Source organism: Melospiza melodia, chromosome 16 (genome assembly GCF_035770615.1).
Source record: "Melospiza melodia melodia isolate bMelMel2 chromosome 16, bMelMel2.pri, whole genome shotgun sequence".
NCBI lineage: Eukaryota > Metazoa > Chordata > Aves > Passeriformes > Passerellidae > Melospiza > Melospiza melodia.
The window spans coordinates 8,753,456-9,003,833 of record NC_086209.1 but is presented as its reverse complement, the minus strand read 5'-3'; the positions used below and the strand labels follow the sequence as shown (position 1 = coordinate 9,003,833).

Here is a 250,378-nt window from a genome sequence, read left to right as displayed (position 1 = left end):
TTTGGTTTTCTTCTTTAGTTGGAAACCTATTGTTGGAATGGATAAATCTCATTCTCTATAACTACAGGAAAATTGCCAGTATAATAGAAACTGTCTGTAAAATGGATTTTATTTTCTACAAAGGCTTGACTGGAAGATTTTCCCTGTAAAAATTCTGTAGCAATCAGTAAAAAGCAAAATTAAAAAAACCTAAACAAAACCAGAGGAAAGCCACAACCCTCCCTCCCTCTAGGCACTGAGTTTCTCATCAGTTGTCATTGCAAATTTCCACAAATGCTTTTGGCACCATTTTGAAAAATTTTAGCTCTGTGTTATGCTTTTATTTGATTAATGACTAGTTCCAGAGATTTCCTCTGGTGATCCTCACATGAGACATAAAGAATTATCAATTGCCTCAGCAATGTCTGGAAGCAGAGTATGTCAAGGATGCAGTTTGCTTCCCTGAGTTTATAATGAAACATCCCATTGTATTCCTTGCCCTAAGGTACCAATTTGATACATTCTGCATCTGCCTGGCCCAAGAATTGCAGGATTGCCATAGCAAAGTGAGAGACTATATTAAGAAATTGCTATTAGCAACCATCAAATCCACACTTATCTGCATTCTATGAAATGTTCAATTTGGCCTTACTGTATTTGTTCAGTTTTATATGTACAATAGGACAAACTAGAATACTCCATAGCAACCTACTCCTGAATACTAACAACACCCATTACCAAAAATTTTATTCCAAATGGTAGTGAAAATGCTGAGCAAAGTAGTCCTGTTCTACTCCACTGGGTAGTATAAATCCAAGTAATTATTTCTCAACTTACACATTTCAGATGTGTGAGGAAGGAAAGTTTTGTAATTGATACATCCTTTCTTGAGATGAGCTACACAATGAAAGAATCTTTATTTCAGAGTTGTGATTAACCCAGTTTCTAATGCACAGACTTCTGTGACAAGAGTTAGGGCTTTGTTGTTGAACTTGATTTTACTCTGAGGTGTACCAATCAGGAAAGGTTCCATTAAAAGTCAGCTACAGCCTGAAGCCCATCAGTGTCATTCTGTCTGGTATTTTATCTGTGGGGAAAATTGGCTATTGCAGCTGCTGCATTGCCTTTCCCTTCTCTCAGCATCATTATCTGTTTCCATGCAGTGATTCTCTTCTAAGATGGCTTAGAGGTCCCTCTTGTTTAAACATACTTTTTATATCTCTGCTGCCTGCAGTCAGACTATCTACATATCCTGGGAAAGTATGCATAGCAAAGCAGTTTGATATTAGGCCTTTGAGATAGGGTAGTGTTTTTATGAATAAGAAAAAAAGACAAACTAAGAGGAATAAAATGCAGTGTTAGAAATTGGAGTTTCATGGCGTGTAGCATTGTTTACCTCAGAGACTCCTTGCTGCCTTTTCTGTCATTTGGATCACTTTATTCTGCATCTGATTTCTCTGTAGAAGCAGTTTTTTTATCAGCTCATGCTGCTTTTCCTATGACTGTCAAACATCTGTGGCTACAGCTCTTCTTGAAGTTTTGTATTTCTCAGTTTAGAAAGTAATGTTAAGAGAAAACTTTGTGTTCTTTAATATCTTGAATCAGGAAAGAGCTGAAGCATGTACCTGAAGATAAGTATGCATTGCGGTAGGACTTCATTCAGCACTATTAGGATATTTAACCATTATTTTGAATCAATGTAATTTTCATACGTTTTTCCAGTACTAGGACTTTCTTGTGTCCCTGCATATATGCAAACTTTTGATTTCCAGAGATGAGATTTTGCAGTAGCTGAATAAGGTCTAATTGTTAAAGTTTTTCCATTCCTGTCCAAATAACCTCTGTTTGAACACCAGTTTATCTAAAGTGTAAACTGGCCAGCAGGGCTTCATAAAATTATTCTTTACTTCAACAGTTTTAGCCCTTGGTCTTTTCTCAAGAAAGATTTCTCATGACTTCAGTAAGAATTTTGCTTGAGGCCTGTAGAATCCTATTTAAGGTTTAACTGTGCTATTTGACAATTATTGGTTATAACACACTGAAAAATTATCCAGTGTGAATCCCTAGTGGATGTAATTCTCAGAAAATTGGGTGTGGGCAAGAACATTTGAAGAAGTGTCATTATTTATATTATTCAAGAGAAATAATTTGATGGTATTTTAAGAATACCATTTTAAGAATGTCCCACTGGTTAGTTAAAAAGAGAAATTCAAAAGTAATATTTAAAAGCAGTTCCACATAATCAGCCTGAAGGACTGTGGTACAGGATTCCAGTCCCATGGTTAATGGAAAAGAGTATTTCTTTGGAAAAATAGAGTGGAGGCTTTAACCTACTGATTTGTTCCATGTAACATATTTTTCCACTACTGCAACATGCTTTTCAATAGTGTCACGTATAAACCCCTCCCAAGGTTTAAATTTATGGGGGAAAGGTCAATGGAAATGCTTTGAGTTTAATATGAAGTTCACAGTAGATGCAAAGCAGCAGTTTACTCTAAAAGGAAGTGTCAGTACACTACTGTCCATGAGACAGATACATTACCATGCCTTCACCCCTCATATGTTTATTTAATGTTGGATATGTAATGATCAACCTTGCTGTCCTATTGGGCAGCACAAAAGCCTCCTCCAACACACAGCTGAGATATTCTAGTGCAAAGTGCTATCCTGGTAGTTGTAACCCCTCCACTTCAGCTGTCCACAAAAGATGCTGAAAGGAAGGAGGGGAAGAAGGACATATAGGTCACTTTGGCCATCTCGAGTCCCCCAGCCTCCGGGTGCTATAGCTGTGGCAGCTAATTCAGCTTGGGGTAGTGGCAGGGAGAGAAGCAGCGAGCCAAATGCATCTTACTGATGTCTTCCTCAGTGTTTCCTCAGCTCAATATGACAGCAGTGATCTTTTGCTAAGTCCTTAGGGAGTATATTCTGTAAAATACAAATTTCTTTGCCTTTTGAATTATGTTTCTATTGACGTCTGACCTTTACTTTGCTATAACTTTCCAACTGTGCATCATTTCAAAGAACAGTTTGGTCTTGCAGGTAGCTGAAGAGCCTCCCATAGCCCAGTGGCTGCTCACCTTTGTTGTTTTGTCAGCATTTTTTGTACTTTCCCTCAGATACTCTTTTTTTTTCTTTTAATAGAAAACTTGTGATGATTTATTGTTTGTAATCATAGAAGCTATTTAATCAGAATATTTAACTATGTTGCCAGTTTAGGACTGGAGCCAGTTTGGATTACTTTTAATTTGAACAAGATTTTCTAAATGAAGCCCTTTTACAGTGGTTTTCAACTCAATTAGAGACCAGAATCTTAACTCCAGTTTAGATCAGGCACTTGGAAAGTTCTATAAGCCTGTCTTTAGCTCTTACTGACTTCTATTCAAGGTGGCTTAGAGAAGAATATGTTCTGCAATGCCTTCCTAGCCTAGGGCCTGAATATCAACACAGGGCTTGGGAATTTTCATATATTTTATCAAGCCAAAGAAGAAACGTAGCAACAACTATTTGTTCTATGACTTCCCTTAAAAAATAAGAATTTATTTTAATTCAACGACTATGTATTTTATTGGCATATTAATTTCCAGGTAGATTGAGTTAGCAGCAGACAGTGATCATAATTTTTGCAGGGAAAGGTGTGGGAGGGGCAAAATGGGTTGGGATGTGTCAGACCCCATGAGTGTGGTCTAGTGTGCTGGGGGTTTATAGTTCCAGTCTTGGACTGGAATATACCCTACAAGTTGTACAAATTGTGCTAGAAAAAATTATGAGATCCTGCCAGGTTTTGGAGATGTGGAGAACCACTGTGGAGTCCACCAGCACTAGACTGCTTTTCTTACAGTGCAGTTTGGACTGAGTTAGAAAAGGCTGGAACCAGATTCCCTGATAATACAGCAGGGATTAAGGTGGTCTAATGGAGCAAAGATCTGTCATATATATATATGTATATATATATCTCTTTATAAAACAGTTGCTGTCTCCAAATATGTTTAGCTTTAACCATTGCAATTAAGTAGCCAATTTTGCTGTTTCTATTAAACTAATGAGAAAAATTACCAAATAAGAGCTTTAAAATGCAGATTAAAGCAGAGGCAAATAGCAAACATTTTTTGAAAGGGAAAACCAACTTGTGTTACGAGAAAACCCTTCATGAATGCTGTGCACTGGTTTTCGTTGCTAGAGGGCAGCCTGGTATAAATAATAAGAGTATGAGACCTTAAGGTCTGTGAGTGTAACTTCTCTGAGTTTAAACGGGGTGCTTTTCAAGGATATTGGTGGCTTCTTAGTTTTATTATCAATATTTAATTAAGAAACCCCTGTTTCTACTTTGATTTCTGTCTCAGTGATGTTAACATTCATGTGTCCACATTTCTCCAGTTTCTTTTTGGCTCTTCATAAATGCTTAAGAGACGGTTGACTTGGTCAATCTTCCTGTTGCAACAGCTAACATAAGTAAAGAAATTATGAGATTTTTAAGAACTGTTTCCTAATTTATTTCATTTACTACAAGATTTTCCACTCCCCCTGTATATGGCATCTGCAAAATATTCATGTATTATCCCCTGAAACAGAAAACTGTATGGTATAAAATTTGTGAACAATTATTTATTTCTCATGGCTGTTGCTTTGCATTCTGTCTCAGAAGGGTGTGCCTCTGCTTTATGTTCCTCCTCTTTGACTATTCCTTATTTTGCTAAGGTAATGCTTGCTGTACATGCATTTTAAAACTAAATATAGGATCATTTTTTTGCACTGTGCTCATAAACAACCAATCATTAGAACAATACTCAGAATAAATTTTCATTTCAAATACTTTTATGACCCAATTTTCATTTCTAAACTATTATGAAATGTAAATATCTGTAACTACAGCAATTTCAGTAAAATTCTTCAGCTTTTTATGGCTAGATAGAGCTCTTTGAGCTGTAGAAGTCGGCATAAGAAAATCAGTGTTTTAAAATATGGCAAATGGGGCTTCTATGTGGTACATCTTTCTCAGGCATCTAAAAACTAAGAACATTGGGAGCTACTTCTGATTATTTGACTAATTGCACTAGATGCTGCTGCTTTCAGTCTCCTGTGGAGATTTATTTTGCTTTGGTTGTTATTCATTTAACATAATTCACAGAAATAGGCAGAAGCATCTACAGGGCTGCCCTAAGCTTCCCTCAGCTAGGCTGGCTCTCAGGGACACTCCCTGAGTCTGGGAAGGGCTGAGCTTCACATTCCAGCCCTGACCCTGACCGTGCACTTTGCACTGAAAAGCTGTCAGCTCTCCAGCATGATGTGGACCTGGATGTGAGCAATTGCTTAAGTCTACCTTGCCAGAAAAACCACATTTCATAGGAGAATCCTCAATGTCTTTAGGGAAACTTTATGTACTTGTAAACTAATATGGATCTAAGTGAAGATTCCAGAAGTAGCACCAGTCACAAAGTTTCTTCCATATTGTCCCAGATGCTGTTCCTGCATCTTTAAGCTCTACTGATGCCTTTGAGATCTGCGACAATCTGAGAAAGGAGGTTGTAAACAGGTAGGGGTTGGCCTCTTCTCCCAGGCAGAAAGTGACAGAACAAGAGGACATGGCTTCTAGCAGCACCAGGATGGTTCAGGTTGGACATCAGGAGGAATTTCTTCATACAAAGAGTTGTAAAGCATTGGAGTGGGCTGCCCATGGAGGTGGTGGAATCACCATGTTTAAGAAACAGCTGGACATGGCACTTAGTGCCATGGTCTAGTTGACAAAATAGTGATCAATCCAAAGTTGAACTTGAGTATCTTGGAGGTCTTTTCCAACCTAATTGACTCAGTGACTGGGATTGTCAGTCCTGCTGCTGGGTGTGAGTGCTGCTGTGCTGAGACAACCTCCTATGACCTGTGGCAGTTCCTTCTACAGCTAGCAGCTCCATTTCCTCCCATTTCCTACAGTGAGAGCTGGAACAGCTTTTTGGTACTTCCCAGATCTCTTGGGTTAGAATAAACTTTCCCAGGGAAAGTTCCCCCATCACTGTTATGTAGCTTTGTCCTGTTCTCCCCTGTGCCTGCCATAAACCGATTTATGCTGGCAAGGGAGTTTTGGAGTGGGTACTGCACTGTTCTAACCTCCAACATCTTTCTGCAGGGGGGAGCAACAGTCTCTGCAGGCTGGCAACCTGCTTCCTTTCCCCAATACTACAAACAGTTCATTTTTAAACTCTATGCCTTTATTTGCAGGCTCTCAGTATGAAATTTCTTTTGGTTGTTTGTCTAGTTTTTAGTTTCACAACTAAAGAACAAAAAACACTTTTAGACCTTCTTTAAAACCTGGGGTTTTTTTACTGTGAAGCAAAAAGCAGCCAAAGACACACAGTTCTGAGTAAGTAAAATTATACTGCATTCTTGTGTTTGAGTAAGACACAGAGCAACTAAAACAAACTAACATAAACAGGGAAGCCAAATTAAATACTTACATTTGTATAGTGCAAGAGGATCCTGGGCTCAGGAATGAAATTCAATCTTTATTTATTTTTTGAGTAGGCAGTGCATAAAATAGTTGAGGATCTTTGCAATGCGACTGTACGGTAGTGGAATGTTTTTTACTAAAGAATCAGCTCCTACAGTATTGTAAAAGGACTAAGTGTTTGCTCAGCATGCAAGAGAGCTTTCACAAATCTAGAGGATCACTGAATCAGTCATAGCTCTTCATAATGCAAAAGCAAATTATCAAATGGATACCTGACACCAAATGGGGAAGAGAGCATTTGGATGTCTAGTGGGCACATACACAGTCTGCTTAGCACTGGAAGTGTGAAGTTCTGCTTGAAGCAAAAATGATTGTGGTATGTAAGGAATGCAGATGTTTATCTACATATCATTGCCACTGGGCCTTCTCACAGCTCTCCTAATAACAGCAGAAAGAGCTTTTGGGCTTTTCCAAAACAAATCTGACCTTCACATCACTCCTCACTTCAACGTGCTTTGTACAAAAGAAGATACATGAAAAAGTAGCTGCAGCATAATATGGAGGTTAGGAAATTACTGCAGCACTTTATTTTATAGCTGAATATTGGGGTAGAAAGTCTTCATTAGGAGGCACTGCAATTCACTCAGAGATTATTCACTCTGTGCTGGTAACTCCTGTGCTGCTTCTGAGATCTCCCAGCAATTGGTCCCAGAAGCACCGACAGAGAAAATGGCTATTTTCTGCAGCTAGGTTGAATTGAAGAAGCTGCAATATATTAAATACTTTACTAGTTACTTTCCTGTGCACAGAAATGCCAGCAGCCACCACTGGGATGTTGGGGAATTAAGGAAATGTGGTACATATCCACAGATGAAATGGGAGCAAATCATAACCTTCATTAAGCAGTGGTCCAGTTAAGGACTGTGTGGGCGATCAATATTTTCAGATTCATCTGTCTTTCTGAAGATTTGTTAATCTCAGTAACAATGTCATCAGGAATTCCAAATCCATGAAATCCACAATCATACTCCAAATTGCAGATGACACCAAGCGGAGTGATGTGGTTGACACACTTATAGGATGGGATGTCATCCAGAGGGATGTGGACAAGCTTGAGAAGTGGCCCATGGAAATCTCACAAGGTTTAATAAGACCAAGTTCTGGTGCTGTACCTGGGTCAGGATAACCCCTGGTGTCAATTTAGGCTGAGGGGGCTGCTGGATATGAGCCAGCCACAGGCACTCAGAGTGCAGAAAGCCAAACGTGTCGTGGGTGCATCCAGAGCCCTGTGGGCAGCAGGGGATGGAAGGGATTCTGCCCCTCTGCCCAGCTCTGGTGAGACCCCACCTGTAGTGCTGCACCCAGCTCTGGGGACCCCAGCACAGCAAGGACATGGACCTGTTGAACTGAATCCAGCAGAGGCCACCAAAGATGATCAGAGGAATGGAACACCTGACCTGTGAGGAAAGGCTGAGAGAATTGGGACTGTTCAGCCTCAAGAAGAGGCCTTGGAGTGACTGAATTGTGGCCTTCCTGTGCCTAGAGTCCCCAGGAGAGATGGAGAGGGACTGTAAATACAAGATTAGGTGAAAAATCTTCCCTGTGAGGGTGGTGAGGCACTGGAACAGGTTGCCCAGAGAAGCTGTGGATGCCCCAACCCCAGAAATGTTCAAGGCCAGACTGGATAGGGCCTGAATAACCTGGTCTAGTGAAAGATGTCCCTACCCATGGCAGAGGAGTTGAAACAAGATGGTCTTTAAGGTCCCTCCCAATCCAAACCATTGTACGATTCCAAGATTTCTTGTGTTAGAGCTGTATATGGAAAAGTCTGTGTGGAACTTTAAAATTTGTAATCGTGAATTATTTCAGCCTATCAGTCTATCAAAGGAATAGCTGTTCTCTCCTGTTTCTCATCCCCCAAGTGGCTGCAGCAAAGAATATCTGTCAGGTTGCTCTGGAGCTTTTCCCCTTTATTATTATCTGCACAGTCTCCACATAAAAGGTTACCAGCCTTGGATTTTGCATATACAATTAATATTGGGTTTATGTTGTAATCCCACTTCAGTTTGCTGATCAGCCTTACACCATCCCCAGCTGTTTTGATATGGAAACCAAAATATCAAGATGTTCTTGTTAAGAACAGTGGCCTGACTTCACCTGGGCAAATGCATTTTTAGTCCCTTGTAAGACTAGATTTCTATATAGAATTTTCCACAGAAACAGCAGGAGACTCAGTGGTCCTAGAAATCAGGCCCCTCATTAGTGTGGTTACATAGGGATACATAGGCAACTTATTACAGCTGGAAAATGAAAAGAGTTAATATTGGAGTTATTACTAGGTATTTCCCCTCTTGCCCCTCTGTGTCATATCATGGGTTGCTTTGGCACCTGTGTTACCCAGCCAGCTTCAGGGCCTGAGTGGCTTCCCCACTGAACCAGGCCAGAAGTGAGCTGTCTTTTGGCAGTGAATCACTGGTGAATTTTAAACAGAGTCCAAGACTCAGGACTGCTCTCATCTGTCAGCTGAAGGTCATGCTGTCAGTGTTATGTGTACTAGGGCTACTCAAGGTCATGCTGTCAGTGTATGTGTTCCAGGGTTACTCAAGTGATGGACTCCAATGTGGATTTAGGAATAAGGCAGTGTTGCCTAGACATTGTATAGAACCCACACAAGATTTCCCTCTGGCGGTTTTTTGGGGTTTTTTTGTTTGTTTGTTTTTTGTTTTTTGTTTTTTTTTTTTTTTATGATTGTGAGGACTTCTCCCAGCATGGATCCTTCCCACGAACTGCAGTTTTTCACAAACTGCACCAGTGTGATCCTTCCCAAGGGATAAATTCCTTCAGGAACAGGCTACTCCCCCATGGGTTTTCCATGGGGTCACAAGCCTTGCCAGCAAACCTGCTCCAGTGTGCATTCCTCTCTCCACACATCCACAGTTTGTGCCAGTAGCCAGTGCCCAAGGTCCTAATACAGAAGCTTTTGAGGCTGTTGCAGTTCTTGACAGGATTGAGGATTGTCCCCTGCTCTATTTCTTTTTGAGGGCCAGGGACTTCTTATCCAAGTATTCTACACTGGTGGAGTGGGAATGCCAAAGGATAGTAAGCATCCATAGAGTAAGACTGCATATGGACCATCACTCAAGACAGAAAGGGAAATGTTTTCCTTTAGTATGTGCTGAGATATAAAACTTCCCAGCTTAACCACTCTCTACCTTCAGATCCATTTAGAGCTGAGTGGAGCTGACGGCATGAAGTTCATTGCACCCCTTGACACTGGATGTGCAGAGCATATGATGGGGCAAGCCATGAACACTCCTGTGTGCATATGGAGAAGTGCCAGACATTGTCCTGTCTGGAGTACTTGGGCATATCCTTAAACACAGCCTGAACAAGCCTGTGGGCTTCAGACTTCATGGACTTCTGGGCCTCAGTAGGTAACACAGTTTTTATGCTGGGTTTTGCTGTGCACAGTTTTGCTGCTGTCTGCAGGGAAAGGAGTGTGCAGCACCTGGTTTGTCCAGCAGCACTGCTTCTTCTGCACTGACCTGCTTCCCAACAAGGAAACCTCCACATTCAACCCAGTGGACCATGGTAAAAATTAGCAGAGTGAATTTGATGTTCATTATTTCCTCCTCCTCCTTGGCAGTATTCCTAGCAAATTTGGTACCTGAATTCCTAAAAGGCTCAATTCTAGATATAATTACCAGTTTGTGGGGGGCTCACAGGATGTCCATAATCAATACTCAAGGGAAAGCCCTGGGAACAGCTGGAGCTGTGCTCAGAGCAAGAGAGATAAATTCTGTGAAAGGTAATGGAAAACTTAATATTCTCTTTTGCTGCTGAGCTACTTGATCTATTTCTATTATTTTCTGTTTACATTTTAAGTGCCCTTTTCTGAATTTTACATATGGGTACTTTTTCCTTTTCTCTCCTATGAGGATAGAATTCTGCTGAAACCCTTCCCCCAAAAGCACAGACAAATGCAGATTAAAGGTATGTGCTTTTGCAAGAGGTCTGCATTCACGCTGTCACTCTCTGGATTAAGATTGCTGTGGTTTATGTATGTGCAGCTGCTTTCTAATTAAAGCCCACATCTGCCCCGGCTTAAACACCAGTCAACTGTAGTGAAGCCATTAACCCTCTCTGTTACCCTTTGTCCTATGGGCACATGGAAGGCTAAGTAGACTGAGAAATGAAAACCCAAAAGCCCAGTTTTCTCTCTTGCTGGGGTTATGCTCAGTACATCAGAAGAAGGAAGGACATGGAAGCTTGGTCTCTCTCTATTCCCTCAGGCTTAATAAGATTCTGTCTTTTAGTCTAATTTAGCACACATTCAAGGCTGAGCTGTAGTCCTTTATTCTGCTGCCCAAAAAGTTTTTACATTATTATGTCTTCTCCCAATCCATTTAGTTGCTTAAAACTCCTGACAAGCCCCTTCTGGGAAGGATGTGCATTTGTTAAGTAAAGCGGGTTACCCTGTCATCCACCCACCCAAAGGATCCCCTGTGTCAGGGGAAGGAATCCTTGGGCATTTCTCACTTGCTCTGTGTTTCTTCAGCTGTACAAAAGGAGAGCCCTGTGGTCTGGCCCTGGAGACTGTGGCCTTTGCTCACAGCCAGCTTGTAGAATTCAGGAGGCCTTGTCATCCAGAAGGGATGTTTGTATGATTCTCCTAAATGACAGAGAAGATAAATGAGTGCAGATGAAAGTTTTCTCTTGTTTCCTTGGGACTGAGCAATAAAGTGGGGAATCTGTAATACGAATTTTAAAAAATCAAAACAATACCACCAAAACACTAGAAGAACTATGGAAAATTTGGCCTCTCTGGCTCCTTGAGCACTGTTTAGGCTTTCAAAACTGAATCAGCCCAAGTTCATGGCTGCTCTTGATAACTTCTGACACTTCATCCAAATGAACTATTCAGATCCTGGGTGGAGTAACACTAATGGTGATGTAACAGACCTGAGGTCAATGCATCTCCTCCCAGTGTGTGGTCTGTGAATAATATGTGGGCCTGTGGGTCCCAGAAGCAGTGATCTCTTTGTGAAAGAATTTGACAAAAAGGGTAGCTGTATCACAGTTAATACTCCCATTTCCTCAAAGAATCCATTCACTATAAAGGAGGAAGGAACATGCTTTTTCAATGTGTTTTTCAAAAGCACTCAAAAGAGAAGACACTCTGGCTGACTGGAGTTGTGATGTGAAGAAAGTCATAATTTGAAATGAGTGCCTGCAAAATATACTGAAGTCAATGTAAGATGCAGGTGACTGATGGTTTCTAAAGTTCTTGTTTTGATGCCTTCAAATGGATTTCTTTGTAGCATGTGAGCTGTGATTATCACAGATTGTAAGAGAGTGTATGTATTGAACAATCATTCCTCTCTAAACATACTGATGGATATTTGAATTACAGAGTCAAAAAAAGTTTTAATGAAGAATGCAAAAACACACCTGCTACCTTGGTGAGGGAACCCAGACTGGAAAGGGCTTACTTGTGGATAAATCCACAGATCTTAGGAGAAGGGCCACTTGTGTCCTGTGAACAGAGAATCCTGTGTGACCAGGTTTTGTGAAGTTTTGATTATATAGCACCCTTTCAGAATTTGCTAATACCAGGCTGCAAACATGGGGATGTCTTTCCCCCAGGTACAAACGCTTAGAGGAATGTGAGTCAGTGATGAATAAGATGAATAAAGAGCATAGCAGCAAGTGGTTTTCTTTTCCTATTTTAGCTAACAACCGGATCAGCTGCCATTTGGGCTGGTATTTATTTCAAGAAAGAAAAGTTCCTAGAATTATGTGATGCTTTAACTAGATAAATTCACTGCAAGTGTTTCTAATGTTGATCTTTCTTGTCTACTGAAAGTATTTTTGAAGATGTTTTCCAAGTCATGTTTTCAGCTTTCAAAAGTTTGTTGTTGCTTTTGGTACAAGACTTGCCTCTTTATTGCTTATTGTCAAATTGTATATCAAATCTCTCATCCAGCATTTATTCAGCTACTGGCTTTGGACCAAGAATGACCCCTTTATTTGCTCACTACACACCTTACTTATGGAAGAATAGTGTATCATTTTCCTAATGAACAGCTACATTTTAATTGCATGCCCTGGGAATAACCATCAACTGGTGAAATACAGTCTGCTCAGCCTTCAGTGCATGTATGCAATCACCACTCTGGTCACAAAACCCCAAATTTTCTTGCATCTCTTTTGTCTGGAATGGTTGCAGCAACATTCCTCAAAAGAACATCTGTGGAGGGAACTAGGTCCCTAAACTAGCTACCCAACAGAAATAGCTAATGGCTTTTTGATGATTTTCAGTAATTTTTTTTTCCTAGAGCCTCAGCTCCTAGAATAATTTGATTCTGTAAGCATCTTGGTTTTAAAAAAATGTTCTCTAGCCCCTGTGAGAAAAACTCAGAAACACAAACCTCAAAGACTTCAAATCTGTTTTAAAAAGTCCAGGGTCAATGAAAAAGTGTATTTGGATTTGACTTGTTTTTTAAATGCTTGAGACTGAAAGTCCTCAGTATCTCTCACACTTTATTGCTGCTTAATTATGTCCTTTCTAAAATTCTAAAAGTGTAAGAGATATTCTAGCAGAACATAACCAGTTCCTACTAAAACCTGTTGGCTCTACAAAAAAATCTGTTCATATATTTCCATGAGTTGCTTTACTGAAGCAGGGCTGACTCACAGAGTTGAGACACCTTCTTGCAGCTGCTGAATGCAAAGGCAAATATCCCCATAACACTGCTGTGTTTTATGGGACTCTTCCAGTGCACTTACTGCCAAGAGCAAAATAAAAACTCTTTCCTTTAGCCTTTAATTGAACTAAGTTCTCTTTGATTCAAGTTAGCTTTGCCTGAGCAATGAGTGCAGAACTGGGCCAGACAAGTAGTCCCAGTATAGATCAAAAGATTATTGTATGTAGATATTAGCAGCTAACATTATTGATATTAAAGAAGAGACAGACTGTGCTTACCATCTGCAGATGTTGGAGTGGGTGGGTAAGACCTGGGTTTTAGGGAATTGGAAACATTCTGGTTTGGTGGGGTTTTTTTCCATTTGGTTAATTATGAAATTATTATTAAAACAGATAACAGTGACTAATTTGGCCAATGAATTTATGGGATGAAAGTGCAGAAACAAAGCAAGCAAAGACAAGAGAAAAAAGAAATGTAGAAGGTTTAGCTTGTATCTAATGATGTGTAATTGCTGTTTGTACTAGAATGAAACATTTCCCCCTACCTATTAAGGTCATTTTGCAGTTTTAAATGTTCAAATTTCAATCATCATTTCAACACATGATAAATATCATTGGCAGAGATTGTTGCTTCTGAATTGTACAAGGTGTAGAATACACATGTAACCTGCATCAGCCAATAAATCTATGGTCCAAAGAAGAAAATGTATGTATGGGTGTTGTTACCTGTCTTATATATAATTAATTTTTTAATATTTTCTGTTCACAGGCTGTTGCATTTTAAAGCTTTTAATACACAAGCAAATCTTTATGTTGTCTTTTGTTTGGAGAATTCCCCAGATATTGTTAGTGTTTCTTTCTGTCTGCTGCTGTGAGAAAAGTCTTCAAGGTATTTCTTTATGTGCTAACTGTGGCAGAGTAGCTTTCCTGACATTTTGCCTGCTTCAAAGAATGGAAAAATCCCTGAGCCAAGGAGAACACCTGTGAACCTGGGCTGCTGTTAGAGCCAGAGTCTGCTTCTGAAGGGAAGGCTGACTGAATTTTCTTGGTGTTGCAGATTATGTACCATCAAACTTAGATTACAGCAGATTTGTTTAAACACATATAAAGAAGAATCATAACTAATTTGTGGCAGTTTCTGGCACACAGAGCCAATTTATTGTTGTGATTGTTTATGAGAGATTTTTGTGAACCAAGTCCACTTTGTTTTCTTTCTCTGCAATTTCTCTTCCATCATCTTTTCTGGACAGGTTCTTTTCTTTTGGAAAGACAACTTCTTTGTCTTTTCTTAAGTATCTGCTGTTTTTCTCCTTCCTAGATCTCACTGTGACAGTGCATCCCTGGGTGGGGTCCTTGATTAGGGCAAATTTGGAAGGAAACTTCCAAAGAGTCTCTCTAGAAAGCAGATTCAAGCCACCCCTCCCCCAACTGGTTTGGGAAAAGATTTCCTTGGAGAAAAGTGGAAAAAAAAACCTCTTTATTTAACAAACAAAGTATTCACAAGCTTAAAAAAACCCACAAAAAACCAATAAAAGCTCTCACTGTTCTGAAGAGATGGCAAATTCAGAAAGTCCTTGTTGTGGGGCGTAGCTCAGCTTGCTCAGTCTCTTATCAGTCCCTCCTGTGCTGGCAAATGCCTCATCCCAGGCCCTGGTGGCCCCCAGGTGTGAGCTCCTGGTGTTTTCCTGGGTTTTCAGTCCAGAACAAGGTTAAACAGTTCCAAGAACAAGAAAAGCCACAGTTTGGGGAACTTCTTTGCCTCAGATAGCTAAGAAACCTAACTAAAAAGCAAAGGACAGTCCCACTGTCTGTCTGTGCTGGAGACAGCACAGTCCAGGAGCAGGAACGTGTGGGAGCAAGTGCAGTTTCTGCAGACAAACTGTGTGCTTCTTCTGCCCCCCTTCACTCTTGGAACTGGTCTGAAAGGTGCAAAGCTTCATATCCAGCAGAAACAGAATAGATAATTGGGGATACCAGCATCATAAACTCACCCTAGGACAGGGGGAAGGACCATCTTAGTGAATACAGGTATTGCCTTGATGTATTTTGCAGAGAACCCTTCAGTGGGAGAGAACCAGTGCTGTGGTGACAGAGCAGCACGTTGTGTCCTCGTTCTGCAAGGAAGCCACATCTTCCAGAAACACTGGGACAACTTAGTTCAGTTCAGTTTGAGCTAGGACTTTCCAGTTCAATAAAAAATGTGGGACACTAGGGTGTATGTGGGACACCAGTTTTCACCTCTTTAATCCCACATTGTATCCAAGACTTTTCTCTCCTCCTGTACCTAGGTGAATTGTCCTTGTACCTGCCATTGTCCAAGTAGACAGCTTAGGTTACTCATGAATCACAGAATCACTGAGTCAGTGAGGTTGGAAAAGACCTCTGAGATCACAGAGTCTAGTCTTGGACTGATCACTACCTTGTCATCTAGACCATGGCACTAAGTGCCACGTCCAGTCATTTCTTTAGCACTGCCAGGGATGGTGACTCCATCATCTCCATGGGCAGCCCACTTAAATGCTTTACAACTCTTTGTATGAAGAAATTCCTCCTGATGTCCCTCCTGAACCTCCCTGGAACAGCTTGAGGCCATGTCCTCTTGTCCTGTCACCAAAGTGGCATCAACAGACTCTACAGAGAAACAAGCCAGGATAGGAGGGCAAACACAAGATGTACTGTGCTGTAGCACTTTGGCTCCAAGGTAAAAGCTGCATTGTTCATGTCCTGAGGTAGCTGAGAGACCTTGGCTGAGAGCAAGGGCCAAACCAGCCCCAAAGCAGCAGCAGTGTGCTAGAACCCTTCCTTTCTTGATCTGCACAGCATAAGGATGTCACAAAAATGAAGTGACTTGCTTGAGACCTGCAGAAAATCAGTGACAGCATTGAGCACTGACTCTGCTGAGTCAAATGAGGGCTTATGCTGCAAACCACTGTGCTGCTTCATCAGCCTTCCATCAGCTCATTACATAGTGTTAGTTAGTAGCAATGACTGTTTTCATCTAATCAGAGCCAATGAACCTTAGACTACTTTGGAGGAGGGATACATTACATGAGAGTTACAGGATGACAGAGTTGACCAAGAACATTTTAAGTTGAATGTATTTGTTATTATGCAGAAATAAAAAGACTGCAGGTGGCTGATCTCTCTCCTTCACCTCTTGACTTTTGGACTGTGCTGCTGCAGATGATTTTCAGACACTCCTATGCTGGGACATCAGACAATGGAAAGCTGCCCAGATACAACTTGTGTCCTACTGGGAGGAGAAGAAATGTCCATCTTCATGTTCAGCTTCTCTGTGCATCTATTTCATTCTGGCCAACAGAAATGGAAAAGAAATAAACAAAAGAAGTACACTTTCAGTAAAAACTCCTACTTAGCTTGTTGGAACAAAGGGCTTTGAGCATATTAGTAAGAAGCAATAAGTGACTGATTGATTGTCAGAAAAAACATTTACAATTGTGGAAATACATTGCTGTGAATTAGGCAGATTTTTAGCTGACCTATGTAAAAATGCATGGTTTATGCATTAGGTTTTATTTTCTTTTTGTACTGCTAGAAAAGAGGGACTGAGAAAAATGGTTTGCATTGCCTTTTTAAAATTATTCTCATCAATTTTGTGTGCTTTTATCATGCTTAATTGTAGGGATAATTTTGAGTTTTTAGGAAAAATTCTGATATTAGACTAATCCAGTCTAGACATTGATTTCAGTGGGCATTGGAACTTTCTTAAATAGTTTCCAGAAAGGTTTCTTTCATCACTGGTAAACTTGGAGAGCAGACAAATGAAATGGATGAAAAATATGTATTTAGAGCATGGCATGTAAGAAAGGGATCTCAGTGCAACAGTCTGTCACCAAGATATTTGCTTTTGAAGTAGTTATTTTTTTAGAAAATACTTAACTTGCTGTAAAATGTATTATTAGTGAAAAGCTTCAAAGCCAAACATTCTTCCCAGTTTTGGTTATTTGATAAAGACAGGATTCTTAACATAATAATATGGTTGAACTGATTATGTAAAATTGCTTTTTAGCAATTAATATTTGAGTGAATGCCTTCTCTAAAATGAAACCATAATGGATCTTTGTTGCACTCTCAGATTTCCTAAAAAGACTGTTTAACTAAGCTTCTTCTGTGTGAAAAAAACAATAAAAAACAAGTGTGAAATACTTATCATTTTAGGATGCTTCTGCTGTGCAATATCAGTCTCTTTGCTGGTACTGGGGCAGATTTCTCTGTAATTCCCAATCATTTATTTTGAAATATTTTAATGTAACCAGTGCATTTTCACTGTGATCATAAGGTTTCATTATTATTTTAAGGAGTTAAAAGAGAGAGTGGTACTTTCACATGGATTTGCAACAAACTTTGATGAGTTCCAGAAAAGTGACTGTTACACAAATGTATGAGGAATGAAAACAACTTGTTATCTTTAACAAGAGCTTGATTGGATATAATAAAGGTTCCTTGTTAATTTACTGAAGTTAGCAGCTATGCTGGTAATGAATATATAATCAACAACATTTGATCTTCTGCGGAAGCTTTTGCCCCTTTCTCCCCCTCAAAATGTTTCTGGAGAGACTCCAGATAATTTCCTTTAAAAAGGATTAAAACTTTAAAGGAGTGTTGCTTTATAGTGACCCTTCTTGGCAGTTTATCAGAACACTTATGCAGCTGGTAAATGTAACTACAGAATTCTGAGCAGGGATGACTACTTTTCCTTAAAGAAATCTCTCCTTTCCCCTCCCTGCCATGGGCAGCACATTGTTTACAGCAACACTGACAAAATAAAGAATCACAAAATTGAGTTACGTGGACAGGAAGGCTTTGATTCTATGGGAATAGCTCCAAAAATGTCTTGTGTAATGCATATTAAATGAAGTCATTATCCTAGAACTTTGAAATAAGTCTATCCAAATAGACATGACCTGTTTTTTTAAAATAATTATGTTCCATTTAGAGTTCTGAGAAATTGTCTGTGTTTTTAACGTGAATTAGGACTGACATTCACATGGATCTCAAACAAAGGCTATTGAAGTGTTGTGCTGCATTTGTAGAGAAGTTTTCCTGTTGACTCATATTGATTTTACAGTGCTTGTTACAAACTGGTATTGTTGGAATCAGTGTTTTACTGGGGAAGTGGCTGTATGTCTGTTGTTGTTTTGTTATTTTTTAGAAGTCTCTCAATCACCTCTGTATTTCTTTAAGTTCCAACCCCTGCCAGGTACTATCCTGTCTATGGGAGTGAACACCAATAGAGCCACAGATGGACAGAGTAGACAGACAGCCCATATAATCCATCCTATGCTGCTTTTATAAGTCTATAAAAATGCAATAAAGAAAAGAGTCTCATTAGGTAGAGGCAGGGGGCTGATGGATTTGCAGGCCACACTCAGTTTATAGCTGCCTTCTGTGTGAAAGTCCACCTTAGAGTGTGAGTTTACTCTGTTTGCCATGGCTTGTTTAGTTAGACTTAATTTACTTCTGGTAATGTTAAGCATTATTGATGTTTTTGTGGTGATTTTCACCCTTATTTGGCACCTAAGAATGGACCCACTTTCGTTTTACTCAGTAGAAATAAAACCCCTTAAGCCAGAGGTCAGGAGAGAAGCTGAGTGAAAAGCTCCTAACCAAGTATGAGTTGTTTGGAAGGCAGGATCTGTTTAGATGAAAGGAAAACTTAATGTCAAAGTTCTCATTTCAACTCCTGCGTGTTTTTCTGCATTGCAGCAAACACCACCTCCAAATACTGAAAGAGGCTAAAAGAAAAAGATTTTGTACATAATCTCAAAGCAAGTCATTTTTTCTTTTGTTGTGGGAGTCTTTCCAGAGGACAGTTTTTACCATAAAAAAAAGTAATAGCATGTGATTTTTAAGTTCAAGTTCATTTTAAGTCTCTCTCTGGGGCTGGGAGAGCTGGCTGCAGCAGTGCTGAAGTTTTTTCAAATCAGGCCCGGGTTTCTCAGTGCTGACAAAGGCTGCTGCAGGTGGATTCAGGGAGAGAGGCAAATGTGCTGCTGATGCTGATTATCAGTGTATTTTTTGGGAATCCCACGTAAATAAATGATATTTTTGTTGAAACTGTTGATATTTTTATTCACTTATTTAATATTTCAGTAAATATTCAGTAAATCAAATTAACCTTTTTTCAACTATGTCCTGTGCCTGTAAGTTCTGGAAATTGCTGTTCTGCATTAATCATTTTCCTTTTATAATTTTATAAGTTGCTATCTCTAAATTTTGTTATTGAGTCATAGAATGGGTTGGATTGGAAGGGACCTTAATGTGTCTGTCATTTGGATAGCTGGAAGTTCTCACCATTTACATTCAGATTTTAATGTTTTTCTTTCTAATGACTGTTTAATAGCTTGTCTTTAACCTTAAGAGAGTCAAATAAGAAAATGAGCAAGCTTTCAAATAGGTCACTGTTCTTCCAACAATGATTTGCTAAATTGTATCATCATACCAAAACAGATCTGAGTCTTGAGTTCAGTCAGACAATTCCAGTTACCATTATAAAACCTTCCACAATGTTTGAATTTATTAAAGTCCATTGGGAATTTCTATCTGGCTTTTTAGTTCAATCTCTATCATTATTATGGCTGTTGTTATTGTTAGTACTGTTACTCTTACTGGGATTTTTTGTCTTCTTTCCCCCACTTCCTTTTCATTCAGACAAAGCTACAGGTGACTCCCATGTGATGGAGGGAGCCACAATGCTCTTTGATACTGTGCATTACCCCACAGAGCTCATTCTTCAAAGCCACTGACTGGGTTTGAGGAGCCGGTTTCTGTTAATTTTAATGGGGATTAGACATCCTTTCCCTAAGGCAGCTTTGAAAAATACCCACCAGATTCTTTATGGCTCTTCTTGGAGGCAACAAAATGTTTACCTAGTTATATAGCCACATTTCTATTTCATTTCTACTGGATCCTCTAAAAGACAGTTTCAAAGGGATTAGTGGATTATCATTTTTACATGCAAGGAAAAATGATATCTTGTTTTTTTGAATTGTGCCTTGTAACAATCAGTTTATAACCTGTTCTCTCCTGGAGAACACTGACAGCCTTCTTCAGAAAACTGACTTCTTCCCATCCTTCTCTGAATGATGTATTTAGAACATGTGTCACCTTATATATGCAGGCTTTCAAAACAAAATTGCTGAGTGGGTGGAGGAGGAGAATCACCTTATGCAACAGAACCAAAAAGCAACAAACCCAAACCCATTTTCCATCAATTGACACACATTCCCCAGCAGCAGTCTGGATTCCCTTTCTCAAGCACTGCTACCCTATCTGAAAAGATTCTGGGAAATAATAAGAGCAAACCTCAACTCTTATGTTAGACAGATACTTAGAAGAATCCACTCTGCAAACATTTCCTTTGAAAATAGTAAGAAGTTTGCCATGGATATAAATAGAAGTGTTCTTCGTTATAACAACATGGATGGCTGCTAAATTGCATTTAAATTGTCCTTGTTTAATTTATGTTACATTCTGTCTGCCTTGTATATATCCCTTAGTTATGTTTTTGTCAGTTGTGTTTCTTTAAAAGCATTATAAATTTGTATTTCCCTCATAAACCAGTCTCAAACAGGGCATCTGTACTGGAAACTGGTTTTAGTGACTTGACACTTTGGTTCTTTTATGTTGTGAAACAAGTTTTAATTTTCTTAACATAGGCCAGGCATGGTACATAAAGCTCTACCCCCCTCAGGGAGGCTTTTATGTTTGACTCCTTTAGTGGCAAAGCTTTTGAATTTCTCCCCTTGATTGACTTGATTATGATCTTCCAAGTATATATCCTTCATGCTGATGAATTCCTGGTAGGGATCCTCAAAGGAGTTTACAAGCTGCAGTCCTAGATGAAACAGAAGAATTAAATTATCCTTGCAAAAGCTGTTACTAGTGAAATTAGGAAGTTGATTATTAGCGCTGCAGATTTATTTATACTTTGGGTGTCTAGTTTTAGATACCAGGGAAATATTACTTTTTAAAGAACAAGTACTCTGAGATTTCTGCCTGGTGACTGAATCTGCACAACCAGATCCCAGTTTGAAAGTGTAGGACAAAACCCCTGCAAACGTTGTTGTACTTACTGTGCCCTGGAGCTTTGTTAAGGCTGGATGGAGTGGATCTAACCATGCTTGATGGAGGTCTTCTCCTCACTTAGGAGGAAATTGTGTGTAGAATCTCAAAGCTAGATTGAGCAGCTATTCCAACAGTCCATAAATGAACTGTGTAGCCACCATCTTCAAACTCTGAAACAAACCATTTGGCCAGAAAGGATCCTGCTTACATGCATGGCAGGCAATGCTTCTGCCTTGTGCTACTCAACATGCTGCATCAGAAGAGGCTGCATTTTGCACTGGGAGATATGTTCACAACTTTGGTATATGGTTGGCTTCCAATAATTAGTTCTTGCAGGTCATTGCAGCCCAGAGTCCATTAGCCTGTAAGCATTACACACAAGCAGGCAGCTCAGGTGTGGGTGTGTTTTGCCCCTCTTACTTCTTCCCCCCAGTTTATATGGTGCCATTTGGTCTGGGATATCCCTTGGGTCAGCTGGGGGCAGCTGCCCTGGCCCTGTCTCCTCCCAGCTCCTTGTGCACCCCCAGCCTCTCGCTGGTGTGGAACAGAAAAGGCCTTGACTGTGTGTCAGCACTGCTCAGCAATAAGGAAAACATCCCTGAATTATCAACATTGTTTCCAGCAGAAATCCAAACCACAGCTTCATACCAGCTACTATGGAGAAAATTAACTCTACCCCAGCCAAAACCAGTGCAGTAAGAAAAGAGGGCTAAGTGGAGAAAGGCAGAATGAAGAATATTTCTCAAAACCATATTTTTTTTCTTTTTCTTGTCAGAAAACTGCAGTTGGGGCTTTTTCAGAAATTAACACACATGGTCAAGGCATTAAGAGAGAACTGGAAGGGCAGGCAGGAGAGACAGAGATAAAACTTTCCTTAAAACAGGCATAAATTAAGGAATGGAGATCTACATGTATAAATTCTTTTATAAACATGTAAAATAGAAATAATACAGAGATGCACATACAGGAAAACATGAATCCCTCAGTGTAGAGCTCTCCCTTCCTCCTACACTTTAAGAAATTTAAGGCTCTCAGCTGTCATTTGTCATTGGAGCTGGGCTGAAAATCGTCCAAATTTTATGAAAACTATCATGACCTTTTTTCCTGACTTGACAAACAAAAGGATGTTTTTTCAGGGTGGGGAGAAGTGTTATTATCTGTAGTGAAAGCAAGTTTATTTTTTTAAAACTGTTTTAATGGTAGTTGTTTCTATTCTGGTAGATCTGTGTATGGAAACTGATGCCAGAATGCTAACACTGGCTAGTGCCAGAAATCAGTTCAGATTTTCTTCTTTCTCGCTGTCACATTATAAAAATGATTAGGGGTTTAAATATTGGTTTTCTTATTCACATAAGTTTCTAATCTATTTTTAACACTCTGGATTCCTGTGTGTGGTCTCCTGCCACAGTGGTTTTGAAGACTGCTGGCAGAAGATATTTTCTTTTTTACCAGTTTTGAATTTGCTGCTATTCTCTAGATCAAGGAAGGAGAAAGGCACGGTTTTGTTAGGATCTCGGGGTGTACATAGCTCCTGGTAGAAATTGTTTGACTTGAACTTAGGGAGATGCTTATATCACATCCATACCTGTTGTCCTGGGGATTCTCTGGCTGACTTTTCCTATGTACTGAGGCAAATCCATACTATAGAGAACTGGAATTGTTCTTCCTCCCAAATCAAAGGTGATTAATTCTATATTTGGTTCTGAATAAAAATCTAATAATATATATAATGCAGAGCTGTATGTATCTAATATCTAAAAACATATCTAATACAGAGCTGTATTTTCAGATGCCAGGATTAGTAAATGATTGTGAATTGCATAAAAATAACTTCAGTGGGAAAACTCTTCCATTGGCCAACATTTTTTGAAATTTGCAAGCCAGAGAAATGGTTGGTATGAGAAGATACTTCTCTGTGCATTTTCTGGTGATGTTCTGATGTTTACAGAGCTCCATAGATAATTTTGGATCCCCAAATGAAATCCAATGATCCAGATAGATGCTTGAATTTGCATTTTTGGAGACCACGATGAAGTCTGAGATGTCTTGTTTGCTTTTATTTTCAGCATGTGCTGGGTATCATCTGCTTGACAATAGTGAAACGTGAATTGTGAAATCTGGGGCTTGACCCAGTATAGCTCTTATGGTAGGACTGGCAGATATCTGCCCTTCTCCCCAGGCCATCATTCCATTACTGTGCCAGATATATTGGCATTTGTGAACAGTTCAGGGAATAGTTTTTTCTGTTGTGACCAATTGTGCGGCTGTGAATATTTCATGGTCCACTCTAATGGCTGTGGTGGGGGAATCATGTTTGGAAATCAGGTTCATGCTGCAGAGGAACTGTGCCTAACATGGGAGGTAAGACCACACCTTGCATGAAAGCAAGCAACAAAGTGCTGCACAGGAAACTGCTGAAGAATTTGCAAAGTAAATCAACCATACCTGTGCAGCAAGACACAAGACTAGTGTGGTAGTTTCTTTACTTTTCTTTTCCATTACAAAGCCTTCCCTCATATTTGCCATCTGCACAACTGTAAACATTTTATTTCCTTACTTCTCACCATCCCCTATCAGGAGTGAATATTAATGTCTCAAAAAGGCAGATTTGAGGAAGACAGACTACAGCCTTACAAACAGCCAGCTCTCTAAAACCACAGGTGCATTATAGGAGTTTCATTGTTTTGCCTTATTCTATTTCTTCTTTTATTTTTCAGGCTTTTAAACAGCAGCCCTTGCCAATCAGATGAGACAAAAACCCCCACACTGTTCTCCTATAGCCTTTGGCATTTCTGAGTTGGTGGCCAAAACTAATTGAATTTGTGGAAGGAGAAAATAATGAGGAAAAATGCAGATTAGGTAAGGGAAAACCTTCAGGGACTGGACTAGAATATAGATGAAGCAAGTAGGATCCTGGGAATAGTCAGCTCTGGAAATGCTTTGACTTTTTTAATGAGTGGGAATTGAAAAATACATATTTATTATCACCTCATTTAATGACGTAGCTTGTTAACAATGTAACTGTCACCTCGAGCCACTTTCCTGAGCAGCAGGACAGGCTTATGGGACTGGTGCCTCCCCCTGGACAGTGTGACTCCACACTTTCTCCCTTCAGCTATGCTCATTCTTTTTGGCACAAGTTTATTCAAAAAGACCATCCATCACCACTGCCTTTTCACTGAAATGGTCAACTGCATAAATAAGATGTTTGAGAAGGAATGTGCATTGCAGTCTGAGGGGCAGAGGAACTGAAAAGCAGGGAGAAATGATAAACCCAGGGAAAATGATAAGGCCTGTTAGCAGGAGTGATAGGGCAGGGAATGAGAGTGGATGGAATGGGGCTGAGGCTGCTGGGCTGCACAACAGGCTGAGTGCCAAACAGGAACACAGATGCAGGAGTAATCTGTACTCAATAGGAGAAATATCAAATTCACAGTGAATGTGAGATTGAATTAGCTGTAGTGGTGACGTGATGTCCTGGTTTAGGGCAAATACGGGAGGAAACTTCCAAAAGGGTCTCTCTAGAAAGCAGATTTAAGCAGCCCCTTGCCCAGCTAGTTCAGGAAAAGATTTCCTGGGAGAAAAACATAAAAAAATGTAAATAATATTAAACAATAAAACCTCTCACTGCTCTGAAGAGATGGCAAATTCAGAAAGTCCTTGTCATGGGGTATAGCTCAGCTTGCTCAGTCCCTTATCAGTCCCTCCTGTGCTGGCAAATGCCTCATCCCAGGCCCTTGTGGCCCACAGGTGTGAGCTCCTGGTGTTTTCCTGGGTTTTCAGTCCAGAACAGGGTTGAACAGTTCCAAGAACAAGAAAAGCCACAGTTTGGGAACTTCTCTGCCTCAGCTAGCTAGAGTACTACTACTATAGTAGTTTAGCTTTTAAACCAAGACATGTGTCATTACTATTATTGTGTCTTACTCTACACTTACTTGGCTACCATTTATCTGATTCCCGGGACCCACTAAAATAGGGTGTATTTCAAAACAGTCAGGGTTTGTTGGGCAAAGGAGAAATTAATGGTAAATTTTCAAAAAGTGAAAGCTTTAACCCTTTGGTCCTTAAAAACCCAGTTGCTGTTGGTGCTAACTTGCTTTTCATTGAAAGATAATGAACCTTCACTTCTGTTGTGTGTCCTCACCTTCAGCATGGGTTCTCTGCATAGCTCCCGTCGGGGTCAATTATCTGGGGGGTCAATTATCTAGCAGGAGAGGCGCCCAAGAGCAGAGACTATTGCTTAATTGTCACTGTGGGATCCTTGGGCAATGTGCACTTCTGGGGCTCATTTACAATTCTAACACATCCAGAGCACCCTGCATCAGGAGCCCTGTGAACTGGACAAAAGTTAGAAAGTGGCAGCGCTGTTCCTGGCCAAAAGCTCATTAAGATAGACATCTCCTGCTAGTGAACATCACACAGATGACACAGACAGCTCACTGCAAATGAGAAACATTCTTTTGTTCTGTCTCACTAGGGCTTTCAGATAAAAAGAATTTGAGGCCAGCTGTGATATGAAGGGAACAGGTTTAAAATAGCTCTCAGGGGCAGTAAATGCTTAATGATCAGATCTTTCATTGCTCTTGGAACATTTGAGGAAACTCAGCCAGCTAAAATTCTTGTTGATTACTTTAACAGAGGCCCTTTGTTCATATTATCATGCAGAATAATTAAGCCAATGCAAGCAAATCCTTAGCTATATACATAATTAAAATGTTAGGCTGTGATTAAACAGACAGTATTGGCACAGACAGCACCAATTCACTTCATAAAAGAGTTCCATCATTACCTTAAGCTTGATTTTACCCTATTTTATTTATTATTTTGGAAAAATAACTTGTATTAGGATAATGGAAGATGACGTGTTTCCAGGGAGGAGTTACTGAGTTTTTTATAATGGAGAAAAAAGATCTAAGCAGATCCAAAGTAGTTAGCTTATAGGGCAGAATTAAAGGTGAAAAAAAGAGCACAAAATCTGTTTTAACTTACTTAAAAGTTCATTTTGAAGGGGTTATGTTAAATTTTCTCATTTCCTCCCCAAGTTTGCTATCTCTTATGCAGCAGTCAGATCTTCAAATTGAAGAGTTTATGAGGCACCTGAAAGTTTGTCAGAAAGAAAAACCCTTTGATCTATAAAATATTTTATTTGAATGCACTTTCAACTTACTGGACTACCTGTTTTAACTCAAAAGCTTATTGTCAAACATTACATCATTCTGAGCTCTCCTAAGATTAATTGCCAGCTTTCTTTTGGGATTCTCTCTCAGATGGCAATTACTGACCATAATAGTTGTACTGTTGGCAGGGGCAGACTGACTTTTCACAAGCTTTTTTAGAAATGGCCCAGGATCTTTTGTGAGTTCCCAGGCAGCAGAGATGGAATTTTACAGAGTTTCTCCAAGCAGGGTCACCAAAAGTTCTTAGGAAGCAGATTTTGGCTCTTGTGCTTTTTTGGGTCACAAAATCTTGATTTACCGGATTTTTTTCACAGTGGAATAGATGTCCCTACCTCTGGGACTGGAGGGAAGCTGGTAGAGAGGTGACATCTGATAGAAATCAGATTATTTTGATGCCAGGGAGCAGTCTATAGTTTTGACTTTTTTTTTTTTTTTTTTTTTTTTTTTTTTTTTTTTTTTTTTGTGTTAAAATATGTTTGGCAACATATGGTAGAACAGTAGCAGTGGCTTTAAAGCTGCTGGAGGCAGCTCCAGAAGAGATCCTGGGGTTCACCTTGACTGCCTTTCAGGTACTAGACCAGAGCAATCATTTTGTACAAGCAAGGTCTTTGGATGTGATTTCTGAGATGGAAATAAAAGTTAGTCTGCTGGGTTCAGGCCACTGCCCTGAAGTAAAACTCAAAGTGCCAACTGCTCTACTCTCTTTACTAATCCTCTGGGCTAAGCAGTCTCCTGGGAACCTCTGTTTGGAAATCTATTAAGATTTCACAAGTTGTTCAGCAACTTCAGGAGAGCAATTAATGATTTTCAATGTCTCTGAAAACTGCAATTTAAAATGAGAACGAGAAGATGAGAAAAGTTTTTCTCCTTCACACTTATAACAGACAATGTAACAGACAATGTCATATTTTCCCTAATTTTTTGTGCCTTCTTTCCAGATTGAAGTGCTCCTTCCTTTGTTGGGTCAGATGTCCCTCTAATGTGCAAATAGACAGATTTGCACAGAATTTGATCTAATAATTTCCTTTAAAATACTACTTGACTTATCTTTTTCTACTTGAATTTCACAAAATCCTTCAAGACTATTATGTAGATTTATGGAGAAATATATTTTAAGGGAACAGTGACAGGCAGTGAGTTTCTGCTATATTTGAGCTGTGTAATCTAAGAATTGGAAACCCCATTTGCCTTTTAGTGAATTCTTGGCTTTGAAAGTCTTCCAGCAGATAGATTTTGCTGAAACTTTATTCTAGAGGTACTGCTCCAGCAGAAGCTCCTTTCAATATTTTAATCACAGCAAAAAAAAAAGTCTCTTAAAAAATTCACTACTTGGAGAGGCCAGGAAAAAGACCTGCAGTTTGCAATGTTCAGTATTCAAATGCATTTTTGCAGCTGTCAGAAGTTTCTCTGCTCCTCAGTTTCTCTGGGGTTTGCTTAACTTCTTGCTTGAAAAGTATATTTTCCTAGACACTCAATGCATTAATGTGAGCTACAATCATCATGAGCACAGTGGTTATGATAGTTTTGTCTTAATAAGAGTGATCTCATCGTGGACATCATTTACATGGGGTAAATAATTCCCAACACATGCAGACTATAAAGACGTTGGGAGCTTGTTATAGGCTGATGTCATGGGAAGAGCCCAGTCTCTTCAGCAGGGACTCATCAGTTTATAGAGGTCTCTAAAAGATGTCTGACTTTGAAGTAAGAAGAAAAATCAGAATGGAAAAAGCTGGTGTAAGTTCTTAAGTCTCTGTGGGCTTTGACCATTATTATCAATAGAATCTTTCAGTTGCTTATGATTGCAAAATAAAAGAGACTGTAGGCCAAATTAATAAGAAAACCTGCTTTTCTTTTAGTTTTGTTTGTGAAAACAACCCATAATTTATAAACTTAGTCTTTCAAACAAAACAGCAGCAGGAGTTTTCTTTCCAGAATTCTGGCACATTTGCTGAAGCTCAAAATCACTCTTTTTTTGTTCTTTTTATTCTTTTTTTACTTTCTTATCATAATTTACATAGTGTGAAGTGAGTGAGAAGGGCTACTGGTAGGATTTGGTTGCATAATTATACACCTGGTTTGCATTAATATAAATGAAGTTAAACTTAGTGGATAATCAGTTCTGACTGTAAACATCCCCTAATGCTTTTTAATGTTGTCATTGGACCATTTTTGAAAGGACGCCACTGCCTGGCTAGATCTAAACCCAAAGATTTTGTGAGACTTGGCTTATGTGGATTTATAACATGGCACTCAAAGCAAGGAAATGTTTTCTAATAGCACAGAATTGAAAACATGATCTCAGATATGAGAACTCAGCTTTCTGGAACATATCATCACTTGGAGTAGTATATGTGTCTCCATGAGTATTTTTTTGGTTAACTAAATAACCACATTTAAAGTCTAATCTTCCTTTTTCTAGAAAGACCTTTGTGAAGATTGATTAGTTGGTGACTGTTGTCTATTAGGTTATGGATAGCTATGCAGCCATAACTATAAATACTTCTACATAATGTCTTTTTATTTCACTAAGGAAAAAGCTGGCCCAAGAGCTCACTTTTCTTGTTTGATGTTTCTAGAACACTTCCCATTCCACCCTAAGTACACTAAGAAAAGTTTGTGTAGAAACTATTTCAGTCTCTGTTGAGCTGCAGCTACCACAAACTGCATTTAGCAGCATAAAAACTGGCCACACTGCCCAACACTTCAGTACAGGAAATGAAAATAAATGCCATGTTAATGTCAAGCTGGATGTGTTAGCTGGGAAGTCTGGCTCTTCCCTTTTAGAGATGTGGAACAAAAATACCCCAGTATATAAACCTTAAGCATCACTAGACTTCTATTTATACCTCTATAATTAGAACTCAAATTCATTGTCCCGTCCTAGCTGTTGGCAGAGGAGAGAACTGAGCTGGGAGAACCAGGCTAGAACAACAGTTCTGTCCAGGGAACATGGAGTGACTGGGAATCTGTGAAAAGTATAAAATGTAACTTTGGTACGCGTGAATTTCTAGAGTACGCTGCAGCGGGTTTAATGCCAGTACAGTATGTGTCTGTATGACCCCTTTTAAAAGAGACTGGGATTTTTGCTGTTTCCATCAGTGGGAATGGAATAAAGTTTTAATTTATTGTGGCCTTAACACACCTGATTTTGTGGTGGTGTGATCCTGGAACAAAGCAGAGAGAAAGAGGAATGTAAATGTAAAGAGGAGATGGATTTGATCTTGGTGGAGAGATAACTAGCTATGGGTGTTGTTTGTAGTAGTCAGCCACATGTTATGCTTTGTGTGATGTACTGTCTCTGTCTCTTGAGCTGAGGTCACTTGAGGACAGACTGGAATTTTTTTACTTTAAGTGGTAGTGCAATCAGGCTCACTGCATTTACTGAATGAACTATCATCTAGTGTGCCTACATTAAAAACTATTTTGCAGGGTTAAGATCAATTACTTGTTTTTGCTTTGGATGCTTTGCATTCTTGCTCATGGTTGGGTTGGTGTTATGTGAGAAGGGAGGGTTGTGGGCTCATACTCATATACTCATGTAGCTGCAGACATACTTTACCCAAAAAGTAAAACGGTCCAAAACCTCAGATCAAAAGATGGAGACATTTTTTAAACCTCTAACAAAAGTAATAAATGGAAATAAGAATTAACTTTGTCAATTTTCACCCCTCCCTCAATAAATCACTAAAATCTTGGCTTTTATCTTAGATGGATAACACAATAGGCACTAGAGCACACCAACATTACGCAAATACTTCATGTGCTATCAATTATTTTGGAAGGAGTCATCATCTGAATTGTGAAATGCTTTGACCTTTTTTTTTAAATGAATAGTGTAGGAAGAGGAGAGTGTTAGTTAGGCTGACACATTGTTTCTCTTGTACTTCTGTGGGTATATTTCAAAGTGCTCAGAAGAACACAGCAGTGAATAGGGTCCCTGCCTCCATATCCAGCCCCTCCTGACCTGTGGAGCCAGAGATGACCCTGGTACATGAGAAAGGGATAGGAGTGAAGTGAGCAATAAAATTTAGTGTGCTGCTAAAAAGCATTTGGATGTTATGAAATCAAGAGAATACATTCAATGGGGATGCAGCTGTGCAACCCTGACAGTTGATGACTTTCAGTCTTCAGCTAGTAGGAAGGTGGATGCCCCTGATGGAGTTAGGATGCAGAGCAGGCCCATGTGCCTGGAGTGTGTTCTCATGGAAAGGATTCTCCTAACAGACTTCTAAAACGAAAAGATGGCCAAAATGAATATACATCTGTAGGGTGTGATGAAATAACAACAATGAGTTTCATTAGAAATTTTCAGAGATATTCTGGATTTCAGATTTGATGTACCTACTGATTTAAAGTGATTAACTTTGAATACTCATCTTTGCCAAGGCTGACATTCTCCATTATAGTTAACACTGCTAGCCATGTACATTTTTTTCCTTTATTTTTCTGAAAACCATCTCATTTTTAGGCATTAGCACAGATTGATTCCATCAACATTCCCCCAATTATTATGAGCTTCAGAATATGTTTTGCCCAGAAAGCAGTAAGTCCTGTACTGTTCTCTCAGTTGGCTATGCTTGATTTCTTCTTAGGTTGTTTTCCATAAATGGGTGTCAATGCTTTAATCCAGCTGGGTAGGTGAAAGCTGAATTAAATTGGGTATTTTTTAGTCTGAATCTTGCATATCTCAGTATTGATTTCACAGCAGGCAGTCATGCACTGCACCCAGCTGGGCACATGGCATCAGACCTTGAGGTGCCAGCAGCCACCTGCAAACAGGGAGCTGAAACCAAACACCTTGAACAAACAGCACCCTAGGCAAACCATCTTATTTTATTATCAACTTCAGAGTTTATTAATTTATCAAACCAGGTCAAAGTGATACAACAAGTACATAAATAAGTACTGTAACAGACATACATCTCATGAAGAGAATGCAAAACATGACACTGTGTATTTTGTTTTCTTTAGTGACCAGAAACCGGAAAAACGCAACACTGAATTTTACTAAATGATGCTTATGATTGTTTTTGCTTTTCTTAAGAAGTGTTTATTATAAAATAAATACACAATCTGGATTCCACCAGTCCTGTCACAAATCCAAAAAAGCAGGTTGCCATCCTTATAAAAAAATTACAAACACTGTACACTTTCCACTTAGTCTTTTGCCACCAGCTACTGCTACAAACAGACAATGCCTGTTAGGTGAGAAATCAACTGCTGGTCTTCTCACCAGAACACTACAATTCCTCAGAACCTCTTCCTAAAGATTTATAATAAAATTTTACAGTCCTGCAGCACATTTCAACCCAGTAGTTGCCATGTGCAATCAGTGCTTCTCATGCCAAACTGCTTCTTCTACAGTTACACTGCAGCTCTGGTGCAGTGAGGTCTTAGGGCCTGTATTTAGATATGCCACACCCCTTTCCAACACCAGGACAGGATTTATGGAAGTATCAGTCCCCTGGAAAGGTGGCAGGACAGTTCACTTAGTTCTCCTTTTCATGAACAGTGATAGAGGATTTCTCTTAGCCAGGTGTTCCTGCATTTCAACTTGCTGCACTTTCAAATGGCCTGTATGCCCAAATCTCATCTGCTCTCTGTCCAGCCCTAGGGGCAGCAGGGTGGTCCTGACATCACCCTGGATATTTTCTCCTAATTCCCTTCAGCCTTTCCTTCAGCTTCATGTCTGTTCTCCTCACTTGCTCCTCTTTGTTGAGAAGCTCTGCATCCCACTCACACACACAGCATGGCCAGGCCCTGGGTGCCATGGAGAAGCCTGGTCCTGAGGCCTGCACTGCTGATGGAGGCTGCCAGGGTCTGCTGCCTCAGCCAAGGATCCCCTCACCATGGTGAAGCTCTGCCTGAATGGGCTTTTGGCATTCAGCACCAACCTCTCCCACAATTTCATCCCTTTAGGAATGTGGACACCCTTGAGTGCTGTCACTGGCAGAATGACAAACCTCAAAATCCTTCCTGTCACTGTTGATTTCACTCCCTGTGAAGCTCCAGCCCCTGGCTCAGGCCATTTCCATAAAGCTTTGTTTCCTAGCTTGTGTTTGAACAGCACTATTCCTGTGCTTGTGGAGTAGAAAATGGGAGCAAAAGCAGGCAGAGTCACTTGCATCTTGGGATTTAATCCAATATTGCAGCCACAGGGCAGTGCAGGATATTGGTGAAAATAGTTTTCAAATTATTATAATTACTCTGCAGATGAAAGTCACTTCTCTTAAACACACTGTAGATATGCTAAACTAAATTTAACAGAATCTCTCAGATTTGAGAAGATAACAGTTGTCACAACAAGCAGATGCTTGTTGTGCTCTACAAGACTATAGCTGGTTTTGTTTGTCATGGGAGAGAACTATTCTTGACACATGAGAATTGAGACGTCACCCTCAGAAAAATGAAGATTATGTTTGCAACAACTCAGAACAAATAAATTAAGTTCTGTCACAACTTTTAAGGCATTATTAATCATGTGTTTTAATGGTTTAGGTGTTTTGAAAATACTGCAAGTACTTCACCACCTTCTGCCACATCTCTTTAGAAGGTGGTTTACCAGCCAAGAGCATGTGTAAATAGGGCCCAGAAGAATGAAGTTATTAGGGTTATTTTAGGGAGCTAACACTTTTAGAGAAGCGGGTGGAAGAAACAGTGAAAACCACTTGAAAGCCAACATTTGCTCCAATTGCTACAAAAATATATTGATTGCCACTAACACCTGCTGTTCAGTTTATGGACTTTGTTTGCTCAACTACAAGACATCATTCCAAAGGCAGGCTGCTAAGGAGTCTGTTAGTTTAAATCTGGTTTTTATGTCTCCAATGTGAACATTGTATCACTCCTATTTTTCCTCCACTACTACAAGAAATCCATGAGTAATTTCAACACCAGAAATGGTATAAATTCAGGAGAATTATACCATATCAGGACAGGATATGGTATATCAGGACAGGATATAATGCTCTCCATAGCTTCTGCACATTTATTAGGCGTCCTTCTTTTCATTAGTTTGAATAACTTGCCAAATAATAATAGTAAAAATGTTTTGGTTTCTCTTTTTAACTTGTAAAGAAATGCAACTCTAGGAAAGCACAGTCTTTCTTTCTCCTTCCCCCACCAGTAACACAGAGCCTTCTAGTCTTTTGGAGGAGATATTTGAACAGTTGACACAGACCACTACACATAAAGCAGCAAATTTGCTGTGCATGATGTGAATAATTACTGCATTATAGTTTTAGGGTTTAGGGCAACTGCTGACTTAAGCAAAATAAGCCTGCAGTCCAGCTGCAGATCCAAGTTTTCAGAAGTTTTCTTGTGTTTTTCCCTCCAGTGCTGTCTCCTTTAACAGTGACCCTTTTCAGACTTTTCAAGGTACAAAACCTTTACCAAATCCTCAAGCTCAGTCCTGCACACTCTGCTTTCACACATTTGGCTGATCTGAGCTTCTCCCTCGCTAAATATTTTCCATTGGCCTGAAAACAAAAACACAAAGGAGACAGATATTGACTTAGAAAAGGGCACAGGGACTTAGAAGACATTTACAAGCACTCTGCAAACCAACTGATTCACAATGGTCAAAGAGGGAATGTCCAATCCTCCCATGGAAAATATTCGAAGCATCTTACAACCATGTAACATATTCCATGCAAAATAACTTTGTTAAAAAAACAAATATGGATCAGAATATTACTATTTTCTTTAATTAAGTAGTCCTGTAAGTTGGCTCTATTTATTCAACCATTTCATGACACTAGATACCCTGGTAAACCAAAGTATTTAAAAGCTGGGAAGCAACACAGCTAAATGTTTCATGTGCTCTGAACTCCTCCTACCTGTGCCTAATACAAAGTGTGATGGAAAATAGTATTTCTACACATTAATGATAGTGGTAACAGAAATGCATGCTGTCCTGGTAACTAGAATACTACTGGCTACTAGAATACCTTGCAGATAACAATGACAAGCTTATGGAAGGCTGACAGCAAAAAATAGGGAATTTTTTATATGAAAGCATATCTGTATCTCAAGAGGTCTGTAACAATTAAGAATATATTATTTCTGGGGAAAAGACTTTTTAACTAGGGAAAAAGTTATAGAAAAAAAATTCAAGTTGTAATATGAAGTGCATGTAGAACCCCTTTAAAAATATCTGATTTTTTTCCCTCCTAAATTACTTTCTAAAACACTGGGGTAACTTGACATGTTACATAAATAAATCCAAATTCTGCAGCTGTGCTGACATTAGTCATATTTCAGACTTACCCTAGCATGGGCAGAAAAGATCCTATATTGTACTTTATCAAAACACAAGAGACTAAGACAGCAAGTACATGAACTACTGTTATATGTATCTATATTTTAAATTGCTGTACTTCAATTACTTAAATCTCAACTTATCAAATGCTGTGATCATATACTAGAGGAAAATTCAGTACATCCCTTTGACTGGGATGAGTAACAGAGAATGTTTTTCATGGCTATGATTATATGGAGAGTAGAAACCTCAGTAGGTCAGAATTTTACTTACTAAGGGTTGTCCTTGTTATCAACTTGAAGTAAGGAAGTCCTTCAAATTCTCTCTTGGACAATTTTTCAACATAGAAATGATGCAGAATTCCTTCAGCAAAGAAATGAGAAGTGCATGTTACTGGAATGTGCCCATTGTTCTAAACCTGGAGTGCTGTCCTGCCTTTTTATAAAATTTTCAGTCTATTCTTTTTTAAATTCTGTTTCTCCATCCCTCTGTTTTTTTGCTATTCCCCTGTAAAACTATTCTCCTGTGAAACTGGGATTGCAGTGAGTTTGTGAGGGGTGTGAGAATTAGCCAATTCTTTTCCAAAACATCGAATCCTTCCTAATTATGAGTAAATGCAAGATTACAACAGAAGCCAAAAGTCCCAGTGTCTTGGAGAAAAACAGCATAATTCTGCAGTCAGATACCATTTTGAGCCAGCAGGCAACATGACTGTCAAATCATTATTAGGCTTTGTGGCTTTTTAACACACAAGGTAGTTGTGAAGCACCCAGTGTTTTGTGATTTCTTTTCTGCTCCCACTTTGGCCTTGGTTTTTTCCTTTAAAGCATCTAGAGATGCATCATTTCCATGCAAAAGGGTGCACTGTGTGAGGGTTCCCCATGAGGATCATATGCTTTTTGCTTCAAGTAGATAGGGATGATTTTTATGAAGCTGGAGATAATTTTTATTACACTGAAAGTTCATGATTTGCAGTAGTGCTTGGGCTTCTGAATCTTCTCTATTTTGTTCTAATTTTACCAGTTAGTCTAGTAAAATATATTGTTTCCATCCTTAACACATTTTTGGCCATATTCTATATGCACCATCATGGGTGTATCATCACATGGCAGACAGGGCAGACCAATTTCAATGGAAAGCTTTTTGGTCCATCCTAAGTAAGAGCCTCCAGGTACTTGTTTCAAACCCTACTACCCATTTATCTGCAATAAAATACACAAAGTAATACTGAAAACCTGTTTGTCATTGTGCTTTTGCTCCCAATGAAGGGTAGGAGTTAGCAGAACTACAGCTTTGTGTTTCTAATCAGTTTTGTACAGAAATATTTGAGTATGTTGGAAGTTGTGTAATAGTGATATCCTAAAGAGCCAAAAGAACAGCAAAATGCTTAAAATCTGTAAACTGTCCTGGGATTTTAATGGAAGATGATACACTGTTTAAAAAAAGAACTTTCTCAACTCACCTTTTTTAATTGTCCACACATGTATTTCTATTTGAGGTGGCTTTTCAATCTCTATTGCAATTTTCCTGATGGTTTCTCCTTCCTCTGTGAAAATGGATTCATAGACAGGAAATGTCTCTTTCCCACAGAAGTAATCTTTGTTGTCAAAGGTTTGGCTTGGCACATCTTCTGTTTAAAAAACAAAAAGGACAGAGCACATACTACAGCTATAATCAAGTCCTCCAGAATTTACTTGGCATCAATAGCCATGAATGGTTAGTTTGAAAGTAGAATGTTCATTTGTATGACCACACAAATCCATCTCCAGCTGTTAACACAGACACTTAACAGTGTTCTGCCACGTTCTGGTAGCCTGTCCATGGTGGTAAGACAGTATTTATACTTGTAATCCAGTTTCCTAAGGGAATGAGCTGTGTACAACAATGTGGTCTGAGAGACTCCTCACAAGTCTTGAACCTGTTGTCTACTTTTCAAGCATATTTTGAAATTATGTTAGAAATCTCAGGGTAGTAAAAGAACTAAATGAAAATTGGTGGTTGATTAGAGTGAAGAGACCCAAATTAATGTTTTGCTGAGGAAAAGAATCTATGAGGTTTGCATTTTGCTTGGCAGCAGCCATATGGCCAGTGCAAGCCTGAGCCAGCCACAGCACACATTATCCCTTGCCCACCTGGTAAAGTTGTAGAGACTGAGTAGAAATTGTAATTATTCTGTTTGCGATTGAAAGTTGGGCAGGAATATAAGAGAGATGATGCAACTTAGAGGCTCAGACCACTTTTTGTGGAAACACCTAACAATTAATACATCTCCATAGGTACAAGACAGACTGTAGGAAAAGGTTCAGGTTTCTTAAAAATGGGTACATAGGATCTCAAAAAACAAGGCAGTAACCTCCTTTTTGCCATGAATTTTTCTATTGAAGCCTGCTATCCAGGCTTTGTTGGCTGTTCTTCCAATGAAATCTGTGGATCTCTGCTTCACAAGTATCCAAAAGACCCAGATACACACCTCCTGGCTGCCTACTGCCACTGCATCGTGGTTTTTTCCCAGTAAGCAAGACTAGCAGGAGAAGATGGGAAGTGTGCATTCTACAAATGTTTCTAAAGTGGCTGAGCAGCTCATTCCCTCAGAGCATTCTTGCCCAGTGCATCACCAAACAAACACAGAAATGGGTACATAAGGGAACTGTTTAAAGGCACATAAGGAAGCTGGTCAGTCCTTTACCATTTCTATTACATGAAGCATGGCTTTTCATTTGGCAAAACCATCAGCAGAATCCTTTTAGGAGATTTTTCACTAGCTGTAAGCATTTATTTTAGTAATGTCTACATGAGTTTTATCATTAGTGCAGCATAGACACAATACTAAAGCTGTGATAAGTTAGTATTTATTTTAAGGATTAAGTTATGTAACTGACACCAATCAGAGTTATGAATCCTTCTGGTACATTTTAAAAAGCAGAAAGGATGTTATCTCCATGTGGATTTTAGAAGCTGGAAAATATTTGAAGGTTCTGTTGGCACTGTAGTGGGGGAAGGATGGGAGTCTTTTGGCAGTAATGATCTTTCTGTATACATTTCTGTAATACTCTCTTTGGAAATGAGCATCAGGAAGTTGTGTTAACAGCAGAGAGAAAGGCAGTGACTGCTAAGGACATGTGCCAGCAGCATGTCCCCTGTGTGAGGAGCAGCAGCAAGAGGAGAGGTGGCCAGGCAGCTCTGCCTGTCTCACACTGAGGCCCCTGCACACACACTGGAACATGGCACAGCTGCTGCTGCTGTTCACATCAGAGCTTGTGGTCAGGAGGCTTGAGCCAAGCCCTTTAACATGCACAGCAAAAAGGTGGTCTGTGATCAACTTTGTTTTACCTGGACAGACTTTACAGCATTTTCCTTCTACTTTCTGAGGGTATTTGCAGGGATATTGTTCTGGACAGTGAATTTTCTTACATTCTTGTTTGGTGATGTTGCAGGTGCACAACACACACTCTACGACTCCAAAGGCCCGGAGATTGGGATGCCAAGATTCACCATGTGAGTATGTTTTGCCATTTGAAACACAAACTACAGAAGAAAAGAGAAAGAAAAAGTTCAAGTGGAAAAGGTACGTTCACTTCCTACCTGTCTATAAATATTCATTTAATTCACGCTCATTTTTTAAAGTAGTCTTTCTATACATCATCTGTTAGCATCTCAGGTCTATTTCTCTGCTTTTTAATTTTAACTTGTAGTTCCTTTATTTAAAATGAGTCTGAGCCCGTGGTCACCCTCTTCTGAGCAGTTTTTCCTTGATGCCAACTCTGCTGAAGTCCATTAAGTTTTGAGGAAAACAGTGAAAGTCAAGTGTCTGACTAGCTCCCTCCACCCCAGTTCATGCATTTCAGTTATGCATTAACCAGCTTAGAAAACTCACTTCTTCCCCTTATATTCTCAGTCCACACACAGGACACAGCCTGCTACAGTGGCTTTGGCTGCATTTGAATTGAATTTGGAGACAATAGGTTCATGTCATTTGAGTCATCTGCACAGCTCCAGCCATTTGCTGAACACAGCCTTTGCAGTGAGAGCAATGCTATCAGCTGGCTGGATTAGTGATACCTGGGCCTTTTATTGCTTGTACATGAGAATTCTGCTATGTAGCACACAGAAAAAAAACACAGAATACTTGCAAAATGGAGTTTAATTCCTTTGTGGAAATATGTATGTCGATAGGTATATAAATTCATTTGGCTTTTGGAATCACAAGAAAACTTGAAAAGATTCATTAGGGACTGAAATTTCATTCCAAAAGCTTCTAAGAACTTCAGAATATTTATTCATCAGAGCCCCTGGGATTCAGAGAAATACAGCTGACACAAAGAGAGTGGAAAAATCCATGCTGGTAGAAGCCACTTTGGGTCACCCAGCAGTTGATGGGAATTAAATCACTTTACACCATGTTTCCATTTGTCCTATAAATCCTACTTCTTTCTTTTTAAATATTTTATAAACACAAAGAAAAATGCAAACTAATCCTAACAAGGTGAAAGAAAGGGCACTGCCTGATTTCTAAAAGCAACAAAAGTGAGCTGGGATATGTTGTAAATATTTCCAATTCTTCTAATATGCCATCATTTTTATTAATGTTTTTTATTTGTAAAATATGTTCCTATTTTGCCCGTAACTTTCAAAAGCAATTTAAATTTTATCTGTAATCTGAAATTTATATCTAACTGGTAACAGATGTAACCAACTGGTTTATATATTTTAGTGAGTTACTGAGATTTATGGGGAGTGTTTTTTGCAATGTCTTTCATGAGCTTATGCTATCATTTTGTTGGTAATTTGCTACTTTTTAACTATTTTTTAAGACATGGGATTTTTTTAGAGATAGGAAACAGTTTTGTTTCTCAAATAAAAGTGAAGTTTTATCTGTGAACTAAGAACATGGGAGGAAGAACTAGAAATGAAAAAACTGGTAAGTACTCAGCTGCTCAGCAGGCTTCTTACATGCTTAATAGCATACTGTTGCTAATTTGTATGCTTCCATGGACTTCTTTTCCCCCAGCCAGAGTTCTCCAGATCCTTTATGGACATAAATACTTCTGAGCTGTCCCTGACAGATGAAGGGATAATACATGACATTGTATGGATACGTACTCTCTGTCTTTTAAGGGGTTTTTGACACAGAACAATTAAATAAATACTCTGAGGCAGGAGATGAAGACTCTAGTAGAAGCCAAATACTGGCAAATAACTTCTAGTTCTCCTGTTTTTAGTGCTCTTCATGCTCAGAATGAGAAATCTGTATCCTCACAACCACACAGTATTTGCATGTCAGAAGAACTGTGAGTTTTTTCTTGAACTTGTTGAAATGTGTCTCAAGGGACATGTGCATTAATTACTAAAACACTTGTTAATTGCACAGGAACAAAAGAAAACACATGGTCAGCATTCCTGTTTCCATCATGGGGATCTCTCAGACACTCTCCAGGCAGTGAGTGTCTGAAGTTAGACTGCATCCAGAAATATGCTGCTCGTCTGTATGTCCTTTATTTGCTGAAACAAGTCAGTTAGAAACTGCTTTGATGATATCTTCATGTGCAAATTACATGTCAAAGACATTGCACTGTGTGGAGATTCCTGCTCCTAGATTCACCATAAAACACTGGCATGATCTGAATGCTTTTTCATGCTTGTTCAGGTGGATAATAAAGATCCTATAGCCAACATTCCTTCTGTTAGTTAATACCTTAAAAGATTAGTTGGCCCTAATACAAGGGATTTTAACTCTTTGTGGTAGTTTCTAACTATGCTGACTGGTATTTATGGATAGATGCTCTTCTGAGCATGTGTTTTTACAGCTATTTCTTTTATAGCTTCCTAGGCCTGTTCCTGCAGACCTCTGTTCACAGAGGTACACCCCCTGTGGGAACTGAGCATTCCAACCTTTTTAGTGTACAAAACCTGCTGTCCCACTTACTGGTGAACTGGTATTTTCCCTTTATTTTTGTCTTTCCTCTAGTGCATGAGGAGCATGAATCGAATATGGTTTGCCACACGGGCTTAGAATTCTGCTGTCCCCAAAATGTAGCATGTCCTATATTCTATTAGAAGGAGGCACTAAAAGATTCTTTCAGTGAGAATCATTACATTGGTTAAATTTGCCTCTCTACAGCTTGGGCATCCAGTACAGGCTAATTGCCTACTCTGCCTCTTGTGTTGGTCACAGGGGAGGGAAATATCCCTTGTATCCCACTGTCTCAGGAAACTTGTTTAAGGTGGGGGAAGACATGAGACTGTCTTTCGTGAGAATAATTTGCTAAGTCTTGGAGGCCTGATACTGTGGCAAAGCTTTATGGTCTGAGATTTGCAGGACAGTTGAAATATAAGCTGTTTGCAGCTGTAAAAGTTACAAAATTGGGGAGAGTGTAAAGAAAATAGTCACAAACAATTTCTTCCAGGACAAGTCACTGTGTGAACAAGTTAGTGAATCTAAAGGCATTGTGGTGTCCTTTGTGACACAAAGCACTGACTTCCCTGGCAGCCAGCACATGAAATCTCAGAATTATGGGGCACAATCCTACAAAGTAACTCAGAGAGCAACACTACTTTTGCAGAGCGAAATGCAATGTTGTACATATAGGCAGACCTGATCTCAGTCAGGAAGGAATTTCATATCCTCCATAGCATATTGCTTTTTCCTCCCTCATTTGCATCAGATTTCTCAATATCAGTGTGAATTTTCAAGATCCTGCTGTATATTTTGAGAGGTCTTTTTGAGCTCTAGGGGCTGATCCTGACCCAGAGCAATCCTGGCAGAAGTGCCCGTCCTTACCTCGGCCGTGCCGGTGCTTGTTGTTGATGACGATCTGGACGATGGTTCCCGAGGCCTGCTGGGGGTCGGGCAGGACCCCGCGGTTGCTCCTGGCACTGGGGAATCGGGGCACGTTCACTGCCTGCCTGCCTGAGCTGCCTGCCAGCTCGTAATGGGAGCGGGGGTAGGAGTGCCTCTGGGGACAGAGAGAGAGAGGAGAGTCAATGTCTCATCGCAATGAACAAGGGGCAGGAGTAGGGAACGAGTACTGCTGGATGAAAGTAGGTGTAGTAGTGCATAGCATGTTTTCTAAAAACACTGCTTCTTTTCAGAGAATCATTTTCCTAAATGCCCATGAGCCTGAAGGTTTCATATTACAGCCCTTATTTTATAGACATGATTCTTCCCACTCACCCAAAGTTCATGTATTTAAGTAGTACACCTAATGCTTAAAAGCCCTACAGATTCTCTCCAAATGTTATAAAAATCATCTCTTGAGCAGTAAGTTGTTAATGGATACTTTTATCACCAAAGACAGTGAAGCCCTATAGTAAATATATGTGTGTATGTGAACTGGAAGCAAGTATTTGCAATTATTATTTAAAAGCAATTCTTGCAGAGCAAACCAATGCTGTCAATTTTAATTCTCATAGAGCATATCCAGAAAAAAACAAATCCAGAGACTTCAGGAGCTCTTGCTCTAATTCAGCATTATTCATGAATTCAGGCTGAGTGAAAGAAACTTGTTTTGGGCTAGATTCACAGAACCCAGAATGAAGCAGTAGATATTCAGACCCTTTATCATCCTTTTCTGCTTTTTCCCCAATGTACTGCCATGCCCAGCACAGCAAGAAAGTCTGTCTTTAAACTGTAGGTGCCACTTACAGCTTCCCTGTTGGCTGGCTGCCGGAATATGTCTCCATCAGAATGTTCCCATGATAATTCTCCATCTCCTGTACATGAAGCAGAACAGTATCCATTAGAGGAGTAACTGTGCGACACCTTGGAGATACAGAGGGGAAAAGTCTCACCTCGCTTTACAGCTGTATTAGGTTCTAGTGAGTAGCAAGGAATGAATATGAAAATCAGCATATTTTGATAGCAATATACTTGGCCGTGCAGGGAGCAGAAACTGACTCACAGTTTCCTCCCTGTGAGCTGTGCTGGATCTTTGCAAATATTTTGTTTAGGTTTGCGTGTCATAGAAAACAGAGCAGTGAGATAAAAGAGCTTCTGCCATATTGAAAAGGACAAGGTAGATTATGAGATAAATGATCATTTTACCATTTTTAAATAAGAGCAGTAGACAGGAGACTACATTTAAAAAGCCCTGGATCTGCAGACAGTGGGTCGCCTCTAGTGCATAATCTGATGTAATCTCAGCCCTGCTATGGAAATGCTAATGAACTGGTTTCTCATTAGTGACTGTGAATGATGATTGATTTCTCCAGTGTAAGGCTGGTTTACTGCACAGCTATGTTTGATACTTTGAAAGTCAGATCGATTTTTGTAACTGGAAGAGGCTGGTTTCAGATACAGCTCAAATAACTACCTGGTAACTGACATCAGACAATTAACAAGGATTTTCTTTAATTAACTGTCAGTGTATTACAATTAAAACAGTATATCACTGTATTTCTTCCTGGGAACAGAACTATCACTTTGCTTGTTTGAGATTAGGTGGCTTCACAAGCAGCTTGTCTGGCAAAAAGTTTCAAGATTTGTAAAGATGCTGCGGAATAACATGGCAAAGAATGAGGAACAATCTCTGTGCAAGGAGAACTGCAGAGAGATCCTCATCCTTGTTCTGAGGTGATGTGTTAATGCAGCACAGAGCACTGCCCTCCTGAGAGATCAGCTCAGCTCCTCCATGGTGCCACACATGAGTTAATTACCTCTGCATGGTCCCCAGAGGAAGCAGCTTTGTCACCCTGCTGCACTGACAGGACTACAGACTTCTGTGCAAGACTCATTCCTTCAAACTGCACACAGCTCTCTTTGCATCCTGCTGCTTTATTAGCACTGATGCACTCTCAAGCACCTTCCTGCTGGCTCAGCCCTCCACTGCTCAGAGCTTTTGGTTCAGTTTGTGCACTCAGCCAACTCCTCAGGTCAGGTGCTGTGGGACTATGCTGGTTTGTGTTTCACAGCTCTTGCACCATAGGGAAAGGTATACAACTAACTAGATAATACTCCTTATTTTTACCATGCAATAGCACTGAGTTCAAACAAGCAGAATATCAAAAGAATGAAGCAGCACAAAGGTGCAAGCAGGGGAAATTTTCAAAGCATCCTGGCATCATTGATATTTTGAGTGGCACTTCTGAAAATCACAGGTACCTGAAGTGCTTATCTGCAGCTTTGAGAACAGGCCATAGATGCTTAGATACCCTGAAAGTGGTGGTTCAAGTGCCATAATACTAATAGTGAGATAAAATACATTTAGAAATTCTGACATTTGGGGCTTTTAGACAGACAGTTAGGTTTAGACATTCAGAGAGGCTGGGAAGGGCCCTAGAATGAAGTGTCCACAAGATCTAAATTGCAATTGCTAGTAAAATACTGAAGTCACCTGAGTATTGTCTGACACCTAATTTAAATTCAAATAATTGCCCTTGCCTCTGAATTTAAATTCTCTTGTCTTGCACAACTTGAGTAGGTCTGCTAACTTGTCAAATAGAATCTCATCTTTTTATTACAAAGCTTCTCTAGCCATAGTAATGGCAGCTACTTCAATACATCATTTGAAGCCTTGATTTACCTCATTAGGGGGATGCAACTTTATCATCAGAGCATTCTCACCTTGTTTCAATTTAGGAAAACAAAGGTAGCAATGTTACCTTGCTGGCACTCACAGAGTAATTTCCCAAAATGCATTGGATTGTAATTAAATGGGAAACTTGGAGAAAGTGTCCTGATTGACAGTGCTGGTGCACAGACAAGGCTCTGAAAGGGGAAGAGTAAGTTCAGAGCCTGTCCTTCTGTGACCGGGCTTGAACGTACCTCTGCAAACTGGACAGCAGGACTCTGGAACAGAAACTGGGAAAGAGCAAGTTAACTTGGGACAAGTCTTCAATCCACAGTACACATTTCCTTCCTGCCAGTAAAATACAAAAGGGAATTTAGAAGGAGTTGTTGATTGTCTGGTACTGTATATTCTTTTTTTTTTTTATGGACATGCTTAAATCTGTGTTTACATAAATGACACTCTATGCAAAAAGCAGAATATTAGATTAGAACAGTCTGTTCAGTACTTGGCCTATGCAATTATTAGTTCATGAAGAATATGATTATGATTTTATGAGAGGAAATAGAGAGCTGCCAGTAGTTGATACTGAAGAGCTGGTTGGATTGAGAGGGATGTTTTGGTTCAGACATGCTCTGAAGAGTCACTGGGTGACTGCTCAAATATACTGGATTTGCATTGTGACATCTCAGGAATGGCTCTGTGGCCCAGTGCCAGCTCAGTGCTGTCCCCTCCCAGCCTTGGGGCTCTTTACTTATCAGCTCAGTCTAAATGAAATCAGTCATTGGTTTAGTGCTATATTTTCCAGTTAGGTTGAAGAGAAATATTCTATATATGCTAAGCAGCAGTATTTTACCTGCTGCCTGTGCACTGTGAGCTCAGGTCACAGCAGATGCAGAGTATGCACTGTGCACTGTGTTTAAGAGGTCATCTGGCATTTATTTACCAGGTACTGCACACTCTCACCAGCTCTGAGCACTCTCATGAGTTCATCATTAATTCTCAATTCCCGGTCTTTGCTATGCATTGCTTATATTTCAGTGTCATATCTTCTAGAAGGGAGAACTGGAGCATAGACAGAGCAGGGATCTGTCAAATCATGTTACTTACTGAGCAGCTGCACTGGGCACACTGGTTTGCTTGCCTGTTTTGGAAAAGGCCCTCAGCCACAAACATTTCTCCATGGTGGTAGGTGGTGCCATTGTATTCACAGGATTTCCCGGTGATTTTGCTGCTTACTGAGAAAAGGGAGTCTTCTGGAAGCAAGGGGAAAGGAACATTTCATGCAAATGTTCTTGAAAATTCACAATGTCATAAAAACAGGGGAGGAAAACCTTCCCTTCTCCCTAATTTCTCTTTATTGTGGAAGGACAAGTTTTGTGATACTGCCAAGTACAAGTGATATGCTACTACCTTGCTGAACTCTGGTAAATGACACTTTGAGGTGACTGTCCCAGTTAATCCTAGGATGCTGACAACCAACTCCAAGGCCAGCACTAATGGCCCTGTCTCAGGTGTGCCACAGGGCATGGATCATTCCTTGCCATCTACAGGCACAAACCTTTAGGTAGAGGAGCAGCAGTAATGATGATGGGACTGCCAAGAGAGAGCCATGTACTATTTATTCCTAGTGGCTTTCACAATTCATTGCTGCTGCTGTTTTCAAAACGGGCAAAACTTGTCAAAGCAAATGCCAAAAGCTAGCCAAAAGTTGATTTTTCTCTGACATGCACTAATGCACTCTCATTTTAATGTCAGATGTACAGATGAGGGAACTTTGCAGAATTCGATGCATATGACAAAGTGCACAATATGGCAGCATCAATTCAACTCTGAAACCTCCTGCTTCAACTCAGGATCATATTGAGTTCTGCACCACATGGGTTAAATGTTTTTCTAAGCCATAAAGCTATCCATACCTTATGCTAAAACATCCCCTAGATTGTTTAGCTCTTAGCAGTTGATAAACTGTGCAAAGGGAGTACACTTTAACCATGAAATGTAAGTTACTTGATACTACTTGGGCAGTGAACCTGGCACTACGTATTTATATTCACATGAATTTAGCATCTCAGCATGGGAAAAGACATTTCAAACAAGGGCTCTGTGAAGTAACAGTGGAGTGTTTGTTCTCTGGAGCCCAAATCACAGCAGATTTCTAGGAATGCAGCTGAAATTTCAATCAGTGGGTTTGGGCTTTCATGTAAAAGAAACCTGAATATTCAGGTTTTCCTACAGTCCCTTTCATTACCTATCAGATAAACCTGGAGATATTTTTCTGTGAAACCATGACACCACAGAACGTACATTTTTCTGCTGTGAGCTCAAGTGAAAAGGCAGTTTTCTGCTGGTATGCACTGCCATTAAACACATTTAGTTTTCCATAAAAGCATATATTAATAACATTGGTCCATCAAATATTAACATTTTAAATGGGTAATGTGAAATTTGTCTGTGGAACATACATGTACTACAGTATTTGAGAGTGTATGGGGTCAGCAAAGTCCATCTGTAGGAGACTGGCAGAAGTCAGCTAGTCAGGGTTCCTTGCCTGACATTTCACTGCCTGACACATTTGGTATTTGCACTTCCACAGCTGAAACACTGGATTCATCATTATTTCAAAGCAATCAAGAGTGTCAAATGACACCTTTCCAAAATCTTACAAAGAGTACAAAGTCCTGACAACATCTGTGTTTGGCACAGAAATGCATTGCTTTTGGCACTTAATGGTTTGCTAGTAATGCACAGTGCGGAATGGCAAGATGTATGCTCTAATTAAGAAATCCTTCAAAAGTCATCAGGAAAAAATTCAATTGACAAATTCAGCTACTATTTATGCCCAAATATTGGAAAATATGCATTAAAAAGCACTTTTCAGGACTGGGATGCCTCCCAAAACTTAAATCTCTTTCTTGGGTTTTCTGAGAGTCATCTCATGGAAAGCAGTAGGAAAGACTGACAAACCTTTAGTTATCCCCTTGCCCCTTGAGCAGAAGACTGGAAAGAAATTAAAATGGGAGGAGAAATGAAAGGATAACACAGATGGTCCTTGACTGGAGACAAGGCCCTGTTCACAGAGCCTCTGCAGGACATTGCTGTGCCCATGTGGGATGCCTGTCCAAAAGCAGTGTGTGTTCTGCTTGTGGGCTGACATTTGCTAAGACCAACACCTGAATGACTCACCATGACTTTTCAGAGTGTTGGATGAAGGGAGTAAATTTTACTGCAGATTTATCTTGGTATATGCCACATCACTCAGTTCTGCAGGAAATCATCAAATGTCCTTTAACTGTGGCTTCTATATAAGGAAGGAGGATGGTGAAACTTTTATTGCTTGGAAAATGGTGGCAGAGAGAGCTGCACTAGGTAGTTGTTTTCATCTGTATTTCTTTTAATTGATCACAGAGGTGGGCCTGTGACAGCTAAATCATTACATGCAGCCCAAAACACATCTACATCTACCTGTCTGGAATTTGGGATGAATTTCTATGGCTATTTTAAACCAGAGAATCACAGGATCATTAAGGTTGGAAAGGACCATTAAGATTATCAAGTCCAACTTTCAACTTAGTACCACCACCATGATCACCACTAAACCATGTCCTCAAATGCCACAGCCACATGTTTTTTGAACACTTCCAAGGATGAGGATGCCACCACTTCCCTAGGCAGTCTGTTCCAGTGCTTGACAACCCTGTCTGTCAAAACATTCTAAACATACCTAATGTAAACTTGCCCTGATGCAACTTGAGGCTATTTCCTCTCATCCTGTCACTTGTTACCTGGGAGATGAGACTGACACCCACCTCACTACAACCTCCTTTCAGGGAATTGAAGTCATATTTGATTAAATAATTGTAAGAGAAGTCAGTTTCCATGTTTCCATTCAGGACATAAGACCATGATTTAAGTCCTATGCACAGGCCTGTCCATGTGGTCATCTTTTAGCACAATAAGTGACTGGACATATTTCATTATTGCAGAGAGTGAGGTCTTAAAAAGTCTTCAGATCAAGACCACATTACTTGTTATTGCAAAAAATATATATACAGTCATATATTGGAGATGGCATATTGAAGAGCACAACTGATCCTCTCCAAACACAGCATTTGCCTGGAGCTGCAAGGAAGATTTGTTTATTTTTTTGTGTCCAAATATAATTTCTGTCTGGAGCAGTTTCTCTCTCTGTCTAACTTTGCTGGTGTGTGACTGATTTTCTTAACTCAGACTTGGTTTCTTTTCTAATGCTTTTTAAATCATGGCTAATTAGAGGAGTTCAGACTCCTCCATGATATCATATTCTCTTGTAGAATGTGAAATTAGAGTCATTGTGGATTGTTTTAATAAGTGCCAGGTTTGAGCTTTGAAAAATTTGGTCATTAATACTGATATCAGCATACCTTATTCTGTGCCTTAGAAAAGACAGGTTAGAATCAGATTAATTAACTGCAAATATGCTGCATTACTCAAAGCTCTATTTGTAAATCTTGCTTGTTAATCAGGACTGTTCCCAAAGCTTTATCTGGCATTTTAATGGTGCTGACTAACATTGCTTTAATTAGCTGCCTCTGTAAAGTACCAGGCAAACCATCTGTGTGAATCCTTTTAATTAACTGGGTTCCATCTAAGGGTTTTTCCTGGCATTCTTAGCATGTCAGTGGAAGCAACATACAATGTATAGGGTAAAGATGTTATAGCATCATTGTAAAGGAAATATCTCTGTTTCTGTGGTTGGCATTTATTCTGTAAGGGCTCAGAGTTCTGTATAGAAGTTGAGAGGCCATGCTTATATTTCCCTACAATTTTAGTGTGATCAAGATAAGACCATGAGTCTGCAATATGGACAGCAGTGATTTATCACCATCATTAGCATGAGGTAATGGCAGGAGCCAAGATGTACAACCTGGGCTTCACATGACCTGATATAGATTTCAATTTATCCTGTAAGTAACTTTAGAGGTTAAATCTGGCTGAAGAAATCCTTCAGATTTTACAAACAGACAACAGAATACAACTGTATCAAAAATGGATTATATTCAAAACAAATCTTTTTTAAAAAGCAACTGGAGAATACAGTGGCTATGCCTGAATCCTTATATCCAAACATTCCTCTTTTCCAAACATGGGGTTCTGTAAAGCTTGTCTGCCTGGCCTGTTTTTCACTGATGCCCCATACACACAGGGCAAATTCCAGGCTTGATGAAGGCAATAGAAAGGTTTCCTTCAGGATTCAGCCAACATATGTGCTTGAATGCTGACTGTTGATCAACACAAACAGGATTTGTATCAACTCAGACCTGATGTAAAACTTGATGTGAAAGTCAACTATGAACTTGTGCATACAGGTATAGTTCACAGATTTCATGAACTGTGGTTCATTTGACAGAGCATGCTAAGAAACACTATGGCAAAAATTTTGCCATGAAGGGATGCTACCTCAGTGTGAACTGCAGCACCAGTGCTTTCCTGATAGTCTGACAAAACAGTGTTAGATATGAATTTCATAAACCACAGAAATTTTATGGAAATTTTCTGGTTCAATGGAATCTGCTCCAATCACATATTTTTTCATGGAAGCCTGTCTGGGTTCCTGATGCTCTGCCCATACTTGAGGTGTCAAAGGGCTAAGGTTTGAGGGAAGAGTCAAAAATGTACACATACCCAAGTTTCCAGTCTTCTGGGAAAAACAGATTGTGTATCACATGGCTCACAGTCAGTTTTGGAAACACCATCTTTCAGCTTTTTATGTTTACAATTCTACTCCTTCCTGGATTGTTATAAAAACTTGGTCCTGAGATGCTTTACCCTTACTTGGATATAAAGCAGAAGAGCATCAGTTATTTGCTACTAATCCCTTGAATAGCTTAGGCAAATTCCATGGGCAGTTTCTGATGTTTAAAACATTGGTAATTTCTGCAAAAGTATTTATGTGCAGAGTAAAAAGCAGTAACCAGCTATGAGCAATCTAACCTTTTGGGAAATGGGAGATGACTTATTTGAGGAATGGCTTTAGGATCCAGGCCTTACTACAATCAATTAAGTGCTGAACTTGGATCCTTCTGGATAAAGACAAGAGTTACAGGTAAAATTACTAATGAACGATTTAGGACACTCCCTAACAAACTGGGAAAACCACCTTAGAATCAGTACAGTCATGGCATGGTAATCAGTAAAGTGTTTATGATGTGACATCTGAAAGACAAAAAAATCAGCTGCTTTTGGGCACTCCTTGCCATTGGGGACAAGGAGACATCTTGGCTTTGTGACAGTCACTGTGCTTGGCTGTACTGACCTGCAGGTTGAAGTGAGTGTCCTCCTGAAATGGAGACTGCACTCATTGGCCAATGAAGGCACAAGCAAAGCTCATGCCACTCCTAACCCTCAGCAGGGTCTGCTGGGACCCTGCTCAGCACCTCAGCAAGGGTCTGTGGGGTTTTATTGCATTCTATTAGGTGCTTTCTCCTATATTCTGTCCATTTGTGTTAGTACTTAACACTCTCACTATTGCTTATTTTAGTATCAGAACATCTGGCAAAGAACATTTTTTAAAAATCCTACAGACTCTTGGCTTGCTGACTTAGAAACTATTTTTAAACTGCAACATTCAGAATCACCTAGTGTAATTTAATGAAAAAGATATGCTTTTAGTGTCCAGCAGAAAGGCTGATTGCCCAGCCTGGCTTGGGTTTTACAGTTTGTCTATTTTATTAACCACCCTTATAAAAACAATCTAGTGCTAAACAATATGAAATTAATCACAAGGTCTAATGCCTTAAGAAACTTACCATACTGGGAACTGTTTTGCAGATAGTCTGTTGGGTTTTTTTAAAGCAGACAGATGATAGATTATGAATTTGAATACAGAGAGGATTTTATGAAACATGTTTTCTGAATCAACACAGAGCATAAGCATGTACAGACCAAGAGACTGAGGATTGTTTTGGAACCATATTCAGTAGAGAAGCGATTGGATTCTGCTGTAACTCTGGGACAACTGTTTGCACTGACATCGCTTCTGCACATTTCCTACTATTCCCAGGGAGTTCTGCTACTTAATGTACACAATTGCAAGTGTCAGTTCAGTTTCAACAGGGACTCTAGAGCTCTCTGGGCTGTATCCTGGTGCAGGAAACTGTCCTTGGACACCAGCTGACCAGTGATCTCACATGCTGTTTTCTGTACCCCTCAAGTTGTAACAGCATCATGCAAGGCTGCATTACTTTCCTTGTAACTTAAAATTTGCCTAAAAATTATAGGTTACCCGTTCAGAAGCCACACATAAAAAACAATTACGAAATAAAACACAATTCTTGGAAATGTGCAGACCACAAGCATTTCTAAAGCCAGAGACGAACAGACTTGAGTATCAAAGTACTTCTTCCTATTTTGCATATTGAAAATTCTGTGAAACCTGAATCAGCTCAGGCACACACACTGCCCAACACAAGTGGGCAGTACTTTCATTACCTGACATGTGCTTTTGGAAAACTCTTGGCTCAGGTAGGAGTTGCACATACCCCTAGGTCTCTTTGTTAAAAAAATATAGTTAATTTTCCTCTTTCATGGAGTCCAGGTCTCTTCCCTAGAAAAAAACCTATTCTATAGGGTAATGTACACATAGAAAGATATAGGGATGATTTTTGTGTACTAAGTCTCTTAGTGGTTTTCATAGCAGCATTAAAGGCTCACAAAATAGGCTTCATGTTCCACTGCAAAAGGTTAATTCTAGGAGGCCCAAAATACTGAAGTAGTCTGGAATAACAGTAATGAGATAACTTATTCATGTGCAGAATCTGAATGGCAAATGGATTCAAACTGAAGGAGAGTTGGTTTAGATTAGGTATTAGGAAGAAATTAATTCCTGTGGGGATGATAAAGCCCTGGCACAGGTTGCCCAAAGAAGCTGTGGCTGCCCCATCCCTGGGACTGTTCAAGGTCAGGCTGGACAGATCTTTGTGCAGCCTGGTCTAGTGGAAGGTGTTGCTGCCCATGGCAGGGGTTGGTAGACCTTTAAGGTTCCTTCTAACCCAAACCATTCTATGATTCTATGAATTTACTTTTCTAGTTACTTTTGACTGCACAGACAGTGGAAACATGCTTGGATCCTCCGCCACCCTGACGTACAAGAGGAAAACACAGAGTAAATGGAAGGACTTCAAAATTCACTTTGTGAGAGGATCAGGGCTAAACTCCTCTCCCAGCTTTTAAAATGCTGTGTGCCTCTTCTGGTTGCTGGAACAGCCACTTTGACAGCTAGATAAGCATGTAAAGATGTGAACAGTTGTTGAGCTGCTGAGATTAACAATGTCTGAATTAGCCTTCTTCCACCTAAGGAATCAGAGCTCTGAAAAAGTGGTAATGAGTCCTTTGACTTCTTCAGCCAAAGCTCCTCCCTGTCTAAGTGTTAGTAACATTCCAAGTAAAAGATAAAGAAGCCTGCCTCCAGGCAAAAATCTCTCTGTTAGGCTGTTCCCTCTCCTCCACACAAGACAACAGAATATGGTTATTGTATATAAGGAACAGCTATTCAGTATGAGACATATTTGGAATGGAGGAGTAAATATGTGTTTATAATCTGATCCTTCAAAATTCAAAACAGAGCAGCCTAAGACTTAAAAGATGTGAGGGAAGCATCCTGCAGAGATTATGCAGCTTGCTAGGAGAATGACAGTGAGATTTTCATCATAATTATGTTGAATAAATCTGGAAAAACTCTGTTGATTGAACTAACCTCGATGCTATGTGTGCAAACCAAACTGTATTTTTTAAATGTTCTTTAAAAAAACATCCTTATGTGTATATGGAAAAAAGATCATATAAATTATATTTTTCTGTGTTTATGCAGTGCATTTCATGCAGAAATAGTAGTACTTTATATAACACAGAGCACTTGCCTATTTTCCTGCAGTTCCAGTGAAAGTAAGGTACAGTAAGAACAGTAGGTTTGCTTTGTACTCAGAGATCCAATTAATGTTTGTCTGCTGTACCCATTTGTACCAGAAAGGCCAGTGCAAAGAAGCAGATAACTGGGAACATGGATTTCCTCATTCTGCCATGTGGTTCACATTCCCAAAATGACCTCCAGTGCAGGAAATGTTCCATGACCATATTTTGGCCACTTGGGTATGAGGTGCTGTGCTGGGGCTACTTGGTGAGAGGGGCCAAATGCAGAGGTGCTAAAGAACATCGAGTAGATAGGGAATCTCTGTCTTACAGGCAGTGAGGGACATTGTGGAACACAAGTTTCATGGTGACCTGGGGTAAAATATGCTCCATGTTTTCCAGAAGTTTTCCTCTCTATCAAACTTTCCTCAGTATCTGTAAAAACTTCTTGCATCCCTTTGCCTTGGAAAGGCAGGAAACCTGTCAGCACCTTTAACTCAGTTCTATACTCCAGCTTGCCTCTAGTGCAGCTTCAGGGCTGGATGTCTAAACTGAGCCGAGAGCAGCAGCACATGGGGGAATAAACTGCTGCTGCAAATTGACTGTTTCGAGGTCAAAACCACCAACTGCTGAAAGGAGACTTTTTTACAGTGGTAAAGAAGTTTTTACCACTGTCACATCAAGTAGGGTAAAACACAAATATTCTAGAGCTACTTCATCACCAGAACTAAGTCCTGATTGATCATCTCATGAAAATACAGGAACCTCAGGCAGAGAAAACCTGTTACACTGTTTCAGTGCAGGGTTAGCTTCTAGGGGTCAGCTAGGATTATTTTAAGCAATCTTTGTGGCTGGAGGTGCTTGGGGAATTGTAGCACAGCCTATGAGACCAAATGGATTTCTTTCCTACTAAAAATTCTTTTGCCTAATTTCTTCCCTCTGCTTTTGTTTCCACTCTACACGAATGTGTCACCTCAAGGTCTGATCTGAAGTCCATTGAACTAAATAGATTTGGAACCTGGCCCAAACACCTACTCTGTGTGGCACAGCAAAAAGGCAGTTTCCCCTTTCATCTTCTGCCTCATATTTCTACCATATTCCTTAGGATTTCTAGAGAGAAGGACCATATCATCATCAGTAACTGCATCTGTTCTCAGAGAAGACCGAGTCCAAAACCAAAGTTAATAGAAATCTGTCTATTGACTACAGTGGAAAGTGGATCAAGCCTCAGTCCATGTACATTTAGCCTTTTCTCTCAGTCATGCATCACAATCCAAATTATTACAAATCTGTTTTGTAAATTTGTAATATTACAAATTAAAGTGATGTGTTCAGGTTCCTTTAAAAAACAGCCAAAGCTGTGCAATGATGTTGTCTTTTAAGTACTGATGGAGGCAGACAATAAATGTGGATGGAAAAGTTGTTCACTATCCAAAAACTGCAAACACCAGCTCTAAATAAAATCCATATGTGCCTCTTGGAGGTGCAGGTGTCAACGATATTAAGCCACAAAGTGCTTTACATTAAAATAACTTTAAGGACCAGGTTAAGCTCTAAAAACTCCAGGGTAATTTGGAGTTAATCACCACAGCTAGTCTTTAATATGGTCAGACTGTAGAAAGTGTATGAAATTCATTGCTTGAAGGAGCTAGTAGCACCTTATCTAGACACTATGAACTTCCATCCAGATTCAAGGCAAAGATGTAGTTTCAGTTTAAACATTCAAAAGGCTGTTGCTTGTGTTTTAGCTTTCTGGGGCTATAGTCAAGCTCTTCACATCATTTTAATATATTTTCTGCAGATTAATTTCCTGTGTTTTCTTTTATAGTTGCATAAAAAATTGCCTATCAATTGCCCAGAAACTCTGAAGGGCTCATAAAACACTTTCTAGGTTGCTCTAGTTTAATTCCTGCTCTCAAGTTAAAATATTATATGAATACACCAATCTCTCTACCACTGAGGAAACAAATTAAATGAAGCTTTGGTGCATTCTGAATCCTCTCTGAAGTCTCTTTGAAGGTCTTGGAAGTTATCTTGGAAAAATTCTGAGCAGCTTATCCTATCCTATCATGTCAGTCCAAAGAATTGAAGTTCTGTCATCCATGTGGGAAGATACGTATTTTTTCACATACATTTTGGATGCTGATATAAAGATAGATTTTTTTAAAAAAATTATGGTCAAAAAAGCAGAATGGAAATGAGCAATAACTTCAATCTGGCTGTGACAGCAAACATTCCTTGAGGAATGTGACAAAAGTAAATCACAAACCAAATAAAATTATCTAAGCACATATCAATAAGAAAAAGACATCTCCCTGGAATGCCTATAGCATTATATTTCTAAAACAAATTTACTTCCAAATAAAAGTTAATTTTAACTATCTGACAACTACCCAGTGTTAGGACTCGCTGCTATGAGAAGGGTAGGTGGTAGCAAGCAGAGTTGCATAGAGGATGGAAGAGCTGGGCACAGTATCCCTTCCTCCATCCCAAAAATGTTCATGAATGGAAGGGTAAGAAGGTTAGAACTGAGAGCCTGAGAGCTCTGGTGTGTGAGGTGGGGAGAACCCAAAGCTTCTTCACCAAATGGTTTAATGTGTGTGCATTCTGCAATGGAAGAAGCACTCCACCAGAGCATTCCAACAGAAAGGGTTGGAGATTTTGGTTTAATTCAGTGCAAGATGTGCTGCACTACACACATGTTCTGTATTGACTTACAAAATGTCTGTCAGGTCAACATGCCCTGCACCTTGCAATGCTGAGTCTGTCTATACTGCAGAGTGTAGGCTGTCACCTGGACCAGCTCAGGCACTGCTGAAGCTAGCACTGAGCTCATGGCAGGCACATTTTTCCTGCTTCTTCAGCAAGTTTTGCAGTGAGTTCTGCACTGTCCCAGGATCTAAAATAGCCAGTTCAAAGGTTCAGGTATTACTGGGTCATGCTGCTGTCTACCATGGAGACAGAGCCTCACTCATTTTTAGGTGATGTTCTCAGCCCACTGTTGTGAGATACCTCATCTGGTACATCTTTAGACCTGCTATGGATATAGGTGACACCCTGCATTTCTGTATCTAAAGAGGAACAAAAGTACATCAGAAAAGTGGTTTGAATTTCATAAAGAAAAACCATAGTACCAAAGGAGCTTAAACTTAAACATGTTAGCAATATGAATGTTCTTGGAAGGCAGTGTGTTTAGTCAGGGCAGCAAGCTTAGAAAACACTGGAGCCAGATGGGCTGATTCATACATCAGCATGCAGCCTTATCTGCTGAGAAATCAAACCAGCAAGTGGAATGTAGAAACCTTTTCTGAATCCTGCAATTGTGAATTTTTGCTTCTGATGTAAGCTTTTCTTAGGTTTACATATTTGATCTTCAGCTAGACTCTAAATACTTTGATTTATAATTGTTGAATGTAGAAATTATACAATCCACAATAAATGTTCCAGCTTTGAAGGCACTGTCCATAGAAGTGCCATAAAAGACAGCCACAGCTAAATGCCCAAAGAACTTGGACATGAAGTTTATTTTCATGGCAGGAGGCAGAAGCTCTGAAGTCCACTCTAGGTCATGAGCTGATCCAGATCTGAGAATGATGGTGAATTCTCTCCTTGACTACAAATCCCCTCTCCTCTGATGTCTGGAGCATCCTGAGGTGGAAGGAAGGAGATCAAGCTCAGAAGCATGTGATGTTCTTTGAGTCTCACTATTGTGTAAAAAGAGCCTCAATTCCTGTGACCCTAGGTTTTTGGTTACATATGTGTGATGATAAGAAGAATATAGTTCAGATGGTAAAATACTTTTCAGAGCTGCAAAAGGAAGGAATACCTAGATCTGTATAGGAAACAAGGTGTGGATTTTGCCAATGCTAGAAAGAATACATTCTAAAAAAGAAAGGTTAGCAGGGAATCTGTGGTAGAAGCTGGTGAACCACTGATGGAAGCAGAAGATCCTTCATAACCTATGTCTGAAAACTACTTAAGACTCGTGATGTCTGGTGCCAGGGAGACAGGATACAAACACTGCATCTCTTTGTGTCAGTGAGACCAGTGTCACTATGGATGCAGAAGACATTCATTCCAGGGAGAGAGCAGTGCCAACTTTTCTCAAAGGAATCCTTTTAACAGCTCCTTCACTTAGGTAGCTAAGAAGTTCAATGTCCAATGCAAGATGCTGCCTCCTGGCATTACCTCTGCTTCATTAAATAAGGAGACAGTGATTTCTGCAGTTACACTCTACAAGGCCTGCAGAGAGGCAAGAGAAGAGCCCCAGGTCCCTCTGACTAGCATTACTCATTTCTGTAATGCAGCTTGAGAAATGGAGGGGAACCATATGTGACAGAATATAATGAGCATTTATGAGAGAAACTCACATGGATGGCCAATGGCCAGAGTTCTCACACATTTCATTAAAAAATAACCAGGAAAACCAGAGAAGTGAATTTCCTGCGTATCATGGGATGTTGCACAAAAGACATTGTATGCTGGACACATAGGAATGGAAAGTTGGCACAAGATCTGCAAGAATGCTTGAGATACCTATTCAGATCAGGCATGAATAATTACCACTGAAGATAGAGCACCAAATATTATACACATAATCACTGCAGAAAGCAGAATGTAAATAACCACTGAAATCACAGGAGAGTCCTGGTTCTCTTTTAACTAACAATGTTACAGATTAAATCAGGGGAAAAACAGACCTTTGTGGGACTCAGATTTTTAATGGGATAGTGCACAGCTAGCAATGTAATGGCCCATCATTTGTAGCAGATTGATTAAAAATAGATTTTATGAACAGCTAAGAGAAGATAATAGATCACAATTCAAGAAAGGCTCATTCTAATAATTTTCCATACTTATCAGTTTAAACATGGAGTACAAAATTCCAGCTGAAGACTATGAATAGGAAGAACTAAACTTGATAAAATGGATATGAGAGTTTACACGAGGCCTTACTTTTCCTTACTAGATCATTGTGGAATGTTTTAAAATCTTCATAGGTATCATGACATTTACAAGCTGATGAACAGAAAAAAGCCAAAACATTTCATTGCCAAGCAAAACCGATCAATCTGGCAGCATTTATGTTTCTATAGTAAATACAATACAGAGATACTAAAAAAGAATAGAAAAAGTTCCTGATTGAAAATGGCAATTATTGAGTAGGACTTTTGTGATTTAACTTAAACTGTCAAAAAGTAAGCATCCAGTTTTCCTGTGTTCCCTCAATAATCAGTGGAGAGTGACAGGCGTCTCCATGGGAAAAAGTCTTCTCATTCTGGGTGACAGGATGAATCACCCTCATGTTTCCAACAGCTGTAAAGGGTATCTAGATTATTGTCTTCCCAACCGAAGCTTAGATTAGCTGGAAAAACTGACCAGATTTTGGGCACACCAGCACACCAGTCCTTCTTTTGATCTGGAAACAAAAGAGGGATCTGTGTTCCCAGCACCTTACTATTTTACTAAGTTCTAGTTTGCCAAAGAAAGCATTTTGCCTTAGAAATTTTCTTTCCTACCTAGTAGACCATTATAGAGAAAACTCCAATGGATGTTTTAAGAAAATTCCACTGGACATTCCAACTCCAAAGAGTTGTATTTAAAGTTGAATGGGCTCAATCTCATCCTAAGACACAAAAGCAGCATCACAGCATCAGATGAGTTATAAGCTTGAAATGGTTCTTCCTTGTCACTGGTTAAAAAAAGGATTTTGGATTCCTAGGTCACAATATTGATACACATATCTGATAGAAAGAGTAAACAATTGTCAGGGCAGATGAATACAACCCAAAACTGATGTGTGGATACCATTTATTATCCAGTAAGTGCAGTGAACACATCAATCCCACCTGAACAGGAACCTTCTTGTGCACTCACATCCCTCTGGCTTTGTGCACTTACTGCCTCCTGCTGACAGGCTGTGCTCAGGGAACAGCTGCTTTCCTCAGACAATTAAACTCTGGAGAAAGCCTAATAAAACCCCTTTCTATGATGCTGCATGAATACTCTTTTATAATTGGAAATGTGGGGTGCCACTAAGACAGGCATTTAGGGAAAAGCCCCAGTCAATCTCCCAGCCATTAGGCCATGTCGGGAATGCTGGAACAGGCTTGTGAAAGATCCTGCTTAGTCTCTTTCATACAGTGGCTCTTAATAATGAGCATATAATAAATGTACAGTCTGGAGAATTTACTATACAGTATCCAATTGGATTTATATAGTCATAAACTTCCACAGCACTGCTTCTATGATTTACAACAGTCTCTACTAATTATGAAGCTATGCCTAGACCTGAGATGTAAAAGGTAAACGTTGCCAGACTGGTTGTACAGTGACACTATACAAATGCACACTTGCCAAAGCAATTTTGACTTGCTTGTTAACAGACAGCCATTGCAAATAACTATATATTTTGGTCTGCTCTTATGAAAAGCACCAAAACCAGAGACCTAGGAATTGTGAGATGGTGTTTTATTGTGATAGAATTTAGAGATAAGGAGTCTGGAATGCACAGTCATTGAAAGGACTGCTGCTTTCTGCCTGGATTGTAAGGGATTGGACTTGGTAGCTTACCTGATCCCTTCAAAAATCTATACTTCTGATTTCCTAAATAAAAATCACCATGGGAAATACTGCAACTCATTGTAGGACAAGCCTCTCATGACCTGAATGGATACAGGAGGATGTTTACTTCACAGAGGTTTTCCAGCACAAATATTTAATTTTGTTGTTACTCAGCATATTAAATAACTATTTCAGAAAGGACTATTTATCACTAATATGACTTACCTGGGCATCGTGGGCAGCACAGCTGTGGTACATGCACAGGGGAAGCACAGTGTAGACTTGGGCATCTTATTCTGCTGCACAAAACATTTCCATTCTGCAGATGGAACATAGTACATAGTATTTTAATGAAATGCACTGTCTTACAAATTTCTGTGTTCTCTATTCTACATCCAAACTTTTTTTTTAAAGCCTTTTTACAACATTCTGGTTTCACTCACGCTGAGATATGCCTAGATACTTCCACTGCCTTTGAATTTATGCTGGAGGTCAGTAATCCTTAAAAACCTGAAAATCGGAGGAAGTATCTAAAAATGGACAGCAATGATCTCCATTTCTCTTTTTCTTTCCATTTGTCTTTTTCTTTTGAGCAGATTATGCTTAGGAGTTGCATTTCCAAAACTAAGACATGGATAAATGGTAGATCTCTGAGATATCCCCTACTGAGGGTTAGTTCAAGACCACAAGAGACAATAGCATCTGTAATTGTTCCTGAAAACTGTGGAGAGTCTTTTGTTTTCCTTTTATTGCTTTCCCAGTAGACAAAAAATCCCAGATGGTAAATAGCCATTTTTCTAAGAAACATGAGTTAAGTCTTGGGAATAGGGTTCATTATTCATGTCATTAACATAATATTCTATTTGACCACATCTAAGTTTGATTTATAATTAAAACACAGGGAATTTTCATTCTCCAGTGTCTGTAACCAGAAAAGACTATCCATTTCAAATTCCCATTTCCCATCTATAATTCATCCTCTTAATTTACCTCTGAGTTGCTCATATTTATAACAAGAAAGATCTTTCAGCATGAACATTGATACTAAGTTATGACTGTAGTTTTAGGTGGTGTCAGGACTAAACCTACTTTATTTTCATATGCCTTCTGGAGCACTGAAATATTTTCAGTGGATGTGCAGAGTTCCCTAGACAGCACATGTATAGGCTTTTCTATTCGTCCCTTTCAAAATAATTTATTGACAAATATCTGCAGACCACAGGCTGGAATCCTACTGTTAGATCATTGCTAGCCACAATCTACAGTTGTGCATCTGCTTTGGAAAGAGACACTAAACATGATTATCACCATCTGTTTCCAATAAGAACTGAAATGAAATATACTGATTTTGTAGAAGAGGAGCAAATTTTAGACTGTAGGATCTTGACAGAACAGGGACTATCCCTGGTCTGCACAGCTGCTTGCCCAGCAGACGTGGGAGCCTGTGAAGCACTGCTGTGGAAGAGAGGCTGGCACTGCCTGCTGACCTGTCTCCATGTTGCTGGCTTGTCCTGTTCTGTGACCTCACTCTTTTTCATTTTAAGTCCTGTGGAATCTCCTGAGGTGAATGTTTACTTGCTGTGCATGGTCATCTGTGGTAAAATTCTGCAGGCCAACTTTGCTGCTCCACACTGCCAGCCACTCCACTGTGTGCCTCAGGACAGAGCCATTTTACCTGATCCTGTGCTCAGTGAGACTGATCTTACACCTGCACTCACAGCTGGGAGAACAGCCCCAGCACCAGAGCAGGACCCAAGTGCTGGTCAGTCCCTCTAAGCCAGGGCCAAGGTCACATTTCTGCATCAGGTACCAGAGAGTTTTGATGATCTCTCTCCCAAAGCTGGGCTAGCAGTGCTGAGGGTGGAGAGCAGTCATTCAGCCTGAGATCTGCAGATATGACTGTGAACACAGCAAAAAACTGCTTTAAAAACCTGTATTTTAGGGAGTAAAATAATGATCTGACAAATTGTGAGTGCTCTATTTTACTTGACAGTAACAGTCAACAGGCTCCACTATGAACTGGAGGGGAGGAGGGGTTGTAAAAGGAAGGGGGAACAGGGTGAGAACACTGAATTATGTTTAGTTTTATTCTGGCTTAAGTATGTAAATTATAACTTGTAAAAATACAATACTATACACACACAAAAACAGGAAAGCTTTTTTTTTTTAGTGCCAGGCTAAAACTTGGCCTCTGTTTAGTTAATTTGCCTTGCCTTTTTCTTAAACATCAGAAGTGTGTGTGCTGGGGGGATGGACAGACAGACTGTTTAGAGACAGAGCAGAGATCTCTGTCTGCTGCCTGGCTGATGTGACTTGTTTTGTGCAGACATCACGTGGATCACGGTGTCTGTGGCCAGCAAAGACATTTTGATACACTGGACATAAAGACCCCTGGGGATTTTTTTGGTTTTCTCTGCAGTGTAAGGGGATCAGTTGCTGCATCAGACTCTGTACAGATCCTGCCAGGGAATAATATCTCTCACTTTTATCTCTCTGACTTGCTGTCTGTGGCACACTTTACTTTCATCTTTTACACTGTCATATGTGAGGTTTATGGCCTGTGCTTGTGCTATGTCATAATATGTTTTCTAATGCCTTTATTTTGCTAAAATTATAAATTGTTGAGGGTTTCCTGAAGGAAACTTCATAAACCTGATGAAGCTTCAGGAGCTTTCATGGTAGATCAGTGCTCTGAGGGCATGATTTTGGCCAGGACAAAACTCAAATGAGTGGTTGGATGCTATAGTTGTTATTTGCAATCATCTTCCTTGTAGACAACAAGAGCCACATTAAAGAGATCCCTCAGCATCCTCAGTGCTGAAATTATCCCAGGTTACATTTTGCACGCTCATGGCACACCAAAGGTAAAACATAGCAAACAAGAGAGTAAAGTCCAGTCCACTTCTGAGCTGCATGTACTGGAAGGTACCATAAGCAGTTTCCTTCTTTACTAAATCTGCTGCCCTGAACTATCACTTTCTCTTCCACACCCAAGTTAAAAAATAAAACAGACTCTGTTTTTTGGTGGGTTATAGTATGTGGGTGTGTCTGGGTCCCAGCAATGTTGTTGTCTAGAGGAGCTGACCAGGCACTTTCCCATCCCTCCAAACTGTCCAACATCTCTCTAAAAACCATTGAGCATTTATTTGTATCCAGATCTCAAGGATTTCCAGTTAATTTTTTTCCCCACCCATGACACATTCTTCCATTTAATGAGTGTTTCACTCCACACAAACTCTGAGGGAGTTTTCGACTTGGCATATACATCAGCAAAAGTTGAGTGGAAACTCCTTTTTGCTCTAAACAAACACTTTCCTTTCCTTCCTACTACATTGTTTTTTCTCTCACAGCTGCATTCTGCAGCTAAACTTGTGGGACTACTGTTTGTGCATCTCTGTACTGAATTGTAGTAGCAGATTCCCTCAGAGCAAATGCTGCACAGGGGCCCAATATTTTACACTAGCAGGGAGGGAAAAGAGTGAGGAATACTTTATTCTTCATTAAATATAGCAGACAGAACTCAGCATCTGGAGTGTCTCATGTGTTAGTGATTAAGATCCCTTACTGTTTATTTTAAAGTACTCTAAGGGACATAAACTGCCCTCATTTCTGTGCCTCCTCCCAGCTGTATCTGACATACTGTGGGGATCTCTGACTGCTGTGTTTTTGCATCAGCCATCAACTGATGGGAGCCCTTTCATGTTCTATCCAATTCTCTCTGCTCCCCACAACCTTTTCTCATGTTTCATCATCTCATTCTTCTTTGACTGACTTTTACTAACAGTGATATCTAAGCCTGTTCCTTCAGCACTTTAGGGCAGCAGATGCTTTGACTGGAAGATGTTGGCAGTGTACATAGATCAAAGTACCAAATTCAGGTTCAGCATAATCATCCACATTGGTGGAACTGCAAGGATTATATTTAGGTAGTGGGGCCTGATCAGTTGAGATTTAATGCCCAGCATCCACAAAGCTTCTGGCTAATTAAGGAGTTGTTTTGTCTATGCTATGCAAGGATTTTTTGCCAGTATTGGCCTTCTCTGTTAATATTTTCCTTTCACTAGGACCACTTGCCTCTATTTCCTGCAGCCTGACCAGGACCCACTAGTGAAAATAGGTTTGGGCTTTGTCAAATGGTAGCTGCATGAGAAAGGATTCTAGTCAATGAAGCAAGCAGGAGTTGTAGGATCAATAATTCAGCAGTCCTACCTCTGAGCAAAGACAATTAACGCAGTAAACAAGGCCATACGGTTCTAGATAAGGATGCCATCTTTCTCCTACATGGTATTTCTTATCTTGAAACACACAGTATGTGTCTGAATCTGTAAAACAGTAAAGAATTGAAAGAGCTATGAATGAAAATTTCCATTCCGTTTTTATGAAGTATATTTAGATGTGCAGTTTTCTGTAAACTACTTTTTCTTTTCCTGAAGAATTACAGAACAGAAAGACCCTTAATTCCACATGCTGTTTTTTCTTAACTTCCAAACCAAAATAAATGGCATGGCCTCCCATTTTTTTTCCAAAATTGCAACTCCTGAAATGATGATTAAATGGCTTTTGTACAGGTGAGTTTATCCTTTCACCTGTTTAGCTAAGAAAATTTAAGTGCCTGATCACTCAAACAGGCTTATAGGAAACAAAATCTCTTCACTGCAAAACCAAAGCAATTGGTTCAACTGAGGAAAATCCCACATTGTACCACAGAGAGATGCTTAAATAATTTATGCATCAGCTTTCAAAATATTTTAAATCTTTTGTTCACTAAGCACTTCTGATCTTGCAGTTACAGACTTGCAGAAATCCACATACAGGTCAGACATTATTGTCCTATCCCTTCCTGTCACACTATGGTTTCACACTGAAACCTCAGATCTCTACAATAAAAGGGTGTTTCTCATGTGCTTCTATGTGGGAATTCCTTTCTGTTATCTAAATGGTATCCAAGTACAGTTTAATTCATTACCCATAGTATAGTTGATACTTCAGTATATCTTAAAAAAATACCCATCTTCCATGTGCTAATCCAAGTCAGGGACAGTCTTCACATTCACTGGGCTAGAAGAAAGTAGCCAGAGCTAGTGACTGTTAGTAGAAGCTCTGATCTGTTTTCCCTTCACACAGGAGCATAACAAATGGAACACAGGATGTGAAAAAGCAGACAGCTGGAGTTTGGCAATTTCTCACTGTTCTTTCTTTGAACAAGGTTCCTGCACATGGTTTTTCTGTGAGTGAGTTCAGTGGGGCAGAGGGCCTTTCTGAAACTCATTCTCTTTTTTTTTCTCCCACCTTCCTTGGAAGCAGAGCCTGCTAATACTGAGGCTAAAATTTTTAAAGGCAAATAATGTCTTTTGTAAGAAGGAGGCCAAACCCCAACCTGTGCGGGTAAGGAGAGCATTCCAGAGACTACTAACAAGGCTGAAGCAGTCAATAACTCCTAGGTTTATTTGGGTAGCTATTCCTGCTTGCCATGATTTCTGAAATATGTTAACATCTCCCACAGATGACAGGCTTTACAGAAATGCTCCCTTTATTTTGTTTGTATTCTTTTCAATTCTTCTCATCAAGTTTTTGACAGTTTTTTAAGAGAGAGACTCTTAATTTTCTCAAAGGATGTTGAGAATCTAATCCAGTTCATATGAGGTTGTTTTTACAACACAACAGAACAGTCTTGGACAAGCTTTACACTAGCTGAAAACTTCAGCACAATAGTCTTACACATGGGACAGATCCAGATAATCTGTCATATGTTTACAGAGGTTACTAAATAGAATTAAGCACACTCTTGACTCAGGATATTTGAAATAAAACAGATTCTCCAACTGATGTGTTATGTTCTTTATGATGCACTATAACCTGTACAGCTTCAGGAAGATGTACCCCAAGTGTGGCTGTGGCCTGATTCCACTAAATACAGGATTAGAAGGAGGAAGACTGTTAGAAGGTTTAGGACATTCTTTTCTGAACCAAATCTGAAAATAGAAGGAAAATGTCCAATTTAGGTGAATGTGACAGCTTTGTTTGAAGTCTACTTACGTTTTACTTGTTCTAGTTTACCTCCATCTATGAAAAGGAGACAGAGCACACCAAAAAAGATAAAATGAAAATTCTCCAATATCCACTTTCTTTCCATCTTTATCGTCAACAGGAAAAGAAAGAGCCTCCAAGAAGAGAATGTTGAGCTGTTGGGAAAAAATATTAATTAAAGTAAAATCTTGTAAGATACTCAATTATTTCATCCAGCACACAGAATTCTTAAACTGCCAGAACAAAAAAAAAAAAAAAAAAATCTGTATCATGCATCTTCCTTTCATGGAAACAGCTTTGCCTTCAGGTAATTTAATTTTTGGAAAAAGGGCCACATTCCTATTCATGAAAGCTGAAAACTGGATATTCCTTCTAAAAATGTCCTTATTTTATTTCAAAGCAATCTGGCAAGGAAGCAATCTAAATTCCCAAAAGTTCACTTTCCCAGGAAACATGTTTGGGCTATGTTCTTGTAGAGCATCACTTTTAGAGATACCTTTGGTGTCAATTGCAACATGTTTGCTTCATCCTAAAGTTAACCTTGTTGTCCCTGGAGTACAGGTCCTGTGGAAATCCCTGTTCAGGGTGAGCCACTGGCCCTGCTGCAGCAGTGGGAGTTCTCCTGACCACATCTAATAGGCTTCCAGCCCTATTCAGCTTCCCCTTCGCCCCTCTCCCCACCACTATTGTTCTGGTACTGTGTAGAATTAATTTTTCTAGAGTTAACCCTTCTGCTGCCTTGATAGCTGAGAGCAGAGTGGGGGAATGACTTGGCATCTTCATTCCTGTGGATCTTTAATGTCAAAATCCTGCATGTGGAGGAAAGCTTAATTTATTCTTCTCTGTGTGGTGCAGAGCTGGTATTGTACTTGCTGCATGCACCATTCTGTTTATCTTTTTCTGGGGTTTAACAAGTGAATTATTTTATGGAAATAATTAACTAACTAAAGCAGATTTTTTTAAATACAGCCAACTTAAGATTTTACTATTTTGCTGCTCCAATGCTTATAAACATTCATTGCAAAAGTGTTATCTTCCCAGAGTGCACTTGTCCATAACTTAGAATTGGAAAGATTTGGGTATGATTTTAAAAGCCTTGATATGGATTCACTATTAGTTTTATAGAAGCTTTAAAACCCCAAAAAGAGTCACTATTGGAAAAATGAGCAGTCTGTTTTGTAAACTAATATGGCCTCTTCAGATTTCATGTAAATAACAGAACTGTATATAAATATGTTCAAACTTACAAATAATCAAGGCAAAAATAATAATTTACATAGGCATAAGTACAGTGGTGGATAACTTAAAAGAAATTAAACAGTAAGTTTAAAAGCCATCAAAATGAAGATCTTCCTGTTAAGACTGTTGAGACCTAGGATACCGTAACAAAGGGTGTGTGATCTGATTTTATCAGCGGCTTCATTACCTTCATTGTTCAAAAATTCTCTGTATTCCCAAACCACAACCACAATGGACATCTTCCTTAACTAACTAAACCTGTGCCACTACTCTGTGCTCAGTTAAGCTCAATCAAAACAATGCAAATTGCCTCTGAAAATGTTTAAAGAAACCCCTTCTTTAAAGCAAGTCCCTATTCAGTAACAAAACATAACTTTCCATTTATTTTGCAAGTTGAGAATAATGTTTCAATTTCAGAAGAAGAGTTTAAGTAATTTTTCTCTTTCCAATATTCAAATCACACAGGACATTTTTGAAGCCAAACATGCTTTTAAAAACCTGTTTAACATTAAAACCTCATAATTTAGTCCCAGGACATCATGCATGCATTCAGAACAACAGTAGCACATCACTGGGACTAGCAGAAATGTGAATGTTTGAATATTTCAGCTTTCTTAGGGATTGCTTAAGCAAACAATAATTATAAATGGTGCACAATTATCCTTCGTACAGCACCTTATCTGTTAGCTAGGTTGGTTAGTTGGAATAGAAAGGCTCAGAAATCGACCCATTTTAAATGTCAGGTCTTGAAAAGGGAAGAACATTACAAAACTTGGACTGCTTGTTTTTAGAAATGCTGCACAGTAATGTGAGATGGAGGAGTTAATAACAGAAATGGGATGGAGACTTTTGATGTCTTTCTTAATTCTCTTTAATTTCTGCATTGTTGTTACTCCAAATATAAACACATACTTTTCACTATTAGGACACTCCCTTTATTTCCCCAAAGGGCAATGTCCTAAAAATATTCCTGGATTTAAATAATCTCAGTTAGTATTAACCTGTTAATTATTGGTGTATTTTCTGCATTGTAGAAACAATTAAAGTCATCCACACCGTAGTTAGTGTGGATGACTTTAATTACTTAGTGAAATAAAGCAGAAGGGGCTCTGTTTAACGCCTCTCCCTCCAAAGAGCCCGGCTTGTTAACTACAAGAGGCGGTGTCCGGCCTCGCCACGTTTTACGATTAGAGAAAAAACCCCGCAAAATCCAAAAATGGCAGTGCCGAGGGCAGCTGGCCGGGGCTGCGGCGATGCACCGGCGGGGACGGCCCAGCCCCGACGGCCGCGCTCCCTCCATCACCCGCAGCGCGAACCCTGAACCCCGTCCCTCCGCTCCTCCCGAGCCTTCATCCCTGCGGCGCGTCCGCCCGCTGCCGTCGGGAGGTGGCCGCAGGCGGGGGCTCTCCCGCGGGCTCCGCTCTCGCTGTCTGACAGAGCAGCCGCCCCTCGGTCGCCGGCCCGGGGAGCGCCCGCCGCCCCGCCCGGGGCCGGGAGGGGAGCTCGGCTCGGGGCTGCCCCTGCCCGGGGCCGGGCCAGGTGCCGGCGCTGCCCCGAAGGGGCGGCGGGACATGGATGGACCTGCGGAACGGGACGGACGGAACGCCCGGGAGGCGTCGAGTCCCCGCGCTGGGCTGTCCGTGCCGCGGCCTCGGCAGTAGCTCCGGCAGCGGGACCGCGCCTTCCCAGGGCCTCGTTCGGACAGCAAAGCTCACAAACCTGGGGCAGGGCTGGAGGCCGCTCCGCTCCGCTCGGACACCGCCGCGAACAGCGCTCGGGCAGCGGCGACCGCGCGGCTCCGCGCTCCGCTCCGCGGGTACGGGGGGTCCGGCCAGGCGGCTCCGCTGCTCACTCACGTTGCCATAATCTTCTCCCGCGGCTTTTAGGTGTCCCCTTCGATTGGGTAGTGGGGGGGCAAGCAGGGGACGGAGGGGGTCCTGCCGCCGCCAGCCCTCGACCCCCGAGTGATGGACGGGAGCGGAGAGGGAGGGATCCGCTACGCCCGAGCTGCGGGGTGGGCGCTCCGGAAGGTCCCGGGCTGGGGCACCTGCCACCGCCTGCCGCCCCGGGGAGGAGCGCAGCGAGGCCCCGCGGCCGGAGGATGCTCGGCGGCGGGTCCTGCCCCGCAGCCCCGGCGGCAGCGAGCGGCGGCGGGAGGCGGGGTGAGCAGGTCCGCCTCCGCCCCGGCCCCCTCCTCGCCCGCGCCCCGCGCCCGCCGCCCGGCCCGGCACAGCGGCGTGACTGACACGGCCGGGGTGGAGCCGCTCCGCCACGGGGGGCCGCGGACAGGGGCGACACCGGACGCGGGGCTCGGAGCCCGCCCGCCCTTTGGGCTGCCCTCCCGCCCGCGGGACCCGCGCCCGGCGGTGGGGCCATGCTCCGGTGCCTTCCGACCAGCTCGGGTTGGGTGACCGTGGCCGCTTTTCCTCTGCGGGAGCAGAGCCCCACGGGTGGCTTTCTTGGAGAGCGGGCTCCACACCGAGACGGCTTTTTAATGGGCTTCTTCTAGTCAGGGTGCCCCCCGAAGCAGACCCCACGGACTTAGCATCCACTGGGATCTGCCAGACACCTTCTGCTGATACCCTCTGGTCTGATTTATTGTGTTAGAAGGTTTCAAGGTCACATTGAGATTCTGGTGGAACTAAATTAAACCCATGACTCATTATATGCTTGGTCAAACATTCTTTTTCTGTCTTCTTGTAGCCCCTGTAACTAATAAGAAGAGATCAGTGAACTCTTGACAAATGATCTGAGAAAAAGGGTGAGGTATGAAAAGACATCATGTGGAGAAACAAATTACAACCTATTTCCCCTAGTTTGGGACCAGGGTGTTTGGGAAGCACTGCTGGGAGGTCGTACACCTCTCAGGCTTAGTAGATATTTTCAGAAGGCTGAAAATTGAGCAGAACTTTTGTTTCTTCCATTGTACCTTGGCTGGACAAAACACTGAAGGTGCAGTGTATGGTAAAACCTTATACTAGCATGAGGGAAGAATAGATGACTTGCTAAGGCTTTTGTAGTGTGACTTTAAGAGCAGCCAAGGCTGTGTGTCAGTCAAATGCAACTCTATTACTTCTAATATTAAATAGTAAAAAGAGAAAGTTCTGGAGCTAAGCATTTTGAAAACACTGCTCCATGCCTACTTCTGTGTCACTGCCACTCTGTCTTGCTGTGCAAAGGCAGTAACCCATGTTCCTGAGGAAAAACCACTGCTTAAAGCTCTTAGTTCCCAATGTGATGCCTACGGCTGCAGAGTGATAGTTTAGGGACAGCCACTGTATGAAACATGGATGGGCAAAGGAGAAAGAAATGGTAACTCTGAATCAGAAGTATTGACTGTAACTTGCACATGAAAGCAGAGAACCTGCTGTATGCAAGCTCCAGTCCCACACAGGGATATCCATGCTCATGGAGCAGAGTTAAGCACATGTCTGAGCTTCTAAATTGTGGGGCTGTAGGAATGTTTTTCCTTTAGGTGTTGTGGTGGGTTAGACCATACAGGCTCAGCCTGTGAGATAAATTGCCTCTGAATAACACAGACACTCAAATGTGTGACTGAACTGACCCTATTGCAAATCTGGGTGAGTGGGAATCCACAGGTCTTTGTAGACAGGTTTAATAGCTTGGGTTGATAGCAGCCACATGACTTTAGTAAATGCAGCTTTGGGCCTGGGCAGAGCTCAGTTTTACTGCAGAGACATCCTCCAGAACAATCCACCCAACTCTGTCAGTGTTCTCTATGTATTTTTTCTCCATGTATTTTCTTCTCTGTGCTAATACAAAGTCCAGTGTGTGCAAAGACAACAGTAATTGTTGCAGTACTCTTTATGCCTCCTCCTTGTGTGTCACCACAGCCTGTTATGCTTTGCCTTGTCTCACATCTAACACAGCCCCATGGCAGGGCTGACACAGCACTCACAACTTAGCAAGATCCTTGCTCTGTGCTCGTGCTCAGCAGTGGGCTCCTACTGCAGCTTGTGGAGTTCAGGGCTGCTGTACATGTGTGACACAGAGAGCTCTGGAGAAGCATCACATCCACTGAGGTTGCCCCTCATGCTGCCAAGCAGAACTCACTGCTTGAATATGCTTTGCATTCTGGTGTCCAGGCGGGAAAGAATTGCTCCTGCTAGTGAGCAATCAAGATTGAAGGATGCCCTAAGTTTTTATAAGCACAGAGATTTATCCATGCAATTCTCATTAAAGATAATGGAAATTAAGCAGATAAATAGTGTGACACTGCCAGTAGAAGTCCATGTCCCTGTGCTGTGCCTCACAGTGACTGAGCAGCATAAAGGTATCCTGCTATTATTTCTCAGTTCTTGTGAGGGGAAAAAAAAACAGGCTAAAAGATTCATGCCAATGCTAACATGTTTACACACCATGTGGAGTTTTCTTAATTGCAACAGACGTGGAGCTCTGAGAGATATTAGACACATGACACAATAGCCCTATTTTTTTTTCTTCTGTTTATCTGTGGTCAAATTTTCACTCTAAAATGTATGAAAGGAAATTCTTAGTGTAATGATGAGCATCCATTGATATCTGCATTCCCATAAATTCAGTGAAGTCCTTTGGAAAATGTATCTTAAGATGCTAACAATTATTCCCAGCGTTTTATAAAAATATCTAAATTACTTTTTGTGGTTTGGATCAGCTCCCCCCAGTTATCATACTGGGAATACAATCTGGATGTTCATCAAGCAGGCTTCACATGTACTGTCCAACAAAAAGGGCTTCAGATGTGCATGATTTTGTGATTATGGCATAGGATGGTCATGAGCATTCTCTACCCTCCTATTTTTTCTGTAGCATGGATTTCATCCACAGTGTGCTGTCAATCCTCTAGCACTAGAAATTAATTTATTTATTTGCCAGTGAGACAGATGGATGTAGTGAGCCTGAGATTTCAATTTAGGCATTACATAAAATGTCAAACTGCAGCCCTATTCCTCATTACCTTGCTGTGGATATATTCAGATGGGACTGAAGAGTAGCTGAAAGTTTTTCATTGTTCTGTCAAAAAATGCAAATAAAACACATCTCTTTAAATTTAACTTCCAAATACACAAGTGAGAAGAGACTCACAAAACCTGCCAGCAGCAATGAAAATGCAGGAGAAGGCAACCACAGGGTGTTTCATTCCATCCTAGAGTAAATGACACTTTGCTAGGTGGGGTGTTGAGAATCTCAATGTGTAGAATAAATATATGCACTCAGAGGTGAGGCCCTCCTGAATTTTGCATGTGCTCATTATTTCCTCAAAGTGTTCATCTGCAAATGTTTCTAATCTAATCTAATCTAATCTAATCTAATCTAATCTAATCTAATCTAATCTAATCTAATCTAATCTAATCTATCCCAGATATTTATAAGATACCTATTACCACCACAGTGTGTGTGCAGCTGTAATTATGATGCTGTAATTCTTTCTCATATCTGTCATGTCAAAAAACATCAAAACAATTTGTAGGAATAGAAAGTTCTTTGGTACTTTCATGAGATGCATGAATAGCAAGTTCAAATCTTCAGTTCAAACTTTCATCTATAATTTCTGTATGGGCAGTGTTTGTGGGCAGGAAGCACAATTAATGCTTCCAGAAAAGTGTAAATCCATAAATCAGGCTATTTTCAGCAATTGAAAAGCAACATCAGATAATCTGTATAAGTGATTATAGTGATTAGTTCTGAGTTCTGGGATCAGCTTCACCTTCATTGTCTTTTCACTACCATACATTCTTGAAAACAGCAGAAGGTGGCACAGTTCATATAAAAACAACATATGTTCTTTCTTGCTGTTGCAATTGTTGACTAGAATCACACTTAGTAAAAATTTTCAGGAGTTTAAAAGAATTCCAGTGATTTGCTCTTAGTCCTGCTATGCAGAAAAAATCCTGCAACAAATCTTATGGATTAATCATACCATGATTAAGATCCACTTGCTGAGGCATTTCTTTGCAGCTGGCATCCACCAGATAAAGCCAGCCAGTCCTGTCTCCCAATGCATGACAGGAAGGAGTCAAGGCAGGCTGAATGAGGCTCCAATTGCAATTCAAATATGCTTTTATAAACTGTGATTAGTGCTGCTAATCTCACTTTGGTAAGCCAAAGACAATAACAAAGTTACTGAACACCTTGGCTATTATGTAATTCTTTTGCTTAGACATTTGCTGGTGTGAGAGTGCCTTTGAAACCCATTAGTAAAACTGAAGTTGCCAAATGATTGATCTCTTCTCTAGGGAGAGCAAAGTCAAATATGTGCCAGCATGGAGCCAGAGCCTGCCAGGGGCTGAGGACTTGAAAATCCCATTGCTACGGGTGAGAGCTGAGGACACAAAGTCCTTGGTGTAACTGAGCTCAGTTGTAAAATGAACTAATGGCTGTGGAGCTGTCTTTTCCTAACATGTTCCCTAACGTGCTGACTTGCACTAAGCTGTGATGCCAGCCTGCCTGATTCTGACTGCAGGCTTAGGGAAATCCAAGCTGGGCTCTGCCTCAGTGTCCCACTGACCGTGAGGGCACTCACCAGCACTGAGTGAGGCCAGAGGGGAACACCACTCCTTTCTCTTGTCTAGTTCATAAAGCCAGCCTTAACTTTCCTTCATCAGAAGATGGTGATCCTTTCACATGAACAAAATTGCAGAGAGACAGAAAAAATAGCTGAGCTGTGTCAAAAAGTCACAAGGACTGCTCAGCAGAGGATGGGAACAGTGGAACTATCCAAGAGGATAATGGTGAAATTAGAAATGGCTTTTTGAGAATAACCAACTACAAAATAAAGTTTAAAGTGCGGAAAGGGGGGACTTCATTTCATCCTTAAAAACATCAGTATAAAATACATGGAGAAAAACAAACAGTGAAGACACTGTTGCTAGTAGGCTGGCTTTTAAAGTATTAATGGAACGTCACAGAACAAGAGTTTCTTTTATTCTTTTCTATCCCAGCTCCCTGCTTTCAAGGTTCTTGTGTGAACATGCTGCAGTTTGCAGGCTGTGAAATTATCAGACCTGGACCAGTGCCAGTACAAACCAATTTATTGGAGTCCAGCAATTAACTAAAACCTAGAAAGCTTGATTAATTGTGGCACTGCTCAGCAGGGAACATTGAGAAAAAAAAATCATGACACTCCATGAGTTCTCTGTTCCATATACCAATTTACATTATATGTAAAGAAAAGTTTCTTCTCTGTAAATACCCTTACTTTATTATTTTGCATCATGTAGAAAGAATAATTACAATGCCATGTGAGAAAATGCTTGGCTCTCTGGATAATAATTTCATAGTAGATGTTATTCTGTTACATAATTTTTAAACTGAATTTATATCTCATTGTAACCCCAACAATAGGATATATTATTTTAAAACATTGTTTCATTAAGCTTCTTTCTGGAGGGACATATTGAGAATCCAGTACTGTTCTGTTCCCTTCTATTTCTTCAAATATGCATGTGTGCAAGAAAGATGAGGGTTTGATAGTTTTTCAGAATTATTTAGGATAGAAAAGAAGGAAACTAATAGTTGGGCTGAGAAGCAATTTAGTAGGGCAGAGTATGTTGACTGAAATGAAATCCTGGATTCTGAGGAGGCAGACATTATGAGAAGCAACTACAAAGTGTAATTTAGGTGTTAGCTGATTTTATTATGATAGTATTTACAAATAGTGTCCACATTGTTTTATTGTAAGGCTTATCATAAAAGTCTATGCATAAGGCAAAATTAAAAAATCTCATTCCAAGATGCCTTAGTGGCACATGAATCACCTTTAGTATAGATAACTGAGAAAAAAATAAATATTCCAGCTTAGTGTAATGTATCACTACAGCATATTGTAATGAGTAGTACAAAACACTGGATCTGATTCATCTTAGTTCTCCTTACATCAAAATAATTCAATGGTTAGTACTGGAAAAAAAGCTGTTTAAAGATAAAAACTAGTGGTAATAGAATTGTCACCCCTGCCCAGTGACAAGGAATAGAAAGATACATGAAAATATTTTACCTTTTCAACATCATTTTGTATCCTAATCTGCATCCAACCGCGACACTGTCACATTCTCAGATTTAAAGAGTGCAATCCATAGACAGGGCTAAATCACATTAGGCAGCAGTGATAATGGAGCCTGGGCATGCACAACATCCCAGCAAGCCTCTAGCTGGGGCTCTGGGGTGATTTGGGACATTCAATGAGGTAGGAAGGGCTGTCTCCTCCAATTTCACTGTATTTACTGGGGATTTGATGTATTTTTTTAAAGATATTTGCAGTGGAAATCAGTTTGTCGGAGGTCATCTAATTGAATCTACAGCCCTGGCAACCCTTCACAAAGGCTGCCAGGAGTGACCGAGTTGCTAGTGCTTAACTGTGAATACCCAGCAGGGGTCCTCCACAGGCCTGAATACAGTCAATTATGTTATTTTTCTAAATATTAGTGACTCAGCTGTCTCTGCTTGTGAAGAGTTGCCAGGGTCAGAGATACAATCAGGCAGATCCTCCCCCCTTCACTTCTAAGAGATGGGGAGAATCTTTTAAATAATCCTGAAGTGTAGAGAAGGGTTCTCACAGGCTGTGCTGCTTCTCCAGGGTGGGTGCATAGGGTGTCCCAGGTTTGAGGGGTGCCAGGAACCAGGCAGGGCACTGTGTAAGTGCTTGGGGGAGCACTGCTGTTTGTGAGCAGCTTCCCAGCTCTGTGATGTAAATAGAGATTTCACAGTTCAGCTCAACAGGCACTAAAACTGAGACGTTTCAAAAGACAGAGGAACTAGCAGCTTGTCTCACCCCTTTAACACTTTTTTGTTCTTTCTGTCTTCTCCTCTCCCTCCCACCTCTCATTGTGCTCCAAATATCTCTATGAAAGGAATGTTTCTATGTACTGTAACAATTCACTTTTCGGTTTTCCTTTGTAGACTCATCGAGGAGAGACACAAGAGTGGTGACTAAGGAGAGCATTCATAGTCTGGAGGGCTCTTCCCTGACACAAATGCCTCAGCAGCCACAATCCTTTGCCCTCTATACGGAGCTCTGCAAATATTTTAGGGTTTTGATTGTAACTTCCTTAGTTTATGCCAAAAAGGCTCTTTTCCAAAGCCCAGCCTTCTTGAGAAACAGTATCCCTATCCCTATGGTCCATAGCCCAACTCTTATCTGATCAACAGTTTTTGGCAGAAAGGAAAAACCCCTCTAGAGCATTTGGGTGCCTGTTCATCGTTTTGGCCCAAGTTTGAGGTAGTGTTTTGGAGTTGGCAAAGTTTCTTAATTTACTGCTGTTAAATTTTATCCAACTTTAGGAATATTATGTGGATGTGGCCAATTTCCAGCTATTCTGAATCCATTGCAAATACTTTGCCATCATGTGTCCAAGTATAATCCAATTTTGATGGTTTTAATGCCAATACAATTTCCCTGTAAGTACCTTCAGGCCTGGCATCTGAACTGCAGTGAGCAGGGGTTCAGCTGCTTGGAGCCCAAGTCCCAGGAGGTGACACCTTTATTCCTTTGGGTCCCTGGCTGTCCTAGAGGTGGAAAACCCAGACTGGGTCTCTAGTCACCACTGATGTTTCATCTCTGACTTGTTGAACATACATTATTTGCTGTGAGAGTGAGGGTCTAGGCATTTCCTTGGAATGAGCAGAGAGTCTGGAGTCATAAGGTGTCTCTTGCTATCTGACATCTGAACACTTCAAATTGGGGTACTGGTGTTCCAGCTGTGTTAGAAATACAGTAGCTAGATAAAACTGCAGTGAAAGCAGAACTGAAGTTTCATATGTTCAGTACTGCAGGGAACTTGACTTTGAAGAACTGGACATTATGAAAAGGGTGCCTTTGTAGCTTGTTCTTGCTATAAAAACAGGGAGGAAACCAAGCCACCTCTGTTATAGAGTTTCCCCTGGCTGGAGCTCCCCTAGGGAGAAAGAAAATAACCCAGCAAGGGAGAGGAGGTCGCTGTGTTTAGACAGCCTGTCCTGATCTGCATGTGCCTCTCAGGAGGAGGAGTGCCCCAGGAAGGTTTTGATGTCTGGGTAACTGCCAAGGCCACTGTCCCCCTCCTGTAGGAGGATATGGTTTGGGCAGCAGCTGTGGCACTCTGAGGAAGAGATGGTTTCCTCAATGTTTTCATTTTTAATTCATTGCCTTCTCCCCAGATTGTTGTCATGATAGCAAATACATAGTGTCAAATTCTGCCCTCAGGCAGGAATGAGGACTCCATTGTGGAAAACTGGAATCTGGATGTCCTTAACATTGCAAAGTTACATGTGACCTACTTTAGTCACAGAAATGATCAGGACAACAACATCCTGTCCTTCCATCCAGCTCATCCAAGGATTCATCATTGATGTAAATTATGATGTCCGTTGTTACAAGCAGCTGACAAGCATGCATCAAAAAGAGAAATGAAGATATTTTGAACTTGTGTGTCAGCAAATACACCCTTCTTTTCTTCTATTGACACTGTCATCCATAATTGTTAACAAGACTTCCTGGTTTTCTGTTCAATAACATTCAATAACTTAAACTCTTGGCAGAATTATACCAATAAAAAAGTGACTTATCAGTCAGTGTGTTCAGGCTTTGTGAGGAGAAAATTCTGTCCTGATTCTATCCTCAAAGTGTTCCACCCTATTGCATGCATTCAGAGATATATTATACCATTGATTGGTGGTATGAGACATTTTGCAGGCCAAATTCATGGCTAGAGGAAGCAGGCAGGAAAGCACCAGTTCAATTTACTTGAACTCATTAACATCAGCAATTACTCACTTTTGGGTTCTTCTGTGCCACACTTTTCGACTACCTGACAGAACTGGTTTAAGAAATGTTTGACAATATCTGATTCAAGTACAAGAAAATTAATAATACAAGGGGATATGTTTTTACACTGACACAGAACAGGTTTAGATTAGATCTTAGGAAGAAATTCTTCCCTGTAGGGGGGATGAGGTCCTGACACAGTTTGCCCAGAGCAATTGTGGATGCTCCATCCCTGGGAGTGTTCAAGGCCAGGTTGGATGAGGCTCTGAGCAACCTGGTTTACTAAAAGGTGTCCCTGCTCATGGCAGAGGGGTGGAACAAGATGATCTTTAGGGCCCTTTCCAACCCAACCCATTCTATAATTCTACAAAAATTACCAACTGATAGTACAGTGATGCAGTACAGAGCAGAACTGTTACTGTTGTAGCATCCTGAACAATTTTTGCACCTGAATGCAGAGGCAGGGAGAGGGAGAAGTGACAGGACTTCCAGCAGCTCTTAGTTCTGTATTGCTCTGCCCAAATGTAGGTGCTTCATTGGAGGCTCTGCTGACAAGAGGGGTACCAGACCTCAGCTCATCCAGGGATTTCATGGCTGGCACTGCTCTTGTACTGCACTGTCTTATCTAAAGAAACTTTAAAAACTGTGGACTTTTCAGGTTATCCTTTTTAGAAACAGTGAAATTGAGACACAGTGAGAGGAAATGCTTTGTGTGGAGCTAACCATCAGCTCTGAGCAGAATTACAACAGACAACATCTCAAGTTTTGGCCTAGTATGCTACCAGCTGAGTGATATTTTTATTTAAAAACATGTTCTTTCATGTATTTATGCATTGCTTTGGGTATTTCAGATCTCAGTAAGACTCAAATCTTCCTCTTCCTCACTTAAGAAATCGGAGAACCATTTGTTCTTCTACCATGACCCTTTAAAAGAGAAAAGAGAAGCAGCTGATACCAAAAAAGAGTAACTCTCAAACCAAAGCCCCCAAAGCAGGGTAAAAGTCTTAAAAGCCAATCTTCTGCTTACTTTTTAACAAGCCTTCTTCCAAACTTACACAAGGCTAACTATATTACAAGGCATGGATTAAAACAGAAAAGTTCTCTAAAGCAGACTGTTGGAGTTGTCTTTAAAATTAAAAGCAGAGTGTTTGTTTTCTTTAATATGGAGGGCAGCACCAATAAAAACACCAGGGAAAGGCCAGTATTACTAGATCACATGTCTGCTTTTATCTCACAGCAGAGTTATAGTAGAATGATTTTTGCTTAGAGACTTGAAAGCTGGACTGCATCCTTTCATGCTGAAATCATATCTCCTGCAAGGATTATTGGAGGATATAATGTTTCCTTCAGCTTCTTATTTTCTCCACTCCTGAACTTGGACTCCTGACCTCAACTTTTCTCTGGTTATGACCAAGCATTGGCCTTCAATTGAATAGCTGAGCTTTTTTACAATCAGATCAGCTTCTGCTCTTGTAATTTCAGACTCATTTTGTGACATTGATATTGTAGATCTTAACTAAAAGCCAAACATTTTATATCTTGGATAATGACCATACAGGAACTGCCAGGTTTAGCTCCCATGTGTGTAACCATCCAAAGCATTCAATATGTGTGACTGGAGTCAGAGGAGTTGTGCACACTTTGCATGGGGGCCCCTGTTCCTCTTTGTGTCCCTTTTGCAGCACAGCTCTGCACCTGTGCTTTGCTCTGGGGGTCACAGAGTTGTCCATGAATGGCAGGTAATTCAAGGCTCATGGTAGCTGAGTCTGGACCCTCTCATTAGCTGAACAGCTAATCAGGCAGAAATCTGTGGGGCTCTGCAGTTAATTACAGGGCAGGGTTAGAGGGTGGCTACTAAAAATATCTATTTCTTGGCTATGCCACTGTTGCCTGCTAGAACCAGTGGAGACTAATTGCAGTGGATTATCTGCACAGATAAGGTTAGATGTACTATTCAGAAGAATACATAATCTGGGAAGCCTTCTGTTAATGGGACTTGTGATTTCTTTTTTTTTAATTGTTCTTTATTAATGGGATATGATGTGCCTTGTGCTTTCTCTCACTAAAGAGAGAATGAAGATTGAAGTTTGGTTGTACAGCTACATTATCAGCTTCAGTGTTCAGCTCTTGATCTTGTAGCCAACAAATTTGAATGTCTTCAAACCAAAAAAGGTATTGGAATGTGGTCTTGAAATCTTACAGCACTGGGGTTGGTACAGTCATTTGTTATCACTGTAACAACTACTTCATGGACATTTCTTATTTGAGTTTGAAAATAAGGATAGCCAGGTACCTCTGTTATATTGTCCTGTAAAAACTTAGACTTTTGTAAATTAGCCACAGCCTTACTGTATTTAAATTACTTTCTGGTGAGAGTGGGACTCCCTGAGTATTCTTCAGGAACACAGATTGAGAGAAGGTAATTTAGCAGTCTTTCAAGCTGATTAAACTGTTTTCCAGAACATGAAATATACCTGGAGAAATGGGACTGCTAGTGAAGTTTTACCCCTGAATATAGTAGACATTATCTTCACTCTGAGTGAAGTCAGTGGCAGAAGTGTCTCTGGTGTAAAAGGATTAGGAAGCAGTACCTATCAAAGAGCATAATGTTGCAGATTTTCCAATGTTTGCATTGGCAACACAGATAAGGACAGTTTAGGAGATTTTCACAGATACAAATTATGTCTGAAAAAAAAAATGTGCAAAAGTGGATGTGTTTTGCAAAGCTGTTTATGCCTTTTAATTGATACCTTACTGTTAACTATTTATTTTAGACTAGCCATCCTCTTAGGCTTAGGAGCTCATAGGAAGAATTACCTTCACTAAATACATTTTATTTTTCAGTGTATCAGTTGTAGTGAAAGTACATTAAATGGGCCTGTAGTTCACTGCATTGTGAGGAACTAACTTATTAAACAAACCTAACAGAGAATGTAAAACACTTCAAGCACTAAGCAGAAGCATTAACCATTGCTAATTAAAATTGAACTTGCAGATGTGGCATTCTTTTTAATAGAAATGTAGGGAACACTGTCCCTTAGTGGTGGTGAGGAAGTATTGCTTAAGAAATAGCTACACAACTACTTGTTCATCTTACTGTGTACATTGTAGTGAATGGCTGTTGCTGGCAATTAACAGCAGCACAGGGTGTGCAAAGCCTTGGGTTATCTGCTGAGATTATACATAAACTAATGGAGTCTGGAAAAAGAAGCAGCACTATGCAGAGGTTGTTTATTTCCAGAACAGGCTGAAAAGTACAAAACTTGATCCCAACATAATTTGTACCCCAGTGAGTGCCTCACTTTTACATCAGTGGTCCTGAGCTCACTGTGTGACATCCTTATGCTTCCTAGTGTGGATGAAAAAAAGCTGGTGTGCATTTGGGCAGGTATTTTGTCACAGGCAGACAAAATTTTTCTTCTTGGCACTCAGGCTTCCTTACTGCCTTTGGGATAAAGCATTCCTGGGCTTCAGGCACTGCTCTGGAGAAACTTGCTCCTTTTTCTCTGTGTAGCCATGGTCTATGGATAGTCTGAGGATTCAATCTCCAGAGCTGTGTAGTTTGCCTGCAAGAAACTCATTATCACCTAAAAATGAGGACTCATTTTCTGCATTTATCTGTTCAGCTTAACAGATGTAATTGCCTTGTAAGGATAGTAAGACTACTTACACACTTATCTGCATGACTGCTTTCAGATTTTTAAAAAATCATTCTATCAATACACTATTTTTGCCAGCAGTATTTTTTGGTCTCAGTCCTGGTCCATGATAACTGATTGTCAGTAATATGAACAAAAGGGCATTTGGTGGGAGTGCTGCTGATAAGGTCTAACAATCTAATGTGCATTTTTGTACCTGCTCCTGGGAGTCCCAAGGCCTGACACTGCTCCATTACTCCAGCACAGCATGCAGAGACAGGGTAAGCCAGGGATCTGGGAGGCTTCTGACGATTGCCTAGGCTGTATCTGCTTAGACAGTGGGCTTTTGGGGGATTTGTCTCTTAAATCCTAGATATACAGGATTCTGTCTGTTGGGATATATTTGGTGAAGCTGGGCTGGCTCCTAAGAATTTTTCTGGTGTAGAGATAGGGCAACATGTGAGCAGGAAGAGGCTCAGAATGTGTAACTGTAATAATCTTGATTAATTTTTCTCTGTAGCTCTCCAAAGACAGGAAGGAATGAATCCTGTGAGCAGTGAACTATCTGCTACCTCACTATTGCTTTTAGCCTCATTTCCTGCACTCCCAGCTTTCTTCAGTCACAGTGGCATATTCAGAGTGAAACTTGCACTTTTGATTGCCTTCAGCTGAAAACCTGTCCCAAATCCTCCACTGAGGCTTTTCAGGAGAAGAGCCCAACTTATCCAAACAATCCCGTGGATGCTTTGTCTGGATCTTTCTGTTTCTTCAGTCTTCTATCCTCCTAAGTGCATCCTTACAAAGCTTGAGAGAGAATTTTCCTTAGGAAATATCTGTGGGGATCTTCTCTGGAAACTCCTGGGTTACTAACCATTAACTTACTCTGCTAAATTAACAAACAGATGTTTGGCTGCAGCACTTGCCAAAGTAAAAAAAGGGGTAGTGAATAAAAGCATCATTTTTCAATAAGAATATAGTAGCATAATATAAAAATTGCCAAGTTTTGAGGAGAAACAGTCTTCAGCGTTTTTCTCTTGTAATTACTTGAAATGCAGCAGAATGGATTTTTATCTCAAATTTGTGGGGTTTAAGACCATTCATTTCCTTTGAGAATTCATCTGCATTTTATTAACAGCACATTGTTTCTTCATACTGTAGCATTTATCAGTTGAAATATGTACTTTTTATAGACACTGACAGTATTACTGATAACAGCAGTGAGACATCAGTTACCAAGTTCTAGAAGAAAAACTCAAACAAACCAGGAACATGGAAGAGGATGTTACAGAGGTAACCCAGACACAATCTCAAGAAGTGAGCAGGTATGGCCAACTCTCTCTTTTTTCTATGGTGTCCATAGCCACAGGGATTCCATAATGCTCTGCACATATCCTCACACCAGGCAGGGCTGGCTCATGGGCTGTGGGACTGATTGTTGGGTAGTTTCACTTCTCTCCCAGGAACACAGTAACCAAACACAGTGAGTAGCACAGCTGGTGCCTTTTTAATGGACAATGTTGTTGGATGTTTGTTTTGGTAGCCTCTTGAGGTCTGTGGGGTATCTCTGTAATTTAATTGGGGACATTTTTCAGGGCTGAACTGTCAAATCAAATCTCCAGAGCTGCCTGTTCCTCAGACTCCTGCTCTCACTTGTAGTCTGGGCATAGAGGTTTACCCAGAGAAATATGACAACATAAATCACACTGAGATTGGGTGTGTGCGTGTATTGAAGAGGAAAGGGAAGAGAGGAAGCTCAATCTGCCTGCACATTTATTGGAAAACACTTCTAAGGGTACTTCACTGGCCTTCTACAGCTCTCTGGCCAGTGCACATTTGTTTTCCCACTTCCCAGATGAGCCTGCTTTGCTGGGAGGTCTCAGAGCACACACAGCATGCCTGTGAGACGGTGGTTGCTGCACTGGGTGCTTATGTTCTCTTCCTGTGTGTTTTGCAGAATTCCCTGGTGTATGTTTTGTAGGATTCCCTGATGTATGACCTTTGACTGTATCCTGTGTCTGTCGCCTGGCTGTACCAGAAGATGAGCATTTGAAACCGACAAAAACTTGTGTGAATTCACAGGATATTGAGTGCTGCTCTGTAGCTGCTGTGTGGCTCTTCAGACACAGAACTGAATGGCACCATCCATTGGGATGTAGCAAAACATTCCTTCTGTGGCCTGATTGGCCTGTAAAGCTGTCAGTGGATGGCTCAGGGCAGTCTTTGAGGAAACAACTTTCTCTAATTATGAGCAGATGTGCTGGAAGTGCTATGTGGTTGGAAGAGCAAGGCATATGTGCAGATAGGACATTTTCATCTTTCCCGTCATTTTAATACTTCCTGTTGGATGGTGAGCACATCTCTGTGCTCACAGTGGAAAAAGAGTGAAGATGTTTTAGGCCTTCATTTAAGCACAATCTGTGAGGTGCTTTGAGATCCCTGGGATGGAAGAAGGATAGTGATGGATGTGTGTGCTGACATACCATGGAAATCAGCAATGTCTTGGGGTGTGAGGAGCAATTCACAATGGTCTGTGTTAGAGTGCAATTTGCTTTAATAACACCACGAATTTGTTTGCGTCAGTTTCATGCACAGCCTTCTTCCTTTTCATGCAGTTCAGGAATCTGACAGGAGATGGTTGATTTCCTACATCCATACACTTTGAAGAATTTTATCTCACTGTGTCTTTATATATATTTAGATGGTTCCCATCTCTGTAGGACTTGTGTACCTCCCAAGTATTTTAAAACAGAAAAAATCCTTTCCTTCACATTTCTATCTAGCCACTAATAGGAATAGCTTGATTGGACTAGGGATAGGATTTGTTGGGCTGGCTACCAGCCTCCTTTGCATGATTGTGTGTGAAGAAATGAAGCTCAGGAGAGAAATTTTGCATTTGCCTCTGACTGCATTCAGATCTGGGTTATTTCTATCTCTGTGAGGCAAACTAAGTCCCACAGTGCATAAATACTGCCTGGGAAATGTGGAACTCCCACAGTCTTTTCTCACCCCTTGGTCAATGGTGGCAGTGCTCCAGCAGGAGCTGGCTATGGAAGATTATGAAAGGCTTTGAATATCAGGAAAGAAGACCAAAGTCTGCTCTTGGTGAGAATCTAGGGTGAGCAAAGCACCACACTGCTCTTCTTTGCTATGCAGACATCTGCTGTATTTTTCACCTGCTGTAGTTTATTTCAAAGCACAGGGAATTGCAGTAATTAAGCTGCAAGGCACAATTTATGCAGCAGTGTGTCCAGGCATGCGCTCCTTAGCATGAGGTGCAATCTTCTGGCCAGTCCCACCTGGAAGAGGGCATTTCTGCTGACATGGCTGTTCAGCCATCCACTGGCAATGTGGAGGACACAGACACCCCAAGGCTGTGAGACAGATGCAGCAGCTGACTAAGAAACTACCACTGTTGGGATGTGAAGGAAATGTTTAACACAAAAGTGAGCACAGAGGTGAGTCTGCACAGAATGGCAGGTCCTAAACAAGACAAGACAACAAGACAAAGAGATATCAGCTTCATTGACCATTTCACTGTTCCCACAAGACAGAATTTCATAGAATTTCAGTTCCACCCTGGTGTTTAGAGCAGTTGACTTCTGGGGACAACAGAGATCTGAGTAAAGTGTCCCAGTCATTTCTTGTGAGCATGTGCATCATCTGATGTGAGTTACTCCTGTAGCACAGTTCAGAAGAGCCTTTTACAACCCACACAACCCTGCACCCATATGCCACAGAACAATTATCAGGAGTTTCAGTTGCTATGTGTTCAGGCCTGCCTAGGCTAGCCTTAATCTTTCTGGTCTGGGCAATCTGAGCTTTCTGCACACGGTGGCATGGATCTTACCAAGCTTGCCAATGCTTTTGTAGGTTGATGCCACCATGTCCTCATTACAAGTAGCATCCTGTAAGCTGGAATCCATTCAGCTCAGCTGTGCCTAAGTGCAGACTTCACACTTTCCTCCTGATTGTGGACAGGTTTGGTCCCTGAGTTCAGGTCTTTTTCACTGTCTTTTCTCTTCTTGCCTTTTCTGCCACAGACCATCAGAGCATCCCATAGTGCTGTGTGACTGGGAAGATGGATAGGAGAGTTCTCTAGAGTAGCTAAGGCTTAGGGAGGGACAGTTTCACCACCTCATCTCTATTGTGCCTCTTGGCTAGGGGAGATGTTCTGCAAGTCTGATTCAACATGATGGCACATGCTGAAATAAGAAATTACCATTTGCCTTCGTTAGATGGATGTTCATTTGGTGTCTCTCACTCTGCCCCTCAGCCTAGGTGCGAGGCCAGCGGCACAGTTCAGCTCGGAACCCTAGCTGCTCTCCGGAGTTCTGTGAAGATGTGACACGTTTGTAAGGCACAAAAAGCCTCACAGTGCCCGAGAGCAGCGCAGCCCTGCTGCAGCAGCACAAGGCCGGTTTCACAGCAAGCCGGTTTAAAGGCCGGTTTCACAGCAAGCCAGGGATGGTGACTGGGGCTGCTGCGGGAACCCCCCGGCGCCGCTTCGGGCGGGGTGCGCGGCTGCTCCGGACGGGGCCTACGGGCAGCGCCTAACCCCGCAAAGCTCCGGGGGCCTGGGTAAGCCCCGGGCTCAGCCGGCCATCGGCAGTAGTGTCCCCGCACCACGGGATGTCACTACGGAGCCACCGGACACCTTTATATTTCGGTGCTTTTGGTAGCCTTCCCTCTGGTGCTGTGACCGCGCGTCACTGAGGGCACCGCTGCCCTCAGCGGGCTCCGGGGCCGCCGAGCGCGCCCCGGCAGGCACCGGGCAGCCCGCCCATCACTGGGGTGGAGAAAATTATTCGCTCCTTTTTGCCTCCCAAGTAACCTCTGCCTCTCGGGCACGGCACCACCTCCCCACCCCGCCCGGGGAACAAGAGACCGGGACGCCGCTGCCGCCCGGGGGCTGCGGGCAGCCGGGCCCCAGAACCGGACTCCGGGCTGTTGGGGCCGCCCGCATCCAGCCCCGGAGCATCGCGGAAGGAGGAGGGGGGCGAAAGCGGGTTCACTTCCGCCTGGCTGCAGGAACCACAAGCCCCCAGAATATATTAGAATAATAATAATAGAAACGTCCCCCCCAGCCCCGTTTTTGTCCCCCTGGAAGGAGGGGGTGGCGACAGAGCAGCGAGGCTGGCGGCGGGCGGATCGATGTGGAGCCGGTGAGGCACCGCGGCCGGCCCCAGCTCCCCGCCGGCACCGCGGCCGCGGCCGGCAGGACAAGAGCAGCCTCCCCGCGGAGAGGCCCGGGAGAAGGTCTGTGCTTTGCCTTTGTACCTAGCGTGCCCGGCAACAGGCTGTGCCCTGGGCGGGCTGCTGGCAGCCCGCGGCCCCCCTGCAGCCAGCCGGGCATCAAAGCCCGGCCGGGGATCCCTACGGGGCTGCAGCTTGCGGGGGGCTGGGGAGAGCCCCGAGTTCTTTGTCAGCACCCGGCTCTCTCCGGTAATTCCCAAATCTATGCCTTCTAGCCGCCCCGACCCCTGTCCTCGGGCTGGGGGTCTGGTTATTTGAGGTTTCAGGGAGAACTGGCTCCATGGAAAAGGCTCTGGCTTGTGCCTGGCGGTGCCGATTGGGCCTGGATGCCGCGGGACCGGGATGCTGCGGGACCGGGATGCCGCGGGAGAGGGATGCTGCGGGACCAGGATGCTGTGGGACAGGGATGCCGTGGGACCGGGATGCCGCGGGAGAGGGATGCTGCGGGACCGGGATGCCGCGGGACCGGGATGCCGCGGGACAGGGATGCCGTGGGACCGGGATGCCACGGGACAGGGATGCCGCGGGACAGGGATGCCACGGGACAGGGATGCCACGGGACAGGGATGCCGTGGGACAGGGATGCCGCGGGAGAGGGATGCTGCGGGACCGGGATGCCGCGGGACAGGGATGCCGCGGGACCGGGATGCCGTGGGACAGGGATGCTGCGGGAGAGGGATGCCACGGGAGAGGGATGCCGCGGGACAGGGATGCCGCGGGACCGGGATGCCGTGGGACAGGGATGCCGCGGGACAGGGATGCCGCGGGACAGGGATGCCACGGGACAGGGATGCCGCGGGACAGGGATGCCGTGGGACAGGGATGCCGCGGGACCGGGATGCCGCGGGACAGGGATGCCGTGGGACAGGGATGCCACGGGACCGGGATGCCGCGCTGCCGGCCGGCGCTGCAGGCGGGCACAGGAAGTCTGGCGGGGGGCAGGAGGCGAGGGGAGGCCAAGGGCTCTGCAGGCTCCTCGTGTGAGCCCCCGGCGAGCTGGGCTGCTTGCCCGCTGGGCCGAGTTGAGCGCCATAGATTGCACTTTCCCATGCCAGATGCACCTTCAGTGACTTGCCATTCAAATATCTTGAGATCATTGCTTTTCACATATTAAACATTTCCCAACTTTTAGCTTGTTATTTTTAATCTTAACACCTTGAATTCCAGAGTGCTTTGATGCCTCAAACCTGTACACTGGTAGCTGAGCATTGTACTTTGGAAACCCTAGAAGTCTGCACAATTTAATATTACTTTAATGTATAGCAATGTATAAGGGAAGTGATTTGCTTAAGACTAGTGAAAGCCTGGGGAAGAAAAACCCTGCCCTCTCATTGCCCTGTGCCTGCACTTCCCCTTCCAATTCCATTCCTCTTGCCCTTTTTTTCCAGCCAGAAGTGTGACACCTAGAGCTGTTTAGGAGCTACTTGCCCTTCTTTCTGAACCTTTTACGGAACTATGGTCACAAGAGGGAAGAGGGAAGAGAAAGTGTGAGTGTTCACTCTAAAGAGGCTCTAATCCAGAAATTAAGGTATGGCACAGAAGGAATAAGATGCAGTATGCTAAAGCAGTCTGAGAGCTGAAAAAAATAAACAACTGGTCCATCTGTCATCTTGCTCATTTCCTTTCATGAAGTCTGAAAGTGTGTTGAAAACAGTTTAAAGATCAGGTTCTGAATTAAGCTCCTAACTTATGTGTGAGAAAGTGGAGTGACTTCTCAGTGGTCCTGCAGTCACAACCCCATGTAGCATCCAGCTGGGGTGCAAGTGTCTTGTGGTGTAGTTACTTGTGAAGAGTTTTAATAATGGGCTGTAGAACAAAGTTATTCTTCTGCTTGTGAATCTGCAGAGGAAGGGAAATAATCTTCTTTGATTCTGCTTCCCTTTGAAGAATTTATTCTAAATTCTCTTCTGCATGTGATGTAACTTTGTGGTGGGGACAGGATGCAAGTCTGGCTTCTTGGTCAGCTGGAGAGGAAATTGTTACCTGGTTGGGAGGTTCTGCAGATCTGCTTCTGTAACATGATTGATAGCTGCAATAGCATGGTTAACTCTAATTCAGCTGTGTATTTTCCCTGTAAACTGAGTCTTGTGAAAGTAGTCATCACTTCAGAGTCAGTTACACTCAACTGTGAGCTTGGGATTTATACCACAGAAACGTTTGCCTTAGCACAGAGACACATGGGTAGGAGTAAAAGTAGTAAAATAGTAACTTTGGATGATACTGTTCAATGCAAAGATGTCAGAACAAGTGAGAGGTGCTTTCCCTGTGAATGAAGAAAGGTAGAAGTACAGCGTGGTGGTGCACAGGATGGTACAGGTGGAGCCATCCCTCTGCCATAGGCAGCTGTGATACAGAGCATGAATTCTGCATCTGTTGTCTGATGTAGATGTTTAAATTGCTGAGATTTCCTATGGTCTGTAAAATCTAGGGTACCACGTCACCCAAAGCCCTCACCAGCAGTTGTAATGGTATTTGAATGCTGTTGTGTGGATTTCTCTTTAAAACCGGGTTTACTCTCCAGAAGCCAGGGAAATCTGAATATTTATCTGCATTAGCAGAATGGTATTAAATGCAAAATCCTTAGCTGCCATGAATATTTATTCTTATCTTAGCTGGCTTCAAACTGCTTCTCTGGCTGATTGCCATCCCTGAAGGTTATTTTTCCAGAGGTTTTGGAGTGGACGCTCACACACTGATACACCTCCAGATTTCATGTTCCTTGATATTTCAAAACAGATTGTCAGTAGTTGGCAAACAACTACATAAAAGCAGTCAGGGAAGAAAGTATGGGCCCAAAACTACCTTTGGGCATCAATAGATATCACTTTAAATCATCAGATCATAACTAATTCAGTATATGTAAATACTCTCAGTCTCTCACAGTGCTCTCTTAAGATTGAGTGCCTTGAAATTATCCTCCTAGTTGAAGCCTTAACCCTTCAAATAGAATAAGATACATTTTGAGATCCTACAGGATTTTTTTTTTTTAATTCCCCAGTAATCTTTCTTTCAGCATCATATTCTAGAAGGTTTCACTATGGAACCAGGGGTCTATAGTCACAGGTCTGTTGAGCACAGCAGGGCATGTATAGAATCTCCCTGGACACATTGAGTCCATGGTGGATGAAGTGTTCATTGAGTGCCCTGGAGGAGGTTTCTGAGTGTAGAGCTCTCCAGTGTGGGTGCTGGCCCTTGGGGGTATTTTGTGGGTAGTGCCATTATTTCTTTTAACTGAGTACTGGCAACCTGTCTCTATTCTTGATCAGTGCAGAGGGTCAGTTTATGTATTATAGAAATACATTAATATTTACTAAGGATCTATGGTCTGGTTCCAAATTTACCCAGGAAAAATCACACAGTAATTTAGGATGAATGTGACTCATGGGGTTGATATAGTCCAACCTGCTGCTGAAAGCAGGACCAATTTTTAGCAGGTTGCTCAGGGCTTGGTTCAGTTAAATTAGCAATAGCTCCAAAAACAAATATCCTACAAGCTCTCTGGTGCAATTTCAGTGTTTGACCATCATCATGAAAAAAAGATTTATAATCAGAATTCCCCATGTTTCAGTTTGTTACCTTTCACTGTACACCTCCTGGAAAAGTCTGGTTCCATCTTCTCTACCTTCATGGTAGGTAGAAGTATATACATAAATAGGTTGATATATAGAGAGAGTGAGGATAGAAGAGATGTAAAAGGGCCTTTTCATAGCTGCTTTGCATTACAGGCAGCTTTCCTAAGGCTAAGATCTTCCATGTGGTTTACTCTGATGTGAAGATGGTCACAGTTGTAGCCTTGCAATGAACCTGTCTCCTAAATCCTGCCTTTGAATGCAGCAGTAATACACTGGACTGGATGAGTGCTGAATTAATGTGGCCCCTTTTCTACCTGTGGGGTTTTCCAGGAGCTTCTTGCAGTTTCAGTAATGAAACCCATTTGTTGGCATGTTTTTTCCCCTAAGGGATTAATTTGATTTTGGGATGGATCCATCCTGTCATATTTGTATGGTGTAAGACATTTCCTTCCCTGACACCAAGTGTGCCCCAAGCAAAGTCACTGACCAGTGTCAGCAGTTTCCCAAATTTTAAACCTTGGAAACCATCAAGTGGCAGCATTATCTGCAAGGCAGTTTGTGCCCATGAGCATCACACACTGTGGAGTTATAAATTTCTGTGGGAAAGGGAAAGGGAAGGTATGGATCATCTGTGCTGGCCTCACATGTCACTAGGTCTCACAGACAAGGGCTTTGAAACAGCATGAGGCTGTGTGAGCAGAGGTTTAGGCTGGATATTAGGAAGAAGTTCTTCACCAGGGAGTTGGGCACTGGAACAGATTCCTCAGGGAAGTGGTCACAGCACCAGCCTGACAGAGCCCAAGAAGCCAATGTTCAATTTGGACAATGTTCTCAGACACGTGGTGGGGTTACTGGGGTTGTTCTGGGCAGGGCCAGTTGGACTTGATGATCCTTGTTCCTTTCAACTCAGGAAGTTCTGTGGTTCTGTGATTCTATGAACATGTGTCAGCCAAAGCAAACCAGAAATTAAATTGTGTAGGAGATAAAAACACCTTTGTAGGTGAAATAAAGGACAGTGCCCTCTCCTAAATAAACCATTTATGAGTTCTGAAGTTGAGAAATTTGTATTTAATTTTTGCCATCCCTCCCCAGTCCTGGACCACTGCTCCTTTCTCTTATGTTGAGTTAGCTAGTATGGAGTTCATTACTGAAACGTTTTCCAATAGGCTCAAGCAGGTTAATGCACTTTGATGTACACAATGGGGGTGTATTAAAAAGTCAGTGAAACACTGATTGAATTTTCAGTAACAATTTCTGTTCTAGTCAGTAATGGCTGATTTATGCAGAGGTTAGCAGAGAGCAATAATCAAACAATGTCTCTTACATAATAAGACAGAGGATCAGCTGGAAAAACTGACCTGCTGTCTGGCAGTTGGTGTGAATGTTTTATTTTCGTGGTAGCATAAGGACTGCAATATTAGAGCAGGTCTGAAGGTCACCTGCTCTGCTGTTCTAGCCTGATATGCCTTGTCCTCTGTGGCTCAGGTGTCAGTATAAAGACCCTACAACAGGAACTTGCTGGTCAGTTCATTTCCCCACATTATAGCTCCTTATCAATTATCATTTTCCTTATCAATTTAAGGATGCTTTCCAGCAGCAGTTATAGTAAATTCCACAACAGGCTATCTAGGGGGATGCAGCATCTTTACTGCTGAAGATTTTGGGGAGTTAGAAAGCAAGCATTGCTGAGGACATAAGTGTTCAAGTGGGGGATTGAGGTCTGCACCATCCGTTAAACATTGCTGAGAGCTTCTCTTTCACACACAGGTGGTCACTCCTGGATGTCTGCAGGACAAGCTCTCTTCCTTGCCCACCTTCCAGCCCTTGCCATCAGAAACATCCCTTTCATCCCTCCCATGGGTGAACGTACAGCACAGGGCAGAGTCTGTGACACTGCAGCTTTTCTGCCATATTAACCACTTCACAAGGTGTAGGGTGTGGAGCTAAGCAAAGCATGGGAGAGGTTACCAGTTCCCTCTTTCAGGATGCTGGAGTAGTTACACAAATACATAAAAATATGGGATAGAGCAGGGGGAAAAGATATGTGTAGAAATACCAGTTTGTAATTCTATGGAACTCAATAGGAGTTTATGCCCTGGTCTACAGTTTTGCTCTACACCTAACCTTTAATATATCTAATCAATCTTCCCATTGCTCAAGGGCCTCATCTAAGTTTGATTAGCCATTTTAAGGAAAACAGTTTATTGCTGAGTAACAATGAATCACAGCCTTCAGATTAAATTAAAAGTCAGGAAGAGCCCAAAACCAAAGCAGGCAGTAAGATCTCTGAGCTCTGGGAGGAGCCCTGGAAAGGCTGTTACTGAAGGAACCTTCTCTGCTCATCCTCCTGCAGCAGGACTCCCAGACCAGTGGTACTCTTTGGAGAACACCTTGGCAGGACAAACTTTTCTGAGAAAGAGGCTGTAAGTACAGGAAGATCCCCATTTAGTGCTGAGGTCACAGGACTGTTATCAGCTGATTTGGATTCTGTCCCAAATTCTCCTCTTGCCCTGCTGTGAGAGACTGGATTTTTCACTTAACCTACCCGCACTTTGCGTCTTCTAGATAGAAAACTATTTTTATTTATCTCTTTGAGATCTCTATAAAAAGGATGCTATGTATCATCCTCACTCTTTACAGTCAGCTAGAGGCAAATAATACAAAAGCTCTGTAAGTGCAGCACATTTTGGCCTGACAGGTCTCTAATGACCATTTCACTGGGACTCCTTAATAGCTGCAAAGCTGAAATGGAATATCCTCCTCTTGCATATTCAGAAAGGCACTTCAGACAGGTGTCTGCCCAGGCCATTGTCCAGCACAGAGTGCACTGAGGGGGCACATACCCACATGAGGTTTCATCAGTGTGAGATTTCATTTCTGCCACACCACCTGCAAATCGTGGCAGCCATGTGACAAATGGGGCAGGAGCCTTTTGGTTATTTTGTGGGGCTTTCCCATAGGATCAAAGAAACTGTCCTTTTTGTTTTCAGATTAGTGCTTATATTATTAATTAATGAAGAGGAGAGATAAAGAGGTCTGTTGGCTTTGCCCCTCTTTAATGTTTATCAGGGGGAAAATTATACCTTGAAGACCTGTTTATTTTAAGATTTTTCCTCTGCTAATGATGTTTACCACTGATCTCCCCAGTGATGGCTGGAGTGTCTTTGGCTCTGAGCCTGCACAGGAAGAATGAGGGAATAATAAGCTAAAGGGTTGTTTTTGGGGGGTTTGTGATAGTTGTTTGTTTTCTTCATTATGTGTTCGAGGCTTGTTTCCATGAGAAAACTCTAGGTAACCACAGAACTGAGGAAATTCTATTATCTTGGGAACTGAGGAGTGGAAGATGAGAAATATGATGGAGAGCAGATTTGCAGGCAAAAAACTGTTAATGTTTTTACAGAACATCCAGTACTTGCCTGCAGTGCTTTGGCTACAGTGTGGATTTTTTCTGTAGACCACCCCAATGGAATTTGAGAAGAATAAATTAGATATTAGAGAACATTTTAAAATAATACTTTTACAGTCACATCCCTACTCTGGCTATAAATATACATCATGAAAGCAGTGTAAAATATTTCTGTAGTGTTTTACCGTAATGTTTATGTTTGTCTTCCTTCTTTCACTCATTCTCACTCTGTGATGACTATAAGAAGTCTTAGCACTGGCAGGACAAGATGACACTTCCTCTCCAGCACAAGTTACTATAATTCCTCTTCTACCTCTCTCCTTCTAGAGCCACCAAGGAGATACCTGCAGCAGTGGAAAGTTCTTCCCCCAAAGGTAGAGTCGAGAAATGCTATTAGATTTACATTTTCTCTCTGTTAAACAACACTGAGTGTTAAGCAGAGGGTCTTTTCAGGGGCCCAAGTTCCAGTGGCAAGATTGTAAATTCTCATTTGGTCTAGTTTTTAGAAATTCCATCCCCAGAAGTATCTGGACGAAAGTTCAATGAAAATTGAAATTCTTGAAGCCAAATAGTTCAGAAAATAAGCCCTAAGCAGCTCTGCTCAAGATTACATAAGGAACCAGCTTTTAGTCCCTCCCCTTAGTGTTTTTTCATAGTTCATCTATCAACTGCAAAATCCTGAGGCATCTTCTGAACACCTCATCCAGGAAGGGACCCTCATAAAGAAAATTCAGTTGAGTCCAGTGATCATGTGACCCAAAATATCTTCCAGTTTATTCAAAAGTTTTCCTTAATTCCAGGAAGTTCCTAGAGAATTCATCATTTTCAAGTAGTTCATAGAGAAGGAAATGTGCTGATCAAGATACAGGAATAATTATTTTCTTTAACTGTTCAGATATGGCTTCTTGAATTTTCCAGTCAGGCTCCAGAATTACTGGTATTTATTCAAGTAAGATGATGAAATGACTTATTTTCAGTTGGCAATTAATACATTGGCTTTAGGGAATGAAAACTGTGTTACATGAGAAACAAGAACAGCAACATCAACAAAAGATTTTCGTCTGTTCCTTGTGCCAGTCTGTGTTGTGTGTAAATCTGTAATTCTCAGCTGCCTTACCATCAACCATGTGTGGAATCTGGGGTGTGCCTGTGGTGTGCAGTGCCTTGCCCTTGCTGGCTCCTCGTTGGGGAGAGCAGCTTGGGAAGCTGGAGGCTGGCTGAGCCTGCCAAGATCCATTCTGGGGAATCCATGGCACTGTCACCACTGGGGCTTTGCACTTTTGACTTGGAATGAGGTTGGGCATCCTGCAGATTTTTAGTACCAGTCTTTGCTTCAAAAGTTTCCATCATGGGGATTTCAAAGGAGATCCAGGCAGGTGAAGCCAAGATTGCAATTTTCTAGAGTAAGTGCAGTGCTAAGGAGGAGGTATGTGGGCACACAATATGTGTGTGGATTGTTTTAACTCATGTTTAATCCTTTAGGTTTGGGAGTGGAAGTAACATCCCCTTTTCTTCCTTCCTGTTTCTTGGATGGAGGAAAAAAAAAAGAAATTATCTCTGCCATTCTGTATCTTTCTTGCAGAGAGCTTGTGAGGTAGTAGGGAATCTCTCAATTAATGTGCTTTCTGTTTTTTCAAAAATGGAGTTCTTCCTCAAGGTTTTCCAGATCTGATTTGACTGATGATATGATGAGTAGACTTGAAGCATTCCCTTGATGGTCAATAAACAGGAAACAAATTCAACTGAGGATCCCTGTCCAAGGAGCACAAAATAGGAGGAATACAGAGTCACATTTTCAGAAATCTGAAGTTAATTATTAATTTATTATTTCAGAAATCTGAGTTAACACAGCCAAGAAGACAGACATGTAAACACAAAGGGCTTTGTTCATTATTGATGTTAAGGTATCAAACACACATTCTGTGAGACTTTATTTAAAGTGGAGCTTACCTGTGTTTAGAAAGGACAAAATATCTTATAAAAGTTTGCATATGATATCCTGAGTCTCACTCTGACCTTCTCTCTGGAGAGTCCAGTCCTCAGCTGCATTTTGCTTAACTCTGAGGCTTAAATTAGGAATGGGGTGAAGTTTTGCCTCTTTTGAAATCAGGACAGTCTTAATTTTGAATCCAGATAAGCATATGGGTTTCATACTCTGCAAAGAATTTGAGGCAGAGTTTCCAATTTTCTATTTGTGATTTGCTCTGATTCTCAATGAAAGCATCAGTTTGGAAATCAATGTATGTGCCATTTGTGCTTACAAGAAATTACAGTTGTAATTGCTCACAAAATTAGAAGGAATTTTAGGAAAAAAAGGTCTAATTTTAGGAGCTCTTAAGTAATTTGATCAAAGTGTTTTAGCACACATGAACCAGGACTGTTAATTTCCTTTTGTTGCATGTGCAAAGCTTAAATAAGGTGCTTGTGGAGTGCAAGTAGTTACAAGGGAGATAGATTTTGTTATTGCTTGCCTTGTCTGTGAAACACATTTTATGTCATGAGGCACCGATTACCTAAATTAGAAATCCCAAACAATGGTGTTGTCTCATTTGGTAGGAAGCAGAGACTGTGTGGACAACTGAAAGCTTGCTTAAAGGCAATCTGTGACCCACTCCATCCTGTTCTTATGCTAATGTGAGAATGGCTGTCCTGGTCACCATCTGCTGTCCCTGAGGTTCCGGCCTTGGGCACTCAGAATTGGTTTGCTTTATTAATGCTAGGCCATTCAGAACAGCAGCAGTGCATTTGTTATAGTCTGTGAAATCAGAAGTTCCAATTGTAAGCATACAGAGATAACTGTCACTTTTAATAATTCACTCAAACATGATAGCCACCACTTTTTCCAACCTCTCAGGCAGAGATGCCATCTTTCAAGCTGGAGTTACCTTCAGCAAATTCAACAAAGGCCTCTCTGGCTTTTCAGGGTGATGGGGTTTTACTTCCTTGGAAGGTCATTTCATTTAGGTACTGGATGGATTTATTAGGTACTGGATGGATTTATTTTCTGGCTCTACATTTTAACTTTTGCTAATGCCCCCTAGAGAAACAGAATAGTATCTTGATATAAATAAAAATTAATAAATAAGACATACAATGTGATTATTTTTGGAGGGGCTAAAGGGCTGGGTTATCAAATATCCTCAACTAGTCTAATTAAACCAGTTGAGATTTAAAGGACACCATGCATCAGTTTTGCCTAAGCTTGTTTTCAGGACAAATGGCTACAATCTCAGTTGTAAGTACCTAATAAAGTCTCATGGAATGGTGATTCTGTTTGTGCTTATTAGCTACATGGTTCTTCCTTTGGTGTGCATGGCTAATTAGAAAACAATTCTTTACGTTGCTCATTGTGGAGTTCCCAGGTACAAGTCAGGACAGTTGAACTGGTAGGCAGCAAGCCATGTATGTGCTCCTGCCCTGCTGGGCCTGCAGTCTGGAAAGGGGCCGAGCACACAAAGCTCAGAACCTGCACATCTCCTGCTTTATCCCTGCCAGGGGTGCAGGGCAGTTCCTGAGGTGACACCAGTCCACAGCCTTCCCTAGGAAATAGAATCGTGGCTTCCTTCCACTTTCCAGGGGAGGGAAGTGGGGCATGGCTAATGCTGTGCCCTGTGTCCCCAAGCCTGCAGCAGCCCTGGGCGCACTGGGGCTGTGCCAGGTTCAGCCCCAAACTGCCCACACTGGGGTGCAGGGGGAACTGGAGGTGTTCAGGGTGTGGGGAGGCAGTGAGGCTGTGTGAACAATGGGACAGGCTGTGGTCTCAGCTGATGTCAGGCTTTTTGTGGTATCCCAGTAAAAGAGCATTTTATGTCAGAATGGGCATGGAACAGGTCCCCCAAGGCTGTTGGGTCATCCAGTGAGAGTGTAATTTTGGGGACTGACTCTCCTGACTCCTAATTGCTCTGTTTCAACTTGATCTGTATGCAGAATTTATTTATGATGACCTCTGTGATGAAAAATATTTAGCCAGTTGCCTAACAAGCAATACAGCCAACAGGGAGAACAACTTTCAGCAGCTACTTTTGTCCCCTCCCTTGCCTCCAGAGCTTTCTGTTGTTTCTTTCAGTTATGGCTGAAGGAGACAAGCACTCCAGGGCCAGGGAAAATGAGAGTTAATTACACTGTGGAATGGGATTGTTGCACAGTGCTGGTTCTTTCCCATCCTTGTCTCAGGTGCTTTGGAGTAAAGCAGAGCCAGCAGAGTTCTTCAGTACTATCCTTTGCTTATTTTGGAAGCACTGGAGATACAAAGCTAAACCTCTTTCCCTTAAATGAATGCAATGAGGAGCAGGCTTCTTTTTGGCGTCAACATTTGTGTAAGTCATGCCAAGATCAAGTGAAATTCACCTCAGCAGAGGTGGATGTCATATTATGTGTATAGTTTAGAAAGGAGAGTAACAGTGTTTGCACTCCATGAAGTTTCTGGGTGAATCTGTATTTCAATAGTTTTTGCTGTGAAATCTAGAAGGAAGTCCTTGAGACATGCATAGAGGAAAAAATATTTGTATCTCAAGGATGAAGTAGAACATTAGGATATGGAAGGTTGTCCTAGAAATCACTCTGGGTAACAGAATCACAGAATCCATCTTCCTTACTTTCTGAGTTCTTGTTTGGGATACTGTCTTAGTGGAATGCTGGTGTAAAACAGAAATGAAGAAAGGGGAGATGTGGCATTCTACAGAATAATGGGGGGAAAGCTGACAGCAATGTCCCTTTGGCTCTTCTCATTTGAAGTGCTGAACTTGGGCAGAGATCTGAGTACATAAGATGTACTTACAGATATCTGGCTACTCTTCAGTTTCTCAGTGACTGAGGATAATCAAATCCTTGTGAAGTAGAGCCCCTCCTGACCAGAGGAGTGTTGCCAGGCTGTTACAGGGGCTGCTGCTCTGCCAGCTGCACACATGGAATTGTTCAGCACAAAGGTGCACCTGCTTATGAATGTGGTCCTATGGAGTCATGCAGAGCTAGTGCAAGCATTGAACCAGGTATGACAGGGTCAGAGTCCCTCATCTGTCAGGACAATTTCATCTCACATCAGGGACAAGTGTTAGAATCTGTCACATTCCAGCAATAATCTCTGGGTTTACCCGTCTTCATTGGAAAGATTCCCATTTAAATGTGGATGATGCTTCAGAATGATTTTGCTGCATTAAAATACCAGAATAGGTTTGTTTTCACTATAAAATACACTGAATTACTGAAGTTTCATAAAGTGCCATGAAGCAAAATAGTTGTCTTCTTATCAAGTCTTGTATGTAGTACCTTCAGGTCACACAAGCTGGGACTGAACAGTATCTGCAGGGCATGTGGAAATGCAGAGGAGAGAGGACCTAAATAAATGTTCATCATCTGGGATGCCAATTTCTTTTAGTGGTTGGCAGAAAAATTCTGCTCTGCTTGTACCTTGCCTGTACACTCTGATAATTACAGCAGTACATGGTGTGAAACAGTAAACCTTTCAAGTTCTAGTGTTCTTACTTGGTTCTTCTCTTGACAGAAATGATCCTGACAGGGTTGATTGAACACTTTTGAAATATGTTTTTAGTTTCTTCCCTAGAAATAAAATGTGCCACTCCATTGGAAGATAAGTGACAGCAACAACTCGGTTCTGATGAGTGAGGGAAATCAGAAATGACCAGAAGCAACCATTGTTAGAAATGAAGAGCTGGTGTCTGCACATGTCAGTGCAGTGTTCCTTATGTTTTCATTGTTGACTGGGTAGGAAAAACAGTCCTGCTAGCATGCTGGTGCTTACATGAGGTGTAGGAATATCTGTCAAAATCTATTGAGGTGCTTTGAGAAGTTGTGGAATAACATCTCTGCAAAGGACTCTGCATAAGCTCTTGGAGAGACTGCAGCAGTGCTAGACAACCTTCCAAGCCTTTATCACAGCCTGGAAGTCTCCGTCTTCAAAAAGGCCTTGTTTATTCTTGGACATGAGCAACAGCAAATGAAAGTTTGTGTCTAAAGAAGTTAAAAATAAATTGTGAAGAGAGATACATTCAGAGACGACAGGACTACAATGAGCAAGTCTTCATTCTTCTATGCAAGACTCTCTAGAGTGACAACTTTAGTTAGGGAGTGTGATTATTTGCTTTTGGAATGCTTAATATCGGTTCCTTCAAGCTGAGTTAACTTATTGCCAAATATATTCCATTTGTTCCCTGGTCAGCAGATACAGGTTGTCTTCTGTTCCCCTTGTTATAGGAAGGACAGCTGGGGAGGCCAGAGGACAGGGATGGCTCTCAGACACTGAATGCTGACAGTGGCTCAGTTTTGCTTACAGTTGGTTTTGTATCTCTGACTTGATCTAAGCTGAACAAGATACTTGGTTCCTACATAGGTATTTTGATATGTTGAGATATCAGTGAGATATCAAAAATATTTTGAAAAATGGTCCTTCTCTCTCCTATCACAGTGACATTTGCTGCTGCTTGGTGGAGTGTCCCAGCTGGGACTCAAAACCTCATGGTTAACCAGGAACTGGCACTAGGAGGTTGGATCTTGTTCTTGCACCCCTTTTCAGACATCACATTGAGCGAGATGCAGTGGGTGGACTTTGGCAGCTACTAATTGTAACAGCAGTGGCAGTGCCTTCCTCCTACCTTGCAAAACCAGTGCTTCCAATAGAGCACCTGAGCTGAGTGTGCCTGGCCATGTTGGGATGAGTTGGCTGGAAAATGAGAGAATGCTCTCAAATAAATCCCCAGCTTCTCTTTTCCCAGAATTCTTGTGAGGACTCACCCTATACCTGCAGATTAAAACATATTTAAACCTTAAGAAACATCTTGTAAGATGATTTATATTCTTGCACTTGTGCCCAGTCATGGTTCCTTTCTAAGCAGAAAAGATCATAGCAGAATACAGGCAAGGAGGAGAGCTGAATGAAACAGAAACAGCAGAGGAGCTGGTTAGAGCAGGACTGCAGTTCCCCTCCTTCCTGCTGGTTTGTTCATCTCCTGGTGCTGCTGGGACACCTTCTGCTGGCAGCTCCATTCTGCAGGAGCTCAGCAAGGGCTCTTCCTCCTCTGGGTGTGTGTGAAGCTCTTGATTTGCAAGGCCTCATTTTAACTGGTAGATCAAAACACTTGCTTCCTCAGGAGAAAGGAATGTTTTCTCATTCCTGTCCTACTTCATATTTCACAGCTGCAGTTTGTCTTGTTTTCTCCCTGCCTAAGGCCCAGCAAGTGCTGCAATGCACAAGGGTTTAAAGGATTATTTATTTTAGGGCATCGATGCCTTCTTTGAAAAGCTGTGAGTGCTTAGTTTGTTAGGGGACTCTTGTTAGAGCAGCATGGGGATTTTGCAGGGAGGAAAGGGAGGCAGTAAGTGTGCATGTCTCTTCCCAAACCAGGTTACATAAAGATAGGCCTCTCAAATTATCCTAAGCAGGATGGATTGGGATGATCTTTGCTCCTGAATTTTTATTTCAGGGTGGCTGTGTGTCCCATTTTCTCCAGCTTTGTATGACTCCATCACTGATTGCACTGATGGATGAATGTCCTTAAGTTATTCAACACAGGTGAAAATGATGGGGAAATTATCTTCCATTAACTTCAGTAGGAACATGATTAGTCCTTAGCTATATCACCTCCAGCCAAAACCTCATTACCCTCCAGCCAAAACTGACTCTGGTTATAGTTTTGGAAGTGAGGCATCAAAAAAGAGCTGCCAAGTCCTCATGCCTGGCCTGTGGGCCTCTGCATCATCATGGTAATGGTATGTTGGCTGTTCTTCTTCTTGGAAGGCTTCTTGGAAGAGGAAGTGGATTTGGAAGAATGGCTTGGAAGCAGCCATGGTGGCTCTTGGAAGCTTTCAGGTTAGTTACCAGCTGACTGCTCATTCCAGGGTGATGTGGCAGCACCAAATCTTGCCATTTGGCCAGGCTGCTGCTAAGCAGGGCAGAGGTGTCACTTCTGAAGGATAAGGGAGGAGCTGGAAGTGTGACCTTCCAGTTTGAGATCCTGAGAGTGGGGATGGAGTCTTGCCTCATGCCAAGCCTACATTTGATTATTTACACCAATAGGTCGCCTTGCCATCCCCCCTCTCCCAGAAAAGAAGTCAACAACAGAACTCAAAGAATGTGGCAAGTCTGAAATACATTAATGTATGTTAAAATCTTCCCCTCTTTCTAGAATCATTTGCATTTTTTAATTCCAGAGGGAGCTTGCAAGTCCATCCATAGTGTGCCACTCATCAGCCTCTCTGATGTCTGGTAGGTTTTTATCAGCTTAGGGCTGCTTTGTTCTGCTTTCTAGGGAAGGATGAAGATGGTTTAGACTTGCTGATGGGTTGGGATACATACAGGTAATGTTCTACTCCCTCTTCTCCCACCCTCAAAATGTCTAAGACACAAAGCCAAATCTTGCCTTAGACTTTCCCCAGAGCTTTGGAAATGTTTGGATCAAGGTCTCATGAACTGAGCCAGGCTTCAGAATCCTTGATGATCATTGCATCCAGAACTGGGCAATGTGCATTTAGGAGAGCCTTGATGTCTCTCACACAGCCAAAGGGCACAGATACCCTCTAATATCTCAGGCTGCATGAAGTGAGTGTGACCATTCTGATGATATAAGAGGTTTCCTCTGAAATAGATTTTGTATAGGTCTGTTAGTCCAAATGCAAATGTGCCTGTTTATTGAATGTAGGTGTCCCCTTTGTGATAACTCTGAGAGACTGGGTAACAGTATCCACAAGGGGAGAAGACAATTCTGGTACCTTTTTTACCTGGAAGGAACCTGTACAAAGAAAATGTGCTTCTAATGAGGATATGCACTGCTAATCACTTCTGTGAGCCATCAGTCTGATGAGGTTGAATATTTTTCCTGAGATCCTAGCTCCAGAAGTCAGGTAATTTATGGGAAGAATCTCTGTTTTCATTTAAAAGACAATTTCTAATTCTCCTTGCTGAAAACAAAACAAAAAAAAGGCTAGAAGATGCAAAAGGCAGAAACACCATAAGGCAAATAAAACCTTTAATATCTAAACCCATCTTTATTGCTAAGCCAATCTCATTATTTTTTAGGATCTGAGTAATGATTTTTGAATGCCCAGGTTGGCTTTGGAGCCAAGAGACCTGCTTTTCTCAAGTGCTAAGTACTTTACTCCAGCTGTCACACCTATAAAAATCACCCATTAAAATCATGCCTGGGGTCCAGCAGTCAGACATCCACAGCTGGGGATGGGGAGCAGAAATGCAGATATGGGGCACAGGCAGAGCTGGGCCATACCTGCCCCATAGTGTGGTAAATGTGCACTGTGCAAAGCAACGTTGTTGTCTCTTAGGTAGAAACAAGAAATAACAGTAGAGGCTTCTTCACAGTCTTTTATAATGTAAAACATTAATGTAAAAATATTATGAACTGCTTATGAAATCAGCAGAGCCGAGCTTTACATCTAAGGAACAAATTAGGTGAAAGGGAGGGGGAAGCAGAGGAAAACAACATTGATAGCCAAGGGAAGTCAGAAAGGATCTTTCTCTGGGGAATATTCTGAAGTAAAGCTGAGGAAATTGGGAATTTTGTCTTTGTTTGGAAAAGGGGATGTGTGGATACTTGTGCAAAGTCTTAATTTTGCATCTTGAAGTGTTATTTTATTACAATTGTTGCTGGTTTGGGTTTTTCCTTAAGGTCTCAACTCTCAGATTCAGGAGTATCTCAGCATCCATGAGGAAGTAATTTCCTGTGCTCCCCATCCATGGAAGAGTAGGTGGAAATTTGAACCAAAGAGGAGACACCTTTCTCTCTCCCCAGCCCCAAGACTTCTGTTTGTGTGTATTTATTTTTAATCCTGACTCTTGATGTTCAAGTGGCTGTGGTTAGTGGTATTCCAGTTTTTATCCCAAGGTCACTGATTGAACCTTGTACTCTTCCCAGTGGAGTTTGCCTCATTGAGCACACTCAGGGCTGGGATGGCAGTGCTGCATCTCTGCTGCACTTTAATCTAAGGATAACACTTCCCTGTAATTACACTTCTTGGTCTTTTTACAGTGAAGGCAGGATTGTTTGAAAGTTCAGGTTCAAGGCCAGCAAATAACTGGAGATAAAGAAGTACTCAAGGCTTTGAATGTTCTGTAATTTTAAAACAACCTAAAATCATAAAACAGAAGTAAAAGGGGAGAAATTTCCCAACATAATTTTTTGGGAATCTGTATCTTTTGTTTCTTTTATTGCAGGTAAGCCTGTTGTGAAATGTAGCTCTATGTTTGAGTTTTTTGCAACAAATTAGTAAGTCACTAATTTGCTCACTCTTTGCTTTGAGTTACTTTTTATGTTTAAAAGATCCTGTAATAGAAACATTTTTTTTCCAGTATGATCACTGGACCTTTCAGTCTTTTGATGGGTAAAAAAGATGACTTGTTTTTTGAGTGAAGACAATAGAAATGTGTGTATGTAAATAACAGTGAAGAGAGTCCTTACTGTGGGTGCATGCTGTATGTTCTACCTGCTCATTTTTCTAATAAATATATATACACCAAACCCAAAAGGCCCTCTGTGAACAATGCCGAGCCAAAACCTTACTAACAGAGTACTCTGAATAAGTGCCTTCCCTTCCTCAATTGTACTCATGCTTTCCAGTGAAATAAGCTGATAATTCCACCCATGTGTTCTCTTGTTTGCTGGGGACCTTCCTGAGTGTGGAGGGGACACAAACCCCCTCTGCCTGCAAGTGAAAGCAGAGAGCTGTTCTGTACAAGGCAGCTGGCAGATGAAACTGTGGCCACAGAAAGTGAAAAGTGTTCTTTTTTCTGCGTAAAGGGCCTTAAAGTGGGTTAATTAACACTGACCCCATTTAAAGGGGTGGCTTATGTGCCTGCTTGAGGGAGAAGTTCACATCTTGCATGTGTTGGTGGGTGGAAGTCTCTTTCAGTGTGCTGGGCTGGACAGGCAATGAAGCCTGAAAAATCCAGCAGCTGTTTGCCCCACAAGGAGCCAGCTGGTTAGAAATGCAGGCTGTGTCCCTGAGCTGCCTGCACATTCAAAAGCAGGGAGTATTTGCTCCTTTAATTAGTGCTCCCCCTGGTCCTTGGAATATGGGTTTGTGACAGAGAGCTTGTTGAAAGAAGAGCAAGGAAGATTTCCTGCTTTCCCAGCCCCTCCAGGGGGTGGGGAGGACAGCTGGGACTGCTCGCTGCACGAGAGGGTTTCCATGGGGCTCAGGTGAGGTTTGGCCATGGCACAGGGGTGGAGGGAAGCTGCTCCTCTCATTGCAGACAGGGTTGGTGTCCAACCAGTGCTGAATGTTTTGCTGAACTACAGAATTGTTTAAACTCAAGGGAGGATTCTGGGAGAGATGGAGCTTTAAAGACTTTAAACTTTTCTTTGGATTCATCTCATCAGGTGTGTGGAGGTGACTACTACATACATCTGCCTTGCTGGTTGTAGTGTGGGGGTCCAGCTGTGTGATCCAGCAGAGATCCTCCACAGCTGTGCTCTCCACCAGCTCCAGGAGTGAGAGGAAAACCTCCTGTGTGACTATTGCAGTGCAACTAACTGGGCTTCTGTTAAAGTACTTACTCAGCTCAGTTCTGATGATTCACTTGTGTTTTGCCCTAGCTGGTCTAGATTCTCTCCTGACAAGGTAGCACAGTCCTCACAGCCTTGCTGATAAGCCCATGGCACTTAAGAGCAGAAGGAAGGAATTTACCTGATGCTCCCAATCTCCACAGGGGATATTGCCTCTTGGTGTTCTTTATCAGTGGCTACTTCTGGTGATACAATCATGGAGCTGCTTGTATTGAAGTATTATTAGTAACACTGAGAGCTGTCAGATCACTTTGGGTGGATTTGCTCTCTCTCCTCTCGCTCTGTGTAGGAGAGGAAAGGCAAACCCTGCATTTCCAGGGAAACAAAAGGTATTGCACTTCCAATAAAGCTTCTTTTTAAATGAATGATGATGATAAATTAGCCAGCTGCTGAGTGGAGTTGTTTGTGCTGTGGAAGCAAAGCATTGATCCCCCCAAGACTGACCTTTTTTTTTTTTTTTCCTTCTCATTTAAGCAATATAATTGGGAATGGATTTAACCTTTGTTTTTAGTAATGATATGAGAAATCCAAATGAAGATAAAATGGAAATGGGTATTTGGAGTCTCAGAAAATTGTAGCAAATTCACTACAGTTTGCTAATTTTTCATATTTTCATTACCTACTTTTAAAGCTTGCAGAGAAATAGAGGAGGTCTGAAGAATCTCATTAGAAAACCTGATCAGTTCTTTCCTTCTCTATTTTATCTTAAGAAAGAAAGGGGGAATTTAAACTGAAAAGTGTGCCATGAGTAACAATGGGAAGACCTTATTGAATACAAGGGACTGGACTACAAGAATTGTCTGCCAAGAGGCATTTTCAAGGAAAACCACATAATGGGATTTGAGAACACAGTAAAATTTTACCAGTGCTAACAGCTTTGGCTGCTCTAAGGCAAAGACAATGTGGAGGGCAGTAAGTTGTGAGGCTTGCTGGCTCCAGAATCTGCTATTTGAGAGGATCTCCTTTTGCACAGAATTGTTCTGTATGGTGATAAGAGATGTAGTAGGGGGGCAGGACAGGGCTGATTCTCTGCCCAGAGACTTCAGAGCTTCTTGGAAGTGGCACTGAAGTAACCAAAAGCATGGCAGATCTCTTCCTCTGTGCTGCATTAGCTGTTGAAAGAAATTATACATGTTGTTTAATTAATTAAGTTTCCAAGCTGTATAATAGCATGTTTGCTGGAGAGAAACTCTAATGGCACCATGAAGTGTCCTTGAGCAAATTAAAAAGATACCACTTTGAAAGGTAACTGCTCTGAGCCACACAGGGACTTCAGGGAAATGCCTAGGATGTCTGAATCACAAAGACATGGCTTTGTTATCAGGAGGATGCTCCATGCTCCTGGGCATCCACAGGCAAAGATCTGCCATTCCCAGGAGAGCCTTATAATGAGGCTTCTGGTGGGAGTGCTGCCCCCAGCCCTCCAGCAGGGAAAGGGGTAAAGTTCTGAGATCTGGCAGCAATCCTGCCCACACCCTCAGGGAAACCCATCTGTGAGCTGCCTTGTGAACCTGAGCCCTGCCAACTCAGTGAGAGAACTCCCTCTGCTCTTGGTAGCTTTGGAGTGGGCCATAAATGCTTTGTTGCCACATTGAAGGGTTTTGGGGACAGCAAACTGAGGTGGAGACAACAAAATGTTAGTCATGCATCCCACGTCTCCCTTCTTCCCGTCTTTCTATGTTTCATTGTCATTTGATTTTCTTTTTCCTTTGTCCAGGTCCTTTTTTTAACCTCCTGCAAACCCCCTCTGGTCAGTGGGGTGAAGGGGAAGTTCTCAGACCAACTCCTCAGGTTATGGACTCTTCACTCATGGCATCAGAAGAGCTGCCAAGGCAGCCTGGGCCCAAACAGCTCCTGTCACACCAGCCCAGGGTGTGGGATTGACTTTGGGTGCTCATTTGGGTCTGGATTTTCCTGTGTAGAAGGCACTTGGATCAGACCTTCAGTTCACAGCTCCCTGAGGATGGAGCTGCAGGTTCCTCCCAGGGCCAGGGGGTTTGGCTGAGGCAGTTGGGTTCTGTGGATCAGCCCAGGGTGGAGTGGGAAGCTGCAGGAATTGCTGGCAGTGACTACTGGGCAAACTAAAGGTAATTTCTTTCTGCTTGATCCTCTGCTGCCTCTCTGGTTGTTGTGCTGTAGCAGAGGCAGGAAAAGCAGGGGTGTCCTCACTCTTCAATCCATCCTCTTCCAGGAAAGAGGCACCTGCTGAGAGGTGAGGTACGTGACCAGGGGGAGCAGTGAGGGGGTGAGGGTTGCCTTGCTCTTGCTACATTGCAAACAAAAGCTCATTGGAAACCTGGCTTTGGTTTCCATTTCCAGCTCTCCCTGTTGGACACTTCACTTGGCAAGGCTTTGGATTTTGTACCTTGCTCTCTGTGAGTGCTGGAGGGTGGTTTCCTGCACCAGATTGTTTTGTTTGGAAGGTCTGGGATGTGACCCAAGTGTGGGGCCAGCCCTGCCCTGCCCCTCACTGCTGGGGGCTGAGTGTGTGCCCAGGTTATGACATGAATCCCAGGATGTCTCCATACTGAGTTTTGTTCAGCTGCTGTGTTTTGTGCACTCTGCCAGGTGAATTCCCATCCCTGGTTGTCCTTCAGCAGGCCTGGTTTTGCCTCCTTGCTGATGGAGAGGCCGTGACAGGACCTCCACCTCCTGGAGAATACACATTTATTGATGAAGTGTTGAGGGGTTTAGAAATTATTCTCTGATTCTGCAGCTGACAAACTCCCCTACCACCAATACCTTTCCCCCTCCTTTCCTGGCTGCTGAATTTGCTTTTGATGAAAGCAAGCAGCACGTGTGCTCAGAGTGCTGGTGAAAGGGAATTTCCTAACTCAGGGTAAACTGTTGGGGCATGTGTGGGCTCCTTTAGGAAGGTGAGTATGTTTGTAATAAAATTTTTCATGTGTAGAACAGGACTTTATGATCTAAAAGTTCAATCTGCTTTTTGGCTTCCATAATGGCTCCCTGGATTGTTTGAAAATCTTGACTTGGTTGCAAAGTCTGATAGAACTTGTGTGCACAGCAGTCCAGTGCAAAACTTACTGGTTATTTAAGTGGAAATCAGGGACTCAGGGGAAGGCTGATAATGCACTTGCAGTATTTTTACTGTGTGTGGTGATTTCACTGATCATTCTGTATGCCTGAGAAGGACGGGGTGTTTGCAGTTTGTTAGTGCCATGATTTTCACAAGGTACAGGAGAACTGGAGGTACCTTCTAGCCAGGAGTGCACTGGGCAGACATTCACCATGTGACACAGTAGGCAGCCTTGGCAATGGCACACCAGGCACCTTTCATGAGGCATGTCAAGCAGCTGTGCTTTGAAAAAGCAGAATGAAAATTACTTTTTATTATCCCCCAAAAGGCTTTGGCAGAAAATGATGCATAATTGAAATAAAATACTTGCCTATTCTTTGATAGACAAGTGGAAAGCAATCAAAACTCTAGTTTTATTTATAAAGAAAGCATTTCTTTTGTGTTTGACTTTTTTTTTCCTTACTTTGGGTTTTCTTGAATGCTCCTTTCCCCTACCCTCAGGATTTTTAAACTCCTAGTACAATTGCATAAAGCTTAAATAATAAAGCTTAGAATAATTTCAGGTATATTTTTTTAGCATTTTGCTTTTCCCACTCTTTGGGTGGAAAAAATTCCAAAACCAAAGAAACCCATTCTGTGTAAAATTTCCTAAGTGAAACTGAGAAGAAGGAGGCAGCTGTGTAATTTTGGTACTCTGTAACTTTGCCAAAATTGGAGAGGCTTGGAAAGGTAGAAAATAAAAAGGGGAGGACAATAAAAACCCAGAAAATCAATCTCCTTACTCCTATTTTCTGCATCTAGGAAGAGAAAAGAGAAGGAGCTTTGAGACATTTTCATTATAGCAATGTTAACTTCCACTCCCCTCCCTCCTCCTGTCTCCCCATGTGCTTTTCATATGTTTTGTATTCTGGATGCTTTCAGGGAGGAAGGCTGCAAGACAAGAGAAGGGTGTGAGTTTCAGAAAGCTCTAATGAGAAGCACCTTGGGTGTTTTTGTCTCCTGGGAGAGAAGTTTGCTGTGTGCTCCTGCCTTGGCTCCTGCAGCAGCACCGAGGGGAAGCAGAGCATCCAGGCTGGAGATGCCACTGGGGAAGAGGCTGCTGGGGTTTCATCTGTGCTGGGCCTGACTGACAAGCAGTGGTTAACTGGAGCTGGAGAGAGCATTGCAGGCGTAGTTGAGCTGAAGGAGAAACAATGTGAATCTAATTTGACTGGGTTGCTAATTACAAGGCTTATTTTTCAGACTCTTTGTATGGTTACAGGGTGGAGGGATGAAGAGTTTCTCCAGGAACAAAAGTCCCTGCTGCTTAGGGCTGTTTGTTCACTGTTGCAAGATGTGGGAAGGGTTCAAGATGCAACTGGATTGCTTGGTGCAAAAGAGATACTCATCTAAACGTTCCAACTTTGCAAGAGATCAGTGCAAATGAATTTGAGTTTCTTAATGCTGGGCTGAGACAACCACCATGGGGAGTCACAGCACTCCTCTTGCAAGCTCTTGCTGTATTTTGTGATATGATCTACAGCACATACACCCCAGACTGTTAAACATTTCCTTATAATGCATAGGTTAGTGAGAAGAGATTTGTCATCTCTTTTGGGACTCTCCTAGGCCTTTACAAATTGTAGCAGGAAAAGCACTAGCAGGAATGGGGGCTCCCTGCTGAGCATCCTGGCCAGTGTTTTTTAATTTAGCATACTTATGATGTAGGAAGTAAATTTACTTAAATTGGGGGAACAAGAATGGTTGATCTAGGTTTTGTCCATTGCTTATCAACAAGCCCCATACTGTCACATACTAAGCTGTTACTGGAGCAAGTGAATAAGCTGAACATGTCTTGAGGAACTCTTATTATTTAAGAAATGAGTTCTCCATTCTCTTATTTGTTTGTTTTTCCTGTTTCAGTTTTTTTTTTTAAGTGTGATGGAGCTAAACCTTGTGACAAATTCTTAAGGATTTGTAATCTGAACAGGATTGCATCCAACAAAACCCATTTTTTAAAAGCAGGTTTAATTTCATAATCTACTTGACTGTATTTGTCCAGTTCTCTGTTATTTGGATAGTTGCCATCATGTGTGGTTATGTTCCATGAGAGGCTATTTCTTGTTTGATCCTACTGATTTCAGGAAAAAGACCCCATGTTGCCAGCTTCTTACACTGAAAGCTGTGGAAACAAGGTCCAAATAGATTGGCTAGCCAGATTCCCTTGGCCTAGCAGCAGTTTGTTTCACCCTGTTAATTGGATGAAAATGGCTTCTGGAATTAGTTCTGCAGGGAAATGCTCATATTTGCAGATGCAACACTTACTCTCTGATTGTCTTACAATCTGGTTTCAGCAAACATTCCAGTTTTCTGGTTTCAGCAGGCTGGGTTTTTTGGTGGGGAATATAATTTGCCAGGAAACACGAGCAAGGGGAAGGTGAAAGGGACATGAACATAGCCCAAGCATGGTACTGGTGTGGACATATCTGAGCAGTGTTTGTTCTGGTGTGGGTGCTGAAACCAGGCTCTGCATTCAGCATTGCTCTTACGATGCCAGTTCTGTGTCTGTTTGGTTGGGGTGATATACTGTGTGGTGCATTTGTAAGCAGGATATGCCAAAATTAGAACCATTTATCTGCCTGTCTTTTCCTTCCATCAAATGTACTACTTTCAGCCACAGGGCCTTGATCAAAACCAGTTCTGATTTTTGTCCTTTTCTGGTAAGAAGGATGGAAGAACAGGGTGAATATCTGTTGTTTTCAGTCCTTTTGGTTTTGTTTTGTTTTTGTTCTGGGATGGCTTTGTTTTGCAGATCGGAATTTGAAAGGCAGGGTTGACTTTTCTGTCCCAGGAATTGGCAGAAGAATCCCAGGGCAAGCTGACCTTGTACTGGCCATGGCTGCAGAAAGCTGCTCTGTTGTGACAGAGCTGAGTTGTGTGCATGGCCAGCCCACGCAGGCACAGGGGGTGTGGGTGATGAAGAAAAGAGGTGGACTTACTTTGTCCTTTTGAACAAAACCCCAAAAGCAGGAGCAGACAAAGCAGGGGCACTTTTGCCACAGAGAGATGAGGTGTTGAGATAACTTGTCATCCTCTCTGGTTGAGCTGCACATGACTGCCCCATGGAAATCAGCCCTGTCAGGGACTACGTGTGCGCCTCACTAACTCACAGTATATTCACACTGACAGGGTTTTCCCAGTTTATTAGGCTCATTTGAAGAGGACCCTGGATGCATTTTGCTAGCACAGCATTTTGGACACCTCTGTGATCTTCAGCCACACTCATAAACCTGAAAGTAAATTCTGATTTAATATAGGGCTTACTTTGCCTTTCCCAAGTAAGTCCAGTACAGTACCCAGCTATCTCGGCCTCTGAGGCTGCCTTGTCATTTCCCACAGATGTAAGGGTTGCACAGGGTGCCCTTCCCTCAAGCCCCAGCAGCAGCTGCTCAGTTCTCTTCATCTCCTGTGTCATAAGAAGCCTCCTGAGTGGACCTGCAAGCCACCCACCCAGTTCCCCTGCAGACCTGTGAGGCACCAACCCAGCCAGTTCATCAGGAGAGGAGGTGCTGTAAACTGGGGGTGAGATCTACCAGAGCCATGTGTTCAGGTGAGTCCCACTAGAAGGCAGCTCTGTCCCAGCAGCTCCAACAAGGGGCAGAGGTGGTCACCTCCTCAGGGAAGGCTTGTAGAAGAGCAGGATAGTGGGTCAAATCTGTGCTAGTGAACACTGCTGCTGGACAGATGGTGAAATGTTCTGGTTTGCTTCCTGCATGCAGGGGACAGTGAGATAAATGAGTGCTGCTTTGGAAGGGTGTGATGGGCAGTGATGAAGTGGAGGAGAAGACTCCTTTACCCATCTAATGTCAGCATGACAGCAGCAATAATTTGACCCTAAATTCTGGAGTAAAATTCCCGAAGACTCAAGGTGGGTTATTTTGGGCTGCCTACTTGCTCTGTTTGCAGAGGAGGTTATCTGAATAGATCTGTCCAGACATTTCTAGAGTTTCTCTTTCCCTGGCTATGCCATGCACAGTGCTCAGCTTGGCTGTTCACAGCTGACTAAATCCTTTTAAGAATGAGTCACTCCTAAATGAGAGGTGACAATGGATATGCAGACAGCGAGAAGTCGAGAGTGAGATAATGAATATTAGAGAAAGGCTAAACTAAATGGGGAATGAGCAGTATAAACTTGCAGCTCTTATAAATAGCACTGCACTGAAAGGATGGGTTTTATTTAGAAATGCAGTTCCCAGGGAGAACTTAGATTTCCTGACCCATAAGTTCCTTAGTTTGCATCTGTGAACTTTTCCTTCCTTCCCAGCTGTTAAAGGGAGACAGGTTGGCACAGGTTAATATTCACCAGGGAGATCCCAGAGACAACATCCCCCTCCATATTCACTGAAGTGAATGTTAGTATTGGTGTATTAGTGTCTGCTGAAATGAGGCTCCTCTTGTCAGTCAGCCTTGCTGGCCTGTGGAGCAGAGGAAAATGGATGGGATGCAGTTACTTGTCCCAGGCTCCCAGTGCTCCATCTTGTGTGGCAAAATCCCCAGTGGCTCATGGCTAAAGGGAGCACACTGCTGTGTGCTGGCCACAGTGGCTGCTTTCATTCTGGAGGCCACTGTACCTCAGCAGAGACATCAGTTACCCTGGACTTTGCTTTACACATGGGTTTGGGGTGGACATTGGCATGGGGTCATTGCCTAAGGCAGAGATTTGCAAAGAGCTGAAGGGAGTTAATTGTCCAAATGCCATTAAAATGCAATATAATTATAAAATCTTGTTAAAATGCCATATAATTAAATAGCTTTATTTTATTTTAGTTATTTACATTTTTGGCAATGCACAGTGATTTTTGTGCATGCATCTCTGTTAGAAGCACTCAGCAAGATGAATGTCCCTCCTGGTGCTGAAAATTAACCATTTACTTTTTCTAATTTAACAGTATAAAAAGGAATTGTTTTACTATTTAAGGAAGGTCGTTTCTCAAGATTTAATTTATCTCTACATACATTTAAAATCTCTGACATGACTAAAAAGACACATTATTGCTTTTGTCCTAAAATAAACAAATCAGACTTTGAGGCAGCCAGGAATCCTGAAATAAAATGAGAAAAGGTTCTTATAGATGAAATTATGGCAGAGAAGTGGAAGATTATCTAGTGGAGTTGTCATATTGGCTTCCTGTGGCTTTCACTTATAATTGAATTAAATGTAATTTAGCTGTACATAGATAACCCAAGCAGAAGGGTGTCTGAACATTGTCTAGTAGCTATGGGAAAAGCAGTGAAGGAACTGAGAGAATTTTGTCCATTAATAAATAAAATGGCTTGTGGGGATTGGTTTTTTATTTTCTTCTCTGTGGAAATCTGAAGCCGGAAGCAGAAGGGTCTTGGCAGGGAAAGAGGTTACTCTGTGTGTGGAAGCCATTGGGACCTCAAATGATAATATGGGCTAAAGGTTATCCTGGGGCATTTTTTGGATCTCTGGTGAAAAGTTATTCTCAGATTGGTCCCAGACAGAACTTCATAACACTGAAATACCAGATTTACAGAATGTCTTCCCTTTGGGAGTGATTCATTGTGGCAGCTGGGATTTTCTGTTTAAGTTTGGTTGGGTTTCTTTTTGGTAGTGGTATTTTTACCTCTACTTTTAAAAGTTTAGGAAAAAATATGCTGCTGGCAAGAAGGATGCAGGGAGGAAGTACTGAACTGATGAAGAGAAGGTGTTTGCCCCCTTTGCAGAAAACAGTGGTTTGCAGCATGGAGATTGATTAGTTTAGGAAATACGTGGTATTAAAAGGAGATAGCAGAGCTCGATCTCCTCACACGCTCTGATCTCAAAGTAAATGGCTTTTATTTTCTGTGCTAATAATGGTGTTTTATCTCTGTGAAGATGGAGCTTTGGAGTTACTTGAATAATTGATACTGGCTTAGATTAAATTATGATCTGTGCTTGAATTCTCTTCAGATGCTTTTTTAGTTTGATGTTTGTGTCAAATGCATCTAGAGTATATGGAGAAGCTGCTGCTTGTTTGGTTTGATTTGATTTGGTTTGTTTGGATGTTTTTTCAAGGTGAGGTACAAGTAAAGCTCTCTCAGCCAGGTCCCCACTATCTTCTCTCTCAGCTCCCTGTATCATCCTTCCCAGAAAGCAGTGAAAGTTGTCAAATCTCATTTTACCTCACTTCCCTTGGTAGTGCAGACATCACCTCTCCAGACTGCTGGCTGCATTTCCTCCTCTCTGAAGATCTCTCCACCTTCTCCCTTCTGTCAGACACCAACTGCTCATCTTCCTTTCCCTGATTCCTACCTGTGCACTCTCCTGAAGCTGCTTCCAGCCACCCTGCCCAGCACTAGGCAGTAGCTCATCCTCTCTGGAAGGCAGTGGCAGCTGGGAAGCAGGGAGGAGCCACTTCACTCCTTCACTCCCATAATTATCTCACTTGAACTAACCATTAAGGCTGTTTAGTCTGTTGGGGGGGGGTCTTTGACCAGTGGACTTTGACTCTCATGGAGGAAGCTTTTCTTCCAAGATCCCCAGCAGCAGAACTTTGTTTTCTTCCTTCTTATCCTGCCTCAAAACTCTGTCTTCCCCAGCAGCATTTATTGAAGAGTATTCTTTAGTTTCTTTTGACAGTGAGCAGCACTGTTTCCATGTCTGACTCAAATCCTCCTGTTATTTCTTATGCATCCTTAGCTGTACCCACATGTTCCTTCATGCTCTCTGGGGAAGGCTGCTTGTCCTCATTTGGCCCTCAGTCCTGGCCTTGAAGGTGGGTCTTGCAGGCCCTGCTGCAATACTGGTGATAAGGTTTATTTTAGAGTTGGCTGACAAAGGTAGAGAACTCTTCAGTTATTATGGACACTTGGCTAAATGCTGGTTCCTTCTGTGCAGCAGCATCTCAGCTCTTTTGGAAAAGGCACTTGCTGCTGTTGGATGACACTTGCATGTTCTGCACTGTTAATTTCCCCCTGCTGCAATCAATCTCTTTAATATTAAGAGACATTAAATACAGACACATATTTCAGATCACCTCAGTAAAATTACTGAGTAACTGTGACCCACAAGGTTGATCTTCAAATGGTACAAATGGACAGAAGTGCCCTGCATCACTTTATTATTGTTTGAACATTGGCACTGGAGGACAGCTCATGGGACATCTCCCTAAGGCAAAAGTGACCTGAGGAATGGAGGCAGAGGGAACTTCTTACTGTGTGGAACATGCACCACTAGTGCTCTTGTCCCTCACAGGTCTTGCTGACTCGTGAAACAAGGAAATGTGGGGCAGGGGAGAAGAGATGGATCCCCATGAAGGCAAAGCAGGGTTTTAATGAATTTTTGTATTTATTGTGCCAACTGCTTCTGCTGTGAATTTCAGTTCCTCCAAGAGAGGAGCAGCAGCACTGGGGAGAGGACAGAGGTTTATGGAGGACCACAGTAACCTTTTGACACTCATTTTTCCTGTTTTGTACCTAAGGACTTGGACATGTAACGCATGTGGTGGAGTCACGGGAGTCTGTGCTGCCACTGTGCATAGAGGAGGAGTCTTTGTTTATTCTTACCTGATTGAAGCAGTCCCTCAAGCAAACAGAAAAGCCACCCACTTTTCATTTGTTACTGTAGAACATTCTTAACACAGCCACCACTACCCATTGTGTGCAAGGCTGCAGTTCATCTGCTTCACAAGAGCAACACAATCCCAATACTGGCAGCATTCAATCCATCAACTCCATGTGTCTTGAACCAACTGCTGACATAAGGTGCTTTCCACCCCTTTCATTGCCCTTTGGAAAATGTTTTTGAATTTGTTCAGAAACTTGATAAAATAAATATCCTCTGCTTGTGGCTGGAAGGTCCTTGGAGCTGGACTGTTTTGAGCAGGAGTGAGCCATTAGCATGTGGTTTGATGACCTGGGATGTGTTTGCATCCTATCTGAATTACGGAACAGGTAATCTGCCTATATGCTACAGACACTGGGCTGTATGTAAATTTAAAGCAGGAATATTCTCAGAGTCTGCCCAGCCTACAGACCTTTTCTTTATAGTGACATTGAGCCAACATGATCAGTTACATTGGCCACAGTGGCACTGACCATGCAGGGACATAATGTCCCCCCTGTGAACCTTTACATTTTCTTACCACTTCTTTGTTGCTCGTCTTCAAGACTTTATTGTCAGTATTAGGCAGCAACCTGATAGGTTGCTGAAAATATTTACTTATGCATCCCTTGATCTAGATTTGCACATTTGTCTTCGTGCTTACATGACTGGGAATTCAAATTTTGGGATATTTCTGCTTAGCAGCCAGTATTGTATCTAGGTCCTGTTTAATATCCCCCACGTGTTGAAGAGCAAAAGGCCAGAGCTGTGCTGCCCAGTGACACGGGAAAGGTCCTGTCCTGCTTGGAAGTGATTAGAGAGTCCTGCTGTTGTCAGCTTTTGAAGTGAAGTTGTTGCCAGGTTACTTGACCAGTCAATAATGAATGCTCATTAATCTGTTTTCTGCTTCTTGATGACAGCTGTTTGATAGCTTGATCGATTTATGATTGCCATTTATGTGATGGCCTCCTGCTGCTTTATTCTGTCCTTTTGTTTTAAGAAACAGAAGAGCAAAAATCTGAGAGCCTGTGTCTTCCTGAGCTTTGGGGATGAGGTTTAAATGCCAGATTTTTTCTTTATAATTTGCATCAGTATTCAAGATCAAAATCTCTTGCAATGTTTTCTGTGACAACACTGAAGGTATAAATATAGAAATCACAGGCAGTTCCCTGGAGACTGAAGGCCTAATATGTGAATAATCTCACCTCCTACTTCATAATAATATCATAGGGAAAAAAAAAGGTGTATTATGCATATCTGCAGCTCTGCTTCCACAGTGTCTAGTCTGGTGTGTGAAGTGTGTGTGTGTAAATATTTGAAGGGTAGATCTCAAGTCCCCTGTGTGGGAGCCAGACTACACAAATAAGGTGCTATAACTGTGCTAGCACTTGCTAAGGTTTTGAATCTGCCCTGTAGCCAGGAGCCAAAGCTCACTGGTTCTGGGCTTGGAGCTCATGCAGTTCATGCAAGGCATCAGTCTCAGCAGAGTTCATCAGTACTGGGGGGTTTCATGTGCAGGCAATCATACAGCCTGCTTAAAAGGCACAAGTTACCTAATCAGCTGTATTTAAAATGGTTCTGCTTTGTCCTCAGCAGCATCTCTGGATCATAAAATCATTCTGAAAGTGGCAAAATCCAGCTAGATTGCCAAATTGTTAAATTAATTACAGAATTGAAGGGGGCTGTTCCAGACTACAGAGGCTGAGGCTTTGGGAGTAAGGGGAGGAACAACCACACTCTGGGTTTGGAAAAGTCTCTGACTAAAACACTTTACCATGAGCTTTTTTAGTTCCTACTTTTATATCCAGAATCTCTCTATGTGTGTATGTGTATATACAAGGGTGTATGAACACAATGTACACAAATATGTTTATATAAATGTGTATTTGTGTGTGTGCTTATATAAATTGTACAACAGCCAGAGCACTGTTGAGTGGCAGCTGTATTTCTCCCAGTCTGGGCAGGGTGAGGGAGGGAACAGGGATGCTTTTGTGAGGGCATCAGAGGGGGTGGCTGTGCCCCTGTCACTGCCCAGGGTGTGCCATGAGCTCTGGGTCTGTGTGGCACAGAGGGATTCACCCTGCTTGGCTGCAGGAGGCAGCTGTGCCCAGCCTGGGAATAGGGCTGAGGCTGCCTGTTCTGTGCTGGCTGGAGCATTCCCTTCTCTGGAGCATTCCCTCTGATATCTCTTGCTAGCCTTGCCGTGTAGACATGAGTAGTGTTGAACACCCTGTGCTCTTCTGAAAGTATTTTTCCTCATGATCCAACCCTCAGGGGTACGTACTCTCACGTAGTTTTTGTGCATGGAAGCATGGGACTGAGGAATTGAGGAACAAAACAGGAGAGCAGATTTCAGGCAAAGCCTGGGTTCCAGTTTGTGCAGGGAGTCCTAACCAAACCAGCCCAGCCTAACCAAACCATCACTCCATACTGTAAGCCTGCTTGGTTCTGCTTCCAAGTCTCAGTTCATGGTCCTGGCCCCTCTAGTCTGGGATTTAGTGATGTAATTCCCAAAAGTTTTGATTGATGGAAAGCCAGAAAGTGATTAGAAGATCTTGCAATGTGTTAACAAATCACTCACAGATGAATGTTGATTTATCTGCAATATAAATCACCCAAAATGAAATGGTCTGATCTATGCAGCTTACTTGTAGCAGGAGGGACTGATTTAGTGATGCTGAGCCCAGCCATTAACGTACCATGTTCATAAATTGCAGTGGGCATGTGTTAAACTGGGATTTATAAACCCAGTCACAGTTTCTGACTTCACCCTGTAGCTTTGATGTTGGGCACCTTGAAAGTCCTGTCAGCTGTGAGAGGTATTGCCAGGCAGAGTTCACTACTGACACGACCCTTCCAGGGATTTCTGCTCCTGGAGCCTGGGGATGCTCTGCACTTTTGAATTTGGAGATCAGATAAATAATCTTTTGCTTTCCCTTCCTCGCTCCCAAGTCAGCAGAAGGAAGAGACATGGGAGAGTCCTTTCTGATGGGCACATGTGGGGAGAAGGGGGGCAGGGCTTTATGCATCTGTCTGTGGTAATTGCTGGTTCATTTATTGCCTGCTGCCTTATGTTTAGTGGAGTCTCAGGAGATCAGTGTGGGGAAGAGGGGGACAGGATTTAAAGTCAGAAGGAATTGCTGCTGTCCTTCAAGCTGGCTTCCTGAATTATTCAAGATGTGGTGTTTTGCCTTGTAACTCTCACACTGAGGGTGATAGCTTCGTAACTGAACCTGCCAGCTGTGCAGAGAACCAAGCATCCTCCCCTAGCCTTAAGGCAAAAATTTTTTTTCAGGTCTGTGCCGCACAGAGTAGGTTTTGTGAGGTATGAAATACGCCTGTGGTTTTGCCCTGCAAAGCTATGAGCTTTCCATCTTCATAAATTTTTATTTTGCAGTAATACTGGGCTAAAGGGAGCCATAAATGGCCAGCTCTGTGATAAAGAGGTGTAATTCATGTTTTTCCACCAGGACATCCAAGGTGCAGGAGTTTCTTGTATGTAGCAGTTGCTTTTAAATGAAATTACTTATTTCATAATTGCAGGTAGGCATTGCTATGCTTTTAAAAAGAAAGATGGCATTGACTGCTAGAACAAAAGAGAATTTTAATTAGATTTGGAATTAAAGCAAACTGTCCCCCACCACTCTCTTCCCCAATGCTAGGTAATGCTCGATGAGCCTTGATTATAATTATAGTGTCATGAGTGTTAAAGCTTTCTAATGCACATAATGATGCTTTAAAAATGAATAAAAATAAAAATAAAAATAAAAATAAATCTCCTGCACAGGGAGATTTATCAAGTTATTATCATTGCTGTATGTCTAGATTAATCAAGCATAAACAGAGCTTCAGGGGGGCTGAGGAAACTCTCTGAATTGAATGTTCCCCTGTGACCCAAAACTGGACAGGCTGACTGAGTTTCTGTGATTTACCAACCCAGTGTCAGTGGTTTGATGCTGGGTGTGTGGTGCTCAGCAGGAGGGGTGACTGTACAGCCCCTCATTGGGAGTGACTCTAGATGGACTTTCCATTCCCCCCAGTAGGAATGTTGTAATTCCTATTGAGTCTATAGGAATTACAGGAGAGTTCTTCCCAAAAGGATCACAAACTGCCTGTTTCTTGGGCTTGCTGCTTGCTCCTGCACCAGCCAGGCACAGCAGCCCTGCCATGGAGGTTTGCTGAGCTCTCTGTACCAACAGGTTTTGGCAGACTGAGACCTTTCCCAGGTCTCGGGGTTATGTTCAGGCTCTCTGCTGCACTATGACCACCTGAACAGCTTGCAGATTGCAGAGGGCCAGTGCAAACCCAGACAGAAATTTTGGTAATTAAATGCTGTAGAGGTAAAAAATCGTGGTGTGAGAAAGTTTACTGTTCACAGAAGTCTATGTCTGTCACTGAACATTGTTGCAATTTCTAGCATTTACTAGGAACATCCAGTACCACAGAAAAATATTAACTCTCCTTTTTTTCCCTCCAATTATCATCATCACTGTAAGTAGCACTGTTTATAGTTCAGCTTTTATCTTTAGAACTGATAGCTCTCTTGTTTAACAACTGTAAGGAAATCTGGGGCAGTCCCATTTTTGCTTAGTGACACTCAGCACTAAATGTTGCAATGAAATCCCAGTTCTCCTGAAATCAATAGCAACATTTTTGCTGACATCAGAAGAGGTAATGTGCGTCTGTGGATGCTTTCAGGTTTTTCCTGGAAAAGCCAAAATAAGGCTAATCTGATGTCAACTGATGTAATTTAAACTGAATAATTATTATCCACTGGTTCTGAGATCCCTGAGCAGATAAGATCATCTTGTAAAGAAAGGGCTGCACAAGGCAGTATCAGACTGCCCCACAGACATTATGGTCCTGGCCACAAGTCAGGAGATGCTTAATGTGTGTTTAACTTCTGAGCTCACTAACAGCTCCTGTGACTTCAGGGAGAGGATTTGCATGCCTAACCTTCAGAAAGTGCTGAAATTCCCAAATCATGCCTAAATGAAGATCTAATGCACAGACAGCCTTTCTTGAATTTTAGGTTTCTCTGCTGGCAGCCCTGACTTTCTGCAAGCTGTGAAGGGCTGATAATTTGTTTTTGTAGATAGTCCCAGCCAGTTCAGTTAATCTAGCAATGATGATGGCTTCAAAATTCAATATACAGAAGATCCTTAAACTGTATGGACTGTGCTTCCCTGCTTCTGGGAGTTTAAAGAGGGAGAATGCTGTTAAGAGGAGCACTATGTGTGACTGTAAAATGTAACTACAGCCCAATAAACCTTTATCACTGATTAACATATCTAGCAAAAGCAGAGCAGAATGGAGGATCTGGCAAAGCCTTTCAGAAGTGTCCAGGGCACACAGGGAGGCGTGAGGCTGCTCTCTGCATTGCACCTTGCCAGCTCTCAGGAGTCACCTGCTTGTGCCTGGGGAGGCAGAGGCAAAGCAGTGTGTGGAGAGAAGATGGATGCTCTCTTACAGAGAGCTTTTTTCATTTTTTTCTTTGATTTCTTCTTGTTTTTTTTGCTTAGATCAGTGTTGAGATCAAAGGCATTCCGATGGGACTGACAAACAACTTTTTTTTTTTCTGTGGGAAAGAAGAAAGAGAAATCCAGTGTGTTACTTTGCACAACTTTCTTCTATACCAGCCATGTTAATTGAGTTTGCTCCTGTGATTAAACTAAAATGGATGTTGATCATATTTTTGGACAGGCTTTTGGCTTCTGCCCTTTAAAAGCTGTCTCCTTCAAGTGAGAGTTCAGTCTTTAGGGCTCTTCACCAGGCAGCATCTTCTAAGCAGTCTCACCTATGACTGGATCAAGCTGTTTACCACTATTTTTGCTCTGTCAGTCCCAGGAAACCCACTTACTGATTCTCTGTCACATCACTGTGCTTCTGAAAACCTCACCAAATATGAATTGGTGAGGTAACCACCATTCTTGTTTTCCTTTGACATTTCCTTGAAACCCCTCTCCGCTGGGAAGCAGATGCATTGCACTTGCCTGGCATCAGGCAGACAGCAACTGAGGCTGAATTTCTGCTCTCCATTGCTTCAGCTCTGTCCTTTCATCTCCTTTGTGGGTGTGCTGCCAGTCACTGGGGTTGCAAGTGGGGGAGGACAGGGTCAGGCATCTTTCCTGCTTGTCCATGTGCTTGTCCTCTGCTATGATCCCTCAGCGAGTGGCTGGAAACAAATATACTGATTAACTCCTTCTTGGGGTGATAGTAGTGGGAATGAGCTACAGAGGCCTTTAGAGGATCTGTTCCATTGCTGACCAGTGTGCTTTGAACAGGGGGTTCCTTTCAGCTGTGTCTCTCCCCACATATGTTTTATCCATTTTCTTGATTTCCTTCTCTCCTTGCATTTTCCTTCTATATGTCTTACCTTATGAGGCAAGTAAGGAGATCATCACAAGCTCCATGCCTGCAAAGAGACAAGGATGAGTTCACTAGTGCTTTGATCATGATAAATAGTCATTCAGTGGCACTGCCAGGCTTTCAGAGAGGAGAGATCTACAGGCAAAGATTACCATTTCCTTAATGAAAATGTCTGCATAAACCATCAGACAATCTAGCATATAATCCTTCTCCTTTTCCTCTCCAACAGTTGTTCCACTGCAGGACAGTGCTTTTGGGTAGTTATTCCCAGCATTTAGAGTTTCCTGATGCCTCCCTGTAGATATGCTACAGGAAAATTCCAACTGGCAATTCATGCTGGAGAGCAAGTGTGGGGCAAGTGTTTGTGATGGAGAGGCACAAATCATCAGAGGGCCTGAGTTCAGCAAGATGCATTTTTCTCCTCTGGGCATTCCTCCTTGCACAGCTTGCTGGTTTTGTGGCCTAGTTTTAATGAGAGATTTTTGACAATAGTTGTGAATATTGACATTTTCCTCTATTTTATTTTGTTTTCTTCTTTGGTTTGAGTTTCTTTTTTGGTTCCTCACACAGTGGAGTGAGGAAGCTCGAGGGTGTCAGATTCAGTTCTACTGATGGCAGGTAACATGTCTAGAGTCTGCTTTATAAATGCCCAAGGATGGGTAAATGTATCTCTCCCCCATTATTTCTATTGAAAAGTAGCTTCTGCTTCATCCTTCTGGTCATAGAAACATTATAATTTCCAGTTCAAATTTACTCATGGTCTTTTTATTCTTCTTTGGTTATTTGTAGTCACTGATCTTGACTAGCTATTTTTCTTCCTCAGTGTTTGCTTTTTAGTTATTTCTGGATTGCAGTGATGACCCTTCTTAGCCTCTGTTTGGTTAAGCTAAAAAAAGCTGGCTACTCTGGTCTCTCTGAGAGGAATGTGCCTTATTCTGATTATCCTACCAGTCTTCGTCAGACTCTGGCTTTTTTTACAGCACACACACTGCAGATCAGTATGTGTGTGCTGAGGAGGGGCCCCCACAACACCCTCTGTGTCCTGGCTGGTTCCCCCAGGTTCTGACTGTTTTAAATGGCTTTGCTCATCGCAAGAGTCACATGTGATCTTCAGTAAATACATGTTTTTAAACTGAAGCCCCAACCGCCATTCACTGAATGCAAAACCAAATTCTTGCCTGTGCAGACTAAGGAATGGTGTGTAATTCTTTAGGGAGTTGGAAGATGGAATTTTTGCTGGGACAGTCCAGGTGCTGAAAGTATTTAATAGTTTGATTGTCTTGCTCTGTGAGAGCAGGACAGTTATTGCCATCAGTCCCTTACACTTGTCTGCTCTACTTTAAGTTGCAGTCTCTGCTTCTCTAGGCAGGATCCTGTTTTGTAGTAATAAATGGAAGATTTAAATACAGTAGTTACTGGTTGTGCGTGAACTCTGTGATTATTTGCAAATCACCACAAAAGCTCCCAAACCCAATGCAATAAAGTCCATATCAGGGTAAGTTTTGCCAGACAGCCCAGATGGTGCACAGGGTGGCCACTGTAAGCCTGATGCACTGATGTCTGAGAAAATCAGTCCCTGGTCTGCAAAAATTAGTGAGGGGAATTATTGTGCCATGTGAAAGTGTGGGAGGTGCAGGTAGGAACTAAGAACTCAATGTAGTTGTAAGGCATAGGTCAGAATTTCAGTTAGGGTAACAGAGGAATTGATGGCACTGTGTGGCTTTCTGCCAGCTGTACATTGGGCCTAATATTTGTTTTCCCAAGTAAAAGGGTCCAGTCAGGCAGCCTGCCTGGAGAACAAAGGAGCAAAACAGATTTTAATTGCCCAATGGCCATTCTTTCAGCACAGATCTGTGCTTATGTGCCAGAATAATTTGGGTTTGTGTCTGACAGGAGATCTGACTTGTGGAGGGACTTTAGTCTGGGCTGTTATTCTTGGAGGACTGGGGAAATGAGGACATATTCTCCCTGCCCTTAGAGTATGCACCTGAAGACTCCTTTCAGGTAGGAGCTATTTTCTATTGGTGACCAGAATGGTGAATGATGTGCAAGCTCTCTTTAAAGTAGCATGAGAGGGGAAGGAAGAGAGAGAGAGAAAAGGAACATAAAGGTCCTGAAGGGCTTTCTTCAGCCTAGCTTAATTTGGAGGTGACACTTCATATGTCAATTTAAATTAAGCCATTTCAAACAGCACCCACCCCAGAGCCTCTGATGCACTCCTAAGACAGCAAGTGTGGGGCACATTGGGTGACTGACACAGTTGAGGACAGAGAGGGAGGGAGCAGGAGGAGCTGAGATGAAGCATTGCATGGCAGGGCTGCTTTGTCCCCTGCATGTGTGATCACATGTAATTGCCAGGCTGTAGTTCACCCCTGTTTTCTTTATCACATGTTTGGGTCTAGTGTCTGCTGTGTTAAGTTCAGGTACCTCATACTTATGTCCTGGTTTTCTGCAGCTCTTCTCATCTGAGTAAGGTTTAAACAGGAGTCTTGTCTGGGTGTTGGACAGTTAATGCTCTAGAAAGCTAACACCTGCATCTGCAGCCTTGTCCCTCCTGTGCTGCTGAATAGCATTTCATGATGGCAGGGAAATAATTCAGTACAACCAGACCCTGCTCTGCGGGCAGTGAATAAGCTCAAGTGAAGCAGAGGTCATTCATGTTAATCTGAAGCAAATAGGATTGTGGGAGAAGAGGGTGAACCCCCCTTTATGTACAAATTCTATAGCTCAGAAGCTTAGGAAAGACTTAATAGTAAACATTTGCAAAGAATCCATCACCTTTTCCACGAGGAGAAACAAATGGTTTTCCTGCTTCATTTTGTGCAGGTCTCACATTTTGGTATGTATGCAAATCGTGCTGGGTGGCAGTGTCTCATACAAATCAGCTTGAAATGCAGAGGCAGCCATGCAAGCAAAATGGCTTGTCTTTCCCTGCAGCTGCAGTGAGAGTTCCAGCACAGGAGACCTAGGCAGGGAGAGAGCCTGATTTGTAAGGAAGCATCAGGAAGAGAGAAGAAAACCAGAAATCCTAAAATGCTGTCCCACTAGCAGAAAGCTTTGTGTCCATGCTACGGTGCTGCCCCGTGTTTTTTGATGATCTGAGGAGGATCTGGCAGTGTTTTATTTTAATTTGGGTTTTGCAGTGTCCTTATCCTGACTTCTCAAGGCAAGGAAATATATGATCAACTCATGGCTGTGCAGAACTTGGTAGGTAATTTTTGGGAAGAAGAGGAGAACAGCACTTTTTTGAGATCAGGACTGAAATGGGCATGGAAGATAACACAGATGTGAAACATAAGCAGGCACCTTTGCAGGAATATTGACTGCCCATTGTAAAGGCAGTGGGTGAGGGCTGGGCATTAATTACATTGTACTGCTGCTGTTCTGTGTCTCACATCCTTTGTGGATCTGTGAATCAGGTTTTTTCACCCTGTTTAACAGTAGCTTCTGATACACCTGTATAGAATCATCCTAATTATAAATCTAATGTGTCTCCATCCCCTTTGCAATATTTCTTTTATGAGTTGGGTAGGCATCAGGCATTTATATTGTCAGGAATGAATCCCCTGTTTTCTCCATCTTATACTGTGCTTTTCCTTCAAGTGCACCAGGAGCAAGTATCCAGCTGGGTGGACTGAGTTTGACTTTGAGTCTGCAGTGTCTCTTGGTTAACATGGCAACAAGACCAAATGTTATTTAATTTTAATGATAGGTGACAGCAAAACAGAAGAGAAAGAGGAATGGAAGCTGATCAAAGTTCATAGAGACATGTACTTCCTTGGCTTGTTTTTTTTTTTTTCCAGCCAGACCTTTCTGGAGTTCTGGCTGTTTTGACCCTGCTGGGCTGGATTGTGGGGGTCTCTGAGCAAGTGTATGCAGAGCACTGCAGCAAGCAGGAAAAGGGCTTGCTTGGCATTACCAGCATCTTCTCTGTGTAAGTGCAGACACTCCCTGTGTTCAGGGAGGTGAGCTGAGAGGGAACACTGATGTGGCTGCAGCTTCTTACTGTGCCTTGCTGGACTATTTCCTGTTTGCTCTTTGATCTTTTTTCACACTGAGTAAGAGGCAGCATGACTGCAGTGTGATGCTCTGGCTGCAGACTGCATTGTCTTGTTGAAAAATGAATTGCCTCAGAGCCTTCAGTCGATCTCCTGAGCTATTTCCTGTTACAGCTGGGAAAGCTGGGATTTCCATGTGGTTTTGAAGCTCAGAGTTCTGATGTACAGCGAAATCCTGTCTCTGTGTTCGTTCATTACTGCTTCTGAGCCCTTCTTTTCTCTGCCATTATCTCAAATGCTTTTGGAAACTTCATTTTCAATGTACTGTATCATCTCACTTGAGTTCCCTTCTGTGGGCATCATAGTTAGTAGGAAATGCAATGCTGGTTTGAAATGTTTGCAGACAAGATAGGGAAAAATACATCTGTAAGTTATAAGGGGCGAGAGTAATGTCTTTTACCTTTGGAGCTAACAGATGTTTTCTGCCTTTTCATCTGCCAAATACTTACACTTTCCAGCACTGTCTGCATCTGGAGGTTGTGTCTGGGCAGGGAATTATGTTGGACATGTAGCCTGGGTGAAGCTGCCTTGGGCATCTCCTGAGTGCTCTGGCTCTGTGGCTCAGCCCTGCCATGCATTTGTATTGGTTTTAGCATTCCACCTCTGGTCACTCATGAACTGATTCTGTAGTGGGATATTTTGCTATTTTATTTTGTAGCAGTTCATCCTGACGTGAACTGGAGAACCTGGGCTGTCCTCTTCCCTTGGTACCTGAACACCTCCTTCCCCCAGCAGTGACAGCGTGTGCTTGTGACACATCTGCCTCTGCACAGTGGTGGCAACAGTTGGGTTTTCCTGCGAGTTCCTCATCAGACCTTGCTGGAGATTAAGCAAGTTAAATCCATATTTTTCATTGACCAGACCATTGCCCTCTATAAACAATCTGTAGACAAACCCCCCTTTTTTTATTGTGGTAGAGCTGTCCCATTTGTGAGGTGTTGTGTGTGGAGGTCAAATCTTTGGTTAATGTTTCATTTCTGTGGCCTTTTGAAATTGTGTCCATTCCATTCCTACCGTGTTCCTGGTAGAAAGGGAGGAGAGATACCATAACACAAGTAATGTCCTCATTTTTCCAGCTTCCCTGTGATACACAGATACATGATTGCCACTTGTTTTTGCAGATTTTGGCAGAAGTAGTCTTTAATTGCAGCCCCAAAAAGCATTAAACTCGTGTTGGTTTTAATTGCTAAAGGTGCAGGAGCTGCTTTCTAGAGGTGCCAAACACCTGGGAACTTAATTTGAAATGGCAAGTGTTTGGTGCTTCTGAAAACAAGTTTAGTGTGGAAGGAAGCACTAGGAGGAAGAACCTTTTGTATTTTCATTTCTCTCCCTCTGCCTTGCAGGGATCTATGTCCAGTGGTGCTTTCCATGAGCACAGCTGGTGCCATACTGCAGTCACTGGGTTTCCAGCCCCATCACTGGGCTGTTCCACTCTCTCCATGGTTAGGAGGTGTTTCCTAGTTTGCAGCTTAAAACTATGGACAACCTATACCTGCTGCCAACATCATCAAGGAAGAAAGGCAAGATGCAAAGGCTGTATTTTAATTAGGCTGCAATCTAATTAACTCATGTGTGAAAACAGGCAGACTGCACACTGTGATTTTTTTTCTTTTGCTCATTCCCACCTCTTTGGGGATTTGTTACCAATCTTCCTCTCCCTGTGGGAAGGACCTGGAATCCAAGAGTTTTGAGCTCTGTTTGTGGCAGTGTATTGCTTCACTTGTGACTTTGTGCAAATCTGTTTGGATTTTGCTTCTGGGCTTTACAAACATAGGAGAGAAACTAGCAAACTAGCACACTTCCTCCACTTCTCAGCATTGATTGTGAGCCCCTAATTAACACTTAGAAAGGAAGGGGCTTTAGACTACAGGGTGCTGCAGATGTATATTGCTGTGGGGATATAATTAATAAATAATAGCACATATGGTACAGGAGTTCCCACACTGCATATTCGGTTAGTTTATTTTCATTATTTGTTTACTGCACACAGTCCATATCAGTCATATATATATATATATGTATATCTGTCAGTCATATATATCTGTCAGTCATATATATATATATATATATATATATATATATCTCCTTAACTTTTTATTACTGCTTGAGAAAAACCTGGGTAGGAAATACTAATATTTTCCCTCCTAAAGTACTGATTTAATGGTTCTGTGATCCCAGGTAAAGGAAAACTCTTTAGTGTCCTGCTGTTGTTTGGTGCCAGTTTCCAGATTCCAGCTCTCCCATCATGGCCCTGGTCACAAGAGAATGGGACAGTTCTGACCAGGTAATCTGACCTGCCATGGATCACAAACTTCTATCCAAAGGTTTCTACTTCAAGCTCATCATTTCTGCTTAGATTAGAGCAGGTCATTTAGACAGACATGCAGTGGGGATGCAGAAGCTGTAAGTCACTCATGGCAGAGCCATTCTTTCTGGCCCTCAGCACACTCTGTAAGATTCCTGCCTTTCTGAGTCTCAAGGTTCTCTTTGCAGCTGCAGTCCTTAGACACTGAGGTTCCAGAGGGCCAGGGAGCCTTTGAGGAAGAAGCCAGTACACATATATATTGGGTGGACATTTTTTGTGTTGATGTCTTGTTATCCAAATAGTGGAAGCTTCACTAAGAATCACTTGAGGTCTCAAGTATTTCTTTAACTCTTGTGCTTAACCCTGCCAGGGAAACATGTTCATTTTACTTAAACAATTAGTGTAGCATATTATGGAATGGATCTACCTGATTTATTTCCAGCAGCTGATGAGACCAGAAAGTTTGGGTTATTGGAAAAGGCACAGAATTTTTCCCCTGCTAGGAAGGGGACAGGAGCCAATGGTACCTGTGTGCTCTGGGTCTGGAGAGCTCCACACTCCACTAAGTGGCTTTGGAAAGGTTAATGGAGAAGGTGCCAGCAGATGGCACTCATGAATACACAACATTGTCTCAGGGGCCCCAATCACTTCTGGCATGTGTAGCAGAAGTGCAGAATAGGGCAGCATCCACCTGCTGTAGGGCAGGGGGCCAGGGCTGCAGTGAGCAGAGTCTGGGGCTGGTTACACCCTGTTTCCATTCAGAGCAGCTCCTCTTTCTGGGCCTGGTGGGTACCAGGGCACTGAAGGGATGTGGTGATGCAGCCCTGCTAGTTCAGTGATGGCTGGTGTCACCACTAGAATTTGGGGTTTTTTGACTACAGGATGGCCTACATGGCACCAGGCATGCTGGCATCAGATGGGGTGGCACATTCCTGCCCAGTGCCCTCTTCTGGGACAGTCAGTCCAACTGCTGTCTGGCAAAAAGTGGCCAGAACTGGGGCTTCATGCTGCTGGCATTTGTTCCTGGTGGGGTGAGCAGTGACATTCAGCTTTCATTAGAAGACAAAAAGGGCACACCAGGACATCTGAATGCACATTTTAACAGTCAGTGAAGGCAATGTATGGGCTCTGTTTCTGAGCCAGAAGAGCAGCCTGTTCCTGGTCCATGGGACTTGTCAGTCCAGCAAAGACTAGTGAGGCAAAAGCAAAGGCTGTAAAGCTCCTCCTGCCCAGCACTGGTGAGAGAAGGTGATAAGGGATTCATTGTACAACCAGGAGATAATTGGCAGCAGTAGAATGAAGCATTGCCAGTCTTTTTGCTATAGCAATTGTCCAGACATTTTGTTCACAGCTGTGATTCACCTTGTTGTGCAGACAATCTGTTCCTGACCATGCAGTATCTCAAAAAGAGCACGGCTGCCACACAAAATCACGTGGGATTGCCCAAGACTGTGTGCAGGACTGAGAGTGAAAATCCATTTTGCTGGTGCAGAGCTTGGGGAAGGCAGGTGGCAAAGGGACTGGACCTCCAAAGGGTGAGTCAGCCTCCTCTTCCCTCACTACAGACACCAGTAAGTGTAGCTAGGGCTGTACAGTCACTGCTCTCCTGGGAGAAGGAGCTGGGTCTCACGTGCCTCAGCCTGAGCTGACAGATGAGATCTCTCATGGGAGGGGGAGCCCATGTCTCATGTGATGACAAGCTTGAAGGAGCAGCGCTGGGTCTCTGTGGTGATGTCTGTGTGGAGAAGTGAACAGAGAGATTTTGGCTTAGCTGAAATGCATAATGCTTGTCTTACCTCCTTCTACTCCTCATACTGCAGCCAGGCTTGAAATGTCTGCCCTGTGTGCAGGGGGAGTGGGACGAGGCTGTCTGCTGGTAGCCCTGACTGTAGCTTGTCCTGTAGGTGTCAGCTCCAAGGGGACACTGGTCAGTGTGACTGGGCTTGGACTGAGCTTCAGTCCAAGTCAACAGAAGCTGAAATATTGGTGATGGGTAAGCCCATCCTGTTCAGCAGTATGTCTCTACTGGCCAGCTCTGAGTCTGTGACCAGGTGTCACTTTGCCCTGTAAAGAGTGAGTGTGCCCAGCCCCCGTTACTCCCAGAGCTCTGCCCCAGGGAGCTGCTCTGCTCAGAAATCACTCCTTACCTGCACAGGCCACAGATGTAACAAAGACAGCATGTGCCAGAAAGATGGTGTTTCTCTTCCTCTGGTGATGAGGAATTTATCTGGCATTTCCTCCCTTGCCTTGTTGAGACTTTCTGAACTTCTGGGATTTCCTCCCCTCACCATGGGACAGCAGCTGTTCCCTCTGGGGCAGGCACCCCTCTCCTCCTGGAGCAGTGGCTCTCCCCTGTGTTGTGCAAGATAATTGGGCTGTTCCCCTGGTGTGGAACCAATGGCTGTGCAAGGCCACTAACAAGGAGCCAGGGTAGCAACAGGATTAAAAATATGTATGAGCAAACATCTTGTTTCAACTGCAAGGATGCACTGAAGCGTGAGAGCCTGGGTCCTGCAGACAGCCAGAGGCAGAGTGGATTGGCATTCAGACTGCAGCTGCACAATAAAGCCACACTTTAGCACAGGAAAAGGAGGGCAGGAGCCCAGTCTTACACTGCTGTGAGCTGGAGGAATGCCATGGAATCACCTGTTACATTTGGCTGCATCCTGGAGTGCAGTGTGGATCCGTGGGATCAGGAGAGCAGGTGGGTTACCACAAATCCAGCACTGCCTCTGGCTCTGTTCCTCCCTGACAGTGCCTCCATATGGGATGGGACCTATCATTGAGCAGATTGTTTGTATGGAATCATTACCTGCTCCATACAATCCTGGGAGGTGAGTACCAGGTGTGATGCCCCATCCTGGTGGGCTCCATGGGGCACTGGCAGGAGCTGAGTGTGACTGTCAGTGCAGGTGTCACAGTGACACAGAGGTGGAGCCGGTGCTCCAGTGCAACATGCTGCTATTTCCTTAATGAAAAAATAAAGATATTTGATTAATTTTAAATTAATTAAATAATTAACAGAATTAATTTTAATATCTGTTTTAAGGGTGATTGTTCTTGGCTGGGTTGGGTCCCTATAAAACTTCACAAAGTCATTTCAGATGGCTGAAAGCTGTCAATTCACCCCAGTCACTTTCCTCTCATTCAGTGAAGATATTTTAGGAGGAAGGTTTATGACATATCTTTGCATTGAAGAGCTTGGACTGGCAGGGAGACTTACCAGCAAAGGCACTTCCATGACAGTGAAGGCTGTCTTGGTAGCTTGGCTGAAGAGATGAAGGCTTGATGTGAGATCACTCTTATAAGAGAAATTAACTTGCTCATGGAAGGAGATGGTTTCTCTGTTTATATGCTGGATTTACCAGGGATCATAAATCTCTGAACTTTGAATATTCTGGGTACCAAAAGAAGGAAATATCTCATGGAACATGGAGGTTAGCAAAATGGTTGGGCAAACTTGCAGGTTTGTAGCCTTTGTGATGCATGAGAGCACCCAGACACTATTGTTGGGACAGGGATTCTCGGAGCCCATGGGAGTTTACTGGATTCCCAGATATCAGCAGGTCTGGAGTGGAAGGGGTCTCTGAGCTGGCACTGCAGAGCAGGACATGTCCAATCAGTCTCTGTTTCAGTGCCATTGATGGCACCTGTTTATCTTGGTAATCAGACCTTCCAGCCCCATCTCATATATTAGCAATTGCAATAGAAATAATTGGATTCAGTCCATTGCATTTAACATTTTAATGTCAACTGGATTTCTTCCTGAACCCAGCTCTTGATTGGGTGACATCTTTGAGCACCAGGTTAATAAGACTGACTGTATTCTCTATGCACCTGAGTTTCCCAGTCAGAGGTTAGGGTTGAAATGTACTGTCATGTTTTATACATTTGACTGAGGCTGGCCAAAAGGTCATACTTACAATTCTTGAAATATATTTTTCTTACTACATTTGATTTTGATCCTTATTGGATGGAGAATAAAACTTTCACAGATTTTCCATGAATTGTGTTCTTCCACCTTGTGGATGCATGCTGAAATTGGTGCTTCCTTGAACTTCTTAAAGAAGCTGGTCACTGAAAGTGTTTTGAAAAGATGTCCAACAGGTCTTACCCTTTTCCTGTAGACTGTCATGTGGCCAGGGTCTCAGGAATATATCTTTCCTTAATCTTGGGGTTCAAAACTCTTCTACTGTTCAGGTACAACTTGTCAAACCTGTGTTGTTTTGTACACTGAAATGCGTTATTCAATAATCATGAGAAATAAAAAAACACTCTTTTGTCAGAAAACTCATGCTGCACTGCTTTCTGGACTCTGAAATTATGATAAATGGATTATTTCTGGGATAAGTGGCTTTCTGTCTTCAAACTAATATTTGGTTCCATCTATGCTGTGTCAAAGCAGACTGTAGCTGTCCCAATGTCATGGAAGATAAATCTATGGAATGAACTCCTCCTTGGTGTTTGTTCATGCACACTGCTTAGCTCTCACTGTTGCTTATGGAGTTCCCTTTGTGGCCAAACAAAACCAAGGGTTTGGAGACAAACAGTAGAAATACTGCTTGGCATGAACAAATCTTGCACATTTTACTGGCTGCGTCCTGATGTAAAGCGAGCTGCAAGTGTGTGCAGGGGAGAAAGGGAAGGAAGGTGCTGGAGGGTTCACAGTGAAGAGAAGAAGGAGATGCTTTCCACTAAAGAAGTGCACTGAGGTGATCTGTATATCTGAGGTGATGTAAGTTTGCTTTTTGGCACATTCTCCATTTACCTCCATGATGATGTGGTCAGTCTCACTAAGTCAATAGTCCTTCCTCTGGGCCAGCTTTCTGAAATGCTGCTTGAAGTGTCTCACTTAATCAGGTTTCAGAGGAATCTTTCTCTTCAGCTTTGCAAATTGTTTGTATCACAAAGACAGTCTCAGTCCTGTTGCTGTAGCTGGTATTGGGCACACCAAAGAAGAGAGGGGCACTTCAGCCAGAGCAGTTGGTGCCTGTGTGTTGCAGCAGAGAGCCCAGAATCTTTAATCCAATATCAACCACTCTGCCTGGTCAGCAGCTGGAGAGTTTCTTGCATTTTAATTTTCCAGGTCACAACCCCAGTAAGCTTGGGAAGGGTATTCTCTAAGTCAAGACAGGCATTCTCTATCATGCTTTTTCTAATTGAAAGGCTTCAATCTTTCAGGCTGCTGTGGAAGTGCACAGACAACCCTTGTCTCTGGTCTTCTAGTGCTGGGAGAGCACTGCCCTGAGCCAGCCTGGTAGTAAACTCTGTCATGGGATATTCTCCAGGCAATGAAGCCTTCCTTTGTGGAAAGGGAACCACATAAAGACCTTTTTCTTCTTCAGGCCCTGTGGGCTGATGTTATCCTGATGCCTATGGTACCTTTGCATTGCAGCAAGCTGGGAACCTGCATTCTCCAGCCCTCACAAGCCATCCTGCAGAGCTGTGTGCTTGCACCTTTGTTCATATTCACCCCTGACACCCATGGAGCTGTGAAATCAGAGTTCATATGATCTAGGGTGAGGGTAATGCTCAGATTCACAACATTTGTTGTGGGAACAGTGGATTTTCAAGGGAGAGCTGAATGAGCAGGAGGAGGCACATGGACATAAGGATCCACTTTCATGTGTGGAAGGAGAAGGAACCACTAGAGATGAAAGCAGCCTCAGGTGTCTCATCTTCTTTGAAGGATTAGCTCAGACCCTCTCCTGTGATACCATAGCTGAAGGTCTAGGGTCTGTGAAGGGTTCAAACCTTTATGAGTTTGTCTGTGCTACAGGCCAGCCAAAGGTAACTCAGCCTGGGCCTGGAGTCTTTCTGACTGGGTTATTATGGGATGATGAATTGAAAATAAAGCAGAGTCTTTCCTCTTCAGCTTGTTGGTTTCTGGATACGAGTCTGTATCGCCACCCTGTTTTGTAGTGCCTTGCTGCTTCCTTCACATGTTGGCTCCCTTCCTGCTCCCATGGAGCCTGTCTCATAGGGAAATCATGGATTTCAGTGGCATCAGATTTTCTGCTCTCACCAGAATACCCTGAGGGCAGCAGGAGATGAGGTATGGCAAAGTTTTCCTAGCAGCTGCTCAACACTGCTTCCCTTCCACAGCAAACAGCACTCGAGTATCTTCAGGCCAGAATCATCCCCACGTGAAATCTTCTGGTGATGGAGTGCAAAAAAGAGCTCTGAATCCCTGCCTAAGCCCTTTCTGCTCCTGAAGCATAACTGCATTCAGTGGAAAAGAGCCACAGAGCAAGATTTTTTTATTGCAAACATGTCTGGCCAAGAAACAGGCATTTAAAAAAGATTCAGTAGTGGTCCCAATGTAAAAACTGTTAATTCCATTTCATTTTCTAACAGCCTGATTTGCTTGAATCAGTTTTCATACCTTTGCTTTGGATGTTACCCTCATGTGGTTTTGGTCTGGGATGTTGAGACGCTCTGGACAGTCACAGATTAAATACTGGCCTTCAAATTCAGCATTTCTAAAACTCTAGAATGCCAGGTACCACCAATGGTTTACCCTTTTCAATTCTGTACATCAAGGTGGGAGCTCAGCAGGTCTCCCACTGACAGAGTTGAGCTCAGCTATCAAGAGCTGAGGGCTGTGCAGGCAGGGCAGCTTCACACTTGCTCCACTCAGTGCTTCATTAATTAGTCTTAATGATTACATTGAGGTGAATGTAAATTAAAACCCCAGATACAGACACTGCCATAGTACGGCTAAGCCTGAACTGCCACAGTGTGGCAGCCTGTAAAATGGTGGCATTTCACCTCTTAAGCTCTCTGTTTTGATGTCTCTTGGCAGGAACAAAAATTGGTATAATTCCTGCTCACAAGTAGCTGGGGAGAAAATGGAGAATGTAAAAATCTAGTATGCTGGCAAATGCTTTTCATATTAAAACAAAGATAAACAGCCTGGAGAATGTTTTTTCTATGCCTCACCCACCTCTAGACATTTTGCAAGCTGAAAACAGAGGCACGGTGATGTGTGGCTGTTCCAATGAAGAATCACTGTTGAATGACTATTTTTGGAGAAGATAAATTTGCTGCACATACCCATCTTGCTGTGGTAGTTTTATTGTCAGATTGTGCCTTTAAAGTGTACTGTACCATAGTCATGTATGGATGTTCCTGCAGGGGAAGGGATCTTTCACCTCTGCTGAGATTCTCTGGTGCAGGGGATTGGGCATGGTCACGTATTGTGAAATCTGGTGTTTGTGCTGTGACAGCTTGCCCACACTCCTCTGGGTGCAGAACCTTATTCTCTGGTGCCAGGAAGGCCTGGAAACCATTCTGTGCTGTTTGGATAGATAGGGTGGATCTTGGCTTTCTCAGTCCTGAGAGCAGACTGAATTCAGCATCTTGAGCAGATAAAATTCTGCAGACAGGTGGGTCATCTTTGCTTGTGTTCAGTCAAATGGGATGTTCCCTATGGAGGAGCATGGTTGGTGTTTAAGTGCAAGCCAGACAGGATTGGACTTGACAGGGATTGTCCTGAAAAATTCTGGATCCCACTGGTGTTTCTGCAGGAAGCTGTGATATGTTCTGTTTACAAGCTGTGTTCAGGTAGGGCTTGATACATTCAAGCTAGTCCTGCTACTCCTGTTGGAAGTGATTTAAATTGCAATTCACAAAGCAAAAAGGGGGCTGGGAGTGACACTGGGGATCCATGAGAGGCACAGCTACTGCACAGCTGCTGCCCAGCCCAAGCTGCTCTTTGCCTCAGCTTCCCCTCTGCCAAAGCTGGAGGAGCAATGCTGTGGGAAGAATCACTGAAGACAGCTCAGGTAGGATTGCAGAGCACAGGTATGAGCAAAATCAGCTCCTGTTGTTTCCCTCTGGCAAAACCCTCTTCCAGGGTGGGATCTCCTTGCAGTCATTCTTGTCCTTTCTGGGAGAGGCAGGATTTGGGAACCTGATGCCTACTATTAATCTGAGAGTGCTTCTGTTGTCAACTGCTTATGTGTAATCAACTGGGTCTTTGTCTTAGCTTTGAATTTTATATCACACACCTCCCCTCCCCAGAGTAGGAGAGCACTACATTCAGTTTTACTAGCTCCTGGAGGTGGATTATATCCCACTTGATTGTTTACAACAGTTGTGAAGATTCAACACAATTTTAATGAGGTATAGCAGTAGTGTATTAAGAAATGTAACTATTAAATGCAGTCTTTAGTAGTTGATTGGTATTTAATTGACATGTGTTAATAGTCCTGTTAGAGCTCAGTTAAATCCACAGTTGAAGCACTAATTTTGAATAGGGAAATGGTTTGAGGTAAAAATATGTCCTAAAAGTACAGCAGTTTTTAATATAAAAACTTTATTACTAAAAAAAGTGTTAAGTGTATTAATAAAGTCTTATGCTGACTTTAGCAAGTGTTTACACTTAGTAGATATTTTTAAAACAGATTATAGTGACATAAAAGACACAGTCTGTCAGTTGTTGCTGGAAGATTCATAAGGACTTATCTATGGAGGTAATTTCTGTTTCCTCTTAGGAAAGATTCAGACTTCATCATGTTACAGGCAAATTTTTTTTTTTAAGTGTGCTATTTAACATGAAGGTGGGCTTTCTTCTCCAGGAAGTTGGTCCTGGGGATCAGCAGTTTGGTAACTGAGTTTCTCCAAGCTATGGTGTTACTGCCATCCACAAAGGTTTCACACTGCACACCTCAACCCACTGTTATTGCAGCCACAGGAGGTGCCTTGCAGGTCTGAGTACAGAAATCCCTGTTTCACAAGGACATGGTGAAGGACAAAGTATTTGCTAGGTTGAGAAGATCCCAGGGGAAGACACGGTGTTTGGTGCCTTGCCTGATCCCACAGGTTCAGTTTTCAGGGGATATCTTGGACCTGAGCCGACAGGGATCCTCAGGACATCAGAATTCTCTTTGAATGAGCTTCATTGCTGTAAGTCTGTGCCCTGCCCTGAGCAGGATTGCAGGACAGGAGTGGGAACTATTCTAACCACTCACAGCAGCTACCTGCAAATGGGGTAAGCTAGGGCACAGAGTCTGTCAGTCCTTACCCTGCAGGACGCAGCACGTGAGAGCTGCAGCGCTGTGGGAAGGCCTCTGTGCCAGCCTCACTGTGCCACTTGTCCCAGGCTGTTACTGTCCTGATCCCACGGGAGCCCTGGGCACTTCCACTGCTCAGCAACTTGAATCAGTCCCAGGCAGCACCTGTGTGTCCTCCCTGCTCTGTCTTTGCCTGGATGTCAGCGCTGCCCAGCTGAGCAGTGGGGACCCTTGGCTGCTGGCAGGCTGCCTGCCTGTTCCCATCGCTACTGTCGGTAGGTGGTTCCTGTCTAATGAAGCTCCTTGCCAAGGGAGGCTGTTGACGTGCTCCAGCATTGCCAGATGGTCCCCTCACCTCTTCTTCCCTCCACTCCCTTGGAAACATTAATGATCCCTAAACCTCTGATGGAGGGGCTCCTTTTTGTGACAACCTCATTACGTGGTTATCAGAAGCTGCCACTATCCAGGTTGTCAGGACAACCAGCTTGATTCAGAGCCGCTGGGAAAGGTCTGAACCTCAGGCAAATAACCATGCCCAGCTCCCAGCAGATGCTCACCCACAGCCAGTGGCTGGGCAGCCATGACATCATGGGCCAAGCTGGCCTCCAAATTCAATTGTCAGCTTTCAGCGTCCCTCCGTGTCCCCTCCCCCCAGTGCTCTCCACTCCAGCCCCTGGCACAGTTAATCAGGTGCTGCTGTTGTGCCACTCCAGGCCCCCCTGCAGCTGCCTGGTCTCTGCAGGGTGGGCAGAGGGGCTCCCTCAGTCCCCCGTGTATGCAATGCAGCCTTGGGGAGGAGTGGGACCATGGGGCCAGGTGCTGGTGCCTCAGCAGCCTGGCATGGGGGAAACCTGCAGGGGACTGGAATACCCACAGCTCTTAGGGGACAGAATAGGTTGCTTCTTATTGGGGTTTTGTTGATGGGGATGGATTGACGGTTGGAATTAATTTTATCTGTAAAATGAGCTCTCTGGCAGCTACCATTGAGTGTGAGGGGCTATTGGGATCCTTAATGGGATAACCTCTTCTCATCAAAACCTACTGACACCCCATCAGCAGTCACACTTACTGCTCAGACTGTGTCATGTTTGCCAGCAAGGTGTGAAAAATGTGGCAGGACCAATTTTGGTGTAGATGAAGGCTGTGTTCAGGTTTTGGGCAGGCCCTGGGATCTTGGAGGCTGGTCCTCATGGGTGGGTGTGTGGACTCTCAAAGCATTTCCAGCTCGCTGGGACGTGCATGTGACAGTCACAGGGAACTGATGTCTAGTAGGGACTGACCTGCTGTCCTATGCCCTGTGAGGACAAAGCCATCACCATGTCCATGTCTGGGCCAGGTCACTCAGCCACACTCTGCAGGTCAGGCACAGCCCAGACCATCCCAGGTGGACCCATGGAGCAAGTCCAGCTTGCACTGCTGAGCCTGGCACCCTGGGACTGTGTAGGTACCTTGACCATGCAGTCATTATTTTTTTCTTTTTTCCCCTCTCCCAGCAATGTGCTTGAGCAATGTGCCCATTGTCAGCACATGCAGCTGCTTATAGAGTGCAGCAGAGCCCTCCAGCTCCAACAGGGTCAGCCTCATTACAGCTGGCATGAGGAGCAGGGGAGCTCTGCAGTTTGGGCAATTTCCCCTTCGTGGCCTTTTGCTGCCACTCTTTGTCTCCTTTGCCAGGAAAGCATGGGACAGGCGTGCAAATTCAGCTTTCTATCAGGTATGGGACAGCTGACTTCCATTTAACAGCTTAAAGATAGCTGGAGAACCCTGGAAGGCTGAAATGCACAGCTTCAAGGGCTTTGCGGTCTCCAAAGGCCAACCTGAAAGGCACAGACATTTAAAAACCCTCTGTAAGTTTCAGGCAAACCTCCACTGTGCACAGTCAATGCTTGCAAAGTTTCTTTGGCTCCCAGGAGAGTTGTAGCTTTGGACGGGGCTGAGTGTAAGAGATCTGATCTGCTTTTTTACTGCATGCAGTCACAGAGTCAAGTTTCTGTTCTTTCACAGGGGAAAGGAAACTGAAACTCTTCCTTCATCTGTTGTTGCCCAGCCTTTGGCAAAGGGCAGCCTGACCTGGGCTTGGTGCTTCAGAGAGCCTGCAGTTTTCTTATGGTGCTCCTATGAACAGTTCTGCTAAAAGTTTATTCTAAAACTAGATTTTAGTTGGACTTTTTAAAAGGAATAGAAGTGATTCACTTGCAGATTCAGTCCTAACAACTGTAATTGCCTGATTTCATGCTCTATGTGCAGCTTTTCCTTGAGCTGCCTCCCTCTTTTGGAAGCCTGTGAGCAGGACTTGCACTTCCCACGGCTCGTGGTACTCCAGGGTGTGGGGCTGGTGAATGACCCACCAGTCTTTCCAAAGCCATTGGGAAGGATTTTTACTCTGAAGGTGGCTGGTCCCCCATCTGCTCAGTCCTTTCCTGCTCTGGGCTGTTGTAAGCAGCAGTTTGCAGCAGCCAGTGTGGTTTGCAGGGCTGGGTGAGCCTGCAGGGACCCTGGCAGCTCCTTCAGCTGCGTTCCCTTCTTGCTGCAGGCACGGGACATTCCTCCAAAAGCTTTACATGGACTTTGACAGGAGAAGAGCAGAAGGCCAAAACCTGCATCCTCTGCTAATTAACCCCCTTGGGCTCAACAAGAGTGTGTCCTCTGCAGGAGTCACCCCACTGCTTGTCCCAGCCCTCCTGGATCCATGCAGTGCTGTCACTGGACATGACACTGTCACATGGACACTACATGCAGCAGAAAACAGAAGGCCTCTTCTTCCATTGTTGAGGAACAGCAGATTTTAATAATTCGTGCTTACCTCAGAAGATCCTGAAAGTCATCTATCCACAGGAGTAATTCTCTGTGGGAGTGGAAAGAACACTGACAATTTGCTCTATGGCTTGACTGTAATCACTGCAGAACCAGCCAGCTAAGTGACAGATTTGACTCACACTGGGGAAGAGAACCTTGGTGAGACTTCAGCTTACAGCAGGAGGGGATGGCAGTGATTCAGTCAGGGCTGCTTGTCACGTCAGTGTACACTTGGTGACTCAGTGAGTTCTTGCTTCTGGAGAACCGGTCCTTTGAATGAGCTATAAGGCAGCAGCCTGATCACTCGTGGTCAGAGAAGATCACATGTGGTGTGCTGGGGCTGGGACAGTTTGTTAATCTCCTCTTGGATACGTGTGGCCTGCCTTACCTTTGGCAATAGCAACCAGCAGAAGGTAAGTCTTCATTGCTTGCCCTTGGCTGCTCCATAATGTGTTATTACACATACTCTGTGCATCTCCATCAGGAAAAAATCCCCAACAAATCAAACGAAAAAAAATGGTCAAAGGTATGCTCAGTTTGGTATGTAACAGCACAGCCCTTTCCATTGGCAGCACTTGGGGCTGGTAGAGCTTCCTGGGACCAGGCACAGCCCCGAGCTCAGAGCATGGCTGGTGCTCCCAGCCCCAGCACTGCTCCATGCCCAGGGCCCTGTGGGCTCTGCTGCAGAGGTTGTAAATTTGGTCATGTTTATTGGCACTTTTTTTTCCCCCTGGAAATATTGTAAATGTCAGACCATCCTCATCAAAGCTGGGTCTATTTCTCCGTTTGATGCCTGAGGAGGAGGAGCTGAACTCGTGGATTCAGAAGGAGAAGGACCACACGTTGCCTAGGGAAGCATAATTCTAAAAGAATGAAGGAGAATGGAAAACATAGACCGTGAATAAGATTTTTTCTTCTGGTGCGTAGGGAGATGTTTGCAAGGAGTGCCCTCTTTGTGGCAGGAGTGGCCGGAGCTGATGCTCCAGCCTCACTCCCGCCGGGCTTCTCCCACGTTTGGATGCGGACAGAAGCCCACAGGCTGTCACATGCACACGTCATCCGGGGGAGCCCCGAATTTCACGGTGCATTTCCTATTCCCAGCGGACGAAGACCAGGGAGGGTGATGATGCCTTTCAGGACCCCTTGCACTGCCGGCCGGCGCAGGTGGCGCCTCCCAGGTTGCCGCACCCCTCTGGGGAGCTCCCGGGCTCGGGGCTCGGAGGGCGGGCACCCCCCCGCGCCGCGCTTTCCCTGCGCGCTGCCCTGAAACACGAGATTTGCCCCCAGCCCCAGCCCCGGCCCGTGTGTCGTCACCGGCCGCCCGCCGCGCCCATTGGCTGCGCCAGCGCCGCTGCGGCGGCCCCGCGACGCGCGGGGCGGGCGGGCGCGCGCGCGGCGATTGGCGGCGCGGGGGGACGGGCCGCGCCCGGGGGGCGCTCGGCGGCGGCGGCGGGGGACGGGCGGGGCGGCGATGAGCGACGGCGGCTCCAGGTAACCCCGGCCGGGCGGCAATGAGCGCCGCGGCTCCAGGTAACCCGGGCCGCGCAGCAATGAGCGACCGCAGTTCCAGGTAACCTCGGCCGGGGCGGGTCCAGATAACCCCGGCCGGGCCCTGCGGCCGCCGGCGAAGCGCGGTGCCCGTGGCCGCGTCTGCGGCGCTCCGTCTCCTCCCGACGATGGGAGGATGACGCCGCGGGCAGGGCCGGGGTGCGCCGGTGGCGGGGCTGTCTCTGCGTCTCCGGGGTGCCGCTGCCGTCAGTGACACGTGTGTTGCCGGGCAGTCGGCGGTGGCCGGAGCCCGGTGTCCTGCGGGAAGGATTCCCGGAGCCGCAGAGCCGCAGCTGAAGTTGTGTCAGCGCCGGCACCGGCCATTAACGCGGCCGCGGTGCGTGTGTTCCCCATCTCCCAACAATGCCGCCTCTGGGTTGCGCTTCTGCAGAGGAGTGAGAAATTCTGGGCTATAAATAACCCCGCCTTTTTTTTTTTTTCCGTTTTTTTTTTTTTTTTTCTTTTTTAATACTCGTTATTGGCAACGCGCATCCGATTGACCTTGGCACCTGCCAAGTTTCTCCCGAAATCCCTTCAGGGAAGGGTGGTCTCTCTCTGTGCGTGCATGGTGGTGCCTGATGCCACACTGGAGCTGGTCCCTGTGCTGGGTTGTCCCTTTGTCCCAGACTTGTACACCAGCCAGCCGAGGAAGTGCTCCAGCGCGATGTCTGGCCGCTCCAGGCTCCCTCCTCCGCCGGGGGGGTCGCACTCGGCACGAGTGGCCCCTTTTGCTGGTCACTGAGGCAGTTTGCAGATCCAGTTTTCACCGATGCCAGAAAACGAGCCTTGTTTTAAACACAGCGAAGGGTTTAACGTGGAAGGCTGAGGGAATTCAGGCAGGAGAAGCCATGGCTTCAAAGCGAGCGACATCTGAAAGAGATGGTGGGCCCAGGCTGGGAGGAGCGGGGTTATCTGGGGCCCTGCAGCCCGAGGGGTGTCGAGGGGCTGGATTTTGCCTCTCCCCGTGTCATTCCGTTTGCGGGGTGGGCACGGCGTGTGCCAGCAGCGAACAGCCTGGGTATCTGTGTGCAGGGCTTGGCAAACCCCCGTCAAGGCTCCGTGCCGCTGATGCCCCACCTGCCCGGATCCGAGCCGGCGCCGGGGCTGCCCGAGAGGGGACGCTGCTTTCTCTTGTCTTGCTGGGCACGGTCGGGGATGCCTGCACGGGGAGCCTGAGGCCGGAGATCAGCAGGGGCTTTGCTGAGCGACTCTCGGGCTGACATGGAGCGAGGAGGAGGGGGAGGAGGACGGGCTGTCGGAAGGGCCGGAGCCAGGCTGCTGCCTGCCTGCCCGAGCGGGACACAGCGGTGATGAGTCCGGCTCTCCTGGCTCCTCTCCGGTGGATCCACCTTCTCCGTGGCTGGCAGGCGGGGAGGAGGGGCTCGGGCACCGCTCTGGGAGGAGGACGCTGTGCCGGGGGAAGTGGAAGTGTGGCACATGGCTGCAGAGGAGCCTCGGCCTTCCAGTCACAGGTTACCCAACGATGTGAGCAGAATGTGGAGTAAATCAGGGGTCAGGGGTAATGGGTTGTAGGTCTGGGACATGGACAGGTGCGTTGTTCGAGGCCCGGCAGTGAAGGTTGCCATGGCAGGTCATGCATGGACGGGAAGGGTTGCCCTGAGCCGGTGTTCTGCGGTGAGCGTGGGCTGGTGAGGGAGGGTGATGCTTGTGCCTGTGTGGAGCTGCATGGGTTGGGGCTGCATTCCTTGAGTGTGGAACTGGGCACAGGAGCTGGTGTCAGGCACGGTGCTGGGGCTGGGGGCTGTCTGGCTTTGTAGGTGGGGGGCTGCAAGCAGCTGCCTCTGGGCTGCACAGGAGGTTGTACTCTGAAGCAAGATGTGCATGGATGGCATTTCTTCACTGAGTGACTCTGGATAACTAAAAGTAAGTCTCAGGAGCTCCTGTTACAGGATTAAGTTTCAGGCCTCACGGGCCACCACTTGCAGCAGCAACAGTTTGAGAACAGCTGTGGCAGCAGTGCTGCAGGAGGCAATAGCCAGGGTGAGCTGCTTTGGTTGTCGCAGACCATGGGCTTGGGCCTCATTCACCTCAGGGCTCTAACACAAGTGTGCTGCCTTTTTGTAGGGACTGATGGGGGCTTTGTGCTTTCTAAGCTAACAGGCCCAGTGAGACTGTAGGAGGGTTTCCCAGAAGTTGGAGAGCATTTTACTGCTGACTACAGGGAAGAGAACTTTACCTTTCCAGGTAGACTGTTGACAGGGCAATTCTTCTGTAAGGATCTGACCAAAACTCAGAAAATGTGTGGAAGCTGGAGACTAGATTGTCTTGTGTGTCTTGAGCTGACTCACAAAGACTAGAAAAACAAAATTGGGCACAAGAGGTTGTCTTCCTCCAGCCCCCTGTATTTCTTTGCAAGTTTCGTACATACAATTCCAGAGATAGATCAGACACATTCAGCTCTGCAACATGTTATTGGACGTAGCAAATCCAGCTCTTGTGTTAGCCATCTCTCAGCATTTGCTCCTAGAGGAGAGCTAGTTTGTGGGGATAGTCCCATTTTCAGTTCTTGTTCGCTTTGCCTGAAGCTTTCTTCTCTTTTTCTTTTAATACTTTAATTGTGACTGTGGATCCAAGCGTCCCTGGAGCTGCCTGTGTTCTGGGTTCAAAACCAGCTGGGAATCTGAAGGTCTTTCAGATCTGCCTGCAGCTCCTCCTTCATTTTAGCCATGCCTGCACAGAACCGGTCGCAGGGGAGATGTTGCCAGATTTGGCTTCCGCTGCTGCTCTGGTTGGACTCCCTGTGACTTTGGGACATCAACAGCGCTGTCACTTTGTGCTTCTCTGGTTTGAGTACTGATTTCTGTTCTTGCTGTGCTGCACAGTGGGCAGGCAGAAGCTCACTGTGACCTTCCTCTTTCATTACCATTCTTAGCTCATGCCAAAGGTGCTTGAAGCTTTTCTCCAAGAACTTAATGGGGAGGAAGGGCAGTGGTAGAAAGGAGAGAGAGCATGAATTTCACCTGCAGAAATAAACTTTTTCATTCACTAGTGCTATTTTGTATTTAGCTAGCATTTTCTCCCTGTAGCTCTCTTTTGCCTTTTACCTTTCAGACACAAATAGTTAAGCTTGTGGATCTTCCCTTATGTTGGCCTTGATTTTCCTCTTACTCAAAGTATGGCATTAGGCCGAGTGGTAATTAGTAGGTTTCACTGGGCCAGGGTCAGCGCAGGTAGAGACACTGATGTGAATTTCTTCTCTCAGACCTGCTGTCGCTGGTTGTCTCCTGCTCCTAGCAGTAATTTTATAATGGAAAAATATGATAAAATTGTGTGGTTTGCTAGTGGATAGTCTCAGTGCTTGGAGTTCTGCAGATTGTCTCCAGGTGAGCATCAGCAGCTGTGGCTTGTATGCAGTGAACAGCAAGTGTGTCACTGTGCTTTGTTGGAAATTGCCAAGGGATTCTCATTTTGCCTGTTCAGTTGCACTGCTCCAGCTCAGCTCTGACAGTGCACTGTTTGAGTTGGCTTCCTAGGCTTTCTGAGACAGGGAATAGGGCTGCAAGGTGGCACTCACTGCCTCAGGTGGTGTGGGATGTGGCAGGTTTGGGTGCACCTTGCTCTGGGCAAGCACCATGGCATCTGCCATGGCAGTCCCACTGATAGGCATCCAGGAAGGCTGTGATGTTGTTGCTGCACTCTCATGTCCCCCTTTTGGAGCTCTTGATCCCAGGAAGCCCTGGGCAGAGGACAGACAGGCCTACAAGCACTCCAGGTTGTTGGCTTCTGGGTTGGGAAGGTCTTTGTGTCAGCATATGGCACCAGCCCTACCTGCAAGTCTGGCTCTAGAGCACTGGCCTAGGTGCACCTCCAGCTACTCTGATGTCCTGTCCTGTATCATTCCTTTCAGAGGCAGACTTGGAAATCATGTCCCTCTTAAAGAGGGGTATATCCTGCTCAGTTAGGAAACCTCTGCTATGAATGTTGCTTTGTTTTGCTCTAAAGGCTTACCATTATGGCTGTGTGCATAAGTGTTCAAGGGTAGAATTGTGTTGTTATATATTCAGTGTGCTCATTTCCCAACATTAGTTTTATTGTCAGTTGCTTATCTAGTAGTGTACCAACGAATGTGACTGAGTCTTGAGTGATGGAGAGCAAAGCTTGTCTCTGCCCTGGAGTCTGTGCTGCCAGTTCCACAGCTGGAAGAGTATTCAGTGCCTCCACATGCTGAGTTTGGGGCTTGGTGTGGTGCTCTGATACAGCACTAAGGGTCAGAGTTGGGGAATGGCAGAGGTAAGGTTGGATACGCATCCTTTGCTCTGCTCTGGTCATATGAACTGTCTTATTGCCATCAGAAGCAGATTAAGGCAGTTTGGATCCAAAACATACTCAAGGAATCTTTGGGTAATTTCATGTTTGTTTATTGTCCCAGTGGCAAAAGTGTGCTTTGTCAGGGAGTGGAAACAAACATTTGGGTGTGACCCTTTGACTTCTGAAAGTGACACCTGGCACATGGACCACTGAGCTCTGTGCTGTGGTCCAGCTTGCTGCTCATGCACGTGCTTTGCCACAATTCAAGGTACTGCAATGTCATTTTTGTCCAGCCATAGATGCCCATAAGCCTGAAACAAACTGCCATTTCAACATTGCAGTACAGCACAGACTCCAGAGCCAAACCATTCTCATTTCCTCTCTAATCCTCAAGTGTTGAAAATGCTCTGGCACCTTAGCAGGCTCAGTGTTGCTCTGCAGGGTGTATGCACAGTTCGCTGCATGTGATGAGGGCAGTACTAAAACATTTAAACATTTCTTGCCATGTCACCTGGGTGCACTCATTTCTCCAGACAGTGTTGCTGAAGGGGCAGCAGCTGTACCTCCCCCCAGCCTTTGTCCATTTGCTGGCATCAAAAAATCAGTTTCCCTATTTAGAAAGGGGACTGGAAAGTACTTCTCTGTGTCTCTTGAGGGGAGTGAAAGGCCTAATGTTTTCCATTTTCTGTCTGCTACTTCTCTATTCCCTATTGTGAAGGAGAAAATCCTCCAGATCAGAAATTTTCTAGGCGCTTCCCTGCAGAGAGTCTTGATTCAACCTGCAGTGCCCAGATGCCAGCTCATATTTATCAGGTGCATCCAGCCACTCCCCAGATGAAGCACAGGGCTGCTGGTGCATGGTAAACCTGAGAGAGAAAAACTGATAGCACACAATTAAAATCCTGGGCATTTGCTAAAGCTGTTTTTAATGTCTCCTCCCCTCACAGGCAGAAGATTGTGGACTTGGATTTGGGTTGCTCTTGATGTGTCACCAGAAAAGCTGTCATATGTGTGTTTGCAGAAATGGAGGCTTGGGAAAGGCTTTTAATTGTGATTCCACTCTGCATAACACAGATTGTCAGGCTTTAAGCTCAGGTTTGTTTGTATCAGGGACAGACATTGATACCACAGCTCCTATTGGTGCATGAATATTTTAACAACTGAAACGATGCCTGCTCCAGAAAAGAGCTGCTTACATCCACGTTTGATCTCTTTAGCAAGCCTAGGCAGCTCAGGGTGGCATTTCCTACAGATGTGGGATACATCAGCTGTGCTGTGCTCTGACTCTTTCTTCATTTCAGAAAATTCAAGCTGGGAAGAAGGGAGATTTCTAGCAAAAAACTAAAACAGACAGAATTTGCTCCTTGATTTGTTTATTTTTGAGGAGGGTGCCTTGCACTTTGTAGGATGCATGGACCAGAGAGGTGGGGTAATATTTGGAAGTATCTGGAGTGGCAGTCTGTGGGAATAGTCTTCTCCTATAATTTCTGCCCCATGGCCTGTGCTACAGCTTCTCTCCATACTCTTCTTCTCTCTCCACTTCTTCTTGCACTAGGGGAATGCAGAATCCCCCTCTTTAGGGGCACTCATGAATAATGGTTAGCATTTCAGAAGGCAGAAACTGAGAGTGGAGTCTTATTCTTTTCTGCAGTGTATTGACAGTTCACACACAGAGGTTGTGTCCTGGACTGTTCTTGAAATCTATTGTGGTCCTGAAATGCTGGAACCTCTGCTCTCTTTGTGTGTTTCTGAAGTAAATTGTCCACAAAGCATCTCTAATTAGGGGACACTTCTATGCCATAACTTGTAATATGAACAGAGCTTTTGAACAATCTGGTCTTCAGGACATGCTCTGTCTTCTCCCATGGTCTGTGGAGCACTCTGGACACTCCAGGTGAATGCCAGTGTTCTTCATGTAGTAAGGAGAAGCAATAAGAACCTGGTTACAAGGTAGTTTTCCAGTTCTAAATCCTTGGTTTGGTAAGCTCTCTTTCCCCTCCATTAGTGAACACAGCAGCACATGGATGAAGTTCCCAGGCCCACACATGGCACAGGAGGTCTGGTGCCTGATTCTTGGGTACTTTTTGAGCTGCATTTCATGTTTGCATTGCTGATCTCAGCAGAATGGCAGAGCCTGCCCTCATGGGTATACCTGGACACACGTGACTCTGTTTGAGGATTGCATCTATCCTGACTGTAATTGCTTGTGTACTGAAACAGGAATCACACAGAGCTGCCAGTGTACCCACAAGAGTCTGGTAAACATAATCCCAAAATCAAGCTCTAATAGGACTGGCTTTTGGGCAAGGAGAGGAAAAAGTTGTGCTCTTGCATAATCCAGCAGCTTCTAAGCACAAGTTCTCATCAGACTGATGGCTTTGGTTGGTGGGGTCATTAGGCAGAAGACGCCTTGCCCTGGTCTGCCCTGCTATGCTGGTGAGGTGTTGTGTTGTGGTCCATGGAGCTGGCTGTGTCTGACTCCTGATCCCCCTTGCCATGGAAGGGGCAGCTCAGGCTCCCTCTGTGCTCACTGGAATTTTGAATGTTGGTGCCAGAAGGCAGTGAGCAGTAGGTGCATGCATCAAGTATTATTCTGCACTCTGAGGATCTCGAAGCATATTTTCTGTGAAAACTGTTTTAAAGATCTACAATAAATGCCTAAAAGTCAGGCCTGGAAAACAAGCAGAGATGTGTTAAGGCTGGGTCTGACTGCTCCAGGGGGGCTGGGTGCCAGGTTGACTCATGTCAAACACACTGGAAACAAAAGGATGAAGTCAGATGCCCAAGGTCATCAGTAGGGTGCTGTCAGAGCAATGAAAGATAGCAGTTAGAAGTAAACATGATTGAAGTTTTGTGTCCTGAACTCACTGTGGAGAATAGTGGTGTTGGTGTGGCTGGGCACCTTGAAAACCTAGGTGCCTAAATGGGACCATGGCAACTAATAAGAACAATTTCCATCCAGCAGTGCCAGGGAGAGAAGAGCCCTGGCACCCCTGAGGCCACAAGGCTCATTTGAGACACACAAAGTGGAGGAGGGACATGCTGGATGGAGGATTGCTACTTGTGATATGTTAGGTGTTAAATGCATCTGACACAGGGAGCTTGTGAAAAGGTCTGGATTCAGGATGTGCTTGTGCTTAGCAGAAATGTTCTGTTCTGTTCTTTCTGAGAGCAGAAAGACAAGGCCCCCAGCCCCTGCTCAGCTGTTGCAGGCTGGTGCCAAGCCAAGTGTTGTCAGGTAGCCATTGCTCTCTGCACAGGTGGCCTGGGAATGCTGTGAGATCTGGAGTGGAAGATGTGGGGATCCCTGGGCACTGGGGGTTGGGGTTTAAAGGTGCTTTAGACCCTTTGCTTTGCCTTTTGCTTGTCAGTGTTTGGGAGAGGTGTCCTTGTATGCGTACATACCATATGCAAATGGATTTTGAGTTGTGTGTTTTGTCTGAATTTAGAAAAGGAGTGATTTGAAGAAAGAATCCTCCAGGAAATGCTGCTTTTGCAAGCACAAGCCTCTTGACTGTGATTTGTGGGGGAGGAAGGAGTGGGAATGAGGGGGAGGTTCACTGAGGTTTTCTTCTTTTCTTGTTGCGTTCTGGGAAAACTCCAGCCAAGGCCCACATACAGTGGGATGAATCAGCCTCCCTTTTGCCATAAGTAATTGGCAGCTCTAGCTGCAATGCAGGTTTGATGTATGCCTAATACACTTTTCCTTAGTTAATTGAGAAGATACACTGCAGTAGATGTATGATGTTGAGTTGGCCTTTGTATGGAGTCTGAGCTAGTAGGGAGATACTGTAGGCTGCTCCTTGAGAGGTTGGAATTTGATGCAAATGATATTCCATACTCTAGTCTGAAGGCTGTCATTGCTGTTCATCTGCTATAGAAAATACATTTCCTGTCTCATACACGTGTAGAGAGCACTGTAAGTTGGCACATGGCACTGTTACTCAGTGCAGGGTTTCCTTGGAAGAGTCTGATTTTATAAAAACTTAACAGAATATTCATGCTCTTAGATGAGTGGCTGTTCCTGTGCTGACAAATAAAGCATTTTGGCCTTCTCATATTCCTGTAACAAAATGAAAATCACTTGTTTTCTAAAGCATCTGGTGCCAATTCAGACTCAGAGCTTTCTGTGTCTGCTCTAGGATTTCCACTGGGCTCGGAAAACTTACCAGACAAGCTCAGCATTCACCACTGGAAGAATCTGGAGTAACCGGAGGGCTTTCTTGTCCTGGAAACAGGACATGGAGCAGTTGCCCTTGGCAGGTTAAGACTTGCCAAATGCCTTGTATTTCCTGTTGGAAGCCTATTTTTCCATGGAAGGACTATATAACTTTCACAACTGTAGTGTCTGTTGGTAAATATTGGCTTTGTGCAATATTTCACTTCATGCACTTCAGCAGAATATCAGCAGTACAGTGAAATAAGTGTGCTGTACTAGGGCAGTAGCATCAGTGTTCTTTTACTGTTTTCAGTGGTAAATACTGTACCTATTATTTTCAAAGCATTTGAAAATTCATTAGAAATAAGTCCCTTTGAGGAACCTGTAGTCACAAATGAGATTATCTCAGCCTTGGAGTTTTAGTCATGGCCAAAGTTTCACTAAATGTTGTCTAAAAATAAAGAATAATGGACTCGAATTATTCTTTCATGTGATTGCTTCATATGAAGGCATCATATGGCCTTCCTCCCTCCAGTTGTTCTGAGGTGGAAGAAAACAAGTACAAATGTAAAGTCTTTGCAAGGAACAACTGAAACAGTTGGCTCTGTAGCATTTTGCACCTGAAGTGAAACAGAAATGGCTCTTTTTGCCACGTACGTTTGTAGGGTACAGAAAGAACTCTGGATGTCTGAAGATACAAACAGGTAGAAAGCAGCAGGCTCCTTTCCATGCATCCTTGGCAGAGGAGCACTGCTACTTGTGAGATTCATTGTGTTACATGTGACTGCAGAGGGGTTGTCCCGAGGCCACTTGGGCTGTGCTCCTTCTCTCTCCAGTTCACCAGACAAGTGTTTCATGTTTTCTTAAGAATACCATTAAATGGACATTATTTTACCTCGTTTTGAAAAGGAACTGGTATTTTTACAGCTCAGGCTGATATGTAACTAACCTTTTTCTTTCCTGAACAAGGTCATTACATCATGATGCAGTAATCCTGTCTGTGGGATAAACCATCCTCTCTCTGTGTCTCTGTCTGCTGCTTTTATCTATGTTTGTGTGCACGGTGGGGAGGAGGCATGAGGGGAGAGAAAAAGTTTTGATTCTGGCCAGTTAAACTGTGTTTAGGGAGAATAATATGTGGGTTGTGAGATGCAAAGAGCTGTTGTCTCAGAGCTATTGCTTTGATACTTTATCCACAAAGAGAAGCTCCCCAGTCTCAAGTCAGAAGAGCCTGGGGATGAAATTACACCTTTGTCAGGCTATGACAGGTTAAAGTTTATGGAGATGCAGGTAGCAAATTATCCACAGACTGAATTGCAAAGGAGGGCTTTAAAATGGGGTTTAAAAACCTGCTGGGGAGATTAAGTGGATAAAAATATTTAGTTCTTGTGCCCCTCTTTTTCTGATAATACTCAAAGCAATCTGTGAAGGAAGGAGGGACAATGTTGTTATCCTGGTCTGAGCCCAGAGGAAGCTGAGGGATGGAGTAATGGCACTATGGGTGGAACAGGGAAGAGCAGGAGCCAGCAGCAGGACCCAACCATCGTGCTGCCTGTCTCATTCCCTGGCCATTAGACTAAGCTGCCTCTCTGCTTGTTGCAGTTTCTAATTTGTCTTGGATGTGTCTGTGTACTTTTCCCAAGTCAGTTTACACCACAATATGTCATTTATGGCTAGCCTGGGGGGTGCCCAGTGAGGTATGGTTCTATGGTTCATAACTATTTTTGATTCACTTACAAAGGGATTAGGTGACGTGGTTGCCTGGACAGCAGGGGCTGTACTTGGTGAGCCAGTGGGTCTCTCCCAGTCCTGTGTAACCTGAGGTGATGCCATCTAAGCTGCAGCAAGATGCCAGTGATGTAATTTCAGACTGTCTGGCCCAAGCACAGTGAAGGCAGGGAGGCTGCACATGTGTAGGACAGGCTGAAGCAGAAGACAGACAGGGTTTGATTCAAAATTAAACCAGGTAACTGAGCACAGTAGAGCAGGTGTATTGGTTGTTGACTCCCTCTTCCACCTGCTCTTAGAGGAAACAGCCCCTGCTTATTTTACTGAACAGCTCTGAATCTGTTGCAGATTAAGATAAATAACTAAGTTGAGTCATCAAGTTGTAGTGTCTCAACAAACTACTTAAAAAGATGTCAAGTCCTCTCTGTGGGTGGGTGCTAAAGTGGCAGAACTATTAGAGAAACATCTAAAATCACATGAGGATTTCACTGTTAGCATCATGCCAGCTTTATGGCAGTGCTAGAGCATGTGTCTTCCAGGCTGGAGGTGACAGACACCCGTGGCTGTCAGCAGGACAGGGCTATGATGGCCCCTTGCAGGTCATGCTGGCATGGGCACAGTGCTGCACTCACATGCTTTTGCAGCTCCAGAGCAGCAACGTGCATCAGCTTGCTTAGAGTGCAGGCAGAGCTCAGATCAGGCTGTGCCCATCTGTGAAGATTTAGCTATGTCTGAGCAGTCCCTGCTCCAGTCAAAAGGGACACCAGTAATAACCACTAGATCCTCAAGATAATATTTCTATACTTTGTACTTGTCCTTCATTTATTAAATCCCCAAATGCAAGAGTCTTCTTATGGAGATTACATGGCTGACAGTGTTTGCATCCGTGTTTTGTCTGTACTGACTATTGATGCAGGTAGGCTCTGTGTAGTTTGGTCCAATGTCAGTGTTTTAATGGAGAAGAGAAGATTTCTAAATTGGATTAATTGATTATCTTCTTTTGTAATTTTCTGTTACTAGAAAAATTCTAGCAAATGAGTGTGTACTAATTTGTTTGGATTATTGTTTTGCATCTGTTGTATTCAGTGCAGGGTCTCAGTGTAGTGCAGATGAGAATGTTTGGACTCAAATTCCAAGGTGATGTCCATGTTTGAGAGAAGCCATGGCCAAAGCAGCACTTCCCATTGACTGACTTTTCAGCAGCCATTTGTTATTGTAGTTTTGACTTTTTTTTCCCTGCCAGGCTAAATTTCAGAGCAGCATTGATTTTGTTTCTTCATGTGACTTGTGATTTGCTGAGTTGCAGGTGACAGCAGCTTTCCCTGATCCTTAAGGGGTCATTCTGCATATGTGTGTGTGTGTTTAAAAGCTGCAGAATCACATTTTAAAAGCAAAGTCCTCTAAACATGCTGAGTGTAACACCTTCCCTTTTGCACTTAATTTTAAAGCCAAATATTATAAAAACAGCTCTCAGTGCTTTGATGTGGGTTCCTAATTTTCTCATTGATGCCATTAATATTGCATGCCCGGTTGCTTCATGGTGGATGTCAGTGCTGTGTAACAGCAGCCATCTGTGAGAAAGGAGCTGCTTCCTGGCATGGAGTGAAATTCAGGCCAGCTGTGGATGCTGGAACCACATCTTAGAGACTCTTCCTCTGGGCTCTCCCTTCCCTGTGCTTTGCCTGAGCAGAATTTCTGGTACCCAGAATCCCACAGCCTGTGGAGCTGCATTTCTGTGTTCATGTCTGAGCCTCACTCTGAGGAGAGAAGGTAGGGCCTGAATCACTGCCACACTGTGCTGGTGGCATTCCAGAAGGTGCCCCTCAACTCAAGGGCTTGCCCATGCTCTTGTTAACTTTGAGCAGTACTTGGGATGTCTATGCCTGCACCCATTCAGCACAAGTGGTGTTTTATGGGTCTAGTAAAACAAGTGAAAATGCAATTGCGACTCTGGCCTAATACTTCAGGGGAAGCCAGGTTTTCTGTGGTTTTTTTCCCTGTCATGTTGGGGAAAACATTATTTCTCTGCCCTTTAGCTTTAATTTCTAGGCATACAACCAGGTTAGAATTGAGAGAGCAGGGGGAAATGAACAAACTTTAAGCAGCATCCCAGCTAAGTCTTAAATACAGAGGATGTGTATCTTGCCTTATGTTGAAGTGTTTTGCAATTAAACTTCTGGGATCTGAATGGATTTCCAAGCCTGTGGCAGAGATCTCACAGAGAGAACCTGACAGAGATTATTGCGAGCAAAAAAATATTCTGTCAGTACCATTTTCTTAGTCTGAGTTAACTACCTTGGGCTGTCATGACACACCTTCTAGCCTAGAGGATAGTCCTTATGAAAAATAATGATCATTGGGCAAATTCTGCCTTCAATTATGTGATCTGACCTCAGCTTTTCATTTAAGTTACAGAATTGGGGTTTATAAAATAGCTGTGTTTAATAATCCTTCAATTCTTACGTTGATGTGACATCCTAGATGGCATTTGCAATAAGAACATGGTCTCAGGATTTCTACTGTTTTCTAGCACACATTCTTCCTTTCTGTAGCTACCTTCCAAGTCCTTTTCCTCTCAAGAGGGAAGATTTCATTTCTCAAGAGTTCTTGGGACAGGCATTTTCAGATCACTGCAGGCATAGACCAGTTACTCAGGAAAGGGCTTCAACCCTGGAGGTGCTTCCTTATAGACAGTGGAAAGAATACATGGTTCTGCTCTCTGTGCAGCCTTTGGAAGAGTGGAAACTTGATTTTGAGGGCAAACAAACCTTCTGCAAAGAGTTGGGAAGTGATCCATATTCATCTCCATTTACACATCTTCAGTATCACTTTTGTCAGACTGGGATCACATGTTGCACTTTATGGTATAACGCCCCTGAATGTAAATTAGGTCAAAACACACTTACAGTTTGCAGCAGCCAAAGTTATATTAGTGCTGTTGATAATTGCTGAAAGAGTAGAATGATTACCCAGATAATGATGGCTGAGTTCCATCAGAAAAGCTGAATGCTCACCTTCTGATAAAGGGCCTACCTTTCAACTGTTGTGAGACTTTGCTGAGCTGGGGATATAAAAGCCCAGAAAACTGGCACAGATTCTTTCTTGGTGGCTTTTCAGATACTGGCCACATGGAAATGTTTGGTGGCATGAGAAGATAGATTAGGACAGGGGTCTATGCATTTTTTCCCTCAGACTTCAATGCCATAGAAGTCAGTGGAACTACTCAGAGCTAAAGGGGAAGAGCAGCTTTCCTCTTCAGCTCACAAGTCATCAGAGATTTGTATTATCTGATGTGAATCCCATTTCAGACTTAAAGGAATGCAGTCCCAAATCCTTCAGCAGCTCCCAATTTTTTCATTGCAGATACCAGAACCATTGTTTAACTGCTGCTGTGGTGATCTTGGAGAACCTGAATGATCTGTGGAAGCACCAGGAGCTCTCTCAGTCATGTCGTGTCACAGAATCAGAGAATGGCTGGTTTCAAATCCTTGCACTTGCTTCCAACCCCTTGCCATGGGCAAGGACACCATTGAGGAGAACAGCTTGCTCAGAGTCCCAACCACCTTGGCCTTGAATGCTTCCACAATAGGGACATCCACTTTTCTGGGCAACCTGTTAAAAATACAGAATGGTTCATGAATTTAGGTGGGTTCTTGGTAGTGAAGATGTTAATCTTGGCCAGGCCCAGAAGCTGATGCCCCAGGTATATGTCCTCAGTATGTCTAAGTAACTTCTGCTTGGAAGATGAGTAGAAGTATTTGCTTCCCACTTGGATGAGGCACATGCAACTGGAGACAGATTCCCATGGGAGCTGAGCACTGCCTTCCATGTGCACCTGAAATGGGCAGTAATTTCTCTGCTGTATTACTCAATCCCATCATATCCTTTAGAAATTTAAGGAATAAGATGTTTAGCACAGGAATTTTTTCCCAGGGAGGTCCAGGTATGGATTCAGGTGGAAGCTTTGCACAAAGAGCAAATGAGCTGTGCAGTGAGGTCTGGAAGTGTTTTCTGGTCAGGCTGGTATGTCTCTCTGAAGGAAGAGTGAGAAAAGCTTTGTTTTGACAAAGAGGACATGGAGGCTCTCTGTTTTGGGGTAGATGCTATTTGTTGACTCCTTCATAAAATCCTTGATGGAAGAAAGAACTTTTTATGGTGGAAAGTGCTCATGCCAAGTAAAACAAGAGGTGGTGGCTTGAAATAGAATTAAGTATTTCCAGGAGAAGCATGAAATGTGTTCTATTTTCAATGCATGCCTTAATGCCATAGCTTAGAGTTTCCTTGATAGCATTTGTAATCAGCAGGCTCTTATCCATCCCTACCACTATTAGTTGAAGCTTAATGATTCATAATTGTATTGGTTCTTTATCACTCAACTTGCCAAGTTAATGTCTTGGAATGCAGGATGGATTTAGTGCCTCACTGTCTCTTGATGCTCTGCAGTGCAAACGCATACTTAGCCAAAGCCTTTGGGAAGGTGCATTATCAGAAATTGTAGACAACTGCACACCTAGAAGTAAAGGTGTTGCATACTGATTATCTTGGCAAGTCCTTTTAATGTCACGTTGTCCTACATTCACAGAGTTTGGTAAGAAGGAAATTAGTGAGAAAACTGAATGATAAACACTGATTTTTGATTTGTGCACATACATACACATAAATTGAATTTTTGCCAGCTGTTGCCAGCAAACCATCAAAGCAAATTTTTTACTGAGGGTCAACAGGCAGAGAGTAGAGGTGTGTAATTCCTGGGGCACCAGAGCAGCTGCAGTGTTCTCTGCTGGGTCAGGTGGTGATGCTGCAGCTGGACAGGAGTGCATCTCTCCTCCAGCTTCTCCATGGAAGTCAGCCTGGGCCAGCTGCTCAATAGGGCACTTGCTGCTGGAGGTGTCTGTGCCTTGTGCTGATGTGCCAGCTGGAAGGGCAAACTCAGGAGCCCCTTTCAGAACTGCCAGCACAGCTTTGGCAGCAGAGTAGACGTTGCTTTGGTCTTCTGTCTTACAAAAAGATTGAAGGTGATCTGTGCTGTCAGTGTGGGAGGAGGAATCATTCATTACAGAATCATAGAATGGTTTGGGTTAGAGGAGACCTTACAGACCGTCCAGTTCCAGCCCCCCTGCTATGGGACACCTTCCACTGGACCAGGTTGCTCAGGGCCCCATCCAGCCTGATCTTGAACAGTCCCAGGGATGAGGCAGCCACTGCTCCTCTGGGCAGCCTGTGCCAGGGCCTCACTGCCCTGACAGTAAAAAATGTCATCCTAACATCTAATCTAAACCTGTTTTCTATCAGTGTGAAGCCATTCTTTCTCCTCCTATGACTACAGTCCTTGTAAAGCATCTCTCTCCAGCTCTCTTGTAGCCCATTTAGGTACTGGAAGGAAGTTCTGGGCTTGTCAGAAAAATGGGAGCAGTCTGACTGTTTCACTTATAAGTCCCCTGCTTTGAGTGGTGTAGACAGCCAGTGTAAACATGCTTGTGCAAATTCCAGCCTTTGCCTTGATCCATTTTGTGCAATTGGGTTGTCTAAGTAGTACTGGTTAGATGTGTTTGCATTGCAGTTCAGATTATAATAAGCAATTTTCTAGGGAGAGCCTGGCCAGTGTGTTCCATGTTGTCAGCTGGGTGAAAGAGCTGAAGGGAAGGCTGCTGAGTTCCAGTAGATCAAAGTCCTGGTGGTCCTCTCCTCCCCTCTGCTGGGAGTTCTCATCCTACGAGCCAAGTTGAAGGAATGTCTGCCTCAGCATTTGTTACGTGGAGTGGGAGAGTTATCCCAAATCCCTTTGGTGGCACTTTAGGTTAAGTCAGCAGATGTTACACAGGAATGGTTTAGTGCAGAGACATCTTCCTCCCTGCCAGTGTTTCTGGGTGAACAGGAGCTTTTGGCAGCAGGGCTGCTTCAGAGAGTCTCATGGGACACAGCGATGTCACATGGCTGCCTTTGCATGTTTAGAGTGTGTGGCCCTGTGCCCATCTCCAGAGCTCTTTTAAAAGGTTCTAGGCCAAGATCATCATTCATTTGTTATAACTGACATGTTGTGCTTGGATAAACTGGTTTGTGTTGAGTCCAGCATCACAGGTTCCTACAAAGGATAGATCCAAGTTGCCTGTGGCATGTATGTCAGATAGCCATGATAACAGTGGGAAATAACAGCAGTTCCTCACCTTCTACCTTTCCTAAGCACTCACCAGTCATTAATGAATTAATAATCTGCACAGAATCCCTGGGAGGTGGCCAGCAGGTTGTTTTTTGTGGGAGGGAGGTTGAGTGGAGATCTGACATCCTTGGACTCCTGACAGCTCATCTTGTGATACATGTCTGTGTGTACACAGCATCTCTCACAGTTAAGTGGAATCTGAGCTCTCCCCATTGTGGGGCCAGGTAGGAAATAGTTTTGTCTTTGATATCTCCCTGGAACTAGGATCATTTTGAGAAAAGAAGAAATACTATTAAGATTTCAGAGGACTGGAAAAATTGTTCTGAGGAATCTGGATCTCCTGCCTTGCACCTACAGTGCTGGTGCCTGCACTGAACCCAGGCTTCCCAGCCCTAATTCTGGGCTTTTTTCAGCTGCTCTTTAAGAGAACAGAAATGCTCTTCCTTCTCTGTTTTCTCCAGAGACACATCCTTCTGATGAAGCCTTCCCAAACAGTGGCATATTCCCATGAAAAAAAATTCTCTTTCAAGCCACTGACATGTAACTTGCTGAAAAATTAATGACCAGTTTCTGTCAGAGACTTTGCCTTTCCGGTGAGCATGGCCTGTTCCTATCAGATGCCTTCAGGGAGGCAGAATCTGAAACACAGGATCAGTCCCAGGTTACCAAGGATTTGTTACAGGATAATTGTAGCCACTGAGAAATGAGGGAATGGAGGCACATTGTAATTATGTAATTGGCCGCAGTCCCCATGATAAGTCAGTTACAGAGCAGAGGAGAACATCTGATTCTTGGCATTTCTTCCTGTGCTCCTGCACAGGGAGGCAGGATGGGAAAAATCCTTCTGAATTTTGGATTTGATTTGGGTACTGAAGGCTATTTGAAAGGCCTTAGCTCCCATTAAGAAATTATGAGGATGTCAATAGTAGAATTAATTTTTGGAAAGAAATCAGCCACAAAGAGATGTAGCTGAAGATTGGGGGACTCGTGTCAGGGTCTGCAAACATGCAGAGGGGGTGTGATCAATGTACATAGCAGGAGAGTATTCAGTAAGGAATGTGACCAGCTGCACTTGCTCCTAGACCTGTAGGCAAGTATTTAAATGTCAGAAGATGAAGGTGAACATGTGCAGCAGTACACTAGGGCAAAAGGTGATTTTGCTGTCATTGTTTTCAAGTGACAGCGATTGCTGTTCCCTGGAGTACAGGAGATGCGTTGTACAATTTTATTCAGAATATAAATTTGATGTCTTATGTGCTGTGTGTACAGGGGGCAGAACCAGGGCATTCAGCTGCATTTCTTAGCTGGGGACCTTACAACTGCTGGTGGTGAATGCTGGCTTGCAAGAGGAGGAGTTTGGGCTCTCGACGTGTGTATCAGGGGGAGGTGATGGCTTGTTTGTTAATTTATATAATTTTTGCATCCATAGATTTATTAGGGCAATTTGTAATGGTAATTTGATCTCTGTACATTGATTTCCCAATTTGTAAGCTCTTTGCAGACTGGTGCCTGTGCTCTGGCTGGCTCAGGTCAGCTTCATTCAGCTTCTGCTGCTGAGGGTGAGCTCTGTGTGGCCAGGGCTGTGTGTACAGTCTGCCCTTGGTACCTTTTCTCATTTAGGCTAAAAGGGTGAGACTTTCAGAGGTGGAAAGCCCAGAATTCTGGCCCTTGCTCTACAGACAAGTGTGTGATTTGTCTAATAAGAATTCACTGATTACTCCAGAAGTCCTTTGAGATTACTGGAATTACTTAATTGTAGCTGGTGAAGGGCTTCATAAACCTGAAATAAATCACTCTTCAGATGCCCAAAATGTTAGCATTCTATAAAAATATTTTCTAGACAATGGAAACACAGGAAGTAGTACCAGAACAATATCTGTAAAATGTTGAATTTATGTAGGAGCTGTTGCAGGCTGAGCAGACTCTGAAGGTAATGAAATAGTAATAAACCATGATGTGATGGCCCAAATTTTCCAGCAGAGGCTCGTTCTGTGTGCACCATCCTGTGTCAGCCCAGATTAGACTTGCAGCTCCCAGGGTGAGATGGAGAAGTGTGCTCACTGCTACAGCAGGACTCCATGTGCCTGGCATGCCCAGAAAATGATACAGGGCTGCCCCTTGTGAGCCACGGGCTTTGCCTTCACACTTTCTGTCCTCCCAGGGTTTGTGCATTCATTAGCTGGCAGCTTGGCTTGGGCTCCCGTGGCAGGCAGCCTGGTTTGCAGCGTGCAGAGCCTGAGAGATGCCCTTGCCTTGGGTGGGAGCAGGGGGAATGCAGCCCTGCTCATGGCTGGGCCAAGTGTGTCTGAGTCACAGAGAGGGCAGGCAGCCAGGGCTTTCCTCACAAAGGCAAGGAAGCTGAATTCATTTAGTCCTTAAAGGAGTGTTCAGCTCGCAGATTGGAAGGGTCCCTAGAAATCTGATACATTATTACTGGAGTCTATTCAGATACTTTGGTGGAAATTGAATAAGACTTGAAATGTGCTAAAGTCTTTGCACTTTTAGCTGTAATGACAATGCTGATAAGCAGAATTGAGTTAAAGATAATAAAGGAGAGAGCTGTCTTCCCTGGACTGGTACCTGGTTTCTCTTGAATCTCTAGAAGTGTCTGCACGTACATTATTTCAGGTTTTGTTTTGTTTCCCTGTGGTATCATACTTTAGTAAATAATTTGTGATTCTTTGTGACAATTTTTCTTTACTCCTGAAGGAAGGAGATCCAGTTTCTTGTCCCTTTTGGCTTTCAAGTGTGTAGTTGCAAACAGCCTCTACCATGTCTCTTCTTAACATTTCCTCCTGTTTACAGTTGTGCCTGTACCATGGGAAAAGTTTACTTAATGCAAAGTAAATATTTTCTCTCTTCTAGTACATTAAGGTTTTATTGGTTTATTTTGTTTCTGATGACAAATAAAAGCTGTTTACGTGCCAGAAATCACTAATTTTGCAAAAAAACTGTTCATCTCTTAAAATTGAGTGGATACTTCCATTCAGGTATAAAGACTAAGCAAATAGGGTGGGTGGTCATTGCCTTTTTCTAGAGTCTGCTCTTAAGTTTCCCTCTGAAATTTATCACAAGGGGGAAACAAAACTCTGAACATTTACAGTAGTAGATCCTTGGCTGGTTTTCCACTGTAGCTTTCTCCTACCCCAGGTCTGTGTGTCTCTGTGCTGGGGTGGATCTCTAATCTGTCAAGCAGTCCTGACAAAGAATGGGGAGCAAGAGTAACTTCTCCTTGCTGTAGCTTGTTTTGCTGGGTACAGGGGCACTCTAATGGTGCATGTTGTTGATAGAAGTTCTGAGGTTGGTGCTGGCTGGTGTATCATGACCTGTAGTCTTGCAAAGTCAGCCACCTGGCCTATCAAGGCATGGTATTGCATTACTGTCTGTGGCACTCTGAAATCACTTGCAGTCTCCCGTTCTAATGAGGTGATAATTTGGTGTGTTAATGCACTCTCTTCCACTGGGACATGGGCACTTCATTCTGTAAAGTTGCCCTTTCTGCAAATGTCTTTGCTGCCATTAGTGACCACCAGGACGTGCTGAGGGCTGATGCTCTTTGAAGAATGGGGTCAGTTATTCCTTGGAAGCACTTCATGGGGTTGTTTTCATGGTCCTTTCTCCTGGCTTGTGACCCAGACAGTGCTGGTGACTAGTAAGATGTGCATGGACATGTCACATTCCAGGGAGTGTAGCTCCTGGCTCCTTTTCTGTCTGAGCAGATGCACTTTGTGAGCTGTAAGGCATCAGCTGTAAATGGAATGGGACACTGCCTTTCCATACTTGCTCTTCTGAGGTTTGCTGCTGAGGCATCTTGGTGTTGCTGTGAGCTGCTGTGCAGGACTTTGGTACCTCAGGGCTGGGCAGGGAAAAGCAAGCACCTGCCCAAGGCTGTAAATTAGGGAGGAGCTGACAAAATCAAGGCAGTAGCAGAACAGCTTCCTGCAGAGCAACCTCTCTGAGTGGCTGGAGGGACAGGGCTGGTGTCAGGCCAGCTCAGGGAGAGGCCGTGGGGCTGTGCTGTGTCCCCACTCCTGGCTGTGGCTGCCTCCAGCCTTGTCCTGCTCAGGAGAGCAGAGGGATCATCAGCAGCCCTTGGGCTGGGGTGGGACCCGTGTCTGGCCCTGACCCCACCCACTGCTGCAGAGAAACCCTTGGGATGAAGGGCTTGGCTCTGAGCTCTGCAGGGTGTGCTGATGGCCTCAGATGTTCCCTGGCTTCAGTGTCTGCAGAGCTGCTGCAGCTGAAGGTGCTCATCACATCTTTGGCTCCAAGAATTTCTTTAAAGGCCTCAGAGGTAAATGCAGGCCAGGAATTAACCTCACTGAGAATAAGTTCACTCACTGATGATTCTTACATTGTGGTTGGTCTTTGTGGCCTGTAATTTAGTGTGGCTTTTAATTGGTTTAGTGTATTCTGTGGTCTTCCTTTTCTGTTACAGTTTTTTAATCAAAACCTCTTTTATTTTAAGGCCTTTCAGGGACATAAGTTTCTACAACAATGATAATATTTCTTTATCAAATGTGTTTATCATTTCATGTTTGCACAGTCGTGCTACCAAGCAGTGGATGGTTCTGTCTGTCAGTTTCTGTCAAGCTAAAGTGATAATACCTCTGATTATGTGAGGGGCTTTTTTATCAGCAGCTTGTATTTGCCCACTGATCTCAGGACATTTTTTTATTCTACATCTTCAGCATTCAGCGGCATTTCTCCTATGATTGCCTCTTATCACTGCAGCTGGCTCTACAATCCAGCTGGAATCAGAATCATCTTTGATTTAATGGCAGAGCAGCAAATGTAGCTGTAGAAGGGCTAACAGCTTCTTGTGCAGAGCCTGACTATTGAGAGTCTCCTGAGGTTTTATTGCAGAGATCCTTCTTTTTACAGGATCATCCTCACTGTCTTCACCCTTGTTATTCACATTCTGGAGAAACTGCATTGTGGAGGCATTCTGGTTCCTGTGTGTGTTAACCCCATTGCTCTGAGATGAGCCTTGCTCTTTTTGCATATCTCTGTACTGTGCTTTTTCCAGGCCACAGAGCCTGGCTTTTCAGGCAGCCTCTCCTCGTGCCTGGGGTTCTTTTAGTCACATTCTCACAGTGCATGTCTAGGGCTGTCACCCATTTCACTGGGGGACCCCTGGTATCCCTTCAGTCACACACAGACATGGTGATGCACAGCTTTGTAACCAGAGCATTTAATCTTTGCTTCATGATTTTGCCTGAACAATAGTGCCTTTAGACAGGTTCATGTTGGCTGAGATCAGACAATACATCAGCTGTTCTGGATTGGGTTTTTTTTAGATACTGACCCTTGCAACAGTGTCTTGCTCATTTTTCATCATTTTCTGCTACTTAGTAAAATACTTTTACCTCCAGTTTTCTTGTCTTTTCCTCCTCAAGGACAGATCAGTGTAAAGGCTCTGTTCTCATGTCTGTTAACCTTTTATTCTTTGCAATCTAGCATTTCCAGAGGTTTGGTATCCCCCCAGTACTTCCTGTTTTCTCAGCTCATTGGAGGTATTTTGTTTTTCTTTCTCTCTTCTTCACTTGCTGTCCAGTTTGTTGACACTGTATTACATGTACTGTGTGCTAACTGACAGCGTGATTGCTGATGATTTCTGAAACTAACCTGGCTCTTTATTAGGTTCTTTAAAGTCTGATAGATGTGGCAAAATAGAAGCAACCTCTTATCTGTATTAACAGCAAGGGAAAGAGCCAAGTTCCTCACAGAACCATAAAGAACACACAAAGACAGTGAGTAACTTGTCTGAGGTTATTTGTGATGTCTGTGGCAGGTATAACACACTTCTACTCTCAGCACATGGTTCTGCCTAGCAATATGCTCTGCAAGGAAACAAAACAAGAGGCTGCTCCTCTCCCCTGGTGAAGAGCAGCTCCAGGTCTGTCCTGAGGCAGAGCTGAGGGTGCTGTGAGCCTGGACGTTGGCAGTGTGTCCCATCTTCCCATTGCTTCTACTGTTACTTCTGGAGTGGGGTCTGGAAAGAAATGTGCCTGTGCTGCTCACTGTGGGTGTGGGCATCTTGTAGCCAGGTACCCGTTTGAGGTGGCAGTTTTTACTGGGGAGAAGCAGATTTGCTGCTGTCTGTGTGCTCATGGAAATGCTCTTTACAGTTCCAAAAATCAGCTGGAGTTTGTCATGGGGTGGGACATGTTGGGGGCACAGGCCTGTTGGAGATTCCAGCTGTGGTTCTGTAGGAAACAAACGTGGAGACCTCATCCTGTGTGTGCTGGCCAGGCTGGAGGTCACGAGCCATCAGTGCTGTGTCACTGCAGCTGCACTGGTGTTCTCTGGCTGTGTCAGTGCCCTCACACAGGCTCAGCAGGCTGCGTGTCCCTCTTGGGATCTGTGCCTGGGACAGCACTGCACCTCCAGACCCTTTCCCTTGTTTGTATTGACTGAGGAATAAAGACAGGCAGAAGAGCTGTTAAGGTTTTCTTGGGCAACTTCTCTCCTTGGGTGCTGCTTCTCTGATGTCCTCCCCATTTCTCAGCCTGCTTTTCTTCTTCTATAACATGTAACAATGCAGCTGTCATTCTGTGCCTCATAAAAGCCTCAATTAATGTACTTCAGTTTTCTTTAAAGCCTGAAGTTGTAAATAGTAAGTAGAGGTGTCAGACAGTAGTAGACTTCAGCCAGCAGCAGAGTAAGTGTTGATGCACTGTTTTAAGAACAAGTTTCTTTGCAAAGCTTTTATGCCATAGATCTGATGTGTGTGGCACAAGGAATCTATTTTGGGTCCTATTGTTGTTCTCTTTCCTCTTCCCTTGCTCTTTTATTGTTTACTTGTTTCTGTGCATTTTGATGGTTTCTTATTTTGGCCACCTTTGACCTGATACAAGATTGCATTAGTGTCAGCTGCTGCTCTGGGAGTTGGTACTTCTGTACAGATTTGCAGTAGGATCTAAGACTGCTTTAGAAGCACTTCCTGAGCAATGGAGGCAGTTCCCTTTTACAGGAGCTGTTGCAGATGGCTCTACACATCTTGGACAGAGATCTTGAGAGTATCCGGATGTGTTGGAAATGGAAATGTCTTGGCTCTTGTCTGCTTATTTAAAAAACTTTGGGTTCTTTTGCACCAGTGACTTGGAAAAGTGCTCCCACGTTCTGTAGACAAGGCCTCTGTGCGTGTACAGAGGTCAGTGGTTTGTCCTGGCAGAAATTTGCAGGATACAGGAGTGAATCCCAGAAGTGTGAATCCCTGCTGGTTGCTCTAACTGGGATTTGTAGCATGTGTGGTTTCCAAAACCAGAGTAGTCCCTACTGGATTCTCCCATACAGGGACTGAGGCTGAGGTGTCCTGGATGTCACCACCTCTGGGGGCTTTTTGTCCCACTCCAAGTCCTTGCCTTGGTGGTTGCAGACTCTCTGCAGGAGGCTATGGACAAGTGCAGGGGAACTGTGGCTAGATCCCCAGACACCTTTATTTTTTCACTTAGGTCATGAGAGGACAGTGAACTGTTTCCCTGTTGTGATGTGAAGTGAGGCAGGAAGGAATCTCCACTGCTCCACTACTCTGAAGCAGAAGATGATTTTTTTGAGCAATGAAGCATTAAATGCTGAATCCCTGTTTAAGCAGTTTAAAAATGCCATACCATTGTGATAGCTGAGAAAACAAGAGATTTTGTGTGTGAATCTTGTTTTGCTTTCTGCATATAGGTGTCACTTCTTCCCTGACCTATTTAAGAATAGCATTTTTATATTTGTTCTCCTAATCTTCCTATCCTGCTGCTCTGAGGCAAGGTCTTGCTGGCAACTAGAAATGAGTGAGTGCATGCAGTGACTGCTCCATTTCCCCTCTGCCTGCTCCAGATCCATGATACCCCCAAGGTAGATAGGCCATTATGCACAATAAGATCACTAACGTAGCAGGTGAATATTAGGTATATGAAGTTAGTCAGCTGTAAATAAAAGGCCTGGCAAAGAATAAAAGGCAAAACGTTGTCCCTGAGGAAGTAAATTGGGATATGATGCCTTCCTGCCCTAGTGCCCTAAAGAGTTGATGCAAGATCTGGACCATATTCACCTCCCACATGAAAGGCATGTGGCAGCCTGGGCTTTGCCTTTTCCTTCCTTGGAGGCAGGAGCTGTGTCCTTCCAAACATATCATAATGCCTTGAGATGTTTGGTACAGCAAATCTTCTTGTGTGGTGTTGGTCTCTGTCTCTGCTTGTGGGATTTGGAGGTTTCAAGTCCATCCTGTAGCTCTCCTTATTAGTGGTTGTCATCCAGCCCCAGTAGCTATATCCAGAGGATTCCCTGTTCTTTATTTTTGCTTCTTGCAGTGTGATTTGTCTCCCAACTCTGCATAGCAGTTCTGGGGTGGCCTTGAGTTCAGTTTTTTACATGTCAGATTCATCCTCTGGTGCATGGGTTTAGTGTTCTTTACTACAGCAAGTTTCTCAGTTAATGTTTGCAAAGGCAAAATGAACTAAAAGGTAACTAGAAGGTGCTAGAAATGGCAACTGTCTATAAGTTTCAATTATTGCATTCAATTGCTGCTTCCTTGTCTCTTCCAGAGTTCTGTGTAATTGTTGGCTTGGCCTGCATGTGTCTGCTGAGCCATGGGCCAGTGGTTCATCAGCAGGTAGGTGTAGTCAGGACAGGCTCCTTCTCTCTTGTTCCTTCCCGGAGAGCTGCACACCTCCTGGGGCAAAAGCAGCTCCTGCCCTGCCTGTGGGGGCCATTGCAGGGAAAAGGGCTGTGGCTCTGTCCCTGCTGAGCACTGTGAGTGTGGCTGGAGTGGTGCTAGGCTGGGGTTCAGAGGGTTGTGTTTATCATGGCACACCTTCTGCAAGTGTGTCAAGCACAGAATAAACTGTGGAAAAGCAGAGAAAGCAGCAACGCCTGCAGAGAAACCAGGGAAACTGGTCCTTTATTTTTTTACCCTTCCTTCTTCTTCCAAACTTTAGTTTTTGTTTTTGTTTTTGTTTTTTTTTTTTTTTTTTGGGGTTTTTTTTTTTTTTTTGGTTAATGTAAACAAAATGAAGAACATAATAGGCAAGATGACTAGTGGTTTATTAAAAGCAGCCTTAGTGCACCAGCTGGAGTTCAGTAGGAGTTTAGGCTGCCCAAAAATATGAACTAAAAGACTTTTTTATATATCTAATTTTGGTTATGGAAGTCCAAGCAAAAAGAAGCTTCCTTTGATACCCTTTATAAGATAAGAGAGAGACTAGTGATGGGAGCAAGCTTACATCTGCCAAGCTCTGATTGCTTTGCCCTGACTGCTGTGTTTTAGCATGGATGTAGCTGTGGATCAAAACTCTGCTTGAGAGTGGCCAAATTCAAGCTCCTGTGCTGGTGGTTTGTAGTGCTGTGAGCCTTTCCTGTGCTGCAGCAGGACAGGCTGTGTGAATAAAACATGAGGTGTCTGTCTTGGGATGCTCTGGGTCCATTTTAAGATGATTCTGTGAGGTTGGTGGGTGAGTGTTGCTCTGCTGAGAGTGTAGACAGAGCCCACTGTGTGGTCCTGTGCATGGAACTTGGAGACAAGCCCTGCACCCAAATGGATCCACACCAGGGAGGCACAGGAGGTGGGGAAGAAGAGACAGGAGCTAGGAGAACGTGGTAGAGAGACTCACAAGCTGTCAAAGGCCAGCAGGAGAACTAACAGTTCAACCTGCACCTCCTGAAGCTGTGTTGACGGAAGAAAGCAGAATATTCCTGACAGCATGAAGTGATGACATGGCCCTTATGTGGTTCCAGATGCATCAATGTAATGGAGCTTTGTATCTTCTGCAGAAAGGGACACAAAGGATGTGTAAAAACAAATCATTGCAATATCACAGCATGATTTTTTCTGGGCATTTCTCACATATGGGTGGGGTTGCCTGCTCCTTGCTAGGCTAATGTGGATCCACCTTCAGCATGCCTTTATCAGAGAAGATGAGAGAAGGGGTAAAACTTTTGTGCTGAGTTGCAACAGTTGGGATCTTTGAATGTAATGAGAGTCTGCTTCCCACCATATTAATATGAGTATTGTTCTAACCCTGGCAGGTGAATAATTCAAGGTGCTGATGCACTCTCAACTGTTTCCAGGGGTAGGCCCAAATTTGGGTTTCCTGGACCACTTTGGGGCTTTGACTGATCAGCTAAGTGAGCCACAAGTGTTCAGCTTGAACCTGCCAAAGATCCAGCAATTTATTACAGAGCCTTCCTGTGGTGAGGGATTGATGCCCATCAGGTGGGTTGGAATCAGACTGGTCCATTTGAATTGTCTGTAGCTTACAGTAAGGGCTGGCATCTCATATCTGATCTTGGACAGTGCTTCAAGATTAGCTCCGAGTTGCTGATTCAAATCAGAACTCAGACTGTTTGTCTTGGTTGTTTTTAATGTGAATTAAGTTAATGAAATTTTTATTGAGGTAGTTGTGATGTTGGTGTCTCTGTTAAGTAGCTTTTCTTTGTTTACGTTTGAGTCTTGGAGAGCAAAAGTGAACCTGAGGCCTAAGCTCTGAACTAGGAATAATGATGTCCATATGGAGAATTATTTCAGTCTATCTGCAATGGTTTAAATCCACATTTCATTTCACACAGTCTCTTTCATGTGTAGACAAGGGCAAAGGATGCAATCCTGTGGAATGTTCGATATTTAAGAGGCACAGTCGATTTTGAGACATTTTTTCCAGCTTTGTGGAGCCCTTCAGCTGTGTAAATAAAAAGCAAAACAGGGAGTGTTTTTTTTTTTTCTTGCATATAAATACCTTTTCTAGGTACTTTTTCATAGTTTCTTATTTATCCCAGAGAAATGTTCCCTACTACATTAGAGAAAAACTGGTCTGTGGTATCCTTCACTGCTTTCTCCTTTAGTTCCTTGTGGAGTGCCCATTGCTCTGTCAGTCTTGGCATATCTCCAGATTCAGTAACTTAGACCACAACCTTTTTGTTTCAAACCATGATTCAAAAACACATGACAAAAATACCCATGTAGCTGTCTGGGTTTGGCTATGATGGATGGAGATGTTGGTGGCTCTTCCCAAGGCATTCAGGAGAGTGGAAGCTCTCCCCTTGCTCCCTCTGGGTGGCAGATCATCCTTGTGATCCAGCTGGCTTTTCTGCATCATCAGGGTATGTCCATAGCCTTTGTCATATGAAGTAAAGTCACTTTTTCTATCAAAATAATCACCAGTTTACAATGCTGCGAGGTGCTCACTTCTGTAACCCGTAGGAATGTACTTCCTGTCCTTGCTGTGCTATGGTGATGTGCCATTACGGAATGCCTGGACAAGCTCTAATGGGGAAAGCTGTTTCCCCGTTGCTCCCCCTCTGTAACACACTTCTTCCCCTCCCAGGTCATGTAACCATCCCAGAGCTCAATCAGTTCAGTAAGTGGCCAGGATTCCAGCAGGAGCACAATTTGAATGGATTGCTTTTGTTTTGATGTGATCAAAAAACACCCACAAAGAAAATATTTTGGGCTAGGAATGTTCTCCAGCAGGGTGGAGAGGAACTCTCTCCAGTTTTCCTTTCATGGTGTCCTGCAGCTATGCTGAAGCCTCAGCACCCTTGTTCATGTTATCTCACATTAGGCACTGGTTAAGCACAGCCCTTAAATACACACCTAACTTTGAACATTGCTGCCTTTACTCTGCAAAAGTAATTCTGTTTTGCATTTCTGGGGCCATGGCCTGAACAGCCACAGAAGGGGAAAGTGAGAAAAGCTGGGCAAGCCCAGTACTGGTTGCACTTGGAAGAGTGAAGCTGTGTGAGGAGTGGGAGCAGGTCCGGGGTGCTGGGAGTCTGCAGAGCAGCAGCTTCAGCAGGGGAAGAGACACTTAAAGTGGGTGTGCTGAGGGGGATCAGAGATGAAAGCCAGATGTATTTTGTAAAGTGTTGCCTATGGTTGCATTGGCAGTATGCAGAGAAAGAGCTGAAGAGCTGTGGAAAGAAATGTAGTCAGGTAGGTTCTGTGTTTGAAGAGGGGAGATGGATCCTTGAAGGCCATGAACTGAGAATGCTGTCGAATGCTAATTGAGCAAGGGGGAAAGTATATTTTCAGGTTATTTCCATCAGTTGTGACAAGCTTCACTGTTTAATTCCCAGCTCTTACAATTAAACTGGGTGATCCAAGGTCCAGACAAAGGATATAATAATTTAAATTTGGAGCAATATTTAGTTAAAAGCATTAAATTCACAGCTACTGCATGAATATACTTTCTGTATTCATTGACATTCTTTATTCATTATTGCTACAAGTACACTGTCAAGAGGGAATTTTAAACCAATGTTAGTAAGTCACTATGTAAAACTCCTAATGCTGCAATTCCTAACAGAAGTTTGTTTATCCCATCTCAGAATGGATGTTTCCATTTCAAGTACTTGGGACCAAGGTAGTTTTACTGAGATACAACCTGAATTCAAAATGTGCCCTCCACACAGAGAGCTTCTTATGAACAGCTAGTTCAGAGGCCAAAAGTTGCTTGTAGCAAGTACAGAGGATAACTTCTGAATAAATGAATATATTGGAGGGAATCATAAGCTGCTTACAGGGTGTTTGCAAACAGGAACAGAGAGTACATTCATCAAAGAAATTACTCAGTTTGAATAATTTGTTCAGCTCAGAGCATGTTTACCTGGCTGTGAGGGGAATGGGGAAGTTTAATTGGCAAATGTTTGTATTGTGCTTTGAGACAGTTGTATGAAAGGGAAGCGTTCTTGTTGTTTCTAGGGTTATAATTCCTTCTGTAGCTTGTGTGAATGCAGCCTTTTCTTCAGGGTTGTGTAAAGAAGGGATGCAGTGGTTGTTTTGCACCACGTGCACGTGGGGGAGGTCCTACAAAAGATGTGTTCACTTCAGAGGGCACCCTGGCTGTGTGTGCCCTGCCTGCAGAGCCAGCCCCACACACCTGCACGGTCTGCAGGCACCCGGGGGTGGGAGCAGCTGAGCACAAACTGCCCTGGGGGGGTTACAGACCCTGAGTACCCAGACAGGATTGTCTCTGCTTCAGCTGATGCTGAATATGGCCATTTTTTATCAAAAAGGCTTCAGTATTGTATTTTAACTTATCTAAATTTTACAGAGAAGACAGTAAACATCTTCCACAAAAATAATGAAATCATGACTGACTCTGTTCTGTCCAACTCACTGTCTGCTCTTTAAAGGTGCTGTAAGAAAACTGCAAGTAAACATGCAGATGTAGGAGAGCAGATACAGGCCTGAACTGGGCTGGGAAATACTCTGTTAATACCTGAACAGAGTGTCTCAGTACTCAATATCTAGAGAGAATCCTTCTCAGTTACATCACCATTGATTTTTGGAAATGGATAAGTGTCACTGGGAGCAAAATTTGGCCCATACAACTAAGTAATAAATATCTTTTTGCAGGAAGTATATTTATAAACAAAGAGTGAGCCTTGGATCTTCAGGTTACATTTGCAAAGCTGCTGCCTGAAAATTGGCATGGTTCCTTCCAGTCAAGTGATCTTGGAGACAGTTTTGCTGCATCACAAGCTGCAGTAGTATCTCTGAGGCTTTGGAAAGGAGCACCAGTGTCTCTGCAAACAGGATACTATTTGTGAGTTTTAATTGGAACCAGTCCTGTTTGAAGGATGCAGACTTTGAAATAGCAGGGTTAACGTAAGAAAGCTGTTCAAGATCTATCCACAGTGTTCCCCAGATACACAGGGGTGAGGAGCTTACTGAGATCAAGGCCCAGCATGAGATTCTGCTCTGAACTTGAACTCAATTGAACAAACCTTTTGTGTGTATATTATGTGTTGAAGACATTTGAGTGCTTCAGATATCTTACTTCCTCTTCTCCCTAGCTTGTCAAGGACTAGATGCAGAAGTATTATGAGACAGGCTTTTGCAAAGGGGGAATTGAGTCATAGAGAAGCTGAATGCCATATATTTAAAGTCAATGTTTGTCTTCTCACTTAACAAAACTGGTGATTAGAAGAGGTGAGGAAGAAGGAAATGGATGTTGGGTCATCTTCTATAACCCTGTAATAGTTATGCAGAAGCAACTGACCTGGCTGAGAACTTAATTTTAGCTTTTGCCATTTGGCTGGGAAACTCTAGCTAACACACTCAAATGCACTGTTGTATTTGGTACAACACTGTCTCTTTAAATGCTTCCTTAAAGCTGATGGGCAGTGACAGGATTTTTCTCTGGAAGTAGGTAGTTGTTGGTCACATGTCCTCTTTGTTGCACGAGTGTGACTATCTTACAAATTCCTTTGAAAAGGGTTACCAGCACTGCCTTGGTTGCACTAATGGGGTCCTTGAGGACTGACATGAGGAAAATCTGTCGATTGTGCACTCCATTCTCTTGGTGTGAGCACCAGCTGTGCTCTCCAGAAGCTGTCCCTGCTGACAGCCTGTGTGGCTCTCATGGCCCTGCTGGGTATGGTCAAGTGCTCTGGTGGCTGGGTTGTTTCAGCTTACAAACCAGCACAACCCTACCAAAAAAACTCCACACCCCAAAACTCCCAAGCAATTAAAAAAAGGCCTGAAGAAAAAAAGAGAAGTAACACCAGAATTTGATGGACTGAATAAATGGATATGCCATAGTAATTTCCAATAGACAGAAAGTGTGTTTTGATGGAGTTAGTCAGAAGTAGACTAGCAGGACCAAGGACTTGTTAAAATGACAGGAAAACCTGGCCCCAGAATAGAGTATAACTTGAGCTATCTGTAGTTGGCATTTCTCTGCAATGTAAATCTGAGAGTTTTCCCAGCTGAATAGATCTTATTGCTCCTCCATTCATTACAGGTTTTCTCTAAGTTTGGGTTGGAGTAAATCAGTACAAAACACTTAAAATATGAAGTCTTACATGATAGTGAGTGTTCTTTTGTAATGATGCAGTGGTACATGAGAAATCTCAAAATTAGAATTAATGGAAGAGCAGATAGATTCCTCTGATCAGGAAAACCATAAATCTTAAGTCTTTTGGTGAGTATTGCTTTGTGGTTTGCTTTAGTCTTGATTTAGACCAGCTTTAAAAAGTCAGTATCAGCCGTTAAACCTTCCAGGCTATCTTCCCCCGCTTTTTTTTTCCCCTGGTTTAGAAGTGAATAAAAGAGCTTTGTACAGTTCTTGAAACTGAGCCTGAAACAGCTCTGAACAAAATATAGTGTTCCTTTCAAAATCTTGGAAATAATTACATCATAGGCAAATTGGGCCAGAAACTGTTAATAGTATTCTTTGTGGGATGAAATCCCATGGGAGGACTTATTTCAGCAGACTGGCATTGTTTACAAATAGATGCAGTGACAGGTACAGTTGTCCCATTCTGAGGGACAACCAAAACTGTGGCCTATAATGGACTTCTCAGCACTACCTTGCTTTTGATAACAAGCTGAAAATATGCCTTTGGTGCTCCTGTGGTCACCCTCACACTGATCATCCTGGGAGGGAAGATATATTTGGCACTCGAAAACTATTTGTAGGTGGCTTAAAGAGAAAATAAAAGTGTTGCTTGCATAAGCTCCTGGCCTTTGAGAATTGTTGGAGATACAGGGAGCTGTGTCCAGATGTCTCTGCTGGGCTTCATAAGCCAGGAACTCTGCACAGAAAGCTGGGCATCCTGGACCTTCCCTTCAGCAGGATAACAAACAGCACGTGTGGATCTCCCTGTACCATGCAGTGGTTTTCATTACTGGCTTCCCCCCCCCCCCCCCCCCCCCCACACATTCCTTACTAGAAAACCTTCTGCATTTCAGGATGGAAATCACAAAGATTAGTAATATTAACTGTTTGACCTCAATCTACAAAAGCATTTAGTTCTCTAGGTAAGTAGGCTAGTCTGTACTTGAAAACTACACTGGCACAGGCTCTGGTCTGGGCACAGTTACAGCTGTTTCTGGGTGATACATAGCACTTTACTGCCTGTGTATGTGCTTCTGAAGGGGGGTGAGCTGTGTTCCTCCATCACCAGAGCACATCTTTACCTGAACAGTGGGACTGTGTGAGCAGGGCCTTCTCTTGGGAACCAGACACATGCTGGGGACCACGTTTTTTTTGAAGGATCACTTTTCTTTCCCAGATGGTGTGGTTCAAATGGCAGACACATTTCTCTCTGACAGCTGCCTCCAGTACATTACTCCATTAGTTACAAGTGTGTGATGTTTCCCAAGCTTTTAGGCCTGAAGGCAAAGCTCTAGAGAGCAGCACCTGGTCAGTGGCTGCCTGTGGTTCAGCGTTAGCTGCAGTTACGGGTGGAGGTGAGCAGCCCATGGTGAGGGGAGGTCTGGCACAGGGTGAGCCTATGATAGACATCCTCTTTGGATGGTGAACACCCATTGATCTACCAGCAGAACAATTGTTTGAAATTTCTGTAATGTGCTGCAGAAGGTCAGGTCAGTAATTTAACACAAACCTGTTGAAGGCAGCTGGGAAGGTGCTCATTCAAACTGCTCCCCTGATGGAGGTGAGCAGCTGGGGTTAGTAGCAGCTTCAGGTGTGTGTTTGTGAATCAGGGTCTTCAGGATCACTGCTCCATGCTGTCCGTACTGGAGAGAGGACTGGGACCCAGCTGTTGCTAGAATTTTGAGCTGTGTGACCTTGGGATGGGTCCGTGGGATCCCAGGGAGATGCAGATATTTGGGAACAGATGCAAACTAGAGGTGTGATGGTATATTTCATTTGTTCTTTTCAATGGACTGGTGCTTTGAATCTCAAACCTGACGTTTTGGGATTTAATTTGGATGAAATTAAAAACGTAAGTCAAGTAATTTTAAAGAGTCATTATTTTATGTGTGGTAATTTAAAAATGGTAACAAAGGCTAAAATGCCCGCATCATGAAAAACAGTCTGAAGTGAACATCTCTAAATGTTCCAGTTGATCATTTAGCTTTTACTTGTAAGCTAACATTAGTTAAGGCGATGTGAATTTCATTATTTCCTATTAATGTACCACCCATAAATCTGGAAAAACTACAGTTATATCAAAATAAATGTGGTTGTTGAAAATGTTAATCTCCGTTCTAATAAAAAAAAAAAAAAACAAAAAACAACCCAAGACCAACAGTGGAACCCCAAAAACTCTCAACTACGACAGCTTTACCTCCTGACCAAAGGAAGAGCAGCTGGAGCTTCAGGACCTCTCTCTGTGACAGTCACCATGTTTGGTTGATAGTTGTGGAAAAAACCCTCCATCTTCCATAGCTGAAAAACAAGTTGCTTCCCTTTAAATTTAAGAGAGTAGCTGATGAGGGCAATAGCTTGTGTTACCTCCTCAGCATGACGAGAGATCCAGAACACATTCACAGTGATGTGCATGTGCCTTCTTTAAAAGGAGCTACATTGATTTTAGGGGATGGAAGACAAGGTGCCTATAGAATCATAATGTTTAAAAAGTATTGCCCACATCAGTTCTGAACTGTCTGAAATTATACTCTACTTTTGGGTCTTAAAACAGTTAATTTTATGAAGTGTTGCTGGCTACCCATATCCCCTCAACGAGGACCTTGTTTCTTACATAATAAAAAATGATCAACTACGATGCCAGGTAGTTTCAGTAAGTCATTTAACTTTTACTTTGGAAGTCTTTTTGAGAGGAAAATTTGGATTGCAAACAACTACAGGGAAATAGTTGTAAGTAAAAACTGCAAAAATGTATAACAGAGATAAAGAAAAATCTGTATTTTAATGGTAACACTTTGATTTTTTAGGAATTAGCCACTCAGTTTATTTACAGCAACCAGCAGCAACCTTATTCAGAGCAGCCTTCTAACAGAGAGATTTTCTCATGCCACTAGAAAGCTTTACCTGCCCAAGCCACCAGCCTTGGCATCCTCCCTTGACAGCATGTTTTGTGTTGTGCTTTGCAGGAGGCTGTGAGGGCTGCTGAAGATGTCAGATAGTCTGGATATTGAAGAGAAACCTCCAGCTCCACCGTTGAGAATGAACAGCAACAATCGCGATTCTTCAGCGTTAAACCACAGCTCCAAACCGCTCCCCATGGCCCCCGAGGAGAAGAACAAGAAAGCCAGGCTGCGCTCCATCTTCCCAGGAGGAGGGGACAAAAGTAAAGTATCAGCATTGCAGATGGGGGCTCTCTCTCTGGGCTTTCTGCTGGTCATTGGTTTTTGTGTTTATTTTCTGCCACTGTTGTCTTTCTGTTTCGGTTGCAGGCCGTGGTAGCAAAGCCTTCTGTTCCAATTACTCTAGAAACACATTTCAAAAGAGGAGGAGGTGTTCAGTCAGTTACTTTCTTGTCTATGAAAAGACACTAAAATGTGCACACATTGTGCAACTTGCCTTTTAAAAATAACTTTATAGTTATACTGGGGAATCCTTTCCTTTGGATTTTGCTTTGCATTAGCAGTAAATACAGAGATGAGGATGTGTCCTTGTGAAAATACATTCACAGAAGTGACAGGGCAATATGCCTGACACTTTGGATTTTTTAATGCACTTATATTCCAAGAACAGGAACAAAGCTCTTCTTGCTTGTTCCTTTTGCAGTGAAAGTGGATACAGAATGGCTTGGTTTATAACCTGTAGGTGTGGATGCAGCAAGAGAGTCTTTTTAAGATGCAGCAAACAGCATTTCCATTGCATTCTTTGAAATGCATTTGTGGAAAGGTGTGTGTTTTGAATTAGCTTATTTGCAGGTTTAAGGGAAGGGATCTTCTTTATTTCTAGTCCCATGGGAACTGATGGGCTGCACCTGCAAGGCATGTCACTGCAAGGCCACTCTTGATTGTCTTTGGAGGGTTGGGGTTGCTGGGGGATATTCCTGATGATGGGATATCAAAGTGTTGATCTGGGGAAGTGAAGCCAGCCAGCCTCACCTTGGTCCCTGGGAAAGTGGTAGAGAAAATCCTCCTGGAAACTATTTCCATGCAAATGAAGGATAAGAACATGGTCAGGAATAGTCAGCATGGATTTGTGGAGAGGAATTCATGCTGAACTATACTGACAGCCTTTTACCTTGAAGTGACAGGCTTGGTGGTGAAGGGAGAGCAGTGGTTGTTACCTCTGCTTTAGTAAGGTCTTCAGCAGAGCTTCTCACAGACAGACTGGTCAGGTGCAGTATAGGTAAGTGTATGGTGAGGGAGCCTGAGAACTGGCTGGAATGCTGGGCTCAGAGGTTGTGGTCAGCAGCATGAGTCCAGCTGGATTTCAGGAGTGATTCTGTCTTCAGTGTCCCTCCAAGGAGAGCTCAGAGCTATGGAACTGTGGTCATTCCCTTGGAGCACCAGCTTACCTGTGCTGCCCCATTCATGAGGCTTCATGGGGTTGTGTGGAGCAGCTGGAGACTGGCATTCAAAACTCCTCACAGGCAGTAGAAGGCACAGTGGCAGTCCCATTCCTCCCCTCAGCCATGGGCAATCCTGATGACTTTTCTGTTGTGAGAACTGTAACTGGATTTCTTAGGCAGACCCAGCCGGTTCACTCTGCAGATTGTTCCCCCAAATGTCCCCTTCTGGGAACAAAATTAATTTTCAATTCATTCTTTTTAAAGGCCAAAATGAAGGTTTCTCCCAGCTTGCTTAATTCCTGGAAAGACTTGGATCACTTCTTCCCCTGAATGCTAGCAGGATGGCATTATCCCTTTCCAAGGCAGCATTTCTTAATGAGGAGATGCTGTGGAAAATGCATGCAGAGAAGGGGAGACCCAGAAACAACCCCTCCTTGAAATGATCAGTGACATTAAAAATGTAATTAACTACCAGTCAGAGCAATCTTAGGGAACATACAAGTGTCATAATTTTGAATGTGACTATGAGGAAAAGATAAGATTTATAGCTTAATTTTGTGGGGTGAAATAATAAATGGAGGAAGTTTAGCTTGACTGGCCAAGTCCCTTGAGGTAGTTTTCACTGCAGAGTTGGTTTGTGGGTCAGGGTATCAGCTGGCCTGTGTGTGCTTCATAGACTCTGTGACACATTTTTGAGACTTCTGCTTATAAAACTGGTGATTGATATGTCTGCTCTCATCTAGTGCAGTGCTTTGCAGCATCACTATGTTAAATCCATAGTTCATCACTGCTGTAAGTCACTAGAATGTGAAGAAAACACCATGGCAGGGTATTTCTGCCTGAACCTACAGGAGCTTTGTTGTCTTTCATTTGCTCCCAGACAAGAGGGATGTGAGGATGGATATGGTACAGTGTGTTCTCTCCAAGGCTGTGGTGTGTGTCAGGACTGCTGTGCCTGGCACCAGGAATCTTCTGCAGTCCCTCCCCTGCTGGAGTGCAGCATTTTCAGTTAGAGTTTGAGCACTTGTGTTTAAAACCTTGTTTTGGCAAGCCACTGATGGCACTGTGGAGACCTTCTGTGGATCTGCAGTTGAAATAAACCATTTAGGCAGTGGTGTCCTGCCCCTTTCCCTCACACATGACCTCCTCATATTCCTTGTGTAGCTCCTCTCACTCCCATCTCTGACCTAAGGTACCCCAATTCCTGAGGACAGGAAGCCAAGGCAGACAACTGAAATAACTTTCCAGTGTCATGCAGGCAATTTGTGTGGAATAAGGAGCTGAACTTTTTCTGCTGGAGCTGTGAAATTTGCCTTCCTGCCTCAGAGATCATCATGATGGTGGGAGCCACAGTGGAGTACAGCAGTAGTGCATCATTCAGCAGAGGTGTTACCTCAGCAGAAAGGACTTGGTACTTCCACTTGTTTGATACAGGCTTGTTCTTTCATTAAACCCCCTGTGATGCTGTGAAATAAATTCACTCTGTGTGCACACTGGGGCTCATGAGAGCACTGTAGAGCATTCAGCCTAAAGAAGTCAGGAGGAGGCTGAGCTGCACAGCTCAGATGCCCCTTTGAGATGTCCATCCATGCTGAGTTCCTGGGTGGATGATGCCACTTCCATTGAAGCTGCTTTAGACTTGGCTGCAGAGGGGACCAGGGCCTGGCACCTCCTGTACAGAAAAACCAGAAAAGAGGGAAGGAGGAAAACTCAGCAGAGTAAAGATCAATGGAGCAAGAAAAGAGGACAAGGCCACAGGAGGAGCAGGCTAGGAAGGAGGATGGGAGGACAAGTGTGAGAGGGAATGGAGGAAAGAGCAAAGTGAGTTGAAGAGGAGGTGAGCAAACAGGAAGGCATAAGCATGAGGTCAAACCCTTCCTCTCTCTCTGAGAAAAGCTGCTACTTAGGTGAGTCACATATTTCTCCCAGACAACTGCTCTTTTAACATATTGGTGATGATGTTGATGCAGTCTGTGGAAAACAGACCAATTTTTCTGTGTTCTATTTTAACCTGTCATAGGTGCTGAGGTGGTGTGGAGGCCATACCTCATGGATAACTTTGTGCAGCAGGAGTGTATTGTGGAGGGCATTTACAAGAAAATCAAATAGGAATGTTCAGTACAAACCTCTTGCATCCAGTGAGTCAGGTGCTTCAAAAAAGTCATGTCTTTTCATATCATTTGCCAGCTTGTGTGAAATAGGAATGATATGATTTGCAGAGCCCAGACAGAAACATTGATGTTTTTACACTGGGAAGAGGTGAGGGTGTAGTAAAGAGATATTTAATTCTGTGATTCATTTATGGTGTATCAGCATTTGGACCACAGGTGTTACATCACAGGTCCATGAAGCAAATGAGCCAGATCTTGGGGAATGAGCTGGATCACTTGTCCTTCAGCAGGAGAATCCTGGAATGGAAAAATGCTGCTTTTGGTGGAGCATTTTTGTATAATCCCTTATTTCACTCCTAGATTTGACTGCTGCTTTGAACTGAATTTGATAGTCCTTAAGTGTAATTTTTGCTGCAATAGCTTGCAAATGATGAGGGAGAAGAAGCCAGTTTTGTTATCTACACACAGATGACATCTTCTAACTGGCAACATCTGTCCTGAAAATTAAACAACATTATCTTAATGATAGAAGAAGGGGAAAGCCTTTGCATTTGTATTTTATATATTGCTGCCATCTTTACTGAATGCTAAATGAAAATATTTCATTGGTGAACATTGTGTAATGGTGTGCAGCACAGACAAAAGGTGACAGTTATTTAATGAGGATAAATGCAGCAACACAGAGAAAGGATTAGAAGCATTCCAAATAGACTGTAAGGACAAAGAGCAGAGCATCTTTATCTCAAAGGAGGCTGTAAGGTGGAATAGGAAGTATGCAAATAGAGGCTTTGTGGAGCTACAGCCTGAGCAAAGATAAACTTAAACTGGGGGGACTGATGGTACATAATGAGTCCAGCCTTGGATGAGACCCCTAGATGAACTATGGAGCTGGCAAACATGATATTAAAACACTGCAGGAAAGTGAAGACAGCTTCCCTCAGCATTTGTCCCATCATTCTTTATCAGGGTCAGTAAAACTGGGCTGAAGTGACATTTGTCAGTAGTCAGAAGTGCAGGAGCTGGATGACCACAGGGAATGTTACTTTCAAAAGGTTGTAAAGAGGGAGGGAAATGAGAAGCAAATGCAGGTTGACTGACTTTTGAGTCTGCCTGCTTAAGTAAGATACTTCACACTCTGGGAATACTGGTGGTGATTTAAAAAGAAAAAAAAATCTGGATTACTAATAAAGCCTGCATTTTATGATCATATGTCTTAGTTAATTGAGAGCTCAAAGCTTTTCCAAAGACATTTATGGGATTCTGTTGCTGGGCAGATTCTGTCTTTGCTGAAACAGAGCTGCTGTTTCAGCCTTTTAGTTGGAAGAGGAGTCACCACATGAGCTGCTGGTTTTCATAGAACCTGTAGGAAAAAAATTGATTATCTAAAAAAGCCTCTCCTCTGATTTGACTGATCTTGAAATGGACTCAAACCATGTTGGAGAGCAGACACACATACACACACGTTGGAGAGCAGACACACATGGTGTGTACTCTGTGATTTACTTCTGCAGGAACCCGCAAAGTCAAATAGGAGTTCATTTCTAGAGATGAAAACTCAGTGAAAAAAAGGAACTGAAAATAGAAATCATACTGGTTTAGAGATAGCCTAAGACTACTTCATGAATAGCTTGCTTTGGCAGCAGTCACATTGACTGAAAGAAAAACAAAATAAAGTAGCACCTTGTAGACCTTCCCTGACAGGGGTTGACAGGCATTGTGTTAACCTAGGTCTGTTTCTCAAGTTGGATGGATGTTAATTGATTTGTTTTCCACTTTTAAAGCACTATTTTGAGCACACCTGATTGTTAAAAGTTTTAATTGAAAAGCTGTTCAGAAAATAAGTGCTTGTTAACATTTTTGCCTCCAGCCAACAAGAAGAAAGAGAAGGAACGTCCTGAGATCTCTCTTCCCTCAGACTTTGAACACACCATTCATGTGGGATTTGATGCTGTCACTGGAGAATTCACAGTGAGTAACTGCTCTATTTCATGCTTACCAGAACTTCTAGTTTCTTGATGGTAAAATAACCTCCTATTGCCAGAAACATCAGATCACAGCAGCCAGACTGTGAAGAAAGAGACTTTAATTTGTTGGGCTTAGGATTTGGAGTGTTTAACTTGTGATTCAGGCTGCCTTTTTTTTTTTTTTTTTCTCCAAGAATTGTCAGCAGAGTGTCTGTGGGAAATGAAAATTAGGAAGAATGTAGGTGTATGCTTTTACCAGTCCCCCAAGCTGCTACAAGGGTTGGTTATTCAGTGTCTTTGGGAAAATATCAAAAGCCCCCCCTACATGCATAGTAGACAACCAGCCTCAAGTGCAAAGTCCAGCTCTCTGCAGGTAACCCTTGGAAACGCTCAGAAAGCTGCAGCACTGTGGAAGTCCATTCATTTTAATTTAGTATCCTTCAAAATATGTTTATACACTAGGTGATCAGTGTTTCTAGCCTTTATGTATTAATAAAATAGCTGTCAGCTTTTACTTCTCGAATATCACAAAATGTTGGGAAAAACGAATCTGATAGAAGCTCTTTGAAGTGTGCAGGGGGCTTCAGAGCATTTTTTCTCTGATTACTAGTAGGGTACTGAAACCATTGTTCCTTGAAGCTGAGATGGCAGTGAGCTTACCTTTTGTTAAGCTGTGGAGGTGAGAGGGAGTATCAGCAACTCTGCTGCCACCAGCAGTGCCCCATGAGCTGAGTGGTCAGACTGAGTAATCACCATTGTGGACTCTGCTAGTGCTGACTGGCTGCATACACCAAGTAGGATGGGACAAATCATTTGCCTGGACAAAGGATGGCTAATTTTCAGAATTTGAGCCTTAAATGTGATTTATTCTTAATTTTCTACTTTGATTGCTACTTTTGTTTCACAAAGACATTTCAGAAAGCTGGAAACTTTCTGTGTCCTACAGTAGCAATTGCAACAACAGGAATAACAGTAGAAGAAAAAAAGACACATTTAATTACAGCATGTCTTCAAAGGAGTAGTGAAATTGAATTATCCTTAGTAATTAGGAAATACAGCTACATTTAAAATAAGTGGACTAGTTAATTAGGATTTTTCAAATAGATGTCATAAAATCTTCAAATTTTATTCTGTGCCAAACCCTAGGGCTTGACTAAATGCGTGTTTAAGAAGCCTAGATGTGGTCATTTTTGATCAGAAGCTTTGCATAAAGCTTTTAAAATTGTGTTTTCCCTGCTGTCTATCCTGATTTTTCCTTTTTTTCTTTCTTTCCCTGTAGCCACTTTATTGTTCAGATTAATCTTCAATGCCATTCTCCTTATCCTCATATCATGTTACTTTATGCTTTTGTTTCTTTATGCTTTATATTATGTTACTTTATGCTTTTGTTTCTCCCCTTTTTGTGCTCACATCACTTCTTGTCTGTCTTCACCTTCCCACTTTCCTTTTTCTTCCCACTGGACATTCAGCTGTTCTTATTCTATATCTGTTCTTCCTTTCAGCCTTCTGCCTTTATTTCTGTCCTGTGTTTGAGACTTTTTCCTTCTGACTCCAGGCAAACACAATGGGTCACACTCATTTTCTCTCACAATCTGACAGGTGGTCAGGGTCCTGGTTAGTTCATGTCCCTGCCAGCTGGAGCAGAAAGGAGAGACATCAGGCTTAACACACTTCAGTTTTAAGCACAGGCACTCACTATCTGTGTTTCAGGATCAAGGTTTGGATAATTTTGAATGTCGTTATTATCTACCAGTGTTTCAAAACAGTCTCTAGCATCAGAGACCTTTTGGGTTTTCTCGCTGTCAGATGCCACCAACACAAAGCAAATGAAATCTACATGGCTAAATAGGTCCAGCTTTGTTGCTGTAGCACAGTTTCTTTATAAATACCTTCTTCCTTTTCCAACAGTGGATGCGAGATGTCTGCTGGTTTGCAGTTACACATGTTCCTGAAGTGTGGAAGTGCAGTGCTGCAGTCTGAGAAAGCTGCAACCAATTCAAAACTAACCAAAGGGACAGGAGACTTCCCATGCACAGCTTGCCAGCACAAGGCTTAATACTGTAGTCCTCAGTGGAGTCCAGCATCAGTCAAAGGAAGGGAATTTTTGCACCATTAGGAACTAGACATTGGTCCCAACTAATCCCAGATGCAGGCATTGCATTACACAGTACATTAGGCATGTTTGGTTTGTCCCAACCTGGATGGAACCTGTGTATCAGCTGGGTAGTCTTGTGGTTAGTACATCCTGCAAAGGGACTGCCACTAGCCCATTCCATGTTCTGATATTCCCACTGTCTGCCTCTTTCAAAAGTTTGGAAGTGCCATGGGAGCATCCAGTCAATGTGCAAACGTACAGGGTTTTTTTGTTTTGAATTACTGCAGCTGTCATTCCAGTAGTGCCTGCTCTCTGGTTATATGCAATGCATTGGGCCATTTTCTGACACCAAACCATTGTCCCAGCTGCATCCCCTGGTTGCTGTTAGATGCATCCTAATGCCCAGTTGCATGGACTCCTGAGTTCTGGCTTTCAGGCTTCTGCACCAACCTGTGTTGTCCATCATGAAAATATATTACATCTCCATTTCACTGTGCTTGGAGCAACCACATTTGCTAAGAAATAGGGCTTTTAAAGCAGAGAATAAAATTGTTTGGAACTGTTGGGTGGAAGCATGTTGCTAGAGCTCTATGTTCCTTTATTTTCTTGAAAAAGGATTTGCATTTTCTGAATGAAGGGCAGTGTGGTTAGCAGGCCTTTGAGGTATGTTTTTTTGTAAGGCATGCATGTTTGAAACTATTTTCTCATCCCCAGCCTAGAAGAAAATGTGGTTACCCACCAAACTTTTAAAGTTTCTAGATTATGACATTTGTAAGTGGGAAAAGTTGTGGCTGTAGATCCAAAGAAGTTGCACGTTCCTAATCTAATCAAGCATTTCTTTGCAATTGTCCTGATTTTCAGTCTGACACACACAGAATGTTTGTGTTGTGGCAATTCACAGCCTCCCAGATTTCACAATCTGACTTTGACCATCTGCTGTCTTCACTGGTCAAGTGGTGATCTCAGGGCTGGAGAACGCCCAAGCCTGGAAAAAACTTTTATAGAGCCATTCAAAAATGGTAATCTGGCTTCAAAACTAGTCAAACAGCAAAAGCCCAGATCCTTCTCTTTTTTTTTTTTTTTTTTTTTTTTTTTTTGTTTAGTTTTAAATTGACTGGGGAAAGCACATGTAATTTTTCTAGTCAACTGCCATTAATTCTCAGGAATGTATTTTTATGAGGAGAGAAAAACTGTTTAAAAGCAAAAGGAGGGGGAATGATGCTTCCAAACTTTGGAACAGTTGTGATTTTTCTATTTCCCTAAATCTACCTTCCTGTAGCCTGTCTACCACCTGATCTATTTGGTATCCACTTAGTAATTCCCATTTGAGATGGGACTTGCCCATTCTGGCCCATTGGTTTCCTCCTCCCACCACCTTCTGAGTTTTCCCACATTCTGTTTTAACTTTCTTTTCTTTCTTTATTTACGTCCATTACAGCCAGATCTCTATGGCTCACAGATGTGCCCAGGGAAGCTCCCAGAGGTGCGTCACAGGCCCCAAATGCTTCTTTGAGATGTCATAGCACTGCAGCAGCAGGTTGATGTGTGTGCAGTAGATTTGTTGCTTGGCTTTTCCCACTTTTTTTTCATCAATCCTAAACTTTGGAGGCCCATGTCACACATTGTTTTGTGGGCAATTTCTGAGAAGAAGCTGTATGGAAGTAGATTGGGGTGGCATGTTTTTCCTTCAGTGAGCCCTGCAATTCGCTGGTCAATGTCAGCTGTGCAGTAAAGGAGGAAATGACATGCTGGAATTGTCCTGGATAACTGAAGCAAGTTCTCATCAATAGAATTTCAGTGTAGAGCTGGGGCTTTTAGTAATTGGATAGATTTTCAAATTCCACCTCACCCATAAAATGTCCAAGAATTCATCCAAAGCTTTGGATGAACTCTCAGCCTGTTTTATGAATCCCTGGTTTCTGTATGTTTGCAGTAGAGAATCTAGAGACATCTTTTGCAGCTGTGGTATACCTCAGTGTCATGATTTTGAGAGCTGAAAGGCAGATTCTTTACCCTGCAGTGTTCCCTGGTGTACTGAAAATTAGTTGGATCAGGGTGGGGTTTCCCTTTGAATCAGACAGCAGTGATCATTTCAGCAAAATGTGTTTGCACTCCTAAGCATGAAAAGTCCAGTGTAAAGCTCCTAAAAAACACTGTGTTGTGCACCAATATAGAATAGTCTTGTTATGTCTGCCCTGAATCACCAGACAAACAAGCTTAAGCCTTAAATCACTATTCCATGGAAGAGCAGAGTTGATTTCCAGAGAAGTTTCATCCCCTTTTTTTCCTTTCACAGTCATTACTTTATTTTTATAAAGTTGGGTCCTGGTTTTAGCTAGATTTTTGATAGAGAAGAAATGATTGCATCTTATTTTAATTGTAAGGTGTCAATCAAAATTTCTGCAAGTAATCTTACAGCAAGCATGGGATCTTGATAAAGATCTGTGAGGCTGCAGATTTTAAATACTCTAAACCCACTTTGTTTCCACTCAATGTCTACAGGGCATTCCAGAGCAGTGGGCCAGGCTACTACAGACCTCCAACATAACAAAACTGGAGCAGAAGAAGAACCCACAGGCTGTTCTAGATGTTCTCAAATTTTATGATTCAAAAGAAACAGTTAACAACCAGAAATACATGAGCTTTACATCAGGAGGTAAGTTGATGTCTCCCAGCAGGGGAGGTCAGGCTCCAGAATGAGTCAGAGCAAAATCCAACATTCAAGTTGTCAGGAGGCAACCTGAACCAATTCTTCATTGTGGAATAATCTGGAAATTAATTCCATTTCTCCTTTTCTTCCCCCCAAACATTATTAAAATGGTGACCTTGCTTTGTTGCAGGGTTTTAGAACTAACCAAGATTTTGTAAAAAAAATGCCATTAAGATAGTATTAGCTTGGTAGAGTGCCTGTTGACAGCTTCAGCTAGAAATAGGGTGTCAGTAGCCAACAGGGTGCAGACAGCATTTGGAGTGTCACCTGCTGGAGTTCCCTTTCCTCCACAGGATGGTCTGTGGCACTGGAGTCTGTCATTTCCTCAATTTGAAGGTTCAACCGAGACAACTTCCAAAATGCAGAAACTTCTCAGAAGTCTTTCTGAAAACTGTGCACTTATCTCCAGGATTGAGAGAAGCATCTTTTTTACCCAAATTTCATAATTAAAGTGTTTGGCTGATTTGATGCTTACTGTGTGCTAAAATAGCAATTCCTTTTGTGATGAAATACAGACTTCATAACAGTTCATGTGTGCTCCTGAACCCAGGAGCTGTTCTCATGCTTTGTCAGAATAGAGCTGCTGTGGCTAAGGGGAGTTTTGAGGAAGCTTTTCTGTGGAAATGTTGTCAGCAAGCTAATGAGAATGAATGCATGCAGTTAATTAAAAAAAAAAAAAAAAAGACCACAGGAAGAAAAGGAGAAAAAAAGGAGAGAACGCTGCTTTAGCTCTTGGGTGGAACAGAAGCATTGACAGTTAAAGAACAATTTGCTTTTTCTTGACCAAATTTCTATTTACTTTATTTACTAGCAAACAGGCCAGAAATAGACAGTCTGGAATTTTGTTCTGTTCCCCTCCTTGGTGTTGCTCCTGAAGGAATAGTGTGGAAGAAGAGCAATCTCTATTTGGGTTGACTTGTTCTGTGGGATTCCCCAAAACAGGCAGGGTTTTTTCTTAGCAGCATCTGGTTCATTCTCCTTTGCTCATTGCAGATAAAAGCGCCCATGGATACATAGAAGCCCATCCCTCGGTGAGTGGGAAAGTAACCTTTGATATTCTTCATTTTTAAGAGTTGTGGAGCAAGCCATGAACTTTCCCTGGCTGATTTATGATTTTCTGTTTGAGTTCTTTTTAAAAAGGTGAAAGTCTGGTTTAGCAGACAGAAGATTGCTGGTTTTAGCCATGGTGTATATCATTCACAACAATATGCAGCACCACCTAATGAGCCAATTTTAATTTAGTTTTAAAAATCTAGAATGCCATTTCTATCGAGTTTCATGATTTCTCTCTAGTACAGCTGGATATATAACTGAATATAAATAAGGTTATAATTGATATGTAACTCACTGGAACCATTGAAGGAAAGTTTTAAATAACCATCCACTCTAATTAATGCTGGATTGCAATAGCAATCCCAGAGATGTAGGAGTGACATACACATTAATACTGACCAAATTTATTAGGGTTGTTGTTAGTGAATTAAATAGCAAGTGACTGAATGGGGATTTGGCTTTTATTTTAAAGTGTTAAGCAGCTTCATGTGAGGTTTGTGATTATTATACACAGCCAACTGTGTATAATGAAATGAAAATCATCTTTGAATATTCACACTTCAGGTTTTCAGTCAATGCCACTTCCCTTATCTTTAATAGAACACACTTCTCAGAGGAAGTGTGGTGTTCACCAGAGCAGAGGAACCCTTCCCAGTAGCTTTTCCAGTGGATATGGACACCTTGGCAGATGCTGTAGTATTTTTGTCTAGCAGACAGAGGCAGTAGTGAGACAGTCAGCATGACAGCTTTCCAAAATTACCAACTCAGCTCTCCCTGTTTGCTGTGGGCTTCCCTTACTGCTATTTCTACTGGACCAAAGGGATGGCATTTTAAAGAGAGTTGCAGTCAGATGTGAATATGTTGAATGGTGCCTTTGATTTGCATCAGTTCTCCTAGTGGTCTGTTGTAGCCAGCTTTAAAGCAGTTGGTAAAAACTTCAGAAGGTGCCTTTTCATTTTTTTGTTTCACCAGCAAATTTAGGATGAGATGATATAACCCCCTGCCTCTGAGCAGCAGGTGGGACTGGTGGAGTTCAGTTCACCTATTCCTTTAAGTGTTGTGCTGGGTTTAACTTAAACTTTAGGCCCATACGAGCAAGTGCATGTCTAGATTGGCCTCTGATGTCTGGGAAGACTGAGGGTGTAGGTAGCTGTCAGAGCTTCAAAGTGCCAGGATAGAGACTGTCACTCACTGTACTGTCTGTCCACAGAGCACAAAAACAGCATCAGAACCTCCTCTGGCTCCCTCTGTGTCTGAAGAAGAGGATGAAGATGATGAAGAGGAGGAAGATGACAATGAACCTCCGCCCGTTATCGCCCCACGGCCTGAACACACCAAATCAGTAAGTGCCAGCTTTGTTAGGTCTGTGTTTGGTGCAGTGCAGAGCTGCAAGTTTGTGATCAGACAGGACTGAAGGGGCTGAAGGTGCTTGGGTGGAAGTCCTGCCATGACACAGAGCTTCACTCCAGCCCCTGACACTGGGAAATTCAGGTTTGAACTTTCACATTCTTGTGTCAGTTTCCTGGGATTCTGGTGAGGGCCATGGCTTTCTTTTTATATCAGGTAAGAGGTACTTTAATGTCCTTTAATGCTACAGGTGTGAAAAAGAGCCACTTTGTCCAGCTGCGCAGGCTCCCTGTCAGCAGTGATAGCAACCCAGAGATGCAGATACATATCCTGGCAAGTACATAGGACATACTGGCCTCTGGAGGTACCTGCCCCTCTCCATGGACTATATCAGCAAGTCCATGAAAATTGAACGTGAAACTGGCCATGAACTTGTAACTTTTCATTTTTGCTTGTTCAGTTTGAGAAGTGGACAGCAAAACCAGTTTTAGAGTCCTGGATGTGGCTGACACGATCTTCCTAAGGGCTTGTACTTGGAATATGATCTCAGGGGGATCTCTGCCAGCCATCTTTCTGACACAAAATAATTTCTTGTCACAGATCTACACCCGCTCTGTTATTGAACCTGCCGCTGCACCAGCACCAGCTAAAGAAGCCACCACTCCCCAGCCTGAAAACTCCAACACAAACACCCTGTACAGAAACACAGACCGGCAGAGAAAAAAGTCCAAGATGACAGATGAGGAGATCCTAGAGAAACTGAGTATGTATTGGGTATTTTGAGTGTGCCAGAGCAGTGTATTTGCTGTATGTGTCAGCATTTAGCTGTACCAAATGTTTCTTGCAGTTTAGTGTCACAGAGTCATTTACAGCTCCCTACAGAAACTGTTGTGCTTTGAGGCAGCAAGAGAACACTTGGAGTGTTCCTGCTGCCTCTGAGGGCAGCTGGGACTGGGTTGGGTTTGCCTGAGCTTCCTTCTGTGGTTAAGGCAAAAGCTGAGATTGTTTGTGGTTGAGCAAAAGGCTGTGACCTAGTGAATGACACAGGGAACTCCTGTGTACTAATGGCCAAATGAAACAGAATGTTTGGGTTCCTGAATTCTCTCTAGACTCCTAACTTCTCATGGTTCATCAGAGTCAAAATACTTTGCAAAAATCTGTTGGGTTTTTGGGTTTTTGTTTGTGGGAGGTTTTATACTGGTGTGGGATTTTTTACCAGTAGACAACTGCAGCACTAAGCTGGTCTCTTCAGCCTCAGTGAGCTCTCCTTGGGACAGTTACACATTTTTCAGGTATTCTCTTGCTGTCCTTTTTGTAATTGTTATTGCTCCTCCTACTTCTGCAGTTTATTTTTAAGAATTTTACAGTTTTGTCAGTGAGATCTCCTTTGGAAGAAGCATCTGCTATATGTTCCTCAGACAACAAGGCACTTTCTCATAGCTAATTCCCAGCACGTTAATACTTTTAGAATCCTGACTGTTGGCTCCAACCCCTGTGCAGATCATTCTCTATTGAAGCACATCAAGCCCTTCCTGATTCTGCAGTGCAACCAATTGAATTTGCTTCTTGCATGTGATAGCTGCCAGTGCAGTGTTCTCAGATTAAATGGTTGGGTTCAGAGCAGAGCCAGGTTATTCTGTGTCTACCATTAATTGTTAGTAAAAAAAAAAAGCAGATTGATCTACACCTCCTTCTGTCATATCACAGAGCCAATAATGTGTCTTTAATGGAGCCAAATGCTTGTAATAGAGTGCTGTGTGGCTGTGGCCTTTTCTCAGTGGTTGCCATTGCTCAACCTTCTTGTCATCCTTGCCCTGCCACTGATGGCTGCTGTGAATGCACAGGCTGGAGCCTTCCTTAGCTGTGAGATTTCAGCTGCTTGCAGAATTTCCTGCATCCTTACCAGGCTGACATGAATCTCAGTGACATTAGGGAGTATCCAAGGGATAAATTCAATAGCTTTAGCTGAGGGCACAGTGAAATAAATTCCAGAGCAGGTGGTTACCTGCAGGTATGTCAGCTTATAGAGAGAGGAATTCTGCTTCTTCAGCTGATGCTAAATGTTTGAGGCAGGCTGCTCCCCCTGAGATCTACAGGTACCCTGCATCCATGAGCTCAGGTGTGTCTATCATTTATTCAAGCTGCTATATATGCAAGATTGGCACTGAGCCCTGGAGTTTTGGGGAGTTACATCTTTGAAATGTTACATGCTTTCATGCTTTTTCTTTCTTACCAATTTGCTACCAAGTGAGCAAGGTCTGAATGTCTGCCTTGGGCAAATTGTGATGTGGGCAATGAAAATATTTTTGTGCTTTCATGAAGCTATCTGAAAACAGGCATGATGCTTTTTTATTGAGTCTTGAACTAATTATATTTAAGCAATGTGGTACTTGTTCTATTTTAACTTGCATGACTGCTCCACCTTGCCTACTTCCCTCACAACTCTTTCTATGCTACTTTTAGGAAGATGTCCCCTGCTCTCTTTTATCTAAAATTGCTTTCATAATTCTTTTCTGCTTGAAATAGCTTGAGTTCTTTTAGAGCTTTTAGAGTTTTATTAGTGAGTAAAGACTGTAATATTGAGATAAGATCAAATAAAATTCTGTCTGTAATGAAATCATGACTATGTTCCACTGATAACTATAAAACAGAACTGGCCCAATTCAGCTTTGTTATCCACTTAATTTAGGACTTGATAAAGTAAAGTGCTTAAAGACATCAAAATAGCTGATAGGTTTATCTTTTGTCCAGAGTAGGGAGTGCTTGTCTGAGCAGAAGTTGTGTACCTGTCACTTTGTTAATTTTAATGCTGTAATGTTTGATGTACATTGGCTTAAGTACAGGGAACCAGCCACAAACAACTGCCCTGGAAAAGCAGCTACTCAAGTCTTGAGGAAAAACTCTGGAAATCTGAACTTCAAAATTAGTGGCAAATTTGGAAAATAATTTTTTAAAATCTTTCTTCTTCAGTCGTTCTCTGTATTCTTTCCTGAAGTAAATGAACCTCCATGAACTTGTGGTATCTGTTGTAGTAGATACACCATTCCATTAACTTGCTGAAAATAGCACCCAGCCAGGCACTGGCAGCTCAGAGTTTTTCCTGTTGTCCAGCCCAGCACAGAATTAGAGAAGTGTTTGATTTACTGCTGCAGAGCTCATGGGGTTGTGAGCCACAGGGTGTGAGTCAGTCCCATGTGGGACAGTCTGGCCCCATCACCCATTGTGGACTTCATGCCACTGACAGCTGAAGTTAAACCTTGCCCTGCTTGACACCTTCTTGCACATTTGGAGATGCCAGGAATCTGATGGGAAGGAAAAAAAGCAGTAATTAGGATATTTTGTCTGTGTCTAATGAAAGAGCCAAAATCTGATAGACTCAAACAAATGGAAAGGCTTAATTCAATAAACAGTACTGGTTTTTCTGGTCTGGTAGTTTCCTTGATAGAATGCAAACAGTGAAGCCTGAGGTGGTGGCTCAATGCAAATGTCTTCTAAGCACTTACCTTGGAATGTACATCACAGAAATAGTTTAAGAAGATGAGTTCAGAAAGAAAGACTTCAGTGATCTGCAGCTTATTTCCTTTGACTGATCTGGCTGTGTATCCCTGTATTACAAATCCAAACACATATTTGTTTACCTGTGCATCCAAAACAAAACTTGATGATGCACCATTCCCTCTTAGTAGTCACAAACTCCTCTTCCCCCTGTCCAGGCCATTTGTATGAAGCAGAGAGGTCTTCAGCATCCAAATGGGCATCTGACTGGATGCCTGGCCAGGAATCTGCCTGCCAGCACAGTGAGAAGACAGGGCATCAGCACCATCTGGTACACTCCCTGCTAAGGCAATTTTGCAGCCCTTGGCAAGAGTGTTAATGGGAGCTGCAGGAGAAGAGGTTTCCTTTGCCCCACATGCTCACTCCCCTTGCCCAGTACTCTGGGAATGCCAGCCAGGGCTGATGGCAGGGTGAGCCTGCCTGCTGCCTGGGATGCCCACATGGTCTCAAGTGCCCTGAAGTGGTCTGCCCTGCTGTGCCAGCCTGCAAGAGTCAGGTGGATTGGTGTGTCGGGAACCCAAGCTGGGAAACCTTCAGAATCTGGTTAACTTTTCATAGTTTCATCTCACTGAAACACATGGCATAAAGAAATGCTCATTCTGCTTCTCTAGAGCAGGTCTTCACTACAGAATAACTCTTCAGTAGAGAAGAACATGACTAGAGGACTCTGGGGCTCCCTTCTAGCTGCCTAAAATGAGGGATAGGAGATGAGAAGGTATAAACCTCCTGCTCATGCTGTGGAGCTTGACCATCCCACTGCTGCAGTATGGAGCTTCTGGGAGGCAGCAGGCCCTTGTTTGATCTGTCTTCTGCATCATACCAGCTGGGCTCAGGATCAGCATCCCTTTGGACAGCTGTCTGTGTCACACCAGCACCCAGGAGCACTGCTGTCCTTGTTACCCACCCTGCTGGTTTCAGGAGAACATGAACAGTGTGTGTGTGTGTTGGTGAGAGGGTGAGTCCAGTGTGAGTGACGGGGCTGTGTCACACTGAAAACCAGCAGTGTGGTTCTTGAAATTGTGCAGAGCAGGGATGTCTTCAGAACTTAGCCTGGAAACCAGTGATGGGGGCCCTGGTTCTGAAACCCCATCATTCTTGATGGCAAAATTAGATGCTGTTCACTGCAAACATGAAGGCATTCTTTTGGCAAACTGCTGAAAGGTTGAGATGGTCTCCTCCTCTCCTGGAAACACTCTTTCTGTTCCAAAAATGGTAACTGCTCATAAAAAAGTGAATAGAAGGTACATTTAATCTTCAGAAGTAGTAAACCTTTTGTTGAATCACAGCGTGTTTATTCCCAAGAAAATACAGGCAGAGTTGTTATAGCTCTCCTTAATGTTTGTAGCGAACAAACGCTTGCATTGGTGCCTCTTGTTTTCTGATCTGTGTCTGTTCTGGATGTTTCTCCTTGTGTTCAGTTTCTTGTCAGGGTAACCCTAAAGGACTGTAGCAAATCAGTGTTTATGGAGGCCATCTGTTTAGGGAGCTGCCTCTGTTGCTGTTGTTGTTACCCAACTGACCACAAATGGCTCAAAGGCCCAGACAGTGGGGCTGCATTTCAGATCTGCTGGAAGGTGGAATCTCTGGTTTGAAGTGAGAATCTTGCATTTTGTTTCTTTCAGGGAGCATTGTGAGTGTGGGAGATCCTAAGAAGAAATACACTCGATTTGAAAAAATTGGCCAAGGGTAAGTCATATCCCAGTTACTTGTGCAAAACCATGGGCCTGGTATTTTGCTGGTGGAGCATCAAGCATGAAGATAGGCAAGCTCCAAACATGTTCAGATGTGATCAGCTTTAGATCCTCCTGTCTCTCAGTACAGATCAGAATTTATAACTGTGGTCAAAAGTAATTGAAAGACAACTTGATGCTGACAGAATCTCATCTGCAGCAAGGAGAAAGGCCTGAAGGATCTGTTGTCCCTCAAGTGTGTAGCTCTTGTCTGCTTATTTTCTTAGGAGAAATCATTTTTGTATGTCTCAAAATAATATGACCATGCTGAAGAAAGGAGAAAAAACATTATTACCTAAAAGGGAAACATACCACCTGATAGTTGTCAGCTCTCAGTAATGTTTATTTCAAATATTTGCTTTAAACAATATTCAGTGGTCAGGCTTATAACCACATAGTTTAGAAACTGAAACCAGAGATTAAATAATAAGCTTTTTTTTTTTTTTTTCTAGCAGGGGCTGAAAACCCAAAAATTCAGTAACAGACACAGTGCCAATGCACTTCAGAGGAAGATAAATCATCTACCTTGTGGCAGATCCTTTGTGGATCCTGCAGGTTCTAGGCATTTATTGAAAATAATCACCCAAGCCATTCGCTTTTGAAACCCAGCTTTGCTAACTGTAAATTGGATCAATTTGAAATATTTCCTATGTGAGGAGGCAAGAACAAAAGAACTTACCTCAAAATTAGGTATCTGACTTGCATTTTAACTATGGGCTGCCTGCACCATTGGTGTTTCCTTGGCAGTGTTGTTCCAGGAGGACTGGCACCATCTGTGTAATGCCAGGCCACTGCTGGCAGTGGAGGACAGAAGCTGTTTTCTGGCATCAGGAGATGTTGTTCTGCCTTAACTGTTTGTGAGGTCTGAGCTCAGAGTGGCCTGTTGCTAACCTGGAATAGTTAATGCAATAAGGCTGACACACCCATGCCCTTTCTCTGGCAGGTTTATCTTAGATCTCTGTGATTTGGTAGAGCCCTTGTGGCAAGGTTTTTAAGCTCCATTATTGTATAAAAACCCTTTCTCAAATTCCAACTTGCTTCCTATCCAAAGCTTTAGTTCTTGCTGTCATTTGTAAAATGTCAGTGGAAACTTCAAGCTGTGCCTGTCTCTTAGGAAAGGGGTGTCAGCTGAACAAGTGAGAGCAGAATAAACATGTGTGTGAAGCAGATTATTGCTGTCACTGTGAGAACGTGACCATCACCCTCACGTGGGAGTGAGCTTGCACAAAGGTGCCTTGACAGCTGGTGGAAAGACAAGTGGCTGGTATGTGGCCTACAAGGGTATCTGAATGGATTTCCTACAGCTTTTAGTGCAGCCTGAAGATTGCATAGTGCTAGTTAAAACTCCTCCTTGGGGAGTAGCTTGCTGCCATAACTGACTCATGCCTCTAACACTGCAGGACAACTTACTGTGATAGGAAAAGATCCTAAAGAGAAAGATGATCAGAAAGGTAATCAAACAGGATGATCAGGAGCACCCAGAGTGCTGCAGGGCTGGGGTTTGGGCGTCTGCAGCAGTGCTGGGCTGTGGCACTGCCTCAGCAGGTGATTTGCTCAGTTAAAGCAGGTGCCAGTTCCTGAGCTGCCACCTCTGCAGGGAATTGGGTACAGCTGTGCCAAAGACTAGTGTTGGGGTGTTGGAAGGGAGCAGGTTTTTAGTAGCTGCTAATGAGAGCAAGGCAGGGAGAGGTATGGCTGCTCAGGGAACTCCAGGTAGAGAGCAGCTGCTTATGTGAGGAAGAGCAACTGGCCAGCACATTGCACTGCTTGGCTTCACACAGCTGGGAAGTTACTAAAGACTGTGATGGTTTTACAGCCACTTGGCATTGAACAGTAGTCAGCAGGCCTGTGCTGCAGAACAGGTCAGTGCTGAGTCCCTGTTTTGTCCTCTGTCTCCAGCTGAGGACTGAAAATGTTGCTGACACCAGAGGAAACTTAGTTTTAACTAGCACTTGATAAAGAGGTTGTGTTTGCTCAAGCAGTGTTAGCTCTTGTAGCGAGACAAATTAGTCTGGAGCCATGAGCAGCCTGGTTAGTACTGCCCTGCACACAGTGACACAGATCTAATGGTGAGTGCTGGCACTTGCCTAACTGCAGTAAAGACCAGGTGCTGCAGGACAAATTAAAAGTTACTGGTCAGAAATGAGTGGCTTAGAAGTGAAATTTTGTAATGCAGAATCGTAAAGCCTTTGCATTTAAGTCTCAGCTTTACTTAAATTATCATTATCTAAACTCCTCACAAGTAGGTGGCCTGGAGCATTCCAAAAACATTCTAATTTCAGGAGCTGTTTTGAAATAAAGCCTGATACGACTTTGCTCAGGAGAATCATCACAGTGTTAGCAATTCTGAATAAATGTTGTTGACTTCTTATGAAAACAAATTGGATTAATCTTGTCAATTAGTCATAGGAAAATGCATTTGCCTTTATATCAAAAGTGTGCATAGCATGCCCAATGAGAATATTGCTCTCAATGCAGACATAAGGTCTCTGTTGAATTAAACTGCTTCTGAAATATTTCAGCCTGCAGGTAAACAAACAAGCCAGGGGATCATGTGAGAAGGAGCAGACTCATTTTGGCACTTTCAATCACTGGGACACTTGCAGGATGCACATTCCTGCTTGTGAGAATTCCCTCCCTGGCTCTCCACTGCCTCACTGCTCCTGCAGACATGGGCTTCTTAAGTGATGGCAGTGTAAAACTGTGGTTTAGCTCAGAAGGAAGCTAAGCTTTTCAAGCCCCTAGATGCTCTGAAACCCAAAGGAATTGCCTCTGACTGGGGCTTTTTCAGCTCTTCATGTCATTATGGGGAAGAACATCTTTGAAGGAAAGGCAGATGGCAAACCAAACCCTACCCTGTCTAGTCTGCAGATGAGCACACTATTTATTTCTGGTGGCTCTACAACACAACCTGTGTGTGCCACAGAAGTAAGACATGGACACCATGAAGAGTCCTTCACATGTTGGGTGCACTCAACAGAAGCAGCTGCCTGCAAACCTGTTCTTGAAAAAAACCTGTTCTTGACAAAGAATCTCTCTAAGTATCCTCTGTTCTAAGTCCTCAATTTGTATGTGAAATAATAGATGCCTTAACCTGCTCTAGCTGTGACCTTGCAGGATGGATGGAAAATTGTTTACTTGCATGCTGGAGAAAGCTGTATTTAGATCTTTTCCTCAAATGGCTGTCATATGTTCAGGGTTCTCAGAGTGACTGCGTGACATTGCCTGAGTTTGGCAGATGGATTCAATTTAAAGGTGTGAGAAGGCCCAACTGGATTGTGTGTTACATTTCATGGAAAAAGCACACTCACAGACACACAAAAAAAAAAAAGAGGGGAAAAAAATAAATTAACCACAGCAAAATGGATAGGAATTGAACATATTATTTAACAGTTTTCTTAGCCACTCCCCCCGCCCTTAGGTTTTGAATTAGAATAATGTGGCATGTACACTGGACATTTGCACCAGCCCTTCTTCATGTTGGCAGAGGGCTGGTGGGCTGCCATGCTGTTGGCTGAGGAGTGGGTGAGCCCTTACAAAACACTCTAGGCAGCAGAGCTCTCCTGTCTGGGCTGGCTTTCACTTCCAGGGACTGAAGTGTTTCTCAATGTTTCTCACTTTCTCCTGCTGTTTTGTTTCTAGGGCTTCAGGAACTGTTTATACAGCGATTGACATTGCCACAGGACAAGAGGTGAGTGTCAAAAATCCCAGCAGTTTCTGCAGCTGTTGAGTGCTTTCCCCTCTGCTGTGAGCTGTGGCTGGAGCTTTGGGTGGCCAGTAGAGCTTTCCTGCAAAGGCTGTTCCTCTGAAGCATGGACAAATGTCAACTGGCAAAATCCATCACTGCTGTCTGCAGCTTTTCAGTGAAAGCTCTTTAAGGACAGTGTGGTTTTGTGCCTGAGAAACTGAGCACTTACTGTGGCCATATGCTTTCCAGCAACACTGGATCTGAGGTTTTCATAAATGCCTGAAAAGGTGCCTGTGGATTCCTAGAATCAATAAGGGCCTTGGTACTCTCTGTGCTTGTCTGGATGCTTTACCCACAGCTTTTAAGTCCAGTTTTAAGAGATGAATTTTTTTACTTGCTCTGTCTTCAGAACAAGTTGGTGCTCTCCTCAGTATTGTTGATCCCACCCTGGTACCATGTTACATTATCCCTGAATGTTTTTTTTTATGGAGAGAAATCTGCTAAGAAATCCCAACAAGCTTTTGTGCTAATAAAAAGTAGATAATTGTTATTGCCAGTATAAATGTATTGGTTTAGAAATTGTTCTGTCTCTGTTCCCCATTATTATTCTTGTTATTTTTCTTGTGGAACAACATCCATAATGTATGTCTGTGTTTGCTTTGTTGTGTAATCAAGAATAGCAGGTGATGCAATCAAAAATCATGGAACTGTCCACTGCATGTTCAGTCTGATCTTGTGCAATAGACTACTCAGGTTAATGGTTTTTAATGTCATTTTAGGTGGCCATAAAGCAAATGAATCTCCAACAGCAGCCCAAAAAGGAACTAATTATCAATGAAATCCTGGTCATGAGGGAAAATAAGAATCCCAATATTGTTAACTATTTAGACAGGTAAGTTGTTCTGTATTACCACGTGAATGTTCATTTACACACTGCAGGCCAAAGGTTAAAAAAACCCTTTGATCACTGCAGAACGTGGAGCTCTTTATTTTTTCTCTACACATCTCCAGTGGATGGAAGGAGATTGCATTGACTCTGCATTAGTCTGTTCTGGCATGCATAGTTTGAAGTCACTTTTCAAAAACCTTGACCAGCCATATCTCACTAAAACAACAGTTGTCAGCTCCATATTCCAGGTATTTCCTTGTTGTTTTGTTGTTCTGGGTTTGTTTTTTTTTTTTTTTTCAAAGTTGATCAGATTTTCTGTTTCTTGTGCAAAGTGCTGACAAGAAATTCTTTCCTAGAAATTCTTTCCTTTGGGTGGTTTCTGCTGTTTTCCATTGCTGGGGATGCCAGGAAGACTAAGTTCTTGTTTCCAGAAACACCTAACTTGACAGTGTTTTAATAGCCTTTGCTGTTTCTGAATGTATGTTTTGCAAGGTTTTCCAAACATTGGACCAACTTCTGTCCTCAGTGGTGCACACTCTCCTCCCATGGATAACTTTGAAAGTTATGTTGCATCATTCCTGGAGTTAGGGGTGGAATTCATGAGTTAAGATGATGAGCTAGCTGGTGGCATGTGTCCTGGTTCCAGATTTATCTTTGCTTGCTTATCTTATTAAGTGCATTCTTCCCTTGCTTGTCACCTAAGATATCTCCTTTTTCCACTGTGCAGATTCCCAGAGCTGTGTAGCCTAGAATGAATGTCCTTTTCATTTTATTCTGTCTTCATTTGCAAGTTACCTGGAGACAAGAATCAGTTGTAGGTTATGATTATTCATTAGTTTGGTTGTGCACATTCATCCCCACAGCATTATTTTCTCCTTTCAGTTACCTTGTAGGTGATGAGCTGTGGGTGGTGATGGAGTACTTGGCTGGAGGCTCTTTAACTGATGTTGTCACCGAGACGTGTATGGATGAAGGACAGATTGCTGCTGTCTGTCGGGAGGTGAGGGATCCACTTGTGCTTCTGTTTGCATGGACAAGGTGATGCTTCTGCTTGTGGTGTTGTCATTGTATGGAGAAGAAAGAGCAGCTCCACTGCAGCAGCAGCCATTCTATCTGTGTTTGCAGGGGACAGCCTATAGCAACAATTGATGTTTCCCTTTCAAAAGCTAGTATTGCCTTCCCCTCGAATGCCATGACTGTAACAGGGTTGGAGAAGCAAGCTCTTCTGTGTTCTGCCTTTCCTCACCACTCCCCTGGAAAAAAAATCTCATAAAACTATTTCCTGTCTCATGTGATGAAATCATGTCATGAATTTTTATCCTTACATTTCTTTTTTTCTCTTACCAGTGCCTGCAAGCCCTGGATTTCCTTCATTCCAACCAAGTGATCCACAGAGACATCAAAAGTGACAATATTCTTCTTGGGATGGATGGATCTGTCAAATTGAGTAGGTATTCTTGGTCACACGTGGCATTCCTGGATGTGGGATGGGGGATTCCTTTTGAGTGATAGCCAGTTCTCCAAAAGTGGTGCTGGTGGGGGCACCTGGACCCTGCTGTGAGGGCACAGCTGCAATGTGCAGAGAGGTCCAGAGAGAAACAGGGTGTAAGAGTGGCTTTGCTTTGTGTATGGCCCTTCCAGAGTGGAGGGAGTTACAGTCTAAAGCTTCAAGTGATTAAGTAAAAGCCAGTGGATGAAACATGAGGGTTTCTTTAAGTGGCCAATTCCATATTACCTTGGTTACAGCCCTGAGGAAGCACAGCATGGCTGCTTTTCCAGCTAGATTTCACAGTGCATTCTCAGACTTAGAGTGGGGGTTCTTTTGCTTGGTTTTGTAATTCAAGCTGGCTTTAACAGTATTTGTTTTTCTCCTCAGCTGATTTTGGCTTCTGTGCTCAGATCACCCCTGAGCAGAGTAAACGGAGCACAATGGTGGGGACTCCTTACTGGATGGCACCAGAAGTTGTAACAAGAAAAGCATATGGCCCCAAGGTGGACATCTGGTCACTTGGGATCATGGCAATAGAAATGGTGGAAGGAGAACCTCCTTACCTTAACGAAAATCCTCTCAGGGTAGGGTGAAATATCAGATACTGTTGTCTTTCTAATTTGTGCCATATTTTGTCTTCCATGAGATAAAATGCCATTCACATCACTTTGAACTGATTCTACAAAGGCCCACTTCTAAAAATGTTCCTACAGCACATCAGCATCTGCTATAGCTTTGGTTGCATCACTGTGAGAAGCTCAGAGGCAAAGTGACATGCACCTGTGCAGAAACTTGCCCCTTCAGCCTTCAGTGATGCTTGAAATTTCTCATGCTCTTTGTGAACTCTTTTTGCCCTTTTTGAGCTGTATCTCCAAATGACAAAAATTTTTAAGTGCCATGCTTCTCCAGTTGGAGAATTTTTATGATAAGCATTGGAGCTGTACCTGCAGCCACAAAACTCTCTTCAGTGTCAGACGAGTGCTGATTGATTACCTGAGCCTTCCAGGAAAGATCACTGTTCTAATAATGCAATTATTTATTATCAAACACATTTCTAAAAGTATCTTTTAGCACAGATACTTGTAGAAAACTAGTGTATTTTGAAGTTTTCACTTTTATCCTAATATCTTAAAATGAAGTGGCCAGTCCTTACACCAAATGAGTATGTAGTAGTGGGGGAATGTATACCAGGATAAAACCTCATGACTGACAGCTGAAACAAAATGCTGCACAGTTAATTCCTGTGGTAATTTATGAGAAAATTAATTATTACCTATATGTATACATACATACATATGTTTTGTTAAGGTTGGAATTAAAATAGAGTATGATCTTTAGCTTTTCCATGCTGTAAGGTTTCTCTGTGCTTTCTCTGATTTGTGGCATCCAGACTGTGTGTTGCAGACTGACAGAAGAAACTGCAGAAGGGTCAGGACATACCTCCCAGCTGCTTAAGAAAAGAATACACCAATTATAGAAATTTCACTCTTTCAATTATACAAGTCTTTCACACTTTTTGAAGAAGGTTCCTAAATTTTCTTGGAAGACTTCCTTTGGTTTGATAGGTGGCCTGGCGTTTTTGGTTCCAGGCACACATGTGTAGCGTTGCACACTGTGTCACCTTGTTATGGTGGATAACAAATAAACAGGTTTGGATTCAGAGTGGTGCTGAATAAGCAGAGTGGCATTAGGCAGGGTGGCATTAGGCCTCTGTCACTGCAGCCCTGTTGTACCAGCAGAGACCTTTGCACATCACAGTTTCGCTTCTGTTTCCTGTGAACCCATATTTCACTTGCAAAAAACACAGTTGCCTTGTATAAGGCAGTAAAAGCGGGTGAAAGGAATTAATGTTGTTGATCTGGATGCTGAAAATTCCCTGCTTCCTTTATCTGAAATGTTGATTAGGACTCCTCAAGAAGCCCAGGTCAGCTGTTAGAAAGATAACTGGATTTTCTATTTCTGACCAAATTCACAGTCAGATATACTTGAGATCTGTGTGAGAGGTCTCAGCTGCCTCTGAACAGAAGAGCTTATAAAGCAAGACTGCTTTTTACAGCAAAATTTTTTAGCTGATAGCGCACGCTAGTTGTTGGATTTCTTGTAATATATAGTGAACATTTTTCTTTCCTAGCCCAAGTTATTTTCTCCATGTCACTGAGTCTTCAGTAGTCCAGCTGCCAAAACCTCCTGTTTCCTGCCTGGCAGTTTCTAGGATGGGGCTGTTATTAATACGTTTACTTGAGTATTAAAATCAGTGGAGGGTTACCATTGGGATGGAATTACTCCTTTTTCTGATGAGACTATTAAAAGTTTTACCACATAAGTGAAGCTGATTTGGAATTTTAAAGACTGCTGAAAGATAGTTGAAGGTGGGTCCTGTCTGCCCAGTTCTGCCTTTTCATCATAATTTATTTGTGCATGCAGCTTGACATGTCTGTTGAACATGAGACTGCAAATATTTCTGTTTTTTTACCCAAGGTATAAGATGATGGATTTCTTTTTCTTTTTTATCCAGTAACCATTTTTTATCAAGAATAGAGCAAAAAACTTTATTAATTTTGTTTTATGGAAGCCATACTTTAGGGACCAGTGAGCACTGCACAGATGCATTTTGTGTAATAATCCTTTGAAATAATATATTTAGACCACACTGACTCTTTAAAATGGTCTGTAAAGCTCTGTCAATACTTGGAGAAGTAAAATGTGCTGATGTAGTTCCTACTAACCAAGTCAGCCAATGAAATCAGCTGTCAAGGCAAGATCATTTTGATGCTGGAATAGCTGTGACTGCATCAGGGTTTTTGAGGGGGGTTTTGTTGTAGTTCTTGATGTATGAAAGTCATCTCCAGCCCTCTGCCAGGAGAGAAACTGCCAGTGGAGATTGGAGCTTAAAAATAGGGTGTGTGTGAGTATTTCTGGGTATGAATGACACAGTGTTGTGTGTGCTTTGTGTCCAGGCACTGTATCTGATAGCTACAAACGGGACACCAGAGCTGCAGAACCCAGAGCGACTCTCGGCCGTGTTCCGAGACTTCCTCAACTGCTGCCTGGAGATGGACGTGGACAGGCGAGGCTCTGCCAAGGAACTTCTGCAGGTAGGATGGGAAACAGCTGCAGCTGATGTCCAAGAGATCAGTTTTCTCATCTAATAAAGGCATCAGGTGGCTCCCCCACATATTAAGCTCCAGTCTTGGTGCTTTCAAATGAAAACTAAGTAGAATCCTATAATGGTTTGGGTTGGAAGAGACCTTTAAAGGTCGTCTAGTGTGACTGAGCTGGGATCTCTTAAACTAGGTCCTGTCACTCAGAGCCCCATCTGATCTGACCTTGGATGTTTCCAGAGATGGACTTCCACCTACAACATCCCTGGGCAACCTGTACCAGTGTTCCACCACTCTCCTTGTAAACAATTTCTTAATTAGATCAAATCTAAATTGATAGTCTTTGGGTTGAAAACCAGTCCCTCTTGATCTGTTGCAACAGGCCCTGCTAAAAAATGTGTCCTCAACTTTCTTACAAGCCCCCTTGAAGTATTGGAGAGTTGCAAAGTGAGGTCTCCCCAGGACCTGCCCTTCTCTAAGCTGAGCAAGCCCAACTCTCTCAGCCTTTCCTCATTTCTGTGGCCCTTTTGGGAGTAAATTCAGTTTTAATTCTTGACAAAAGAACTGAAGTACAATGATACCAGGTATAGAGGCCTGAAATGGTGTTGGTGGGGAGGAACCCAGTAAAAGCAGTCCCAGCCAAGCTGTTAAGATTTGGCTGTGGGAACGTGGAGGCTGTAGGGAGATCACTGTTAGCCTCAGAGGAGGCCCCAGCTTGTCCCTCCTGCTCCTGTCTTAGAGGTTTCTGCCACCAAACTCCATTTTTAGAGGTTTCTGCCACCCAAAGCAGGTAAAGCTGAACAGGACTTATCCCAGCCCTGTTTGCTTCCTGGCACAGTGAAGGTGCTTGAGGTTTGCTGCCAGGTTTTGTGGCAGAGAGAGAGCAGCAGAATATGCCACTTGACTGTCCCTGCTGGGAAGGAAGGTGCCAGCCAACACAGGAGGGCCAGGGGATGGAAAGATAGACACTGCTCTTCCTGCAAGCCGGAGCTGAGTCCATCAGCACTCTGCCACTTGTCTCCCTGCTCTTGACTTGATGCTGAAAATCTGTACCTCAGTACAGGTCTTCACATGAGCCTAAATGCTACTGGGTTACACATTTCTTAGAGGTATTGAAGTTTCCTAAGGAGTGACTTACACACATCTTTTTTGACAATTAACACATCCTGTGTCTTTAGAAAGGGGGGAACCTAAGTGAGTCTTTTGAGTTTCCTGAAAGAACAAAGCTCTGGGGCAGCAAGCAGCATTCCCAGAGCACTGCAGGGCAAAAATCCCAGCAAGCTGAAGACACCTGGAAAATTGGATTGACAGGTGTGTGGGCCCTGTTTGCCTGTGATAGCAGTGTCCTGGACATGAAGGTGGAAGTGCAGATGGTCCCCTCAGTCCGGTTTCTGAGTATTTCTCGTAACGAGTGGAATCCTGATTGAGCCTGTGAGGAACTGAGTTTGAAAGTAATGGTACCTTTCTTGTTTCTCTCCCTTTGGGCAGCATCCATTTTTAAAACTAGCCAAGCCACTCTCGAGCCTGACTCCCCTGATCATTGCGGCGAAGGAAGCGATTAAGAACAGCAGCCGCTAGCACTGCAGGTCGGCGTTGTGCCCTGCCAGCTCAGAGCAGGACTGAGAACACAAACTCTGCAAAACCTCAACTCTCATGCTGCGGGACAGATGGATGGATGAACAAACCAACGGTCACAGTCATGGTGGTAGGACCACCCCAGTTCCTCAAGGAGTAAAAAAAATTATCATTTGTCTTCTTCCTGCTTTCTGGCTCCTTAATTTATTTTTAAGATGAATCGGGGCTAAGGACAGAGAGGTAATGACAGAAAATGCTTTGCTGCCTCAATCATTTCCAAGGTAAAGCAAATTCAGTTGGAAGATTCCCTTCCTTCTCACCCTGTGAATAAGCTGTACATTCACTTTTAAATTGTCAGTTCTTTCTTAACGATGTAAAGTTGTGTTTATGGGGTTTTGGTATGGTTTGGAATTGGAAAAGGGCAATTCTTCATTCATCAACTCCAGACTGCCTTTTGAAAACGGCCCACTTGCAGTTTTTGCCCAGTTGTGGTACTTCTACATGAGGAAGAAAGTGCAATTGCATTTCCAACCAAAAAGGAATGAAGATGGGACAGACAAAGCATCCTGTGGAGATAAGGCGTTCAGCTGGGACTGTGTAGTGGTTCAGTTCTTTGCCAATTGCATTTGTACCCCTGACTGCAACCTCTGCCCGGGTGAGAGTCTGACTCAGCTGAAACAGCACCAAGATCAGTCGGTGTGCTCAGAACAGGTTTGTCTGATGCAAAGCTGTCAGAGCAATGTGAGGGGAGAGTGGGCCCAGCCGTGCCTGGGGCTGAGCCCCAGCAGAGCCCTGGCAGAGCCCAGAGCACCCTGAGCATCGGCAGAGCCAGGCTGGAAGGAGGCACTGGGAACAACAAGAGGCAGCAGCCTGGCTGTGGGTGCCTCTTCTTGGGACAGGACTAATCCTCCTGTCTCAGAGCCAAACTGGGTGGGGGCTGTTCTCCAGGGAAATTGTGGCCATGCTGAGAAAGGCACAGTCTGGTGGGATTGGCCATCCTGAGTCTCTGCAGGAGTAGAGAAGAGCAAACAGAGCAGAGCGGTGGTATCACTTCTGAGGGTGCCTGTTCTTCTCCCAGCTGTCTTGTAGCTCCTGGGAAGGGTTCCTTGTGTCTGTGGAATTCTCAGCAGAGAGGAGGGCGACCAGGCTGCTCTGCAGGCTCCTGCACAGATGAGCATCCTTTAGGCACAGGAGTTCTGCCCTGGGAACCAAGGCTGACACAGGGAACAACCTGCACAGTTCAGATCTGCAGGAACCAGTGCAGCAGCCAGCTTGGGAAGAAAGCGCCTTAAAACCTGGAGCTGTGCACTGAGCAAGAACAAAGGTGTGAAAGGCAGAGTGGAATTAATTGCAGAATTACTTGGAGGCACCAGGCCAGCCTGCTTTCTGCTGTCCTACATAGGGCAAGCATTCCACAATGAAGCTCTTGAGTTCCTGCAAGAGATGGAATTGGGGATGTGCCTGAGGATTGTGCTTGACTAGTCAGCAGATTTGGAAGGGAGCAAAATACTTTCAGTATGCAATTTGTGTTTTATTTATTTGTTTCTGAGAGACATAGTGTGGCTTCACTCAGTAAAAGCATTTGCATGGCATATTTGTTGCTGTATTTTAGGAGTACAACTCATGCAAGACCTTCAAAACAGCAACTGAAGCAACATGCACCCAGTGAGCAAAAAAAACCCCACAGTAAAACAGCTTTCTGCTCTAGATCTTCACGTTGGCCTGGTCCTGCCAAGGGTTAAGTAGCCTTTAAGCTGCTCACCACCTTCATGTCTGGCCAGCAGGAATGAAGGATGCTTGGGCTGCTCTAGAATCAGGCCAGGAGCATGTCTGGCTTTGGCATCCTGTTTAGTTGCAGTCCTTGTGTCGCTCGCGAGTGTCGCAAGTGTCCTTACTGCTGCTGCCCTTCCCACCGCAGTGTCCTTGGCAGAGACAGCCCTCCCTGAGTTACCACAGCTAAGCAGAAATTAACTTTTCTTCATTTCCCGGGGAGCACAACAGGTCCAGTTTTTCAGATGGCCAGATAACACACAGCTCTGCTTTCCTGGACTGGGGGAACGTTGGGAGGAGCTGAGGGAGCTGCCAGGAGCCCACAGCTGGAGCGACAGTGGTTGACAGGAGCTGGATCAATGGCAGCCAAGCTTTCCCCCCATAAAAGAAGCCCCTGGGGAGTGAGAGTGGCCAGGACAGGGTAACAGGCCATAGCACAGCAAATGGTGCAGAAGGGTGTGCAGGAAGGTGCTGAAGCCCTGCCAGCTTGACCAGGGAGCAATGGTGTTCACCTAACAGAAAGCCGTGGTTTCTCGAAGTCCTGCAGCCACCACAATCCATGCAGCGACGCAGACAGAGCTCTGGTGAGATTGGGCTGCCAGCCAGGTATCAGCTGCAGGCTGTGCCCTGCTCTTAGGCCAGTCCTGGTGGCAGCAGCATGGGTACAGCTGTGAGACATGTGCCCAGCAAGAGGAACTCCTCCACTTTGGGCCAGAGCTACAGCAGGAAGTAAATGAGGGCAGGAGTATCCAAGCCCACTGAGCCCCTTTCCATCATTTACCAGCAGTCCTGGCTAAAGATGAGATCCCACGTGATTGGACTGTGGCAAATGTGACATTGATCTGCACGAAGACCTGGAAGGAGGATCTTGGGAATTACAGCTCTGTCACCCTGACCTCAGTGCTGGGAAAAGTCATGGAGCAGATCATCTGGAGTGCCATCACATGGCACATAAAGAACACATCCATGGGATCAGGCCCATCTAGTGTGGGTTTGTCATAAGCAGGTGCTGCCTGACCTGCCTGATCTCCTTTTACAACAGCATGACCTGCCAAGGGGAACAGCTATGGATGTGTGGAATTTAGTAAACCCTGTGTCAGTGTTTCCCACAGCTTTCTTCTGGAGAAACTGGCTGCTCATGGCTTGGATGAGTACATTGTTCTCTGGGAAAAAAGCCTGGATGGATGGCTGGGGCCAGAGAGCCATGGGGAATGGAGTGACATCCAGCTGGGGCTGTCGGTAGGGGTGCACCAGGGCTGGGTGCTGGAGCCCGTTGTGTTCAGTATCTGTGTCAGTGATCTGGATGAGGGGATCAAGGGCACCCTCAGGTAACACCAAGCTGGGTTGGAGTGTTGATCTGCTTGGGGACAGGAAGGCTCTGCAGAGGGATCTGGACAGGCTGGATTGTTGGTCCAAGGCCAGTTGGATGAGGTTCAACAAGGCAGTGTCAGATCCTGTGACAACAACCCCCTGCAGCTCCAGGCTTGGGAAAGAGTGGCTGGGAGATGCCAGATGGGAGAAGACCTGGGAGTGCTCGTTGAGAGCAGCTGAACATGAGCCAGCAGTATCCAGCTACCTGAAAAGAGGATGGAGCAGTGGGGGAATCACTCTTTTCCCAAATAACAAGCAATGGGACAAGAGGAAATGGCTGCAAGTTGCACCAGGGAAGGTTTAGATTGGATATAGGAAAAATCTCTTCACCCAAAGGATGGTCAAGCATTGGAACAGGCTGTGCAGGGCAGAGGGTGAGTCACCATCTCTGGAGGGATTTAAAAAGATTTGTAGATAGGGCACTTGGGGACAGGTTTAGTGGTGGGTATGGCAGTGCTGGCTTGATGGTTGGACTCCATGAACTCAGAATCTTTTCCAACATGAATGATTCTGCTCTGTTTAGAAGACTTTGTTTCTCTTGTGAGGTCCCATTTTTGTCTGTCAGCTCAAGATCTGTGTCTGTAGGAGAAGCTTCCTTGTGAAAGAGTAATTTGGGTTGGAGATGGGCTGCTCTCAATGTGTAAAGCATTCAGCAGGAGAAAATATGTTTGTATTCCTGTAAGAAGTGAAGAAATGAGTGACAGTTTCTGTTTCCAGTATGTATTTTATTTTTTCCTATCCACAAAAGAACAGACAACCATCCTTTAAAAGGAAAGCACTTTGTAATGCACATGTTTGCTGGACATACAGTCTAAATACTTTTGTTGACAAACTACTCTATTTGATTGGGGAAGGGGGGGAATTTCCTATTTTTTTCCTTTACCTATAAGTATTTCAGCATCTCTACTTCAGAAAAACCCCCACCATCACGACTTTCCAGAAGACAGCAGGTATGAAAAATAAGGAAATCAAATGGTAGCTTTTTTTTTCTAATCAGTGTATGCTTCAGCATACAGAATATTGTTGGCACTGACTTTTTAAAGACAGCTGCTGTCCTAAGAGGCCTTACTTTTAATTTTGTTAAATACTGTATTCCTTTTACTTTGCATCAGCAAATCTAGAGATTTTTCTTTTAAAACCAATTCCTGGGAGGCAGACAAGATTCAGCAGAAATAATCTCTGGTTTCAGAGATTGGCTGATTTCAGCATGGACTGTACCTGCCCAGCTGAGACTGAGTGACAGGCAGGGAATGTTCCTGCAGTACCCCTGTGGCTCTGTGCTTGGGACAGTCTCTGGTGCTGATTCACACTCACTGGTACTGAAAGATGGCAGCTCTGTTTGTATCCTCCCAGCCTGGATATTACATGTAGAAAAGACACAAGTATTTTTTAAAAACCCAACAACACAAAAATCCAGTCCTGAGGGGTTCAAGTCTTGTACATTATTTACAGGCTCACAGAGTATATTAGGATTGACAAGAGCATTGGCCTTGCAGAAAGGAAAGAGACAAATACTGTAAAATCTCTGGAGCCACCTTGGGTTTTCTGACTGCTATCCTCAGATCAAGCAATTAGTTATATATATTTTTGAAGTATTATAAATAGTCTGTTTCTGTTGCAAAATGGGTTTCAGACACTTTTATGCCAAGGTTTTAAAAGATTGGTTAATTGTCTTCATTTTTAAATTAAACAGTGAAATACCCTAACCAAGAACTTGACTATGATTCCCATCCCTGCAATGAAGACATGAAATTGAGCCAATAGCTCACTGTGGTTTAAGTGTGTTTTGGGCAAAAGCATGGTAGCAGTAAAGTCAGGGAAGTTTGAGAAGCACAGAAAAGTTTATTTATTTAAGAAAAAAGAAAAAAAATATAACCACACCTTTGTAAAATTCCATACAGCTCCTGCATGCACTCCTGGGAACCTGCACAGGGGTGGATCTTACAGTGCTCTCAGGGTTGGATCCCAAACTTGGGCCGGGGTTACAATCTCACTTCTTGTGTCCAGTGCTTTTGTAAATATATTTATTCTTCATCTTTGGCTAATGATTGGCCACTCCACTACACACAAAGGAACTCAAGGGTTTGTGCTGAGTTTCTTTGAAGCCTGTGGCTGCACTTTGGCAGGTCTTTGAGTCAGTCCTTCCCTATGTCCTGCCACCAAAAATGAAGCACACTCCAGTCACCATGAGAAGGGAAGCACCTGTCTCCTGTCCTCTAGTTGTAGGAAATGTCACTGTACTCTATTGTCCAGACAGCAGTTATTTCCAGTATGTAATCCTTGGTGTGGCTACTGACTATTCCTCACACTGAGCATGTAAATATTTGTATTTCTTAGTCCAGTCCTGAGCAAATCCAGCAAGCAAAGAGCCAGAGAGAGCCCTGTGACATCTACCATTAAAGGAAGGAGCCAGTGTTTCTTTGCTTGACACCCAGGAATGCACTCAAGTGCCAGCTTTGCCTTGCTAAGTGCTGCCAAGTCAGTGGTCCATGCACCTTCCTGATGTTCCTGCTTCCTCTTGGACCATTCATTCATGCCCAGATGTGCAGCAACTTAATGATGGGTTGATGAAGACCTATAAATATACATGGTCATCCCCCTTTTTTTTTTTTCCTTCTCCACTCCCCATACCAGGTAAGTATCTCCAATTTTATCCCATGTTATCAGGAAGCAGACAAAGGATAACCTTTGTCTTTCAAGAGAAACCATCCAAGCTTTTTTTGAGTGTGATTTGCACTTCAGGGATCTTCAAAACCTCTCTTTGCTTGTGTCTGTCCTTGAGCTGACAGGGTAATTTGATTTTTCTCACTGAAACTTGAAGAATCTTATTTATCCATCTCTCTTTGGATGCAGTTTAGAGCTGATTGCCATAATCCTAGATGTGCATCATGCCTGCAAACCGTCACTGGCCTGAGCCTACCAACAGTTGCATGTAACTTTGGTTACAAGAGCTATCTCAAAAGAAAAATGGTTTTATAGTGAAGAGGAGCAGGGATACCCACATTTCTCTGTATGAGTGCCCTCTGGGCTGCCACCTGGGCACAAGCCTGCAAACCTTGTTCTTGCTGCTTCCCCCAGGCAAGCACTTGAGTTCTGTGATAATCTGACCCTGACTGAGGAAACTGGGGCAATATCATTGGTTAAAGTTGATAATATTGAAAACTGTTAATTGATTTAATAGCCTGTGATCACAGTGACTTTGCCCTGCACAGGTTCCAAGCAGACACACATCAGCTGCAGCACCTGTGTGTAAGGTACCTTCTGCTCTGTTTGGTAGCACCATGTTTGCAGCTGCTGGAGGCTTGTGAGCAGCACCTGCCTCACCCAACCTAGGTCCAGAGCCAGCAGGAGCAGGGTTGGGCACCATGGCCTGGGTTGGAATACAGGTCAGAGGAGCTGTCAGACCCATGTGCACACACCTTGGAATCACAACTCCCGGTGTTATAGGTTTATGGATGCCAGCCACTAGAACAGGTTCTGACCCTGATATCCAGAGGTCTTTTCCAACATAAAGTATTCTACAATTCTGTGATTCTGTCTGCTGGATTCACCTAGGTCAATGTTGACAACTCCATTTTGATCAAAAAGTTTCTTCTTGCTCAGCTCCTGTGGCCTAAGGCTTCAGCTCCTTTAGCTCCTAGTGCTGAGCTGCTCATGCTGAACGAGATGACTCAGGGAGAAGAATACATTTCATCCAATTTCTTCTAGAACACTGAGAGGGTGAGTGTGTGAAAACATGAGTATCCTTTATGTGCAACCTCCTCTCTGCCCTTCATGCCTCTCAGGGGTTTGAAGCAAGAAAGCTTTCCAAAAGGGTGGAATGAAGCAGCATGTTACTTCTCCCAGGTCTCACTCTTTCCAGTCTCTGCACTTGACTAGTTTTGTCCCTCTTTCTGTGCCCTTTGCTGCCTCTGTGCTCAGTGGCTGCTAGCCAAGACTGTGTAACTGGCACAGATGAAGTGCTTGAGACCCTCATTCCTCTGTCCTTTGAGCTGCCTGGTCACAGCAGCCTTTTCCATCTAGAAACTCGGTATGGGGAGGGATCCCCCACCTCTGTTCATTGTAAAACCTCCAGGAGCCCAGGGCTGCCATCTGAAGTCAGTGCATGGAGGGCTCCCAGATGCCTCAGGCTGGTGTGACACCACTTCAAATGGGAGGGAATAGTGGCAGGAGGTTGTTTTGAAAGGTCCATTTGCTGCTGCATGCTGTGTGTGTCCAGCCCTGCCCCAGGCTTAGGGATCAAATTCAAGCTCTGCTGCTGCTCCCTCTGGAGCCAGTGAGAATTTGGTTGTTGCTTTCAATGACAGCTGAACTGGTGGCTGAAGCAGCAGGTGCTGACAGTGCCCCAGGCCCTGGGCTGGATGGGTCCCTTGGCTGCCTGGGGGAGTGAGAGCTGCCCCTTCTTCTCACTCTGCCTCACACAAAACTGTGCTGGTCACAAGTGGGTCAGCACAGCAAACAGGCAGCCTGTGAGTCTCTTCCACCTTGTCTCTTGAGATTTCTGACCTTTGAGCTTAAGCTGTACAAAGGCAACTGCTTTTGGTCCCTCTGTGTATGCCCACGTTAATCAATGCTGCTAAATCCGTCTGTAGCGCAGCCAGGGGGCAGGAAAGGCCTCAGCCCTGCCGGGCCAGGGGCTGCCTGAGCAGCTCAGCCAGCAGGAAAGGAGCTGCTCCACATGGGAGCCAGGAACCAGGGACTGCAGCACCTCCTCCTTGGGCAGAGCCCAGATTCCGTGGGGGAACGTTAGCAGAGTTATTCTCGTGCACTGGTGCGTCAGCACTGCAGGTGCTGTGCCTGCAAACACATGGCTTGAGATCTGCAAAGGAATTCTGCAACTCTTGACTGGATCAGGATGTCACCAGTGCTAAACTCCAGTTTAGTCCAAAGCAACCAGTTTACACCTATGCTGGTGTGTGCTAGATTTTTTTCTTCAAGGTATCCAGACAAAAGTAAACAGAGGAGGAGCCTACATTTTCATTGTTTATCAGAAATGTATCTCATTTTGCTGTACATTCCTTTTTTAGGACGTGTTATCTGTTTAAAAAAAAGAAAAAAGAAAAGAAAAAACAGAAAAAATACGAAAGAGAAAAACAAAAAACAAATGTGTAGTGAAAAATCTTCTGTAACTTTGGATTAAGAGGTAATTGATCTTTTTAAAAGGAGAACTAAGTTATTTACTTTGTAAATGTGCTGATGGCATGGATCCATCTTATTGACCTCAGCATCCTTTTTTTAAAGATTTTGGGTTTTGTTTCCAATATTAAGTTATTTTAAATTGTGGTTGAAGCAATAGGAAATTGAAATATGGATTGTGCATGACTGTGTCTTGAGTGTAAAAATATTGCAGTTTGAAACTTGGACCTAAAGTATTGCAAATAAAAGTTATAAATTCCAGTGGATTGTGTGACAGCAGCTTTTCCTATAGGATATGCAGCATCAGAAATTCTTCATCCCTGTGGTTGTGCACGCTTTTGGTTTTGTCCTGTGCCACTCTGTGTTGTGACAGACACAGGACCTGACCTGCTGCCAGCCCAGGTCACCCTCTGCCATCCCAGCTCTTTGGACAGTGTGTTCCCAAAGCAGACACAAAGTGTTTCTGCTGCTGCCCTTTGGAAATCCACAGAGAGCTGTGATTTTTCCAAGTCTCATGTCTCCATCGTGCCACATTCCTAAAGAACCAGCAGCCCATCCTGATGGATACTGCAAGTTGTGTGGATGGTTGTCAGTTCCACTTCCTGCCTGGATATCCTGAAACTGCTTCTGAATGCTGCTCCTCCAGCTCTTGGATACCTGCTCATACAGAGCTGGGAAGAAAATCCCATGGCTGCCTGCTTACAAGGTGAGTTATACCAAAGTTAGAGCTCTGGGGGAAATCTCTATCCATCCCTGTCCTTTTAATGTATCCATACATGGGGGTGTGCACAGGTGTGTCTTGTATACAAAGGAAGGAGTGTGCAAGCAATGTGATGGACTTCCTCTGTCCATGTTCATCCCATACGCTTGGGTACAGAGACATTATGGAAACTCTAGCACAGACAGAGCCTTTTGTCCATGGATACAGAGACATCCAAGGGCCTCTTGCACACACAGAGCCTTCTGTCCATGGGTACAGAGACATCCAAGGGCCCCTGGCACAGACTGTCCCTTGTCCCTGTAGAACAGATCATGGTGGGTGGGGGCGGTTGGTGGGCAGCGGGTCCTGGACAGCAGGTGAGACCCAGCTCCAGCCCTGCCAGGCCGTGCTCAGGTTTAATGCTGGCTCCTCTGCAATGGGAAAGCCCCTCAGCCTTGTCCCTGCCCAGAGGGACAGTGCTGGCCTGGCAGCACAGGCTGCAGGAGGTGAGAACACAGCACTGACTGCAAGGCACAGTTAATGGTGCTCCCCAGGAACCTCAGCTCTGGGGTTGCTCTTTGAATGAGGTACAAAGAAGGCTTTGCACTTGGAAGGGGCAGATTGGGGAAATCTTTTTGTCCTGACACCGTTGATTAAGGAGCAGGTGTCAGGGACATTTCCGACTTGGCTGTGTCCTGAAACCTGGGGCTGGTTTGGAGCTGGGCTCGGTGCGTGCCCTTGTTTCTCGAGCCGACACCACCCTCGTGTGGTTGTTGTGATGAGCGCTGACAGTGCCGGGACAGAGCCCAGCGCTCTCCTGGCCCGGCCCCCTTCCCGTGGGAGCAGGGGGGCCAGAGCTCTGCTGGGAATCCTGGCCCCTGGTTATTGACAGAGTGGGATCCTGCTTCCAGCGGAGAAGGAAGAGGAATCGTTTCACTGTTGGCTGTGCAGTTTGTGGGCTGCAAAGGAAAAGGCAATTCTAGCACAGCCTCCTTCTTCAGAACCTTTCCTGTGATCAGTGTCTTAACATGTAACGTGTGCCACCCACTGCACTGCACCCAGCTCCCTGCAGTTTCCCTCTCAGCTGCATCTAAGAGCATCCCCACATTCTCTCAAGGGGGCAGAGACCATTGTTACAGCAAGGTGTTTCCAGTTCAGTTCAGACTGAGAGATGTGCCAGGACAGGAGGCATTCACTGACCTTCCATTTTCCCTGTAAAGCCTGATTCCCAGCACAGTCACTTTCACACAGCTGCAGCACAGGTCTGAGAACCTTTCTCTGATACTGCATTGCTTAGCTTTTCTTTCTGTGAGTTCCTCTATGTCAGCCTGTCTCATGAGTGCTTTAGTACAAAGTTCATGTCTGCTTTGCTAGTTCCTTGAACTGTGCTTTGGTGGAGCTGCATTTGGAATCCTTTGGCTTGGGGCTTGTTTTCCTGATAGGTATTACACAGCACAATAAAAAACGAGCTGTGGAGTACTGGCAGTGCAGTGGTTTGCTGTACAACAATGGCCTGGACCCTCCTGATGCCATGGCAGAGCCAGTGCTTGCAATAGTGCTTAAATGTGTTACTGGAAATGCGCAGCAAAGGAACCAAAGCTTTTGCTCTACCTCCAGAGAAAGTGATTTTGACTACAACAGCTGGCACATCACAATTCAGATTAACTTGCTTTTTAAATTTGGTTTTGGAGTTTACTAACACTGGATGGATAAAGAAAGAATTGCACTGGGTTTATGTGGCTGCAAAAGTGATGCTAGCTGCATTAATTGCAATCAGTGGTGGCCCCAGCTGGCCCAAGGTGAAGGCAGCAAGGCAGCCAGTTCTGTTGGAGGTCACCTGAGGAGAAGGGAATTGGGACCTGGGGATGGAATGCTTGGTGACTGTGATGTCACCACCTCAGCCATTAGAGCGGACTCCAGAGAGAAGATAACTGTATGAGCTCTGAAAACAGACCCCAAATTTTCACGTTTGTTTGGGTTTTTTTCCAAAACTAAAAGGATATTTTAAATCTTGAAAGCAACAGATTTATCACCTGAGAGTGAGTGTACTTCACGAGACATGAATGAAATTCCATCTTTCTTAATTAATTTAGTTTTCTCAAAGACAAATTGTGATTTTTGGAAGACTATTTCCCATAGTTGTGTTGTAGGACCTTAGTGGGTAGTATGATTTATTTGGTGGCAATGAAGGTTTATAAATCAGTCATCTGTGTTGTACACAGTGAGGACAAAAAAAAAAACTTCAGTGAGATGAGTTTTTAATTTGCAAAGGATTCTAATCAGCATAGCAGAAGCATCCTGTCTCTATTTCCTCAGGGCAAAGTGTGGAGCTGTATGTCCTTCAGGCAGAGCTGGGAAAGCCTGCAAGAGAGGTGGTCATTCCAGCACAGTGTTAAGAACCAAGAGTACTTGGGGATGCAGAGCCAGCAGAGCTGTTCACAGGGCTGAGGAAGGAGGCCTCCTGCTTGACTGGAATCTGTTCTGGTGGCGTCTCCCAGAGAGGTTTGAGGAGACTTGGTGGTTAATCCTCTTTGCCATTTGTGTAGGAGATCTTTGCATCTGAGATGCCCTGTTGGCAGAGCAGTAAGAGAAAACTCTGCTCTGCTGCTGACAGCAGGCTGAGGGCTCCTGAGGAAAGCAGGAGCAGCAGCCTCCAGGGTTATCAGATGAGTCTTGGTCGGGGACAGACCCGACATCTTGGGCCATTTTCTGTATTCCCTGGTCCTGTGTGGGCTTCAGGGACCGTAGCACTTTGGCTGTATGTTAGGCCTTCAGGCCTTCATCACAGTTTCCCTCCATCCTCCTCCCTTCCTGCCGACTTTACCATAAAATCAACAGAACTTTCCAGCCCACCTTATTTTCTGATACAGCAGGACAACACTATGTATGTTTTCACATCATATCACACCCCCTTAGCCTTACAACAGTGAAGTAGTTTGTTCTGGGCAAAGTCCAGATGTGCAGGAAATCAGGTAATTTAAAGTTACTGAGAAGGAACAAAGAGAAAAAACTCCCCTAATGATGACTCCTTCCTCATCCTTTATCACAAGTCCAGTTTACCTGCTATCAGTTTTACCTGTTACTGGTTTGTTGTTACACACACACCCCTAAGATAAAACTGATCTATTAATAGCTTTTACTATGGAAAATTTTAGAGGTAAAGATATTAGTAACAACTTTCCCATTCCTCTCTGATGAGAGAAATCACTGGTGGAAACATATCATCAGTGAATTGTCATAGAATGGTTTGACTTGGAAGGGATCTTAGAAATCATCTTGACCCAACCCTCCTGCCATGGGCAGGGACAACTTCCACTTGTCCAGATTACTCAGAGCCCCATCCAGCCTGGCCTGGAACGCTGCCAGGGATAGGGCAGCCACAGCTTCTCTGGGTGGCCTGTGCCAGTGGCTCACCACCCTCACAGGGAATTGCTTCCTACTTTCTAATCTACCCCGTCCTCTGCCAGTGTGAAGCCACCCCCTTTGTCCTATCACCGCTGTCACCGGGAGGATTTTTCTGCAGGTGTTTTGTGTCTTATTTGCATGGAGTTAGATTGACCCAATGCTGCAGAGACTGAGCTCGTGCGAGAAGGAGAAAAACGTCTCTTTTCAGCGATGGCAGCACTGGATTTTCCCTGGGAAGGATGGAAAAGGTGCCTTTTCCCGGGTCACCTTTCCCGGGTCACCTTTCCCGGGTCACCTTTTCCAGGTCACCTTTTCCCGGGTCACCTTTCCCGGGTCACCTTTCCCGGGTCACCTTTTCCAGGTCACCTTTTCCCGGGTCACCTTTTCCAGGTCACCTTTCCCGGGTCACCTTTCCCGGGTCACCTTTCCCGGGTCACCTTTCCCGGGTCGCCTTTTCCCAGCGCGCTCCTGGCAGCGGGGCCGAGCCGGAGCGGGGCCGCCAGGGGGCGCTGTGCCGCCGGACCGCGGGGAGCGGGCCTGGATTAACCGTGGAATTATCCCGCTGTCCCTGTGGGATGGACCCGCTATCCCCACTGCATTAACCCGCTATCCCCACGGCATTAACCCGCTATCCCCACGGCATTAACCCGCTATCCCCACGGGATGAACCCGCTATCCCCGCGGGATGGACCCGCTATCCCCATGGCATTAACCCGCTATCCCCATGGCATTAACCCGCTATCCCCACGGGATGAACCCGCTATCCCCATGGCATTAACCCGCTATCCCCATGGCATTAACCCGCTATCCCCACGGGATGAACCCGCTATCCCCATGGCATTAACCCGCTATCCCCACGGCATTAACCCGCTATCCCCATGGCATTAACCCGCTATCCCCATGGCATTAACCCGCTATCCCCATGGCATTAACCCGCTATCCCCACTGCATTAACCCGCTATCCCCACTGCATTAACCCGCTATCCCCACGGCATTAACCCGCTATCCCCACTGCATTAACCCGCTATCCCCACGGCATTAACCCGCTATCCCCGCGGGATGAACCCGCTATCCCCACGGCATTAACCCGCTGTCCCCATGGCATTAACCCACTATCCTCGCGGCATTAACCCGCTATCCCCACTGCCCTGCGGCTGCCAGTCCGAACAGCAACTCCGTCGAAATGCCCGGTGTGTCCTGTGTGGTTTTCTCCCAGGGATCTGCGGTGGAAGGGAACGCTCTCCTGGTTACAGCCAGCGTGGCTCGGGAGGAGCAGTGCCCAGCAGGACTCTGCTCCAGCAGGGACAGGCTGATTCCTGTCTGCCTGTGCCACAGGGATCATTGGCAAGCCTAACAATACCTGAAAGAAATGGTTGTGGATCTGCATTTCCTTCCAACTTGTTTCCGGGATATTCTGTGTCCTCCAAGTCTAACTTTTGTTATCTCAGAAGCATTTTGAGGTAGGATCTCATTAACTGTCTATGCAAGATTTATTTTAAAACTGTGGGCTGAATGCCTGACAATTTATGAGTTTATATTTTGTTTTGAAAGCTGGTATAAAATTTTGGTCAGGTTCCCCATCTTACCTCTCTAAAATACTGTTAAGGTGATCTTCAGAGTAATTCATGTTTTACAGGACATTTTGCATCAACTTCTCTATTTCCCACAGAAAGAGCTGGACTCTGTTCGAGCTCTGAACACAGTCTATGGGACCTGCATATGTAAACAAATTGACTTCCAAGAACATCCATATAAAAGCAGGTGCCATGAACTTCCCTTTTCCTTGATTTCTTGTGAAGTCAGTGGCCTGGCTAACAGTCATCCAGATGCCTCCATGAACTCAGTGTTCTCATAGAGTAATTTAAATTCTTCCATTTATTGCCCAGGAGAATTACCCACTTATCTCCACGTCTTTGGCGGAGGGAAAGGTGTGGCTGCAGGGAGGGCAGAGCAGGAAGGGCAGAGCCCAGACCCCTGCAGCAGCAGGAGTGTCACTGCACGGGGGGACAGGGACCAGCTGGACACGGCTTGAGGGGTTCTCATCCACGATACAAATCCCCCAGGGGCCAGGGAGGGTGAATATGATTGAAGCAGTCTTCTTTCAGTGGTGCCAAGTGAAACCAACAGAGGGCACAGACAAGGAATTATATAAAATATAACTTTTTTTCACTTCTTTGAAAATCCCTGAGCTTCAGTCCATGCTGGTGTGCAAGATGCCTTTTGTGCTTGTGGCATGGCAGCAAAGCAGAGCCAGGTCTGGACCTTCCCAGACTGGGGCACAGGTGGAAGCAGCACAGCAGGTACCTAGAGAAAAGAAGTTGATTTGTGAGTAGATCTCTCCCTGGGCAGATGTCACACAAATGTAGCAAAGGTTGTTATCACATTGAACTGCTTAGTACATTTAATATGTAGCACTGAACATTTCATCCTACATATTAGGACATCCTGACTCTGAAAGAAATATCAGAATCATGTGGAATATGGACAATCTGCTAAAGATATTAAAGGATTTAATTTTATTTTGCTCAAGTGTTATTTGAAATATTCATGATGAAAGCTGGGAAGGAGAGATAATTACTCCTGCAGTATGTAGATGGACAATATCCAGTCCTTGTAGTTAACTTGACATTTTATTACTCTAATCAATCTGGGGAGCACCACCACCCTGATTTATGCTGGACTTGATATGATATGGCTTCAATTCGTGAAGTGCTGCAGCGTTTGTGATCTCACCACTCTGTCTGTCTGCCTGCTCCCTGCCAATGCAGCACTTTCAGCCTGGAGCAAAGGCCCTCTCTGCTGGCTGCTTCATTTCTCCTGCTGCTCATTGGCACAGCTAGAAAAGCCAACTAGTTTGGATCCCAGGCCTGTCAGACAGGTGAACTTTGCCATGTTAAGCCCAGACATGGAGTCCTGATCCCTGCACAATGTCCCAGGAATCACCTTTGGTGCTGCTGTGGATTGTCACTGCTGAGGGTGAAACCCTGGGGGAGCACATGCCCTGTCTAGAGCCCATGGCTGACCAAAGCACTGTGCTCTGAAATCTTGCATTTGCAGCTGTCTGGTGTCTCCAGCACTGCTTTCAAAGCAAAACAGGGAGAAGGCAAACAGTGTGTAGCTAATTATCCTGTAGAGTGTAGAAACCTGCTAAGTCCTGGGTCTTTGAGGTAATAATTTGGAATTACTGTGATGTAGAACTAATGCAACACAGAAAAGGGGAGCATATAAGGAAGGGAATTAATAGTAGATGTGAACATCTTGGATTCTTTCTTTCCATTTTCATTTAATGTCTGGAAAGCTGTTTGGCTTTTCCAAGAATCTTTTCCACAGTGATGTTTGCTCTTTTCAAGACCCTTTTCTGGAGAACTAGCTCGAGCTCCTGTCACAAGATGTGCCCCCAAGTTGGAGCTTCTCTTGGCTTTCCACACTGTGCATGCAGCAAACCAGGACCAAGGTTTGGAGAACTTGACAACTTGTCCTTTATTTTCCTGGTGGACTGGGGGGTTGTGCCATGAGTAAGGTTTTCATTGTTACTGTTCTACGCTAAGAAGACATGAAGGGAATCCAGGAATTGTTAGGGAATACAAGCCTGGAATCTCCAGAGCCTGCAGCCAGAAGTGAAGAGTTGTGTGTTAATCATTCCAGCCTCTCAGTGGACATCTTTCAAGTCATGTGGAATGTGAAAATGCTCTGACAGAGGGAGTTTGTTTATGAGGTCAGTGTAGATGATTCCACATCTCATGAAAAGCACCAGAACAAGCTGGACCTCTCCAAGTAGGCAACTAAAAGAATTTGAAAAGGAGAAATGTAGGAAATTACTTGGTTAACCTTGCCTGGAAGAAGGGTAATTTTTCTAATAATTGCTAATACATTCCCTTTGCTTTTGACCTTCTTAACAAGGCCATTTGCATCACAGATTCCCCATGAAGCGAGAACGGAGGGCTTATGTAACTGCGTGAAAGATGACCTGTTCCTCTGCAGGGCCGCTCGGTGGAAACAGGAGCGGGCGCTCCTGGGGGAGCATCACCCGAGGGGGGCTTTGTGCCGTGCTGGGACAGGAGCAGGAGCAGGAGGAGGAGCAGGAGGAGGAGGATGGGCGCTGTGCAGCAGCAGCAGGAGGAGGAGGAAGCTGGGCCTGGACATCGCTCCTGCCCCGCGATGGGCGGGCGTGTCCCGGGGCTCACTGGCACTGCCCAGCTCACCTGGCTGGTGTCAGGTTCCGCTGGGACTCGGCTGCGTTCCGTGATCACCAGCAGCGGAAAATACCTCTGGACATCTCTGTCTCCTGCTGCTGGGAAGAAGAAATGGAGCCAGTCAAGAAGCTCTGGTTTCTCTTTCTCCTGGTGGATTTTTTAATTTCATTCCACGCTACAGAGGCAATTTCTGTGCTGGCCTCTCTCAGTTTATTCTATTTCAACAGCACCAGCAACAGGACTTTGTTTGAGCGCTGTGAATGTGGCCTCTATGGCTTTAATTCTCCTTACATCGGCGCTCAGGGGGTGGTGGGCATTCCAGTGCCTGATGCTGATCCTTATGCCTGCGACAGAAACACTGCCTTCACTGTCATGGAAGCACCGTGGATAGCCCTGATTGAAAGAGGCAATTGCAGTTTTGCTGAAAAAATTCAGGTGGCGACCAGAAGGGGAGCAGCAGCGGCCGTGATCTACAACTCACGGGGCAGAGGCAACAACACCCTCCTGATGGCACACCAAGGTGAGTGAAGGGCTGCAGGCACCCGGACATTTCTTTCCTGAAGCTGGGGTCAGGGCAACACAGCCAGGCCCTGAGGAACCGGGGGTGTTTGGGGGTGATTGCTGTTCTGATCAAGAGATTCAGTTAGAAAAGTAACATGTTATGCAATTTGATCTTGACTCCAGTGCTTAGTCAGCAAGACCCTGCTGCTACGTTCTGATTGGTACAGGGCAGGCAAAGGGCTGAGTGTCTGAAGTTAGTCTTGGTTTTTACTTTGTGTTTGTTTTGAAGGCACCAGTGTGTTTTTTGAGGTGAGAGGACACAAATGAACCTGCAGGTGTCTGCAGCATAGGTATGTGCTTTGCAGATTGTGCAGATTGCAAGATAGATCTTGTCTTTTTTTTTTTTTTTTTTTTTTTTTTTTTCCTAATTCTGAGAGCAAGGAAGTTCTCAGTGTGAGTTATGTGGCTTCAAATAGGTACAACTGGCATGCGGGTTTTAAAACATATCAGCTCTGCTGGGACTCCCAGGCACCTGCCCCACTCCTCACTGGCCAGGCTGGGATGCACAGGGACTGCTGCCCCTTGCAGCTGGCTTCCCTGCCAAGCCAAGCAGGGCTGGCTGAGCTCCTCCTCAGTCACCACCCTTCCTTCCATCACCGGTCCTTGTCAGGGCTGCTCTCAATGCATTCTTCACATTTCTTCATTTGTGCTTTTTAATCATATGATGTACTGTAATGCATGCATGTGTAAGAGACCGTGACTCAGCCTTATGCTCAAAATCCCCAGATCTATAGGAAATTTTGTATTCTGAGAAGGTTCCAACCTTTGGCTTTGGCTCAGTTTTTTCTGAGTGAAAATGCTAGAGCTAAACATCCTTAAAGTTTTGTAGCCATTTGAGTCTGAGCAGATTGGCTGCTGTTGAGTGCATAAAGCTTGGTTGTGTTTTCACAGGTGTGTTAAGTTTTTCTCTGCCCCTACATGGAACAGGTTTCAAAACAAAAGCACGTTTCTCTGATTGCTTATGGATTTACTTCTCATTATAGCTGGAGCTATTGCTGTTGAAATAAGTTGTCTACTTAGATGTGGAAGGGAAAAATGAAGGTTTGTTTAGGTTAGGACAAAAGTGGTCACTTAGTAAGCAATATTGATCATGAGCAAATTGCTTCATCTCCTCTGCATTGCTTGCTCTGCATGCTGCTATTGCAGTAGCAACCCCAAACCAATGTCCTTGGGCTACTGACCTGCCAAAAGCTGTAGCTGCTGTGCTGGCAGGGCAGGTGCTGGTGGAGGGGTTGGTTTTGAAGCACCTGTGGCTGGCAGGGGGAGTGGGCTGGTTCTGAAGCCCCTGTCCCAGGGAGGATTCAAACCTGAGCTGGGTTAGGCTGTGTAAGGCTCAGTGTGCTGCTCTGAGCGCAGGGGAGGGAAAGGCAATGGGCACCACAGACAGATGACACACTGCTGGTTATCAGTCACACAGGCTCAGAATCAGCCCAAAGCCTGGGGTAAAAACTGACTGGTGCTGACTCGGATGAGAAAGGGGTGAACTCTGTTCTGTTGGTGCTTGCATAGGCAGCAGCTGATCCTGGGCCATGTAATCACTGCCCAGGAATATTCCTTTCTCAGTGATGGGCTCTCACCCAGAGCTCCAGCCTGTGCATAGTGCTGAGGCTGTTTGGGATGTGTTTGAAAAGCTCCTGGGGCTGGGAGTGATTCCCGCAGAGCAGCTGACAGGAGGCAAGGCCTCTCAGTCAAAAGGGTGGCTCTCTGGAGAAGAAGAACTTGAAATGTTCTTTCTCATGTTATTTTCCTTTGTTAATTCCCTGGCAGGGCTCTACAGCATTTCACACTCGTGGTTGCAATGACTCTGCCAGCACCGATTGCACTGCCTGGTGCAGGACACCCATGCAAAAGTGTGTAAGTGCTGGAGCAAAGGTGCATGCAAAGTGGCTGCCCCAAAAATAACAGCAGGGCCCTGGAGAAACAGGACTTTCTGTTGTGAGTTCCATAGATCAAATAATAATTAATGATGCAAACACAACTAATATATAACTAGAAAAAGGGGTTGCTGGTTGAAGTGGCAGATTTGTAGCATCTGTCAAATTATTGGGACAGCAGTGGCCAGTCCAGTGAGGGAGCAGTGCTACCCAGTATTTTGTAAGTCAGGACGGAGTGTTTGGCAAACATGAATTCAGCTATTGGAGGCCGGCTGGCTCACGGCTGAGCACCTTGTGCTGGCGCTGCTGTGTCTCGGCTGCTCTGGAGTGTCAGGATCCGGAGATGGCATCTCCCGGAGTCCCCTGCCCGCCCCGTGCTCTGTCCCCTGCGGGCACTGGGGCGGGCCGGGGAACGGGGCCGCTGTGCCGGGTTGTGATGGAGGAGGTGAGCCACCCTCCCTGGGGCACCCGGGGATCACCCATCCCCCGAGGGTGGTGTCAGGAGGAGCCGTCACTTCTGAGAGGTGGCCCGGGCGGGTGACCCTCCGCATGCCCTCGGGAGAAACGCGGGTTGGTGGCGCACTGTGCCCGTGAGAGCGCAGCGAGAGGGATGCCCGGAGGCGCCCCCCGCAGCACCGCAGCGCCCCGGGCCCGCGCTCCCCGGGCAGCGGTGGGGCCCGTTCCCGGCGGGGTTCCCGCGGCGGCGGGCGGTGCGGTGGTGCCGTGAGGTGTGCCGTGCGGTGTGCCGTGCGGTGCGATGGTGCCGTGCGGTGCCATGTGCGGTGCGGTGATGCGCTGGTGCCGTGCGGTGCGGTGCTCGGCGGTGCTCGGTGCCGGGGGCGTGCCGCGGCGGGGGCGGCCCCGCTCCTCCCCCGGCAGCCGCGGCGCGGCTTTAGGCGGCGGGCGGCCGGGCCGGGCCGTGCTGGGATGCCGTCGGGGGCCGCGCTGCTGGCGCTGGCCGCGTTGCTTTGCGCCGTCCCGCCGCCCGGTCCCCGCGGGGCGGCGGCGGCAGCGGCGTGGACCGCCTGGCTGAACGTGTCGTGGGAGAACGGCGTGGACCGCAACCGGAGCGGCTGGGAGGCGGGGGAGAGCGGCCTGTACGGGCTGGACTCGCCGCTGCAGCCGGCCGAGGGGCTGCTGGTGCTGCCCGACAGCCCCGACGCCTTCAATGCCTGCAGCGCGCTCACCAACTTCAGCGGGGCCCCCCCGGCCGGCGGCTCCCCGCGCTGGCTCGCCCTCATCGAGCGCGGCGGCGGCTGCTCCTTCGCCGACAAGATCCGCCGGGCCGCCGAGCGCGGCGCCGCCGCCGCCGTCATCTACAACTACCGCGGCACCGGCAACGAGGTGCTGCCCATGTCCCACCACGGTGAGCGCCGGGGGCGGCGGGGGGCTCGCAGATAGAGGGGTCCCCGCGCTGGGAGCGGCCCCGTCCCTCCCTCCCTCCCTCCCTCGGGGGCTGCGGGAGCGGGGCCCGGCTCGGCCGCACATCCGCGGCTCCTCGGTGGCAGCCGGGAATGTCGCTGCCTCCCCGCGCCACTGGAGTTTCTGCCCGGACTCGCCAGTGCTGTTTCAGGCGCTGATGTTGTTTTTTCTCTGATTAATGAGTAACCGTGTCCGAAATCTGGGGCCGAGGACGAGTGGGCTCTGGCCGGGCCGAGCCCTGGGTTTCTGGCCCCAGCCTGTAGAGGTGATGGATGCGGAGGCTTTTAATGCCTGTCGAGACTGTGCAGTTGATTTGGGCTGTAAAGTGGCCTGGGTTTCCGTGCTCAGGTGCTGTTTCTCCCTATGCCCTGCACACTAACCAGCTCAGGCATAAGTGAAGTACGAGACTCTTCTGTAGGTAACTTTTCAGCAGCAAAGTGCCTCTTCTAATGCAAGCAGCTGAAGGTCTTTAAAGGTTGTTTTCCAGTTTGAGCAGGCTGATAACAGAGCTCCTCTTCTCTTGCTATAGAAAGTCTCCTACTTAGTGGAAGCTTTTTCGTGACCTGCCCATCTTTTAAATGAAGAATGAGATTTGGCTGTGTTTTAGGCTAATGATACCTGAAAAACAGACCTAGGCTGAAAGCTGTGTAAATGCCTTCTGGTGCCCTGTGTGTGACAGGATGAGTGGCTTTGGTAGCTCTGTCCAGCTGTTGGACAGACATGCACCCTTGTGGGTGTGTTGAAGTTCTGTCAAGTGACACTGCTTTGGGAAGCCTCATTTTCTGGACAGAAATTGAATAATGAAAATGAATACTGCATCTTAAAGCTCTGAGTGGTTTGAAAAATAATTATATCCCTGCAGCAAACCTCTTTGAGGGTTTGGAGAGGATTTCTGTTAGCAGTGGAGGCAAGTGTTCTGGTGAGACAAAGAAACAGTAGCTGCCTCTGGAGGTTTGCTGTCTTAATGAGCTTGCAATCTTAAAGAGCTGTAGGACTGTTGTTACTCTGCTTTAAGAATTCAAAACATACAGTCTGGATTGGCTCTGGCCTTTCTGAGGCAAGGCTTTCTTATGTAATCAAATCATCAGCTGACAAATGCTATTGAGATCTGACTATTGCTGGGCGAGTTCCTCCTGCTGAACTGACAGAGCGTCCCTGCGCTGAGCCCTGTTCTGTGTGCCTGCCTAATCCTGCAGCGCTTGGAGGAGCTCCCTTGGCACTGCTGGCCTGGCTGGGTCACTGCTGAACCTGTTCTTGAGGGGAAGGACCGTGTGCTCCTGCTCCTCCTCCATCCTGGCTGCTGGGACACCCACAGCATCCTAACCTTGCTGGGAGCTGCCTCTCGACATCAGCCAGGGGCTCCTGGCAGGGTTTGCTCCAAGAGGAGCTCCCTCCTTTCCTGTGCTGTCCTTAAGCTTTTGCTGAGGCATTTATGTCAGAGTGGCTCTAACTGTCCTGATTATCCTGCATGATGGCATGGAGACTCGAGGGCATGTTGAAACTTCCCAGCTGAGCTGCAGACAAATAGGACAGGGACTCCTTGGAGAAGACAGCTTCTGACAAACCACTGATTTAATCTGCCTGACTCCTCCTTGCCATGTCGTAGCACAATTGTTAAGCTAAGCCTGGGCTAAACTTGTTGCTGCTGTTGTTTTTACTGCTTGTCTTTGTTTTAGTCCCTCACTTTCTTTCCTGTTCCGCCCTCCCTTTTGTTATTCTCTGGACGTGAGTTCTTTTTCCATCCTTGTGTCTGTCTGCACGTCCCTGCTCCTGGCTCTTCCCACAGCAATGCTCTTCCTCCTGCTCACAGGGCTTTGGTGACAGCTGTGCCTGTGCCAGCCCTGCCTCTGCCCCTGCTGGGGGCTCTCTGGTCAAACTGGACAAACACTGCAGGCTGTGAACACGGCAGGCCAGGCTGGAGCTGGCTGCAAGTCATCAGCCTCATTGGGTTTGCCAGTGCAGGGTATCCCCTGTGCAATGCTGATGGGCTCCAGCACTGCCCCTCAGACCCAGGAGGCAGGAGCTGGTCACAGTGCCCTTTGCTGGGCTGTGCTTTGGGTGCTCCCCTCTCCTGCCCTCCTTGTGGCATTGGCTGCTCTGACTCTCCTGGGCCAGGGGGAAGGTGGCCGTGCCCATTAAAGAATGGGCTTTGTGCAACCACACCTCCCACCACGTCTGCAGTGGCTGTGGCTGTGCTGCTGGTGACTTTGCAGTCTGGGTTTCCTACTTGGCTGCATTTCTGCTCTGGCTGGGGCCATATGCCATCAAGAGAAACCAAGCAAGGCCAGATGCTTCCTCCAGGCTGAGGCAGTGGGAAGTAGCAGGAGATGGCTTTGCTGGGGTGGGGGGAATTAAACCAGCAGCACCTGGTGCTCTCCTGTCACCTGTGGGGCATGGAGCTGTCAGCTGCCTGGCAGAGAAGGAAGATCTCTCTGTATGCCACCATACACTTTCCTTTAAAGAACTTTGGTAGCAACAAAACCACAGTTATTAACAGAAGCTTATCTAAAAGTGTAGTATGCCTTTTTCTGGGGCCTTCAGACTTGGCTTTTGAAGCAACTTTCTTGTTTAAAGACTTAAATGGGCCTGTATTTGCAGCAGCGTTTGTCCTAGTCATCCTGCTTCCAGAGACTTTGTTTCTTATAATCATGATGTTTAGTCTGATGAATTCTTCATTGCATCAGTGCTGCATATAATCTTTTGGTGTGCCAACTTAAAAAAAAAAATAAAAGAAACAACAAAAGCTACCCAAATAAAGCAAACCACTCTGGCAATTAAAACAACAGAATGCAGTGAATAGCCAAATCAGATATGATCAAATCCTGCCTAATCATCTCTAACAGGCAGAATGTGAGGAATTTAATGGAGTCCAAAGTAAAATTTACTTTGTGGTTTATGAGCACAAACCCATATCAATTAGCAAACTTGTGTTTTTAACTGTGCACATTTTAAGATGGTACCGCTCTGTGTCAGGCTGAGCAGGGTTTCAAAGTACAGTGCTGTGTGCTCATAATTGCACCTCTCTGTAATCTCTATTGACCTTCTGGAAAAGACATTTGATTGGAGAAAACCAGCAGCATGTGGGGAAAAAATTGCAAGAGTTGGTTTGTGTTAAAGGTGGACCTTGCCTTAAGGTAGAACCAGGCTGTTGGGTGGTTTGGCTTGAGGGCATGGTGGGAAGCATTCTTTGCTGTTCAGTATTTCCTTGCAGCTGGTGAAGGAGGATTCTTTGCAGGTCAGAAAGCAACTGTGGTAATTTTCTTTGCTTTCTGTCCTATGGTGTAACTCTAGACTGAAGAAGCACATCACCTGATCTGCAGAGGCCTTGTTCTGGGGGAACACAACTGAATGGTTCTGCCTCGAGCAGTACAGTGTGAATCAGGCTAACAAGGTCTGGTTCAAGTGTAAACATGCATCAGTGGGTGAAAGGGGAAGGAAAGGTTAAATATGCAGCACTGCTACTTAACTTATTCTGCAGGAGTTTCACTGAGGTGAAGCCTTACCTCCATATGCTTGGAGAAAACAGGGTGTGGCAGGAGAGTCTAGCTGTGCTCCACTGCTTTTTGTGAGCTATGATCTTCAGAAACAAGCTAAAACTTTGCCAAGGTGTTGAAAAGCTGATGGGAGCTGTAGGACTGTTAAAGATTGAGTCAGAATTGAAATCCCAAGGCAGGCTGTGCTGAGACTTTGTAAGCCTCGAGTAAACAAATAGTGCACCTCTTGCAGTGAGAGAAGATTTGTGCTGAGAACATCTGAGGAGAGGAATGAGGATGGAGGATCTAATTAATGGCACTTCCTCTCTCATGTTCCTTGGCTGTGGCCAGATGCGCCTCTGCACATCATTAAGCCTTTCCTTCAGTTCCATTTTGAGAAGGACATTGCATGCATCTGCTGTGCCTGGATGGTATTTGCAGTCTGTGGTGTCTAGAGTTTGTAGTTCTTTGCTTCTGAGAATAGCTTTTTGATGTGAATGTGCTGAGCTTTGTCTTTATGCACTCAAACTCAGTTTGGTTCTCCTGGCTGCCTGGTTTAGAATAAATTGATGTCACAGCTGCAGTGGCATTCAGATAAGCAATTGTAGCACGTGGGTCTGACCCTGATCCCCCACCCAGGGGATGGTGGGGTGTGACAGTGGCTGGGGCTGCCCCAGCACAGCAATGGGGAGCAAACAGCAGGAGCATTGAGAAACTGGATGAGACAAACTGGTGCTATTGACAGCTTCTGATCCCTGCTCTTGCTCTTTGTGATATAATTTAGGTACCTCTGTGCCATGGAAAACTGTAGGGTAGGCATCATCCCTTAGGTGGCCTGGAATAGGTCTGTGAAGTGCCCTTGCACTTTGGGTTTACTGGGCTGCTGAAATGTGAAGGGATGAATTAAAATCCTCAGTGACAGCTGTGGTGGCAGAGGCTTCATTGTGAGGGACATGGTGTTGCTAAAACAATGACAGTGCTTGTTTGCCTCCAGCCTTGAGCGTGCTGGGGAGCACACAGCAGTCAGCTCAGCGCAGCTCCCCTCTGTGTCCACTGTGACCTGTCATCTCTCCACAGACAGATGCTTTCTGGCTGAGACTGTGCCCTCTACATCATTTTGCCATTAGCTTTCTCAAGCTCACTTCTTCCCAGTGAACACAGAGCTGCCACCAGCATGTGGGGAGCCAGGGATATTAGTGGTGAGCTCATTCTCATTCAGAGAGGGTGAGCAATGTATTTACTAAACCAAAACTGCTGAAAACTGTTGACTAAACTCACCAAAGAATTTTCATTAGGAATTTTGCTTGCTGTTTCTCCAGGAGGTTTTAGATGCTGTTTGCTATATTGAAAGGTGGAACTGACCAAACAGCATGTGAAGAGAGCTGTCCTACAAGATCTCATTCATTTCTGTGCCCTTGAAAAGTGTTACTGTCCTGGCTGCTGTTTTAGAGCATGATTTACTGTTGTAAATATTCTAAGATTTAGGGGATGGGAGCATTTGTGTAAGACTTTAAGGCTTCAAAGGGGTGGGGGGAGAAAAAAAAGGTTGGTAACTGTTGGATTCATTTGACAAATAATACCACTATTTAAAGTGAATAGAGTGCAGGTTGGCTTCCACCTCCAGTATTCCACTGTGGTGCCATTCAGGGAGGCCTGGACAGGCTGGAGAGCTGGGCAGAGAGGAACTAATGAAGTTTAGCAGCTGTCTGCCCCTGGGGAGGAATACCCCCATACAGGCTGGGGCTGATCTGCTGCAAAGCAGGTCTGTGAAAAAGCCCCACCTACCCTGGTGGACTCCTGTCCATGACCAGCAGTGTGTCCTTGTGGCCAACAAGGCCAATGGGATCCTGGGTGCATTGGGAAGAGGTGAGGAAGGTGCCCTGCCCCTCTGCTTGGCCCTGGTGAGGCCTCATGTGGGGTTCTGTGTGCAGTTCTGGGCTCCTGGCTTCAGACATGGAGCACCTGCAGTGAGTCCAGAGAAGGCCTGTGAAGATGATGAGGGACTGGAGCATCTGTCATACAACCAGAGGCTGAGTGAGCTGGGCCTGGTTAGGCTGGAGCTGAGAAGACTGAGAGGGGACCTCATGAGGGCACACAGATGTGTTAAGGGTGGGTGTCAGGAGGATGGGACCAGGCTCTTCAGTGGTGTCCACAGCAGGACAAGGGACAGAGGGCACAAAGTGAAACACAGAAAGCTCCATCTGAATGGGAGGAGAAACTTCTTTAGTGTGAAGGTGACTGAGCACTGGAAGAGACTGCCCAGAGAGTTTGTGGAGTGTCCCTCATGGAGATATTCCAAACCTGTCTGGATGTGACCCTGTGCAGCCTGCTCTGGGTGACCCTGCTTTGGCAGGACACAGAACTAGATGATCTCCAGAGGTACCTCCGCACTCCAGCCATTCCATGATTTTGTGTGAATGCTTGCCCCTGTATGTGCAAAGGCTTCTGTGTTTAGGAGGAAGAGATCAGACACAATGCCATATTCCAAGTAAAGCAAGCTGAAAGTAGATTTAATTAAGCTTAGGTAACAGTTGTGAGGGGAGAGGCAGTCCAGTCAAGCAGTTCAGATCATAGGGGGCTGTAGCTTTAAATGACTGCAAAATGTAAATTAAATTACTGAATGTAAATTATTCTTTTATCTTGGTGCCAGGTAATGTTTGTGCAGAACATGCAAAGCAGGGGAAGAAGGAACAAGCCTACAGTGTCAGCTTATCCAGGCTTATATTGCTTTCTCCTGAACTATGAGTTCAATCCCCTTCCCCTCCTGCAAAGAGGAGAGCTTATCACAGGGCAATAAAGGTGTTTCCTCTGCCAGTGTCTGGGATGGAGGATGACTGTGGGCATGGGCACATTCCTGATGGGATTTTGCCTTGTTCCTGTGGATGACAGCAGTCAGCACTTTAGTTTTATCCACACTGTAGCATGGATGGGAGCAGAGCTGGCCTGCAGGGTCTGGTTTCAGTGTCTGAGGCCAGGGAGAGCCCTCGTGTCCCAGAGTGGGGAGTGCTGCTGACACTTGGTGGCTTTCTGTGCAGTGCTGGCCTGTCATCTGAGGTGAGTTATGTAAGGCTGGCAATGCCAGCTCAGCCTGTGTACACTGCTAGTTTATTTTTCCTCCTACAGTAACAGATAGCAGTGAGCTTGTACCAGCCTGCTTGATAACCACCAGAAATCCCATTCCTTACTATTCAAGTGCAGTGAGATAAGCAGTGTTCAAGACACAGTATTTTTGTTTTTTCTGAACATGCAAGATAGGCTATCAGATACTCCTCGTACATGCCTGAGGAGCCAGGTGTGCCAAACTGGTACGAAATGGTTGCAGTGTAAACTGACAGTGCCTTTCATGTTAAAGAACAGGAGATAGCTTGATCTCCTAATGCCTTTTCTGCTGATGGAGGGGTTGGAGGGGTGCCAGGGGAATACCTCTAGCTCCTTTGGCATAAGGCACAACTGTTACTGCTCTGTGCTGCAAGCACCATATCTTGTAGATAAAAACAATGATCCAGGCACCAAGGCTGGAGTTGTATTTGATCTCCTGAAAGAACCTTCAGATAGTATTTCTGCTCTGGTGCTGTGGTTAAGGAGAACCTGTTCATTCTTTGATAATTCAAACTCCAAAGTCTGCGCTTCCCTTATTTTTTTTTTTTTATTTTTAAATATATGAAACATTGAAAATCAAAAGTAATTTCTGCCATTCTCCTTTTTCTGAGTGGGTGGCTTAAGTGGTTGCCAGCTGGGCTGTTGAAATGGATTGGTGATCCCACCAGCAGCAAGGATGGGGTGGGGGGTATTCCCAAATGGAGTGCTGGGAGCACTGGGGTGAGCTGTGCTGGTCCTGGGGAGAAACAGTGTGGCCATAGCAAAGGCTCTGTTTGCACAGGCTGCTCTCTGGACAGAGTGCAGGAATACTGGTAAAACTGTGGGCACCTAATTTCAGTCTGATTAAAGAGGAGGCAGAACTTCAGACTCTGAGAAAGCTGGGGGGAAAAAAATGATGGGATCCAAAATGCTGGAGGCTGCATTTGGCATGCTGGCTTCTTCATTGTTCTGGTTTTAACAGCTGGCAATAGAATACATACTTTTGGTTACATCTTGCATTGCCACCCCTCTAATACCTTGTTCCTGCCTGAGGCCAGGCCCTGTCAGGACCCCTGTCTGGGCTGGTGGTCCCAAGGCCACCATAACACGTTTCAGTTCCTGTCACAATGGCACCCAAGCAGCAGCTCAGGCTGTGTTGGGTAGGGGTAATCCTCTTGCTTTTGTCACAGAAGTTGTCACACACATGTGCTGAGGGAAGTGGCCGCTCACTGCTGCCCTTGTGCCAGCGTCAGGGCCACCAGCTGGCCACTCACGTGTGTTCATCTAAAGCAGAGCTGAAATTGCAGCTTGGAGTCTCTGGGGTTGAGAAGAGTCAGTGAGGACTGAAACTGTCATCTGATAACGTCCTTGTGAACTATGCACTCTGAAACTTAAATGGAATGTGTTTGTTTCTTTAAGGGTAAAACTTTTTCACAGAGGATGGCTTAGTAGCTGGAATGGTTTTGCAGGCTGATGGTGACATTTCATTAATAGGAATTGCTACTCTGTCTTGTGTTGTGCTTGTGTGGTTACAAGATAGATTTACTGTGAGATGGGCAGAAATACAGTGGAATAGGTTTTTTTTTTTTGCTTTTTTTTGATGGGTTCTTTATTTTCTCATTGTTGCAGCCTGTTCTTCCACACTGTCTTCCATGCTTATGAAAAAGCAAGTTTCAGCTTTTGACTTTGCTTGCTGCTAACACCTGCCTCCAGCTCATTTTATATGTGATCTATAAGCCCTAGTTCATCCTTAAGAGTGGCTGCAGTCTGGGAGACTTATTTTTTTCTCTTCTCTGTGTGATGCCGTTGTCCTTATGAGGAGCTTTCTGAATAAAATATGAGTTTTGTCCCACTGAGGAAAGTTGCTTGCTGTGTTGGATCACAAGCATTGTGTGAACAAGCTGGAAAACTAATAAACACTTCTCCAAGGACAGCCTTTGTGGTTTAACACCAATCCTAGGGTTTTTTGGTAGCTGAAAATTGAATAACTTTCATCAGAGGGAAATAACTTGAGTAACTCAGCAGAGGGAAAAACAATTGGTCTTCCCATTAAAGAGTGTTTGGCCAGGGGGTTAGCTAAAAATAGCACTTTGTAACAGTCTTTATTCTTCCCCATGGAATGTCTGTTATGAATGTTTTGCAGGTGATGATTTAATGCAGTGAGACTCCTGATTAGCTGGTCTCAAATCTGCTTTTCTTGTACTTAGTTTTGGGAGAGCAGTGATAATTTACTCATCTCCCTTTTTTTTCCCCTCTTAAGAGCCTCTCTGGTATATTGGGACTTTCTAATGCTTCTGCAAATGGTATCAAGTGTCCTCAAGCCCTTGCATGTCACTGAGAGGAAACCAGTTTGCTCTGGTCTGTGCTTGACTGGAGTTGCTTGAAATTTCTTCCTACCATAAACACCTTGGCTCCTTTGACTTGCTGTGGTGTTCAATTAAGCCAATAAAACCTGTTGTTAAAATCAGGATGGCATTTGGTATCTTGCCCCCAACTGTTTAAAAGTGGAGCACATCTCCCTTCATATTTGCTTCTCTCTGAATCTCAGTAGAAACTCATAAAAACACTTAGACTTCACAGTGAAATTTCCCTCAATAATTTCTCTATTGCTGCTGAAAATACAGAAGTGAAGGGTGATCTATGTCTTCGATTGCTCAGTGTCTGGGGAAGTACTCAAAAGTACTGTCAAATTTAGAAAAGAGGTGCTAAGAAGCAGCAGGAGGGAGTTGGATCCATTACAGGAAGCAATCCCTACACAGATATCACAATCCTCAGTGACCTTACTCTGCAGAGGATTTATTTTTAACTTCATGTAGTTCAAAGGCATGTTAAAATGTAAATCACCAAAGTGTTGTGTCTAAAATAGGACAATCTGTGTCCTATATAGGAGTGAGGAATGCTGTGGAGAGGAATGAATCCTAAACATGGTTCACTTATGCTCACAGGTAATGGCACGCACTTTCAGCTGGACAAACACACAGTGGTGACACTTGTTACATCAGTTCATATTGAATCTATAAATACCATTTAGAAGCTTCCCACAGCCGTTTCTTTAGCACTTGCAGCAGGACATCTAAGACAATGCCCCTTTTACAACAGCTGGGAACTGAGCATGGCTTCCCCTTCTCTGCAGGTGCTGAGAAGATTGTGGCAATCATGATTGGCAACCTGAAGGGCATGGAGATCCTGCGGCGGATCCAGAGCGGCCTGAGGGTCTCCATGGTCATCGAAGTGGGCAAAAAGCGCAGCCTGTCCATGAACATCTTCACCATCCTCTTCATCTCTGTGTCCTTCTTTGTGGTGGCAGCAGCAACTGTGGGCTGCTATGTCTCTTACTCTGCCCGGAGGCTCATCATGGCCAGGGCCCAGTCCAGGGAGCAGGTGAGTTTGTGCTGCTGTTTCTTTATACCCCCACCCCTCCATGGTGTGGATCTTGAGGTTTGTAAGTTTTGGTTAAGTACCAAAATTACTGAATTTGTGTGATCTTTAAAATGCTAAGAGATGCATCTTTGCTCAGCTTAAAACTTTCCTAAAGAGCAGCCAAGAGTAAATTGCATGGAGAAAAGTTTGTGCTCAGCTAACTGTGTTTCCTACAAATACTCCCTGAACTGCAGTGTAGCCCTAATGCTGATGTAGTGGGGGCTGTGAGAGAGCTAAACTGCCTTTAGCTGACCCTCATCCTTCCCACACAGCACTGCCTATGTGCTTGCCACAACAGGAGACACAACTGCAAGTGTGTCTACAAAATGGGGCATGACTTTAGCTACAGGTTGGGAGGCTGCTGCTGGTTGAAAGCTGCTTTCTGACTGAAAGCTTTCTGAGAATTACAGTGGCAGACTCAGGGTTGGAAATATTGGGAGTTGTCATCTGCCTGTGAGATGTAGCATTGCCATTCCTGGATGAGGTGTGGAGTTGTCTCTAAGCTGATGCTGTTCTCTTGCTGACATTTGTGGACAGAGATGCAGTCTCCTGCTGATGAATCCCCTCCTTCAATACCCTGCCATCTATCCTAGTCTCACAGCTCTGTTTAACAATGCTAAACAAATCTGAGCAGCAAGATCTGGGTGCCCTATGCACTGTTCATTAAATCAAATGTAAATGTTTCCTCCTTTGAAGGTACTTAAGAGTGCAGTTGTGAGCTATAAGGCTTTCAAGAAACTGCAGATGTTATTAATGCCTCAGTGATAGCTGGGTCTGGGAAAATCCAGTCTGCTTGGCTAGCAGTCTTGGGTTCCATGTGCACAAGCAGCTTGCTGCAGATTGACAAAATAGCATTGATAAATGACATGCCAGTTCCAGAGGATTTCAGCAGAACTGAAATCAAGGAGCCCCAAGAAGTGCTTTGTGGAGTATAAGAATACAAGAAACCTTCTCTACTGTCAGGGTGTAAAAATATACTGTTCTGTCAAAGTGAAACTCAAAGACAATCCAAAATTGTTTGTTTATACCCTGACATCTCAGACTGCCCTCACAGTGATGAGGTAAGGAAAGAGCAACAGGAAAATGCCTGTTAGTTCAGGTGAACTAAAAAAAGGTGATGCTTCCATGTGCCCGATTAGCTGCTGACTGGATTTTAGTGTATATCAGAGTTTGAGAGTTCTAAGTGCTTTGGCTCCAGGAATACTGAATATTAGTCAAACAACCTCCTGGCTTGTGTGGTACATCTTGGTGGCTTTCCTGTCACCATGCAGCCCTGTGCTTGGACCTGAGTGAATACTGAGTAAAGCCAGTCATGTCAGCTTCTGATCCAAGTGAAAAGAGAAGTTTGGTAGCACATCTGTCCTAACCCAACAGTTAAACCAGAGCAATTCTTTCCTCTTGAGCAAGCTACACTGTGTAACCTGCTGGTTCCTTCTTGAATGCCTCTTTCCTTCTGGGCCTGAAATTCCAGTCTCCCCCTCTGCAGTTTCTTCCTGCATAGGGAGGTCAGTAGCAGGAAGGTGGAGAATTGAGGCAAATGTGGTAGGTGGCTTTCTACCTTTCTAGTCAGTGGAGTACTGACAAATTCAGTTCTCAATATAGTAACCTTTCTTAATAGAGCAAAATGACCCATGATGTTATCTGTGGCCTGGTTTCTAATTTCAGCTCAAGTCTTTGCTTCCTTTGATTTCATAAAGATTAGATGTTGCAGCTGAGAAATTACCTAATTAATGGCTTTGGAGGAGGCAAATTGCTCAACTTTCCAACAATTCAAAACTGCTTCAATGGCAATAGCCACCTGTGGGGTAGAACTTCCTTAGCTGACAGGAGAAAAGCAGGAGTTCCCAACCTCCTCAGAGCTGCCTGGTCTGCACTGCCACGGCCATGCTCCCAGGCTGCCAGGAAGGGAGCAAAGGGAGCACCACCCTTGTGCAGAAAGGGCTGGAGGTGAAATTGGCAGCTTGAACAAGGAAGACTTAGGACTGAGTGACTCCAAACCTAATTTTCCCATTTGGATACCTCACTACTTCCACCTGCCAGAGCCTGATAAGAGTTGGGACCTGACCTGTTTTGTAATATCGTGATTCTATTTCCTCAACTTAGCTTTTTTTTTCTAGCTTTTTCTGTGTTGGGGATTTTATAGTTTTAATATAATTCATGTTTCACATTCTCTTGAAAAACCTGGCTTCACAAAATGCTTTGACATTCCAAGCTCAAATATCCTGGTAGACTATTCCACATAAAGCTTCTTCTGCAACCTTTCTCCATCCCCTGGAGGGGTGTTCTGCTGTGTTCTTGCCAAAATCAATGTTAAAGGTGACTTTGTCATTGATGCATTTAACGAGGAGCAATTAAACTGGTGCCCATGCAAAACTTAAAATATTGTTTCAAGTAAATTATTAACAGTGCAGCCAGTTGGATCCTGTCTAATATGCTTGGCCTGGCATAGATGTGTAGATGAGATATTGTCTGAGGGAGTACATTCCTAGAAAGTTTCATTTTCAGTTAATAACAAGTGGTGGTGACAGTGCTGGCCATGTATGAGAAGTGCTTGCATTGCTGCATTCCTGCTCAGTTGATGTTTCCACGTTTGCTGCTCAGACTTTTGGGGCCCTCAGCAAGCAGCAATATGTGGCTGCTGCCCCTGTGGCTTCAGCCTCAAACCTTGACAAGGGCAACATCATTTCAAAGTTAACCATAAGTGACATACAGAAACATATATTGATGCCTTCAGCAGAACTTCACAAGCTTGCAGGAAAACCTCAGTAGTTCTTGTTTAAACAAATGTGCATGTCTGCATCCCTCACCTTTGGATTGTATGTGTCTCTTCCTTGATAGTTGTTAGTAGCTGCTAGCTATTAAACTCCTAAAACCAATACTAATACAAAAGTAGCTCATTTTGTGCTAGGATATTTGACAGGTTCCCAGGGGCATGTATAAATCAACTTGTTTGCTATTAACTGCTTTAGCACAAGGAATCTTGTGCAGACTTGAATGGCCAGTCCTTGCAAGATTGTTTGGTGTCAGCCAAAGCCCTTGTCCCACTTGTCCTTCTGTACTTGTGCCACCAGTACTGCACTTGGAAAAGTGCATGGCAAAGTTTCCTGTAACAGCTAAAATGCCTAAGGAGATGGAATGCTGGAACGGCAGCAGTGTGGGGCTCCTGCATGGAGCAGTGGAATTGGAAAGAGGCTTTTTGGTTAACTGCGAAACTCCAGTCTGGTCTGTCCCTGAGGTTAGTGCTGTGCTGGGGATGACACTGCCAGAGCTGCTGAAGGGCACCAGGCAGGGAGAGGACAGTCCCATTCCTGGAGTCAGGAACGCCAACCTGTGACCCTTGCACAGAGCTGGGCTCTGGGCTAACCCCAGGTGCTGCAGTGACAGCTGGGCAGCAGCAGTTGCCAGGCAAGCTGTAAAGCAGTGGGAGCAGAGGAGCAGTTCAGGGTGTATGGTGCTGAGTGGGCTGATTGGCAAAGAATCTTTCACCTTTCCTCAGAATGATTGTGGCAGGAAGGTGTCCTAAGGTGAGCATAACATAAACAATTGATTGTTGAACTCCATGTTTAGTTGTCTATTCCAAGTCAGTTTGAAAGCTTCAGTTTGTTTTGGCTGGGTCTAAGTGATCAAGGTATTATCTTGCATCTTCTCAAACTAAAAAACACTTATAATTCCTGTGCTTTGTGAGAAGGTTAGCTACAACCAAGAAGACATAAATGTGTGTCTGGTGTGTCATCCAGTCAGGAACTGCATCGGTATGTCCCAAAACTCCATTTCATGTTGACTTCAAACAGCATGGTCATGCTTACTTGGCTTATTGTGATAACATCTGGGTTTTTAAACTGCTTGCAGTGGGCACCTGGGTAAGTATTAGTAAATGAACAGTGGGATGGCAGTGTCTGACCAGGACTGCTTTGTGTCACAGCGGCGGCTGAGGGCCAGGGCCAAGAAGGCCATTGAGCAGATGCAGCTGCGCACCCTGAAGGAAGGGGACAAGGTAGGACTGACCCTGCGACCCCCCTGCATTCAGCACAGCCTGGCATGAAACCTGGGCAGCTCCCCAGCACTGGAGCAGGAGGCAGAGGCCTCTCTGAGCCTCTAAGTCTTGGTGCCAGACACAGTTCCTCCTTCAGACCAGGTCCTTTTCCAGGCCTCAAAACTTCTATTCAATATAAATCAGTTTATTTTGTTAGCTGCTTGCTTGTAGTCTTGCTAATGTGAGAGGACCTAATTTGCTGGCATGAAGGCTTAAACATAAACTAGAATCTAATCAGCTTCCCTAGCTCTTCTTGTAACTAAAACTGGAGGCAGCAGTTTCTAAACCTCTACACTGCTGCCTCCAGTAATCCAATAACAGTTTCAGCTGGAATTCTAAACCATGGGTTTAAGCTTTCAGTGCTTCTTTTGAAGTGTCAGCTTGACTCTGAGTAATCCACGAAGTGTGTTTATGTAAGATTGTATTTGGGAGCATCGTGGATGACTCTAGCTAGCCCCCTTCATAAAGTAAATCTGACTGGAGTTCAGAGGAAGCTTTCAAAGTGTGTTAAAGCTGTAACTTCATTTCACTGTTTCAGGAAACTGGTCCAGATGGAGATTCCTGTGTCGTGTGCTTTGAGCAGTACAAGCCAAATGATGTGATGCGTGTTCTGACTTGCAAGTAAGTTGTCTTCCAGGCTGGCCCTTTATCCAAAATTCTGCCATGTTTGTTAACAAGCTTTCCTCAAGTTGTTGTACAGTAAGAATTCTTGAATATCTATCAAAACAATGTTTTGAACAACAGAAGCAGTGTGAATACACAATTGCAGTGTGCCCCCATGGTCTGTGTTCATCACTTCCCCTGTGAGTGGAGTGACACACATAACTTGGCAGGCCACAGTGTCCCTCAGTGGGATGCCAGGACTATTTAAGGATTTCTTCCTTTGCTGGTGTATCAGAATGTTACCACTAACTTGCAGGTAATTGGCAAAATGTTGCCTGTTTCTTGTCCCTTACATTACTGTTTACTAGAGGGTTGTGTTTCTGCTAAATTTGTTAAAACATGCTGGCTTTTGTAGTTTAGAAGACAGCATTTCTATTCTTGTGTGCATCCTCTGAAACAGAGACCAAAATAGAGCTATAGCAGTTTATTTTTCTACAGTTCTCTCCTGTTGTCCCTCACTGCTGTGGAAGCCCAGTAGTGAAGCACTAAGGCTTTAATGTGATTGCTCCTAAAGTGAGCAATGAAGCTGCCCCAGGGCTTAAGGAAACTTGTTCTGTGGGATTTCCCTCTGTGCCTGCTGGCTGGGACTGCTCTGGCCAAGCTTCTAAAATCAGAGGGCTGCCACATGAACTGCCTGAATTGTGCAAAGGAAGAGGTGTCATGACCCTCAGGGAGGGTTACAGAAAGTACTTGAAAACATTTTGATGGAAATTTTGTAAGAAATGAAGTTATGAAGAATAGAAAAATGGGTAGCTGCTGTTGTGTGCTGAGCAGTGCTGTCAAACACTGGCAAATCTCAGCTGCAGTTACCTGTGCACCAGGTTACAGCTTTGCAAAGGCTTTCTCTGCTCACAAGCTGTAGGTAACCTCTAAGCTGTTTTGGTAATACAAAGTTGGTCTGCTAAGGTGTTATCAACCAACTCCCTTGATGTAATGCTTAGTACTTTAAAAAAAACCCAAAACTGAATAACCTTTCAGGTGTGTATGTTAATGATTATCCAGTTGTCTTGTCATGTTTATGCTCATAGGTAATTTTGTTTAGTAACGGACTAAGTGCCATGAGTGCAGAAACTTGCAGACAGGCTCCAGACACTTTGCCTGATAGGAGACCTGACTTCTCATTATTTCCCTATAAACCCTTCTAATCTTGGCATGAACCTGCAAACAATGCATGACTTATTTGGGTAAGAGTGGAGTAACATCTTTTGATTGTGTTCTTTGTACACAAATTTGCTGCATTTCCTCTTGAGACTGCTTTTACATACATTTGTGATGTTTCCTTCCTCTGTGGCCCAAATGCAGCTCTCAGAGGCATGCTAGCTTAAAATTACTTATGGACTTGATGATCTTCACGAGTGGTGATATCTGCCAGTATCAACCATATTAAATTTTCCCTCATGTGAAAGATAAACTAATATTTACTGCAAGAACATGCTTGATTTTTGTGATTGACCTCAACACTGAGACCCTACTTGCTGGAAGCATTTAACTGTATCTATGAAAGAACCAATCAAAGGAATGTTCCTATGAATCACATTGATGGTATCTGAGTCCCTGGGGTGTGGGTATTTGCCAAGGGCATTCTTGCCCAGAGAGTCAAACTGAAGGCATTTGTAGTTGCAGAGGTACACAAGTCCAGTATTAAGTTCAAGGACTTAAAATAGTCAGGCATTAGGAAAGTTTCAGGTTTTATACCAAAAATGACGTGGGTGCAGCTGGAAGGAAGTGCCAGTGGTGTGAGCTGAATTGGAGAATCCTTGGATCCTGCTAGAGTGTGGGCTGCTGAGCACTGGATCTTTGCACTTACCTCATAATAGGGTTGATTAATACTGTGCAGTGATTGTTTGCCTTGCTGTTTCTATTCAGGCTGAGTGATCAGGCAGATCACAGGATTTCAAGTCATCCTCCTAAATCTGTGGCCTAATTTAAACCCATTGTGGAATTGAGTGTCTTAATAGAAGCACACATTTGCATCTGTGATGGCTGAGCTATATTTACCTTCTTGAGTGTACAGCCTGCCAGATATCCTCTTGGAATACACAGTGGTTGCACAGACACAGTAAATGGGTGGGAGCACAGTTTATCTTCAGGACGTAACTCTGTGAGATGATTTGCCTATGTAATTGCAACAGAAACAAATGCTATTTTGTCTACATCTGTACAACAGAAGTTAACTTTAAAGCTAAGGCTGAGATGTCCATAGCTGTATCATTTAAATTATCAGCTGGAAATGTATTGTACACAGTTTTGGAAAAACAGCTTTAGACTATTGAGGTGTAGCAAAAATGTTAATGCTGAATTATAGGAAGCTGTATTGGGGTACTAATAAGCACAAACCAGCTACAGGTTGAAAGATCAACTATCCATAACTGTCAGCTGAAACTTGTGGCAAAATAAGGTCATCCATTCTAGAAGGAATAAATCCTTGGTGTTACAAAAGGGTCCTTCATAGCTGGCACATGAGCAGTCTTCCTAGAATGAAACCTAACCTGTTGGCTGCCTTCTTCTCCCAGCCATGTCTTCCACAAGACCTGCATTGACCCCTGGCTTCTGGAGCACGGGACGTGTCCTCTGTGCAAATGTGACATCCTCAAAGTGCTGGGTGTTGAGGTAAGCCAGCAGCCTGCCATGGTGGCAGCTGCCAGTTGCAGTGTTACACTGCGGTTGTGTCACTCCTTCAGCTTTTTCGTGCTGTCTCTAGAGGGGCACAGGTGTGCCATGTCTGTGGCCAGATGCTGTAGGAGTAATTGTGGTGTCCCTTTTAGGGAAGCCTGCAGCTGACCTGGTGAGTTGGTGTCACCTAAAGGCTTGGGCAGAATGTCAGCCAGAGCTGACTCATGCCTGATGGGAAAATTGCTGTTAACTCGTGCTCACAGCTAAGGGTGTTTCTCAAATCTCCAGGCAGGCTTTGACAACTCATACTGTCCCTGAAACCAGCTTCTCTTAGTTGCTCAGTACCCAGAACCCTTGAAAAGTGAATGTATTAGCAGGTATGACATTTCTGGAACTGCATGACTTCCTAGGATACATCAGGAGTTTGAGTTGCTCTGTAATTGCTCATTGTTGCAAGTGCCAGAGGAAGATGCTGTTGCCAGTGCCTGATGCTGCCTGGACCAGTTAAACTGTGAGCCATCATTTATCTGGAGGGGCAGATATCTGCACTGAGAGTGGAAGGAAGCCTTTTGCTGATACTGGGTAAAAATGCAGAAGCTGTGTCTGAGCTTCCCACTCAATTAGCAGTAACTGAATTTCCTCTCTGATTACAGCAGGGCTTTTATTCCATTTCACATTTTTCTCTCTGTGTAAAAGCGCTCTGGACTCAGTCCTTACAGGCATTGTTCTCCCAGAATGATGCACCCTCCTGTCAAGTTGTAATTTAACCATTTTCTCTTTTTTTCACATAGATGGATGTAGAACCACGCTCTGAGCCTGTGCAAGCCTCAGGATCCAGTGGCCAAAGACCTCTGTCCACTGTCACTATAGTTAATGAAGAGGACAACCTTAGCGAAACAGCATCATCTGGATATGATTCTGTACAGGGACCAGATGAATCTGCTCAGGAGGCACAGGCACCATCAGAAAGTATGTCTGCTCTTTCATCTGCCTTGCTACATCATTTGCACTTGGCTGCTTAGGCTGTGAGTTAGGGGGAGTTGCCTTCATAGCATCTCACAGGACTTGAATACTTTGTTTTTCAGGGTTATCTTAGTCTTCCCTTTTGTTTTAGCCCTTAGCTCTGATACTTGGTCTTTGTTTTCAAATGAAACACAACTTTAATGGGAATTAAAAGCCAAAGTCTATGGAAGAATAGTTCAAAGTCAGAGGCTTACTGCGTCAAGAACAAAGAGATTTTTCCAAAGATGTTCCTTGTCCCTTTGTCTCTTTGGAGATTTCATTTGGATGAGTGAGTGTTGCTTTGCTACTAGATCTGTCTGTTTTAAGTAGTTACTTACAAAAAACTTGTGGGGAGTCACTCTTGCTCTAGCTTAGATGGTGCAAGATAGAGAAGACAGATACTTCAATCGAATTTCAGATTTGCCAAGGCTGAGTCATCCTTGGCTACAGAGAGTGTTAATTTGTGAAGAATATCAGATTTTCCAAATACTTTATCTTTTTGAACAAGAGCAAACAAATTGGAAATGTCTTTTAGTGATCAGCTTTACACACACACACACAAACCCAGTACTCAGTGTTGCTCTTGGCTTTAAAAATTAAAAGGTTGCAGATAAACAAAGGAAAGTAACCATCCCCTGAATTGTGGCATGGCCTTAGGAAGGGGATGCTCCATTTCCCATGGGAAGCCTAGCTGGTGGGAAAATTTGGGATTTGCTGCAGGACGTGTTGCTACAGCAATGGTGTGTGTTTGGGAGTGCCCTGTTGAAGCACCCAGTAGGGAAGAGGACACTTCCTTTGAGCTAAACATCAGAAGTTGAAATTGCATCCCTCTAAACAACTCAGGGCATGCCGGGCCATTACATGACATGGGTCATTCTCACCTGAAACGGGAAGGACACACAGGGACATCAGCCAGACAAGGTTAGTCTGCAGGGAGAAGGCCTTCTCCAAGTCAGCACAGGCTCCCCTCAGTTTATCCTGAGCCTGGTCTCTAGGAGTTGCTCTTGGTGCCTGCCTTCAGCAGCCTGAAGATACAAGAGCAGCTAATATCCTCCTAGTTGGATTCTGTGGCTTATGCAACACAATTTCAGCTTGCTCAGAACTACTGAGCTGAGCAGGCTTCTCCAGAAAGGACAGGCAGTGGCAAGAATGGGCTCCCAAACTAACAAAGGATAGCAGGAGAGAGGTGGTTGGAGCATGGCCTTGGATTTCCATCTCTGCAGGAAAATGCAGTTTTTTGAGCTTGTGCAAATCAAGTTTGTGTGGTTTGCTTTAGGATGGTAACACTTGGCTGGGGCACTTTTTAACCTGTCTTGGCTTGGTTTTCTTCTGGACAGGTGACAACACACATCCTGTGAGTGAAGAACCCCAGCCCTCCACTGTGACTGTCCTTTCACACGGTGACAACCCAGGTTTTGAGGGAGATGAAACACAAGTTTCTGAAAGCAGAGTTGCTCATGAAGCCACGTCCTAAGAACATGCCCAGCCACGTGCTGCAAGCCTTCTGCAAGGAGCTGCCTACTGCCATTCCATATAAACCAAAAGTTTATAAACCAAAAGACTGCTGCAGAAATACTGCATTGGCAATGTTTAGATAAATAGACCTGTCCAAATTGTAATTGTATGGTTTGCCTTTCTTAAAACTGTATTTCCCACAGGAGTCTTAACGCTCTCCAGATAAAGCTGTCTTAAACATAAAGAAAACCAGCAGATTTTAACTAAAACAAAAATTCCATCTTCAGCAAAGCTTCTGTACCATGTTTAAGTGAGAAGATTTTTTACATTTCCTAGTTGTCTCCACTGGGAATTGTTTTGAGTTGGGTTTTTTGTTGTTTGTTATTTTCATTCAAGTGGATTTTCATTGTCAACAAATTTATTTTGATTGTTCTGATACTTATTTATGAGACAGTTTTGTTTAAAGCAACATGGTATTTAATGTTTCAGTGCACTATTTTGATAGGAGACAGTGCAAACTAATGCTTGTCAAACTGGATTTTGTCCACAGTGTCTTTGGTTCTCTAGTAACCGACTGATTCTCTACCTCTCAACTCCAGCCTGCCAACCACCCATTCCTAAAGGGGAAGAAAAGAGAGCTGCAAGCTGACAGGCCAAATCTCACTTACTGTAAAGGGAACAACTGCAGGAACTTTTCAAACCTCGTTAGTTTGTCAGTCTGAAAGATCCTCAAGTGATTTGGGGAGCTGTGACCATCTCTAGCACCAGCAATGTGGCAGAGTCCTGGCTTTGTGGGAGTCTGGGATGACTTCAGGAAAGACTCAGCTGAAGATGAAAAGATAGTTCTTACGAAAGGATCTGCTGTGTTTTGCTCAGAAATGATCCAGTCTCTGAAAAATGCTGACTGTTGCTGTACATTGTCTTGCTCAAGTGCACAAGCTGCAGGGAGAGCTGATGTCCTGTGAGTGTAACAGAGAGCTGGAGAAGCTGTCTGTCCTCTGTGGAGTTGAGATGGGGTCAAGTAGGAACACTGGGTGCCTCAATACAACTGACTTGGCTTGTCCAGGGAAGGTAACTAAGGACATCTTCTAAATGCACTTTATTTTTTTACCTCTGCATCTTTGACTAGTTTCTATTGTTTAGTAGGATTTTGTCTTAGAGCCTCCAATAAATAACTTAAGAATCTGGGGGGGAAAGCAATGCATTTTCTTAGCTATAGTACAAATGAAATGGTTGTAAATGTTTCATAATTTGTATTGAATTTGAATATGAAAATGTAAATGTAAATAAAACACTATTTTTGATGATCCCGACTGACATAAAATATTATCAGCTCTCATGGAAGCGGATGCTGAATTTGCCCTGTCTCACAACCTTGAAACACATCCTTTTGTGAGGCCAAATAGAAGCAGTGTTTGCTCTAAGTAATTGGAATAAGGAGTGCTAGTTACCTGCAGGATGCTACTGTTACATGGATTGAAATTGTGTTGAGATGCTGAAACCTAGTAGCTGTAAGGAAAATCCAGCCACCTTAGGATGTGTTCAGTGAGCTGCTGAATTGTGCTGGTAGGCATGTTCATCACAAGGCAGTCTGCCATGTGAACTTCAGACCAGACTGGCTGCATCTCACTTTTACTTTGTCAGGTTGCTCAGCATCCCTTCCTTACTCCAAAGTCTATGTTTGCTTTGAAGAAAAAACATTTTAAAATTATTTCTTGTATTCTGTTCTGGCTGGTTTGGGAGCAGTTAAGTCTTGTATTTCCTTATAGCTCAGTTCTAAGTCTAGTCTAGAAAATACCAGTTGGTTCTGAGCTCCAGTTGCAAAGCTGACTATAATCCACTCTGAAGCTGTCATTTCCTGTGATTGCCTTTTTATTCTACCTCTGAAGTGCAGAGCAGTGAAAGGAACAGCCAAGCAGCAAATATGCAGCCCCTGATCACTTCATTCCATTTCACAAAGTTGGTTTAAATTTATTGTGGTGTATAAGCTGCAATGTAGTAGAATCTTATGAGTGTACAGACTCAAGAAATCATCTGCCAGTTTTGTGTTCAATAGGAGCAAAATCTGAAGTTCAAGGAAAACAAGGGAAGGGATTCAGGTTAATTCAATACATTGAAAGGCACTTTTTGGGTTGCTTTGTTTATAGAATTCAAGCTTTACATTTGCTGCCTTTATAGAGCAACAAATGCCTTTCCCTAGGACTTGCATTTCTAAGGGAAAGGTGAATGCACAGCCCTTTCTCAAGGGATGCACCAGGGGAGAACTGGGGGGTGCAGAAGCTCCCATGGTTGAACCTTCCAGGATCAGATGAAGTCTATGTGATCTCTCTAGGCAGGTTTGCTTGCTCAGGGCACTTACACTAATTTTCAGAGAGAGATTTATTTCAGAAGGAAATTTTCAGAGGGATTCTCACATCAAATGTGACCCTGCTAAAGGAACACGCGCAGGGTCAGTACCTGAGCAGTGTGTGAGCTACTGCAAGTCTGCCATGTTCTTATCTGTGCAGATTGGTTTGTAATTAGTAGCTATGCAAGGGATTTGGTTTAAAAATGAAAGTGAACACCTTCACGAGCACCATTTTGATACTAAACCTGGGTCTGTTGCTGCCAGATTGCTTTAAAGAAATTTGAAAGATCCACTGTCACTTTTTTTGTATTTCCAAGTTCCATGGATAGCAGCTGTCTTTAGCAACCCTACTTAGGGGACTGTGCAGCAAAATGTTCACTTGTTTTTGGTGATGCCACAGGTTAGAATGTCTCTGGGTCATGTGTATTTATGTTTGTGTGTGTGTGTGCTGTGGCATGACAGACTCTTTCCTCTGAGCAAGAAGCCAACGGGAGTGTGCCTGGGGCTAGGGTTGTTCCTGAAAAGCAATAAAATCCTGCTGTTATTGTGCAATAGTTTTGGGGTTTTCTATAGATATGCTATTGCTCATGTGTAAGAAAATGAACATAATGAGCACACAGGTGGTGCAGCTGCTAAAATGTCTGCCTGTTGACTGTGTTAATATTCCCTCTGAGTCACACAGACATGTCAATTCTTCTGTCCCCAAAGAGCAAACTGAACAGGCTCTGGAATCACTCCAAGTGTTTGCTCACTCCTTCAGGGAAAGGGAGGGAGTTACCCCTGTCCCTCAGGAATGCTCTGATCTAAACACTTCAGTCAAACACTTGTGTGCTCTCAAAGAGGGACTGGGAAAGGTTTTTTATCCCTGCAGGAGAGGAAGCCTTGGTGCTGGATTACTGTGCTCTCTTGTAATTCCGGCTTTACAACAGCAGGGCTTCATTCTAAATTTTAAATCAAAGTCATAGTTTTCTCATCTTGAGGAAAATTTTCAGGTGTCCCTATAGAAACAGTTTCAGGTGAGAATTTTGTTTAGAGGGAAAAGCAGGACTTGTGATGAAGGCTGCAAACATATAAAAGCAGTTTGAGTCATCAGGGCAGTTGGACTCTTCATAAAATGGAGAGATTTAGTCCATCTCAGTCTTCAGAGGGAAAATTCTGCACTTCTCAAGTGACCTAACAGTTGGACATAATAAAGACATCTACCTTGGCTGTGTGATTTAATGTAGTTTCTTTCCATGTTTAACACACCAGCACAGAAGGTAGCCCTGCCTTTTCCCTCAAGTTTAGACTGATGCCTTTCCTGTGCACATGTGAATGGGGCTCCTCTCCTGCAGGGGTGTCATGTCTGCAGTTTGGAAAAGATTAAAGGAAATCGATCTACTGGCTTCAGCAATTAATTTTGGTTTTAAGAGAAAATTGAAATCAAATTGTAGTGTTCATATGCAGTGTGAACTCAAAATTATGTAATTCTCCTAGAGCAACTCTGCACTGGTTGTTCAACTGCAGGTAATACACAGCAAAGCCAACATTTATTTATTTAGCTATTAATTTATGTAATCTTGACATGGTTATTTGAGGGAAGTAATTTACAATTTCTAGGATAAGTCTTGAATTAGTGAAAGAAAAATTCTGCAGCACTAAATAGATCTGTGTTGCTGCAGAAGGCATTGATTACACTGTAGCACGATTGTGCACTGATTATGAAGGTTTTCAAGTGGCTATAACTAAATTCCTCCATGCCCATGGAGGAGCACTCTTTGCATCTGAACAGAATTTGATTAAGAATCCAGTGCCTGAGGGAACTGGAAAAGAGAAAGACATTCAAGACTTTGAAACATGGTGAGAAATACAAAACAGACATTTTCCAAGCAGTAGTGTTTTACTGTTAAATATTAACCAATTAACAAAGTTGGAATGTTATATAAGTAAGTAACACACATCCTAACGTGTCCACTGTGTATGTGAGTCACCAGAAGGCAAGGTAGGAAATGCCAAGGGCATCTCTCCTTAAAATTAGCATCAGAAGATCTGTGTTAGGTCCTTAATTTCCTGTATCCAGGAAATGGGGAATCTAAATGGGGAAAATTAAATGGTAAACACTCTCTCAGGGAATGCCCTTAGAGGAGCAGGATCCATCCAGGAACCACTGAGTCAGTTCAGCTGGTAAATCCCCAGCAATGTCTTACTGTGGCTCCAGGGGGGGATTGGAGACTCTGCCTCATGAAGAGCTGGGTGCCAGGGTATCAGGGACTCTCATTAATGTTTGATCTGTGTCAGTTACCATGTGCTGGCTAATGACTTTTATTTTATTTTTCCCTTCTAGTAAAGATAGACCACCAGAAATTTGTTGCTTCCTCTTCTGTTATAAAAACAAGTAAAAGAATTGCAATAGTTAAATCTATATTCAATCCCCAAAGTACAGCTCTTCAATTCTACAGCTTCCATTGCTGTGGTGCAATGAGTGACTGAAAAGGAAAAAATTAATCCAGTTTTGAATCTTCCTGTGAGTTAAATGTGATTGCACACTCGGGTCTGCTTTCACACTGCTCCTTTCGTAGGTGATTGCTTGTGCAGCTGGAAGCAGATGGGCATTGCCAAATAATTTCTGTGGCTGTTTGGCAAAACCTCAGTGTGCCTGTGCTCACAAATAGCCCAGTGCTGGCAGCAGCATTTTTGGTAGTGAAGTACTATTGAAAAGCATGAAGGAAGGCAATATAAAGCAAAAGTGCCAAGGTTGCAATGTACAATTAGTGCATAATGGACATAATTTTTTTTTAGAAAGAGCTCAAAGCAGAGGCTGAATTTAAACAACTGTCTGCTGAATTTTTTGTATGCCATACAATCAATAAAGCATTATCCTTGAAAATCTTAGGAAGGTCAATTATGCTGGAAATAGAGTGCTAAGGAAAGTGCACAGAAGTTCCTGGGAATCAGGAAGACCTGCTCACTCCATTTGTACTGAATGGCAGATTGTGTAAGGAGCAGGAGTGGCTCTTACATGGAAGCGGTAAAAGATTGCAGCTCTGGGAAGTCCTGGGCACCGGCGACTGAGCAGGGCAGGCAGTGGGGCATCCAGCCCTCTGAAACCTTGTTTGCTTTTTGTTAGCTTCTCTGCGCACACCAAACCCCACCTGCAGTGGAAAACACACCTGGGCGCCAATCCCGTCCCCAGTGACGTCTGTCTGTCTGTCTGTCCGTGGGCTGAGAATGGGGTCAGGCTTGGCCAGAACTGAGAACGGGACTCGCGCCATGGGCAGAGCGGGCACGGCGGCTGCTGCCGCGCCGGGGCAGGGCAGGGGCGGCGGGGCACGGCTGGGTGCGGAGAGCACGGGAGCCGTCCCGGGCACA

General features: G+C 43.8%; 3 protein-coding genes across 10 annotated transcripts; 2 read left to right on the top strand and 1 right to left on the bottom strand.

Annotated features, from left to right (window-relative positions):
* Positions 1 to 31,220: 31,220 nt before the first annotated feature.
* On the bottom strand, positions 31,221 to 68,672 carry CHRDL1 (chordin like 1). Of its 3 annotated transcripts, none has more exons than XM_063170545.1 (12): positions 68,591 to 68,672; positions 65,642 to 65,787; positions 63,815 to 63,927; positions 59,831 to 59,924; positions 45,266 to 45,411; positions 44,413 to 44,506; positions 42,295 to 42,362; positions 41,431 to 41,605; positions 37,983 to 38,177; positions 36,115 to 36,282; positions 34,926 to 35,015; positions 31,221 to 33,870 (listed from the first exon to the last, which is right to left on the bottom strand). In XM_063170545.1, exons 2-12 carry the CDS (start codon positions 65,736 to 65,738, stop codon positions 33,740 to 33,742), a joined length of 1,371 nt encoding a protein of 456 aa, XP_063026615.1. In that variant the 5' UTR covers positions 65,739 to 65,787; positions 68,591 to 68,672; the 3' UTR covers positions 31,221 to 33,739. The 3 variants fall into 3 exon arrangements, with proteins under 3 accessions (XP_063026615.1, XP_063026612.1, XP_063026613.1); XM_063170542.1 differs by having other exon boundaries at positions 36,115 to 36,279; positions 68,591 to 68,650; XM_063170543.1 differs by having other exon boundaries at positions 45,266 to 45,408; positions 68,591 to 68,650.
* PAK3 (p21 (RAC1) activated kinase 3) lies at positions 38,111 to 213,052 on the top strand. Of its 6 annotated transcripts, none has more exons than XM_063170537.1 (15): positions 38,111 to 38,217; positions 175,832 to 176,028; positions 181,186 to 181,286; positions 185,880 to 186,033; positions 187,081 to 187,118; positions 188,351 to 188,482; positions 189,088 to 189,250; positions 193,665 to 193,728; positions 197,415 to 197,463; positions 198,240 to 198,352; positions 199,232 to 199,349; positions 199,697 to 199,796; positions 200,226 to 200,422; positions 202,796 to 202,933; positions 204,428 to 213,052. In XM_063170537.1, the coding sequence occupies exons 2-15, from the start codon at positions 175,854 to 175,856 to the stop codon at positions 204,515 to 204,517; spliced, it is 1,632 nt and encodes a 543-aa protein (XP_063026607.1). In that variant the 5' UTR covers positions 38,111 to 38,217; positions 175,832 to 175,853; the 3' UTR covers positions 204,518 to 213,052. The 6 variants fall into 6 exon arrangements, with proteins under 6 accessions (XP_063026607.1, XP_063026611.1, XP_063026609.1 ...); XM_063170541.1 differs by lacking the exon at positions 38,111 to 38,217 and adding an exon at positions 86,484 to 86,506; XM_063170539.1 differs by lacking the exon at positions 38,111 to 38,217 and adding an exon at positions 87,916 to 88,031.
* An 8,002-nt stretch (positions 213,053 to 221,054) lies between these two features.
* RNF128 (ring finger protein 128) lies at positions 221,055 to 245,990 on the top strand. Its single transcript, XM_063170535.1, is given in 8 exon segments — positions 221,055 to 221,079; positions 221,082 to 221,609; positions 234,631 to 234,878; positions 238,840 to 238,911; positions 239,489 to 239,571; positions 242,127 to 242,223; positions 243,018 to 243,195; positions 244,566 to 245,990. Coding segments are annotated over 8 exon segments (1,368 nt in total). The 3' UTR covers positions 244,703 to 245,990.
* Positions 245,991 to 250,378: the final 4,388 nt, after the last annotated feature.

What these genes read in the sequence shown, in the direction of transcription:
- CHRDL1 (XM_063170545.1), bottom strand. Translation starts at nt 65,738, where the DNA reads ATGGAAAGAAAGTGGATATTGGAGAATTTTCATTTTATCTTTTTTGGT. An exon ending in CTGCTGTCCAGTTTGCAGAG is followed by an intron (nt 42,363 to 44,412) that starts GTACGTTCAAGC and finishes CTTCATGTACAG; the next exon opens with GAGATGGAGAATTATCATGG. An exon ending in AGCCAGCCAACAGGGAAGCT is followed by an intron (nt 41,606 to 42,294) that starts GTAAGTGGCACC and finishes CTCTGTCCCCAG; the next exon opens with AGGCACTCCTACCCCCGCTC.
- PAK3 (XM_063170537.1), top strand. Translation starts at nt 175,854, where the DNA reads ATGTCAGATAGTCTGGATATTGAAGAGAAACCTCCAGCTCCACCGTTG. An exon ending in ACATAGAAGCCCATCCCTCG is followed by an intron (nt 187,119 to 188,350) that starts GTGAGTGGGAAA and finishes GTCTGTCCACAG; the next exon opens with AGCACAAAAACAGCATCAGA. An exon ending in GGATGGATCTGTCAAATTGA is followed by an intron (nt 199,797 to 200,225) that starts GTAGGTATTCTT and finishes TTTTCTCCTCAG; the next exon opens with CTGATTTTGGCTTCTGTGCT.